The sequence below is a fragment of the Aedes aegypti genome, chromosome 3 (assembly GCF_002204515.2).
Source record: "Aedes aegypti strain LVP_AGWG chromosome 3, AaegL5.0 Primary Assembly, whole genome shotgun sequence".
In the NCBI taxonomy this organism is placed as follows: Eukaryota; Metazoa; Arthropoda; class Insecta; order Diptera; family Culicidae; genus Aedes; species Aedes aegypti.
In genome coordinates this window covers 154216483-154504840 of record NC_035109.1, presented here as the reverse complement: position 1 = coordinate 154504840, position 288358 = coordinate 154216483, and the positions used below count along the sequence as shown (strand labels likewise).

Here is a 288358-nt window from a genome sequence, read left to right as displayed (position 1 = left end):
AGATATGGAAGCATCACAAAAACCATCATAGGTAAATATGTTCATCTCGTCTTAATGTCCACCTAATTTATTTAATGTGTCAATTTTTCAAATTAAAATAAAAACCTTACAATGAACTCGTGATTGGAAAAATCACTTAAAAATATATGTTGAAATTCATGAGATGTCTGAAAAAAAATGTGAAAATTTCATGCACATTTGTCCATAAATATCTCAGATCTAATCCTGCCTTTATGCAAGTATCATCCATTTAATCAGTTTCAGCATGATTGTCATGTCTATAGCTTCAGTCTGTTATCATACTTGTTTTAACAGCGTCGGGAATGATTTTTCTTACTTGTTTCATTTTATCTGAAGGCTGCACATCAAAGGAAATAGTTTCGTTCAAACAACTTTATAAGTCAATATAATTTGTGTTATTTTATTTAGTGTCAGCTCAAACATAAATTCAAGGAAGTTTAATGTCCTAATAATATCAAATAAAGGTGTGGACAATATTTAATTAAGGTATAACACCAAAATATTGTATACATAGCGGCCCAGAGAATCCTAGCGGTAAACGCGCAGCTATTCAGCTAGACTAACCAGAAAATCGTGGGTTCGAATCCCACCAGTCTTTTGGTAAAGTAAATTTTCTCGACTTGCCAGAGCATAAAGTATCATCGTACCTGCCAAACGATATACACTTGCAAAAATGGTCAATCAGCAAAGAAAATCCTCAGTTAATAACTGCGGAAGTGCTCATAAGATCACCTGCCTGCTTAGAAGCAGGCTTTGTCCCAGTTGGGACATAACATCAGAAACAAGAGGAAAAAGAAGAAGAAGAAGAAGAAGAAGATTGAAGCTAGTTTTTCGTTCCTTTTCGAGATGCAATTCATGGCTACTGCGATAGCAATGCAAGTACTAGCGTATCACAGGATTATTATTATTTAATTAGAATTGCACTCCGTACACCTTCAAACGCGTTTAAAGTGGTATATCGCAAGTTTTCGCAAAATAATTTGTACCTTACTTGAAAGCTCTTGTTTTTAGCTTTCGAATGAACTTATTCTCATCGCGGGCATTCGCGTGCTACTAATGTCTTAGGGTACTTTTATTAAAAAAAATATGTTTTTTTTAACAATTTTAACTTTAATTCACTTTGTATGAATATAATGAAAATTTTTATTCAACTCTGGTGTGCTTTATGTATATGCAAACAACTTCTCCGAAGATACCATAAATTCATAAATAGCTTTTGAAAAATTGATCGCAAATATTAATTTTCTCGAAAAATCATGTCCACGCTACACTCAAGGAGCTGTATAAAATTCAAACTCCAATGAATCTGCTTCAAACTTTGGATTTGAATAACAGAAGTGTTGAGGAAGTCGGGAAAAATAATACTGTTCGGATAAAACAACTTTGATTTTTGAGGTTTTGGCCGCCCTCGGACCAATGTGCAGCGGTTCCATAATACCACCGCGTATATTCAACACACATTATATTCCATTGCTGAATAAAACACGTTTTGTGTAGTAAATAGTTTAGTAAACTACTTTTTTATTGACGGTTTTATAAATTATAATTGTAGAGAACCACAACACTATAACATAAACATTTTAAATTTATTGTGAGAAATCGTGGTAACATAATTTACCCTATTTGCTGGGTTCAAACACAGACAAACAGATCTAACACTGATGAAATTTCCATCGACCACTCATTTAACAATCATTTCAAATCCGCTATGTTACAAATCTCACAACCAGAGGTACGCGCATCGTGTTTCTTTGCGTTTGTCGTTTCACACTACCGCCATCTACAGGTCTTGTTGCACGAAACACCTTTTCATGCTACATGTTCACCAGATGATGATGGTGTAAACTGGACGATGGATTTTGAAGAAATTTGTTTTAAGTGTTACGTCTGTTTGTCTGTGGTTCAAAGTTCAAAGTATAAATGAAGATACCAACTTATTACGAGATGAGTCATTCCGATCAATGTTACCCCGCTGATCAATGATACCCCGGATTGCGGTACTATATTCGGTTTTCATTTACTAGAAAACAAATGGCCGAGCATTATTTAAGGTACGGGGGGTAAGTGAATACAGAAAAATCAAAAGTTAAATTAATCTTTATGCGTGGCTAACGTGAATAATTTAATTCTAGTTTTTTTTTCTGTGGATAACTAATTAGGGACTAATATACATCAAATCGATATTCGTTACGATTTTTTAGATTGTTATGTATTGAGTATGAGGGACATGAAAAATTTGCGCCGAATGGTCCATTTGCTACACCAGATTGTATGACATTTCCCAGAAACCCATTCCCCAGAACGCCATTCCTCAGAATGGGACATTCCCCGGCACGGTAAATGGCTGGGCATGGCGTACGAGTAACCTTGGGGAAGATCGGGTAACCAATTCCGGTGGGAACTTTGGTCGTATGCCGACAGGGAAGGAGGGGGGGTTGCTTTTGTTTTTGCTTCTGAAAACCTGGAGCGTCCATACTCCATGTTAGGAGCGCTCACAACAGCGTCTGTTACCCATGTCTGGGGCTGTTGATCATCGTCCGAGTGCCAGAGAAGGACTCTAAGCAAAACACTATGGTCCTCTGAACATTTAGGGGGAATGGTCCTCTGGAAATCTAGGGGGTTAGTGTCATGCAAGCCAGCCGTAAAAAATCAAGCAACGAATAATCAACCACAGTGACGTAAAGGGACTAGCGATTGGAAGCTCGGTACGTGGAACTGTAAATCTCTCAACTTCATCGGGAGCACACGCATACTCGCCGACGTGCTGAAGGACCGCGGATTCGGCATCGTAGCGTTGCAGGAAGTGTGTTGGAAGGGATCCATGATGTGAACGTTTAAAGGTAACCTTACCATCTACCAGAGCTGCGACAACACACACGAGCTAGGAACAGCTTTTATAGTGATGGGTGATATGCAGAGGCACGTGATCGGGTGGTGGCCGATCAATAAGAGAATGTGCAAGTTGAGGCTCATAGGCGGTTCTTCAACTTCAGCATAATAAACGTGCACACTAGTGTGGGACAAAAATTAGATTCTCGCTCCAGTCCACTTTTTGGATTGCATTTAGGTCCCATAACAACTGTGCAAAATTTCAGCTCGATTGGAGGAACTATATTTTAGCGCCAGCCGTTCAAAGTTTGTATGGGATTTACTATGGGAAAACTTACTTTTGCAAAGAAAAATCACCAGAGGTCGCCCATTGACCTCTATAAAAATTCTGAACACAGACCTCGATGAGTATTTTTACCATGAAGAATATTGCCGAAGACCGCGAAACAATCCGACCCTTGTGAAAAAAGTTATTTAATGAAAACCGATTGGCAAAGCGACTTTGATTAACACGTAAAGGAATAACAATAATAACAAAATCGGGCAAAATTTCCGAATAGTCTATGCTTAATAACTTTCTTCACAAGCATCGGATTGCTTTGCGGTCTTCGGCAATGTTGTTCATCGTAGAAATACCTATCGAGGTCTGTGTTCAGAATTTTCATAGAGGGCGACCTCTGGTGATTTTTCTTTGCAAAAGTAAGTTTTCCCATAGTGAATCCCATACAAACTTTGAACGGCTGGCGCTAAAATATAGTTTCTCCGATCGAGCTGAAATTTTGCACAGTTGTTATGGGACCTAATTTGCAATCCAAAAAGTGGACTGGAGCGGAAATCTAATTTTTTATATAACCGTGTCCCAGGCTAGCAAACACTGTGCACAGCCCTCACTCCGGAAGCACTGATGATGATAAATACGCTTTTTATGCGTACCTCGAACGCAGGTACGACAGCTGCCCAAGCAACGACGTCAAAATCGCCATAGGAAATCTAAACGCTCAAGATGGCCAGGAGGAGGAATTCAGACCGACTATTGGAAAATTCAACGCCCATTGGATGACGAATGAAAATGCCTTACGACTAATTGATTTCGCCGCCTCCAAGAATATGGCCATTCGTAGAACCTACTTCCAGCACAGTCTTCCATACCGTTAAACCTGGAGATCACCACAGCAGACAGAATCACAAATCCACGTTCTGATTGATGGACGGCACCTCTCCGACATTATCGACGTCAGAACCTATCGTAGCGCTAACACTATCTGGTGATGTTTAAACTGCGCCCAAAACTCTCCGTCGTTAACAACGTACGGTACCGAGGGCCGCCCCAGTACGACCTAGAGCGGCCCAAGCAACCGGATGCCGCAGCGGCATACGCGCAGCACCTCGAGGCTGCATTATTGGAAGAGGGTGAGCTGGATGAAGCCCCTCTTGAGGACTGCTGGAGAACAGTGAAGGCAGCCATCAACAATGCAACTGAGAGCAACGTCGGGTACGTGGGACGGAGTCGACGGCACGATTGGTTCGACGAGGAATGTAGGCAGATTACGGAGAAGAAGAATGCAGCGCCGCCTGGAGGAGACAGAGAGCGAGGTGATGGAACAGCTGTGCCGGTCTCAAGAAACACGTGAGTTCTATCAGAAGCTCAAAGCATCCCACAACGGCTTCGTGCCGCGAGCCGAGATGTGCAAGGATAAGGATGAGAGCATTTAGACGGACGAGCGTGATGTAATCGAAAGGTGGAAGCAACACTTCGACGAACACCTGAATGGTGCTGGGAACACAGGCAATGAAGAACAGGACAACGGAGGAAATGCCTTTATCAGTACTGCGGGCGATGGAAACCAACTAGCTCCTACTTTGAAGGAGGTTAAGGATGCCATTCACCAGCTCAAGAACAATAAAGCTACTGGTAACGATGATATTGGCGCTGAACTCATAAAGATGGTCCCGGAGAGACTCGCCATTTGTCTGCACTGGCCGATAAGCACAATCTGGGGTAATATGCCCCATTAGAGTGATGCAAATTTTGAAATTTTGGCTCCCCTATGCTTAAACGATTTATATTATGGTAAATAGCTTCCTTCCAAAGTTTTAAATGATTCGTAAGATATTTGACTGTGCACAAACCATTTGAAGTTTATATGGAGGTTACTATGGAATACGCCAACTTTTTGTGTTCTGGCCTCTATCCCTTCTACATTATATTTTATCGAAAAGTAAACAATCTCTGGTCATGTGAAATACTTTCAGCTACAACTTTGCTAAAGACCACATGTTGATAGGACTTAAGGATAAATTGCTATTCTTAATCATAAACTGGGTTTCCATTTTGCATGCTTAACCAATTGCTCGGCAGGCAACAGTGGTGCTCCTGGAGGGTAGAATAGATCAAAGTAATCCAGGCTACTACTGGAAAAAAGCAATGTTGCTCTGAAAGTAATTGAATGATCATCTTAGCATGATTTAGACTTTGTTATCACTAATAACAAATTATCCTTACGTCCCATCAAAAGGTGGTCTTCGGAAAATTGTAGCTGGGTAGATTTCACCTAAGTAAAATAAATTATTATTACGAGCAGTTAGAGGACAGAACACAAAAGGTTTGTCTTTTCCATAGTAATTTACATAGGAACTTCAAATGGCCTGTGCACAACCAAATTTCTTCCAAATCACTTCAAATTTTTGGAGATTGATTTTCATCATAATTGACACCGTTTAAGCATAGGGGAGCTAAAACTTCAAAATTTGCATCAGTCTAATGCCCCATCTACAAGAAAGGCGACAAGTTAGATTGTAAGAACTTCGAGCGATCACCATTTTAAATGCGGTTTGCAAAGTATTATCCCAGATAATCTTCCGTCGTCTGTCGCCTATAGTAAATGAGTTCGTGGGAAGTTATCAGGCCTGCTTCGTGGACGGCCGATCGACAACGGACCAGATTTGTACTGTACGGTAAATCCTCCAAATATGTCGTGAATACCAGGTCCCAACGCATCACCTTCTCATCGATTTCAAGGCGGCATACGATAGTATCGACCGCGTAGAGCTATGGAAAATCATAGACGAGAACAGCTTACCCGCGAAGCTCACGAGAATGATAAGAGCGACGATTGTGTGAAGTTTCAGGCGAACATTCCAGTTCGTTTGGATCTCGCCGGGGACAACGACAAAATGATGGACTTTTGTGCCTGTTGTTTAATATTGCGCTAGAAGGTGTTATGCGGAGAGCCGGGCTCAACAGCCGGGGTACGATTTTTACGAGATCCCGTCAATTTGTTTGCTTCGGGGATGATATGGACATTGAAACGTGAAGCAGCAAAAGTTGGACTGGTGGTGAATGCGACCAAGGCAAAACACATGCTAGCTGGTGAGGCCGAGGACGACAGGGCTCGCCTTGGTAGCAGTGTTACGATAGACCGTATCCCCGTCCATGTGGTCGACGAGTTCGTCTACCTTGGATCCTTGCTGACGGTTGACAATAACGTTAGTCGTGAAATACGGAGGAGCATCATCAGTGGAAGTCGCGCCTACTATGGCCTCCACAAGAAGCTGCGGTCAAAAAAGATTCACGCCCGCACCAATTGTTTCATGTACAAAACGCTCAAAAGGCCGGTAGTCCTCTACGGGTATGAAACGTGGACGATGCTCGAGGAGGACATGCAAGCACTTGCAGTCTTTGAACGTGCTTAGGACGATCTTTGACGGCGTGTGGCTCGCCCAACTCTACGGCGAACCCAGTATCCAGAAGGTGGCCAAAGCTGGAAGGATACGACGGGCAGGGCATGATGCAAGAATGCCGGACAGCAACCCTGCAAAGATGGAGTTTGCTTCGGATCCGCTTGGTACAATAAGGCGTGGAGCTAGGTGGGCGGATCAAGCGCGTATCGATTTGGCGAGCGTGGGACAGAACCGGGGGATGCGGTCACGTATTGAGTTTTGTGGCGTGACATTGTTGATTCAGTGTTATTTGTTTAGATGTTAACTAAATAAATGAAATTGAAATGAAATGAGTTGACTCTCCACATCTCGATATCGAAGGGACCATCAAGATAGGGAGAGATTGAGACATAGAACAAACTTTTAATGAATACTAGATTGAAAATCACTCCGTTGCCAGAAAAACCAAAGGCAAACAGTCGTCATTTTGTCCCCGCAAATTGTTTCTAATCTCTAAATCTAGTCTAGTAGCCTTTGATAATGAGCATATCGACATACGTAGAGAAAATTGGGAATGCAAATCACATCGAGATACGGAGATATCGAGATAGAGAGAGAGTAAAAATGTATGCACTATACATAATTAAGGGACCGAAAAAAAAAACATCGACATAAATTTCTCCTTATGTTGATGTTTTTCGAGATGTAGAACATCGAGATGTAGAAAGTCGACAGTATATAGACATACTCCAATAATTCCTCCGAAGTGAAAGTACATTGAAACAGCTTTACGTAGTTTTTTAATCAAATATATTTTGAGTGTAATTAAAAATGTATATTTCAATGTTTGGGTTCTGGGTTAGTTGGGTTTCTGGAATTTTTATCTTAAAAAATGTCACCTTACATTCATCCGTACTAGATAAAACTAGGAAGTATGTTTTGTTAAATAATTGTGGGTTTATGCATTGTCAAAGTTGGACTTTTAACTTTTTCTGGACCCTTTGTAGTAAGCTTAAGTTTTGTCCCCCTTGATAGTAAAAGAGTTGAACTTTTCCAATCGAAATTATTTTTCACAACAATTACTGTTTCTAAAGTCCAACTAGCATGAATTTTGCCTTATTAAAATAAAGCATTATTTCTAAGGAGTTAAGGTGATTATAAAACGAAGCCAAACTTTGAATTTTCAAGTGCACAAGATTGGAGAATCTCACAACAATTTGCGTTGAAAATCAATCGAATTACTTGCTTGCTGGTGGTGACCAATGGGATATTTTTTTTAACGCGGCGCGCTGTTTGGTTCTCAAGTTGTTTCGTGCTCTTGAAAATTTGAGGTGTGGCTTCGTTCTATAATCACCTTAACTCTCCCTTACTCGATATTGAAGGGACCATCGAGTTAGGGAGATATTACAGAACACAAAAATAGTGCAATTGGTATCCAAGGGACCATCGAGTTAGCCATGAAAACCAACTGTTACTATGGTTCTCTTACTTGATATCGAGATACCGAATATCGTGTAAGGAAGAGTTAACTGTATATGTAACATACTTTAATTACACTTCAAAATCTTTTTTTTTTCTATGTTTCAACTGCTAACAAAGTTTTCAACTATGGGTAGGATTTCTTTCAGTATTCTATACAATACAAATACGTAAAATATTTCCACAACTTCGTTTACTGCCACTTTTTACATTATGTACACAGTTTTTGGTTATCGTTCGATTCACTTATTTTACGGTAAAGACAATAAATTAGTAATAGATTAAATAAATAGATTTCAATAAATAAATAAATAAAATATCATATCAATCATAACTTCAGAACAACACATACGACTGAACCTAGCCTGAACCTAAGAAACAGGAAAAGAAAAAAAGAACCGAATCTGCAGCCTATAATCTCAAAGTCGGAGAGACTTGCGTCAATATGAAAAATTGTACAATTAAAAAAAAAGAGTTGCGTCATACGACAGAAGGCCCATGGTACCCACAGTAACATCTGTTGCATAGCTAACATTTCCAATCCCTCCGTACAGACATCATTGCCCAAAATAATGAAGGTTTACAGGAATCGATCGTCTCATTATAGAACTTACAAAAAGTAACCGCTCGCTACACGTGCACCAACTGAAAATTACAACCTCCGGCGTATGCGGTTTGCTGTTTTGGAATCACCGCTCAAAACTTGCAAACGATGCAATGTTGGTTCGAACCGTTGATTCCCAAACTCCTCTTGATACCTAGTTACTTTTCATTTCTCCTTCTTTTTTTGGGTTTGCCTTCTGTGATCTTCCTCAAAGTATGAATGATGAACAATGAAGGGGGTTTCCTCCTTGCAAACAAAATACCCTATTCACAGAACGCACTTATCTTTTCATGATCATTTCTCCCCGTGTTGATGTGTTTTATGATGTTTTTCGTATTATTTTTAGCGCAAGTTTACTTGAAAGTGGTTCTCTTATGTAGGTTGAGACTTTTCACAGTCGTTCAAGTCGTTTGGGAATTATAAATCGCTAAAATTATTTATAGATTTGATTTTCCAGCATTAGCACTCCCTGTCAATATGTTACTGCTCGACAGATGGCGCTAGTACTTATCTTTCACGATGACGCTTTTGCTTTCTTTTTTTGGTATTCGTGGAGAAATGATTATTTCTTGTTTTGTTATCACTTTGTTAGTGAGCGATATTGGATAATTAATTTGTTGGGATTGATGATTGTTTCGTTTGAGGAATTTCTCATGTCTGTTGGAAAATTGACGCTTTCATCAACTGACTTTTCTGTTAATCAACTGTTTCTTGAGGTTCGACGTATTAAATTATACAGCTTTTAGTATGCTGCATATTGCACAAATTTGCCGCAATTTTCGCTGTTTTGCGTTTGATGTGGATTGCTTTTACTCCGAAGGGGGTGGTGTGACACCACGTTTATCAGTTTAATGCTAATTACTTCTACATCGTTCGTACTCCGTTGCGTGTACTTTCGGTTGTCGTAATCATTGTCGTTGTCATCATTAGTGTCCTACACATTTTCACTCATTCAAACTATAAAACAAACATACGTCGCTCGTTGCAATGTGGTGTAGAGTCTTCACCCCATTGGTGAGTTATCCGCAAAATGCAGTTCGTTTGCACCTTCGACACGTTAAAATCTGCAAGCAGAGAAGAGAAAGAGAGAGTTTATAAGCAAATAAATGCAGAACCACTTGGGCACTTCCATGATTCACTTTGGCAGAGGTTTTTTTCCCGGCCGAAATGCCTGAAACTTTGCATTCAATACTACGCATAATGTGGCCAAATATGAGCTTTGTAGCTTTCAAAAAAAACCCACTGCCGAAGTGAATCAAAAGTGCCAATAGGACCCGGCTCCCTCTGTTGATTAAAATTTGTTTTAGTATCTGGGTCAGTATTGTAACCGTGAAACAATGCACAGATATATTTTATTTTTGGCAAACTGAAATTCCCATCATGCTCTGATTCTCTATCTTGGTCTCCAAAATGTTGTCTAGCATCGATTTCCGACATCGACTCGTCTAATCAGTTTCGAAAATATGTACCGTGCTACATCGAATTGCAGGACGATTCAAAAGCGAAACATTTGCCTTTTTAACGGTATTTTTGGACTAAACTTCGTTTTTTGGCTTGGGATCCACAATTATGACGTCTGTTAAATTCCGCATTAATGAAAATCCACAAAATAATAATATTTGAGTGAATAAAAGCCGGTATCCAGGATTTAAAGTGTTCGGATATGTGAATCAATACGGTACATTGCATAAGTTTTCATTGATTATCCAAACCAGAAAGAAAACTCATCTTTTTCCCTGATCCGCCATCTTGTTTCCTGGACGACCGTCTTACCAACAAGTCCGTCCCTTGAACCCATTTCAAAAATATTATGTGTTAAGCGATTAAATTTCGTTTTCATCTTTTCAACGATATTGAAAAATATTTTGCAGCGCTCGCATCGTTTTTGTTCGTGTTTGACGTTTACACACTACCGCTACTCTTGACCTTTCTTTTCGGTCAAACGACCAAATACTCCGATTTTAGCATTGGGCTCACAGGTCCTCGTGACTATACAAGGGATTCAGAGGGATGACATCCTATTTTTTCACTATGGGATTTGACACATTAAGCTGTGTCCCCTTATTGGGAGCATAATTTATACTCCAGTATCAAATTTTACTCACACATGTTTCATTTTTCGGATGTTACCTTCCCTACGAGTCAAACAAAACGCATGGATCGCAACAAAATCTGCCTGAGCTGATATATATTAATGAAACACAGAAAACTAAATATTAAATAGAGCATTTCTTGGTTTATTCTAACCAACAAAAAAAGTGTGAATTAATTTATTTATTCTATTTATTTAAAAATAAAAAACATTATTGTGGAAATTGACCGTTACATAAGGCATCTCTATTCGAACGAGGCAACTTTACGTTATTAACGGGTTTGAAGTATGGCACAAGAACGAGACTGTGTCAAATGTGAAAGCGAGAGTCTAACATCCGAAACAATCGTTGTGGATTCTGCGATTTCATGCTAGATGCGTTGGACTCTCAGATGATGAAGGTGGCGTTTGTTTGCATCGAAACTTACTGTGGATGTGCGATAGTTGTCATAATTTGACCGGAAATATCAGATTTCGTGACACTGTTAATGCAGTCAGCCAGTTGAATATTTGAAAACCTAGTTGAGACCATTAAAAACTTGTCCGAAAAAGTTATGAATGTGACAAACAACGAGTGTTCTGCAACTTAGATTAACACGTCTTCGCCACAATCTGTTGTTCATTCAACCCCGTTGAGTTTTACAAGGCTTGGTTTTACTTGTTCGGATGATGCTACCTTCGAACTATATTTCTCGTAAACTTTTTCAAACAGACTCAAGTCAAAAAAGTTCACAAACTTACTTTATCGATTCTACGTGTTTCGCAGACGAAGTTCTATACGTTTTGCTCTGAACCAACTCGATTTTACACTTTTAGAACGTTCAATTTCCGGATTTATAAAACGACTAAAGTAAGATTTTCAACTTTCGCAACCTAACCACTACTTTGTCGAACATCGCCAACGATGTAACAACAGATGAAATAGTAAAAATGATTCTATAGGAGTTGATCAAGTTGTGAACATCAATGTTTGCCAAGCCGATGAATGCAGCTATCATGGACTTCATCTCATTCAAATTGGAAATATCCTGCTGCCACCATACAAACCAGGGTTGGGAAAAAAACTGAAATTCACTCTACAGTAGTCAAACAAAGCCAATCACAGTCAGCGAAGTCAGTGAAACTCACGCCCATCGCTGCTGTAGGCAAAAAGCCTTGAAAATTGCAAATTCTTGAATGGCTTTTCAAATGTTTTTCTCTATTTTTGGGTTCCGGGTCTTTTGACCGAATGCCATTTGGGAGAAATTGAGAAAAATAGTGAACTATATTTAGCATGCATTTTGAATGAATTTTAAAGCTGAATTTCCAAAAACTTCTTCTTTTCGGAAAAACAGTGAGCTTCTTTGACGTTAGTGTTCACCGAGTCGTTCGGTTTACTGATTTACGCAAGCAATGGTGTAGAGTTCAGTTCACACGTTGCAATCTTAATCTTGGAGGAAAATGACATCTTGTCTAAGTTATCCCTTGAGCCAAAAAAAATATTTTGAGTAAGACTCTTAATAAGATGCCTTAATTCTAATAAGTTTCAAAAATACTCCTCTCATGAAAGAACAGCTTATAATCAAAAGAAGGAAAACATTCTTATAAAAATTTGAGCAAGTGTAATGCGAATAGTCGTTATATCAGTATAACTACAAAGAACATCCAATGATTTAAAGAAGGAAAAAATCTCAATCAAAATAAAAGCTAAAAGTTTGCCAATTGCAACGAAACCAGTATAACTCGAAAGAATAGCCTATGTATAAAAGAATAAAAAAATCTGATGAAATCAAAAATAACTCTTGAAACCCTAGCATACCGTTGGTAATCCAGATTTTTGCCTGTCGGATTGTGAAGTGGAAGTAAATTCTTGTTCCATGCCATTGCTTCCCGTTGATTCTCACCACCCCCCGCTGGAGATCTCTCTACCATCCCGCATGGTGTATGACGATGCGCAGATGCACACTGGAAATGAACGACCGCTTAACTTCCGTATGATTGATTTCGATGCTCTTTTGGCATATTTGTCAACAATTGATTGGAATGTCATTGTAACCACCGTTGATGTTGATGAAATGGCAGAATCTTTTTGTTCCATTCTGAATGACTGGTTTGCCTCGAATGTCCCTCGAAGTCGGCCAGCAGTTTCACCTCCGTGGAGCACGAGTCGTTTGAGGGAGCTAAAACGTGTACGCAATGCCTGTCAACGGAAAGTGCGTCGTCATCGAACATCATTCAATAAGCGGAATTTCCATCAAGCCAGTAATGCGTACCGACTCTTGAATGTCACTCTTTACAAGTCTTACGTTTTGCGCGTACAATCGAGTTTAAGAAGGAATCCACGTGATTTTTGGCGCTTCGTGAATTCTAAACGTAAAGATTCAGTGATACCAGCCAATGTATATTTGAATGAAGCGACGGCTGCTTCTGCGATAGAATCAAGCAAGTTGTTTGCAAGGCACTTTGAGTCAATTTTCGTGGCAAGTTCAGCAACAAATTTGGAAATAGAAGAAGCCATACGTGATGTTCCTTGTGATTTAGCTGACATAAGAACGTTCATGATAACTCCAGAAATGGTTTCACAGGCTGCGAAAAAGATAAAGAAGTCGTTTGTTCCGGGTCCTGATGGTTTACCTGCAGTCGTTATTTGCCGCTGCATTGCAGCTTTAGCACAACCGTTAAGTGATATCTTCAATCGTTCATTCCAACAAGCAAAATTTCCTCGGATCTGGAAACAATCATATATGACGCCCGTTTTCAAGCGTGGTGACCGTCATAACGTTAGCAACTACCGTGGTATTACGAGCCTATCTGCTGTCTCGAAACTGTTCGAAACCATAGTATGTGGAGTTATGCTTGATGCAACCAAATGCTACATATCCAAGGATCAACACGGATTCATGCCCGGCCGTTCAGTTACAACAAATATGCTGAACTTCACGTCAAAGTGTATTATGAGTATGGAGAATAAAGCGCAAGTCGATGTAATTTACACCGATTTGAAGGCTGCGTTCGATAAAATTGACCACATGATACTCCTGCGCAAACTATCTCGGCTTGGAACTTCTAATCAGCTCGTCTCTTGGCTGGAGTCGTACCTCACGGAACGGGAATTGCGGGTGAAGATTGATAGCTGCGTATCACCACCGTTCACGAACGAATCCGGCGTTCCGCAAGGTAGCAACCTTGGGCCGTTGCTGTTCGTACTGTTTTTTAACGATGCTGCTTCGGCTCTGGGCGATGGATACAAGCTTGTTTACGCAGACGATATGAAATTGTATATGGTAGTACGAACAGAAGACGATTGTTTGTGCCTGCAGCATTCACTGAATATGTTTGCTGACTGGTGCCGTAGAAGTAAACTGGTACTAAGCATCGAGAAATGTCAGGTGATTACTTTTCACCGTATTGTGAATCCAATCTTATTCGACTACCGTATTGAGGGCAATACTCTTAATAGAGTTTCCAGCGTGAACGATCTGGGGATTCAGCTAGACTCAAGATTGACATTCGACTTGCACCGTTCATTGATCATAACGAAGGCAACACGTCAGTTAGGATTCATCTCCAAAGTGGCGAGAGATTTTTCGGATCCTCATTGCTGGAAATCGCTATACTGTGCTCTTGTTCGTCCAATTCTTGAAAATGTGTCCGTTGTATGGAATCCGTATCATGTAACGTGGAGTCTGAGGATTGAAAGAATTCAAAAACGATTCGTCCGCTCTGCCTTGAGGAACCTGCCGTGGAGAGATCCTGCCAACTTACCACCATATCCAGATAGGTGTAGGCTGCTTGGACTTGATACCCTGGAACATCGACGGAAAATCCAGCAATCGCTGCTTGTGGCCAAAGTGTTGACCGGTGAAATTGATAGCCCAGAACTGTTGTCGCTGATCAACTTTCGAGTACCGAACCGATCCCTCCGAAACACGACGTTGCTGCAGCCAATATTTCATAGGACCGCGTTCGGGTATAATGAGCCTATAACTACTTGTATTCGTGAGTTTACGGCTGTTGAAGATCTGTTCAATTTTGACGAACCAACTGAACGATTTGCAAATCGAATTAGGTCTGTAGTTACTTAGTATAGTTTTTTATTCATTAAGACGAAATATTGTCAGATGAATTATTTTAAATACAAATACAAATACAAATACAAATCAACCATCAGCTTAGAGTCTTGATGCGATATGGAGAGCTCACAACTTCGTCCTGAATGAACGGGTCGATTTTATCATTTCTTTCTTTATTAGTTATTGGGCAACACTCATGAATCCTACACATCAGCATTGTACCTAACAAATTAGTTATTTTTTTGTTCGAAATTCGGCCAAATAGCATTTGGCTAAAAGGCGTTCGGCCAAATGACATTCGGCCAAATCGCATTTGGCCAAAATGGCGTTCGGCCAAACGGCATTCGGCCAAACGGAGTTCGGTCAAATGGCCGGACACCCTATTTTTGAAGTGTGCTTGTACAATCGACTCTCTACATCTCGATGTTCTATATCTCGATATCTCTCCCTAAGTCGATGATTTCTTCGGTCCCTTCATTCTGCATACATTTTCAATCTCCGTATCTCGATATCCTATATATCTCGATGGTTGATTTTTGTTCCCGATTGCCTCTCCGTATGTCGATATGCCAATTATCAAAGGTAACTAGACCCGATTTTATTGATTCATAACAGTTCGGGAACACGAAGAGACGTTTGTTTGTTTATTATTTTCCTGGTAACGGAGTGATTTTCAATCTAGTATTCATTAAAAATTCATTCTTCGCCTCAATCTCTCCCTATCTCGATGGTCCCTTCGATATCGAGATGGGGAGAGGCGACTGTAGTTGTGTTCTCAGTTATATTGATTATTTCTGTCAGTGATTTAGAATAATACATTATCAATCAGTCTGTACAGTTTATCTGAGGACGTAGTAAATAAGATAAGTGACGAACTAGTCAAAATACATCAAATAGTGATCGTAGAACAGATTGTTCGTAAGCGTTTCGAAATTGCTAAAATCGCATCCTTTTTAAATATTCGTATAACAAGCCTCAAATGTTCTCGATTCAAATGAAAATAGCTTTGACATGGGGTGCGGTACTAATATTCATTACTTTTGCATTCGTTTTGCTTAACTGATTAACAGATATTTTGTAATTTAGTTAAGTATGTGGTAGGTCTCGCACTGTCAAAGTTACCTGCATTATCAAAGATACCCCGTTTTACGGTACTCGAAAAAGTAACTCATGCTCTTATCAACAATTAGTTTATGGTAAACATCATTCTATTTAAGCAACTTAAATGAACTTTATGTGAACTGAAGTGCGGTTAATTACATAAAAAGTTATCTGCTTAAGCCGAAACATGCCCTTTTATATGAACTTTTCGTTGCTTGGGTATTTTTGTCAGCTCAAAACGTATTCGTCTTAATAAAAAACGATCGATTCAAAACGGTCTTTTTTTATCCTCGTGTTTACATTAAATGAAATGCAAACTAACATCCGGTGAACAATCGTTCACCGAATGATCATTCAGTGAATGAATGTTCTACAAAATCATTCATTTTTTGTATTACTGAAACTTATTTGAAAATTTTATCCAAACTCAAACTTTTTAGAGTTATTAACTGTTTTGTTTATCGTAATGATCGACTGGATGAAGCATGGGGAGGTGGAGTTGCTATCATCATTCATATGCGTATAAAACATCAACTTTTCTCGTAATTTGAAACTAAAGATTTTTGAAACACAGCTACCTGTTTGCTTTTTTAATGCACTTGGCAGCAAGTTAATTTGCTTTAAACTGATTTGCGGAAATTGACTCGCGTTGAGTCATTTTTTTTTTTTTTTGTCTTTGGTGACTTTCATGCAAAGTATCGCTCATGGAATAATTTTCGAAACAATTCCAACGGCAGAATTTTATTTGATGCTTTTCAGGACATTTTTGTTTAGCGATATGATTTATTTATTCTACGTCTTCAATTCTAATTGTACAGACTGAAACTTATTTTAATGCCTTGTCCTATTTTTAAACGTCATCTCGTCATATTAAAATAAAATTTATCATGAACTTCGTTGTTAATACCTTGATAGCCCTACATGTTTTTCCTCTTCTAGAAATTCTTCTACGATTGATTTGGTTTTAACCGACTCTAGTCAGCTTTGTAGCCAACGCTGATGTTGATTCTGATTATGTCCCTGTTACATTTCAAACATCCCATGAAGCGATTCTCAATGCCAACAGCTCCACATTCAATTATTTTTGAGCCGGCTGGAATACATATGAGACGTGTATCATAGTAATCTTGATGTTAACATATCTTTGTAAACAAAACTTGATATTGACAATGTTCTCGAAACATTAACAAATTCCATAGTTGAAGCAAGGGGCTTTGCAATTCCAAAATGTGAAGTAAAATTTGAATCCGTGATTATAGACGATGATCTTAAGCTCTTGATCTGGCTTAAGAACGTGAAGACTGACTTACATGAGTTACCTCAGGGATGTCATAAATCTTTGTTTGCGGATTACACAGGCCTCCCCGCCAAAGGACGAAGCCTGCGTGTCAGGATTGTAAAATGGTTTAGATATTTTTTTTTCATACTTGCAAAAATGGAAGATTTCCCTTTATGTTTCCAAAACTCCACAGTTTTTGATCTTCAAACAAATTTTTAAGGCCAGCCATGTTGTACGTTGTACCAATATGGACTAGCTATTGTAAGAAAGCTCTGCAGAGGATTTAAAATAAAATTTTGAAAAGGATTCTGAAGCTTCCTCCCTGTTATAGAACCAATGAGTGACATACAATATTCAATGTTGAAAGATAGGAACAAATGTCGAATAAAATTACTAATTTTTCGAAGTTATTTGAATTTGGCGCCAATGAGACCCCGAGGCACAGACCACGTTGCTTTCTCTAGCACATGCAGAAGGTTAAATCCGGTCATCTTATCAAACAACACCGAATTCAATGTTAGGGAAATAACGAGCATGAAAACAGTTCAATGATCCACAATGCTAAGACCGAAGCTTCCGGTCGCTACACCAACTTATAACCTCATAATTCGGTATGAAAGAGTTCAACGGATCCATGACACCGAATTGCGCAGGCGACGAACCCGTTTATGCGCTCAAGCACATTTCCATTACACCGAAACGACCCGATCACTGATCAATCACGCTCACGCGCCATATTTTTCCACCCGGTAAATCAATTAGTGCACATCAATTTCACCTCGCCATCGTCGTAAACTACGGTCGTGGTTTTGTCGTCCACCTTTTGTGCCAATCATAAGACAAACGACTCACAAAGAAAGCAAATAATGACACACCGCGTGATCGAGCGATCGATGACTGGTCAAACGCGACGGTGCACAGTGATTCCATATGTACTACAAAGCGATAATACATAATCTCATACAATATCTTATGAAAAATACCAGCAGAAATCGTTTCAACTATCAAAATCACTCTTGAGATTGTTGTCATTGGTTTCACTTCAAAAATTTTGATTTGGTAGTTCAAAACATAATGCAAAGGCAGTATTATTTTAATATTATATACGTTAAAAAGCGTCATTGCAAATATCCCTCTTTCCGTGTTTAACATGGATCAAATCATATCAAATTTCATATAGAATGAGTACAAAATCTATAGGTTTATTAATATCCAATATACTAAAATTCCCAGCAGAAAATCTCTTGAATAAAAATAATAATAATTATTATTATTATTTTAATTTTTATTATTATGTTTATATATGCTTGAGATTATATTTGATCCATGAAAAGGTAGATTCTGTCCTATGGCCGGTACCACTGTGTGGTGCGGTGTCGTAAAACGATCGATTCAATCGACAAGTGGAGCCAGCCAGGCCGATGGGCAGGTGCGAGAAGGTGTGCTCAACTAATTTGCGAATGAGTTTTACTTTCTTCTGTTTACGTCGTGTTTGGGAAAGGCTTTCGGTTTCGTTTTCATACGGTTTCGCTCTGTTTTTTGGTTGCGAACGGGCGGGGCGGATATGCGATATATGCTATACATATGTTGAGTAATATAATCAATGGTGTCTCAGGCATATTGAAATGAGGGATTGAGTAATTTAGTATTTTTATTTGATTCAGTCAGGTTTCTATTGTTTTGAGCCATGCCAATTATGCGTGAATGAGTTATGTCACAATTGAAAATGGGTAGCGGATATTGTTGTTATGCGGGTGAGCCGGAAGATCCATAAATTGAAATCAACTTTATGTTAGTAATTAATTTTGATTGCTAATAATCTGAAAGCTTGTTAAATTTTCATATAGATTAATCAAAATTAATTTAAACTAGATGATGACTTTTTGAATAGAGGACAATTTTTTTTCTAAGAGAAAGTAATTTTGAGCGATGGAAACTAATGCGCCTTAATCTATGTATTGATAACACAGCGTAACAAAAATTACATTTTTGCGTGTCTCAAGGATCAAATAATGTGTCTCTAGTAGATTTGAGGTTGCTGAATCTGATACCATTCTCAGAAATGTTCCAGCACGTCACAATTTTTAGCTACATCCCACCAAGCATGCAAAATAGAACTTGAACTTATATTTCAGATATAATTTGATGGAAATTGCACGATTAAATTTCGTTTAAACCGATTTTTTCAACAAGCTTGCAGTCTTCATACAAAATTCTTCGTTTCTTCTATAAGGCAAAATACAACAATTCTCTAAACCATCAAAAATCATCTTTTCCTCATCGAAACTATTATAAACTTTGATGATAAGTATTGCTATATACATAAAGTTTGAATTCTGTGGCAAATTAAGCAAATAAATTGCCTTACAAACTGGTAAACTTGCATGCAAGTTGGCTGCAATAGTCATTTTTTGCATTTTCAACAGCCAATATCTCAAAAACTAGACGTGCTATGATATTTCTGAAAACGGCAATGGATTCAGCAACCCTTAATTAAGTGAAAAGCGATATTTTGGTGCTGGAGACAAAAACGTGTTCCGCAGTGTAATTCACCTAAAATGAAAAACTTGGCTTCCATACTTCTTCTTCGTATTCTTCTTGACATGCCCCCACTTGGACAGACCTGCTTCTCAGCTTAGTATTCTTATGAGCACCTCCACAGTTATTAACTGATAGCTTTCTTTGCCAAGGAAATTTCTATACGAAAACATCCTGGACCGATCGAGAATCGAACCCAGACACCTTCAGCAAGGCTTTGCTTTGTAACCGCGGACTCTAACCATTCGGCTAAGCGAGGCCCCTTGAACGTATTCCACTTGAAACTCCATAGGAATGTTCGATTTTTTAAGTTTCTTATGCAGACATTTTTTTTATTATTTTTAAATATTTTGTTCGAGAGAGCTTTGAAGGAAGGCTGGGAGTGACATTAGATTTATGTTTAGAGAAATCTGAAGTAACACTTAGAGAAAACAAAATGCAGATCTGCGGAGAACTTTTCTGATAAATCGCTAAAAACATGTTCTCAATAGAACAAGCAGGTTTCGATTCAGTTAATGTTCATAGCGATCTCTCATAAAAGTTCTCCACAGATATATCTCCCAGTCAACACAAACTCGTATACGATAATGCATAAGAGTACAAACATGGAGGCAATATACATACTTGCGCCGTAAGGCTGCATGCTAAACGTACGTATATCGCCTCCACATTTGTAACTTTATAACTTATCATATACGATCGTGTGTTTACTGGGCTGTATCTATTATTTCTTATAAGAATATTGTTTAGAGTAAAGTGAGGCAAAAGATCGAGTGGGCCAAGAGTGTTTATAGTAAAGTGAAGCAAAAGTTCGAGTTGGGCAACTGAACTAAATTATTCATCATCTGTTCAATATACATACAAACTCGATCAACGCGTTGCAACTTATTCTTATGGAGGATGGAAGACACAATAAGGTTTTTCATGGTATTCTCATGCTTAGTAAAGCGTAGTGAAGTATATCTATAGTGAAAATCCTACTAATTAATAATGTAGTAATAATTGCTACAAGAAACTTCTTTAATCGTTAGAAAAACAAATGGAGCAGTCCTCTATAGCGTTTCTGAATTAATCAATGGATGGTTTCTAAAAAACATATATGGCCAAACCCGTATATATTCTGGAACAAATTTGGAAGCATTTCTTGAGTAGTTTCTGTAGCATCCATAGATAATTATCAGAAGATTATTAAAGAATCTTTGGATGAAGCAATGGATTAATCTAATACCAGTCGCATCGTATAATACACAGCACGTGTGATGGTGCTAGCGATTTCTGAACGTGTGATCACTCTTGATATAATCTATCAAAGCATTGCTGAATCTCTTAAAATTATCAGAGCAATTTCTATAGAATATATTTATTTAATTGCAAGTCTCTATTTTTAATGGAAAGTCTCTAAAGTAAATATTTTAACCAAAATGGTCTCTAAAGTCTCTTTTCCCTTATTCTGCTTGTAATGAGTCCTGATGCAAAATTGCACAGGCTCCAAAGAAACCTTCAGAGATTATAACGGGTTCTATAGGCTCTTCAAGAATTTAATCTCAGACTCTCCGAGGAAAAGCTTCAAACATTATCATAGTAATTTTATTTAGAATACTTTCAGGTCTCCTACAGCGATCTCTTAAGGAATATTTCTAGAGATTTCTCTGCCAATTATCCCAGAAATGCTTCCAGCGATTTTTCAAATGATACTTAGAATGATTTCTCTAGAATTTACTCCTGGAAATCCTTGCGAACTCCAAAGCTATTACCTTCAGTAATTTCCTCAGGTATTACTTTGTTTTTTTTTTCAAAATGATCCTAAAATTTCCTCCAGACTTTTTTTTAACTAATCCTTTAACCGAATTCTCCAGTTGTTACATTAGTAGATCTTCCAAAAATTTCTACAAAATTGCAGTTTTACCAAATTTTTCATAAAAAGTTTCTCAAAAAAAAAATGCCATGACATCTTCCAAAGTTTATTTAAGTTTCCACACAAGTACTACAGTAATTTTTCCTATAATTTTTCCGACCATTCCTGCACAAATTTCTATAGAGATTCTAGCCAATGTTTTTCGAGGAATTCCGCAAGCACAATACTAACGAGATCCAGTTGATTGAAAACATACACAAGTTTTATTAGAGTTTACTCTAGGATTTTATAAATAACTAAACAGATTATTTTTTCAGGAAAATTTCCTCCTCCCTGGAGTTATTTCTAGAAAAAATCCTGAAATAACTTTCAAGACTTACTTGAGAAAATCTCAAAGAATTACTGGAAGAAATTTCTGTTGAAATCCTTAAAGGAATCTCTGGAGTAATTGCTAAAGGTATTATTGAAGAACATACTAGTTGAAATCTTATAAAAATCCTAAATGAAAATTATAAAGCAAATCCCTAGAAATTTGAGGAGAACTTATTAAATGAATATAAGAAGACGTTTTGATCGAGAATTTAGGAGGATGTTTCAGGAAAATCGATGGATGAATCACTGGGTAAAATCTTGGAGGAGTTAGGACTATCTTGAAAAATTTCTTAAAAAATTTTTGGAGGAATTTAGATGATACCTTAAATAATCTTTGAAGTGATTTCACTTCTGTGATTCTCTTTGGGAAAATCCAGGTAAAATTCTTGAGGTATCCTATTCTTGAAGAAATTTCCTACGAATTGAGCGAAAAAAACAACTGCAAATATCGTTAGAATGCTATGAAATAGTAGAATTTCCTCAACTCAAGTCAATTTGCTACGCATTATTCAAAAATTCTCCAAGAGATTTTCTGAAAGATTTGTTGAAGGACTCTGAAGTGACACATTAACAAAAACCTCAAAGGTAAAGTTGGTGGATAGTGAACTCTCTGAAGAATTTGTGGAAAGAATCCTTACTTGATGATGCTGAAGACAAATTTGATGAGACTTCTATAATTTCTTGTTCTATTTTTTGGACAAATCCTTGATAATTCAAGAGAATCTTAAATAAATTAATGATAAATAACTGGATGATATATTAAATTAACAATTGGAATTTATATGTAATAAGTACCTAGAGAACCTTCCTGATGAAATGTTTTAAAGAATTTGTTAGAGATTATTGGAAAAATTTCCTGGTAAGATCAGAAAACCTGAAAAAAAAACTTCAGAAAAAAAACTGTTGAATGAAAACTATCAATCCCGGGAATAATTTAGGAATCCCAGGAAAACTCAGGAACTCAATGAAAACTGGTAAAGAAGTTCTAGGAGAAAGCACTGAAAAAGTACGAAAATAATTCAAGAAGAAATTTTAAAGCACTTGGTTAAATACCTAACATTGACTCCGATTACAACCTTTGGTAGTGATAGAAAAAATACGCCAAATATTATTCGTAATTAACGAAGTGCGGTACCGACGCCCGTCATGGTACAATCTAGCGCAACTGATACAACCAGCTATCACCAATGCATTCGCGCAGCATATTGAAACAGCGTTGGTGGATGAAGGCGAGCTGCATAGGACCCAACTCGGGGATTGCTGGAGCACAGTTGAAGCTACGTACCCGGACTGCCTATTTCGCACAAAAAAGCGCTGCATCGAAGAGGTGGAAAACGCTGCTGTACCGTTCCAAAGAAACGCAGAAGTTCTACTAGAAGCTCAAAGCATCCCGAAGCTGCTTCAGTTGAAATGTCTAGGCGCAGGGATAAGGATGGGAACATCTTGACAGACGGACGCGAGGTGATCGGAAGGTGAAAGCAGCACCAAGATGAACACCTGAATGGCGCAGTGGTCGTGCGATTAGCTGCGCACACTAGAGCAGATCGCTGTTTTCGACGGCAAAAACCTCTAGTACTCTAGATATGAATGCTATTTTTTCGACAAAGTATTTTGTAATAATCTGTACTATATTTTGATTCCTTCGTATTTGATTTAGATAAGTGAAAACTGTTCTAGATCAGTTTTATCTTTTGATAGGCGCTCAATTGGTCCCACCTTTCTTTCTTCGTGATAATGAAAGTAATGCTCTGGACTAGTCATAGACAAAACAAAAAATAGCTGCCGTCATCTGCCGCGAGTTATCCAGGGTGTTGTAAAACACTGGGCTGTTTTTACTAAAAGTATAATTATATTAGAAAATTTTCCTAGTAAATAATTTAAGTTAACTTTGTTATTATTAGGCTTTGAAAACTTGACTATAAAATATTTGCAACATTATTTTTCGTAAAAAATTATCAAAATCTATTTTTTTGCTGTTTTTACTAAAGTGTCATTAATCGCCATCCACGTTTGCAGAAGTTAGTTCTTTTGCTAGGACGCTCCTATAAAAAAAATAAAACTGTTCTAGATCAGTTTTCATTTCTCTAGATCAAATCCGAAGGAGTCAAAATGTAGTACAAATGATTCCAAAACACTCTGTCAATGACGCCAAATCTCTAGGATGCATATCCAAAGTACTGGAGGTTATGGTCGTCGAAAACAGCGATTTGCCCCAGTGTGTGGCGTCAGTCGTTTAGGCGTATTATGCCACGGGGGTTCGCTTCAGTCGGTGGAAAATTTTCGAGTCTTGGTATTTTTTGCGATTTTTTGGTTAATATAATTAGCATTTAAAATTCTAGATATGTCTGAGGGGTCGAGTTTCGTTCGAGCATTTCATCGCCACACTCGGATGCTTATTTATAAAACCTGGGACCTTCGCTGATTTTTACAGATCTTCGTGAACCTTTGCAGACTTTCAAAAAAATCACGAGCCTTCGCAGATGTTCGCGGAACTTCGGTTATTTTTGCTTATCTTCATAGGCTAATGAGTACTTTCGCGGAGTTTCGCAGATACAGCAGACTTTCGTTGACGTTAGCGGTTTTTTGTGGACCACTTTCGTCTACTCTCACGGATGATCGCGGTCCTCCGTAGATCTTCGTAAATCTTCACGCATCTTAACAGACCTTCGTCACTTTGCGAATTAGGCCTTCATTCGATGGAGATTTTTATATTTCATGAAGTCTTTGAAGGGCAAAAACATCTGAATCAATCATTGCAATGCTACGGTTACTATTATGAAGGGTTAGAGATCGTTGCAATAATTAAAAACAATCTGTGAACCACTGCTTACGCTTATAGATCTTATGGTCTATATTCTATATATCTTGGAGGTCCTAGAAAATCAATACAAATCAATACAATACTCCATTAACTTATATGACGGGTTCAGTTTTATGCATGGTTGGCCTGTTATAGTTTAAAAAAAATTATGACCCATTGGTTAAGCTTGACTCTATTCCATGGAATCCTTAAAGGGCCAAAAACATGCGTATGTATCAGTTCAATATCACGTTTTCTCAGGGCTAAGATTATATGTCAGAACTAAAAATAATGACTAAATAACTGATAACCAGAGCAGTGGATACGCTTGTAGATGCTAAGGCCTGTATTACATGGAGTCCTCAGAGAACCAAAAATGACCGTACAAATCAATAAAAAACATCGTTTGCTAATATGCTAAGTTTTCAGATCATAGCTAAATACCATCAAAATACACCTGATGAAGAACCAAATAGAGATCGAAACGTTGGAGCGAGAATAATTGTTTCGTGAACCATTTATTCAGCCTGCTAGCCAGAAATATTACCACAATAACTAATCTAGTCGAAAACCACCAAAAACAACTGCTTACCAAATACAACTGCTTCGTAGATTCTAAGACGTATATTCCGTGGAGTCCTTCATAGTCCAAGAACATCAATCCAACTCAGTACAATACTAAGTTTACTAAAATGAATAGTTTAGGCCTTCGCAATATTAAAGAACTATCTATTGATAATTGATTACGCCTGAAGATCCTAAGGCCCATATTCGATAGAGATCTTGGAGGACCAAGAACATTCGCACAAATTAATACAATACACCGTTTATTCACCTGAATGGTTAGAGGCCTTTGGAGTATTTGAAAAACAACCTTATTATGGTCGTAGATCCCAACGCCTATATTCAGTGGGATCCTTGGAGAGCTAAAAACATCCCTTCAAACTAATACAGTATTTCGAAGACTTCAATGAATGGTTAAGAGACTGTGCCATATTTAAAGCTATCAATAGATCATTGATCACGCTTGCAGATCCTAAGGCGTATAATCCATGAAGTTCTTGGAGAACCTTTGACATTAGTTCAAATAATAACAATACTCAGTTTACTGTAATGAATAGATAACAATATTCAAATGATCGCTAAATACGCCAGTACATTACAGGTATAGGTTCCAGGAAGTGTTTGGATGAACTAGAACACCTGTTGTACTAGACTGGCTCTTAAACAAAAAAGTTGTAAAACTCAATAGGGCACCCCATAGATATGTGCCTCAGGGTAAGAAAAAAGCTCTCTCAAAATTTCAACTGATTTGGTTGCTCTCCCAGCTAGCGCATTCAATTCGAAGTTTGTATGGAATATTCGTTTCAAGTATATTGAAAACTGACCATATGTCACTGGTTCGTTCCGTATACTAGTAAATCACGTTCAATAATAGAAATATTAGTAGTAGAACGCTAATGGCGCTGTTGTCACAAAATTGATTTAACTAATTATTACCTTTAATTGTTATTTTTCATTAATTGATCGATCTCACGCAACAGAGAATGTTTTGTTTTGGCCTTTGACACTTTGGTACTCACGCTGTCACACCGCAGCAAACTAAATGTTGGTCACACGAACAGCAGCGACATTAGCATTCTTAGGTTAATGCTTCTACTCGTTCAATTGACCCCAGAACAAATTCACTAGTTGATATCCTAATGAACAAATTTGCAGAAGGTTGTATCTGGATTCAAGCTCATTTTCATTACCTTTTCAGTTGTTGAACTCTAGGCTTAGATCAGCACTCTCGTGCAATCATTTGCATCGGGGCTATTCGGCCTCAATGGAAGTTGATCCTCAATATCAGCTTCTATATTCGAATAGCCTAGATAGCCGTGTAGCGTCGGTAGCCGATTGCAACAAGGCTAGAAATAACACTACGGATTGCCTGTTCCGGTGGTATAAGTCCATCATACAGGTGGCCCCTAATTCATGGTGTCATGCGGCTAAAAGCATACCGTGCCTAGGAATGAATGGTTAGGGGGGTCAAAAGAAACCTAACCGTGAACGGTGCCTGTGGAGTACCGGGGCACCCTCCACAGTATTATGCCCTTACTGTGCTACTCGGAGCAATGGCGCAGTTGACCTTGTACTTCTCCGAAATAATCGGCTACTCATATTTAGCCTCAAATCAGAGGCTTGATACGAGTGGGAGCATGTTAATGTAATATGAATCGAATCAAAATTATCCAGGTGAACCTTCATCATGCAAAGGGCGCATCAGAAGTGCTCAGCAGAAGGTTCACCAAGGAAAATATCAATGTGGGACTAATTCAAGAGCCCTGGGTAAATAATGGAAGGGTACTTGGTTGCCCTTCGAGCAGTTGTAGAGTTTTGTACGACGAAACTCAGTCCAAACCACGGACAGCTATTCTTTTAAATAGGGACACAAAATTTGTCCCAATTACAGAATTTATCCGTAGAGACATTGTTGCGATCAAAGTAGAGGTGCCAACTATCCGTGGGAAAACGGAGGTATGTATTGCTTCTGCTAACTTTCCTGGAGATGTTGAGGATGTGCCTCCATGCTCTGTCGTTCATTTTGTCAACTACTGTAAGAAAATTAATGCCCAATTTATAATAGGGTGCGATGCAAATGCCCATCATACAATTTGGAGCAGCACCGATATTAATAAAAGAGGAGAAGATCTTTTAAACTACATGTCGTCTAACAACATAGACATATGTAATAGAGGTGATTCTCCTACTTTTGTAAACTCTATCCGACAAGAGGTTCTTGATCTCACAATCTGTAGCGACTTGTTATCGGAGAAGATTGTGAACTGGCATGTTTCTGATGAAGAATCATTGTCAGATCATAAACAAATCCGGTTCGATTTTAAAGCTGGATCAGAAATAACAGAAAGCTATAGAAACCCGAAGAAAACCAATTGGGATCTCTATCGTTTTCATTTAACGAATAAGAATTCATATAACGGTGAACAGTTCACGACTGGAACTGGAAAATGCCTCTGATGGGGTTATTGACCAAATAGTCTCATCTTATCATGCTAGCTGTCCTATTCAACAAAGGTCATCTAACAGGGATGTGCCTTGGTGGAATGACAAGCTGGCAGGATTGAGGAAGAAATCCAGGCGGTTGTTCAATAGAGCAAAGATCACTTTAGATTGGGTTGAATACAAAAAAGCCCTAACAGAATACAACAGAGAACTAAGGCACGCCAAACGTAAGGACTGGAGCCGGGTATGTGAAAGCATCAACAACGCTCCTGCAGCTGCAAGGCTGCACAAAGTCCTTTCAAAAGACCATTCAAATGGTCTAGGTAGCCTTAAAAAAGAAGACGGCAGTTATACTGTTGACTCTTCTGAAACACTGGAAGTAATGATGAGAACTCATTTCCCTGAATCGATCCCATATTCGGATGAAGAACAGGTCTCAGATGAGGCAAGACATGTATGGTCGATAAATGCCTATCAGAAAGCTTGTGAAATCTTCACGCCTTCGAGGGTCGAATGGGCATTGAGTTCTTTTCAGCCTTTCAAATCTGCCGGGAAAGATCATATTTTCCCAGGCTTACTGCAACAAGGAAAAGAGACGCTTTGTCCGCTCTTAACCGAAATATTCAAAGCAAGTGTTGCGCTTTCATGTATTCCTAAAGCGTGGCAAAAGGTTCGAGTTGTTTTCATTCCAAAAGCTGGAAGAAAGGATAAAACAACTCCCAAAGCCTTTAGACCTATAAGCCTTTCCTCTGTTCTTTTAAAGACAATGGCAAAAATAATTGATGACTTCATCAAGTCAACAAGTTTAATAGAAATGCCTCTTTGTAAATACCAATTTGCGTATCAATCAGGTAAATCTACCATTACGGCGCTGCAGTCGCTGGTAAATAAAATCGAGAAATCTCTTGAAACCAAAGAAATAGCCGTGGTTGCTTTTCTCGATATTGAAGGAGCATTCGATAATGCATCCTATAGCTCTATGAGTTCAGCCATGGAAGCAAGGGGCTTGGATAAAAGTGTTATCGAATGGGTTATGACTATGCTCAAGGATCGCACAATTTCTGCTGATCTAGGAGGTGCACAAATATCTATAAGATCTACGAAGGGATGTCCTCAAGGAGGAGTGTTATCGCCCTTACTGTGGTCTCTTGTAGTAGACGAACTCCTTAGAAATTCAATAGATCAAGGTTTTGAGGTAATTGGATATGCCGACGATGTGGCCATCTTGGTTCGTGGAAAGTTTGATAACACGATTTCCGATCGGTTGCAAACTGCGTTAAACATTACTCTCAAATGGTAAACCCTTCAAAAACTATTATCGTGCCTTTTACCAGAAGGAAAAAGGTAAAGCTTATACAGCCTTCTTTGAATGGAGTTCAAATTCAATTTTCGGAAGAAGTTAAACACCTTGGGGTTACTTTGGATAAGAAATTGAACTGGAACTCTCATCTGAGCAAGGTCATAAGTAAGGGTACTAATGCCCTATGGGTCTGCAATAAAGCCCTAGGAAAAACTTGGGGACTGCGATCTAATATGGTAAACTGGATTTATTCAGCAATAGTCCGACCAAAAATTAGTTATGCTTCACTGGTATGGTGGCCCAAGACAAATGAGGTAACCGCTCAGAAGAAGCTGGCTAAGTTGCAGAGACTTGCTTGTATATCAATGACAGGGGCAATGAAAAGTACACCATCGGTTGCTTTGGATGCCCTTCTTAATATACTGCCTTTGCATCAATTCATTAAACTGCTAGCTGCAAAAAATGCCTTGCAGTTTATTCGTTATGATAAAATACTAGATGGCGATTTAATTGGTCACATGAAGATCATCAAGGAATTCAATTTGAATTCAGATAACAAAACAATAGAAGATTGGATGATAACGAAGACCAACTATGAAAAGTGGATGTGATTATGCATCTGACAAACATTTGCAGCTTTGAGCTTTGTCGGCCCTGAACCGTTCTGAGGTGTTCCTAAGTGCACTCTCAGGATGAAACTGAAAAATTGGGAAATGTCCATGGTAGAATCCAATTGGAACGCCACGGATACATCCAAGCAAGCGAAAAGATTCATAAAACCCAGTCTAGCTAAAGCCCGGGCTATACTGAATCTTAATAAAGGGAATCTTAGGGTAATAACTGGCCTGATGACCGGTCACTGCCCAAGTAGGTATCATCTTAAAAATATAGGAAAAATACAATCCTCTGAGTGTCATTTTTGTCAAGCTGAAAACGAAACTGCTGAGCATTTACTCTGCAACTGCGGAGCATTGCTTAATCAAAGAATGTTAACATTTGGAAAAGGGTTATTAGAGCCCTTGGAAATTTGGCAAGGTAGTCCTAATAGGGTAATAGACTTTATAAAACGAGTTGTGCCCAGTTGGGACAGTGTGACACATCAACCAATGTCTATCACATCTCAATTGTGAAAGGATATTTGATGAGCACCAAATAAAATATGGGTCATACCACAATATTCCTAAATAATGGAAGCAGTGGTGAAAAGGCTCTACAGATGAGGAAAAAAAATCATTTACATGCATGCGCCTTGTGCCGCAGCGCGCCCAGCATCATAGGTGGCTATGATGCGATTAGTGGCTACCATAAAGCTATGTTGATGAAATCCAAAGCAGTCTTTCATGATTTACTTCAGATAGTTAAAATCAGTGCTGGGAATGGTAATAGTAGTAGGCTTGAATTTCGAGAAAGTCACGTGGCTCTCTGACTACAGTAGTTCAAAAACGTTGAATCTCATCAAGTAGCCTATGTTGGGTACATGAATTTTCTAAATCGTTAGTGTCATTGAAGGCTCTAAATGCGGGAAATGCAGCGGGAAGTAGAACATTTTTCTACAGTAATTAGCAACGGGTGTTTTGCTATTTTCAAGGCTTTTTGCCTACAGCAGCGATGGGCGTGAGTTTCACTGGCTTCGCTGACTGTGATTGGCTTTGTTTGGCTACTGTAGAGTGAATTTCAGATTTTTTCCCAACCCTGGTTAAAATACCAACTTTATCAATTTTAATCATGATAGGGAAAGTGTACCAGTTATGGCTATAGTGGTTCCCTATTTGGCCATATGTGCTTTCTCAAAAACTTTCGCATTTTGAATATTTTTTAATGTTTTAACATCAAGATTCATTTGATATCAAACTACTAAAACACAAAGAATGATTAAAAATTTGAAAACAATCAAATTATCACGTATGGCGAAATAGGGAACCATTATGTCCATAACTGGTACACCTACCCTACAACCTTCTACAATGTTGTTCGCTATGTTATCAAGTAGTGTTTTTTACATTCTGGGTTCAATTGAACACGTTCAACAGTTTTCCTGACCCAATCAGGAGATGATGTGCTGTTTCCCATATGTTTGAGCTCAAAATCCCATATTAACTTCAATTCAATTGCGCCAGCTCATGGAACGACCAAATGAGCTGAAATTTTCAGGAAGTCTTCATCTAACCCTAAGGAATAATCATGGGGGAGTGCTCCGTGGAATTATACAACTTTATTTTTCCCCCATACTGAGTTGGGCCAGTCTACTGTTGTACTCATAAAGTAATCAAAACGGGAACCTGGATAAAACAAAAATCTTCTAAGTTATCAGAAATAAAAGATGTTTTAATACTTAGAAATATTCAGTACTTATATCTTTATTCTCTCAGGTAAAAACTCCAAGGAATTATTGGTAGACTGGCAAACATTTTGGCTAACTAATATATACAAGAATCAATAATATGTCTAGCTTAACTTTTTGTTCTTAGGATGCGAAATGTCTTGAAATAATTACGATGAATTTCTTACGAATAGACATCCAAAACGCAAACATCGCAAATCCCTCTTTTTACTAACTGATTCAATTTACGAATCAATTTTATTTACGAACCCCTGATCTAGTTTGTAAAATAAGGATACAGTGTAAATAGTAAATATCATTTGTATGTTTGTGGGGGTCCCAAACTGAATATCAAGATGTACATCTGATCCTTCTTCTTTTTCCTGGCGTTACGTATCAACTGGGACAGAGCCTGTTTTTCAACTTATAAGCACTTCGACAATTACTAACAGAACTTTTCTTGCAAAATTGACTATTTTTACATGTGTATAACGTATGGTAAGCACGAAGATTCTCTATGACCTAGGAATTTTCCGTCCGATACTCCATCAACGGGATTTGAATCCGATACCCTCAGTATGTTCTTACTGAATAGCTGCGCGTTCATCGCTACGGCTATCTGGACCCCATGAACCCTATGCACGGGTTCACTAATTTGACGTTTGAGCGGTACCGAATTCACTGGTTTCCATGGTCACATAAATAATACGGCACCGCTCATACGTAAAATTATGAACTCGTGCATTGGTCCATTGCGTTTAAAACAGAAGTGACATACAGTAATCTCTCCCTTACTCGATATTGAAGGGACCATCGAGTTAGGGAGGTATTGAGTTACAGAACACAAAAGCAGTGCAACTGCGTTCCAAGGGACCATCGAGTTAGCCATGAAAACCAACTTTTACTATGGTGCTCTTACTCGATATCGAGATACGGAATATCGAGTAAGGGAGAGTTAACTGTATTTCAATAATACCAATAATAACTGATATCTAGTTTTATTAACGACATTGATTGGAATTGATCTATTTTCCAGATGTAAATCAAGATAATAACGTGATAAACAACAATTGTGAGTAAATTGATAGAAATGAGCTCACTTGAAACTATGTGGCGCCATAGAGAAATGGAGATTCCTCGCGCGGCAATGAGATCACCGAATGGGAACTAGCTCTTGAGGTAGGTCAGTGTGCGACCTACACCAAGCACCCGTGTGGTCCGGTCGTTGATCTTAATAGGCTCCACATAGCTATAATAACCGGTTCGCGTGGTTCCGATTCCGATCTGCTCTCGCGGAAAAGAGCAATAGGGGCACGGCTGACGCTCCTCATGGAGCAGTTATCAATCCACGTGATGACTTAATTGCGATGAGTATATGAGAACTGATAATGACGAATGCCGCTCTAATTACTCCTGTTTTCACATATTGGCGGATAAATGGTTTGTGTGATGAGGTGGGAACCTCAGAAGAGAAGTTCAAGGCTTTCAACGTAATGCTCATTGAAATGGGGTCTGTCGAATGTTTTACAATAGTTACCGTTGAGTTCCGTTACTGTGCGATTTAAGAATCGGGGCAAAGAGGTGTGCACTGTTTTGAAATGGCACGCATGGCATCGACAGAGTTTGGAGAACAGAAGCGTTCGATACTAGATTTAAATGTTATATTCTTTATAGAAAAAGGAACACGAGGTCTGATGCAAATGTTTGCTAATGTTAATGGCGTTTCAAAACAATATTAAGGTCACCTACGTATTGCGCACACCTGCTACTGATATTGTTATTTTTTTTCTTTTGTATTTGCAACAAACGTGTTTTTCTCATATGTTTTAAAACAACAGCATCATATTTGAAGGTCTAAAAGACACTGTCTATGCGCAGAATAGAACAAACATTGAGTCAGGCTTCTCACAGATACCCATATTTTCTACTCCATTATCATTCAATAATAACGCGTTTCGTCATGGAATTAGACACAAGAGCAAACACTGCCACGGAAGTTGGAAAACCACACAAGACACCGAACACAAACGAAGTGTGTAAGCAGGAACATTTATTAGTGTAATTATCTCTCATTTTAGCTTGATTGTCTGATATTAGATACTTATCAGAATTTTCGATCTAATTAGAGAAATGTAGTATGCAATTTCAATGGATCGTTAAGCTGAAAATGAATCCAAGCTACAATTCGAAAATTCAAGAGCACAAATCTACAAAACCAGCCAACTGAACTTGCTGAAAATTTAGTGCATTGCTGACTAATCAATCAATTTAGCGTTTTTTGGTTCTCCATATTTGTGCTCTTCAGGACTTTAACTTTCAGTTTGGTTAAAAATGTACGACCCAAGTAACATTTTTAGTTTTTTCACTTACTACATGGTGTTGTTACCACCATATCTTTGAAACTCATTTTATAATTTTTTAGTCTTTACAACTTTTATGAAACTTTGAACTCACAAATGCCCACACAAGGAGGTCAACGACTCGTAGTTGGCTGCACTCTCGCTTAATAAGCGGAAGGTCATGGTTTTGATTCCCAGTCCCCCCACCAAAACCTTTCGTCAAGTCGCTGAAAAGTTCTGCGCGGAAGACGGTACTATGAAGGGGAGCACCCGTCAATCTCGGCGATCAGACAGCGACTGGACTATGTATTTCTCGGATGGCAAATCATCCAACCTTTCACTGGAATAATGGCAACCGACCACCAATGCAAACACAACCGGACTATTCTCGATGGGATCGTTGGATACAACACATTGGCAACAATGTAGAAGCAGCAGGGGATGTCCTTTCTGTCGGTAAAGCAGAAGAGGATTGATCACAAAAATAAAAATATAATAGTTGAAGATACCACATTGCGAAGATAACTGACTATGTGCTAAATGAGGGAAGTAGTACATCTGTCAAATGTAAAATCAGCTCGCGTAGTGCCTATGTGGACAATAGAGCTTAACTAAATAAATAAATAAATAAAAATGCCCACACTACAAGAGGTTGTTAAGACCAGTGTTGATAGATTCACACTCAAATCTCAATCAATATGCTCTCTCGTGAGAGCAAACTCATTAGAGATCTGCTTCGCAAATCTCACGTAAAAAATGATTCAGTCGCAAAACCCGTCAAAAACTCATAACACCCGAATGTTGTTGTTTTCGTTAGAAAGGATTGCTATAATTTTACCAGACTAACTAGAAATTATTACAGTGTGAAAGTAAACTGTAGAAATACGAGAGAATGAGCCTATGCATGCCATAAAACGTTTGACTTTTACTGTGCGCCCTGTTTTCAAGTTGCCCATGAGAGAGAGCGAGACAGCACCAACACACGGCGCACAGTAAAAGTCAAAAGAACAAAAGAATTTATGACACATACAGAGGCTCATGAGTCAAAAGGGTGAGCCAACTCATCCATGATTTTTTTTGCTGCTGAGTTGCGTGATTGACAAATCACGCATGAAAAATCTCAAGCGTGAGTTATGAGAAATTGAGTTTTTAACAACACTGGTTAAGACTATTCATTAAAACAATTTCTAAACTTCTCAGTCATTTCTTTGCATTGAAACCATCATGATGTCTGCCGGCTCATCATAATAATTAAAAGTAATCATTCTTTTGCGTGATAGTAAATTTCCTTACAATCAAGTGAAATTCATTCGAAAGAAAATTTACTGCTGGAATGCCACAAAATTCCTCGATATACAACGACGCATTAATTGCCCATTCAATATTTTATTCCATACCATTTTCAGAATGATTTAACGGATAGGGGGTTGCGGTTCTCGCGAACTGGTTCTTAAGAAACCTTGCGCAAGAGATAGAAGTGCCTGAAAAATGAACTCTTCATGTAGCTCAGCTGTTGTGTGTAGCATAGTTGTCCCACTAGTCCTTTCAACTTTACAATCGCTTTACAATATAAGTGAAAGGTGACAGTCCTCACAAAACGCACTTACCCTATTTTCGATCTCAGCGGTCCTCACAACTCGCTCTTAATCAATCTCCAAGCGGTCCTCACAGCTCGCTATTTTTTTTCGCTATTAAGCAAAAGTGCCCGAGCAGGTGGAAAAAGCTGACCAAGATCATATTTTGTTGTTCTAAAATAATTACTGACGATCATTATAAGCTATTGGTTTGTTGGAGATAAGAGATAAAAGATCAAAAATAATATCTTAAATTAATATGGAGAAGTATTAAACAATATCTTATTAAGATATTATAAGATCAAAACAATATCTGGCAAACTTTTGATTGACCAACAAATCAATGTCAAAAAAACATTCACCCTTGGTTCTCTCAACTCACTCTTTGTTTGTTTGCAAGCTGTTGCGAGTTGCTCAACTCGCTCCAACATGATTAAACATACCTACCAGCCATCTTGGTTTGCTGCGTCTCGGTCGCACTATATTTATTACACTACCCAATGGGCGATTTCCGAGATGAGATGAATTGTTGTTGAAAAAGTTCATTTTTTTGCTATTATATTGAACAAAAATATCCGTAGCAAAACCTGTCATGATCGCCAATGTGCAACATCATACTGTAACTGTTAAATCACATATCACGCAGACAACCGCTCCAGAAGGGAACACACGTCTACCGCTGTAATCCACTCCGCTATGACTGATTGATCGGAGAGCAACGATCGGTTCGAGACGACACAAACACACTGATGTTATCTCATCCAACATAAAATCCAGAGACGCATTGCTGGAAATCGTGCCTACTTTGGACTCCGCAGAACTATTTGATCGAGTAAAGTTCGCCATCGCACGAAGCTAACCATCTACAAGACGCTGATTAAAACGGTACTACTCTATGGGCATCAAAACTCTTCGTCGTTAACAACCTACGGTACCGACGCCCGCCTCGGTTTGACCTTGAGCGACTGAAGCAGCCGGATGTCGCCACAGCATCTTGAACAAACGTTGCCGGAAGAGGATTCGCTCGCCGAAACTCCTCTCGAGGACTGTGGAGTACAATAAAAGCAGCCATCAAGGTCGCAGGCGAGAACATCGTTGGGTACGCTGAACGGAGTCGACGGAACGATTGGTTCGGCGAGGAGTGTAGAATGATTCTGGAGGAGAAGAACGCAGAGCGGGCAGTAATGCTGCAGCAAGGTACTCGTCAGAACGTGGAACGTTATAGACAGAAGCGGAAGCATCAGACCCGTCTGTTCTAGGAGAAAAAGCGCCGCCTGGAGGAGACAGAATGCGAAGAAATGGAGCTGTTGCACCGCACCCAAGAAACGCGAAAGTTCTATCAAAAACTCAACGCATCCCGCAGAGGCTTTGTGCTGTGAGCCGATATGTGCAGGGATAAAGATGGGAACATTTTGTAGGACGGACGCGAGGTGATCGAAAGGTGGAAGCAGCACTACGACGAGCACTTGAATGGCGCTGAGAGCACAGGTACGGAGGTTCAGGGCAGCGGAAGAAATGACTACGTCGGGATGTTGGACAATAGCAACCAATCAGCTCCCACTTTGAGAGAAGTTAAGGATTCCTTTCAATAGCTCAAGAATAACAAGGCAGCTGGGAAGGATGGTATCGGAGCGGAACTCGTTAACATGAGCCCGAAGAAGTTTGTTGCTTGTCTGCATCGGCTGATAGTCAGAAATCTCGGAGACAGAACAGCTACCGGAGGAATGGAAGGAAGGGCCCTATCTACAAAAAGGGTGACAAGCTAGAATGTGAGAACTGTCGAGCGATCACTATTCTCCCAGATCATCTTTCGTCGTCTATCACCAATAGCAAATGAGTTCGTGTGAAATCATTAAGCCGGTTTCGTGAACGGCCGCTCAACGACGGACCAGATCTTTACAGTACGACAAATCCTCTTAACATTCCGGGAATACCAGATCTCTACGCATCACCTGTTTCTTGATTTTAAGGTGGCATACGACAATATCGACCGCATATAGCTTTGGAGGATCATGGACGAGAACAGCTTTCCCGGGAAGCTCACAAGACTGATTAAAGCAACAATGGACGGTGTGCAGAACTGCGTAAAGATTTCGGGCGAACATTCCAGTTCGTTCGAGTCCCGCCGGAGGCAAAGACAAGGTGATGGATTTTCGTGCCTGTTGTCCAACATTGCGCTGGAGGGTGTCATGCGGAGAGTCAGGCTAACAGCCGAGGCACGATTTTCACAAGGACCAGTCAATTTGTTTGCATTGCTGATGACTTGGATATAATCGGAAGAATTTATGAAACGGTGGCAGCAGCGCAAAGCAACAACAATCGGACTGGTAATGAATGCGTCGAAAACAAAGTACATGCTGATGGGCGGAGCCGAACGCGACAAGGCTCGCCTAGGAACCAGCGTTATGATTGATGGGAATTCTTCCGAGGTGGTAGATGAATTCATTTACCTCGGATCCTTGCTGACGGCGGACAACAATGTTAGCCGTGAAATACGGAGACACATAATCTGTGGAAGTCGTGCCTAGTATGGGATCCAGAAAAACTTGCGGTCAGAAAAGATTCGTCCCCGCATCAAAACCAGTGGTCCTCTACGGGCATGAAATGTGGACGATGCTCGAGGAGGACCTGCAAGCACTCGGAGTCTTCGAACGTCGGGTGCTTAGAACGATCTTTGGCGGTTTGCAGGACAACGGTGTGTGGCGGCGAAGGATGAACCGTGGAAGTAGCAAAAGCTGGAAGAATGCGTTGGGCGGGATATTTTGTAAGAACGACAGACAACAACCCTGCAAAAATGGTTATTGCTTCCAATCGGCAGGTACAAGAAGGTGAGGAGCACAGCGGGCACGGTGGGCTGACCAGGTGCTGCAAGATCTGGCGAGTGTGGGCCGCAGTCGAGGATGGAGGAAGGCAGCAGCGAACCGACTTGTACGGCGTGGAACCGACCGAAACGAAACCATAATCCGGCTATCGCAGAAAGTTCGTCAAAAAGTTTAGCGTATTGGGAGTCGTGGGATCGAAGCCCACCAGAACGATTCCAAAATCGTTCATAATTTTACATTTCAATTTGTTCAAATTGACTTTTGTGTCTACGAACTTCATATTTTTTTCAAAACATTTTTTTTTTATTTTTGGAATTTACAATTATTTCATAACAATTTTTGGGTAACGTAAACTTCTTGCAATAGCTTAACAGATTCTAATTTTAGTAAATATTGCTGTTTGCATTTGAAATACAAATGTTGACTAAACGTCCTCCAAATGCGGTAACACGAAACAATCAAAGAACACCTAGCAACGATTATATGAATCACAGCCGCCCTAGCAAGAAAAATCTAACTTTGACATCGCATTTCTTGTGAAAAATCTTACCGCATTTGTTGTTTCCGCATTTGATATTTGCATTTCAAACGCACACAGCAATACATACTTATATTACTTAGCCTATATTTATTAATAATTTACAGAGATCAGGTATTTCCTAGGTTCCAAGGGTTTGCAAATAAGATTTTGTGGGATCATTCATCGTTAATTGTTAGACACACCACACCATGTACAGATTTTTACAACCGTAAACCAGTCCAAAAAACATTTTTTAACGGTTTTATAGATTTTGTCACACTCACACACAAACACACACTTAGGTATATTTTATTTCCCGTGTCGCTTCGGAAATATCAGATATGAACAACCCCAGTGTGGTATTTTTGTCGACAAAGTGAATGTCAAACATGATCAAAAGTGGCAAGGTTCATATTTGGAACGATTTTTAAAATCAAATTAATTTAATTAATTAATTAAATATGACATAGCCGTTATTTGAGTGGGAATAATTACTAAACTAGTCGCAGTAACATGCTCTTTCGTGTTTTGTTAAATAAAAACAAGATTTCATTGAACTTTTTAGGACACAGCCCCCCCCCCCCAACTTCTCTTAACGTTAGTTTACAGGTTGCGAAATAAACTATTTCCGGTATGAAAATATATCGTACCTACTTAAGGCTAACATAACAACAGAATTTATACACAACACCATTTTCCCACATCTCACTCAACTATACTTGCCCAACGAGTAGAAAATAGCACAATAACCTTGAAACGGTCTTACAAAAGCAACATTTCATTGCTTGTTTTCCGCCGTAAAATCCAGCATATCACGGGGCAATTAACAACGCTTTAATTCGATGCACATACATAATATTGCTCTCGCAGGAAACGAAGTGCGGAATGCTTTTGAACACATGCTTCCCATTTTGCTGCCTGCACCGGAACTCGGCCCCACCAAACTGGGTGGGCATGGGCATGTTGCAACCGGAGATGATTATGGTAACAGTTATGGGCGCTGGCTGCCTGGCCATGGTGCATGCCTTCATTGTCAAAACTGTTGTTGGCAGAACCTTAGGGTGGTTCAAAGCACACAAAATGGTTTGAAAATTCAACCTTTCTTGAAATTTACAACAAAAAATGAATGTAATGTTCTAAAATATTTCAATGTAAGAATTGAAAACAATCAAAATAGAGGAAGTACATAGTTGATGAGAGCCTTTTACATCGATGGACGGGGAAAAAGATTGTGTTGCTATCATAAAGCTCCATCTGAGATAGCCAATTTCAAACAAAATTAGTTAAAAATAAACTGTTTCTTCAGCTAAATCATGCCAAATTCTATATGAATATGACAGTTCTAGTGATGTTAGAAGAAGCTATTCTTCATATAAGTTTCCACAAAAACCTTCAACGTCTTTGGACCACCTTTAAATCCTATAAATTTGACAGAGCTTTTTTACCATCATATGAATTATGTATGATTACCATCAATGAGGGTAATATGGGAGATTGAGTTTCAGTATTTTGAACCGCCCTAATGAACATATGAATGGTTTCCCGAGCTGCATAAATTTGACCGCTGAACCGTCAGACACGCGTGCGTGTGCGGTTTGAAAGATTTATAATCGCAGCGTCTAGCCCACCAACCCTCTTATTTATCCGTTACAATGGTAGCGATTATTGTTTTTACACCCTCTTTTGGCGCACTTTTCTAAACAAACTCCGCTGCCTATGCACGCACGTTTCGTTATTCGGACCAGATTCATTAACGTGTGCTATGTTCATTAAGACTAAAAGAAAACAGTTAGCTTAGTTAGTCTTACCTATTTAGATCTGGATGGATAGTGAAATGCGAACGCACAGATTGAACGATAGGAATGTTTGACTTCATTATTGTTTAATTACCCGCATGATCCTATCGAAGCTGATAACGTATTTTTTCTTCTTCGGATGATGGTTCAGTTGACTTGGTAATTGAAGCCTTTGTTGGAAGCCGTTGAATTGGTTTTGCCAATATTCATCGAAACTATCTCATTTCAATGATGACCGAAGAGTTTGCCAGGTACTACTACTCAAGTGAATATACAAAGAGTTTCTCCAATAGTGTGTCAATATTTTTGAATTTGTTGGATTTAGGCACGAAATCTTATGGCTTATATATACCATCACCATTTTCAATGCGGAAATAGTAGTTTACGGAACAAATTGCAGAATGATGATTTTTACAGCACATGTCGTAAATTTATCCTACGAGGCTTGCCGAGTAAGATAATTATGACGAGTGCTGTAAAAATCGAGTTCTGCAACGAGTTAGGGGAGCTGGGGGCAAGAAGGACACCTTAAGATATATAGGTTCAAATCATGGTTGATAAGAACAATTTTTTAAGATTATTCCAGTGTAGGGGCAAGCTCAGCTCTTGTTCTAAATAATGTTATCGATAGATTTCAAAAATATAAGAAACACATGATGATTTGAGATTTTTGAAAATTCCCTTCTTATGAGGTTTTTAAACGAGGCACGGGGCAAGAGTGTCACTTGTATGGGGCAAGAAGACCACCAGAGCAAAATGCCACAAGTTTTGTATATTATTATTTCCCCGCCTAAAGGATACATTGTAGAGTAAGTAAAGATAAAAACTGAGGGATAAAAGTTGACTTATAGTTAGAAAGTGATTTTACGAAATTGATTTAGTTTTCATCTTATTTGACTGTAACAATAATAGTAAAAATTTTCAGAAACCATTTTGAATGTCCAAGATGGTTTATTTTGATTTTATTTAGTAGGAAACATTGATTGAATGCAATATTAAACAAGAAAAATAAAAGTTCATTTGATTTTATATGAGAAAATTGCGGTGTCCCTCTTGCCCCATAAGACATACTGTTATTATATATGTAAAATTTCATGTCAAAAGGACTTTTTCGAAAAAAATTCCTCACAGCTATATTAAACAATTAAAAATCATCAATAGTGTGCGGAAAAATCAATATGTTTTGTATTTATTGGGAGTCAAACCTTGTTTTCCAGTCTTACATTCTTATAATATTTCGCATATTTTACGTTGCTGAGTTAAAGACATTTTTCTAATTTTTTGTACTAAACATTTTTAACTGTAATATTTACACAACCCTCAATTAGTACACAATTTATACTTATCCTGCGTTAAACATAAAAAAATTGATTTGAACTACGTGAAATTAGAGGTGGCACTCTTGCCCCGGGTGTCCTTCTTGCCCCATGTCCCCCTACGTACAACATTTTTTTTGCAATTTCGTTGAAGACCACTTGAGGGCATCAGAAATTATATCGGAATGCATTCACCATTATTTTACAATTTCTGAAAAATTGTTGTGTAATAATTCATTACGCAACTCAAAACAGTTACGTAATGAGAAAGCGTTGCATAATGAATCATTACAGCGCTGATTTCAGTTGCGTAATGACTATTCCCGCACTTCATACTTCAGTGCAGGAAAATAGGCCATTTCATGACAGATTGGCGTGATGAAAAACAGCCTATTACGATGAGAAATTGCAGAAAAAAATTCTGCTCAGTATTGATATTTTTGGAAATTTCTCATCCTAATAGGCTGTTTTTCATCATGCCAATCTGTCATGAGAGGCTTACTTTCTTGCACTGAATAATGTAGAGTGGTAATAGTCATTACCTAACTTAAATCAGTTGCGTTATGACTATTACGGAACGCTTTTTCATTACGCAACTGTTTGTATCATTACCCAACTATTTTCAAAAATTGCAAAATGATGGTGCATGCATCTAGATGTGATTTCTGATAAGCTTCAGTGCACATTGGTCCCAAAGCCATATCTAGGAAGACAAAAATGATTGTGCCTAAACCGTCAATTTTAGATAGGGTAGAAGCACCGGTTTTGGCCATACGCCACTTGTAGCCATAGGGGATTATACACCGTTTTACATAGCCAATCAGCATGAAACCTTTTGTGTTTAATAGATCACATTCACAAGATAGAGCTACATTCGTTTACTTGTTCAAATTAATTCAAAACATAATAAAAACAATTCATTTTCCTTATAATTTCCACTCCCATACACCTAATTTGGCCAGGGCACTCCTAATTTGACCACTCTCATGAGAAATCAATGCGATTGGCCAATTTAGGAACCGAAGTTAAATCTCTGTCTGAAACTGGTTACGTTGGCCTATATTGACCAACGGGATTTTCAAAGCGAAAAAATGGTTATAGCCTAGTTTTGATATTTTACAAACATAAAATGGATTGAAAGCTTGCATTTTACTTATTTTTAGTATAAACTAGTGGTCCTGGCAAACTTCGTCTTGCCATCAAGTAGGCTGTTGAAAAACGCTAAAGATCGTCCCATACAAAATGACAGTTCCGTGCACTCTCGTTTTTTAAACTTTCTATTCACCTGGGATTTTAATACACACGAACACGTCGGAACCCTTGACGAACAAAACGGAGAAATAATCATTCAAATGCGTTGACCCGTTCGTAAGCCATTTCGTGACATACAAACACCACTTCAATTTTATTTATATAGAAGATACGACAAACCATTAATTTTGTATTGACATTTTCTCTTATGCTGGCCAAAACCGGTGCTTTTACCCTGTATGGTGTCTTCGGCAAAGTTTCTCCATATTTTTCAGATATTTTTTTTCAGTAATGTGACATTAGGGTGGCCCTACTGGTTTACGAGATCCTAATATAAACTTTTTTTGCTGACGCTTTTAAGCCTATACAATGTTCTACAATGTTTTAAAGCCAGAGTTGGGAAAAGTTCAGAAATTCACACTACAGTAGGCAAGCGCAGCAAATCACAGTCAGTGGAGCCAGTGAGAATAACAAAACACCCGTTACCAAGGGCAACCCAAAACTACTGTAGAAAAATGTTCTATTTCCCGCTGCATTTCCCGCATTTACAACCTTCAATGACACTACTGATTTAGAAAATTCATGTATCCAACAGAGGCTACTTGATGAGATTCACAATTTTAAACTACTGTATTAGAAGAGCCACGTGATTTTCACAAAAACTCAAACCTACTACTATCACCATTCCCAACTCTGTTTAAAACAACTAATTTGGAGCAACTTTTGCGAAGAACACAAATTTCTATCTCTTAGGGTTCGCGAGTTATATTTTTTTAATCCAACCTATCGTTTTCTGATGGTTGCAATGATAATGTCGCGCTACACGATAAGTGTTCGTCTCCAACAACCAGACAGCTCACCAGTCCATCCCGAAGTGGATCGTTGTTGAGTTGTAAAGTAGAGCGAAAGAAGGCGCACAAAAGTCCGTTTTGACGGCTCTGCAGAAAGCGCACACACGGAAAGAGACTGGCGCTCGATTCGAAATGACCAGTTATTAGCACTTTTATTATTATTGTTATTATTATAATTATTATTATTATTTTTATTTAATAACTTATAAGAATGGAATTTTACATGAACTGTTATTTAATTAGGCTGTGCAAGGATACACATAATTCAAATCATAATATTTTTACACATATTCTAATAAAAAATCCTTAACTATCATTTAAGAACTTGCTCTAGAATTTGTTTGGAATTGTTTGGAAAATTCCCCTGGGATTCTTCCTCAAATTCTTCTTGAATTCTTCCGAAACCCTCTGGGATTGTTCTAGAAATCTTGGCATTATCTTGGATATCTCTCTAAGTTCTTCTGGAAACTTTGGTATTCTTGAAGATATTGCTCTGAGATTTTTCAAAAAAAATTTGGGGTACTTACGGTATTACTTTTGCGATTCTTCTAGACATCCCTCTATGATTTTTCGGGACTTATTTTCGGGATTCATGCAGAAGTCCCTCTGTGATTTTAGCGTGTATCCTCTTAGGATTTCTGGAAATTAAATCCTGGAATTCTTTGAAAATATTTTTTTCGGATTAACAACGGATAGAATCTTCCGAAAATCCTGATGGAAATAATTACAAAAATATGTCCATAAGAGGGGTCTTTCTTAGCCAAGTGGTTAGAGCCCGTGGCTACTAGGCAAAGCCATGCTGAAGGTGTCTGGGTTCGATTCCCAGTCGGTCCAGGATCTTTTCGTAATGGAAATTTCCTTGACTCCCCTGGGCATAGAGTATCATCATACCTGCCACACGATATACGAATGCGAAAATGGCAACTTTGGCAAAGAAAGCTCTCAGTTAATAACTGTGGAAGTGCTCATTGAACACTAAGCTGAGAAGCAGGCTTTGTCCCAGTAAGGATGTTAATGCCAAGAAGAAGAAGAAGTGTCCATAAGAACCACATCTCCAGGATATTTTTAGAGGATTCTTCCTAAAATTTCTTAGGGCTCAAATAGAAATTCTTCTGGAATTCCAAAAATGTGTATAAACTTATTCTAGTAGTACTCCTGGGATTCTTACGAGAATTTCTCTGAATTCTTCAGGGAATCATCTGAGATGCTTTCGGAAATCCTTTTAGAACACTTCCGGATAACTTTCGAAGATATTTCAAAAAATCCTTCTGAAATGCTTTTAAAAATGCTTCTTTAATTTTTTCGCCAATGTCCTTATAATACTTCTAAAACTCTTCCAAAAATCCTATTGAAATTCTTCCAAATATCTTCTGGAAAACCTTCTGGGTTTGTTTCGGAAATCTTTCTGAAGATGCTCTGAATACTTCCTACTAGAATTACTCCTAGGATGCTTCTGGGCATTCCTCCTGGATTTAAAAAAAAATCTCCATGTGATTATCCTTTCGAGTATCTCCCTAAGATTCTATCAGAAATTTTTCTGGAATACTCTTGGATTTCTGTGATTCTACCGTAAAACGGTCTAGTATTATTCTGAAAAAAAAACATTGGGATTCTTTCGAATATCTTTCTGTAATTCTTCTGAAAATCCTTCAATGAATTTCTTTGCTTTGAAGAAGGATTTCCGGAAGAATTGTACTACAATAATTTGTGAAAGAATCACAGTCAGATTTCTGAATAAATTTTGGGGGGATTTCTGTAAGAATTACTTAAGGACTTCCGTGAAAATCTGAAAGAGTCCCATAAGGATTTTCGTAAAAATTACAAATGGATGTTTGGATGTAGTGATATCCAAAAGAATTCCAGAAGTTATTCCGGAAGACTACCTGTAAGACTTTCAGGCAATTTCCAGAGTTTTTGGAAGAACCTCCTATAACATCCGGAAGAATTCCTGGATAATTTTCCGGAATAATTCCAGAGCGATGTCCGGAAGAATTCCAGAAAGATCTACAGAAAGAAATTTTCGGAATTATTCCAGAGTAACTTTCATGAGAGTCCTAGAAACATTTCCGAAAGAATTTCAGAGGTATTTTTTTTAAGTCTCAGAAGGCTGTCCAGAAGTTTTCTAAAGGAAGATCCATTTGAATTTCTGAAAATTTTACTAAGGATCTTAGAAAATTTCCTAGAAAAAAAAACTGATAAATCACAAAGCAAAAACAAAAACGTTTTCTCGATAAATTTTCAGAAGAATCACAGAAAGATTGTTTTTTTTTTAGAAAAAGTTTCTCAAGAATCCAGAGCAATTCCTAGAGGATATTGGAAGTTTTCCCAGAAAGATTTCTGGAAAAAATAAAGCACGATTTCCATTAGAATTGCAAAATGATTCCTAAAAAAAAAAAACCAGGAGGATTTCAAAAACCATTTTTGAGCAGTTTCGTAACAATTTCTCGAAAAATTTCGGATGGATTTGCATAACAAAGATTGCTAAATAAATCCGCGAGAGATATCTGGAAGAATTCCATAGGGATTTCCGGAAAATCCCAAAAATTTGAACGGAATAATCTGACATTGAAAGAATAGTTTTTTTGGTTCAGATGGATTTCCGAGAGAATCCTAGAAGAATCGAAAAAATCCTGAGAGAATATAATAGGGATATCTGACAAAGTGCCAGGGATAATCAGGGTAGAATTACTTATGGATTTAAAAAAAAAAATATATATGTATATATATATATATATATATATATATATATATATATATATATATATATATATATATATATCGGAATTTTGTAAGGAACCTCAACAGATTTATGGAAAAAATCATTAAACGATATTCAGAAGAATCCCAGATTTTTTAAAAAGAATTTCAAGAAATTTTTACGGAAGAATCTCGGAACGATTTCCTTAAAAATCCAAAAGGGATTTATGGGATAATCCAAGAAAAAATCCCAGAAAAATTTCTAATGCACTACAGAGTGATCAAAGAGATAATAATTTCAGATTAATTTCCAAAAAGAAACTTGGTGAAATTTCCGAGAGATTTTTGGAAGAATCCCAGAAAAGTTTTTCGAAGGAATCCCAAAGGGGGAGAATTTTCTGATAAATTTTAGAAGGATTTCTTATAAAGGATTCGTATCCGTAAGCGTTTCCGGAAGAATATCAGAAATTTTTGGGATAATTCCAAAAAAATTTAAGGAAGATTTGTTAAGGGATTCTAGGAAGAATCTCAGTAGGAATTTTCGAAAATGTTTTTACAAGAATCCCAGAGAGCTTTTGAATTTGTTGAAGAATTCTAAAGTGCTTCAATTTATAATCCTAGATGCATTTCCGGAAGAATCCCAGAATAAATGAAAAAAGAACAGAAAATAGCCATTAATAGTCGAGCAATTAATCTGGCGAAGGTGCAACAGGTGGTACTTTCGATGAATCCTATGCAACAAAAATTGTCGGCGCTGTCCATCAAATTCATTCGTCAAAACCATTTTGGTGGAGCTATGGTAAAATCAAACGTGTTTCTGGTCTGCTGAAAATTGTCGGTGCGTTAAGTTAACTCCCTAAAATGGTAGTTTTTACACATAGAAAAAGCATTCGACAGTGTTTGGCGAGAAGGCTTGATTGTAAAATTAAAAAAAAAATAATTTTCCAACAAACTTTGTTAGAATCAGAGCTCTAAGTCTGAAAGACTTCATGTAAGAGCTGGTGTTCCTAAAGGCAGCATTTTGGGGCCAATATTATACAATATTTTTACATCCGACTTACCTCAGGGATGTCGAAAATCTTTGTTTGCGGATGACACAAGCCTCTCCGCCAAAGGACGAAGCTTGCGTGTCATCTGTAGTAGATTGCAAAAGAGTTTGGATATTTTTTCTTCATACTTGCCAAAATGGAAGATTTATCCTAATGCTTCTAAAACTCAACTTATAGTATTCCCACATAAACCAAAAGCTCTTTATTTAAAACCTTCAAGTGATGAGAGGGGTTCCAATAAATTGGTCAGATGAAGTAAAGTATCTAGGGCTCCTGCTAGATAAAAAAATAGCTTAAAAGTCTAATTGTAACCAATATGTAAAATGTCTGTATCCACTTATTAATAAAAAATCGAAACATTGTATTAAGAACAATGTGTATGGAATGATACAATAAAGAATTATAAAAATACAGTTGGTTCGCTTCACCCACATATCTCCCACCACAGTTTCTCACAGTTGTTTTCAGTACTTTTTTTTATTTGAAGTTAAGTCATAGTATATGCTTTTTGCCCACAAGAAATTCCCATTAATCGATTGCAAACAGTACAAGTTGTAAAAACAAGATCTACCGTGTTTTTACATCAAAACATGATTTTATCAAACAAAAGGATTTTACTGCACGTTCATAAATGCTAATGCGCATGAAGATAATCTATTTCAGTTAACAAATAATGCTACACAGAACGTGAAAGACTGAAAAATCAATCTCAATGTTTCAATTAATAACTGATTTTGAAAGAAAGCAACAATCAAAACAAAAACAACCCAACATAACCAACGAACGTAAAGCAAAACAGAAGAGAATTAATTGCGGGTTTAGATAGAAAGTTTTATTGGTTTGATTGCCTTTCAAATATCCCGTCTCTGATAAATTGGAAACCATTTAAATATGAAAAATGCCACTGATTGATAGAAAACTTCAATTGCTCAATTGTTAATAGTTTCCAGAGGAGTATCCAATCATTTTCAAGTGGTCGCGTTGAAAGCAGAAAATTGCGCCTCCGACTTAGCTTACCGGGACACACCGCGCCGTATTGAGGAAGGTTTCCATAAATCCATTGCATTTTACCGCTCATAAAACAATAATTGTTCTTAAGCATATCAAATTGATTATCTGTCTGGACCACATTTAGCTATTGTATCCATACCAAGCCATTAAGACCTCCAATGATGGTTTCTTAACCATCTTTGTGGTAAATCTCATCCCATTAGCATACTCAGCGAAGCTGGAAATTGGGTTGATGAATTAATTGTCGACTTGCAGCCAGCAGCGATAACAAGGAACTCCCATTTTCACCGAGCAGCACTTAGGGTAATGTGGCGTAATTAATTATTCATCATCTCGATTTCCGGGTCAGACCAACTCGGCCAAAGCTTTACACAGAAGAATTTCTTTTCTTCAAGTCGCATGACGCGGTGGTTTACAAATAATTTCACTTATTCACTTATTTTGCGGCCAACAGGTGACTACAACGTTCCACCCACTTCCTCTCGTTGTCGGTTTTTGTTTCTGCTGGTTAGAGCAGACGACAATGTTGGCGTGTGATGTGCAAGCAACCGAATAATGAAAATGAAAACGTCACCCATTTGAGCTTTTTTTTTGTCTTAATGTTATTTTCTCTGCTTGAATTGAAAGATTGATAAAGGTACTTTTACTTTTGGTTACCTGTCTCGTTTTCAGTGCATCCGTGAAAATATATGCACGTGGCTAAAAATTGGTGAAGGTTCTTCTGTTCATTGCAAGGAAGGCCCATCATTTTCTATTTCATCGAAAAGTAATTTCTGTTTAATCAAAATGTAATTTTGGTGAGCACGTGAGTACAAAGTAATGTTTGAAAAGATACTGTTGCTTAAATTCATCATGGCAAAACAATAGTAAACAGCGTAGAAAGTAGAATGAGACAATTGAGATCAAATCATAAAAAGAGACAAATTTAAATCATGCGTCGAGATCCAGTCAATTTGTTTGCTCCGGAAATGACAATTATATAGCGGTAACACCACAAGCACATATAACATTGAAACATAAATATGAATCCCACCAGCTCGGAGTAATTTCGATTTTATTTGGAGTCAATTTTATTTGGTAAACATAAAAGATCAAAAGATCAATCTCAAATTACGTAATGGTTCAAAAGGGCGATTTTTTTTTCTTTTATCATAAGTATACATATTTGTTTTGTGATTTTATGAATACGAATTTATTATTAAGCAAAATCATTTATGAAATTTAAGTTGCATGTTAAGAATGTTTACTTTTCAAATATGTTGCCAGAATGTGACCGTGTTGTTCGATTTGTCAAAAATTGTATTTGTATCCTTGATCAATCGTTTTCAAGAATAGAAAAAAATCACCTCAAGCGACTAACAACATAGTATTTAAATGGTCTAAAAGGGATGTTGCTCTTGCAGAAGCATAATTTGAACACCTCATTACGCGCGCATATTAAGTATATATGGAGCATCAGGTGCCCTGTTTGTCGCGGCACAATTCGTTTGTCGGATGTTTTAACATGTTACAATTAACATGAATCAGAACGCGTTCACGGCATAATTTTTCGCCCAACCCATGCCCGATTAACTTTCGGATCAAAAATGGCATACCGTTTTGATTCATATTACGGACAGCTTCAAATTCCGGACACTCTCGTTTGTATGGGAAACATTTCACACGAAATGTTTCAATTTTCGCCGTCCAAAAGTTCTCATTTTCGAGGCTCGTTTTATTAGGTTTTTTCCATAAATATCATTGCAAATTTATAATGCCCAACTACCTTAGACGTCTCTTAAGTGGTTGAACGATTTCAATTGATGATTTGACTGTTCCATTAATGATTATCATGAGCTGTCCGTAATTCGAATCAAAGCGTCCGGAATAAGAATCATGAAAAGGCCACACGTTTTGATTTATTTAAAATTATTCAAGTTGCGGACGCGTATTCTTTACCCACCATCCGAAAGTTAAGGGCTTCCGACGCTCCATAACGCTAAAAAATCATTCAGAATGATTTATTTTGTATGGTCCATGCTGGGTTATACTTCACTGAGGCCTTAAGTGTCCGTAATGTGAATCAAAACGGTACCAGAAGGCAGATTTTCGGAATAAATGCGTAAAAATCCTTTAAAAGTTATGACTTTGGTTTGCGAACAATTGATCGTTAGCACACATGCAGAGCGATTAATTTTTCGTGGAGCGAAGTTTGTTGTTAGGACTTGACGACTAATGATTTATCGTTGTTGCTAAGCTCGCATGATAAAAAAACGGCAATGCATCATTTATTTTGTCATAATCTCTAGATTTCCATGCTTGATTGATTTTTCAGGTCCCACTTGCCCCATGGTACCTTAATAAAGAATCGAGTTTGTTTATATTTTGCAGTCAGATTATTATCAAATGTTTTCCATACAAAAAGCGTTACAGAGGATTTTAGATTGTTTTTCTCCAAATTTGAGTAGCAGCACGTTATAGTGTCGGAAGCTGAGTTGACACTTGACCAAAACAAAACATCGTTATTGTTTACGTTACCTATAGCTAGCTGGTGAAAGTCGATACTTTTCAAATTCAAAATTGCTAAATTAAGTTTGGTTTGAAATGTCATACAGTGAGCTCTACGGGGCGTGCAAGCGTTGTTATTGTTCAACATTAATGGAAAAGAAAATTCAGGAAAAAACTAATGAGTTTTGGAGGGTGCTGAAAAACGATGCAGTTCATTTTCCGGAAAATGTCTCTGAAAAAAACATTCGCTACTTAAAAAAAAACAAGTTTACTTTCATTTTTCACAAATGTATGTATAATGTTCAATTTGAACTGAGCATTTTTATGTTTTGTTATAATTTTGGTGAATTTTATTCATAACATTATTGCTGTTTTTTCACATTTGTATGTATAAAATCGTTTTTTTTTTATCAAAAACTACAATGAGTTTTTTTGTTTTTTTTTGCCATTTAATTATTAGAAAGATTTAAGAGAGAAATTCGAAAATGTCCACGTGGACACAGGGGGGGGTCTGTCAAATGTCCACGCTTGTCCATGGAGGGGGGTGGGTAACAAAATAAGGTTTTTCTGTCCACGTGTTATATGGACGGTCCCTAACTGAGACAAGAAAAAGTTTATATGGAGCCAACAATATTTATCGTGGGAAAAAAAAGTTATGTGTGCTGGAACGATGTAAGAAAGGGCCTAGGGGCAATGTCGGTATTATTCCTTCTAATATTTGACGAAATTAAATCACCGTTTCAACAAGTATGCCATAAAATTAAGTTGCATTTAAAATAAACAACCAGTTACAAGTAAGCCTAACAAAAATACATGATTAACCCCTCTAACGCCAGCTTCATTTTTTACCACTGAACAAATATTCAAATCGCGATAACTTTTTTGTTTCTCGATATTTTTGCATCATTTTTTTCACAAGGCCTCAAACAACTCTTCTAGTTTAAGGATCCGTGGCGATATTAATCATTGATGATCTAGTTTTTGAAAATATTCTGATGTTTCTTGGGGGACCGACATTCTCCATATAAAATGCCTTTGGCGGTCAATTTATCACAAAAATAAAATATGTGCTATACAACGCCAAGTAATAAGGAGCTACTCTGAAAAAATCATACAAATCAGTTCAGTATTCTCGGAGAAATCTGAAAATTACGATATGAGTTTTCAAAATCTTTGTTTGTCCAGAGTGGTACCAGGAACATAAATTGTCATTACTCAAAGACGGCTGCACCAAATTGCTTCATTTTTTTCACAACATACTGGCATTAATGTATCATTCCAAGGAGCGAATATCCGAATACGAAAAAAATGCTGTAGCCTGAGATATTTATGTAAGCTATGGCTACGCGTCGGTCTTCCAAGGAATTTTGGAATATCTGGATCCAGATGACCAATGATCAATATCGACACATATTCTAAAATTAGAAGAGTTTTTTGAAAGTTAAAAAAATGGTGCAAAAATATCAAGAAACAAAAAGGTTATCGCGGTGATTTTTAGTGGTAAAAAATGAAGCTGCCGGTAGAGGTGTTAATGCATTTCTAAAATAAATCCTTATATTTACAGGTTTTATACAGATTTTATTACTAACTATGAGATACTTATATTCACGGTGCTCCCTGATCGTTATTATCAGAAAAAATCTCCATCAAATCTGTGCTCACCAGTCGATTTCTATAGCTAAGCTGCATGTCTGGGCAAAATTTAAAAAAAAAACGAAGGGCCCGTTTTGAAGTTACGCCTTTTTGAATGTGTAAGTCCACTAATTCAAAGGAAATCTGAGATATTTAAACGAGTTTTCATTGGCCGTGGTTATCAGGATAAACATACTATTAAAATTTGAATCAAAGTTGGTTTATATAGTTATTTGTAACTTCAGGGAGGAATTTTGAATGAGAAGATAGACGAAATTTGGAGTTACGTTTTTTTTACGATTTTTGGAAGCGTAACCATTGAAAACACTAATTTCCAATAGATTAATTAGGCATTGTTATACCTTTGATCATATCCTAGCTTGGAACCCATGTACTCACGATTCAGATTATTTTACATGCAATTGATTGATACCTGTTGTACATCGGAGCGAAGTATACGCCAAGAAATACTTTACGAGTTAAGTTTTCAGTTATGGGCAGCAGTGTATGGAATAGAATAAAATTAACAACGTAGAAAGCAGCGATACAAAATGGAAGAAAACAATGCAAAGTTTAGAACATCCGTTGTTATTTTGTTTAATGTAGTTCAAAATTGTAGCATTTACAGAGCTTAATTTTAAATGTTTGTCTTTGTCAATTTGGAAAACTTTGTGAAGCTCCCAAAGTATTTTTTTTTTCGTTTGGGATGAGTCATAACATTTGGTGAGTCTTTAGTTCACAAGCACTGGCTGCGATCGAAAACAAATTTACATGGAAATCTTCAGTTTGTGTAGGATTGAACCCATATTCTGGTGGGTAGACCAGCTGGTTATCAACAGGGCCACAGAACAATTTAGGATTTTCCGGTAATCAAAACTGGAATTTACGTAAAATCCATGAACAACTCCATATTTTATATATCTTTTCAAAATTATACCCCTTGACTTTGATTTCTATTACCCGAAGACCATCTCCGCAAGTTCGAATGCCAATATCAAGGGACAATGTCATGCAAGGTAATTCTATACTCGGGAAAATAGCATTCATTGTAATAGTGCGTTCAGGATGATGACACTCTGAAAGTGTTATGATTTTAAATTCAATGAAACCAAATAATAACAAATGTTCCTTACTTTTCTTAAGCATATTTCAAGTACTGAGGCTTTCTCTTCACGAGTTAGCATGAGAATGGATTGATTGATTTATGCAATTCTTTCACTATTGTATTTATACAGAGCTCTTACGTGTTTTTGTAATCTAAAAGACCGAGAAACCCAAAGGTAAAACTGTAGATTTTTGAAAAATATATATGTAGTAATGTATGCTACAAATGATCACAAAAGTATTGACAGTGGTCTAGAGTTCTATAGTTTGGCCAATTGTGCATTACTCAGCAATTGAAGTTTATGTTCAATTGTGAAAGACTTTGGCGACATGTAAGTGCAATGTGCCATTGAAAACATTTGAATATGCTTAACGGAATGTCTGCTTAAAAAAATGCCTAATTAATCTATTGGAAATTAGTGTTTTCAATGGATACACTTCCAAAAAGACGTAACTCAAAATTTCGTCTATCTTCTCATTCAAAACTCCTCACAAATAACTGAAAAGTAGTACTTTTCAGCACTGTTTCTTTCGGTAGGAAAAGTAGGCCGTTATGTTGTCCATTCTCTTAATAAAAAGTAGGCTGCATTGCAACGGAATTGCAAAAAAATATTTAACCAATTCTGTCAAAGAAATTTCCGCTTTTCTTGTACGGTACAACATTCGAGCCGACGAAAAAAGCTTAACAATTTCAAATTATAATATGGATAGCTAGAATTGATATCAACTTGATAGACATAAGAGATAAAAGATCTGGAATTTATATCTGAAATAAACTACTAGAACTACATTGACATGGCATACTTTTATTCTGTAATATTTGACCAATAGCTGCGAGGTTTTCACTAGATCTGCGAATATAAAATTTTTCTATGGTTCTGAAGTTCCAGGAACAGTATTTTGATATTGTCTTCAGGTCTTTTATCTCTTACGTCAATCAAGTCAATATTACGTTTTGTCTGTCAGAACTTCGCCTCTACTCTCTACTTATTTTGTTTTTCAAACCCGCCACTGATATGTCCAAATCTATCTAAGATATAGAAGATATACCAAATGATAACCATATAGGTTCACTACACGTTTAAGGCGAAGTAGGCCGTCATTGAAATTTGTACCCGTCGTTGATGATTGTTGCTAATTCATCTCACGATTTCGAATCAAAGAAAATCACTTGTTTTTGTACTGACACAGCTGAAAAAGTATCTGCATACTTTTTGCATGTTAGCGCGTACAGTGATACTTTTTCAAGTCTGTATTGCTGTTTGCATTTGAGGAGCAAATCTTGACTAAACGTTCTCCAAATGCGGTAACACAAAATAATCAAAGGACACCTAGCAACGATTAAATAAATCACCGCCGCCCTAGCAAGATAAATCGATTTTTGACATCGCATTTCTTGTGAAAAATCTTACCGCGTTTGGTGTTCCCGCATTTGATATTTGCATTTCAAATGCACACAGCAATATAAACTATCAAGACTGAGTTTTATCACTTTGAAAAACAAGCTGAAAAGTCATCATTGTTGCCAAAACGAATGACGGGCTACTTAACCTTAAGACACTTCTCCAAAATACATAAATTTACATTGCTTCGAGATAACGTTTGACGCAAAAAGGAAACTTACCTTAACCTACGGTGAAGTAACTTAAGTACATTTTGCATTCGGAGTGCTTTACAGGCCGTAATCTCCGTCACCTTCGTCGCTGAAGACGTCCAGATAATCGTCGCTTTCCTCGATTGCATTCGGCGGAACGAACGCCCCGCCGAAAGCATCATCCAGCCGATCTTCGATGCCCATCTGGGTCGCAATTCCGTACACCAGTCGCATGAGCACCAACCGCACGAAATTGGGAGTATTGGTTTCACGGGCCTCGTACTCCAGCTGCTTCAGAGTTTTCCGTGATGGCACGTGATGTTTCCTCCTGCCATACCTCCTGCGGGCGTCGCAAACGGTGGCCAACACGACCACCAGCAGTAGGATAATGGCCATATTTCTTCGCGCCTTGGCACCGAACATATTGTACCTGTTTTCACTTCACGCGACTTGCTTTCCACCCGAATATATGCACAAATGACCGACTTTCCTGCCGGAGCCTGTGGTCCCGATCGATTCTTCTGTTTGCGGCGGGTAGTGTTAATTGGTCTCTCTAGCACTTAAGTGTATCTTCTTCTGCCTTATGAAGTTGGTATTCGCACGGGGGGCTTTCTGTCCGGACCACAAGCAACTATCCAACTCCGTTGGATTTAATTATCTTAAGAAGATCGCTCAGATCAATCGCAGTGCACACAGATCAATTCCAGGTACGCACAGACTACTTCTGAGCAAATCACAGCCTTCTAGATCAAGATCACCGTGTCGTTGAACCGTTCGCTGCGGACGTTCTGCCCCAAATTTCCGACTTTAATTCGTAGAAAAAAAACACAATATCTTGTAAAGCTCGAGAGTTACTGCGAACCACTATCCGTAACGAGCAGCGATCAAGATTCGTTGCAACAAAACTCGCACTCGAATTCTTCCACCCACTTATCTTTAGAGCACCGCGAAGAGAAGAGCTTTCCCGTAAAGATCGACCGAAGATACCGAGATGTTTAGATGTAGTCGCGTTGAGCGCTGAACGTTGAATGGAAAACGGCGCCGCAGTTTCTGTGGTCGGCTGATTGGGAGTGGAGCCTGAATGGAGCCCCCCCTAGCTGAGTGGTGGTCCGAACGGAAGAAATGGTATGGTGATTTCAATGAGAGAAATGTCCGCGCTGCGCTCTTGGCGCGAGTAGATTACTGTCAGTCTATGCATAATTGTCCCATGGTGCAAAACAGACAATTGTGAAATAAGCGTTTAAAGATTTTTACACATTTGTGCTCTGTATTTGCAAACGTAATGACAAATTTAAATCAATTCTTTACAATAATATGCAAATAAGGGTGTTATTAGAATGCAGGTTACAAAATTCAAACAGTTCCACCATCTTGAAGGTTGGTTTGCTGTTGACAAGAAAAGTAATTGCCTATCTTGATGCGTGAGAAATTTATTCACAGAAAAGGTAAAGAAAATCACATTTCTTTGATCGCAGTCCGCAGTTGAGGAGAAATGTCATTTGAAATGGGGCACTCTGTAGGATGATGGCAACTATTGGTGGGAGGGAGCCAAGTTTTAGCAAAAACTTCATTATTTATATGACTTTTTAATAAGATAAAATGCTAAAATTTGGTAGATCGACTAAACTAGGAACGATCTATTCACCAAAAAATAGCGCATGTTGTTTTCATCGAAAAATATACGTTTTATTTCACAGTCCAATCAACTGGTACATTACAATCCTTGGAAAAAATAAAAGAAATATATTTCTTTGCGTTTAGTTGAGTTTTCTTAGTTTCCACTAAACTTCACCCATAATTTTTTGCACGGTGTGCCAGAAACCGTTATTAACAGAAAAAAATGTCCATAAATTCGGCACCTACCATTCGAAAGATATAGTATTCAAGCATCTTCTCCGTGAATTTGAAAATATTCTAACGAGGGAATCGAAAGTTATAGTGATTTGAAGGTTTTAAGCTATTTTGCATGGGATATTCACATGCTTATAAATATTGCTCAACGGTGCATCATTATTTACTTGTAAAAAAGCCAATTAACCATCAGCTTTGCATTAAGCATCCAAAACATGTGATATCCAAGCATCTTCCATGTAAATTTTATATCATTACGTCGAGAAAATCAGAAGTTTTAGTGATTTGTATATTTACCATTATTTCTATGAAGTTTAAATTAGAGCTTTTTTATGGCTTTTTATATTAGTACACAGAATTTACAAATAAAAATGTCCATATGACTGACACTCGGCATTCAAAAGATGATTATTCAAGCATCTTCGCAGTTAGTTTGAGAATACTTTATCTAGAGACAACACAACTAAAGTACTTTGAAGTTTTGAACCTATAATAGAGTAAATTTTGAGTATTAAATTACCACGTTCAATGTTTTTACCACTACTAATTGCAACAAATTCTTATCAATATGTTGATCAATGTGATTTAATAGCGTGGTTGACCGCCTACTGTTGCTTCTCCGTTATTACAAGAGCAACTATACATGCACAAGGAACCAACGGATGTTACTTAGAGTTAGTCGCAGCACTCTCAGTGTGTAAGTAATGGAATTCTCATTCCTTGTACTAAGCAATACCGCGTCCTGCTGTGTCCTAATACATGAAAATTGGGGTTATGGAATAAATATTTACGTGATACTATCTTTGAGGAAGCCGTTGGAATCCTCTGCACTTCCACGAGAAGTCAATGGGAGTTTGGAAAATTGGAAGTGGTTATATTACAGATTCGTCTTGGTAAACAAAACGCCTAATTACAATAGTCCTAGGGATGATCACATCATTTTCACTGGTTATACCCCGTTATACCTCTCCTGAAACATAATGAAGTCATCAACATAATAAATATAATAAAATAAAAAGTAATCCTTTTATATGAACAAAACATGACTGAATCAATATGACGATACCTTTGATGACGAACTATTCAAAGATTTCGCATGATGCAAATCATGCAGCGTCAATCCAAAAAGTAATCTATCAGTATCTAAAGGAAAAGCCGACGCTCATAGTATCCAATAATTCTAGGAACTAAACAAAATAGAAGGCTTGATGCATTTACATATTTTGCAAAACATGAAACAAGGTTAATTTCTACAATGAACTCCTACTAACTATTATTTGAACAAACACATAAATAAACGTATCCCCTTCGCTGTCATGAATAAAATGTAAACCATCATATTTAACTTATTCAAAACACTGGCATAAAATGATCTTACTAGTTGATAATCCAACCTCGACTGAGCAACATGTTGCCACTTTCAAATTGTCCAGGTTCACCAATATGTTTATTTGGGCCATAGCGAAACACTGCCCCGCAAAACGCGCAGAAATGAAACAAAATTCTTAAAAACGAACCCATTTGCTTGTGATTTAATGAAACACTGCATTTCTTCAATGTAAGATATAAGTTGAATGCAAATCTGTTAAGTTAATTTGTGTTGAAATCATTAAATGCGTGTTGCGAACACTATTTCAAATGATTGAAAAAAAATCTTAATGACTCCAAAACTTCAAAGTACTCTAATTATGTTGTCTTTTGCTAAAATAATCTCAAACTAACAGCGAAAATAATTGACTACTATATCTTTTGAATGCCGAGGGTCAGTCCTATCGACATTTTTATTTGTAGATTACGTACACTTTCATAACAAAGGCGTATAAATCAGCCCTAATTTAAACTTCATAGAAATAATGGTAAATATACAAATCACTATAACTTCTGATTTTCTTGACGTAATGATTTAAAATTTACAGGGAAGATGCTTGGATATCACATGTTTTGAATGCTTAATGCAAAGCTGATGGTTACTTGGCTTTTTTACAAGTTAATAATGATGCACCGTTGAGCAATATTTATAAGCATGTGAATATCCCATGCAAAATAGCTTAAAATCTTCAAATCACTATAACTTTCGATTCCATCGTTAGAATATTTTCAAATTCACGGAGAAGATGCTTGAATACTATATCTTTCGAATGGTGGGTGCCGAATTCATGGACATTTTTTTTCTGTTAATAACGGTTTCTGGCACACCGTGTTTGCGTTATACCAATGCAATATTTGACATTTTACCAAGAATATTTGGTCGGCGTTAAGCCAGAGTAGACCGAGTGGCATTTTTCATATTTTGAGAAAAATGGGCTTGAAGTCTAACGCTTTGTATTTTTTCAATTCGTGAAAATTTTATATTAATATTTCTTCACATCTTTGTGTTACTTTAAAACAATATAATGTGAAGTGATAATCATGAAAAATTATGATCCAAACCTCAGATAGAAGAGATTTTTCGATGGACTATGTGTACTTGGTCCACTCTGAATGAACTAAAAACCACCATTCAATGAGTTGGTTCACTCTGACTGAACAATAACAATCATTTGGTCGGCGTTAAGTCAGAGTGGACCAAGTGACACTTTGCACATTTTCAGTAAAATAGGCTTAAAGCCTAACACTTTGCAAATTTTTAACTCGTCAATATTTTGGTTCAATACTTCTACACATCTTTGTGTTACTTTCAAACAATATAACGTGAAGTGATAATTATGAAAAAAAAACATGATCAAAACCTTTAATAGAACGATTTTTTGATGGACTATGTGTACTTGATCCACTCTGATTGAACTAAAGACCACCCTTTAGTGATTTAGTTCACTCTGGCTGAACAATTTGAAGGAAAATAACAATAAATTAATGCTTGCATGGTTAAATTTGGTACATATCTCTAAGATGAACAGATTATCAACATCCTTTGACATCAGTATCGTAGATTCTTCAATAATCCATATCGCCAATACCGAAATCAGTGGCATAACGATAGCTTCAAAATTAAAGTTTTGCAGTGTCAGGGCATTGAAGACCAGTATTATTTGAATATGCGTTCAGTCAGAGTGGAGCAAGTGAAAATCTTGAGTACCGGCCAAAATATACTGGTCCTAGGGGCGGGTTCTAGGACATTCCATATATACGTACACCATAGAACTACCAAAAACTTCTATCGGACTCTGAAATTGACTCACAAAAAGTGCAATAACCAATCAGTTTATTGATTTTGGACACTTGGTCCACTCTGTCTGCACAGAAATTGTTGCCATTTCTGACCACCCATCCAAATATAGTAAATGGTCAAAAATCAAAATCAAATGCATCGATTTAAGTAATAATTATGAATTTCTATTGATGGATGAGAAGATGAATTATTGGATGTGAAAAAATCTAAACGCCGACCATTTATAAATCAGACGTGTTTCTGTTATTTTGACTTATCTCTTACTTGGAAAAATTACCCAAAACTTTTGGATCAATTTATTGTGTATTTCTTTCACTACTGGACTGCGAAGTGCGGCTTCATAAGTGAGAAAATGCGAATAAAAGTGCGGAATTGCACGGAATCTTGTTGGTGTCTTCAGAGCACTTATTCTTTGTATTGCGAAGAATAAGCCCGCTTAAGTCCACTACTTGATATGATGCAATCGCGCATTTTGTTTAGTGTTTTCGCACTTATAAAAACTTCGATAGTCCAGTGGCGAAAGAAATGCGCAATAATATATGGACAATTAGGTGGACTGATACTTTTCAACTTTTCTCACAAAAATCGACGTTATTGTGCAACCATATCATGTAATACCATTCTATGACATCAAGGCTGTAATGGTAGCAGCAGGTCCGTCACACTCGGGCTCAGATTGGATACCACTTCTAGTACTGCATTTGGTCCCTCGGTAGTACAAAAGGTACCCAAGTTTGACAGATCGCAGTACACTTTGAACGGCATTCTAGATTACCTTATGAGCCATAAAATTTTGGGCAACTGCAAGGAACATGGGGGTCTTTAATTTGTCTTTGGTAGCAGACTAAGTTGGGTCAGAACTTTACGGAACATTTTGTTTATTGAAAGGGAAAATTCTATTCTAAAGACAGTTTTCATTGCAAATTTGTCCATTTTGTTACTCCAGTTATAATTATGTCTTTCTTCCAAAACCGCAGATCAAATCACCAACTTGAAAGGGGGTTTATCTGCAATATCCTATTTGAACTTAGCCAGTGCATCCACTCTACGTTTTTTCGTGGTAATCTTATTGATTCGGAATATGAAAATTCAAGAATTTTTGCCATCATTTCAAAACCTTGAGATATTAATTTTTTATTCTAAAATAAGCTTTAAATTATACCCAACCAAGCGATACTGAGAATTTTCAAACTATATATTTCGAGAACAAATCGATCATGCTGTTATTTTTTATCGATGAGTAACTTGTTGGTTGCGAGGCGACCAAATGATCGAATCGTTATTTAAGAGCATTGTTTTGTTCGCTTTATTTGTGCTCTCGAAATGGTTATGGTGGATGACGAAACACCAAAATGAAGATTTTATCGAATTTTTATATACCTTAAGTATTCTTACGAAAACGTTCAGCATTTGGGCTATGACTTTGTATTTGGAAGGTTGAAATATTCTGCCGTTGAAAATTGTTCATACATATGGCATAGGACAATAGCTGCAAAATTGTTTTTTTTTTCTTGAATTATACTTACTTAAAAAAAAAACAATAATTAAAATTGAAGAAATTTAATTTTCCGCAACAGAATATTTTGAAACTTTCAGGGTGTGAAAATATTGTCGGGATAAAACAGGATAACATTGATCGGAATGACCTTCCTCGCAAAATTTTCGAACAAACATTTTTCTTTGAAATATTTTCAATGAAAATTTTTACTGAACTTATAAAAGTAAAAAGTTGAAAATAAAACAAGTTTTATTCATATTTCAAAATTGGAAAGAAAGATTTCCTTGACACTTGATGACACTGCTGAAAATTCCTACTTCATATGATGTAAAGGAGAAAAATGCTGTTCTACTCATACCGGCATCACTGAAGACGATTCAGTTGTCATTATTTTCAATATCATATTCAATTTATCAACATTAACAAATTACTATAATAATGCTGAACTTGAACTTTGAGGTGGCATTTTAAAGAAGGCATATAATACTCTTTATACCAAACGTCCACTATGCAAAACGTCCACAATTTAAGTTATGCGAAACGTCCCACTCCGTTGAACTTGTGGTTATTCCATTCAAACACATTAACATGAGATTCAAAAAGAAATATTTTGCTGCAGAAAACGCTCAGCTGTTCGAATTAAAACAAAAGTTTGAAAATTTCCTAACAAAGCAGTTCTGTCCGGGTCACGAACTTTGAATTTTTTGACGAAAACCAAAATGTAGTTGCATTTAGAAGCCTAATTGTCACAGTTTAAGTCTTTAATAAAATAGCTTGCTCAATCAAATGAAATGAATATTTTTAGATTAGAACCATTTTACGAGACGTTTCGGAACAGCTGATAGTCGCAATGGAGTCAATTGACAGGAGACCTGGGATTTTGTTTCAAGGATGGTACTGACGACTCTTCATTGCTACCCCAACATGTAGCTGGTTCTTAAATGTAAACAACCAAACAAAATTACAACCAAACAATGGTGAAGGCGTAATTAACTTTCGCGAAACCGTCTCTTTTATGAATTGAGCATGATTAGCTGATTAAATCGCCAGCAGCGCACTGCAGTAACACGTCGTATATAACTGCTTGTAAACAATACCTTTCAAGCGCATTGATTAGCTGAGGTTTTTCGAATAAATATTTTTACTTTTCCGTGTTAGCCTTAAAACTGGTTTTGGACTTGGTGGTCAGCTTTTCAATTTTACTCGCAGTTGACAGCCGCCCTCCACCCTTGTTTTGATAAAATCCAGCGTAATTTTTAACAACGCTTCATCTTACCACATGGAGGACATGGCAAAACAGAGATCCAAGTATCTTCGTTACTGCAAGATTACACCTAGTTATTGTATCAGCTACCACTTTGTTACCCTGTTTTTACTTTAAAAAGGACTTTTGTGATCAGAAATATTTTAAAAATTATTCTCCATTAAAGTTTTTGCCACAGCTACGCTACGCTATTTCTGAGCGACTTTGTTGTACGAAATTTATGCTGAGCCATAAAGTACGTGCCATAAAAATCTGAAAAAATACAATTATCATTGCCGATACGATAAATGATCAGACTTTCACTTATTTTATTGGAAAAAATAAACTTTAGTATATGAATTGTGAATAAAAAATAAAAATCTGATTAAAGCTGTGCTCGATTTTTGAAAGGATCAAAACCAAGTCCATGTATATCCAAAAAAACATGTGAAAATCTAAAATTTGAGTTGTCTATCCAAAAGTATAGATATTTGAAATAAATAAATTGTAAATGAAATAATTTTATTTACATTGAAAATACCTGAAAACTTATGATTTCGTGAAGTTTTCGTATATGGAGAGAAAAACTAGCGATTTTTTTTAATTTTACCATTTTGTCAAATGTTCTCTAGCGAAGCCAAATGAAATTGTAAACAAAAATTCTTGTGGAACGTCTTAGTTGCAATGTACTTGAACTCACCACATCGAAGGATTTTGAAAAAAATCATTCATCACTAGTTAACTGCCGTGGATCGCAAGTCAGTCCCATCTGTAAAAAGTAGGCATTGAGAAAATGGGATGTGAAGTTTCCAAACTCGTTTTTCATACGCTTGAGCTTAATTGGCCGCCCGTGGTTGCTACTCCAGTATTGCCAGATCAGCTGCACTTACATAAGGAACCAACCGAATGACTGTTTGGGATTGACAGACACCCTCAGTGTATAAGTGCTGGTGATCTTCTATTTTTTAGGCAACAATGGCACCTGCCACGTCAGAATGCTGACCAATGAGGGGAAAGGGGGAGGAATTGATGATGCATTGAACTGGCTCCCACGTAGACCGTATATACCACTGCATCTACGCCAGTTCATGCGGGAGTGTATGGATTGGGGGAAAGGCTTGGCAGAGAGGTTTTCTCTTTGGTTAGCAGACTGCCCAAGTATCAGGTGAAAGGAAAGGCATGCTATAATGATGAAATAGAGTGAAGCGTAGGGAAACGGTTTCTTGTCCGTCTCTGGTTCTAGCGTTTTTGCTATGAACGAGTAGGGTGTGAGTGTGATAGATTGAGAGTGGAAGATAGAAGCAAGTGTAAGACACAAGTACAAAGTACGAGGAAAAGGACGGGCCTGGGATTGAACCCATGACCTTCTGCATATGAAGCAGAAGCGGTAGCCATTAGACCATCAACCCCGTCTAAAAAAAAATTCGTTTTCCATACGAATATTCAAAAAATTCCAGAGGATTGGAACATGTTCAAATCTTAATTAAACTTTCACAATTTGCTTCTCATTACGTTATCTTTCCAAGAAAAATATAAGGGTGATCAACGCACGGTTCATTTTTGCGTTATACGGTGTGGAATTCCGTAGTGGGACTGATATGCGATTACTTTTCATTATGAGACAATTTGATTTGCTGTTTTTTCTTATTTTTTCCGAACAAATTTGATTATCTCATTAGTGCAGCTGAAAGAGCATTGGAACTCAACTCAACTCAATTTGGACGAAAATACAGATAGGACTGACTTGCGATTCACGGCAGTTAAGTTCCAACAAAACACAAAAGTAGGGTATGTGCAGGCTAGATAAGAATTGATTTTCTGAAATCAAAATTTTCAATGTAAAACTTTATTTATTCAAACAAAATTTTCGCAGATAGCATTTAAAATGCCCAAAGTAAAAATACAGATATATAAAAATATTTATTTGTTTGAAAAAATATTGTGATTCTCGTTATCAAAGTCGTGCCCATACTTTCTGGGACTATACCAAGGAGGAAGCTTCAGAATCATTTTCAACATTTTATTTTGAATCCTCTAAAGAGCTTTCTATCTGGTTTTACAACAGCTTGTTCATATTGGTACAAGAAGCAACATTGCTGTTCTGAACATTTGTTTGAAGATCAAAAGCTTGTTCTTAAGACAAAGTTTTGATTTTCTTTTAATAAGGGGACAAATATATTTTACATATTTGTTACATTTGGCTTGAATGCCATCATTGTGATTTTTGAAAAAAAATTTAATTTTTTATCTAGCAAGAGCCCTAGATACTTAACTTTATCTGGTCAATTTATTGGAATCCTTGGATTGTCTACTTGAAGTACTTATATCTTGGGATTTGGAAGCATTACGAGAAATCTTCCATTTTTGTAAGTATGAAGAAGTAATATTCATACTTTTTTGCAATCTACTACAGATGACGAGCAGGCTTCGTCCTTTGGTGGAGAGGCCTATGTAATCCACAAACAAAGATTTTTTGAAATCCCTGAGGTAACTCAAGTATGTCAGATATGAAAATATTATAAAATATAGGGAATTTACCAGAGAAACAGAATAACAGTACTCGTAAAAATTGATGAGAGATTGATTGCTGATTTCGGAATCCGAACTGATAATTGGTCAAAATGGAATTTTTGTTGCACGCATGACCAAACACCACTACATTTTACCACCATTCTGTTCAAACCTATCCTTTTCAAAAAGTTTACTGATAGGTAGACGAGAGCTATTTATCGACCAAAGCTAGAAGCCATTACCATTTGTCAGGAAAATAAGCCAACTGAAAACATGAGTTAAATATATCAACCAAACATAATAAGCTACTTTCTGGAAGTTTTCTGATGGGGATGTTAATAAATTCCATAATCGCCTTGGGCTTTCAAATTTAATTTTTTGTTTTAATTATCACTTCTTCCAAATCAGGCAGCGTCCATTTATTACGTGACGCTAAAATTGGAAAATTTTGACCCCCTCCTTAACGCTTTTGTATGAAAAATTTAAAATTTTTGTATGAGCCGTAACGCTTGAGCCAACTCCCCTCCTCCCCCTAGAGCGTTACGTAATTTGTGGATGCCGACTCAGTCCCCCAGGAAGTGTCGAAAATGTTCTCTTGATTGAGATTGCGTTCAACGTTACTGAAGAGTAACTTGATTTTCAATCGGAACTATTAGTAAAATTAAACTATTTTGTGGCAAAATGTAAAAAAACGACAAAAAGTAACATGGGACAATTACGCGTATAACGGCAGCTTATGCGCAAAAAAACCGTTCATATTTTTTCTTCTGTTGTTTACCTACTTACTTGCATACCTGCTTATGATGATGATCATTTCACTCTCTTTTTCACGGCGTGGCGGGGTGTTTTTTTTTGTATTCGGGGGTTGGCGCATAAAAAGCAATCCATTTTTCATAAGCAATTTTGAGCGTGAAAATTTTGAAGTTTGTCGGAAATTTGGCACAAGCCGCCAAGAGTGGCGTTTGGTCATGCGTTCGACGTACAATACAGAGCATCGGCAACAGCATCATAAATTTAATGTTACGGTAGGCCACAAACGGCTAAAGAATTCGTCTGACCGAGGAAATTAGTTGCTTTTTCTTTTTTGCATGTTCTTCAATGCCAATGAAATTGAATTCAAACGCGGAAATTACACATCTACAATCGCGGCTAAGCCAAATGTTCTGTTTGTTTTTTGCTAGCCTATCCGACATTTTAATTGGTTTGCAGTTTGATTTATTCAGAGCGCGGATTTAAAGTGCGGATGACCTATTTTAGACATATCAAACAAGCATCACTTAGTGTCTATGTCTATGGAACAAAATATTAATTCAAAATATTTGTTTTTTTAGGGTTTCGACTAAAACACCCACCAACTTTCAATTCCCGCTTTTGAATGGTAAACTATCCATTTTACGCAAAATGTATATGGGAAAATCATTCTCGATAGATCATTTAACTGGTATTCAATCAAAGTCACATAGTCAATCACATAGTGAAAAAATCAGAGGGGGTTGTGTACAAGACACGACCGCATGACGTTAACTACGCCAAGTGAATTTTTGCATTTGAATTTTAGTCGATTTTCATAGTTGCAGCCTTCCTTTAGTTTAAACTCTAACATAATATCGTGACGGTCCCAACATTTTAGATTTTTAATTAACACCCAGTATATTGCCGTAAGATGTCGTTAACATCAAAAGAAGAATGAGCGAATAAGCTGAAAATGGTCTGCTTTTATAGAGCGCTTCCCAACCCAAAGGAATCGTGGAAGACAATATGAACGAGTTTGGTTGCATAAGAAAGGGGTCGACATTTTCCCAATTTTCGACAGTCTATCGTCAAAAATCAAAAGTTTTCTCCATTTGAATAAAATGTTGTATAAATTTCCGACCGGTTGGTGGGAAAATATTGAAAATCTATCGATAAATGGCTGAGTTATTACTATTTAAAACCTTACATAATTTCGTGACGGTCGCAACATTTTAGATTTTCAATTGACACCCAGTATATTGCCGTAAGACGTAGTTAACGTCAAAGAAGTTTTTAAACGAATTCAGTATTTTTGATTAAAAAAATAATGTTTATTCTTCAAAAAAAAACCTCAACGAATATTGAAGAAAGGGCCCCCCCAGAGTTTTCACTAAGACTCCGTTTCAGGATTTTTCCATAAATTTCTCCAGAGATTTGTTCGAGAGTTTTTCTTGGAACCGCACTAGCTGTTTTTTTTTCAGAATGTGTTCTTGAATTTTCATCTGGAACTTTTGGAGAGAGTTAGTTCCACAAAATATATGGCTCCTCCATGAATTTTATCAGAGAATTCATCAGGAATTCTGTATTTCTTCAATCTATTCATTTTCGTAAGAAACTCATAAAGAATTCCAACAACAAATGAGATTTATTTAACCTTTCGGTCGTCGCGCGAATTTTTGTAACGCGAGTAGTCGCGCGTTGTACTTTGTACAACATCCTTGATTTTGCGAATATCTCAGGAGTCTGACCACTTAGAAAGATGACGTCTTCGGTAAAGTTATTCAGTAGCTCAAGGGCTATCATTATTCAAGCCAAGAAATTCGAAATTTTGCCACTAGGCAGCGCTAGTGAGCATGAAACTTGTGTATCGTAGATCTCAGGATCCTGACCACTTAGAAAGATGGCGTCTTCGGCAAAGTTGCTCGTAACTTATGGACTATCATGGTTAGAGCTAGCTGATTCAAAATTTTGCCACCAGGCAGCGCTAGTGACTTTGAAACATTTGTTTTCTCAAATATTTCAGGTGCCTGAACACTTAGAAAGATGGCGTCTTCGGCAGAGTTGTTCAGTAGTTCAAATTATTTCTTTATTTAATTCTTAAAGTTCGAGATTTTGTAAAATAATGATAGTTCCTGAGTTTCTGAACAACTTTGCTGAAGGTGCCTGTCTAAAAAGTCAAGATCCTGCAGCATCCGAAAAACAAAAATTTTATGCTCACTAGCGCCGCCTGGTGGCAAAATATTTTATTTCTTCCATCAAATAATGATAGTCCTTGAGCTACTGAACTACTTTGCCGAAGACACTATCTTTCTAAGTGGTCAGGCTCCTGAGATATCTGCAAACAAAAGTTTCATGCACACTAGCGCCGCCTAGTGGCAAAATTTTGAACCATCTAGCTCGAACAATGATAGTCCTTAACTTACTAAACAACTTTGCCGAAGACGCCATCCTTCTAAATGATCAGGATCCTCATATATTTTCAAAAAAAGAGTAAAACTTCCATGCTAACTAGTGCCACCTAGCGGTCAAATTCCGAATTAAATGCGGTACTATCAGATAGCGCTTCACATCCAGAACAATTGTTCTAAAGACCTCAAGTTTCTATATTATCTGGATTTTGAGATATACCGATTTCAAACTGTGGTTTACTCAAACCGTATATAGTGCGTTCATTATTATGCGACTTTCATGTACATTTGTTGATTTTACCGCCATACTGTGAATAAAAACCGTCGAGTATTATTCTTAATGAGATTCTTGAGGAATACATTTTGGTTTGGTGTCGATAGATATCTTTGTTGCAAAATGATAGCATATAAATCACAACTGTTGTACAAAGTACAACAGCGCGACAGCCCGAAGGTTAATAACGATATAACGCCAATTTACTCGGTTCTTGGCTGTGTCTCTTTAACCTCGCCTCCTTGTTCCAACAGGATTCAATGCGAACACCATTTTGCAGGGTTGTTGATCGGTAGTCTTGCAACATGCCCTGCCCAGCATACCCTTCCGGTTTTCGTTGGCAACCCGACCAGACGAAAGAAACAAGATTATAACAGAATGTGTTCCCCCGTTATGATTTCTTTATATCAGCAGTTGTTATAAAACATGTACCGTTAGTAATTAAAATAACAAACATTCTAACAAAATTTTCACCAAATCAAACTAAAATATAACAAACCGTGTTTTAATTATATCAAAATTATTACAGAATGTGTTGCAAGGATGTTACAAAATAACAAAATTATTGCAAACTATGTTACTGTTTATGATGATAAAGCTTAAGAACTATCTAAAAATTAGAATGCATTAAACTATTTGTGAAACTTCAGCAAGAGAATTAATTCTCTTGTTTAGGGAATTGGTCTGAATATTATCAAAAACATTTTTTCTAAAGAAAATAATGAAAAACTGTATAAATTAATAGAAATAAAACCCCTTGTTTGGAGGATTAGAAAGTATATCCCTAAGAATACCCCCTCCAGAATCATTCATTGAAGATGGAGGCAGAAATTTAGCCTAATGTGAGAAAGTTCAACAAAATAGATCACAGTTTTTATTTCAGCAATAAATTCTTTGCTTGATTTTGCTTCAATTTTTATATAAATAATTTCACTTGAATAAACGTATTGCTTAGGCTCTAAACTACATTTTTCCAAAAAAAAAAACTTTTTCTTCTTCTTCTTCTATTTGGCATTAACGTCCTCACTGGGACAGAGCCGGCTACTCACCGTAGTGTTCTAATGAGCACTCCCTTAGTTATTAACTGAGAGCTTTCTGAGCGGTTCCACGCCATTTCGCAAACCCGATTATTTTTGTATTTTTTGAAAATTCACAGGCCTGACATCAATGTTGCGGTTTTTAAGAACTATTAGCTTCAAATTTTCATTTGAAAATATCGTTTATATTTTTTACCGTGCACTCTTTTTTCAATACTTAAGCATAAATGTTTTGACGATAAACGATTTAGCTACGATTCGCTCAATCAAAATATTTTTTTCTGGAATGGAGAAATACGAAATATGCTTAAAAAGGGCCTATTTTACTTTTTTTATTTGAAAATTTTATATAAATATGAGTAGGGGAAGGGGTGGTAAAATGAACACCTTAAGGAAATCATCATGTTTTTGATAGAAAAGCAAGGAATTTGTATAGTTCTATCGCACAACATCAAAAATAGTGATGTATTCTATAGCAGCGACATGAATTCAGACTGAAATAGCTAAATTTTCACATATTTTCATCGCTATCAAAAAGCGATGCAAATGTTCATTTTACCTGCACTATGTGGGTAAAATGAACAGCGGTTGGTGGTAAAATGAACACCACGCAAAAAACGTGAGCAAAACAAATATTTCATTGCCCCACCGAAAATACATCCATTAATGTTTGTAACCCATTCAAAAAAAATTCTAAAGTTATCAGATTTGACATCATATCGTAACGATATTCACATCACTGAAAAACCTCAAGTCTTCCGAGCTAAAAGTTACGTCAGTTCTTATTGTCAAACGTGGTTTTCTAACATCTTAGTTTTCGTTGATATTTTCACTTCAATTGACCTACGTATCAACTCGAACACTCAGATTTATGCTCTAAAACATTCGTGCTTGATAAAGATACATCGACATTTGTTTTTTCTCGGTAAAAGGCACGGTGTTCATTTTACCACCCCTGTTCATTTTACCACCACTTCCCCTATATCTCGAAATTAATGCAACCTAGAAAAAATTTGCTTAAGTACTTTTCGATTGCAATTTTTTTGTACTTTCAAATAATCACATAAAAAAATATTATTTTCCTCTTATTGGGATTTTTTTTTAAATCTGTTATTTTTTTAAAAATCATAACTTTTTGTCCATAATTCTTCCATTTTGAAACATTGTGTAATAAATCACATAAGTTGTCCCCTAAAACATATCCAAAAAAAAAATCGAAGCTGCGTTTCTGGAGAAAATCGATTTTAAAATTTTGTTTTTGAAATAAAAAATAATCTGTAACTTTTTTTTACCGTGCATATTTTTCTCCATATAGTCCTAAGCAATACCTACAGCTTTGTAGAAGATCTCAAATCGATCGGACAAACCGTTTTCGAGTTACAGTTTTTTAAAGATTTGCCATGCATTTTCCGATACGCCCTTCTCAAAAATAAGGCGAGGTTCAAAATGGCGGTCTGAAAGTGCATAATGGCATTTTTGGTCATAAAGAATCTGTATGCAAATTTTCAGGCGATTCAAGAAATACAAAAATTAAATTTAAAAAAAAATCGTCATGTTCGGTGGAATTGCTCAATTGTATTCAATTGTGTCTACGAATATCTGTGAAACTGTGAAGAGGCGCTCTTACTAGGGTTAGTTCAAATATTACCTAACGCAAAATTTGTCAATTTCAGATGCCCTCCCTCCCCCACGTAACAGCTTTTGTATGGAAAATTTTAAATTTTTGTATGGATCATAACGCTATGTATGACCTCCTCTCTCCCAATGTTGCGTAACGTAATATTTGAACAATCCCCTATATATGCCTCTTTCAAATGGGTTTATTCTACGAGTGGCGTGAGGTGACAATTGTCGGTGTCGTATAGCGAGGTGACAATTCTCGAATCGAGTAAAGTGACTCTCCATTTGATTTACACGGCAAATCACTTCACTCGAGTCGAGAATTGTCACCTCGCTATACGACACCGACAATTGTCACCTCACGCCACTCGTAGAATTAACCCAAAAGCTTTGCCATGTGAGTCACTTATTTAGGCACCCCTTGAAGGTTGGCACCCTTAGTGGAGACAAACCGCACGCTACGACACTGTGAACATTGCAGCAAATAAATAAAAAAAACTTATACTGTTCAATAGCAATATCACATTTATTATCAACGAAATACTGGGTCACCACAATCAATCGCCATCACAATCGGAAACATCATCCACCTCGAACAGCCCCGTATTACTAGCGTCTTCCACAAGGTCGCTACACCCGTTGGCTTTCCTAATCAGATCTCCCCACAAAAAGTGACTATTGCAAATCGGGCAGCTCCCCTCCACGGGAACGTACTGTCCCGGTTCCAGACAACGCTCGGCTAGGCATTCAATGTGGCAAATCAGCTTACACCGCGGTTGGATACATCGCAGTGCGAAGCCTTCTCCCGGTCCATGGCCACCGGATCGAATCTGCCCGTTGCAAATCACACAATCGTCGCTAACTAGCTCCATTAGTGGCTGCTGTTCGTTCTCATCATTTGAGCTCGAAGAGCTAATTGTTATGTCATCATTATCGTCATTGGCTTCGTCGTCGATTGTGGCGCCTCCAAAGTCCCGATTGGCCACTTCCTTCCCTTTGGCCCCCATCACAAGCAGGTCATACTCGTCCACATCATCCACGCAATCGTCATTAACGGTAGTTTGCATACTTTTACTGTTCTTCATCAATTCGGCGCCCGAGCTTTTGAGGCCTCTCTTGGTCTTGCGTCGCCTCCGTTGAGTGGCTTTTTTCGGCGCTTTTCCTTTTTTCGGCACTTTCTTCACGCGTCCAAAGCAAATTGGCATATGCATGGGGGGCACCTTTCCGATCTGGTCGTCGTCGTGCGAAATCACAGCATATGGAATGGAGTCAAAATTATGGGGTCTCGTTAGCGTTTTTTGAAGGTTAGCTAACCCTTTGTCAGTGTTCTGGGGTCAATATGACTATAAATCTAACGGGTGTTCAATGAAAAATGAGCCCGACCAACCTGCCCCAGTGCCACCCCATTGAGAATTTTCTCGGCTCTCTCAGTGCCCTAGTGTACAAAAATAATTGGCGGGCCAAGAATACGAAGCAATTGACCATGAGAACCAGGAATTGTATCCAGAACATGGACCTCAGTGCCGTCCAGCGCTCTTATGTGAGCATCGCGACTAAGTTGCGTCGTACGGCTGATCAGGGCCCCTTCTCCGAAATTCATTGACGTTTTTATTTGAAGAATAAACATTATGTTTTCAATAGAAAATACTGAATTCTTTGATTTTTTATTTAACTGTGTGACTGAAAAAACTCTCATTTTTGATGAACACCCGTTGATACCATTATTGAAATTTTTGAAATATTCAAAGATCTAATGCCTTTTCGTCGCTGAATATCGAATTTAGACATGTATCGCATAGTCCAGTGGTCACCTAACTGTGGCCCGCGGGCCGCATGCGGCCCTCGGCAAGGTTTTGTGTGGCCCGCGGAGTGATTTTTTCACAAATTGAAAATTTATCTTCTGTTAAATCTCGGAAACTTTATTTCAAGAATGGGCCCTTGAATTAATCTTCAGATTTTTTTTTCTCTCACATCCACACATGTGGAATAGCTATTGAGAAACTAAAGGAAATTGAAATAATTTCTTATTTCTAGAGTTTGTCAGATAACCCACAGTTTCTTCAACTCTTGATATCAGAATATAGATAGAATAAAAGTGTTTTTTATAAGAATTTCTATTTTAGTTCCAAAATTAAGGTGAACTGTGGCTAACAATTTTATATGACATGTAGGTTAATTGTTAATATTATACTAGTGTTTCAGTAATCCTATTAAAAATGTAGAAAATATTAGAAGTCTGTCAAAGCTTGCGCTTTATATCTGAAATCGGTACTGGATTGTTTGTAACCATGTTGTTCAAATTCCGCAAATCTTATAATTTTTGACATGCATCTTTGTACGAAAAATGAACTCTTGAGAATCCAGGAACATCGGTGATATTAGGAAAGATTATTAAACCGTTAGAAATTGTCGAACACAATAAGAAATCATATTTCAGAAGTCACCTATCGACCCCACTAGTTACCGAGTCAAATTGAGTAACAACTGTTGAAAAACTCGAATGACAGAGACCCCAGACAACCAAAATGTATGTATAACGAAATCACCTGGAGGCTTTATATGTGCAAAATTTCACTAATAAGATGTTGCGAAACGGCCTTCTACGAACAAAAGTGGAGGCGATATGCGTGCATATATTATGTGATGAATAATGACATACAATGCGAGTGTATAAATATTCTACCGAACTAACCTGTGATCTTATGTGACTTAACTTATGATAACAAATGATGATTTGACAGCTGCTACGGATTGATTCGACTTACTTTGTACGAGTGTACGGGACGAAAGAAAATGTACAAATGAACTCAAAAAAGAAGTGTTTTATGCGAGGAAACTCATCAATCTGACGAGTTTATCCACGGTGTTTTGCGAGTTTGATTTAATTAGTATGAATAAACGATTTGTAACGTGCACTTTCATGCGATTTCTGGTTGTCTGGGACGTGCCGAGCAAATTTCTTGGACGACAGTATTGTTCGTTTTGTAACGAATAGGTTTCGTGCAAATTAAATGTGGGGAAATAAATAGGTACCGTAATTCAGGGGCAAATTGATCACTAGGGTGATTTTGATCAGGTCGGTACCAAATAGCATTTCCTTCCAAGGATGCTTAAGAGCCAGTTCGCGAGAGCCGCAACCCCTTCTTGTATCGATGTTCTCCGATCAGGCTGAAATTTTCAGGTATTGTTCTACTATATAAAAGAAGATGTTTTGCAAATTTTTAGATTTTTTATTAGGCGGAAGTGGGACAAAATGACCCTCAATGATTTCATGTCACTAAACATGCAAAATCACAAAAACTGACTATAGTAAAACTGCACGGATTATGTTGAAATTTGGCATTATCACTCTACGTTATATGAACTTTAAGATAAGCATGGTATATGAATTTTAAAAGTACTTCAAATCGAGAAAAACAAGTTTTTCAAAAAAGAAAAATAGTGATTTTCACATCGATTTTTTTCTTACCAACCGAACTAGGTCAAAAAACTAAATATGACGTTTTGTAGGACAACTCATGGGCTTTCATTTGAGGTATAATCCAGATATGCCGTTTCAAAAATTTCCGAAAAAAAGCTGGTGTTTGAACTTGAGCCATTTGGCGAGTACCGCAACCACCTTGCCTAGAGAGGTTGTATTGATGATCTACGATCGAGCTGAAATTAACAGGAGTTGTTTTCCTATATGAAAGAAGAAATTTCGCAAAATTTCAGATTTTTGTATTAGGTACAAAATAACCACCAATGATTTAATATATAAAAAATACAAAATCAATTAAACTGCTATAGCTATAGTAAAAATGCACGAATTTGTATGAAATTTGGCATGTTTACTTTATGTTATATGAACTTCAAAATTAACATGGTACCGTGCACCCCCGCTAATTAGAACGGTACCTCATGCAAACCATCGGGGTTCATTTTTAATTTGAACATCTAGTCACCCTAGAAACATGTTTCTGGTTACCTCTTTCACTGTTTTGTTTTGATTCTGCGCTCCGTTCCACACCGTTCCATTTCACTTTACTCTGTTCCAAGAGCTGAATGACGTTTGAAAAAACCTGTTTTTTTAAATAAAATTATTTTTTTTTTCAAATCGACTTATTTTTTGTCAACCGAACAAGGTCAAAAAACTAAATAAAAAGAAGCTTTCAATCGCGGTGTACCGTAGTGAATCAAAATTCGGACGGTACCAATATTCGGACACTCTGATAATATTTACCAATACAATGCTAAATTGAAGGTTAATATGTTTATTTTATTTATTTTTTTGTTATAAACATGATTGATCATTTTACACGCATTTATAATTCAGCTATCATTGATAAATAATTAACAAAAATAAAAACGTTACCGTAAAATCGGGTGTAATTGATCAGAAGGCTGAAATTGATCATCGTATCACACGATTTTATTTATTCGTAATGAAGTACAAATATCAATGTAAGCTGCTGTAAATGGACGTTGCTTGTCGTAACTATTGTAGAATTGTGTGTTGTGAAGTTTTTTGCGTTAAAAAATTTTTATTACTATGAAAATAACGTAAAATTTCAAAATCATGCACGGTGCAGTATTGACAAACAGCTATGAACTTCTTTTTATAAGCAAGGATTTGTAGGGGGAGATCCCCCAGTGCCGGACAGCACCCAATGCCGGACAAAGTCGAAACATTGAGAAATCATGGTCCAATCAAGATGATGTATCAGTAGAAAAGAAAGCTATTATGTAGACTAATGTTTGCGTAGAATAACACATCCTTGAAATATGCATGCCTTTTAAAAAAAGTAGAAAAGTTTGAAAATCTTTAAAAAATTGACGTATGCTCTTAATTTTGAGCCTATTTAGTAATTATTTTGAATATGAAAAAATACTTTGGATCCCGCAAGCATGATCGAACATACTCCTTATTTGATAGTATGAATGAATTTTGTACCATAATTGAACTAAATATTGACAAGTTACAATTTTGGTTAAGCACCTCATGTCCCTCAGTTTCGGACAGCTTGATTTGTTATATGATATCATTGTAATTATTGCACCAGTGTCTCAAAATACTTTCATTTTTCATGGGTTTCGTCGATCATGGTATCAAACATGCAATAAAATTAACAAGAATGAACATTCAGAACAACATCGTAAAATGTGCTACTTTTCATCATATATGAAAGAGGTTTTTGATAGGCATCTTGCAAACAAAAAAAAACTCAAATTATTCTTGTAAATGCTGCAAATGCATTGAATTGGTAATTATAAACTATTCCTATAGTGTACACATTCAATGATGTTCAAATTTACAGAATTTTAGGCATTTCCAGATCGTGTCCGGTATTGGGTACCACCTTTCAAGATCGATCAATTTGGTACTAAAATATATCATCAAAATGCAATGTCAATATTCATATATATATTTTCAAATTTATTTTTGTACACTATAAAAATGATAATATTTATCATAAATGGGTAACACGAGCCTATAAAATCAATATTTTTCGAATTATGAATTTAGTGGCTTAAGTGTCCGGTTCTGGGGGATCTCCCCCTACATGGTATAAACCTGAAATTTTGTGAGGATGCTTGAGATATATCCCCAAACCAGATTTCATCACCAAAACTCGTACCAATTAGCTCATATGGTTGAAATAATTGAATTTATGTTAAATGTCATTAAATTCCTTAGGAAATTGCATACATTTAGGCGTTTTCCGCGTAATTCTTGAAATTTAACTATTCGTTATTTATACAAATATTGCATTGTTAAGAATTTTACAAGCATATTCGGATTCAGGGAGCTCAAATTTTTCATATAGAGTTGTTTTGAAAACTAACAATAGTGGCATTGACAAGTGATCAATTTCACCCCGAAATGAGATTCCTTGATTTTTTATTTTAGAGATATTTGTTAACACTAAAATAACATTTATTAGAAAATTTCGGTACATGAGTCGATGAGGCTCACCTTCGTACTTGTTTTCCTGCATTTAGTTGTTTGGCATTGTTAACATTATAGAAAACAGAGTAGAAAAACCGTGAAAAATGATCAATTTCACCCGAAATTACGGTACTCCATATGCTGTTTTCTGTAGTTGTTACGACGTATTGGCCTTCCGGAGGTCTTTTCAGAAAACATATCAGTGTCTCCGATGAGATCAGCTCAAAGCTATAAATTTATTGGTTAGAGAAAGTCGTATAGCATATTTTTGTTACTTACATTTAGTCTCTTACTAGGCAAACAAATTCAATTTTTTTAATTTAATATAGGGTAATTCAGTAATAATATATAGATTATAATTCACTTAATGAACGATTTTGCATCCACATCGATCTATCAACAATGATAAGGTATTTTTATCAATTCTCATTAGTTTTGACATTTTCCCCACTCATTCGCATGGATGGTATCTATGCGTTCGAGTGGCGCTTCGATGGAGGCCAACAGTAGTGATTGTAACATAATAAAGTACAAAGTTATAGTTTAAAAGTTTAGTGACACCACATTGCAAAAATATGCTGTAAATACAGTTTAAAATAGTAAAAAGAGGCTGTCCGGAAATGGAGCCAAATGTTTTTAAATCCGGACATTGTATTGGAATTGTATGTATCGATGCCGTGAGTACACAATTTTCAAATAAAACTGAAATAATACTTTGAACATCATCAACACATGAGTAATATGTAATAAGAACAGTACTGTGCGTCGTTTAATGCGGATTCATTGAACCAATCAGTGATGATTGCAGTTAAAACCACCAACATGTCTGTCCAAACAACTAAATCACAAACATTGCATACTTTTGTATTTTTGAACGAATACAAAACACATGCATTCTACTACTTTTTAAAGAATTGATATATTTAGTTAATTTTGAAAAGCTTTGCATGGTTCAATTTTACAATTTTATGTTAAAACATAATTGTTCGGATTTTGATTTGAAAAATATCCGGATTTATAGCCATGATTTGCTACATTTTTCGTTGTAGTGTTTGAACTTAGTCAGGTAACCAAGTTACGATAGGCAAAATTCAAAGCTTGTCAACTAACTCATAATAATCTATAGTTTTTCATGGAGTGTTTAATGCTATTCAAAAAGAAACCCATTTGGCAGAACTACACTTTTCATAAGGGAAAAGTGGGTCAAAATGACCCCCAATATTTGTGTGTCGGAAAACACACAAAATCACATGAACTACTATAACGTTTAAACGGATTATATTGAAAAGTATGTTTTTTTTTTGTAAAAATACACCATTTTCGTGGAAAAATGCAATTTTCAACAATCTTTGTCTCTTTTTCTCGAAATAGTAAATTTGCAAAGTAAAAGTAAAAATTCCATTCAAGATATAAACTTATAGCAGCCATATGTGCAATCAGTCTAAACTAAGCTAAACTCAATTATTTACAAATTAATCTCTAGCAAACATACCATCATACAAGGTACACACATAAATGTTGCCCTCCCCCTCCCAATTAAACCCATCAAAACATTACCCAAATTATAAAAAAAATGCGGTAGTTGATTCCCAATCAAACAGTGAGTAGAAACAACGCTTACTACTGAACCGCCGAGGCTGCTAAAACATTGGTACAATTCCTTATTGTTCTCCACATCATCACTTTTGCAAGGAAGTGACATTTCTTTCAGATATGGCAGCAGCAACACGGTTTGATATAATCGGTATTACAACTACCGACAAGAGGCCCCCATACACTGCTCATACCGTCCGGATTTTGATTCACCGCGGTAAACCGCAAATGAAAGCCCTTGAGTTGCCCTACAAAACTTCATATTTAGTTTTTTGACCAAAAATAAGTCAATTTGAAAAAAACTTAATTTACAAAATAACAGGTTTTTCTCCATTTGAACAGGTTAATCCAAATACAATGTTCATTTTGAAGTTCATATAACATAAAGTAAACATGCCAAATTTCATACAAATTCGTGCATTTTTACTATAGCTATAGCAGTTTGATTGATTTTGTATTTTTTATATATTAAATCATTGGTGGTTATTTTGTACCACTTCCCCCTAATACAAAAATCTGAAATTTTGCAAAATATTTTCTTTCATATAGGAAAACAACTCCTGTAAATTTCAGCTCGATCGGAGAACATCAATACAACCTCTCTAGGCAAGGTGGTTGCGGTGCTCGCAAAATGGCTCAAGTTCAAACACCAACCCGAAAACAAATTTTTTTCGGAAATTTTTGAAACGGCATAGGGTGCAGAACCACTTGGGCACTTCCATGATTCACTTTGGCATGGGGGGTTTTTCTCGGCCGAATTGTCTGAAACTCTGCAATAAGAAACACTTCAATACGACGCATATTGTGGCCAAATATGAGCTCTGTAGCTTTCAATAAACCCCACTGCCGAAGTGAATCAAAAGTGCCAAGAATAGGATCCGGCTCCCTATTTGGATTATACCTCAAATGAAAGCCCATGAGTTGCCCTACAAAACGTCATATTTAGTTTTTTTTTTGACCTAGTTCGGTTGGTAAGAAAAAAATCGATTTGAAAATCACTAATTTTTTTTTATGAAAAACTTGTTTTTCTCGATTTGAAGTACTTTTAAAATTTACATACCATGCTTATCTTAAAGTTTATATAACGTAGAGTAATAATGCCAAATTTAAACATAATCCGTGTAGTTTTACTATAGTTATATCAGTTTTTGTGATGTGATGTTGCATGTTTGGTGACATGAAATCATTGGGGGTCATTTTGTCCCACTTCCCCCTAATATAAAAATCTAAAATTTTGCAGAACATCTTCTTTTATATAGTAGAACAATCCCTGAAAATTTCAGCCTGATCGGAGAACATCAATACAACTTCCCTTGGAAAGGGGGTTGCGGTTCTCGCGAACTGGCTCTTAATACTCCGTTGCCATCACAGACATTCTATGTTTTGTAGTATATAGATGTCTTATGATGATTTTAAACTATTTCATTTTAATTAAGGTCAATTTTGCATAGAAATATTCACAGTTTTTAAAGATGTTAGAAATGCTGTTGGAAATGTTGATACTAAACAATTCGCTGGTGCTAAGCCTGCATGTAAACTTTGGGTGTTAAAATGTTGTGCTAGCTTCAGTGTGAACTTCTGAACTCATTCTTAAAATCGTACAGCATTACAAGAATAGTTTTTTGCCCAAAAAACTGTTTATTGTTGAATTCATTCATTTATTTAGTTAACATCTACACAGATAACACTGAATCAACAATTTCACGCCACAATACTCGGTTCGTGGCCGCATCTCTCCATCCTCGGTTCTGCCCCACGCTCGCCAAATCGATACGCACTTGATCCGCCCACCTAGCTCGCTGCGCTCCACGCCTTCTTGTACCAACCGGATCCGAAGCGAACACCATCTTTGCAGGGTTGCTGTCCGGCATTCTTGCAACATGCCCTGCCCATCGTATCCTTCCAGCTTTGGCCACCTTCTGGATACTGGGTTCGCCGTAGAGTTGGGCGAGCTCGTGGTTCATCCTTCGCCGCCACACACCGTTCTCCTGCACACCGCCGAAGATCGTCCTAAGCACCCGACGTTCGAAGACTCCAAGTGCTTGCAGGTCCTCCTCGAGCATCGTCCACGTTTCATGCCCGTAGAGGACTACCGGCCTTATGAGCGTTTTGTACATGGTACATTTGGTGCGGGCGTGAATCTTTTTTGACCGCAGCTTCTTCTGGAGGCCATAGTAGGCCCGACTTCCACTGATGATGCGCCTCCGTATTTCACGGCTAACGTTATTGTCAGCCGTCAGCAAGGATCCAAGGTAGACGAACTCGTCGACCACCTCGAACGTATCCCCGTCTATCGTAACACTGCTACCTAGGCGAGTCCTGTCGCGCTCGGCCCCACCAGCTAGCATGTACTTTGTCTTGGCCGCATTCACCACCAGTCCAACTTTTGCTGCCTCGCGTTTCAGGCGGGTGTACAGGTCTGCCACCTTTTCAAATGTTCGGCCGACGATGTCCATATCATCCGCGAAGCAAACAAATTGACTGGATCTCGTAAAAATCGTACCCCGGCTGTTAAGCCCGGCTCTCCGCATAACACCTTCTAGCGCAATATTGAACAACAGGCACGAAAGTCCATCACCTTGTAGTAGTCCCCGGTGGGATCCAAACGAACTAGAGTGTTCGCCTGAAACCTTCACACAATTTTGCACACCTTCCATCGTCGCTCTTATCAGTCTCGTGAGCTTCCCGGGAAAGCTGTTCTCGTCCATGATTTTCCATAGCTCTACGCGGTCGATACTGTCGTATGCCGCCTTGAAATCGATGAAAAGGTGATGCGTTGGGACCTGGTATTCACGACATTTTTGGAGGATTTGCCGTACAGTAAAGATCTGGTTCGTTGTCGATCGGCCGTCAACGAAGCCGGCTTGATAACTTCCCACGAACTCGTTTACTACGGGTGACAAACGCCGGAAGATGATCTGGGATAATACTTTGTAGGCCGCATTTAGAATGGTGATCGCTCGAAAGTTCTCACAGTCTAACTTGTCGCCTTTCTTGTAGATGGGGCAGATTACCCCTTCCTTCCACTCCTCCGGTAGCTGTTCTGTTTCCCAGATTGTGACTATCAGGCGGTGCAGACAAATGGCCAGCCTTTCCGGACCCATCTTTATGAGTTCAGCTCCGATACCATCCTTACCAGCAGCTTTATTGTTCTTGAGCTGGTGAATGGCATCCTTAACCTCCCTCAAAGTGGGGGCTGGTTGGTTTCCATCTTCCGCAGTACTGACGAAGGCATTTCCTCCGTTGTCCCGTCCTTCATTGCCTGTGCTCTCAGCACCATTCAGGTGATCGTCGAAGTGCTGCTTCCACCTTTCGATCACCTCACGCTCGTCCGTCAGAATGCTCCCATCCTTATCCCTGCACATCTCGGCTCGCGGCACGAAGCCGTTGCGGGATGCGTTGAGCTTCTGATAGAACCTACGCGTTTCCTGAGACCGGCACAGCTGTTCCATCTCCTCGCACTCCGTCTCCTCCAGGCGGCGTTTTTTCTCCCGAAAGAGGCGGGTCTGCTGTTGCCGTTTCTGTTTATAGCGTTCCACGTTCTGCCGGGTCCCTTGCTGCAGCATGACCGCCCGCGCTGCATTCTTCTCCTTCAAAACCTCCTGGCACTCCTCGTCGAACCAATCGTTCCGTCGACTCCGTCCCACGTACCCGACGTTGCTCTCAGCTGCATCGTTGATGGCTGCTTTTACTGTTCTCCAGCAGTCCTCAAGAGGGGCTTCGTCCAGCTCACCCTCTTCCGGTAATGCAGCCTCGAGTTGCTGCGCGTATGCCGCTGCGACATCCGGTTGCTTGAGCCGCTCTAGGTCATACCGGGGCGGCCGTCGGTACCGTACGTTGTTAACGACGGAGAGTTTTGGGCGCAGTTTGATTATTGTTGAATAACTTGCTTATTTCAAGGGTAATTGCATACAGTTAGGCGTATTATGCAGAATCACAAAGTTTAATTTTGCAATAAAATGATGGTATACACAAGTGGTAAGAATTTTGACATCATTTTCAGATTCAGGAGAGCCAAATTTAGTAGATAGGGAAATTTTACTTTCCAAAATATGCCTAATTATCCAATGATCAATTTCGCCCCAATGTGTCATTTTCAATTTTTGATGTTTAAAATAATTTTATGAAATGTTAAATTTAGTTTCATAAGAAATCGATTACATAAACTGATAGAGATCAATGAAGTACTGATTTTACCGAAATAAATTTAACAATTTTTGGACTCCAAAGGAAAACATGACGAAAAGTTGTGAAATAGTGATCAATTTGCCCCCGGATTACGGTACTCACACGCAAATTTGTATGGCAGTTCAGCAAAAGCACACACCTTACATTCAATGCACAATCCAAAAGTGTACGTTATATGTGCGATACATGTAGATTTTGTTAGATCCAATATATGTCAAACATGGTGTGACGATACTTTGATGTGACAAAATTATTTAGGTATGACTCCATTGGAGGGCAAAATACCCAATAAATCGAGTCGTTTTTATCAGACTTATAAAATAGACATTTGTGGCCCGCGACGTATTTTAAGAGCAAAGTGGTGGCCCGCATAACCAGTTAGGCAGAGGATCACTGGAGTCGTTAGCCTATCAAACGACTATATGCAGAAACTACAACCTTCTCACTGCTCTGTATCGGCAGAAATAAAAGTTTAAAATTTTCAATGTTCACTAGCGCTGCCTGGTGACAGAATATAACAATAATCGAGCATATACCACGTAGCGCTTGACCTAAAAAATGCAATAACATTTTTTCCATAACAACAAAACAAGTCAAAAATTCGTTCAACTTTCGCGATGTTATTAAGATTTGAATGTAGGGTCAATATGACCCCAAGGCACAGAAAACGTAACTTTTTTTTTGTGGCGCAGACAGAAGGTTAAGGACAAATTATGACCACTTTTACCTCGAATTCACGATGAAAGTCATCGGCCAGCCAGCGAACCGTCAGCGGAAGTCGATTCCAGGGACCAATTCGGAGCATTTCGGTGAGAATGCGAAAGTTGTACTCGAAGTTGCTCTCTTTGCGTTGCTTTCGCTGCAGTTCGGGGATCTGCTTCAAGCGACGGGACACCTTGGGCTGCTGCCACGCCCATTCAAACTGCGAACAGAAACAGGGGCAATGGGAGTTGAGTTATTGACAAGATGCAGATTTTGAGGAAAAGAGGTGAATACATACCCGGAGGGCGGAGATATTGTTTGGAAAGCCATGGACTATCATCACCATTACCCTGTAACGATTTATAGACATAAAATCCATCAACATTTTCGCAAAGCTTTTCACGTGGTTTTTCTTTTTGGTTAAGATTAGAGAAGATATTCAACAGTTGTTAGACTACAAATACAATCACGGATTCGCTTCATGCTTGTTGTAATGAAAAAGCATAAAAATCTACGATTTAGTATATCATTACACTTAGCCACACTAATCAGTTGCTTAATTGATAGAAAAAATAGAAAAAAAAATCATTCGTGTTTCTTTACTCTGAACCAATACACGCGTGTTCATTCTAGATAAGTTATGGGCCCAGAAACGGTCACAGCTTGAAAAATTTTGAATCAGAAAGTTATTGCTCGAGCAAGTAACATTTCCTGGAACGACACTTTTTCTCAAGATAATACTGGGACATGTGTCTAAGATTTGACTCTTGATTTAACTTACTTATATTTCTTTATTATATTTATAAAAACAGTTTGCTTAAAATGGTTTAAATTTCGTTTTGGACAAAAAAATATAAAAACTATTTGTTGAAATATCTAAACAAAGATCTTGAAATTATATGAACAAATTTTTACTCTGTGTTTATAAATTTACAATATATTTTCACAAAATTGTAAAATTCAATAGCCAACCCGTTATCTTCTAAGAATACCTTCGGAATTATGTGTTAAACGTGGCCCATGGCTGGTTCCTAAAGAAATTCTTCTGGTGAAGCTCATGTTGGATTCAAGGAGAGATCTTTTTAACAGAAACAATATGCCACCAAAAATATTTTACTGATCCCCTATGAAGCTATATACAATTTTCGACATAGATCTCAAAAGCATCTTCCAAACAATATATCAAATATTTGGCCAAGAATTTCGTCAAGAACTCAACAAATCACTGTAAATCAGCAAGAATTCACAGTAAATCTGCAGAAATCCATACAAAATCTTGTTAGGGGCTTTATATTACTAATACAGACAAGGCGGATTTCTCAATAAATTTGCCCAAAATTTCAAGAATTTTAACATTGTTTTGGGCTCAGCTTTTTGCTAACCGCTACGAATCTACTAAGGATTTAAAAATAAAATAGATAAAGGTTCTTTTCTAGAATCCACTAAAAATATTCTAGGCAATGTAACAATTACCTTTTAAGTGATCTGTCAAAGATGCTCAAGAAGCTAGCCAATTATTGTCTCGATTCCTGTTGAGATTTCTGCAAAGATCTCAATAAAATTTACCATGAATCTAAATGGAAATCTATCAAGCATCTCACCAAGAACATAGCCAGAACTCCTTAAATATCCTTTTAAGAATGTTGATGTTCTATAAGATCTCCTTTGAAATTGATCAATATCTTTCCGCAATATATCTACAAAGCATTTCACAAGAAAGCGGTAAGAATTGTGAGAATAATCTACCAAGCAATTCTCTTGGAATCCAACCGATTTTTTCGTAGTGCTTGAATTTGAAACAAACCGGTATTCTTATGTTTGCAATACATATTTTTCCAGTGTGTTATTCGAATTCTCTGGTATTTCTTATGTTTTTCCCGGCCATTTGTAATACCCGGAGCTGAAAATTCCATAGAACACTATTTTTATCGTAAGATATGGGAGATTGAATTTTTAAACTTTTTTGAATTTTGAGCCGCCCTACTGTAACATTTCTTTTGTATTTCATCACCCACTCAATGCAACTACATTTGTGGTCTAATAACAATTATCGCGATCAGAGGCGTCTGGTCAGCCTGTTCAACCTGTTCATTGGACAGGTAGACCATTTGAATCAAAATCGTACAACTAATTAAAAAATTCAACAAATCTTAAAATAGCTTAAATGTTTTCAATATAGTGTGGGTTTATACGCACTACATAGAAAGTAGCACAGCAATTGTCCCAAGGCGCCAAGAACGATCGCGTAGTGTGCTGAGTTCTCGCACCATGGAAAACGCTCGCTTGATACCCACAGCACGAGTGTGGTAGTTCACTAAAGACAGCAGCGCAAAAGTTGGAAAGACATGCTACTGTGCATTCAACCTGTTCAACTGCAACTGTTGAACCAAATGCCATATAACTAAGGTCCCACATACATTCACAGCTCAGTAATCTGTACATGCTCAAAAGCATACATGTGTGGAAACAACCCGTTCAACAGAATGAATTGAACACTTTTACTCTTTCCGAATAATTTGTGCACTCTAAGGAGTTTCCTAACATAATGTTTTTTGTTCGGAATAGATCAAGTGCCCATCCATCCGGATCTATTTACACCAACTTAGGATATCGACATTATAACATGAGAGATTTTAATAATCAAAATCACATTGATAACCATCAAATGCATACCAGAGATGCATTTGAACGCGTTCTGTTCATGTTCTGTTTAAAACTTGTGCTCACGAGAGCCGTGTTCAAGTTCAAACAAATTTGTCGTTTGATCACAGGACTCTGATCATTGCGTGGCAACCGTCACGTATATGGCAGATACAAATTGGATGGAAATGCAGAAGCATTAAAATTCATAGTACTTTTATTCGTGTCAAGTGAAAAGCTGCATTTAATAAGTGAATAGCTATTTATTAATATAATTTCTTTTTTTCAGGTCGCACTACTAACGATCGGAAATCAATGATGTGATAGTGACCGACTGACGATATAAATTCTAAACTCATATTCTGGTGTTTTCATTGGCAAGATTATCCGATTGATCATCAAAGTGCAAAACCGTGGTATGGTCTTCAGATAATTTTGACTTATTCCTAAATAAACATGCATTGTATTTTGAGAAGTTGCCGTTTATCACAAATTAATTGCACAACCATTGATGCACATCCACTATTCGAATATTGATCGACTTTGTAATCGCCAGCAGCTCAACAAGTTTTCGAGAGTTCTGTTTGATCTTTCGACCTTGACACTTGCTTTTGCCGGGGCGAGCGACGAGGGCAGGATCAAACATGTCGCGCGTCGGTCTCGTAAGTGAAAAAGTGCCGCGATCGGTTAGTTCTGTTTGATCTTTCGACCTTGACACTTGCTTTTCCCGGGGCAAGCGACGAGGGCAGGATCAAACATGTCGCGCGTCGGTCTCGTAAGTGAAAAAGTGGCGTGATCGGTGAGTTCGGTTGGAGTAACTGAAAAAGTGCCGCGATCGGTTAGTTCTGTTTGATCCTTCGACCTTGACGCTTGCTCCTGGGCAGTGCGTCAAGAAAGCCAGAACAGTTTTTTTTTTATTCTTTTTGGGTCGCGCGCTTATTTTTTTTCCTGAGTGCTTTTTTATAGCCGAGCAAACGAGTGAAGCCGAAAGTGGATTGTGGCTGCTCAGTCAAGGATAACGGATCAATTGGTGAGCTCGTTTCATGCTACTATTTCTAATCTATAAAATATATGATTTATCAACAAACTATGGATGGTTCGTCACTGTGAGTGTCGACACAAACTCTGATTCATGATTTATTTATGTTTAACATTTTTTTTTTCAGAACACCTTTTATATACCTTTATTTTTGTAATTAAAAAAAACTTTGAATGGTTCGACACTACAAGTGTAGACTTGCGAAAGGTTCACTTTATTCAACAAACTTTGGATGGTTCGCCACTGTAAGTGTCGGCATAATAATAAGAGTGTTCTATGATGTCCCAACCAATCGAGTTTTTTGTTTCTTTTCAAATGAGTAAAATATAATAACACATGCTTTCGTCCTGACAGCTGTAGGAATGTTACATTTAGGTATTTGTTCAACAAACTTTGAATGGTTCGTCACCTCAAGTGTCGGCATTATTTTCCTCTACATAGAAATTGTTCATATCAAATGAAAATATTATATTTACGTATAAGTATGTATATATCTCACAAATCATTGTTTATCATGGTCTAATCGCTTATCAAAGTGAATCCTATGACCCAACGATCCTCCCCATTAACAAACATCCCTCCCAGTAGCCTTTGTGGAGATGCAGAGGCAAACACGGTCTCCAAAAAGCAAAGGTTACACACTAACATTCCTTCCCCCAATCCCACCTGACTGCAAGGACGTGGCCGGCGCCGTTATTGACCCTGTATAAATAGAGGCACTGAATTATGCACACTGAAGAAGATTATGGCCAATCCCAGCCGAACTTCTAGTTGATTCTTTGTGCATTTTCACTGACTTCGGTCAATCACGGAATAGCAACCATTGATATGTGTAGTCAGTCTAAGCTAAGCTAAGCTAAGCTAAGCCAGCAGCTCAACAAGTTTTCGAATATAGGTAGCAACACGCCTGCCATTTATTTACGTCGGAACTAGTCGTATAACTATCTTCTGGTATTAAGCGTTCTGCCAAGAACAAAAATACAGGGTATGTTTCTATATTTGCACGTTCCGAGGAGATTTTCTATCAATATGTGTAATTCTTGATCATTAATCACAAATTTCAGTTGGCGCAATAAGCGTATGCAATTCCTTTGTTGGAGCGCAGTCATGGCCCAATCAACAGATCCACGCTGTACTAAAATCAGGGTAGATTGTGTATAGTAGAATCGTGGGACTGAAAGGGAAAAAGTACGTTAATGCGAGCTTGTCAGAAAAATTGGGGAACACGAATTCGCGATCAGTCTAGTGATCCTTGTGTTTGTTCAAAAACTGAACATGAACACAAGAGCAATCAAACGATCATTTGATCGGCGTTAAGTCAGAGGGGGCCAAGTACAAAATTTGGGAAAATTGGGTTATTGTCTCATTAGATGCGAAATTACCTTACCTCCGTTACACTTTGATCAGATTTGATGAATGCTGTAAACTGCGAGAGGTATATAATAAATTTACTTTGGATGATCAATAAAAATCGATAAAAGTGTGCAGTCAGAGTGGACCAACAGCGAAAATGATCAGCGCACTGAGAAATGCGAGGAAATGAAAATAGTTCAAGAGATTTGCCAGATTTTTCGACATCAAATGATTCTTCTACTTATACTTCAATAGAAACTCATAAATATTACTTTATTCGATGCATTTGATTTTGATTTTTGACCATTTACCATATTCAGATGGGTGGTCGGAAATTGCTACAATTTCTGTGCAGACAGAGCGGACCAAGTGTTAAAAATCAATAAACTGATTGATTGTTGCATTTTTTGAGACAATTTCAGAGTCCGATAGAAGTTTATGGTTGTTCTATGTTGTATGTATGGCATGTCCTAAGACCCGCTTATTGAACCAGCATATTTTGGTCGGTACTCAAGATTTTTACTTGGTCCACTCTGACTGAACACACATTTGAATATTTCTGGTCTTCAATGCCCTGACTTAGCAAAACCTTAATTTTCAAGCTATCGTAATGCCACTGATTTCGGTATTGACTATATGGATCATTGAAGAATTTACAATAATGAGGTCGAAGGGTCTTGATAATCTGTTTATTTTAGATATATGCACCCAATTTGACCATGCAAGCATTAAATGATTGTTATTTTTCAAGAAATTGTTCAGTCAGAGTGAACCAACTCACTGAACGGTGGTCTTTAGTTCAGTCAGAGTGGACCAAGTACACATAGGCCATCAAAAATATCATTCTATTAAAGGTTTGGATTATGATTTTTCATGATTATCACTTCACATTATATTGTTTGAAAGTAACACAAAGGAGTGTAGAAATATTGAATCAAAATTAAAACGATTTCAAAAATTACGGCGCGTTAGACTTTAAACCTATTTTTCTCGAAATATCAAAAATGTCACTTGGTCCACTCTGACTTAACGCCGACCATTTGTAAACGCTGACAGAACATGAGCGTTCAAAATGCATCTCTGATGCATACCAAGCAAATGTAAATTTGATTCATCCATTGTTAAACCAACAAAATTATATTCTGGTCTTTGGTGAGCATTGCGCAGTCAATGGAAATGGAATTTTCTTAGAGTGTAAAGTATGCAAATATGATGCTTACTTTCATGCAATACTTAATCGGTTTCTCTAGACAAGTTCAACCAACCAATTTGAACAGGCTGAGGAAGATGATAGAAGCGATAAAAGGTCAAGAAGAACGTATTATCAATGAAATTTGCGCAGTTATATTTTCTTCGTAGACTGCTCCGATTTCCATTTTTTAAATAATAGATGATTCCTTATTTGTTTTCTCTATAAATTATTGTGAGATTTATGTTGTTTTTAACTCAAGAGCGGTCGCGCATTTAACCATCGAAAGTACCACCTCGCTTGAACTGTGTATGAAAAACGAGCTTTTTCAAAGGTGCGTGTACTCAGTACACGCATGCGACCGATCTTGGGTTAAAAGAACACAGTTAAAAATAATGAAGATTACACGTCATGTAAACTTCATTTGTGCGATGTAAACATGACGTCATGTAAACTTAATTCTGAAATCATGTAAAGTTATGTTATATGTCATGTAATCACTCAAAATCCTGCTGGATTACATGACATATAATTGAAGTTTACATGACATGTCATGTAAATATCCATTATGTACCACGCTCCAATTATGTGCATTATATGTCTCAGAAATTTACACGTTTCGTTCGAACTGTGAAGGATTTACCTTTCTAACGGAATTGTCAGGTCGTCACCGAAGCAGACGGCGTGCAAATCATTCGCGATGAGCTTTTTAACGGTAACACGCAGGTATGCGCGCATTTCAAACGCAATGCCAAAGTTCAAGTAGGTTTTATTATTTTTCGTTCTTCAGGGATGCGAATATTTCAAATTAACTGAATCTGAAACATTTTATGATTGTATTATCACTGCGACCTTCTCAGTTAATCGAATACCGTGGATTTTTCCTGCAGAGCACAATACACAATGCACACATATTCACCTATTAGTTGCCTGGGGACCAACAAAATTATTTTTGAAAATAGTGTTTATTTTTGTTTCTAAATTTCTGCCGGATACACGAGATAAATAGAGTTCTGTTTGATCTTTCGACCTTGACGCTTGCTCCTACGGGGGCGAGCGACGAAGGCAGGATCAAACATGTCGCGCGTCGGTCTAGTAAGTGAAAAAGTGGCGTGATCGGTTAGTTCTTTTTGATCCTTTGACCTTGACGCTTGCTGCTGGGTAGTGCGTCAACAAAAGCCAAGTTTTTTTTTCCTTTTCGGGTCGTGCGCCTTTTTTTTCTGAGTGCTTTTATACAGCCGAGCAAACGAGTGAGGCTGAGAGTGGATTGTGGCTGCATAGTGAAGGATAAAGGATCAATTGGTGAGCTCGTTTCATGCTACTATTTCTAATCTATAAAATATGTATGACTGCACATTTAATCGTTACAATTGTGGGACGTAAATATGAATTTTCAACAAACTATGAATTGTTCGTCACTGTGAGTGTCGACACAAACTCTGATTCATGAATTATTTATGTTTCACATTTTTTTTTATTTTCAGAACACCTCTTTTTACCTTTATTTTTGTAATTAAAAAAAAAAAAACTTTGAATGGTTCGACACTACAAGTGTAGACTTGCGAAAAGTTCACTTTATTCAACAAACTTTGGATGGTTCGCCACTGTAAGTGTCGGCATAAGAATAAGAGTGTTCTATGATGTTCCAACCAATCAAGTTTTTTGTTTCTTTTCAAATAAGTAAAATATAATAACACATGCTTTCGTCCTGACAGCTGTAGGAATGTTACATTTAGGTATTTGTTCAACAAACTTTGAATGGTTCGTCACCTCAAGTGTCGGCATAATTTTCCACTACATAGAAATTGTTCATATCAAATGAAAATATTATATTTACAACCTTTGTGGAGATGCAGAGGCAAACACGGTCTCCAAATAGCAAATGTTACACACTAACATTCCTTCCCCCAATCCCACCTGACTGCAAGGACGTGGCCGGCGCCGTTATTGACCCTGTATAAATAGAGGCACTGAATTATGCACACTGAAGAAGATTATGGCCAATCCCAGCCAAACTTCTAGTTGATTCTTTGTGCATTTTCACTGACTTCGGACAATCACGGAATAGCAACCATTGATATGTGTAGTCAGTCTAAGCTAAGCTAAGCTAAGATAAATTTCTGCCGGATACACGAGATAAATATCCAGCTGAAAATTTTTCCAAGTTACTTGACTTGAACTTACCATGAAATTTGGAAAAAAACAATCACCGCATTTATATTACTAAATGCAAGAATGCATATTTGTACATTGATACATTTTGTTGTTTCTGATAAGTTTTATAGCTGAAACTTGCAAAACCCAGTTAATTACCAATTTACTGTTTAAATAGGCGCTACTAACCAAAATTTATAAATATATTTCTTGTTGTTGCACAGGTGGTTGGTTTGGGCACGCGACGCCTCTGAGCGCGATATGCAAAGTTCCATCATGCCGAATGGTTCTATTATATTATTATTATCCTTATTTAAGATGATTATAAAACGAAGCCAAACTTTGAATTTTCAAGTGCACAAGACTGGAGAATTTCACAACAGTTCGTGTTGAAAATCAATCAAATTGCTTGCTTGCTGGTTATGACCAATGGGATAAATTTTCAAGGCGGAGAGCTTTTTGGTTCTCAAGACTTGTGCTCTAGAAATTTTGGTTGTGGTTTCATTCTGTAATCACCCAAGAAACATTTGCCTATTTTAAAATCATTTATTAAGCAATTTTTCACAACTACGTACTGAATAGTTGCTTTATTATATTGCTTTGCAGCTGCTACGCACACATTGTTCAAGCAAATCTGGCGAAATTATTAGGCTACTTATCATTTAGTGATTGTAGTCATGTATTGTAATGATGTTTATTCAGGTTTCACTTAGCCTAATAAGGACTGTTGATTTAACAACGTTAATTTAAGGTGAAACAGTTTGGAATCAACTTCTAAGATTGCACTAAAACTTTAAAGGCACAAATCTCGCGAAGAAAGCATCCCACTTTTTATTTTGGCTTTGTGCACTAGCAGAAAGCTTAAAATAAGAAGATCAGGACATTTGCCAACTATTCCTCCAGTTTGGTGCCTTAGAAAACGTGAGTAGGTGGAGAAGTTGGCCATTGTGCCGGCCATCTTTGCATTCCGAGATGTTTCACCTTAATAAACAACATTATTGTAGTTTAACTCAGCATCATGTTAAACAACATTTTAATTATTTCCATGTGAAGCCTTTGTTCAGGCGTTGTTCACAAAATTTGGAGAAGTTATAAAGCGTGTCATCGTATATTGACATTGTTCTACAACTTCAAAATCGATTTATAAGCATTTATCTCAGCTTTCATTCAACGCGTCCTTGAATTCATTTATCAGCCTTCCAGTGTTCAATATAAACCTCTTGTAGCTGAATATTGATCATGCTTGAGCTTATATTCAACAATGTCTAATCAACACGTGCTATGCTGATCAACAGCTGAACAAGCGCATTACTTCTGCTGCTGTTCAGTACTGATGCAAGCTGAATTCAGTCGGATATTTATAGCGCACAGTGAGAAAATTTATGACAATGCTGGTCAAAAATAAAGTTTATTCACAAAGTAAAAACAGTCTGAAATGATTAATTGAATTTCATAATAAATTTTAACTTTTTTAAACTTTAATTTAATTGATTAAGGTACCCCGGGGCAAGTGAGAATCCGGGGTAAGTGGGGCGTTTCGTCATAGCTCAACTAGGAAAAGTTTTTCATGGGGGTATTCTTCTAGAAAGTTGAAGATACAATGACAAGGAATGTATTTAGTACTAAACATATTGTTATTTTTATAACCATGTGGTTCATGTAACAGTTGTCAGTTCAGCGCCATTTTCAACTTGCATGACAAATTGTGACACGTTTCACGCCTTGCATTGACTCGCAAAAAATAAATGTGTTTTAAATCGAATTTCCATCAGTAAGCTATAATTTTTAGTATTATTACAAGCTGCTAACGATAAACCAGTATTATGTTTTCATTTCATATGAAATTTTCGATGATCTATCTTACCCCAAAATATGTTTGTACCTGGGGTAAGTGGGACCTATCAAAACAAAAACCAGAATCAAAACTTTTTGTATACGTTTCATACATTTTGCTAGAAAGTAGCACTAAAACATTCAAACAAATGATTTTTATCAAAAAAGATCAACCTCAAATTACGTAATTGCATAAGAGGGAGAAGAAAAGTGTTATTATTCGTTATTTTTTATTATTTTTTTATTTTTGAAATATGACTTCAAAATTGAACAAACACACAGCTGAACTTTGAAATGCATCATGAGAACGATTACTTTTCTATGTTATTTGAATTTTATTTGTTATTTCTCCCAAATTAAGTAGTGATGGAAAACAATTCCACAAACAATTCTGCCATGCATATAAATAATAACAAAACATATTTATAATTTTGTCAATTTTTGAATGTTTATGTGCTACATTTTAATTAACAACTTATAAATGATATATTTTGAACATGTTTAATTCCTCTTTAGGCTTTTATTGAGGAATTTTCAGTTAATATTAAATGTTAGGTGACATACTATTAAATAAAGGGTTTCTTCCTAAAACGTAACGTATTTTATGGTTGATCCCTTATGTACATCAAATATGAACATAAAATTGAAAATCTATGACTTATCAATCCTGTTATTGTAATGGTTGACTTACTGATGTGGATTGACGCATGAAACTGGATGTGTCCCACTTGCCCCGCTTAGCGAGGTAACTGCGTCCATTGGCTCATTCTAAAACTTTCTTCCAAGGTTTTCTTAATTTCGAAATTATTCTATTAGTTTCATGCATACACCAGCAAATATGTTGCCAAAACGTGATTGTGTTGTTGGATTTGAAAAATATTGACATTTGAAAATTTTATTGAACAATTTGTTTGAACTATCGTTTTTTTTCGTTCCCACTTGCCCCGCGGTACCTTATATAAGTATACTAAAATTCATTAATTTCACATATTATATTTTTCATTAGGTTAATATTTTAATCATCTGTCGTATTTATTCTACCTATTAAGCATTATAGAAATATAAAATATATTTCAAATATTTGTATGTTAAACGTGCTCTTTTTAAGTAGATGAAAAACCCGAATTTAGTACTACAGTCGCCTCTCCACATCTCGATATCGAAGGGATCATCGAGATAGGGAGAGATCGACACAAAGAACAAAATTTTGATGAATACTACTCCGTTGCCAAGAAAGTAATAAACAAACAGATGCCATTTTGCGCTCCTAATTTGTTTTGAATCCCAAAACTTTGGTCTAGTAATCTATGATACTGATCATATCGACATACGGAGAGAAAATTGGGAACAAACAATCAACAGATACACATCGAGATATGGAGATATCGAGATAAGGAGGATATCGAGATATGGAGAGAGAAAATGTATGCAGACTGAAGGGACTTATGAAATCATCGACATAGGGAGAGATATCGAGATGTAGAACATCGAGATGTGGAGAGTCGACTGTATACCATTTAATTCCACTAGAGTTTGTATCCTTTGACAGATACGCGAAGATTCACAAACCAGGAAAGGAAATGCGAGAAATCATCTCGGCCGACGGATCCCCCACTCATAAACTGGCGAAATGGTTAGTCAAGGAATTCCAGAGTATGCCGAATTCATTCCCCACTAGGTCAGTTAAAAACACCCAGGAGTTCCCCCAGAAACTATTAGAGTCAGGACACATCGAGGATGACGAGATGGTGGTTTCTTTCGACGTAGCGGCTCTTTTCCCCAGCGTTCCAGTAAAGGATTCCCTAAATCTTCTCGAGGACTGGTTATTACCCCAAAGGACGGATGCAGCATGGAACTTCTTATATGTTGTAGAATAAAAGCTACTATATTTGCATTTTCGAAGGTTTATTCAGCTCTTACTCAAACCACAAACTTAAAGTGGAATAACAGCTTTTTTATAAGCGGAAATTAATTTTATTCAATTGGGTCCTAAAATGTTTAATGAATTCCTGTTTTTATTCATTAATACGAAAGAGCATGTTCTTGCAACTACTTTAGCAATTTTTCTAGCTCATATAACGACTATAACATTTTTAAACTTCAATTTTAAAAATGATTCCAAATATGAACCTTGACACTTGTAATCACATTATGACAATATGACATTCTTTTTTTCGACAAAAATGCCACGGGGCTTATAATTTTAACACTGGGGTTGTTCCTATCTGACATTTCGGAAGGGACACGGAAAACAAAATATACCCAAAATTTGAGTTTAAACCAAGGGGTGTGACAAAATCCCAAAAATCATAAAAAAAATGTTTTTTGGACTTGAACCAATGAAATTCATTTAAAAATTGAGTAACATGTGTTTCTGCCCTAAAATTAAGCGTTTGATACTAAAATTGGGACAGGGCTTTAGGACCCTATTAATGATTCAACTAAAAATTTGTTCAGCAATGGTTGCTGCAATGCGGCTTGTATTAAACACGTAAGTATCTTAAAAGCTACCAATTGTTCCTTGGGCACTGTTTTAGGATTCGCTCGCTCGGATTCACCGACAGGGACGGGCTCACCTGGGAAACGGAGAAGGACCGAATGCGACGGGACCGTCTTCTCGGGAGCTCTTCTTGCTTCTGCACAGAGGCTGGCACGTTTTGCTCACCTGCAAATGGTTGGAAACAATCCGACGGAACACTTCTTCCTTTTTCTTCGGGAAATCTCCGCAATGGAGAATGAAATTCCAACTTGAACTGCTTCTAATTATGAGATTTTCGCTTTATTGGACTAATCTTACACGTGGTTTGACAAGTAATGACATTTTTTTTTCTTTCGTTCTTTTCCATGGCCTACTGCTCTCCAACAATCACCTTAAGAGATTTTCAACGCTTTAAAATAGTTGTTTTTTCTTTATAAAAATCTCTATGTGTATGACTGAAACTTAAAGGTTACTATCACCCAGAAATGATCTGGCCACGTCGCCGAATCTTGTTCTTGTAACCATACCTATGGGACCAGCGAAAGATTCATTATAAATTTGGGAGTTATGGAAGGAATCTATGGATTCCTAGGAAAAGTTATCTACATATTTTTCAGGGATTTTAAATTATTATTCAAAAATATGTTTAAGAATCGTCCAAAAATGTAGAATTTTTCAAAATAATCCACCTAAAATTGGTGCAACTTTTTCTAAGGAATTTCCTTTAGAAATTCTTTATAATTCATCACGATTTTTTTTCTCGGAAACGTCCTAGAAATCAACGAGGAAAATATATACATATTATATATTATAAATACTTACCCAAGGAACTCACATGTTACAATTGATGCAGATTAACTCTTATACGACTATATTTAGTCATATATCAGTTGATATGCTTTAATTATAACAAGTGTGTTACTTGGGTATACTATATGTTATATATTATAAATACTTATAAGTATCGTTAGACTGGTCCCAAAATGGAATACTGGAGGCCATGCTCAGTATGCTTCGTATAAGGTAATCGTGAATAAAAAGCACAAACGGAAAGCGCTTCAAGCTGATACCTGGCCAATTAAAACATAACGTTCTGGGAATTCTTCGACTATGCACAGCGAACGTGGAAGCCTACAAAACTGCAGCCTGATAATTGAAGCAATCGAATAACATTAGTATGTCATTGTTATTATTGGCTCTGACTGTCGTCTATGATTGTTGAATGTAGAACTATCAATAATAATATTGTTCATGCTGAGTTGTGTAATCTGTAATGTAATTGCCTGTTGATGGATACAAATGAATGAATAAATCAGTCCAAAGAACATGTTTACCAAGAATATATTAACCAGGAACTTCTCCATTACCAAATCATCAAAAAGTACTTTTTAAATCACAAAAGCATTACAAACTTCTTTGATACTTATGCTTTAGGACTTCAACACTGACATAAATTTGCATAAAAGCTGTCAAACTTGCATGCAAGTAGACTTAAATCGACAAATAAATGCATTTTCAACCATGAATATCGCAAAAACCAAACATGCTATGACATTCTTGAGAACGGCAACATCGGTGTGATAAAATCGAATTTATTTTCCATTTATTATTTTCATAATAAGTAATTTAAGGATAACCGAACGTTTAAAACGTTTAAAAATTGCTGTAGGTCAGTGCGTACATATCTTTAAAAGCCTATGCTGTTCAATAGAACGACCATGAAGAGTTAATTTATTAATACTTTAGAATGCAATTAAAATTCACGATTTAGCCCTCTAATAACAAATACATATAGTTTCATTAGTAACCTAAAAAAAACTTTGAACACGCTCTTAACTTTACTTTTTTTCTGGGAGTTAACAAAATGGCATGTCAACAAATTTGGCCAAGAATAAATAAATCACTAGAGTGACTTAGTGTCAGAGATTAATACAATTTTATTGGTGGTTTTTAAATTTCAGTAGAATGGGAAAATATACCAACATACAATTTGTTAGGATTTTTGTTACGCGAAAAATAATGTTTAACCTTAAAAAACGATTTTTCTTAGAAATTTTTGGAAAAAATATCTAGTTCTTCAATTAGAAATGTTGAATCCCAACACATGGCCCGAAGGTATTTTGTTCAGGGAATTTGAGGGTTAGTCGAAAAACTAAGTGTGACTACTGTCTGCTATGTAAACTACAACGCGCGATGGAACGCCTTTCAGTATACTCCAGCACCAGTACCAACGAAAACTTTCGACGCTCTGATTTCCGTAACGATTCCCACTACATGAGAGGGAGGCACAGATACTACACACGAAATATGACACAAAGTTATTTCAAACTGCAAGAAAACTCCTGCTTACCAACGACAATCAAGGCAGACTTGATGAAAATCGCTAGTTTTCTTTTGTTGTGTACCTCCGACCGTTCTGGACAAACATGGAAAAAGGGCCAATGTTTTCAATGCATTTCATTTTCGTTTTTATTGGAAAAAATAAAATGATGCGTATTTGAATACTTTATATTCAATCAGAATAAAAGGTGCTATCGTGACATTACTTTTGAATAATAATGAATAGCTTTTCAATCGATTTTTTGTCACATTTGATAAAATTCAAAAATATATTTTGATCAATTATTTACCAAGTTTGTCCATTGTTTAAGATCTGGGCTCACAGTGACAGTTCGTGACAGCAAAATCTCGGCTCACCATGACGTTCATAAATTTCGTATCGGTTTCTCCCTCCCAGCCCACTACCATCTCGGACGAAGCATAATCACCGCTATTGACAACCAACAACATCTACCCAGACGCGCCGTAGAAAGCATGATGGAAGCCCCTAATCTCCCCAACTCAGTCGTCGCTCATCATAGTCGTCTGGGCCCTGAGGTTGGCGTCGGAAATAGGGTCTTCCACCCTGCTTGCACAGGCAAGTACTTTTCAAATAAATTTTCTTCGGCTGAACTTTCGTTGCCTCAAATAAACCATTGCCTTCAAATTTTTTATTGGTGTATAAGCTTTCTTTCAATTTACTGAACAAACTTTCTTAAGTGACCCATAAGAGTTAAATCGGTCCAACGACGGTTTCTTCGATACGCCTTGCGCAAATATCCTTGTGGTTCCGTCTGCCAAGTTACGAGGATCGTTGCCGGTTGATTGGTCTAGAGCCAGAGTTGGTTGTCAAATCAAAGTGATATTGATAGCTCGCAAGTGATATTGATAGTTTTAGACCATCAGCTATCAGCTGATATGATGGATATTAAGCAACTCTGTCTAGAGCTGCTTGGAGTTCGTAGGGATACGTCAAGAGCTCTCCTGGTTGCTGACATCTTGCTAGGCCGAATAGACTGCAGCTATATACCTGGGAGGGAGAACCCGATACGAAATTTATGTATGTCACAGTGAGCCGAGATTCTGCTGTCACGAAATGTCACTGTGAGCCCAGATCTTAAACACTGGACTAACATGATAAAAGCGCGTAATTAATCAAAACATATTTTTTCATTTCATCAAAGGTGACAAAAATCAATTCAAAAGTATTCAAAAGTAATGTCACGATAACACCTTTCATTATGATTGAATACAAAGTATTGAAATACGCATCTTTTTACATTTTCGAATAATAATGAATATTGAATGCATAGAATACTGTGGCCGTTTTTCCATGTTAGTCCGAATAGATCGAAGGTACACAATAAAAGAAAACTAGCGGTTTTCATCAAGTCTGCCTTGATTTTCCTTGGCAAACTAGAGTTATCTTGCGGTTTGAGAAAAACTTTGTTTAATATTTCTTGTGTAGTATCTGTGCCTCCCTCCCAGCTATATACCATCAGTGCACCCGATTCCGCTCATTTAAGGGAAAATGTGTGTTCAAATGGTTCAAATGTTTATTATAAAATAACTATTGTTTCGATCAATACTATTTCTTTGTTACAATGTAGTTCCAAGTATAGGTAATCAACGGCAAAATAAAAAGAATTTGAAAAACTCATAAAAAAATGTTTTATTGCATTTGTTAATGCATCTAAGCACGCTAAGACAGCTTCACGCAGCGCATGTGTTAAAACTACACATAATGAGGCAAATAATGCAGAACTGGCTGGCTGAGTGAAAATTCTGTGTAGTTTTTTTTTTGCAATTTGTCATCGTAATAGGCTGTTTTTCATCACGCCAATCTGTCATAAAACGGCCTACTTTCCTGCACTGAAATATGCAGAGCGGGAATAGTCATTACGCAACTGAAATCAGTGCTGTAATGATTCATTACCCAATGCTTTTTTATTACGCAACTGTTTTGAGTTGCGTGATGAATCATTACACAACAATTTTTCAGAAATTGTAAAATAATGGTGAGTGCATTTCGATATTATTTCTGATGCTCTCATGTGGTCTTCGACGAAATTGCAAAAAATGTTGTACGTAACTCGTTGCAGAACTCGATTTTGACAGCACTCGTCGCAATTATCCTACTCGGCAAACCTCGTAGGATAAATTTACCACTCGTGCTGTAAAAATCATCATTCTGCAACTTGTTCCGTAAACTACTATTTCCCCATTTGCTTCCGCTTCAGCTATTTGAATGAAAAAGGCTCGGTAATTTTCTATTATTGGTCACCTGATCGCACATAGTGCACCATAATATGATAATATATTATAATAATATAATATATTATAGCCGTGGTCACCAAAGTGCGGCCGCGGGCCGCACGTGATGTCTGTATCTCTTAAATCTGATAAGTTCTCTACATTTTTTGATGGGGATGCTGTTCTACCCAAAAAGTTATCAAGAACAGCAAACTAAATTGTTACGAGAACTACCTATCCACTATCAGTAATAAAAATAGTTGAAAAAACTGGGCTGAGGATCACTGTATAGTGGTTTCACGTATACACGTTACATGTCACCAACACTTCTTAAAGAGTGCTGGTGGAAAATATAAACAAAGATCAGATGTGCCCAGCAAAATCAAACGGCAGTATTTTCCACCAGCAAATTTGCGCATGTGTTCGTGACACCGCTCGGCGAGAGCTCATGCAATTACAGTGACTTTTTATCACTGATAAAAATCCACACGCTCGATCTGTGTGTTTAAAATTATGGATCGATTCAAAGACGTCCATATCGATTTGCTATGATTTTCTTGCAAACTTCGTGTGTGTTACACATTAAATTCCTGTGTTTTGCTTCATGGATTGATTCATCAATCGACAACAGGGATTCCATATTTTTTCCACATAAGTTCCCGAAGCTTTCTCTTCAGATTCGTATGTGTCAACCTATGGACGCATAGATCATCACACCAACACGGATTCAGTGTGTTTTGCTTATGGTTATCTTGTGTCATAATCATCATGTTCAAGTTGGTCGATTCATTGATTTGCGCAATGAGATTGTTATGATGAAATCCATGAGCTATGCTATCGATTTCCATGTTCAAAGCTTCTAAATTGTTTGTGATCAACCCATGGGATGCCTAGTGAACTGAATTGCGGTTGGACCTCGTGTCGAACGACAGTCATCATCATGCTTCCAAAGAGAAGAAGCAAATTTTGAAGCTGAAAGTGTTAGATGAAAATTTATGAATTCGATTTTTCTTTTATTAGTGAAGTTGACCGATGTACGAGAATTCTACCTTTCTATAAGAAAACATTGATTATAATGTATAGTTTAGTAGAAAAATCGGATTCCACTAACAGATTTTTCTGGCTTTCAGTTTCGAAAAAAATGGAATATGCTTATCCCTAGCTTCCCAAATTATGGATTTGCGGCGCCCCGCTTGTTGCTGGCTCACGGGTTTGAAAAAAAAATCAAGAGAGTTTGCGACAAGCAGAGGAGCCTCGGATCCATATTTTGGGGAGCAAAAGTTTTTCTACCAAATTTCTTCTTTCAGCCCCATGACATTTATGTTCTATCACACATGACTATCTAAAGCTACTACATTTCTAATTCAATAAGCAAATCAGTTGGGTTTCATGATTTAATATTTGGAAATTCATGTTTGTTTCACATGACAACCTAATGTTGATACACATGTTATTATACCGTGAAATCAATGATGAAATCCATATGGCTACCACACTCAAATCATGTGGTTTTCCTCATTGCGCAAATCTATAAGTAAAACACACGACCTTGACGTGTAGATTTTTCTCAGTGAGTGACCAACCAGGTCAAAAACAGTGATCAAATCACTGAAAAGTAGAGTGGAGCGAGATCTGACTTTCCCCCCGCTACTAGTCGCCCTGTGTATGATTTGATATTTTTTCCAATTTGTTTGTTATCTTGACCACTGTGCGTTTATGAAACATTGATATTTGATTTAATAAATATTTAACATTAAATTTAATGAAAAACTGACAGAAAATCCTTATGAGTTGCAAACTTACCACGGTCCCCGGTTGGATGTCCTTTTGGCCCCGCCAGCATCCTGGCCGCCGTTGTGCTGTTTAATCCGCCGGTTTGGATCAACGGTGTACCCGATGTACGTTCGACCGGCAAACTTCGGATTGATGCTCTTGCTCACCAACAGGTACACTCCGTAGAAATCTTCGATTTCCTGCACTTGCGGTATCTGTGACGCCATTTGGCATTCAAATAGTATAAAACTCACTATCGAATTACAAGAATTATTTAAAATAATTCAAAAATACGCTTATCAGTTCGTTTTGTTATTTACATGCAATATGCTTTCGGTCACAGGGATGGATGGTCGGGTTCAAATCGGTTATGCCGACTGTCGGTCTAACGAGCCGCCCCTTCCAAGCACTTCTGTAAATCCAACACCCCATTTTTCATCACCCTTTTCAATATTTCCGTGTACAAACTGCCACTGATAAAAATCCAACCGTAACAAGCATTAAAATATTTTTGGAGGTCTCATATAGTGGTTATCACGCCAAATGGTATGGGTGCCCTAGTGTAGATGTAGTTGTGAACCTTAGAGGAAAACAATATGCACTCAGTCTCGAAAAACACCCAGAATTCGGGTATAAACTTTTCAAATTGGGTAATATTTCCATATGCATTTTGATGAGTCTGGAAAGCGTGTGCAAGTTTCTTTGAGGAAAACAAAAACAAACTGTGTATGACGAGCGTATGCTAGTCTACGTGTGTTCAAATGTCACTAAGCTCTATAAAAAGCGTGACAAAAGTGGGGTGGGGTGCACTCAGGCAAATTAACTATCGATAAACATAGGAACCCCTTATGAAAATTCGCCACAAGAAATCGGATTGAAATATATAAATTTGCCTTATGAAACCAGAATTTGAAAATAAAATACAATTCCGCGGCAACCTGGAATCGAACCAAGAACCTTGCGATTGATAGGCCGAAGCGTACACTACGCGCCTATCGACGCCTTGATGCGGAGTGATGCTAAAACGATACATAAAGCGTTCGTATTGCAATAATCGTTCCACCTTTCATAAGGCATAATGTATGAAATTCGATAGTCCAGTTCGCTGCGTGTGGGTTGAATTTACAATGATATAATATCATATTATGTATTAATTTGTGTACCGTTTTGATTCATATTACGGACAGCTTCAAATTTCGGACACTCTGCTTTGCATGGGAAACATTTCACACGAAATGTTTCAATTTTTGCTGCTCAAAAGTTCTCATTTTCGAGGCTCGTTTTAATAAGCATTTTCAATAGATACGTATGAAAATTTATAATGCCCAACTGCCTTAGACGTTTCTTCAGTGGTTGGACGATTTCAATTGATGATTTGACTTTTCTGATTATGATTTTCATTGGCTGTCCGGAATTGGAATCAAAATGTCCGGAATATGAGGCAAAAGTAAGGGAGCGTCCGGAATAAGAATCATGAAAAAGCCACACATTCCCATTTATTTAAAATTATTCAAGTTACGGAATCGAAATCTTCAATCATTGTTCGAAAGTTAAGTGTTTTGAAGTTTCGATAACACAAAGGAATCATACAGAATGATTCATTTTATATGCTTTATGATGAGTTATACTGCACTGAGCCCTTAACTGTCCGTAATATGAATCAAAACGGTACCATCCCTTAACGCCACGCAGTTCGCAATTGGCTTGTTTAGGGGTATCGATTTTCTTACATATTCTGAATCTACGTTAAAAATTCAACTAGAATCCAAAGTTTCACAATTTTCCGTCACCTGGAACTATTTTTAAAACACATTTGAAATTAGTATGGAAATCACTTTTGAATCACCCCTCGGCAAATTTTACTTCGGGACGAACTGTCATTGTGTAAATTGAAATGTCATTGATTCGACGGATTGAAATCTTTTCTAATCATTTATAATATCAACATTGAGATATTGAAGTGCAATAAAATCGTGTTATACTTATAAAGATGAGCTCTTTCGATCAAGCTGGAACAAACAGTGGGCCGTATGAATAAAATGTAGTAAAGTTGAGTTTACTACATTCTCGGTAGTAAACGCTATATGTGGAACACGAGTGGAACATGTTTGTGTCATTTTCCTTTCTACACCTTTCGAACATACTACAAACTACGCATTGCTATGAATAAAGGTAGCATTTACTACCCTTTAGCTTCAGAGGTTGCTACACATGCTTTGAGATTGCGGAATTGAATGGAATAATTTACTTTTGAGTGAAAATCATGGGAAAACGATGAGTTTTGATATTTCGGAAGGTATTTTGAGTTTTGCTTAGGAATTCTGAGGTTACAAAAACATTCGCCCCGCCAATGCTGAGTTTCCGGTAAGATTACCGGCAGTAGCAATTTGTAATATCCGTGTGAATTCTGGCTTTACGATAATTATGTTATTTTCTAGGAATTTTAGGATGTCGGTAGGAATTGAGATATTTATAATGTAATTTGGAATTTTACTTGTAAACTCTGACATCTAAGATTTCCTTTTGAATTCCGGAATTCCTGTAGGAACTTTGGAATTCCGATAGGGATGTCGGATTTTTTATGATAATTCTGGAAGTTCAAATACCATTCTAGGAATATTGCGGAAATATTAGGAATCTGGTAAAAACTCTAGAATTGGGGTGGGAATGGGATTCCGAATATTAATCTCTTGGAATTCTGTGGGTATCTTTGAGACGGTATTTCTGTAAGAATCTATGAGATTGCGGTGGGATTCCTGCGAATTATTGTGTGAATATTTGTAATTCTGAAAATCAATCGTAATTATTGTAAAAACCTTTAAGATTCCGTTGATCTCCAGTTCCGTTGGAATTTCAAAGCAAAGCTTTAATATAAACGATTTGAATGTCGGTAAATATTTTATAGATTTCAATGACATTTTTTGTGAAATCGACAAGAATTTTGATAATTTCAAAGGGAACCCTGGTGTTTTAGGGGAGATCCTCATTGAATTCTAACGACTACCAATGGAATCACTACAATTCCCATAAAAATCTCGACATTCTAAGTTCTAGACATTACAAGGATACTATCAGAAACCCCACCAAAAATAACGAGAATATCGCAGAAACACTTAGAACTTCCGGAATTCAACATGCTGTTAAGAAAACACACGGGGAGCATCAAAATTCTACCGCAATTTCACCAGAATCTCAGTACTGGTGCTAGAAAATATGTGGTTCCAAATTTGATAGCTGTAATCTCAAGATCTCTTCAAAGATGTTAAGCTAGTATTTAAAAAATCATCAATCACTGGCGTTGGCGAAGGCTGAAAACCACCCAGAAAATTCTTTGATGTACCATCATCATAAAATCATAGACATAAAGAGAATACCAGACTAATCGCAAAATTACACTACAAATTTTGTCAAATAACAGCACCTTCATGATTTGTGCAAATTGTCGCGTAATCGATTAGATTCCATGCATTTTCTTCATATGTATGATTGTATTAATTTTAGGCGTCACTCTGAATAGATTGTTCTTTACGTGCAGAATCACTCTGCACTCTGAATGGAAATTTCTTAACGTGCATCTTCAGTCACTGCTCATGTTCGAAAGTAGTAAGTACTACATGTTCGAAAAGTTTTTTATTCATACCAAAAGTGTAGTAAACTTTGTGGATTTTGTTTTTGAGTAGATGCTACATGTAGTAAAGTTCAAAGTTTTTTATTCATATCACCCAGTGAATTTTTCTCCACTAAACAACCCAATTGCGCTTTGCACGGTGACGTCATCAGAAAATCGCTCTCTTTCCCTCCTCCGGGAAATCAGAAAACAACGGTGCCAATACCTGTCAAAGTTAACAGGTACTGGCACCATTGTTTTCAAGTTTTGCTGAAGAGCGAAAGAGAGAATTCCGCCGTGAAATGCCTAATTGGCCAAATACGCGGTACAAAGTCACTCCACTTTCGGTACAAAAACTGTGGGTGGTAAATTCAATCAGTTTGCGCACGGAAAATCCAAAAGGGTAATGAAAAATGGGTGTCGAATTCACAGAAGTCTTCCAAGCCATCCAGTTACTGTTGTCATTGTCAAGTAGACATTTCCCGATTTGAGTATATTATTTTTCAGTAATCGTAAACTTTCTCCCATAAATATAGTTTTATCCGAGGAAAAAATCGGCAAAATTTGATAAAATCCGTGATTCGGGCTTTGTTTGTGGTTTGACTCGTTGGCGGATGAAAAGTTGTGCGCATTGAGTCGGGAGCGAGTGACGAAAAATGTTCTGATATCGACGGAAAAGTGCGACGACAAAAAGGCAGCAGCAGCAGAGTTTTGTGTTGTGGAGGAGGCTCCCTCTTTTCGGTGGCTGAGCACCACCGCGAATTCCGAGTTCCGTGTCTTCGAGCTGCTAGCAATTTAGAATAGCGAAATGTCCAAAACGGTGAAACGGCCCGCAGCGGGAATCTATCCGAACTGCTACATTCCCTCCCGACTGGAGGACCGAAGGCAAAGGGCCCGGATGCTGCGGCAAGAACGGAGACGGAAACCGGACAAGCCGGACGATTTTGTGACGTACGAGGACAGCGACAGCGAGGAGGAAACCCCGGCCCAGCAGCACCAGGTCCTGAGCACGTCGTACAACTTTGTGGACTATGTCCGCAGTCGGGAGTCGGATCTGCGGGAAGTGCGCAGTGTTGATTCGGCCTACGCCAGCAGGCACATTCTGACGCACGATATGTTCAAGGAGACACCGATCGCGCTCGGGAACATCAATAAGGTGTTCTGTTCGCAGTGGCTTAGTAATCGGCAGGTGAGCATTGGTTTAATCGAGGAAGAAGATTATGCGTCATACAATTTTATGTCTAAACAACTTTTTATTTGTTAAGCAACGAGGGGCAAATGAGTAACATAGGAGTTCTTGAAATCACAATATCTTTTATTTAAAATGCATAAGGTGTGTGTATAATATTTAGATTGACACCCACCGAATTCTGAATTGAAATTCTGTGCAAAACTCCATTTACTATTTCTTCCTGAGCCTGGGATTATATTTCTTAGGTAACGATTATTTTAGATACTTGATGGCTGTATTTTGTTGATTGAATGATTTTTAAGAAAATGGCAAAATGTTTATTATAATAATCAGATATTTTATCTTCTGGAAAGATCGCAGTAGCCAGCGCGCGAGACCGGTGTGTTGAAAATTTATCTGTCACGTTTCTATCGTCTCTGCGAATTCTTAGATTCGGCTGGTGCAGTTTTTGATAAAATCGGAAATGGAACGGTTTATTCTGCACGCGTTCTGCTGGACAATGTTTGTTAAAGTCCAAAGAGAAAATAAAGATACATCGAATCCGGACCTTAAATTTTCAGGAGTACAGGTCTGGAGAGCCGGAAAGCGGATCGGACTGAGGGCTTGATCGAATGGTACTCGCATGTGGTTTTCAGTTCCAGGATTTCAGTTTGAAACGCTGCCTTGTTCTCTAGATTTGTGCTCTTGAGGGTTTGAGTTTTGGCTTCATTTCATATTCACCAGAAAAATCGTTTTTTCACGTCGTCGCGTCGCCGTAGTTTTGTTTTTTCGCAATCGAGTTAAGGTTTTCGCGTCGATGGAGTGATATTCTGCTTTTGTGAAATGCACATGCTGATTAAGGCGCAAGAATCCATCATTCAATCATCAGCAATCATCAAAAATTAAAAACCAGTTTTTTCGTTCAAATTGCAATTAATCCTTATGAAAATCTATCATCGCATTTCAGATAGCAAGTGCAATGCAATGATAGATTTCTTGAACATTGCTTTGATTTTGAGCAAAAAAACTTTATCCCCGCTCTTCTTATCACACCCTCTAAAGCAATGTTGAACAGTAAACACGAAAGGCCATCACTTTACTTTACTTTACTTTTGCTGGCGCTACGTCCTTCAAGACATGACCTGCGCCACAATGTTACGCCAACTAACTCGGTCCATGGCTGCTAACCTCCAATTCCTCGATCGCCCCACACTTCCAAGATCCTGCTCCACTTGGTCAAACCACCTAGCTCGTTGCGCTCCCCTTCGTCTTGTACCGGCCGGATTTGAGTTGAACACCATTTTTGCGGGATTGTTGTCCGGCATTCTCACAACGTGTCCCGCCCATCGTACCCTTCCAGCTTTGGCGACTTTCGTGATACTGGGTTCACCGTAGAGTTGCGCAAGCTCGTGGTTCATTCTTCTCCTCCATACGCCGTTCTCACATACTCCGCCGAAGATCGTCCTAAGCACACGTCGTTCAAAAACTCCTAGCGCTTGCAGGTCCTCTTCGAGCATTGTCCACGTCTCATGCCCGTAGAGGACTACCGGTCTTATTAGCGTCTTGTACATGGTACACTTAGTACGGAAGTGAAGTTTACCAGACCGCAAGGTCTTGTGGAGTCCATAGTAAGCACGACTTCCGGCGATGATACGTCTTCGAATTTCTCTGCTGCAGTTGTTATCCGACGTTATCAATGATCCGAGATAGACGAATTCGTCCACCACCTCGAACTCATCCCCGTCGATCGTCACGCGTCTGCCTATGCGAGCTCTATCGCGCTCGGTTCCTCCAGCCAGCAGATATTTCGTCTTCGACGTATTTACCTTCAATCCAACCCGATCTGCTTCACGTTTCAGCCTGGTATACTGTTCAGCAACCACCTGGAACGTTCTTCCGACAATGTCCACGTCGTCAGCGAAACAAATGAACTGGCTGGATTTATTGAAGATCGTGCCCCGCATGTTGAAGCCCGCCCGTTTCATAACACCTTCTAGCGCAATATTGAACAGGAGGCAGGAAAGACCATCGCCTTGTCGAAGTCCTTTGCGTGTTTCAAACGGGTCCGATAAAGCACCCGATATCTTCACACAGCACTGTACACTATCCATCGTAGCTTTGATCAGTCTAGTCAGTTTCCCGGGAAAACCGTTCTCGTCCATAATCTTCCATAGCTCTTCGCGGTCGATGGTATCATAGGCCGCTTTGAAATCGATGAATAGGTGATGCGTAGGGACTTGATATTCGCGACACTTTTGAAGGATCTGCCGCAACATGAAGATTTGGTCTGTCGTCGATCGCCCGTCCACAAATCCGGCTTGATAACTTCCAACAAATCTGCTTGCCAGTGGCGATAGACGGCGGAAGATGATCTGGGAAAGCACTTTATAGGCTGCATTAAGAATGGTGATCGCTCGATAGTTCTCACATTCTAACTTGTCACCCTTTTTGTATATTGGGTATATTATTCCCTCCTTCCACTCCTCCGGTAGCTGTTCTGTATCCCAGATCCTGGCTATCAATCGGTGCAGACAAGTGGCCAACCTGTCCGGGCCCATTTTAATAAGTTCCGCTCCAATACCATCCTTTCCAGCTGCTTTGTTGTTCTTGAGCTGTTTGATAGCATCCTTAACTTCACCTATTGTGGGAGTTGGCACGTCTCCCTCATCCGCCGTACTGATGAAGCCATTCCTCCTGCTGTCTTGATCTTCCTCCTCTGCGCCGTTTAGGTGTTCATCGTAGTGCTGCTTCCACCTTTCAATCACCTCACGTTCGTCCGTCAAGATACCACCATCCTTATCCCGGCACATTTCGGCTCGCGGCACAAAGCCTTTGCGGGATGCATTTAGTTTCTTGTAGAACTTACGTGTTTCTTGAGAACGATACAACTGATCCATCTCTTCGCACTCCAACTCTTCCAGGCGGCGCTTTTTATCCCGGAATAGATGGGTTTGCTGTCTTCGCTTCTGTTTGTATCGTTCCACGTTTTGACGGGTGCCTTGCTGCAGCATCATCGCCCGCGCTGCATTCTTCTCGTCCAAAACCGTCTGACACTCCTCGTCGAACCAACCGTTCCGTCGATTTGCTTCCACGAACCCAATGGCACCTTCCGCTGCGTTGTTTATGGCTGCTTTGAGACTACTCCAGCAGTCCTCAAGAGGGGCTTCGGTGAGCTCTCCCTCTTCCGGCAACGCTGCCTCAAGGCTTTGCGCGTATTCAGTTGCGACTTCGGGTTGCTTGAGTCGCTCCAGATTGTACCGGGGCGGGCGTCGGTACCGAATGTTGTTCACAACGGAAAGTCGTTGGCGCACTTTAACCGTCACAAGGTAGTGGTCCGAATCGATGTTTACGCCGCGATAGGTTCTGACGTCGATAATGTCCGAGAAGTGCCTTCCATCAATCAAAACGTGGTCGATTTGCGATTCAGTCTGTTGGGGTGATCTCCAGGTGTACCGATACGGGAGGCTGTGCTGGAAGTAGGTACTACGTATGGCCATGTTTTTGGAGGCGGCGAAATCAATCAGTCTAAGGCCGTTTTCGTTCGTAAGCTGGTGAGCGCTGAACTTCCCTATAATCGGTCTAAATTCCTCCTCCTGGCCAACCTGAGCGTTGAGATCTCCGATAACGATTTTGACATCATGGCTTGGGCAGCCGTCGTATTCACGTTCCAGCTGCGCGTAGAAAGCGTCCTTATCGTCATCGTCACTTGCTAGGTGAGGGCTGTGCACGTTGATTATGCTGATATTGAAGAAACGGCCTTTGATCCTCAACTTGCACATTCTGTTGTCGATTGGCCACCACCCAATCACGCGCCTCTGCATTTCGCCCATCACGATAAAAGCTGTGCCCAGCTCATGTCTATTGCCGCAGCTCTGGTAGATGGTATAACCATCCCTATACGTATGTACCGTCGACCCTTTCCAGCAAACCTCCTGCAGCGCTACGATGTCGAACTTGCGGACCCTCAATAATTCGGAAAGAATGCGGGTACTTCCCAAGAAATTGAGAGACTTACAGTTCCATGATCCGAGTTTCCAATCGTTAGTCCGTTTTCGATGCCTGGGTCTATGCCGATTGTTCCGGTCCGAATTTACATTGTATGCTTCCTGTACTGATGATTTTTACGGCTGGCTTGTAAGGCCTGCACCAACCCCCTGTCTCGCCGGAGGATCATCGTGCACAGCACTGTTTAGAGTCCCACGCTGGCACTAGGACGATGATCAGCCGCTCCTAACATGGAGAACAGACGCTGTTTTGAGCCGCCCCTAACATGGAGAACAGACGCTCTGATAAGCTACACCCTCAGAAGAGAGGAGCCCCCCTTCCCTGTCAGCATACGACCAAGGTTCCACCAGGGTTGGTTACCCGATCTTCCCTACGGTTACTCGTATCCCAGGCGGCACCACGGGGAGGTAGGGATAGGAGTTACTGGACAAGAGGCTAAGGACCACAAATGGGGTCTATTTTATACCTGCAGGTACGCGAAGTACCAATGGTACGCATTGTCCAGTCATTTACCACCGAAAGGCCATCACCTTGCCGTAACCCTCTGCGAGATTCGAAGGGACTCGAGAGTGTCCCTGATACTCGGACTACGCACATCACTCGCTCCATCGTCGCCTTGATCAATCTTATCAGTTTGTCCGGGAAACCGTATTCGTGCATAATCTGCCATAGCTGTTCTCGATCGATTGTATCATAGGCCGCTTTAAAATCGATGAATAAATGATGTGTGGGTACATTGTTGTTGCCAACACTGGTAGCAACTAATTATGTTGCTCGGATATCGTTGGCGCCATAGCAACCGGATAACAAATCTAAGTAAGCTGCGGCTGAAAAAAAAATTAGACTGAACGAAAAATTCTAGCGATCAAGACGTGCGAGAAGAAAACTTATCCTAAATGTAAAATAAAATTAGTTAAAATCAGTGATGGAAAGTGGCGAACGCTTCATCTGAACTGGAACAAAAACAAAACCAAACGCTCCCGAGCGTCAGAGCGCTGGCTTACTCGCATCTGTCGATTCCCGAGTAACTGAAGCAAAATGTGATTCGCGAACGTGTTCGGAGCTGCTCAGAGTCATATTGTGCTTTTGGGAAAAAAGCTGCTTACCCTCCGAGATTTATGGTTTTCAAGGGCTTTTGACTACAAACTAGTAGTTTACTATCGATATGATGGTTATACAATTAATTTGTCTGTTAAAACCATAATAAATCACACCTTGCTCGGTTACTCGCGAGTAAACGCTCGCGAGCTTGTTGCTACTTCTTTTGACATGTTCTCCCGAGCAGACGGGTGCGGGCTTACTCACACCTAGCCAGATCCCGAGTCTGTGATGTTTGTTATGGGTTGGTATACACTCGTGAGCTGCTTCGTGATGCGAACTTTTCCAGCACTGGTTAAAATTACTTTGAAGCATTTCATTCGAGTTTGTCTGGTAAAATCCTACAAATAGTATTTGTAGCAGCTGTAGCAGGTGAGTGCTGACGGTGGCCTTCAATCTGTGGCCATTCCGTCCCGCCGACTGGATTTTACAATTGTATTCGCGGCATTTCTGCAACACCTGGCGGATGGCGAATATCTGGTCCGTTGTTGCTCGTTCGCCCATAAATCCTGCCTGATATTGTCCAACGAATTCTCTAGCAATTGGTGATAGACGGCGGCATAGAATTTGGGAGAGTACCTTGTAGGCGGCGCTCAAAATTGTGATCGCACGATAATTGGCGCAATTCAACTTGTCGTCCTTTTTGTAGATGGGACACACGACACCTTCCATCCACTCCTCCGGCAATACTTCCTCCTCCTAAATCTTGGAAATAACCCAGGGCAGCGCTCTTGCCAGTGCTTCACCACCGTATTTCGTTCGTGAGAAGATTTCCGCTCTATCAAGGATGGATGAGCAATTTGGTGAGCACGTTTTATGCTTATGTAATGCAGCTATGATCTCTCCCCACTAAAAAAACTCCTTCCCATGACAACCATAGAGATGTAGAGGTGATCTCGGTCTCTAGTAACAATGGATATCATTAGAGTGGTTCAAAAAATTGTTTTTGCTCCACACCGCTCATTCGATGATAGATCAAATTCTGAGTGTCCTCCCAAAATTTGAGCTCATTCGGATGAAAACTGAGAGTGCACAAGGCATTTGAAGCTTATATGGGAACTACTATGGGAAAAGCAAGCAATTCATTCATTCGATCATAGTGTTTGCCCATGTGCTCTTGGGGATTAGAACTACGTTGATACTGTGCGATACAATAATCAGCTACAACTTTGCCGAAGACCGGTTTTAAATCGGACGCCTCAGTAATTAGTTATTGATTTTTGAATGAGTTGTAAAATTTTGGCTATAATTATTGGACTGTTCTGCAGGCATCACTGGATATATGCAGTTAAACATAGTAGCCATGATTGGTGCGTGCTATCTTTCGCTCCAGGTGCAGCAATGTTGCCTGTTCAGAAGTTAAATGAGCACTGCTGAAGAATTTGTGACTGGTTATAAATCAATAACTAATTACTGAGGCGTCCGATTCGAAAACGGTCTTCGGCAAAGTTGTAGCTGATGAATGTGTCTGACAGTATCAACGTAGTACAAATCCCCAAGAGCACATGGGCAAATACTATGACCGATTGAATGAATTGCTTGCTTTTCTAATAGTAATTCCCATATAAACTTTAAATGGCTTGTGCAGCCTCAATTTTCATCCGAATGAGCTCAAATTTTGGGAGGACACTCAGAATTTGATCTAGAATCGGATGAGTGGTGTGGAGCAAAAACGATTTTTTGAACCACTCTAGGATATCATACTAACATTCCCTCCTGTTGCGGCCAGGATGTCTTTCCCTACGTTGTGTGATTTTACGATGACGGACGACGGGGATACAAATGAACAAACGAATCACTTCGAACTTCTAATTTATTACCACCGAGGGACAACGTGCACAAGCCCTTTAAAGTTTATATGGGAATTACTATGAGAAAAGCAATCAATTTATTCAATCGGTCATAGTGTTTGCCCATGTGCTCTTGGGGATTAGAGCTACGTTGATAATGTGAGATACATTCATCAGCTACAACTCTGCCGAAGTCCGTTTTCAAATCAGACGCCTCAGAAATTAGTTATTGATTTATATTCAGTCACAAATTCTTCAGCTGTGCGCATTTAACTTGTGAACAGGCTTTTAACTCATTTAACAGTGAAACATAGTAGCCATGATTTATACGGGCTATCTTTCGCGCCAGATGCAACAAATGTTGCCTGTTCAGAAGTTAAATGAGCACTGTTGAAGAATTTGTGACTGGATATAAATCAATAACTAATTACTGAGACATCAGACATCTGATTTGTAAACGGTCTTCGGCAAAGTTGTAGCTGATGAATGTATCTCGCAGTACCAACATAGCTCTAATCTTCAAGAGCACACGGGCAAACACTATGACCGATTGAATGAATTTCTTGCTTTTTCCATAGTAATTCCCATACAAACTTTAAAGGGCTTGTGCAGTAGAGTGATGCAAATTATGAAATTTTTGCTCCCCTATGCTTAAACGATTTTCATTATGGTAAATAGCATCCTTCCAAAGTTTGAAGTGATTCGCAAGAAATTTGACTGTGCACACGCCATTTGAAGTTTATATGGAGATTACTATGGAAAACGCCAATCTTCTGTGTTCAGTCCTCTATCTTTTCGTCATAACATTTTATGGAAAAGTGAACACACTCATCCTATTTGAAAATTTCCCAGCTACAACTTTGCCGAAGACCACTTTTTGATTGGACGTCAGGATAAATTGTTATTCATCATCGTAAACTTGGTTTGCATGTAGCATGCTTCACCAACTGTTCTGCAGGCAACAGTGGTACTCCTGGCGGGAAGAATAGATCAAAGTAATCCAGGCTACTATGTTCTACAGCAAAAAAGCAGTGTTGCTCTGAAAGTAATTGAATGATCATCTCAGCATGATATAGACTTTGTTATCAATAATAACAAATTATCCTTACGTTCCATCAAAATGTGGTCTTCGGCAAAGTTGTAGCTGGGAAGTTTTCACATTAGATGAGTGTGTTCACTTTGACATAAAATGTTATGACGAAGGGATAGAGGGCTGAACACAAAAGATTGGCATTTTTCATAGTAATCTCCATATAAACTTCAAATGGCGTGTGCACAGTCAAATTTCTTCCGAATCACTTCAAATTTTGGGAGAATGATTTTCATCATAATTGACATCGTTTAAGCATAGGGGAGCAAAAACTTTTAAATTTGCATCAGTCTATTGTGCAGTCTCAGTTTTCATCCAAATGAGCTCAAATTTTGGAAGGACACCCAGAATTTGATCTTTTTTGAACCACTCTTGGATATCCAATTCAATCATTTCTCAAAACGCTTACACTGATGCGTTTATGTTGAAATTTCATGATATAGTGATCGCATTATAGCCGTTTCCGGATATTCTCTGTGTCTCGAAATTTGCCTACCTACAGGGGCACAAAATAACACTTACACAAACACACTTTTACACCTGACCTGACCCGACCAACGCCGAGAACCACATCTATCGTACAGCAGTGGAAGACGAAGGCCTTCGACAAGGACCTTTTCGTCGAAGCACTTCGTGCAGACAGCGATATCCCGGATCTCGATGCGGTGGAGCTGACAAGGGCGATGGTCCGGGCGTGTGACATAACAATGTCAAGAAAACGGAGGCTATCAAACAACCAGCGTCCCGTATACTGGTGGCACGAGGCACTCTGCACTCTTGACGCCGCTTGTCTTAAAGCGAGAAAACGATATCAGAGAGCGAAGCACAGGGAAGTCCGAGAAGAGCGAAGAATTGTGTTTCAGCAAGCCAGAACGGCTTTCAAACGAGAGATTAAGCTGAGCAAGTCCAACTGCTTCAAAGGGCTGGCCAGCCCTACCATATGGCAATGAAGAGGTAGGAAATGCCGAAGCTCGTCAGATCTCCGACGAGGAGCTTATAGCAGCTGTGAAAGCCCCGGGTCCGGACGAAATCACCAACGTGGTACTCAAAGCAGCGGTCCTTGCGTATCCAGATATGGTACTGGATACACTCGGTAAACTCTTGGAACGGGTTATCCTCAGCAGGATGATGAAATGCACAGAGAGCAAGAACGGGCTATCAGAAAGGCAGTTTGGATTCCGGAAAGGAAGGTCGACGGTGGTCGCAATTCGGACAGTGCTCGAGAGGGCCGAGAAAGAATTGAAACAAAAGCGTAGACGAAATCGTTTCTGTGCTGTGGTCATGATAGATGTGAAGAACGCGTTCAACAGCGCCAGCTGGGAGGCCATCGCCGCTGCGCTGAACAAAATTCGGGTTCCCGACTTAGAACGCCGGCCCGAAGGAGTTAAGAATAACGGCTGGAGTCCCACAAGGTTCCATACTGGGACCAACGCTATGGAATGCGATGTACGACGGGGTCCTATCGCTGGAGCTACCTAAGGGGGTCGAGATTGTCGATGACGTCGTCCTACCGATAATAGGAGAGACGTTGGAGGAAGTAGAAATGCTGGCAACGGAGGCAATTGGTCTAGTCGAAGATTGGATGGAGGGAGTCAAGCTGAAGATAGCCCACCACAAAACGGAGGTGCTACTAGTTAACAACTGCAAAGCAGTCATGCACGGTGAGATAACTGTGGGGGCCGTGCCATAGCATCACAGCGAAAGTTGAAACACCTGGGCGTAATGCTAGACGATCGACTGAACTTCAATAGTCATGTCGATTATGCATGCGAGAAGGCGGCGAAGGCGAACAATGCGCTCACAAGACTTATGCCCAACATAGGTGGTCCTAGAAGCAGTAAGAGGTGTCTTCTGGCTGTCGTATCAACATCGCTACTAAGATACGGTGCGCCAGCCTGGGGCGCGGCGCTACAGACCAAGCGGAATCGGGATAAGTTAAACAGCACGTTCCGACTCATCACCATGCGAGTGGTGAGCGCGTACATGACTATATCGTCGGAGGCGGCATGCGTAATCGCTGGGATGATCCCGATCTGCCTCATTCTGTCCGAAGACATCGACTGCTATCAGCGAAGAGTAACTAGGCAGGCGAGGAAGTTGGCAAGAATTCGTTCGCTGGCTAAGTGGCAGCAAGAATGGGATGCCTCCGAGAAAGGCAGGTGGACCAACAGGTTCATCCCGAACCTATCGGCCTGGGTGAACAGGGAGCACGGAGAAGTGAACTTCCACCAGACACAGTTCTTGTCAGGTCACGGCTGCTTTAAGCAGTATCTGCATCGATTCGGCCATGCGTCTTCACCATTCTGTCCTGAGTGTATGGAGATTGAAGAAACGCCAGAACATGTTGTCTTCGACTGCCCGAGGTTCAACATAGAACGAAACACGGTGGCGACTGCTTTTGGTGAGTACTTCAGCGTAGAAGGTGTTGTCCACGGAATGATAAGCGATCTCGATCTTTGGAATATGATGACCAACATGGTGGTGTAAATAATGTCTGGCTTACATCGCAACTGGCGAGAGGAGCAGCAAAACGAAACGCAGAGAGCAGCGCTTGACGTCGGGACGTCGGGGCGCTGATGAACCGGGAGCCAAGCTCCCACCGGAATTGTCGGACTATCCTCGGCACTCGATAAGTCAGTCTGTTGATGAGAGGAGACCATCGGGCGCGATCGGAGTAGGCTAGATCCTCCGTCGGAGCCAGACCGAGTAGAACGAGCGTAACGTAGTATCGGTAATAAGTCGTCGCCAGTGAATCGGAAGCCATCCTCCAACCGGAATCTCTGGGCCGACTTCGGCACTCTACCAGTCAACAACGGTGTATAAACAACGCATAACGTTACCGGTTTCGGGAGATATTCCTTCGTCGAGGTACTCTTCATCGGAGTAGGCTAGCTTCACCTCGGGAACTAAGCCGAGTAGTATCGATCACGACGAATCGTCGGCTTTGGGTCGTCGGGACGCTTGCGGGGAAGTTACCTCTCAACCGGAATCGCAAGACCTACCTCGGCATCCAACCGGTCCGCCCGTAGAGCATGACGAGCAGAAAAATAGAGTCCAGCGCACCAACAAAACAGAGCAGCATCCATCGAAAAATTCTCACATGGCCCAGGCGTGTAATCGGCCCCGAAATTTGAGTGACATTTAGCTTAGCTTAGCTTAGACTGACTACACATATCAATGGTTGCTATTCCGTGATTGACCGAAGTCAGTGAAAATGCACACCGAATCAACTAGAAGATCGGCTGGGATCGGCCATAATCTTCTTCAGTGTGCATAATTCAGTGCCTCTATTTATACATGGTCAATAACGGCGCCGGCCACGTCCTTGCAGTCAGATGGGATGGGGGGAAGGAATGTTAGTGTGTAACCTTTGCTATTTGGAGACCGTGTTTGCCTCTGCATTCCATAAAGGTTACTGGGAGGGATGTTTGTTAATGGGGAGGATCGTTGGGTCACAGGATTCACTTTGATAAGCGATTAGACCATGATAAATAATTATTTGTGAGATATAAACATGCTTTTATGTAAATATAATATTTTCATTTGATATGAACAATATCTATGTAGAGAAAAATTATGACGACACTTGAGGTGACGAACCTTTCAAAGTTTGTTGAATAAAGTGAACCTTTCGCAAGTCTACACTTGTAGTGTCGAACCATTCAATTTTTTTAATTCAGCGAGAATTGCTCAAGTACAAGGCTGGTTTTAGTGGGTCGTCGTTGTTGCGGAATCCCCACACTCCCTGAGTTACCTTCTCATGCGTATGTTTGCAGATTTCCCCCGTGTAAAAAGGACACAAAAGCACAGCATATAAAAAAGCCATTCATACTCGACCTGACCTAGTAAGCCACCAGAATAACTCCGGCTTCATGAACATTTCAGAGTACCTCTAGCCACTTTTAGAAACTAGATATGTGTACGAATACCTACACTGGCAAAACATTATTAAAATTTCGTTTAGTATTCGGTGAACAGTGAGTTTTTTTTTGCTTTCACTCAGTCCTGTATTAGTAATAATAAGGGTTAAGGGTTTATTTGACCGAATAACTACGTACATATCTAATATCTTCATGTCTAATCTTCTCATAGGTGGTATTTGGTACAAAATGCAACAAGCTGATGGTGTACGACGTGAACACCCGAAAGGTGGATGCAATCCCCACATTGCCAAATAGTCGAGGCGCCAGTCCAGATACCCAGTCTGGCATTCATGCATGCCAGATTAATCCGAGCCATAGCTTACTGGCGACGGGAGCTCGACACTCGGCGGACATTGCCATCTATAGACTGCCGACGCTGGATCCCCTTTGCATCGGAGAGAATGGCCACCGAGATTGGGTGTTCGATATGTGCTGGTTGGACGATCAGTTTTTGGTGTCCGGGTCTCGCGATACCAAAGTTGCCCTGTGGCGTATCAACGAAGACAACATGGAGTTCCCCGTAGTCAACAAGGAAGGCGAAGAGCAAGAAGCCGTTCCGACGTATGCTCGAATCACCCCGGTGGCAATAAAGGACTGTCGGGGTGCTCAGAAGATTCGGGCACTCTGTTTCCACAAAGAGTACCGGGAAATAGCGCTACTTTCGCTCAACGGGTATATGCACCTGTTCAACGCGGAAACGTTCTCGCAGAAGCTATCCCGGAAGCTGCCGAACTGTCAGGAGAATGTGTGCATCGCATGCCAACCGAACGGTCTGTATGCAGTAGGTTGTCGCTCGTATACCTTACTACTTGACCCGAGGACACTGCAGGTTGCTTTATTGTCTGAAGAACTGTACTTCTAGAGCTGAAATTGGTTCTATTTCATTCGCAGGCAGTGAAAAAGATCGCATCTCGATACAGTGGATGCGGTATTCGCTCGGCCAGTTTCCAGGGTAACATTCTCACAATAGGAACCGGTCTGGGGATGTTGATGTTCTACGACATCCGCGCTGGAAAGTATCTCGAATCGCAAACCAGTGCCTCCCGCACGGTAGTGTTGAAGGCCAGCCGAGGCTATGTAGTGAGTATATACACTGTGTGAACCGTTCAACGGCCGAATTGGAGACCCACCATGGTAGACACTAATGTTTGATTCGCTTCTTCCAGGCACAATTTCCCGAGGAAGAGATGGACAACTTCCAGCAAATCAAATACGTTCCGGCTATCTACACGCACTGTTACGATAGCAGCGGCACCAGACTGTTCACCGCCGGAGGGCCACTTCCGGCAACGCTCATAGGTAACTACGCGGGCATTTGGCAATAGGCACGGTTCGGACGACAAACACCCAACAATATGAAGTGATAAGGGAAAAAACGCTCCTTTGCAAAAGAGGATAAAGCTAATTTTAGTACATAATTTATTTTGTTCATACCTCTCATACTTCACCGAAATCTGTCCTATTGTAATAACATATTCAACAAAGGCAAAAGCTTCACATATCAATGCAAATGTATCTAATACTTAGATTACTTACAATTCAGACTGCTTCAGGCAGAGTTCAGGATTTGGACATTGCTTAAATTTGAAATATTCGTTGCGAACGATCAGATAGGAACTCAAAAGCGGAAGCAGACATGTTTCCTGAAGTAGGTACACTTCGGCGATTTTCCGTTGGTGAAGAGGTGGATTGGAAATTATGTGTACCCGTTACAACATCGTCACCATTTAAATTTACAAAATATAATTGACCTATCCCACCTTTGGGACAAACAAAATATGTTTGTTGTTGGGCATGATTTCGGATGGCATTCTTACACTCACAACACGAAGGGTTTTTCGCAATCTGTGGTCATAACCTGTCCCATTTCATTACAAATGTAAACATTCTCTAAGCCCTCTTTATACGGCTTGATGCTGGATAAAGGCGCTGTACATACGAACGGAAGCTTCTATGTGATCCTTTTACCAACAAATCTGGCGAATCTATTCCATCTACTCAGCTATTTTTAAGCCCCAATTTTTGTGTTCGCAGCTCTTAAAGCGTGTCCACGTTAAATTTCGGACACCCAAATAATGGCAGCAAAAAAAAGTTACTCATAATTCAACAAAAACAATTGTTTATTTCAGAATAAAAGAGTTATATCTACAAAATAAACAGTTGACATTGGTTGGTTGACATGATTTTGACTTCCCAACTTTGCGAGCCACATTTCGCACAGAAAGATTGGGATTTTTCTCAATAATGGTTACCACCTTCTTATCCATTTGTCGGGAGCATACTTTTCGATTTGTTCCACTTCCAACCTTCCGATCCACAGTCAAGCGCTGGTCAAATGATTTGCAAACACTAAATACCGTACTTTTCGGTAGCTTTAGTTTTTTGGCAAGATCGCGTACCGATAAATTCGGATTTTGCTGCCGTTCAAACAAAATGCGTTTGCGCACTTCCACTTGATTGGACGTCATTTCAGTGAATGTTACGATAATGTAAACATGTTGTACCACGAAATAAAGTGGAGAGTTTCAGCTGTCATATAAGTGAAACGTTTCAGCAATCCGTGAAGTAATTCAAAACCTACACTGAAAAAAAGTGTCCGAAATTTATCGTGGACAGGCTTTATTCATACCGATCATTGCTCTATCTCGACAGTTATACGACCAGTAGCTGTGTAACATCTTCGGTAGGCGCTTTCTCAACCATTTAGCAACTGTTGAATAATTTTCATACAGCTTTCCTGTATTATGGATTAAATATTATTTCCGGAAGTTTTCTTGAGCTCATTAGAGTCTAGTTTAATTCTAGATAAGGCGTCTGCTACGACGTTACTTTTCCCTGGTACGAACTCAATATCAAAGTCAAATTCTTCGAGATCAGTTCTCATTCGAACTAACTTTGATGATGGGTTTTTCATACCGAACAGGTAAACCAACGGTCGGTGGTCAGTACGCACAGTAAAATGTCTTCCTAATAAATATGGTCGATAGTGCATTATCGCCCAATGAATAGCTGCTAATACTTTTTCAATGATGTGCTTGTTTGCTTCGCCTTTTGTAAACGCGCGACTGGCGAAAGAAACAGGTAGATCATTGTTTTCGTGTAATTGAGATAATACCGCACCGCATGCGAAATCCGATGCATCTGTGGTAATGATGAAAGTTTTTTGGAAATCCGGGTATTGAAGTATCTTTGGTGAAAGCAACATAGACTTTAAATTTTCAAAAGCAGACTGACATTCGTCTGTCCATTTATATGTAACATATTTTCTAAGTAGTTTATTCAAACAACTACAAGTTTTTGCAAAATTGGGGATAAATCTTCTATAATAATTACACATTGCCACAAAACTTCTAACTTGGTCAGCGTTTTGTGGTTTGGGATAATTTTTAATGACATCAAACTTTGAACTATCGGGCAGGATCCCTCTATCAGTGATCTTGTGCCCTAAAAATGTGACTTCTGCTTTAAAGAAGTTGCATTTAGCAGGGTTAAGCTTTAAATTTCTCTGCCTAAAGCATTTAAATACTCTTCTTGAGTTTTTCAAATGGTGTTCGACTGAACATCCTACGACAATCACGTCGTCAATATACAAAAATGCACACTCGGGACTCAGGCCACTTAGTGCAATAGCCATCATTCTTTGAAAGCTGTTCGGGCTTATGTTAAGACCAAACGACAATCGCTTAAATTGGAAATGTCCTCGCTCTTGAAGGGAAAATGCAGTAAATTCTCTTGAGTTTTTATCGATTTCAATCTGGTGGAAACCAGACATTAAATCTAAAGTTGAAAAATATTTGGCTCTGCCGAGTTGATCGAGAATATCATCGATTCTCGGCAGGGGAAATTTATCAGCTAGCAATTTTTTATTTAGTTGACGGTAGTCCACAACTAATCTCCACTTTGGATCAGAGGTTGTGGACTTTTTTGGCACTAGAAATATTGGGGAATTATAACTTGATACTGACGGCTCAATGATATCGTTTTCAATTAATTTGTCAACTTGTCGGCAAATTTCATCACGTTGGCTACGTGCATTGCGATAATTTTTAATGTATACAGGAGCTTCATCCTGCAGTCTAATTTTTTGCCCATAAAAATTATTACAGGTGAGGAGATCATTTTGGAGACTGAAAATGTCGTTATATTCGCTACAGAGTTTAAAAAGTGGTGTACGAATAGAATTTGGTAAATTTTCGAAATTTAATTCTTTTTCTAATGACTTATTTCTATCAATGTTATCATTATTTGTAATTTTGTATACGTGAAAATTTTCTAATGAATGAATACGTGGTGTAAAATGCGTTAATATTATATTTTCTTCGTTAGTGTTAATTATTCTAACATATGGAGCATCCTTAGAAACTATAGTATTACTGCAGAATACTCCGGGTAAAATCTCTGAAGATTCTATCAAAGCATCTCGATCTAGGTTTAAATTGCTTATATGTCTTATTGTTTCTGCACGAGCGGGTAAGATAATTGTACCATTCAGATTATTTTGAATCGGTACTACTAAAGAATAGTTATTTACATTTATCGTTAATAACCAAGAATTATAGTCAATATTACATGTAAAATTTGCAAGAAAGTCACGTCCCAATATACCATCAGTAGGTATTGGAAACGTACTATTCACTAATTGAAATGTGTGCGGTAAACTGAAATTATCTAAAATTAAGATTATATTTACACTGCCAAGACTTGAAATTTCTTGGGCTGATATACCTCTCAAGGTACTCTGATTTTGTTGATTATACGTAATATTTGTGGTAATATAATTAGTTTTTAAGATTGATACATCTGCTCCAGTATCAACGATAAAGGTGCAGGGTTGATTTGCTACATTTGTTTGAATTGTAACGAAGTTACTGGCAGATACATTCACTGTGTAAACTGCCCTTGAATTCCGCCTAAAGGGTGCGGCTGCAAATGTTGTATTGCTCCAGACTGTGGGATGGTTTGTAGGGTACTTGGTTGCTGATATGCAATATTGGGCACGAGCTGCGGTTGCTGATTCGTCGGATGTTGGTTAGACTGCGTGTAGTAAACGCGTGGATTTCTTTGATTATTTTGTGTCGAATTATGAGTAAATCCGCGATTATTGTGAAAATTTCCGCGTCCTCGTGGAGAATAATGATTTCTCTGATTGTAACCCTCATTTTAATTCGTTCGGCTTTGGCGATTATTGTAACTGTTGCGGTTGTAACCGCGATTACCGTAGTTGTTACAGTAGTTGCCACGATTATTGTTGTAGAAGTTGTTTTTCCGCGGCAATCCTCTCCTAGCATTTACTGTCAATACTTGAGCGGATCGGCCAATATTTTCGTTCACCTTTTGTATGGCTGATTGAATTGTTGAAAATTCATTAGCCTTTAATATGATTTTAGTTTCATTGTCCGTTATTCCGTTGATTAAGGCGTCGACTCCAGCTTTCGTTGCCATTTTGGTGGCAACATCTGTTGGAATCTTGCTTTGGATGTACATGGTGGTCAATTGGGTTGAAAGCGCTTCAACTTGTTCCAAAAAGTTTTCTGCGCGTGTATATCTTAACCTGTTTAATTTTGCCAACACTGTATCTGGTGACTCAGTATATTTACAGTTATTCGATACCGCGTCGATTATTCCCTGGAGTGTGGCTACGTTAGTGGGTAAAGCTAGACGAGCTCTCCCACTTAACCTTGTTTTAACAAATTTTGTTGCACTGTAAGACCAAAGTACCCTTTAAAGGGTAAAAAAGTACCCTCTTTGAGAGAAACTAGTTTAACTCATAAAAAGAGTAAAGGGCCTTTACTCATTAAAGAGTAAACCGCTTGTACGTCAAGTCAACGAGTGATTTTTACCCTCTATTCCAAATGAATTTTGTTTGGAATGAGAGTAAATTTTACTCTTTTTTTGACTTGAATATTATATGATATTAATTAATAGTAATGAATAATGTGCAGACAAATAATTGGGCGTTTTGTTTAGCAGATTATAGAAATTTTATTAAATTAATGTTCTATATCTTGTGAGCATGCTATCTTTCATATAATTAGCTCCCGGTCGCTGTTTCTGTGTGGCGTCTCGCTTCAGGCCGCAATGACTAATCATGATGCCATATCACACCGAACATTTTGTTTAGCCGACTCATTCTGTAAGAATATCAATATTTCTTTAATTAAGAACGAGATGGGTGATAAATCTCGATTTATCACTAACCTGCAAGATACTGCTCAATAACCTGCGATCAGGATACAACTTCGGTCGCACAGAAAGATAAAGACATAAGATTTTCTTCACCCATTAAAGAGTAAACCATTGGAACTTACGAATGGGCAAAATTTACCCATTATGCAAAATTTTGAAATGCCCCTATTTTTGACAGCTTCATATATCGGAAAAAAGTGGGTATTTTTTACACCTTATAGGGTAATGTCAAGTTTACAGTGTGCAGTAAGCATTTGGTCGGGTTTGATTGATTCCGACAGTAAACTTACTGCTTCAACGAAGGCTTCCAATTGTTGTGGCAAACCATCATATGGTTGTACCAGCGCAATAGCATTTTTCAGATCAAAATTTTCTTCCGGCGGCGGCATTTTTGGCGTTTCGTCTGAGCTGGCTAACTTTCGTTTAGTTATTGTGCAAATTTCCCAATAGATGTCTCTAGTTTGCTTACAGATTTCGTTGAATTCGTTGGACGGTAATTCCTGGTACTTTTCGTCTAGACAATTTTCGATCACTTCTTTTAATTCTTTGGCTAAATTAAGATTCGACTCTAAAGTGTCTTTAGAAATTTGCTTGTAGATTGACTTTTTAAGGTTGTCTTTGATTCTTTTTAGGTCGCTTATTGCTGGCCTGATAGTTGGGAATAATAAAATGTTTGCTATTGGTGGGATTTGTTTTCTCGGGTAATTCATAACAAAATCGAATACATATCAAGTTATCTAATACATACATCACAGACAAACATACATGTTTGTACAATGCTGTTCCTGTTCATACTCGGCCAATACCTTGTTGTTGTTGTACTGCTGGTGCTGCTTGGCTCATCACGGCTATGCGGCTAAGTTTTGCACTGTCGTACTGCTTGGCTCATCACGGCTACGTTTTGCACTGCGGGACGGTTGAGCAGCTACCTGCTTGCTGCTTTCCGTGTGATTTTTTTTTTGTAAACTGTCACTTGTCTATCGGTGGTTTGACGTACTTTACTATTATCACTTCGATACTGTTGCTGAATTTTGTGAACTGTCAAAGTCTGTTTTTCAAAGCCTTTTCAAGTGCACTCCGTGTTTTCGTCTAGTGAAATAGTGACACTTCATTGAGTTGTTGTTCGATTATCGCGCACAAGATGTAGAATGTCGCTAGCATAAGAGCTACCGCTACACAGAAAAGCGCAATTGGCTGATACATTTTGAGTGAGTGTTCCCTTATTAACTTTTGTCCACGCGCATTAAACTACACTTGTTTTCAGATTGTTCAGGCTAACTGCATTGTTCACGCGTGTCTGGGTACGCATACGTTCGTAGTTAGTGATTAACTTATACGCCAGGTAAATAAGTACGAAAATCACTATGGCCACTAAGGTGTACGCAATAACTTCCGTCGAAACTGTGGTTCTCTCGGCGTGTTCCTTGTTTTTCGCGTTGCTAGCATTGATTATGCTCACAATTTGTTCGTGTGTAACCGGTGGCACTGCTGGTTTTGTTTCGGTTGAACCCATTTTTGCTTCAGTTACACCAGATTTTCACTTTAAACCGAACTTAATTCTTTCGTCACGGTCGCCATGTAATAGGTTACCGGACTTCGGATATTAAACTTGACTTAACTAACTGAGTGATGGTTAACGAATGAATCTTTATTTCGGAGAAGGCTTAAGTGGTAACCTAATGTGGTAAAGAATGGTTGAACGAGGAGTGAGCACAACGCTTGGTATATTTGATAAACAGATGTCGTAAATGCGGACAGTGCTTGTTGTGCACATATGGTAACAATTTGGAGGTATCATAATAAGGAAGGCAAAATACAGTTTGTGTAAACTTGGCCTGCTGAGACTTTCCCAGTAGGTCAAATATGGGTGGTCAGATTTTAGGTTGTTGCTGTGTCAAATAGAGGAAGTGTTTAATTTATGAGTATGTGCTTCGTAGAAATATGAAGCGGGTGAGATTGTGGTGTTGTATTACTACACGGTCGGAACAAGAAGGCGTGGGGCGCAGCGAGCTAGGTGGATTGACCAGGTGCACCAGGACCTGGAAAGCGTTGGTCACAGTCGAGGATGGAGAGAAGCGGCCATGAATCGAGTGAATTGGCGAATTATTGTTGGCGAGGCTTTATCAAGACAGTTGATGTAAAGCCAAATAAGTACAGTTCGCGAACCATAACAGTTCGTGGCATATCGCATTCGGAGAGCCATATGAATGTAAACATTCACTCTCTCGTTTGGTACGTGGCACGAGAGCGTTCGCGAGCAGCAACTCTCACAGACTGCAACAGTATCCAGTCGTTCAGATGATTTCTGTTTTGTATAAAATTGGTACTAGCTTTCATATTTACTGATCATGCAGCCTTTAACAACCTAATTATAATCTAATGGACCATTGAACACCCCTTTGGTTGCAAACATGCTATTCTTCTCTACCCGGGATCCTATACTTATTATTATCTCTATTGACGAGATTTGCAGCCCGAGGGTGGCTCAACTCAGAGCAATTCTATACTATCCTAATACTGTTTCAAAGCGGTATTTTTAAGTGATTTTTCCGTCCTTTAGAAAAAAAAACATAATTCGTAGAACTTGGCTTGTGTTTTTGGCTCCCATACATTTTGTATAGAATGAAAAAAAATCTGAAAAAAATTTTTACAAATAATATCTGTCGAGTAGTTAAGCAAAACGAATGCAAAATTAAAGAACATTCAGTTCCGTCCTACTCGAGCTCTGATTGGGTACCACTTCTAGTACTGCATTTGGTCCCTCGGTAGTGCAAAAGGTACCCAAGTTTGACAAATTGCAGTACACTTTTCACGGCATTCTAGATTACCTTATGAGCCAAAAAATTTTGGGCAACTGCAAGGGACATTATTTCATTTCATTTATTTAGTTAACATCTACACAGATAACACTGAATCAACAATATCACGCCACAATACTCGGTTCGTGGCAGCATCTCTCCATCCTCGGTTCTGCCCCACGCTCGCCAAATCGATACGCACTTGATCCGCCCACCTAGCTCGCTGCGCTCCACGCCTTCTTGTACCAACCGGATCCGAAGCGAATACCATCTTTGCAGGGTTGCTGTCCGGCATTCTTGCAATATGCCCTGCCCATCGTATCCTTCCAGCTTTGGCCACCTTCTGGATACTGGGTTCGCCGTAGAGTTGGGCGAGCTCGTGGTTCATCCTACGCCGCCACACACCGTTCTCCTGCACACCGCCGAAGATCGTCCTAAGCACCCGACGTTCGAAGACTCCAAGTGCTTGCAAGTCCTCCTCGAGCATCGTCCACGTTTCATGCCCGTAGAGGACTGCCGGCCTTATGAGCGTTTTGTACATGGTACATTTGGTGCGGGCGTGAATCTTTTTTGACCGCAGCTTCTTCTGGAGGCCATAGTAGGCCCGACTTCCACTGATGATGCGCCTCCGTATTTCACGGCTAACGTTATTGTCAGCCGTCAGCAAGGATCCAAGGTAGACGAACTCGTCGACCACCTCGAACGTATCCCCGTCTATCGTAACACTGCTACCTAGGCGAGCCCTGTCGCGCTCGGCCCCACCAGCTAGCATGTACTTTGTCTTGGCCGCATTCACCACCAGTCCAACTTTTGCTGCCTCGCGTTTCAGGCGAGTGCAAGGGACATGGAGGTCTTTAATTTGTCTGTGGAACATTAGTAGGGCACTTCGTGTCAAAGCTATTTTCATTAGAATCGAGAACATTTGAAATTTTATTTACGAATATTAAAAATTGATGCAATTTTAGCAATTTTGAAACCTTTACAAACATTCTATTCTACGATCACTATTTGATATAGTTTTGAATAGTTCGTCACTTATTTTTGAATGCCTAGTTATAATAGAACTTGAATATGTTTTCAAATCTCAAAGCGAAAACCTTTTTCACAAACTGGAACCGTTTTTGTAATCTAAGTTAGGAATTTCTATATTTTTTCAAGCTAGATTTTTTTACTCTTGCAAAGAGCAAAATTGAGGGATAAAAACTCTTCTATCAGCAAGTCTCGTATGTCATGGCAGACAGCATGCTTAAAGTTTCTGGTTTGACATTTGTAAATAGATCAACAATAAACTCGACGCATGTGTCTTCATTCCATCAGCGGACATTGCCGTGGCTCCTCTTCCCGGCGGCAAACAACACGCTTTAATCTTCTTTTCCGACATTTGCACATACCAAAACAACTGGATTGACGAATTTTAGCTTTTCGTCAGCGGACATTGCCGAGGTTCACTTCCCCAAGACAAACAACACGCTGGAAGCTTCTGATCCGACATTTGCACAAAGCAAAACAGCAAGATCAACGAACTCTATCTTCTGGGCAGCGGACATTGCCAGGGGCTCCTCTTACCTCACGACAAATAACATGCTGGAATCATCTGATCTGACATTTGCTCATAGCAAAACAACAAGATCGACTCAACCTGCTGCTTCTCTGTTCACTTTTATTATCACGCCACCGAAACTCTCGGTTTTTCTCCAACGCAGGATACTTTTAGGATAAGACTTTTTTCGCACTAGCCGAAAACAAAATAAAACCACTTTTTCACCTTCACTATTTCACTTTAGCAACGCTGCAGGGTGATTCCTCCCATTAAATATAAAAATAAATGCCAGGTATCTTTCCGCGAAGGCAGAAAACTGGCAGGATTGCCAATGTGGAGTTTAGATAATCAACGAAAAAGGAATCACCCTCCACGTGATGCTCACACAACTTACCCAGCCAATATCGAATCGCAAGTGAGGCACAGTGTGAATGCATCAAGTGTTCAACATTGACAATATGACAGTCCGCATCACAGAAGAACGTCTAAAACCGATTGCTGTGATCAACGCTCATGCCACTTACCAACGCAGTGGATTCTGTATCCCACAACCCCAAACCAAAAAACCGACTTTCTATTATATGAAAAAATATAGATCCATTCAAAATAAGTCTTTTGACAATCTATCAACTGCAATCGATAGCTAGGATGCCAGTACTTATTTAAAAAATATAAATTATTATTCTTTGAAAAAGCATGTATAAATATTCTAGTTTTCTTCGAAAAAACTATCACTCCGTTACTCCGTTTACGGTACCTGAAGAAACTTCCAGATCAATATCTAGAGGACTTCTTAAAGAGATACAGAAGAAAGTTTCGCTGGCGATTTCCGAGTAATCAGTAAGCACAATAACGCGACATATTAAGGCTTAAGAATCCATCATTCAATCATCAGCAATCATTGCCAACCAAAAACCAGTTTTTTTGCTCAAATTTGAAGCAATCCTCATGAAAATCTATCATTGCATTACAGGTTGCAAGTGTAATGCAATGATAGATTTTCATGAACATTCCTTTGATTTTGAGCAAAAAAACTGGTTTTGAAAATTTGTAAAACGATGATGGTTATTTTCCTCTTAACTTCATTAGGTCAGAAAAGGCGAAGTGGCATGTCTCTATATTGTTGTTATAATGCCTAATAATTTGTGATTTGGGTTATTTGAGTTACCCTGTGAAAGTCGTTGAGTAATCATTATTCTTAGAGTTGCGTCAGAACCACCGCGCTGCTGTTGTGAACGAAAAGCGAGGTTTTTTCAGCGGTGTTGTACAAAATACAACAGCGCGAAGATTGATATATATGATAAGTCTACTAAACACTTCAGGTACCTACTTTATTCGCCGACAAAATGGGCGTCCTAGATTGTAATACCCGAAAAAGTGATAACTAAAAGTCTTTAGATACATAATAGTCTTGACATGTGAGCCTTTGCCATTTTGAGTGAAACGAATAGACAGATAGATCAACGATACCTACCTATATTCGAACAAAACAGGACCAGTGCTCGAAAGAGTCATTTTCAATACAAGGCAATTTTTAGAGATTGTTCTCTCGGTATCATCATATTAGACAAAATAAAAGAGATTTTCTTGAATATTTCCTCTATGAGAACCAGTGGCGATTCCCTAACCTCAAATCTACCTGTTCCACGATTAGAAATTCTTGAATTTCAGCAACAAATTTGCATGTAATGAGTAGAGATTTGTTAGAAAGGACGATTTCAATAATTAACTTTTTGATTTATAATCTAAATTTGCCGAAATAGTCATTTTTAGAGTCGTAGAACAGGTAGAAAGTGAGGTTACGAGTCGCCACTGATGAGAACCAACCTCTAAATAACATAAGCATTTTTATCTCGGGACAGTGAAATAACTTGTTTTCTTTTTGTTGCATTGATTTTGGGCGTTCATGATACTTACCAGCCCTGGCCAGGGCAAGTATGTTCGTTATCTTTGTATCGTTGACTTATCTTCTATTTTTTCCTACTGTCCCAGAAACCCCCTTCATGCAACAACTTGTCCATGTTTTAATAGTAGTATACCTCCCTCCGTTCTATCTCCTAAACTGAATCATCCCCTGAGGGGCTGTCCATAAACCACGTGGTCTATTTTTTTCTGGTGTTTTCTCCATACAAAAACTTCAAATTTTGTATGGATCGTGATCTTTATCCAGAACCCCCCCTCCCCCTTTAGGACCACGTGGTTTGCGGACGGCCACCTGCTAGCCTCGTACTATAAATGCAATTTCTTAACCCACGTATGCACATTTACAAAACGCAGAAGCGATGCAAATGGAGTTATAGACAAGCAAAACCTAAAAAAACAACCGACAAGGAGAGACAGCGAAGCAAACAAGAACAGATTAGTGAAATACGTTTATTTTCGAAATAAAAATATACTTTTATACGGTAGATTACGATACGTTCAAACGAAAGTTATAGGTTTTAATACGATTTATTTCTAGGAATCAAGATTATCCCATACTAGATCTACTTTGTTTCGCTCTCGGGCGCTTTCAGTTGCTAGACTGTGCAAAAAGTGTTGTGAATGGTTTTTATGATTCTCTCGTTTTATCAAATTTTGAGTTTTATTATTTCTAGTGATGCGATGTGTGAGAGCGTAGGTTAGTATTTAGAGTCGACACAACTGGAAGAAAATGAGGAGATAGATTGTGGGGCCTATTTTGTAAATCGAACAGATTCATGTGACTCGTCTGTATTCATTGTCGATCAAAGCAAGCATGCATATTTCAGATGTCACCCGTCGACTCCCATAGTAATCCAGTCACATAGAGTGACAACTGTCGATAAGCTCGAGTGACAGAGGCAAGTCGAGCAAAATTTTTGGTCGACAACGACTCCAGTCGAGTAGTTTTTGGTCGACTCGACTTATAAAATAGGGCCCTGTACCGTGGATAAAAAAGAACACTGATATGGCTGAAAAATATAGAAATAATAATGAATCAAGAGTTTTTGTGCTTGCAAAATGTAGTGGAGCTGTCCTGATTTACGGACGTGGTGTGATATCACATCCTTATAAGGTACCGCGGGGTAAGTGGGTAAATGGGGTAAGTGAAAACAATTGATATATTTTACTGAATATGTGAATTAACGTTTTAAACTCATGCGTAAACCTTTGAGGCCATTCAGAACATTACGATAGGTAAGAGATTTCTGAGATTTTTCAGCCATTTTTGCACAATAGAGCGGAAAATTGTTAACATGTCAACTGTTACTCCATAACAAGTTGGCGGCGTACAATCTTATTTTAATATTTTCAGTGGAAAAAATTTGCTGAAAATAATTTCCTGTACCACTTCTTAGTTATCTGTGACAGTTTCAAACTGCAATAAAAAAAAGTTTTAGAATTAATTCGACGTAGACCTAAAAATAACTAAATTTAAAGACCGTCAATTTTCTTATCAGATGGGGCAAGTGAAAAGTTTATCATTAGAGATTGAATTTGAGTTTTCGTACTTAAGTAGCCATAAGTAAACATGCTTCGCAATTATCAAAGAAAAACATAACGTGCTAATAATTCAAGAAACACTATACTCAAGCGTTAAAAGCTATTAGAAATCATGGAACTTCTCTAAAAGATGTTGCCAAACATTACAATATTAATATGTCTACTTCGGGCATCCAATTAAAAGGAAGACGTTGACTGAAAAGTTGCAATATTAGAGAACACACGGAAATCTTGTGGAATGTCTATGTAAGCTAGTTCAAAACATAAAAATGGGGTATAGGTCTATCCACATAGAAAAGATTCTAAATACGTTATTGAACGATTCCGTTTGATTTCTCCCGAAGAGTTATCCGACGTCATATTCGACTTTTTCAAAAACAAATAACGTGAGATGGAAATTCTACAGAGCAGAAATGCAATTGCTGTCCTATAATGTAAGAACTAACATTGGAAATGTTGCAGTTATAATGTTGTCGAATCATTTCAACTAACATAACTGAACAGAAGAAAATTCAAGTGAAAAGAATAACATTTCCTTTGTTTACATGTTACTTATGTTATTGTATATTGGGAAGCCTTAACAAATGTTAAAGCTAATAGAAATCGTGAATATAACTGTTTGTTTTTGAAATTATTGTTCAACACGGTAAACTTTTCACTTGCCCCACTTTTAAGGCAAGTGAAAAGTAAGGAGACATTTTTCAAAAACTTTTTCTGTATTTTTTTCTTTAATTTTTCATAAAAATTAATTTCATCATGCTGCTTATATTTGGTGGGAGTCAAGCTAAAGAATAAACACGACCTCATTTGTTTCAATTTAAAGTCTCTAGAATTTAAAGAATCTCAACTATGCGAATTCCATTACCCACTTGCCCCACGGTACCTTAAACGAAATAATACTTTTCTCCTTCGAAGCTAGTAGCCACATAAATCTTAAAGTGTCATGCAAACAGACAGGAAATTTCCCGGGCACGAGTAATCATTGTTCCAATAATTTTTTTTTTGCAAATTTACTGGATAAGATGAGAAAGTTTGAAAAAGTGATATCGTAATGGATAATCTTTAGGTGATTGAAAGGTGGGAACAGCTACCGGTTGCAGAGTCCAACAAAGCGAAGAACATGGGCATTAGCCTGGGACACGATTGTATGAAAAATTTAGATTCTCGCTCCAGTCCACTTTTTGGATTGCATTCAGATCCCATAACAACTGTGCAAAATTTCAGCTCGATTTGTGAAACTATATTTTAGCGCCAGCCGTTCAAAGTTTGTATGGGATTTACTATGGGAAAACTTACTTTTGCAAAGAAAAATCGCCAGAGGTCGCCCATTGTCCTCTATAACAATTCTGAACACAGATCTCGATAGGTATTTCTACGATGAACAACATTGCCGACTAGGCAGGCGCCATTGTTGCCTAAAAATAGAAGATCAACAGCACTTATTCACGGAGAGTGTCTGTTAGTCCCAAGCAGTCATCTGGTTGGTTCCTTGTGTAAGTGCAGCTGATCTGGCGATACTGGAGTAGCATCCATGGGCGGCTAGTCAAGCTCAAGCTCTTAAGTTGGATTTCAACAGGGCACTTTGTTGCTCGCCCGGCCGTGTTGCTAGTTCATAAAGTAGAGTTTTCACCAAAAGTTGGTAAATTTTCCATGAAGTCTTTTTGTTTTAAATAATTTTGTATTCGATGTTAAGTTTACCGCTTGTGCTCCTACAATGCTAAAATCAATCGAAAATGCCTAATTGTGAGCAATTTAATGGAAATTGGGTCAATTTTCTCTAAAAATATCGCTGATTTTTAACCTGATTTTTAGAAAACTAGCATCCTTTATTGCACTGAATAAATGAAGGGTGCAAGAAACAATCAAATTATGTGCCTTGATATTTGGATTTGTTCACAAGATTTGCTTAAAAGGATACTGGCAGTACTGACTTTTGTATCGTCAAGGTTATCGACTGAAAAACAACGGGGCAGTCTTGATTGAATTGTCACGTCCTGTCCTAGGGCAGGGTGGCCACCGAACCGGGAAAAACGGGAAAAGCGGGAAAAAGACGGGAATTTGAATCCACCGGGAAAAAGACGGGAAAAACCGGGAATTTGAGAAGATCACCGGGAAAATGGTTTTGAACGAACATCTCAAGCTCCAATCTTCAAACAACCAACCTCTAAAATAAGTTATAGAAAGTAGTTATGTTTAATGATATTGCCATGAGGCATGGGGCAGGACACTAGATCCAGTATTAATATTGATATTGAGAAGATTATCAAGTATGCATGGAGTTTTGCTGTTTGCCTGTGGCCGGAGTTGCCAAGGCAAATTGATTATTTATATGAAAAAACAAGTTTTGTTTATTGTCAGTCTGCTCAGATCCATATGCTCATATCATGATGAGAGAATGGATCAGAATTACCTTTTAGTCAAAATATGTTCAATATGTTATGGGAGTTTCATGTACCTACTTGCTAAATCTAGATACCGCCATGAGAAGCCCGCATAGATTTTCTCCACTCAAACAAATTCCGTATTCAATGAAATCATGCATAACCAAATAGCTTTGTGTTTTTGGCAGTGGCGATGCCCTAACCTCAAATCTACCTGTTCCACGAATAGAAATTCTTGAATTTCAGCAACAAATTTGCATGTAATGAGTAGAGATTTGTTAGAAAAGACGATTTCAATAATTAACTTTTCGATTTATAATCTAAAATTGTCGAAATAGCCATTTTTAGAGTCGTAGAACAGGTAGAAAGTGAGGTTACGAGTCGCCACTGGTTTTTGGTAAAAATAGCCTAAACGGATTGACCCAAATGCACTAATTATAGCGATGGGAAGAGCTTAATTCATAAGAATAAGTGTTCAACGGAAGTGGTCGGCAATAAGAGGTAGATTAAGAAAAGAATAAATGTTCCTGAAGCATAATGTTGGAGTAAAATCAGAATCTATAACTTACAGGTCTCTGCAGACCAGGATATACCCCATACTACCTCTAAAAAATTCAATGATTAGAACTTCCTCACCTCCATTCTCTATATTAAGCAAAATATATGAGAAATGCAACATAGACCACTATTTTTCTGGCTAGAAAGAGACGATGCATCACATTCGGTGAAGCTTCATTGTCATCAATGCCCCACATCTTTCTACGATTTCCGGGCCATTCCGCAACTCGATTCCGATACAATATGTGTCCTGCGGTATGTCAATTCCGCAAGACGTACAATCCATGATCCCTAGCCGCTTGTTTATAAGCCCCCTACATTGACTTAAATTCAAGATACTTCTGTCTCCTATGTCTTTAGGAAAATCGTGGCTATCTCGATGATATCATAAAAATAATATATATTAATCCGTATTAACGGATATTAATACCAATATTAATGAGTGTCTTACCCCATGCCATGAGGCATCCGCAATTTTAACAAATATCTTTCAAACATTAATGATTTAATGTTATTATCATATTTCTTAAAAATGTTTCATTCAGTTCATAGCAATGTTTCGATTTTTTTTTTGAATTTTTGTTCTTCCACTGTCAGGGCTAATATGTTTTGCACTTTTCTCTAATTTGCTCGACGTTTTGAATCAAAATATAATTACTTATTGCAGATTGGTTTAGCACTCTTCTGTAATTGCTGAATACCACAACTAATCTTGAAAACAAACCTTTATTTATAAAAACTTTTTATATGTCTATAGTTATCTAAGCGACAAAGTTTTGAATAAGGGCTCATTTAAGATTTTAATAATGGTCAAGCTGTTAGAGCTCATATAAAATGTGTAGAATATCTATACAGAAAGCATTACGAGAGGGTGAGTGGATGTCAAAAATGATATTTTTTGTTGTTATTAAAATTGTGAGTGAGCCCTTAGTAAGTGCTTCTAAATGTGTGGCCTTATTTCATCCATATCTTAAACTCATTTGCTTTCGAAAACTTTTTATTTTTACGAAAAAAAATCAAAAGATAAAGAATTGAAATAAATTTAATTACGGTAAAGAACTACTTGGGCATCTTAATGATTTCCTTAGGCACCTGGGGCTTTTGTCGGCCAAATTATCTGAAATTCAGCATTAAGATTCACTTAAGATAATTATAAATAAAAGCCAAATCTCTACATTTCAAGAGCAGAGAATCAAACAGAGCTCCGAGCTGAAATTTCGATCGTTATATCATCACCAGTATGCAACCAATCCATTAAATTTTCAACGTGAACGGTTGTCAGGTTCTCTAGATCTTAAAATCTGAACTTGAAGATTTGAAGTTTTTGAAGCCTAACTTGGTTGGTAAATTGTTGGTAAATATGGTTCAAATAGCATTCAAATTAAACCCCTGCCATGTCAAGAGTAGGATCTGTTTTATTAGCACAAGTAATCATCTCTTTCCCATAATAGATAGCTCCAGCTCCATTGATTTTCGACGAACGCGAGATAAGTCGATTCAGATGAATACTATACTATGCCATAGTTTTCAGAATAAGATTCTAAATAGATTAGAACAATCTAATAGTCAACTCATTGCTCCAATAGTGAAGATAAACAATCAAATTACTATGGAAAAACAACTAAAAAATTGAACCGATTTAAAAAAAATGTTACAGTGCTTTTCAAAGAAACGATTTTTGATATAGAAAAAATCTATTAAAGTCGTTGGAAAGAATGGATTAAAAACCGGGAAAATTATGTAAAATATACCGGGAAAACCGGGAAAAAAGCGGGAATTTCAATATTGAAATTTGGTGGCCACCCTGCTAGGGCTTACCAGAAGGATATTTAAAAAAAGGAAGACATCTTGCTTTACTGATTTTGATAAACGAGAACATTTTGAAAACAAAAAGAACAAAGATAGATTTTTTGAGAAAAGGAAAAGTTTTTTTTTTAAGAATACTGACGCTTGTGAAATAATTGTTATCACACTATTCAAACCTTAAGGATGAAGTCGCGAAGAGTAAAAGACCACTTTTAAGAAGATAATAATAATTACTACACAAAACTTAATTTTCTACTGCCTTAATTCCAAAACTTGGGGGGCAACGTAGCGTAGTTGGCTACACGTTTGCTTCATAAGCGGATCGTCATGGGTTTGATTCCCAGCCCCCCCCCAAAAAACTCTTCGTCAGCCCGCTTGAAAACTACACGAGCTCCACCCGTCCAGCAAGGAATAGTGGACTTCTCTCTGGACTGATAAAAAAGCAACATCACAGGTAACGTCGTATCGGGATCTGAATAGATAGGGTAGAAGCACTAGATTTCGCCCCCCTAAACCATGTAATCGCAGGAATAATAAATTTCTGACTCTATTAATCAATATCAAATAATGTTATTGGGTTTATTCAACTATTCATCTATTATTTTAGGATGATCAAGCTGCAAAGTTATCCAAAACAAAGTTTTACTATTGAAAAAAGTATAATTTTTGGATTGATGGTGTGCTTTAATTTTCGTCCCCCCAAATTCAATCTTCGCTCCACCCATGCTCTAATCTTCGCCCCCATTAATTGAAGTACAGGTTTTCGATAGTTTAATCAAGTACTTATTATCTTCTCACTTATCATCTTCACTGGTACTTATCCTGCCTATTTCCACTATGTCTTTTTCTTTTTGGCATTACGTCCACACTAGGACAGAGCCTGATTCTCAGCTTAATTTTCAAAGAGTACTTAGTTCATAACTAAATGGTTTCTTTACATAAGTTGCCATTTCTACAGTCGTACCGTGTGGCAGGCACGATGACACTTCATGGACAAGGAACTCAAATAAAAATTCCATTACAAAAATATCCTGAACCGATAGGTAATCGAACTCAGACACCTTCAGCATGGATTTGCTTTGTAGCCGCCTACTAACGAAGGCTATGGAAGGTCCTGATTTCCACTATGTATTGTTTTTATTTATTGCAAAGTAATTATTTATGCTCTTGTAGCATTTTTGTGATATATGCAGGGTTCTGAATTTTCGTATCAATGATGCGAAATCTACGATTTTTCTCACGTAAGGAGAATGCTTTTTTCGCTTCCTCACGTGAACATCTTTTATCGCTCACACTAATTTTCCCTGGAGCTACGATGGTGGATAACCGAAAACCACTCCACTCCGGGGATAATTTATTTTTCACTCCATCATATTTTCGCTCACCAACTGCTCCCGAGAATTATCACTATGTGGATAAACAAAAACTAGTGCCGGCGACAGGATTCGAACCTAGTACATTGCTAAAAACAACCGCGATGCGTGCACGCTAACCATGCTACCACCCCAACTTGACGAAAGGAGTGGTTAATTTGGTGCATAAAAGCAACTGCTGCTTGTGGCGATGGATAGAGTAAGGTGGGGCAAAAGTTCGACCTTAGTGGTATAATCAAAGTTTCCAGGAAAACAATAGCAGTTTAAACAAAACAAATACCATACAGTGAACCTCCAACATATTGGCTATAATTTTGCTGAACAAACTTGTGTCAAAATATTCACCCATTTTTAGTTATAACAGTTTCAAAATTTATTGTCTTATTCGAACTTTTGCCCCACCGGTGGGGCAAGAGTTCGAATCTAGTGTGGGGCAAAAGTTCGCTGGCTAAAACACTAAATATCGATGACAGGCATCAGGTATCAGGTATCAGAAGGCCGGCTCCAGAGGCACGTTCCCCGCCATTTGGGAGATTTGTGCCATCGCCATATTTGAGCCTATTTCATCATCTACCCGAAGGGAGAGGAAAGGGAAGGGAAAGATGGGAGGAAATAGGAGTGGGGTCCCTTGAAGAGGGAAAATCGCATAAGCGAATTGAGAGCATGTAGCTCCATACCACAATGGGTTCGAACAGCGCCCTAAAAAGGACACTGCAAATACGCATGAGCGAAAATAGAGCCTATAGCTCATTACCACAGCGGGTTAAGAATAACAGAATGTCCTAAAGATTCAGGTTTCTGAAATCAGTTTCACTTAATAAGTGTTAACCAAGTAATTGGAATCGCAATTACGCGAAGATTGGATAGTTACATATCAGATGATAAGAAGTTCCATAATCGGAATCACAACTATCACACAAAAAATGTATCAGCACACTGAATATTTGCCATGTGATAGTTGAGTCGGCAGTAGCCAGTCAAGGTTGTTACCAAGAGACTGCAATTCTGCTTTGACAGATTTGTTAAATACTTAGCCACCTTTGGGATGGCTCAGTAATGTACAATTTTGTTTGACGACATGACTCAAAATTATTCCAATATTGCTTGTGCTGAGTTGCCGCCCAAAAATTTCTGAAGCTTCACCCAGCACATCGAAATTGGAATAGCTGCCTGAGAGCGAATGAAGTCATGCGATGCTCCATTGCGAGCTAATTCATAAGCCAATTCATTCCCAGCAATGGAAGAATAGCAAGGACCCACATAAGTTTAACAGAGTTCACTGAATTCAGTTCCTCAAATTGAGTTCGACGTGCGATAACAAGCTTAGACCTTGAGTTGGCCGAAGCAAGAGCTTTAAAAGCAGCCTGACTATCTGACATATTCCTTTACAAATAGCCAGACGTCAACTAGTCCCGCAAAGGGAGTTGTGAGTAACAAAGTGACAAGCAATTGTGGGTTTCACTCGAATCAAGGACAATTGTGTCCCAATTCACCGGAAATGGAAACATTCAAATCACTAGGATTTCCAATGGACGGAGAGAATTCATAGAATTTGGTCACAATCAATTTCCAGTTTGTGGAGAGTAACAAATGCAAAGTCTGCAAATTTACATTCATATGTTCATATAGAAATGTAGCGATGATCAGATAATGATTCATCATCTGATACATGACAATTCGTCAACTCGTGACTAATTCTGTTCAAGCAGAGCATTATGTCTAACACTTCTTCTCTAGCAGATACCATGAAGGTTGGGCGATTCCCTAAAATAAGTAATCCAAGATTTGAACAACTTGAGCATTCCATCAGACTGGAGCTTCTCAAATTAATATCTGAGCTGCTCCAGATGATGTGATGAGTATCAGCATCACTACCCACAAATCAGCAGAAGGCCTTTTCATAGGCAGTGAACGACAACTCGTTTGAAATCATCCATTGGGGATGGTTCATCATGTGGTAAATACACCACAAAACGAAAGACGTATTTTCTATTGAGGTCACCAACAGAAATATCAATTGTGACAGCACATACATCTCTGGTTGTTAACTCAGAAATGAGTGTAGCAACGTCAGCGCTATTTACGAGCACGCATGCACGAGGTATGGCACGCGAGTTTGCCATTTCATGTTTATGAAAGTAACAAAAACTGGATCCACAAGGTTACCTAGCAAAAAAGTTCACAAAAGTAAGGTTTTTGCGCCATTTGAACTGTACCATTTGCATTAGTCTACAAAGATTAATCGTTGCTGATATTTTATGCTGAAGATTGGTCTGACTAAGCTATCCTAACCGTAGCCACTACCCACTACTAGGCAGGATTAAGCTTTTCGCAATCTCAGAACGAAAAAGACCAGCAGCGAGAAAACCAGATCGGTATCTCTTAAAAGTCGCCAAAGGCGAAAAGCACAGACTGCACTGTGTAATACGCATAATGCGGAACCATAGAGGTGGAAATTTTAAACTAACTTACAACGTATTAATAATCCCACCCTTATTTAGCCTCAGGCTTGAGACTGAAGAAGGGCAGCCGATTATCTCGGAGAAACACAAGGTCACCTGCACCTTTGCTCCGGGTAGCACAGGAAGGGCATAATACTGTAGAGGGCGCCCTGGTACTCCACAGGCTCCGTTTGCGGTTAGGTTTTATTTAGACCCCCCTAACCATTCATTCTTAGGCACGGTAAGCTTAAAGCCGCATGAATTAGAGGTCACCTGTGAGGTGGACTTTTACCACCGGAACAGGCAGTCCGTAGTGTTAATTCTTAGCCAGTTGAAACAACCGCTACCGACACTACACGGCTATCTAGGCTGATCGGGAAAAGGAAGTTAACATTGATGATTAACTCCTGACGTGCCCAAACAGCCGCCATTCCTCACGTGAACATCTTTTATCGCTCACACTAATTTTCCCTGGAGCTACGATGGTGGATAACCGAAAACCACTCCACTCCGGGGATAATTTATTTTTCACTCCATCATATTTTCGCTCACCAACTGCTCCCGAGAATTATCACTATGTGGATAAACAAAAACTAGTGCCGGCGACAGGATTCGAACCTAGTACATTGCTAAAAACAACCGCGATGCGTGCACGCTAACCATGCTACCACCCCAACTTGACGAAAGGAGTGGTTAATTTGGTGCATAAAAGCAACTGCTGCTTGTGGCGATGGATAGAGTAAGGTGGGGCAAAAGTTCGACCTTAGTGGTATAATCAAAGTTTCCAGGAAAACAATAGCAGTTTAAACAAAACAAATACCATACAGTGAACCTCCAACATATTGGCTATAATTTTGCTGAACAAACTTGTGTCAAAATATTCACCCATTTTTAGTTATAACAGTTTCAAAATTTATTGTCTTATTCGAACTTTTGCCCCACCGGTGGGGCAAGAGTTCGAATCTAGTGTGGGGCAAAAGTTCGCTGGCTAAAACACTAAATATCGATGACAGGCATACTTTACACCAGCTGTAAACTTAAGTTTGCCGAAAAATACACACTAAATTATCATCAAAAAATTGCCCAAAACCGGGTTAATTGTAATATACTAAAAAATAGCAGTTTTTCGCAAAACTAAGTGGAAATGTAAAATTTTTGTGACAGTTTTCAAACGATCAGACAAATTTGACTAAATTTGAAGATAATATGTGGATTTTAGGTAATTTGACAATTTTTCCGTGATTTCATACATGGGTCGAACTTTTGCCCCGCTGATTCGAACTTTTGCCCCACTATGGGCCAAAAATTGTTTTCAAGCATCTATGCAAAATCTAATACACGTCAAAGTAACCTTATGATAGGCCTAGAAACGCCCTCACATAAAATATTGAAAAAGATTTTATCTTCAATTGGTTCCATGCAACGAAAGTTTGACCAAAAATAACAATATTCACGTCGAAAAACAACAAATAGCCATAACTTTTCCAAATCTCAATCGATTTTTATGATATTTGGAGTAAAAGTCTTCTACTTGAATAGCATTGTGCAATTATCTATTTTCGCTTTGTTCTGTGGACGGATAAAATCGCAAGGCAGCTAATCGCTGAAAATTGCTGTGAGGGATAAATCCATTATCGTGAGAGTGAGTGAGAATTCGGAAGCCAGGATATATGTTATTATTCCCAGGAAGTCGAGAAATTTCCCAACATGAAATAATCCAATGTCAGAATATCGGAATCAACCCCGATATGTCATACATTAAAGTTCTCCAATATTTTTTAAATAATTATATCAAGTACCGTTATTTCGGGAGAAATTTATCATATTCAGCGTTTTCAATAATGTTAGCAGTGCCAAAAACTGAATGCGGAAAAAAAGTACTGCGGTAAACCCATTAACTCATGTAGTGGTAAAAATAATATTTAATATTAAAAATCGGTTGATCATATTCCGTTTCTATTTCATTCTTGCTGAATATGGTGGGTTATTTGATTGACAATAATAAGTTCAATTTGTTCTCCGTCACAGACTATCAGTATAATGATGAGCAACAAATATCATACACTGAAATGAATTTTATTGTAGAAACTACTGAATGCATGGTAAAACTAAGAACTACACCAACAATTTTCAAGACTACATAAATCTGTTAACTTTTTTGAAGTGTAGTCAACATCAATACACAAGAAAATTTATTTATTTAACCAGAGTTGCAATATTTATGACTAGAAAAAAACTTGATTTGAACCACACTGTGCTGTACGGTAGGTGTCACGGATTTAAATGCTTTGTAGTTAATGCTACTATGGAAATGGTCACATTTACTGCACAGGATTTTTACCAGATTATGGTAAACTAAACAGATTTTAGTAGTCGGTTGAAAAACGTTGATGAAGTTCTTAATCCCACCTAATTCTAGTGGTAACGTCCGCGTCTACAAAGTAAAGCCATGCTGAAGGTGTCTGAGTTCAATTCCTGGTCGGTCGAAGATCTATTCTTAACGGGAATAATATTGACTTCGTTAGGCATAAAGTGTTTTGTGCTTACCACAGAATAAAAGAATACGAAAATGGCAGCTTATGCAAAGAAACCTCTCAGCTAATAACAGTGCAAGTGCTCATATGAATACTGCTGAGAATATATAGCTAAGAACAGGCTCTGTCCCAGTGAAACGTAATACCAAGAAGAAGGAACTATTCGGTACATTTAGAAAATCCTTTAAACTTCCTGTAACCTCCTGTAAACAGTTAATAAATCAATGAATTTGTTTTGTTTTTCGAACAATTTCGAGGAGGGGCGAAAATTAATGCACGCACCACTGAAAGAACGTTACAGGTAGTTTCGCCAGGGGCGAAGATTAGAATCGTACGAAAACGTGCTTTAGTTTTCGCCACCCTGAAAAAATAGTTTAAAACTGGTTATAATTGCTAGAATAGTTGAAAAAAACTATTCGTGTCTCTTGCTGATGCATGTCTTATCAGAACTATTCATTTTTTAAAGATGAAATAGTTATCTTAATATGTTTTCCTTGCCTTTTAAAATAGATACTTTTCTCAATGAACGCAAAAAATAGCGTATCATTTTTTCCACATTTTTATATGTGATTATTTGGCGGTTTAGAAGATTACTTTAATTAGTAACATTTGGAAACTAAGTATATTTTATTCCAATCTTTTATATAAGTTAAAAAGTAAAACATTTTTATTTTATTACAATCTAGAACAAGCTAATGTTCTACCAGGGGGGCGAAAACTAGGGAGGGGGCGAAGATTAATACATCTACCCTAATAGTTGTAAGATCTAAGATAGTGTCTAAGATAAAATGAACATTTTTGTTAAGTTCACACATTTTTCTAAATTTTGGAGAACTTTTTTTTTAAACTTGAATGCATTTCAACCCACCAATGGTACCCAGTTATCATGCAGTATCGCTGTTAACTGCAACGTGACGAAACCGAGGCTACAAAGGTTTCTTATTCAGGGTTTATGAAATATTGTCTAGAAAGGAAACCAATAATTGTTTCAATATTTGGTTCGGAAGCCTTTGACAATGCACATAGCAAACATGTAGAAAAATATTTAAAAATTTAAAATTCAAAAACGAGTGCAAAAAATAAAAGTGGTGGAAACTTGATCAATTTAACACTGGGTTTTAAGTGAAAACGGTTTCATCCTTATCCGAGAGATTCTAACGAAAAAGTGTATATGCAACTCAATGTTCGATTACTTTGGAAAAGGAGGACATTTTACACTCAAAGGAGGACGGGAGGACATATGATCAAAAAGGAGGACATGTCCTCCCAAAGGATACCATCTGGTAAGCCTATACTCCAGCGGGACAATTTTAGAACCTTCTGTACCAATATCTTGTGACGGCTAGAAATTCATGATTTTTCATGACGAATCGGAATAACATAATGCCATCAATCAAAAGTATGCTTTGTCCAAATGTGGATATTCCGAAAGCGACCCGAGCGAGTTCAGGTGGAAAAATGAGCCAAATCCTAGTGACAAATAAAATAAATGTTTGTTCATAAACATAATTCTTAATTCTATACGCGAATCCAATGGACCGATGCACGAGTTCACTAATTTGACGCTTGAGCGGTGCCAAATTCACTCGTTGCCATGGTCACGTAAATAACACGGAACCGCTCAAACGTCAGATAATGAACTCGTGCATCGGTCCATTGGATTCGCGTATGGACCAATGCACGAGTTCATTAATATGACGTTTGAGCGGTGCCAAATTCACTGGTTTCCTTGGTCACATAAATAACACGGCACCGCTAAAACGCAGTAGCGTAGCTAGGGGGGTGCGGTGGGTGCAGTCCGCACCGGGCCCCGGAGTTCGTAGGGGCCCCCAAATCGTGTTAAGAGTTTCATTTAAAACTATGAAACTGATTTCTTGAAAACTAACACGTTTACAAGCAGATGAAATCTCAGTTTGAAGATGACCTTGATCAATGTGTAGGGACCCCATGATCAATTGAATTAGTGATTAGAGAAGCCTACACTCAGAAATAAAAATAGTCACAGAATTACTAAAGTTTGTGCATTGATGATAATTTTCAATCTGCCTCTCTTTCATTCTGCTTTGAATTTTCACACAAACTGTTATTTCGATTGGGTTGAAGCTTAGCGATGCATCAACCCAGGTGAATTGACAAATAGCATAAAAAATCCCTGCAGAATGAAAGAGAAACAGTTAAAAAATAGTTTTTAATTACTTAAATATAGTAATTTTGTGACTACCCGTGTTTCTGAGTGTAGATAGCTATTTGAAATTCATTCTCAATAACTCGGTTTATTTTGTAATTCATACGGATCTACCAAAATGTGCGTTGCTCATAATCGTAATAGAAATTGATTTGGAGGTATGTTACAGACCATACCCAAGTAATCATGGAACATTATATCATTGCGTATATAAAGCAGCTGCCTTGCCATTAAAGTAGTTTAAAAGTGGAAAAAGGCCCTGATATAGTCTGACTAATGCAATAATGTTTATAAAGCAACCAAGCAATTCATAATATTAGTGCATTGATACATTTGTTTCATTGAAATAATTGAAAAACCAAATCAGTTACCATTAGACTGGCCCTTAAACAAAAAAGTTGTAAAACTCAACGGGGCACCCCCTATATATGAGCCTTAGGGTAAGAGAAACGCTCTCTCAAAATTTCAACTCATTTGGTTGCTCCACCAGCTGGCGCATTCGATTTGATGTTTGTATGGGATATTCGTCTCAAATATATTGAAAATTGATCCTATGTCACTGTTTCGTTCCGTATACTAATTGTTCGCGTTCAAATAAGCCCAGAATGGCAAATACACTAGTTGATACCCTAATGAACATAATTACAGAAGGTTGTATCTGGATTGAATCTCATGTTCATTACTCTTTCAGTTGTTGAAAGTTCGACTTAGATCAGCACTCCCGTACAGTCACTTATATGCATGCGACATGTGCCTCAGCTTGCCCAGCGTCATATGTGGCTATGATGCGCTTAGTGGCTACCTCCAAGCTATGTTGAAGAAATACAAGCAGTATTGCATGATATACTTCAGATGGTTAAAACACCGACTTTATTCATTTTGATCATGATACAATCTTCTACAATATTCTTCGCTATTACATCAAGTAGTGTTTTTTTTTGACATTCTGGGTCCAATTGAACGCGATCATCAATTTTCCTGAACCAAACAGTAGATGATGTGCTGTTGCTCATATGTTTGAGCTGAAAATCCCATATTAACTTCAATTCAAATGCGCCAGCTCATGGCACGACCAAATGAGCTGAATTTTTCAGAAAGGCTTCCTCTAATCCCAAGAAATAATCCTGGGGGGTGCCCCGTGGACTTTATTTTTTTCCCATACTGAGCTGGGCCAGTCTAGTTACCATCTTCGGGATAAGGTTGTATACAATCAAGGATGGTAACAGATCTCTTATTAAAAGGTCAGTCTCTATTTTAATAAACAATCTTTTTATTTATTCTGCATTGAATCCTGCTTCAAAAGGGTTCAGAAAGACCTTCAGAGACTACCCAAGTAACGCCCAGCCCGCTAATTAGCATTTTCAGTCTTATAGGGCTATTATACGGCTGAAATGGAGTATGTCAGCTGTATAATGGGGCTCTGCACAAAAATGTATCCCTCCCTTTCACTTTTTCATGAAATTTGTAAGTAAAAGTCAAAATCCCATACAAAATCAAAACAGTGCAGAGGCCTATACCACTATATTAGCACGCATGAGCGAATTATAATGCTGTTTAGTTACTTGGGAATTACACGATTGTTTCACAGATTCTTTAGGAATTTCGTTTCAGATTCCTCGAAGGAAAACTTCAGAAATTCTTTGACTTTCAGAAATTCATCTAGTGCTTTCTACAAAGATCTCTCCAGGTATACTTCTGGTATCTCCTTCCTTCCTTTATTGATTCCAACACCAAGTCTCCCAAAAAATCTTCCAGCGTTGTTCCAAGTGATGGTAGGAGGAATTTCTTCGTAATTTGCTCCAGGAAATTCATGAGCACTACAATGCTTTTCTCAACTATTTTGATTTCCACAGTTGTTTCTATAACAGATTTGATCTTCCAAAGATTCTTACTGGAGTTCTTTTAAGAAAAGAATTCTACCGTTCTTATAAAAAATCATTTGAGGATTTTTCCAAGAAGATCTACGAGAATTCATATGCCAGCTTGTCCAGTTTGCCATTCAAGAATTTTTATATGGATTTTTTTAAGGATTCATCCACATTTACCCTAGGAATTGCTTCAAAAATTACTCCAGGTATTATCTGAGGGAATATATTTAACACTCTGCCTAACGATCTCTCCAACATTTTATGCGAAATGACTCCTGTAGTTCTTCCAAACAAATTGTCGTGTATTTTTTAAGTAAAATGTTCATGGCTTCTTAATGAGTTCATCTGAGGTTCCACACCAGCTAATACAGCAGTAAATATTCAAGTAATTGCAATCATCTACGCAATTAAAAAAATCTACGGAATACTTTAAGGGTTCTTGAGGAAGGCGCAGGGATTCGTTCAGAGAACTTTGTGGGAGTTCATCATGAGTAACTATCAAACAAAATCATGTTTCATCATATCCTACTAATCCTTAAGAAACGGATTTGTTCAGGAGTATATCCGATATTTTTGACAAATTCCACCAATATTTACTAATAACAAATGCTTGATCTTTTTCTGGAAAAATGAGTGGGGAAATTATTTGAATACATCTTCGGAAAATTTGTCTGAGAACTTCTAAAATAATTTTCGAAGGTATCTTAGGAACAATCTCTGTAGTAATTCCTGAAGGAATTCACTGGTTGAAATCTGAACGATAATTTTGAAGGAGATTCTAGAAAATCCTATGGGAAAATACTTTTAGACACCTTAGGGCCGATTTCTTCAGCATGGCTTAAGCCGTAAACCAGGCTTACCTATATAGTTAAACTAGGTTTGAGGCCTGAGCCCTCAAAGATGTTGTATGTGGGAATCTTGGTGGAAGTTTCGAGAAAACGATGATAAAATCATTGGATACATTCCTGGAGTACATATGATTTTCATGAAAAATTTCTGAAAGTTCTTTGAAGAAATTCCTATTGAAATCTCTGAGGCAACTTTTATGGTTATAGTTAGAAAAATCTACGTTGAACTCCTAAGATATCTCCTTTAGAAGTTCTTAAAAATTACATAATGAATTCATAAAGAGTTCATTCTGTAATTTATTTGAAGCAAACTTTGGGAAAATTTATTGATTTTTCCATCAAGAATTTCAAAATCAATCGAAACCACAAAATTAGAAAAATGAAAATATTTCGCTAGAATTCCCAATTTAAGTTGTATGTGAATCATTACTTTCCAGAACTACTTCACCAGGTAATATTTCCACTTCCATGACAATTTTCGGTAAACTGATGTATTTTTGAGGGCCCCTAAATGGAACTCCGCACCGGGCCTCAAAAACCCCAGCTACGTCACTGCTAAAACGTCAAATAGTGAACCTGTGCATAGATCCATAGTTCACTTCTTGACGTTTTAGAGGTGCCGTGTGATTTAGGTGTCCATGGAAACCAGTGAATTCGGCACCGCTCAAACGTCAAAATCCTGAACTCGTGCATGGATCAATGGACCAATGCACGAGTTAGCTAATTTGACGTTTGAGCGGTGCCAAATTCACTGGTTGCCATGGTCCCATAAATAACACTGCACCGGTCAAACGTCAAATAGTGAACTCGTGCATCGGTCCATAGTGCAAAAGTAAATGCGTGTCATATAGCTGTCACTGTCAAATGTCGTTTTCGTTTTTAAACCTGGGTTAGTGTTAACCTGACTCCAGAATAAAAAAACGTTTTCAGGTTAATCTGTCAAACCGTGTGTTGGTGTGCGTTCCATCACGCAGAGCTGTATTGTCAATACTCTCGGCAAGCATCGTAGGATAAATTTACGGCGCGTGCTGTAAAAATCATCATTCTGCAACTTGTTCCATACACACTAAGCTCTTACGGTGAATTTCACCGTAATCTCAACAGCTGAACAGTTCGGTGAAATAAAACACCGTAATTCCGTCGAAATTTTACGGATTCCGGTGATGTTTCACGGAATACTGTAAAAATTTACCGTACTCCGTTAATTTATTTCACCGTACTGTTCAGCTGTTGAGATTTCACAGGAATCCGTAAAATAATTTAAGTGTGTAAACTACTATTTCGTATCCGTTTCCAAAACTGCGCAAATCTCATGACAATAATTTCAGCTGTTGCTTTTTACAGGCGGAAATTTCGTCGAAATTAGAATAAAATAATTCTGTACTCAAATCAAATGCATATACCGTAATCCGGGGGCATATTGATCACATCGCAAGGCACGTTTCACAACTTTTTGTTATGCCATCCTTTGGAATCTCCATAACTCGATATCCAAGAGACCATCGACTTATAGAATTATCGAGTTATAGACTATACGGACACAATCCCAAAATCAAAGGAACAAATTTCTGTATTTTCAATACATTGATGATCACATCTTTAAGAAGAAAATATTATTTTGGTAATAGTATTTTAAAAACTATTATTTGAAAACTTTTTTTTTTTGTAAAATCACGTTACTTTACTGACAATCAATAATTTTATTTGTTAATGTTTTGAACTTTTATTACAACTTACAATTGTAACAAAAACGAATTCGACATAAGTCACTTTATCTCTCCATACAGCGGAGCGGCGAATCCTTAAGGATTCATTCCTCCAAACCTTCAACCTCCAAACAAGAACTAGTATTTTAAAATAAATATCGAGTTATGGAGACATTTACCTCTAACGTGACAGCGACTAGTGGAGATATCGAGTTACGGAAATATCGACCTAAGGAGAGCACGATGTAAAGAAATTCGAAGTTACCGATAAATCCATCTATTTATGACATATATCGAGTTGTGGAGAGTCGACTGTAGTTCAAAATCATCATTAGATGTTTATAAAGTAGAAAATATGACATGTCTTTGATGTCAACGAAACATTAAACAACTAATCTGTAGACGAATTCCGGCGCGTATTTTCTTCGAAGAAATTGTTCGCCGGAATTTACCTACTAATCATTCCAGAGATCAATTTGACCCCGGATTACGGTACATACTATCTTTTTATCCATACCATGTAGTTCTCCACACTGAGCCAACTCTCTTGTTAAAGGGTATATGGTAGTCATATAATTCTGCACTATTAGAATTTCTTATGAAAGTCACCATAGTATGGAAAGGTATGTTCGAAGGTATATGCGTGACATCCATGTCCATGTTATATGCAAAAAATATACCAAGTACGGACCAAGAAAGTATGTAAACATCATTTGCATTCCAAATACATGCTATTGCAGCCAAACAGAAGATCCATTCGTAACAATTGTATCTTCTAAGTGCAACTAACGTACTTTTCATTAATATAATTAATAATTGATACGGTGAGTGATACTATCAAACTAACAAATTACGAAAATTGTTTTCATTTTATTGTTTTTACTGTTTCATCTACATGGTATCTGCTATTAATAACTTACAATGCTAATTTCCTTTCCTGTCCACATATGATAGATTCCAGTATGTTGCCCAATACTTAGCCATTCTTGTGGGGTGTATTCAATTTTATTTTATGTTCAGTAAGAAATTGTTAGAACATATTAAAAATTTATACTTACTTTACATTGCCAATAAGATCTTTACCGTTCAGGTTTGATCCTAACAATTTTCAGGATACAGCTTCTGAACGAGCGCTAGGGTCGAACATGCTGCAAAGAGAGGAAAGAGAAGAACTTTCTGTAACATTGTAACTACGGTGTCAATTTAATATGAACAGCAAAACTTACCATTTATTATTTTCAAAAGGCAAAGAGAGAACTTCCTGATTCTTCAGTAACCTTGCCTGTTCGTAAGCTATTCTCCATCTGTTGCGACGACTGAATAAAATCATACTGGTGATATGAAGAATACGCATATGCCAATCGCAATGCCATTGAATCCGTCGAAACTATGTACGAAACATGTACCGGTTATATGTTCAATGCATATAACAACAATGTTAGCCAGTGACGATAATATTCACTAAGCCACTGTTGAATCAGAAATGTTTGACAGATGACACGGATATGAATCCATATGAATTTTATGCAACATAGATACAGTTGAATGGATATGGAATTTCTAATAAAATATTCGGTTCGATTTATTTCAGTGAACGACGTGGTGTTCATAAAATTACCCACACGCTTTCGCTTAATTATCTTTTTTTTCGAAATAACTGATAAAACCAAATTTGCACCTCACAGGCACTGGCAGGAGTTTCGAGTTAAAATTTGATTCAGATTCTGATTCAAATAATTTGACTTCGGAAGCAGCGAGCGTAACCGCAAGCACACAATTTTGCATTTTGGATGTTTTTTTGTTGGTTTGTACTGAAGAACAGTTTTTGTTGTTACAATTTTGACAATTCGTATGAAGTTGTATTGGTGAACCCAGTCATGAAACCGTGATTTATCACAGTGCGAACCTATCGGTTTTGGGGTTGGAACTAGTGCGAAACTAGGTTGGAACTGAACAAAAACGAATTCGACAAAAGTTAGCGCATTGCAGGGAAGTCAAGATAATTTCCATTACGAAAAGATCCGGGACCGATCGGGAATCGAACCCAAGCACCTTCAGCATGACGGTGCTTTGCAGTCCAAACTCTAACCCCTAGGCTAAGGAAGGCCACACATACTAAAATATAGAGGACCTATCTGGTCAAAGGCGCTTAGAAGGAGCAGAAACCTAAAAGCGGGTGGAAAGCACGTTTAGGATAATGTGCAAGTAGCAAGTGGATACCGGACAGTATCTAAAGAGGCTGTATGCATCATAGCTCGGATGACGCCCATCGGGCTCACCATCAAGGAAGATGTTCAATGCTTCAACCAAAGAGGTACCAGAGGAGTCCGCAAATCATGTAAAGAAACAACGCTCAGAAGATGACAGCAGGAATGGGATAACTCCACTAAAGGTAGATGGACCCATCGGCTAATTAGGCATTTCACGGCGAAATTCTCTCTCTTTCGCTCTGAAACAAAACTTGAAATCAATGGTGCCAGTACCTGTACTGCCTTTGACATGTACTGGCACCGTTGTTTTCAGATTTCCCGAAGGAGGGAAAGAGAGCGATTTTCTGATGACGTCACCGTGCAATGGGCAATAGGCCTATTCACATGACGTTCCAAATCAGCTGATCGGGAAGCAGTTTGACAGTTCTTCTATGGAATTGACAGCCTCGTGTTTGCACTGTAAGCTCAAAGTACCCTTTAAAGGGTAAAAAACTACCCTCTTTGAGAGAAACTAGTTTAACTCATAAAAAGAGTAAAGGGCCTTTACTCTTTAAAGAGTACAAGGCTTGTACGTCAAATCAACGAGTGAATTTTACCCACTATCCAAAACATATTTTTTTCAGAAACAGAGTAAAATTTACCCTTTTTTCGATATGAAAATTTGTTTTAATTTTTATAAATATTAATTTTCGTGAAATAATAATCAAAACAATATTATTACTATAAAAACATTTTATTCAAAAATATCGCAAAAATCGATTATTGTTCTGATACGGGAGGATCAGCCATCAATCACATTTTGAGTTTTTGACCGGGTAAATGGGGCTGCTGCTTCTGCATAAGCATACGGAATGAACTCGACAGAAAAGCTCCCTGTAAAATATAATTGTTTGTATAGTTGGAACATGCAAAAAGCAATTAAGTGTACCTACCTTATTTCTCCAAACATATTTAATTATTACGGGAAAAATCCTTCAGATGTCCCAAACACTAGTGACTAGTGCGATCGATAATTAACTTAAAGTCCATTTGCAAGATGTTTTTCACCCATTAAAGAGTAAATAAATGGAATAAGTAAGTGGGCACAAAATACCCATTATTGAAAATTTTGAAGTACCCTTTATTTTGACAGTTGCATACATCGATACAAAATGGGTATTTTTTATTCTTTAAAGAGTAATGCCGAGTTTACAGTGTGCACCGGTCCTCCACCGATGTAAACAAATGCATAGACGGACCTGTCACATGAAAAGGCCTATACGAAATGTGTCAGATTGGTATTGTGTATTTCATTCACTACTGGACTGCGAAGTGCGACCTCATAAGTGCGAAAGTGTGAATAAAAGTGCGGGATTGCATTGAATCCTATTGGTGTCTTCAGAGCACTTATTCTACGATATTACGAAGGTTTTAGTGGGTCGTCGTTGGTGCGGCATCCCCACACTCCCTGAGTTACCTTCTCAGGCGTCTATCTGAAGATTTCCCCCTTGTAAAAAAGAGGGGTTAAACACTAAACTGGGAATCTATAACTTTTTCAATGGAATAGAAGTTTTGGGAAGATGATCTATTACAAAGGAAAATATCAACTAAGGGCGTTCGGATGCTCTGTTTAGAAAGATAGATACGCTAAAACGAAACGAACCATGATTAAAAATATCAAAGAAAGCAACATCAATTCGTTATATTTATTGTTGTTATTTCCCGTCCAATAAGGGCATCTGTATTTCGTCGCCGCAGAAATGACCAGAGCACTAACATATTTTTCAGTTGTTACATACTTGGTTGTCCTAGAACGACCATTCTGCTGTCAGGTTGCCGATAATGAGTAGTAGTTCATAGCGTAGTAAAATGATTCATTTTCCTTTCTGGTAATTTGTTCATTAGATGAATAAAGCTAATTTAGTTTAGCGTGTAGCGAATTTGTTACTCCTTCAGCGTCCTATAGGATTTACTCAATTTCGGATGGTTTTTAAAGTAACTTTTACGGCAATTAACAGCTAGCGTTTGTTGAACCATTTTATCAAAGGTGATAGAGTAAAACAACAATATATACCAACTCTTGTACCTATTGATTTTTCAAACTCAAAGCAATTCACAGAATAATTAAACGCAAGGTATGAGTATCTTTTGTTCCTCGATCGTACTCAATTACAGTTTAGAACTGTTCCAAAAGCTTTGCTAAGCGACGGCTAAATTTTGTTACAACACTTCATCAGTATCAATATATGTTTTTTTTTCGAGTGAGATTATTTTGTAAATTGCTGCAATCAAGTGTCGCTACAGTAATGAACAACGGTGGAGCTTTCCTTCCCGAGAAGATTCCCATTTATGGCGTAGATTCGATCTCCTAGTTACTTTGAAGTACCGTAAAATGGGGTATCTCTCGCATCAAAGATGCGTAGATATGCGTAACCTGTTTTTAGTGGTAGCTTCGAAATTCAACATGTTGAATTCTCGCAATGTGAAAAACACGTTCCACTACTTGAATAAAAACAGTTTGGAATTAATTTCTAAATTAGCACTAAAACTTCAAAGGCACAAATCTCGAAAGTATCCAACAAAAGTGCACTTTTTATTTTGGCTTTGTACACTAGTAGAAAGTTTAAAAATAAGAAGATCAGAAACGTTTACCAGTTATTCCTCAAGTTTAGTTTAGTTTATAGGGTACACTCAAAATGAATTATTATGCAATATTCTAACCGCAGTCGATAACTAAGATACCGGTACATGTTTTAAACATATAGAATAAAAATCTGTAAGATAGAATGCGGAAAATATCAAAATTAGTCCAAAAAACTATCAAAGTTACCCCGTTTTACGGTACCCCGCCACAGTAGCTAGCAAGGAAATGTGAATAGTTTTGACTAGAGATTTCTTCTTGTAGGATTTTTCACCCTCACAGACCCTCTTACAAAAAACGCGTTATAAACCCAGTCACGTCTGAGGTCATTGGTAGTGTAGTATTCTATGGTTCAATTCCGGATTTCGTAATGGCTGTTGCGTACCTTTAAACGTAGCTGTACTGATTATCGACAGCCCTCTGGCCGTCCTCGCCACTGGCTGCTGTCGATCCATTTGGTTGTCCTACGCCGCCACCAGCTGGGCCGATTTGACCAGCACCGGGGCCACCGGTTGCTCCCTGACTGCCGGACACTTCGTGTGCCGGAATGGTCTGCTGCGAGAGTTCCAAATCGCACGTTTTGATGCGCACACTTCCGTTCATGGTGATCACCTGCATGGGCTGCTTTCGGTTTTCGGGAGTTGCGTGCGAAGAGAACATTTGAACAGCGTGATTCGATCAGGAGGGTGGGTCAGGATGGTTGGTGGTGATGATGGAGTGATTTGAGGCATGGGTGGACATGACATTTTAAACGGCTAAGAAGCGTTACTAAAGCGCCTATGGAATACAGGAAGAATAGAGTAGAAAGGTAAATTACTTACCTCCAAACTTAAAACAACAGAATCTGGTGAACATGTGAACCATATTAGAAAAGGCCGAAACGAAAGCCTTGCTTGCATTGAGCAAACATCGTGTGCACATTTTGTGTGATATAATGAGAGACAACTCTTTGGGCTAAACGGATTTTCAATCATGAAAATATACATTATTGCTTAGAATAAAACAAGGACGCTTTAAAAATTCTCAATATAGGGAGCCGGATCATATTCTTAGCACTTTTGATTCACTTCGGCAGTTTGATTTTTCGAAAGCTACAAATATCATATTTGGCCTCAATGTGCGTTTCTTATTGCAAAGTTTCGGACAATTCGGCCGAGAAAAACCCCTCATGCCAAAGTGAATCATGGAAGTGTCCAAGTGGTTCTGCACCATAACACTCGATTATGTATGAATCATTCCCCACAATAGCAGGGGATGATCTATTAAATAATTCCTGAAAAAAAGATTATTCCCAGAACTTCTACAGAGTGTGCTTCTACGGAGTTCTGTATGGATTTCTAGAAAAGTCATCAATAGGTACTTCCAGGAATTCCTTGATTTATTAACGCTCGGCTATCGCCACCACGCTTGTGCTGTATATAACAAGCGAGGTTTTTTTAAGATGCGCATACTCAGTATTTGATGCGACCGGTCTTGGGTTGATCCATGAATTGTTTCAACGATGCTTAAGGAATTCGATGAGAGTTCTCTATGGAAACTACAAAAAAATTTCAATAAATAATTCTAGGAATGCTTATTGAAATTTGTCCAAGAACATTTACAGAGTAACCTGTAAATATTGTGTAGGAGAAATGTCACGTCTTGTTGAATTATAGCTGTTGTGCGTTCATTTTCACCAATGGGAAAATTCGTCATCATTTTTTTTCGGTATTTTCCAAAACAAACAATTTGTTTTTGCTACGTATTCTAAAAATACATATGAAATAATGACGTTAAGTAACGAAATCGCATTTTAAATAAAAATACACTTGCGACATTTATGCGTTTACCGGCAGTGCAGACATATTGAAAGAATCGATTTAATCGAACTTAAATCGTGAACCTATGTAAACTCTGTCCTACATGAAAGTGTAAGTCCTATTCTGCATGCTTGATGGATAAGCTTGATATATTAATTTCATGTAAACATGTTATTTTTGTTACGCTGTGTTATCGGGTGCTAAGCGTATATTTCTATCGTTAAATTTCAAATGGCCCTAAGTCATGCAACAAAGTTTCTCATTTGAAATAAAACAACGCTGAAATATTGTGGAGCGCTCTACATTGTTCAGCTAGGTTCAACATGAATTACATATTTGTTTGGATATTAGTGCTTTTGCTGAATACTTTGGACCATGGCATCGAGGTAAGGACTGTTCATTTTTTTAAGTGGATACCTTGTGGTATCTTTTTTTTTTTAAATTTATTGATGAAATCGAAATCGTTTTTCTGTACATCCTTCAACTTCTATTAAACAATGTTATACAAATTTAAGATACAAAAACTGCTTTGGGTCAAAAACTAAAACGTTTTTCCATAAATCCCTAAAGAAAAGCTCTTATACAAGGTTATACAACGTTATTTATCGCATAACAAACATCCTCATATCTATGAACAATATATTCCACCAATCACAGTGCTCTCCTGATCGTTATTATCAGAAAAAAAATCTCCATCAAATCTGTGCTCACCGGTCGTTTTCTATAGCTAAGCAGGGCAAAACAAAAAAAAATCATAGGACCCATTTTTAAGTTACGGCGTTTTGATTGTATAAGTCCACAAATTCAAAGGAAATCTGAGATATTCAAAAGGATTTTTATTGGCCGTGATTATCAGAAGAAATAAACCATCAACATTTGGTTCAAAGTAGGTGTTTTTAGTTATTAGTATCCTCTGGGCGGAGTTTTGAATGCGAAGATCGTCGACATTTTGAGTTACGCCATTTTTGAAGTGTAACTATTAAAAATAGATTAATTAGGCATTTTAATACCGGTAAGCATAATAGAAATATTAGTAGTAGAACGCTAGTGACGCTGTTACTACAAAACTGATTTCTATTATTTTTACCTTCAGTTTAGGGTTTTCACTGTTTGTTATAAGCAGGGCTGGTAGCAAAAAGTGATGCCGAAAAAAGTTATTTTAGTGACCAGATTTGAGAAATAAGTGACTAAATAGTGACTTCCGATTCTCGTAAAAGTGACTAAAAGTGACTTGAAAATCAAAACGCAATTATTTTTTTTCAGTTCTACATCACTGTTTTACGATGAAGAAGGGAATACCCAATATGATCTACTGTAGGTAGTAGGTCTAGTAGAGTAGATACCAAATTTGGTTATTTCCAAAATTTCAAGATATTGCCACCAATTTGTTTAAAAAGAAAAATTAGCATTAACACAAATAATCCTTTTTTATCAGATTTCCAAACTTTTCAAAATTTTAAAAACATGTTTTGAAGAAGATCACCGTTTGTGTCTTTTATATCACAAAAATATTTTATTTAATAATATAAAAATTTTAAAAACAACTTGGTATACCTATTTGTGAAATCAATTTTTTTGTCATTTTACATTTACATTCAAACTCCCAAAAGATGACTTCTTTAAAAACCGCTAAAATTGAATTCATTGTAAACTGTATAGATCTAAATTTTTTCCATTACCCATATCCCATTCCATTCCATTTTCCATTAATAACTTAAGATTTGGTTTAGAAAAAATATAAGCGCATATATGAAGTTTGATCAAATATAAAATGCGCGTGAGGATACTTTCTATTAGCTTTATTTTGTGAATCTGTGTAACTAGATCAAGATTACGGAAAATATAATATTTGGCCATCAATCAATATTTCGATAGAAACGATGATAGAAGATCGAATATGATTCTTAAGACCAATGTATCATAGATGCGTCCTACGAACGCCGAGCGAAATTGAAATTTTCCATCAGCAATTTTGATGGGAGGTACGTTTGGCCGAAATGACATTTAACATAAAGACGATAGGTTTGTGAGGGCGTTCATCTGGGTTATGCTTTTAAAAAAGTTATTAGCACAAAGCACGGTGTGCTGGAACACACATATTATCGAACTTGCATGAACCTCCGATCTTTTTTCACTAAAAGTTAGCCTTGATAGTCAAAAGAAGCTTGCAGAATATTAAAAAATCTTTCATCGGCAAATAATTGGAAAAAGACGATTTTTGTATTTTTACCCTTCTCCCATATATGAGTTCATAGGAGAATATTAGAGATACACTAATATGATGACTGTTAACGGCTTAATGATCAATTTGACATATCTTTAACATGAATGAATTCTTAGATGTTTTAAATTAAGCATCATTTCCTACATACACTCACACAATATGACCAGCCCATGGTGGAATGCCGTATTTTATAAAATGGAAATTTAACTTTTCACTTCAGAAAAGCTCATACGAACGCTTTGTATGAATAATAAATGTGGCGACGATGACAAATCGATCCAACGTAGTTCAGCACTTTTATTCAAGACTTCGCACTTATGGAGGGGGCAAATTTTGCGAAATAGACACAACAATTTCAATATCCAACATGGACACATACATCGTAAAACGAGGTATCTTTGAAAATGCGGCTAACTTTGATAGTGCGGGATCCGCAACGTACTAAACAAAATAACAAAAATTATGTTATTCAGTTAAGCAAAACGAATACGAAACTAAGGGGTATCAGTGTGACACTTCACCTCTGAGCTGTTTTCGTGCCAATGGAGAGTATTTGAGGCTTTATATTCGAATATTTAAAAATGATGAGATTTTGGTACTTTCAAAACGCTCACAAACAATCTGTTTTACTATCACTATTTCATGAAACTATAATGAGTCCGGTACGTATGCTTGATGGCCTAGCTATAGTAGAACATGAATCCGGTATCAAACCTCATAGGGAAAAACAGTTTTACAATTTGGAATCATTTTCGTAATCAAAGTCACAAATTCCCATATAACATTAAAAGCCTAGAGGTATGCAACGCCTCATGTACTTTACGGGATTCATTCGATTTATACTCATTCATGTTCCAAAAACGATTGATTTATGGTGAATTCAATGTCGAAACTTGATTATCGATAGATATCTATTCAGAGATATACTTTTATACCCATTATTATCAATTTATGATGGTGTTTATCATGTTTGTTTTGACTGAAAACCGTTTTAAAGATGTTTCTTGTTCAATAAATTCTGTACTTTAATTGATAAAATCTAATCCAGTTTCTCTTTTAACACTTCAGTCGTCGCGCTGTTGTATTCTGTACAACACTGGTGGAAAAACCTCGCTCTTCGTTCCCAACAGCAGCGTGGTGGTTCTGACGGTGGCAAACCGCGCGACGACTGGAAGGTTAACATTCTCCAATCCAATTCAAACTGTGATGATGTCAAACAATAGTTTGTTTTGGATTTTCATGTGCTTATCTACTCATTATCAATGTTACCCCATTACCAAAAACTGACTTTAGATTATATGAAAAACTATAGATTCATTAAGATCGAACCGTTATGCAATCTTTCATGTGCAATCGATAACTAACAAACCAGTGCTTGTTTACAAATAAAAAATAAAATATTTAGATTTTCTCTAAAAAAAAACTATCAAAGTTACCCCGTTTGATGGTATGTATTTAGTTTTAAGTATATGAATGTAACTACACGCAGCGAACTGAACTATCGAATTACATACTTTTTGCCTTATGAAAGGTGGAACGATTATTGCAATACGAATGCTTTATGTATCGTTTTAGCATCACTCCTCATCAAGGCGTCGATAGGCGCGTGGTGTACGCTCGGGTCTATCGATCGCAAGATTCTTGGTTCGATTCCAGGTTGCCGAGTAAACGTTTTTTGTTTTCAAATTCTGGTTTCATAAGGCAAATTTGTGAATTTCAACCCGATTTCTTGTGGCGAATTTTCGTAAGGGGTTCCTATGTTTATCGATAGTTCATTTGCCTGAGTGTAGGGATACGTTAATGATGTGAGGTTTTAGCAAACGCACCCAACCAGCGGCTGCAAGATTTCCATTTAAATCTGCATGACAACTTTACAAGTATTATATAATATTGTTACTCATACAAGAAATATAAGACTATCATAGTTTTTTTTTATTTTCACATCTTACATTTTCTGTATAAACCCTGTATATGTAACGATATTTTACAATATTTGTATGCGTTCTTGTTTTGGATGTAGACATACCGTATACAGGTTTACGTAGAATCTTCCTCCATCTTTCAATCAAAACAAATGTGAATAACAAGACCAGCTAGATGTGAACACACCATACAAAATTTAAACAGTACATTGCCCTATATAATTGTATGGCGGTTTATTTTAATGGTTGCATGTAATTATACAATTGTCTGTTATCTTAAAAAAGCTTCATGTTCAATAACGAACTCCAATGATTTCAATTATTTTGTAGAATAGGAAACATTGATTGAAACTTGATAAGTTGTAGTATGTTTACCTTAATAAATTTATGTAAAAATGCGATGTCGTTAATAAACGGCATACCACCATGGGCTGGTCACCTTGTGTGAATGTAGGTAGAAATTATGCTAAATTTGAAACGTCTTGTAATCGATTCGTGATCAAGGTATATCAAATAAGTCTTTGAGCTATTGCAATGCATCAAAATTAGTGTAACTCTAATATTCTCCTATGAACTCATATATGGGAGAAGGGTAAAAATACGACTTTTTTTAATTTTTTGCCGATGAAAGATTTTTTAATATTCCGCAAGCTTTTCTTGACTATAAAGGCTAACTTTTAGTGAAAAAAGATCGGCGGTTCATGCAAGTTCCAGCACACCGTGCAAAGTTTCTGATATTTTAATCAAAATTACTAAGACACGTTCAAGATTCACTTGGTATTGGTGGTTATAGTTGGTCGAATTGTCATAAACTATATAATTAAAAATACTTTAATACCGCGCATATTATTGTCAAACATAAACTGCGTGGTTTTCTAAAAACCTCCCGCCGAAGTGAATCAAAAGTACCAAGAAGAAGATCCGACTCCCCACATTTCTTTGAAGAAAACATGCATGATTTCATGAGCGATTCAATGAAAACGATAAATTCTCAGAAGCATTTTTGTATTATGTATTAATCCATTCTCAAACAGCTTCGAAAGAGGTTCTTTCAAAATTTATTCCTAGAAAGAATAGATAATATCGTATCGTATAATCGTATAATCGTATAATAATGTGCATCCAAAATCACATAATCGTACGTCAAAAATCAGAATCGCACAAGCTGCCAAATTAAACGCTATCAATGTCAACACAAGTTGTATATAAATCCCCAATACGATTCATAAACGACAATCTGTGTTGACAACAAAACATGTAGTAAATAGTGCAACAAAGAATCGCGTAAAGTTGTATAAATTGATAAATCATATATCAATCCAGAAAGCATCGTATAGAATCGCTATAGCTAAGCAAAAATTGCCACCCAAACTTGGTATCTGCTGACGATGAGCCTCAAAGAACAACACAGTATGTGTCGCTGTACATGAAACATGTATTAATATTGGTAAATAATGACCAGTCCATTATGAAACCCTTAGTGAAACAGTGTTAAGGTGAAACATCTCTGAATCCGAAGATGGCCGTCACAATGGCCGACTTTTGACCCTACTCGCGTTTTCGAAGGCACAAAACTGGAGAAATAGTAGGCAAACTTACTTGATCTTCTTATTTTAAACTTTATGCTAGTGCACAAAGCCAAAATAAGAAGGGCACTGTTGTTGGATGCTTCCTTCGCGGGATTTGTGCCTTTGAAGTTTTAGTGCAATCTGGGAACATGATTCCAAACTGTTTCACCTTAAGGTATTAGATTTCTAATTCAAAGGTCCTGCGTTCGAGGCTTGTTGGGAACTTTTGTTTTTATTTGCATCTATATTTTGTGGCATCGTATATCTGATCGCAGAAAGTCTGAAAAAGTCGTGCCAAGTACGCATATCGCATATAGCCTCCACTTTGGTAGGTATATAGGCTTTTCATGCATTTTATACGATTGAAATTGATTCATATAGAATGATGTATAACAAAAGTTATACCAACCAAAATGTTGAGTGGGTAAATACATGCATAAGAAAAACAGAGGAAGAAAAATGCTTATACTCTACCCAAGGTCTATCCGGCCATTTTTAAAGGTTTGGTTTGTGAATAAAGACTATCCTAAGAAGTATGGATAAGTTTCTAATCCCAAATAGAACATTAAATAATTATTCTTTGTTTTGTGTTTTAGTGTTAAATATTTATATAATAGATTTTGTAAAATTTCAAAAAGATAATATGGTTTGGTTAAAAAAGACGAATTTCAAAGAAAAAGAGAATAATATGTATGCATATTTTAAAGCGTAGTGTTCGATAATAGAAGACAAATATCTAATAATACACCACAAGAGTTTTTCAGAGATTTTCAAAAATAATACTTAACATTTCAACCTTTAGTTTTACAACAATGAACTTACACAATTCTATGAAAAATAAACCTTTTTCACAAGAAAACCATGAACTAAAGTTTTGAACTGACAGGAAGTTAAATTAAAACTTAGCCTAAATAGAAAGAAAGCCGATTCGTAATTTTCTCTCGAAAATTTAGCTCAAAATAGTTGAGAAAAGTGACTTTTTGACGAAAAAAGTGACTTTAGTTCAAATGGCTTCAAAAAAGAGACTTTAAAGTGACTGGCTTAAAAAAGTGACCAAGTCACTAAAAAGTGACTCGCTACCAGCCTTGAAGTTATAAACCAATGAATTGTTTTATTTTTTAAAATTGATTTGACACTTTGAGGCCCGGTACTCAGGCTGTCAGCGCGTGGCAAACTAGATGTTGATAACACGAACAGTAGGGATTTTTTTTTAATTTCCGTACGGGTTTGGGCCGAAAACTCTCAGATTTTCATGAAACTTTTTCCACAGGCAGGGCTCATTAATATATGAATAAAAAAAAATTGAGAAAAATTCAGGGTCGCCTATTTTCCCGGAAAACTCAGTTGGAATTTTTTTGTTTTCCCCTGACACTACTTTGAAAAATCATAACCCAAGAACGAAGCATCATAGAAACAAAGTTTTTTTTTTATGAAAATGAAAAAAAAAAATTCTCAGGAATAAAAAAAAAATTAACTGGAAAAAGTTTTCCACAAAACTTTCCACCGTTGACAAAATTCGTAAAGAAAAGCCGGAAAACTATGCTCCAACTCGTGGAAAATTTTCAAAAAAATATTTTTAAGAAGGTTATTTTATAAGCTTTAATCGCTGAAATTTTTGAAATGGTATTTTTTCGTTTTTGAGTTATGGCCAATTTTGTAAAAAATGTGCAAATGTGCCATTTTGAGCCTTTTCTTTGAAAAATCATAGCTCAAGAAAGAAGCATCGTAGAAACAAAGTTTTTTTTTATGAAAATGAAAGCAAATTTTCTAAGGAATAGAAAAAAATATTAACTGAAAAAAGTTTTCCACAAAATTTTCCACCGTTGAGAAAATTCGTAAAGAAAAGCCGGGAAAACTATGTTCCAACTCGTGTAAGATTTTCAAAGAAATATTTTTGAGAACAGAATTTTATAAATTTCAATCACTGAAATTTTTAAGATGTACTAGTTTTTAATTCCTGCGTTTTGCCATAGTTTTGTGAAAAATGCCCAGATTTCTCGTACAAGTCTTATCGTTCGAAAATCATAACTGAAGATAAAAGCGTCACAGAAATATTTTTTTTTTTGTCAAATCGGAATCAAATTTTCTCAAAACTTTGAGATATTTTGAAATGGAATAAGTTTCCCATGACATTTTTCACCGTTAAGGAAAATAAATAATGATAACCCGATTAGATATTCCAACTTACAAACAAGTCATCACCCTGAACGCACCATTATGCTGAATGCTATTGTCCCCAATTTATAATTACCTTGAACGACATTGCCCCGTGATAATGTAATTCGAAGTAATTCCATTCTAGGAACTGGAACTCGAGGTTATGGTTTTCAGGTTCATGGTATCCAGGGTATTCAGAGCGGTATAATTTAAAAAAGTCCTAACTTCCAGTTTTTGTTACCGGAAAATCTTGAATTGTTCTGTGATCTGCCAATCTATAAATCATAACAAAGTTTGAATCCTACACAAATTGATGATTTATCTGTAAACTTTTATTTTTTTTTCAATCGCGAACTGTGCCTGTAAAGTTAAGACTCACCCGCTGCTATAATCAGTGAAGACAAACGAAAATAAATCATACTTTGCTATACATACTTTGCATAGGTGACAAAAATAAGCATTTAAAATTAAGCTCTGTAAGTGCTACAATTTTAAATTCCATTAAACAAATAATTAACGGATGTTCTATACTTTGCATTACTTTTTCTATTTTGAATCGCTGCTTCGTTAATTTCATTTTACTCCATACCCTGCTACTCATAACCGAAAACTCAAGTCCGAAAGTATTTTTAAGTTTTAATATACAACATGAATTGCATGTAAAATAATCTGAATCGTGCTTCATTAAACTATATTGTTGTATGAAAAACTAATATGGTTACATGATGAAATTGGCTCCGTAATGCCTTATATTTGCTTGAGCCCTGTAAAAAATCAGTCAATTGTGAAATACTTAGACGGTATGCAAGTGCAATGTGTCATTAAAAACATTTGAACGTGCTTACCGGTATTAGCATGCCTAATTAATTTATTTAAAATTAGTGATTTTAATGTTACACTTCAAAAAGGGCGTAACTCAAAATTTCGACGATCTTCTCATTCAAAACTCCGCCCAGAGGTTACAAATAACTAACAACATCTATTTTGAACCAAAATTTGGATGGTTTATTCTTTTGATAATCACGGCCAATAAAAATCCGTTTAAATATTGCGCATTTCATTCACCACTGGACTATCGCAGAAGTTTTTACAAGTGCGGGAACGCTAATAAAAGTGCGTGATTGCACCAAATCGAGTCGGTGTCTTCAGCGGGGTTATTCATCGCAGTCCAAAGAATAAGTGCTCTGAAGACACCAACATGATTCGATGCAATATCGCACTTTTATTCACATTTTCGCAATTATGAAGCCGCACTTCGCATTCCAGTAGTGACAGAAATACACAATATTTCAGATTTCCTTCGAATTTGTAGACTTACACAATCAAAAGGGCGTAACTTCGTAACTGAAATTCCATCGCACATTATTGGTCCCAAAGCCATATCTAGGAAGACAAAAATGAATGCGTCTAAACCGTCAATTTTCGATATATGGTGTCTTCGGCAAAGTTTCTCCATAGTTTTCAGACATTTTTTTCAGTAAACTTAGGGTGGCCCGCATGGTTTACGAGATCAGAATATAAACTTTTTTGCTGACGCATTTAGGCCTACGAAGTGTTCACGCTACAGTACACATATGCATCCTCCAGAGCGGAAAAGTGGGAAAAGTTGGCACGAGCCAGAGTTGCTTGCTGTCACTATCAACGCTTGATATTCGCTGATTTGTACAGGCCGACTGCCATACAATTAGAATCATTCCGTATCACATCAACATCATGCTGTCTACTCCATCACCAGTGACCAGATGGAAGACTATGGATATCACTGATGGGTCATGTTTTGCCTTAAGTTAAGCAATTAAAATGGCAAATTATCGGTACGATATTCTTGATAGTGCAGCAAACGGATTGAAACTCTGTGTTGGTCACTGAAAAACATTATTAGCGTGGGTAATTACCACGTGATCACTCATTCTGCAGTGATTGTGATCTAGAGTGCGATGTCGCATCACCGCTGTTGGTTGTCAGATCAAAGTGATATTGATAGTTCGCAGCTGATATTGATAGTTTTAATCCATCAGCCATCAGCTGATATGACTGATATTGTGCAACTCTGGCACGAGCCAAGCTCCTCGTTCAAGAGGACATGGTAACAGTGGAGATGCCAACACCAAGCCTAAGGTCGAGAAAGCCAAGAAAAAAGAACCACAGGCACAAGGCAACAGTAACCCGTGGATATAAGTCGGAAAAATAAAGAAAGGAGAAAACCGGAAACGGAGCCCAAAGAGAATGTTAAATCGAAAACAGCGAGACGTAGGAATTTAGGCGAGGACCTCGTTATCAAAACGGAGGAAGCGAAATACGCCGAGGTTCTGAAGGCGATGCGAAGCACGGAGAAGTTATCGTCATTGGGAGCAAATGTGCGGAGCATAAGGTGGACTAGGATTGGTGAAATGATGCTAGTGTGGACGCCAAGCAAAAGGGTGCAATCTATAAGCAACTGGCACAAGAAGTACTTGGTGACGAAGTTGATGTAAGATCCCTTACTGCTGAAGCGACTCTCCATTGTAAAAATCTGGATGAGGTCACCGATGCAGTGGGGGTCTCGGCTGCCCTCAAAGAGCAGTGTGACATCGACGTAGCCAGTAAGGCTACCTTAGAAAGGGCCCGCAGGGCACCCAGCTGGCGACGATCAAGCTGCCGGTCGCAGAGGCAAACAAAGCGCAGAACTTGGGCATACTCAAGGTAGGCTGGTCGGTTTGCTTCAACTGTTTCGGGAAGGGCAAGCGATTGTAAGCAAATCGCTAAGTGTCTAATATGTGTCAACAGAACAAACAACGGACACTTAATCGACGATAGGACAATACCGAATCCAAGAAGTAGTCTCTATCTCAAATGACAGTTTTGCGATAGCAAAAATCAGGCGTGTTTTATTGCAGTTGTTACGCGCCTCCAAGGTGGTCGATTGAGCAATTTTTCCACATGGCCGACAGGATGATAGCCGAACTAGCTAATCGGCACCCAGTAGTGATAGCTGGTGACTTTGATGCATGGGCAGTGGAGTGAGGTAGCCACTGCACCAACCAAAGAGGCCAAGTATTGTTGAAATCCCTGACCGCTAGGCTGACCATACGTACCGTATTTAACGGGACAGTACCGTTTTCATCCCCTCGACGGACTGTCCCGTCGTTTTATGGAAAATACTCGAATTGTCCCGTATTTTAGGAAATGGAGAATTGGCACATAATTTTCAACAAAAGTAAAAAAATAAAAATAACAACATAACAAACAGTTTTTAGAAATATTTCAGAGTTTATTGTCTTACTCTTCTATTTTACAAGTAATAATTAGTTTCTCAAACAGAGTTAAACTTGATCCGTACATGCTTCTGCTTAACTTTTTGCGTATATGAGTAAATATTTATGCCAAATTTTGGTTGCTTTCCAAAATACGGAACTTCATAAGATCATTATTCATATGATACTAAAAGGATAAAGTTTATTTCTGATACGCAATTGATTGGATTAACTGTTTAAAAAGTGGATATTTCAATAAAGTAATGAAATATTAGAAAAAATTACGTTTGAATTTGAAAAATTGAAAAGTGTAACGATTTTTTTATGGAAATTCTTAAAAAACGCTGCTTTTTGGAAATCATAGAATGAGCTTCAAGGTTCTTAAATGATTTTTATTGAATCATACAGACATGTAGCTTGGGATTGCATAATCGGGCTCTGCTACTTTCGCTCGAATGGCGGTTTCCCGAATGTCGTTCTCCTGTCGCTGATATTAATGAGATCTTATAAAAGCTAAATATGATATGCTAATGATATTCCAGAAGTAAATTTGAGATATTATTTTCGGATCTTTTATCTCTTATATCTTTCAAGTTAATATCACTTTTGTATGTCCATATCAAAATTTGCTATTACTTAGCTTTTTTCGCCTGCTCGGCTAAAGACTATTATTGTACTTTTTTGAGCTGGATTGGTTTACAAGGGAACGGGTCATTCGGGGAAATGGCTTCGGAGAAACGGGCCTTTCGGGGAACTGGAATTCGGCAAAAAGTAGCTCAATCTCATAATCTATGTCTTTTAAAATTGTCCCATTTTTGTTTTTTATTTGTCCCGTTTTTATCTGGTTGGCTTATGGTCAGCCTACTGACCGCATTAAATGTAGAGCTGGCAAATGTGGGTACAGTGAGTACCTTCTGCAGAAATGGTGCAGAATCGATTGTCGACGTGACGTTTTGTAGTCCTAACCATGAACTGGCGCGTTGATGACGGTTATACTCATAGTGATCATAAATCGATTCGCTATAGTATAATACCAGGCGGGTGGACGGCAGTGAGATGTAACTCGACCCAAGCCCGAGGCTGGAAAACAACGCGCTTCTACGGCGAAGTTTTCACTGAAGCTCTGAGGCACGAACGGAACACTCTGGACCTAAACGATGAAGAACTAGATGCTGTGATATTACGAGCGTGTGATGCTTCCATGCCTAGAACAGCCCCTCCTAGAGAGAACAGGCCGCCGGTGTACTGGTGGTGCGAATCAATTGCAAATCTTCGAGCTATCTGCCTTCAGGCTAGACGAAGAATGCGACGCGCACGCACAGAAGCACAAAGTGAAGAACGCGGTGCAGCATTCAGAGAGGTAAAGTTAGCTCTCAAAAAGGAAATTAGGAGTCAAAAACGCGCATGCTGTGATAGTCTATGCCAAAGTGCCATTTCGAGTTCGTGGGGTGCAACTCGCATCAACCTACAAGCCCATGACCCCCAGCGCCGTGTGCGGCAGATGAAGGAGAAGAAGTGGCGAGAGTGACGAACGAAGAGCTGGCAGAAGTCGTGAGATCATTCGCGTCAAACAAGGCACCGGGACCCGATGGTATCCCGAATGTTGCCTTAAAAGCGGCAGTGAATGCGGATCCGGACATGTTCACAACCACAATGCAACGCTGCAGTGATCTAGGAATCTTCCCAGATGTACGGAAGCGACAGAAATAGGTGCGGAAACTACCAGGTGACCCGTCGGCGTGTAGGTCTAGTTGACAACTAGATACGACGGGCAAGTTGTTGGAAAGGTTGATCCTCAACAGGCTAGTACCATATACGGAAGGTGCGGACGGCCTGTCTAACAACCAGTTTGATTTCAGGAAAGGTAAATCTACTCTGGACGCTACCAAGTCAGTCGTTCACTCGGTTTTCGGTTGTCACTCTGGATGTGAAAAATGCATTCAACAGCGCAAGCTGGGAAACGATAGTCCATGCACTTCACCGCCTCAAGGTACCGGTGCAGTTGTGTAAACTTCTAGAAAGTTATTTTGATCCTACCATCATTATACTGTATGACACAGAGGAGGGGCAGAATAGCGTTCGAATTAACGCTGGAGTAGGGTAACCAATATATTTTGGACCCCTATATATTTTGGACCCCCTGGCCCATTTTCCTGCAAATTTACCAGTTTAAATCGAAGCACCAACTCAATTCGCATGCCATTTGGAAAGATAGGACTATTCCGCACTTGCATCAACCGTTTGTAGATAGAAAATGTGTTTATTTTATCTGGAATTCATTTAATTTAATCGGTTCATCCATGCAACCGTTACAACACGTTACGCACAGAAATTGAAGCCGTCAGAAATTTTCCAAATGTAAACAAAAACTTTTTTCAAATTTCTGAACTAAAGGCGTATAATTTCTTCGGTTTTCCATTGTCAATCGATTGATTAGACTATGGGCAAGCATATTATACAACCAGTGTGGTGGACATTGCAGCCCAACGATAAAAAATGCAGAAGGTCCAAAATATATACTTTGAGGGTCCAAAATGTATTGGTGTGTCCAAAATAATGAAAAGCAGTGCTTCACAATTCAATTATTTTCGACGTTTTTTGAATCCTACATGACCGTATGGGCATTTGTATCTCGTAGAGGAAGTATTTCTCTACATTTTGGCATGTTCTTTGACTCGGTTACGCTGTGCAATTAATTAATTGGGACAAAAAACTAAAATCACTTCCTTAGGGGGTCCAAAATACAGTCATCCCTCCATGAGTCGATGTTCCATTACTCGATATCGACTCATGGAATCATACTAAAAACATAAAATTATGGTTACTATGATGGTCCCTTCAAACAGCTTTCCAACGAATAGCTGTTCCATGACTCGATATTTCCATGAGTCGATGGTCCCTTCAATATCGACTCATGGAGGTTTGACTGTACGACCGTTACCCTACCTCAAGGTTCAGTAGGAAGTAGAGTTGATAGCAGCGCGCTCTATTTCCATAGTTGAGGAATGGATGAAGTCTAGGAAACTAGGACTGGCCCGTCACAAGACTGAGGTGGTGGTGGTCAACAACCGCAAGTCCGAGCTTCTTCTTCATTCTGGCGTTACGTCCCCACTGCGACAGAGCCTGCTTCTGAGCTAGTGTTCTAATGAGCACTTCCACAGTTGTTAACTGAGAGCTTACTATGCCAATACCGTTTTTTTGCATGTGTATATCGTGTGACAGGTACGAAGATACTCTATGCCCTGGGAAGTCGAGAAAATTTCCATCCCGAAAAGATCCTCGACCGGTGGGATTCGAACCCACGACCCTCAGCTTGATCTTGCTGAATAGCTGCGCGTTTACCGCTACGGCTATCTGGGCCCCAACGTCCGAGCAACGGGCGCTTATCACGGTAGGTGATTGCACCATAGAGTCCAAGCGATCTCTTAGGCATCTTGGGGTACTGATCGATGACAAGTTCAGCTTCGCTAGCCACGTTGAATATGCCTGTAAAAGGGCATCTACGGCTATAGCGGCGCTATCGAAGATGATGTCTAACAGCTCTGCTATAATTGCCAGGAAATGAAAGCTCCTGGCAGGCGTGGCGCTTTTCATACTGAGATATGGAGGACCAATCTAGTCACAAGCGCTTAGAACGAGCAAAAACTTAAAGCGATTGGAAAGCCCGTATTAAGAATACCAAATGCATATCGAACGGAAGATGTTCAATGCTTCAATCAAAGAGGTACCAGAGGAGTCCGCACCGCATGTAAAGAGACAGCGCTAAGAGGTTGACAGCGGGAATGAGATAACACCACGAAAAGAAGATGGACCCATCGGCTAATACCAAATGTGTCAGATTGGTATAGAAGAAACCATGGGGAATTGAACTTTCACCTGATGCATCAGTTTTTGTCAGGACATGGTTGCTATAGGTAGTAACTGCATAGGTTCGGCAACTTCGAATCTCCTGCGTGCCCTAATTGTGGTGGTGTGAAGGAAACAGCGGAGCATGCCGTGTTCGATTGCCCGCAGTTTCATTGTTTTGAAGTCAGTTTTAAGTCCCAATTTGGTCACTATTTTTAACCATTTTAGCCCCTTACCAGCCCTGTTAGTCAAATGATGTACAGAAAACTGATGTTCGTTAATAAATTTAGTGTAGAATTTGTCCACTTTATAAATTGAACAGTCCTTACGGGCAATGTGTCGTCGCATGCCTTTTAAAAACGAACAAAAAACCTGGACTTGCATTCGCAGGCAAAGTACATTGTAGACGTTTCGCCAATCATAGAATGTGACAACGGAGCACCGTTCATCAGCGTTGATTTGGACAATTTCAATGCAATAAATCAAGAAGACGATGGCGACTTGTTTTACAATGGAAGTATCACCTTTCTGAAAGTTTTTCGCTCGCCATGGAAGGTTGTATATCATATTTATTGGCACCCAGATTTATGATTAACTTTCTTATGTGAATGCACCTACACTCCCGTGCAAAAGTTTGGGTTCACCCCCTAAAAACATACAAAAGTGTTCCGTCCATATCTCTGTGATTACACGTCCAATTGAAACTCTTTAAGCCGCATTCAAAAGGCAAAGAGTTATTCTTACTTCGTATGTATTTTTCCAAAACCATTTTTTGAATTTTGTGTACTAAATTTTTACTTAAAGTTGTGACATTTTTCAAAAAACACACTGAAAAATCATATCTAATTTCCTCAGCATTGGATCGACCAAAATTTTAAATCAAAGTGTCATTAGAATCGTAATCTTATATTCTTTGAAGAGACCCCACGAAATTTTGGCGGAAAAATCTGGAAAGTATTCAAAATCAATGAAACAGTCAGTCAAGTCATCGTGCAAAAGTTTGGGTACACCTAAGCCGCACGCACATCATTTTTGTCAATATCTCTGCCATTTTTCAACCGTTTTTAATATTTTAAAGCTTTTTTAAGCGCAAATAATGGCGCGTACATGATTGATTTGAGATTTCACAGATTTAAGTAAGTTCAGGTGAACCCAAACTTTTGCACGATACACCATACTGAGGGGTGAACCCAAACTTTTGCACGATGACTTGACTTACTGTTTCATTGATTTTGAATACTTTCCAGATTTTTCCGCAAAAATTTCGTGGGGTCTCTTCAAAGAATATAAGATTACGATTCTAATGACACTTTGATTTAAAATTTTGGTCGATCCAATGCTGAGGAAATTAGATAGGATTTTTCAGTGTGTTTTTTGAAAAATGTCACAACTTTAAGTAAAAATTTAGTAAACAAAATTCAAAAAATGCTTTTGGAAAAAAAAAACATACGAAGTAAGAATAACTCTTTGCCTTTCAAATGCGACTTAAAGAGTTTCAAGAGGACGTGTAATCACAGAGATATGGACAGAACACTTATGCACGGAACCCAAACTTATGCACGGGAGTGTAGTTCAGGCTTACGTCGAAACGCCTGGAGCGTGGAACTTGGCAACCGGGAATGGTCAGCAAAGAGTATCCCGATTTGTGTACTGCTATGAAGAATCCGTTTGAAACTGGGCTGTACAAAGTCACACAAAAGATAACGAAGAACTGTCCGTTTGAAGCAGGGGTACGGATGATACAGCATTAATTGAATCGTAATTCATAGTTTTTTTTTGCAGTATGTACAAATATTTGATATGGTGGATATTGGAACTTTTGGTATGGACATTCCGCCTTCGTTCGCCGGGGAGTGGAAATTCTACGTGGATATGTGGATTCCTCGAGGTTTCCGAGTGGATCATGAGTGTTACGCATTCCCAGCTACAATATTAGAGGCCTGATCCTAGCAGAAGAAATGCCAACAACTATCTTGTCATAGAGAAAACATAGGTAAATGAAATCTTCATGAACACCCATTGTCACGTTTGACAAGATTCAAGATAATGATTTTAGAGTTATGATCATTGTATTACATCCACCTGGGAACACGGATATTTTATCGAATGGTGTTAGGACAGGGTGGGAGGTTAAGCAGAACTGGAAGCGACTAAATGTCTTGAAAATATACTAATATTTAGATAAATACCTTAAAGAATTCAACCTGAAACTCCTCCAACTGTTATTTCAAGAACTTTTTAAGAAAAGCCTTAGTCCTCCAGGAATTTGTCCAATTATTCTACCATCGTTTTCTCGAGAATTTCACCAAGATTCCGGTTTAGAACAACTTTAAGAATTCAACCATTTTCATTAGGGATTTTCGAAAATGCACTACAAAATTGCAGGGCTGTTAGCAGGTCTCTTAAAAGTCTCTATTTGTAATGGGTCTCTAAAATCTCTTTTTCACCTAAATTGGTCTTTAAAGTCACTATTTTCCTCTTTCTTTTTGTAGTGTATCCCGACAGAGAATCTTATTCGTTTATTCTCAAGATTCTTCGAGGAAAAGTTACGAAAATTCTTTTAATGAGAGATCTTCTGGAATACTTTCAGGAACTCCTCCAGGCATCCCTACATAAATGTCTCACAAAGTTTCCTATAAATTTGTCAATAAATTCCTCCAGAGATTTTTTTAAGAATGATTAAAGGAATTTATAAAGTAATTCTAGATTAAAGAAATTTCCCAAAATAAACGAATAGTTAATTAATTATGACTAAAAACTTTTTTCTTTCAAATTAAAGGTATCTTCAAAAATGAATATATCTAGAAGAAATATCTAGAAAAAAATTGGTGATTTTTGTTTTGTGCCACGAAAATTAAGAATGTTATCAAATGATCTGAAATGGCTTTTAGTCATCAGTCAGATATGTAACATATAGTCGATCCGATCTTAAGAAAAAAAGATCGTTTCCCTTAAAATGGGATTCAGATGTATGGGTACTAGTGTGGGACGAAATTTAGCTTCTCGCTCCAGTCCACTTTTTGGATTGCATTTAAGTCCCATAACAACTGTGCAAAATTTCAGTTTGATCGGTGAAACTATATTTTAGCGCCAAAACACGGACCTCGATAGGTACTTTTACGATGAAGAATATTGTCGAAGATCCGAAACTTGTGAAAAAAAGTTATTCAATGAAAACCTTTTGGTAGGCTATGTTGGTTAACACGTAAAGGAATAACAATAATAAGAAAATTGGGCAAAATTTCCGAATAGTCTATGCTTAAAATTTTTTTTTCACGAGCATCGGATTGCTTTTCGGTCTTCGACAATGTTTTCCATCGTAAAAATACCTATCGAGATCTGTGTTCAGAATTTTTATAGAGAACAATGGGCGACCTCTGGCAATTTTTGTTTGCAAAAGTAGGATTTCCCATAGTAAATCCCATACGAAACGTTTTGAAGAAAATAATTGTGGAAAATCGGACCGAATCCCTGAACTTTGACTAAAGTTATAAAGAATCCATAGAGATTGGGCTTAGAAATTTTTTTTAAAGAAATGTTTGAACCGCAGCAACAATATTTTGATGATATGCTGGAGACATTCCAAGAAAAAATTCTGGAGGAACTTAATGAGGAATCCTTGAATCAAATTTATCGAGGAATTCTTTGAAAAGTTTATAATCGATATCATCGAATAATGCCTGAAGGATTTTTGGAATAATTCTTGAAAGTAATCGAGGACGAATATTTAAAAAAAATCCTTATGAAAATGCTTGGAATAAATGAAGAAATCACCTTAGGAATTATTGTAGGATTTCGTGGAAAAATGTCGAAACGATTTTTTCTGAAAACTCTGGAATCAACTTTTGCGGAAGCGTTAGAGTGCTCTAGGATTTTTGGACCAAATCCTGAAGAAATTCCTCTACGCATCCATTGAAAAATCGCAGGGAGCATCCCTGAAGAAATTTCTGAAAGTATTCAAGAAGAAATCATTGTAGAAATTAGTAGAATTCCTGAAGCATTCCTCGAGATCTGAGAAAAATATACTTAAGAACTTGTGGAATAGTCGCCTAATAGGTTTGATAAGTTTCTCTGGAGCCAAAAGAATTTTGCACCAGGATTCTCTGCAAGCAGAATAAAAAAGTGATTTTGAAAATATGTTTTTTATTAAAAAAGAGGTTTTAGAGACCATAACCAAAAAAAGAGGCTTGCATTGAAATAGTTGTGCTTATTCTGCGCGGCGTGTGAGTCGAGACGAGTCGCTCTCACCGCGAGTGACGTGAGACGACCAATGTAAATCAAATGGGAGCGAGTCGACAATTGTCACCTCATTCGATTCGTGTCACCTCACACGCCGCGCAGAATAGGCACGAGTGACCAAGACTCTTTAAAAAATGCTTACCTGAGAAATGTACTATTTTTCTTGCCTGTTGTAATTTTTGCCTTTTTCCTACGAAAAAACAATTTGTATTTTTTATGTTTTGAACTTATCAACTGCTCATGAACGACACATAACTGTAACTGTACTTGCCAATTTAGCAATCTTATGTTCTGATTCCTTGTCTAAACATGTTTTATGCTGATTAGATTAGATTATTAGAACTAGATGTCGTTAAAAGGCCTGAGCATGTCAACAAGCGTCTTGAAAAAAAATATGGTTGAGGAGATTTATGTCACAAAAAAAACACATATCCTATCATATATTACTGTTTCACAATAATTTCCCTGAGTGTAGCCGAAATTTCCTGAGAATTCAAGGTTTTTCAAAGTTGAATGAAATTGTAATTGTAATTGTAATTGTAATTGCTCAATCCACACCCTGGCAGACAATTATCCGCCCATCTAGACACGGGCTGGGTGAGGACCTACCAAGCCTCCCCCGTTAACATGTCCTATACCGTTTAGCACACCGGGATCTTCCACAAGCAGGCGCCGGAATTAAAGCGGTCCCACAAGCTTCAGATACATTAAATAGATATAGTCCCTCTGGCACTAAACCGCATAGCGGCCTCCATATCATCACTAGCACTGCCTATCCCGCACGCCAAACAAAATGCCGGAAGTAGCGTGCCGTGTAGAACATCCGATGTTCTACACAGCACACCACCTCCGACACCATGCTCAACGTACAGCAAAGACATCGCTAATAAAAAGCGGAATGCGTCATTCGATTCAGTGCTAGACGGACTATAAATGTAACGAAGAGGAAATGAAAAGATAGTAGAGATGGTTTGGTTGTTGGATTGCTGAAACGAGAAGAAATAAAGTCATTACGTTAAAACGTGGTTTTTATAGTTGAATAAATGTATCGATAGTTTCTCATCTGTTTCTTTTCCGTGTCGTAGTTGCGTCGATTCTATCCACCTCGAGTTTCGTCGTCTCCGCTCGAGCAATGAGGACCGCGATGAAATGAAAATATAAAAATATGAGCATTAGTGTTTATCTATTATTTAATGTGGTTCTCATTTGCTTTTAAATACCTAAGTAACATGTGAACTCTGCCTCTATCAGAAAATTCTAATGAATTATATTTTATTCTCCTGCACTTTCCCTAACACAAAGTATTCCTATTTAGTAAGACATTTACAAGTGCAAAAGCGCAAATAAAAGTGTGGGACCTCATCGAATCATGTTGATGCCCTCAGAGCACTCAGTCTTCGATTTGCGAAAAATGAGTCCGCTGAAAACACCGACCCGACTCGACGCAATCGCGCACCTCTACCAACGCCTCCGCACATGTAAAAACTTCTGCGATAAACCTGTGGTGTGAAAGAAATGCGCAATATTATTTTAATTTCAATCCTAACTGCATGACCCGTAGGCTCTATGCGTATGATTGTTCATTATTTTAGCTAAATATACCATTTATTCCTGTACATCAGAAGAAAAGAAAAACGACTAAGAATATCTTGCAGCGTAAAGTTTAAGTGATCAATTATTAATCCTTTCTTTGAATCTAATTTCATTATACATTGGGTTATGCTATGCTTCGCGTGTGATACGAACAATTAGATTTAACAATATAATGCATTAGCATCCAAACAAATACCCTAGAAAATTTTCTTATTGTCCGACAAACATTTCAAAACAATTACGAACTGCACAAATTCAACGGCAACTTTACTTACAAGCTTTCATTCGATCACCCTTAAAATACACAGTCATCAGTAGACCCTGCACTATAATATCCTCCTAATATAACGCAGAGCTAAAAATCCTCTCTTGCGTTACCCAATCTGAACAAGAAAACATTTTCAAATACTTCCCATAATTTGTGCACGGCAAAACAGATTCCACTTTCTACGTAATGTAACCTAGCATGAACAGCTGCCCAACTCTCCAAGATCCAAGGTGCTGCTGCCTTACGTTCAAAACTTCTTTCCTCAAAGTCTGTCTATCAATTCCGAACTCTATTGCATACTACCATACCAATCAGACCCTATTCCTGATAAGACACAGAGTCATAACCCCAATGTGATGGATTTACCCAGTAAATCCACAACCTTGTCCTAACCCCTCTTACGTTTCGCTATCCTCGAAAGTCACCCATATTGATGCTTGGCAAAAAATATCAGTATTCAATCTACAAATCCCAAATTACACCACATTACGTTGGTCCGTTTGGCGTCGCCGGTGGATACCTGTTCTGACATTCGTTTATTTCAAACCCCATTTCAACCATGTCCCCCCACTTTATCAATACGAATGTTGACGAATCACGATAATCTGAAGATCGTGACCAGAACGGAGGTAGGATAAATCACTAGGGACCAACTACCACCAAGGTTTTTCAAAGTTGAATGAAATTCCCTGATAATTCCAAGTTTTTCTAGGTAGTAGACACCCTGTTCAACGCAACTTCTTCTTGGAATTAACGTACCCACTGGGATAGAGCCTGCGTCTCAGCTCAGTGTTAGCTGATCAAACAAAAATACAGTGTTTTGTAACTGAATCACAAACCAATAATATATTCAAACTCTTTCAACTTTTTTGGAACTATTCTGGCCAGTTCCGGATTCCCTAGAACCGGTTCCTGGGGCAGCAATTGGAGTCCATACGATCATATCATACGATACATCAATCTTCAAGATTTTACAACAGAAGTATAATATATTGAGTAATTGTATGTAACATAGGTCCATCTACAAGTACTTCCGGAATATCCTAGAGCCGATACCGGAACCCTGGAAAAGGACATCATTCCGATGATTGCAAACCATGCCATTCGGCACATCAATTTCTTGCAACATATGGTCATTTACATGTACTCCGGGATGTTCTGAAGCCAGGACCCTTGAAAAAAACATCAATCAGATGATTGCCAACCCTATTATGCGACATATTTGGGCTTATTCTACGAATGGCGTGAGGTGGTAATTATCGGTCTCGTATATCGAGGTAATTCTCCTCTCGACTCGAGGGAAGTGACTCGGCGTGTAAATGAAATGGATTTGGTTCAGGGACGCAAAAGTTTACTAAGAGCTTTCTTTGTAAAATATCTAGGACCGTCCTGGAATTGAACTCAGATACCTCCAGCAAGGCTTTGCTTTGCAGCAGGTCATTTGTCCCCCGGTTATTTCCACCATAATAGTTTTTAAAATTTTCACAGATACCATACCCGAGATTTTTCCATTAATTCTTTCACCCATACCCGCGGTAGTTACTTTAGCAGATCCTCCAAAGATTTCTACAGTTCTTACAAAAAAAAATCCTCAAAGGTTCATTATAGAGGTTTTGAAGGATTTTCTTTAACCTTAGTAAGGACCTTGGGTCTTTTTCGATCCATTTCGAAATTCAAATCAATGTTACTTTTAATTGTTGTTTTGTGGGAAATTTTGTTTTTGTGGAAAGAAAAGTTTTGAATGACCCCTAGGGGAGCTTCCATAAAAAAAAAGTTACAAATTGTCACTTAGGGTCGTTTTCGACCCGAAAATTTAAACAGCTCGCAAAAATCAGTGTGTTGACCGAACTTAGTTATTTGGCTTAAATGAAGGGCACACATGTCTAGTTTCAGAAACCCTCACGGAGATCCGGATTTGGCCACTGTGGCCACCGGGAACCTACTCCATTTGAAAAAAAAGTCGCTTTAGAGACCCTTACCCTTACTTTGACAACCTGTACTTTCGTAACTAAACAAGTAATCTGAACCGTCCTCATATTGTTGAATAGGTATTCACGTGTACTGATAATAGAGATTTAGTTATTCATACCCGGTTCCGGAGACCCGGAACATCCAAAAAGTAAGTTTCCATCGCAGTTTTGTATATTTGATTCACATCGGTACTATTCGGTTGATGGATATTTTGATATAAAATTTCTCTGTGATAAGGAACCGATTACTGGCGCATATCCCCTGAAAAATTCGGTCCATGCGGAACTGGTTCAGGGGAGCCCCGGAAGGTGGCCAACCTGGACAATTCGATGAAATTACTCGGATTTGTGCCCCAAAACCAAATAATTTGTTTCCAATTCCTTACGATATTTTATGTTTGGAAGTATTTTGCCAACAGGATAAATGGATGATTATTCTGGTCCTTTTGGGGCACCGGAATGGCCACCGGCAAATCCATATTGTGGGACTACTAAGTTTTAGCACCAAAAGTAGGCATGTGACGGCTCAATCTTCAAGATTTTGAATACTGTGACTAGTCAATTTGGACAAATTGACGTGTAAAATTGTGCAAAATAATGAAATCGTTCTGGTGGGCTTCGATTCCACGACCTCCAATACGTTAGACTGGGCGCCGTAATCAACTACGCCACAGAACGGGTAACGATTCTGCAACGCCGTCGGCCAATCTGAAATCTGAGGACCTGAGTGATCGTTTACTTATTATTGTGTGAGAAAAGTCAGATGCCCGAAATACCAGGGAGATTGAGCCGTCGAATGTCTTGTTATGGTACAAAAACTAATGTACCCCACGATACGGGTTTCTTCGGTGGTCATTCCTGGTTTTTTCAGTGACAGCAAAGGACCAGACTGGCCATCCATTAATTATTGTATGAGATGGGTCACGTGCCCAGAAAACCAGGAAAATTGAGCCGTCGCATGTCTAGTGTTGGTACAAAAACTGAAATGTCCCACAATACGGGTATCTCCGGTGGCCATTCCTGGGTTATTTCGGTAGTCTCGAAGAGCGAAAGTGCTCATTCGTCTATAATTGAACTAGAAGAGTCACATGTATTCAAAATCATGAATAATAAGCCGTCGCATGCCTAGTCTTGGTACAAAAATTGAAATGTCCCACAATACGGGTATCTCCGGTGGTCATTTCTGGGTTATGTCGGTGGTCCAGAAGTACCAAAGTGGTTATGTATCTGTAATTGAACTAGCAGAATCACAGGGATTCAAAATCATGAAGATTGAGCCGTCGCATGCCTACTTTTGGTGCCAAAACTTAGTGGTCCCATATTATGGGTTTCCCGGTGCTTCAAAAAGACTAGAATAAGAATCCATTTATTCTGTTAGCAAAATACAACCAAACATAAAATATCGTAAGGAATTGGACACAATTCATTTGATTTTGGGGCATAAATCTGAGTAATTTCATCGAATTGTCCAGATTGGTCACCTCCTAGGACTCCGTGAACCGGTTCCGCATGGACGATATTGGACCAAATTTTTCAGGGGATATGCGCCGGTTTCTTATTACAGACAATTTTTTATGTTAAAATAGCCATCAACCGAATAGTACCGATGTGAATTACATAGGTATACAAAACTGCGATGGAAACATACTTCTCAAATGTTCCGGGTCTCCGGAACCGGGTATGAATAACTAAATGATCCACGTGAATACCTATTCAGAATATGAGGACAGTTCAGATTACTTGTTTAGTTACGAAACTACAGGTTGTCAAAGTAAGGGTCTCTAAAGGAACTTTGTTCAGATGTAGGAGGTTCCCGGTGGGGTCAGTGATCAAATCCGGATCTCTGGGAGATTTCTGAAATAAGACATGTGTTCCTTTCATTTAAGCTCAACAAGATTTTTGCGAGATGTTTGAACTTTCAGATCGAAAACGACCCCAAGTCACAATTTGAAACTTTTTGTTAAGTTAGGGATCAATGAAGGTTAACAAATTTAGATCTAAAACAATATTACGGTTTCAATGATAAAAATGATATTATGGTTTCAATGATAAAAAATACCACTTGATCAGAATATGACAAACCTTGTCATCAAGAAATTACAACACGAGATCCACTTCACATTGATATTCAAAATTCGTTCGCGGGCCGCACTTTTATGACCACTGATCTAATGAAACTCGATAAAGTTTTAAAGTAATTGTTGTGGGGGTCTATCAAATCTAGTAAAGCAAACCTCAGGTTTTATTGTGGTAAGCTTTTAGCATGTTGGTGACCTTCGAATGCTAGGATCTTATCACACTCAACGTGTTGCTTGTTGGATTACTGGTTTGATTGGCATTTAGCAGTTACTGGTACCGCTTAGTCTTTATTATGCGTTTAGATTAGGATGGGGTTTAAACCTCTCCGTTCTATTAGCTAAGAGTAATTACAGGGTGTCTACTCATTTACAGAAAATAAATTTCCTGATATTTCCAGGTTTTCCCAGATAAAAAAAATAATTCCATTTACAGAAAATAAATTTTCTGATATTTCCAGGTTTTCCCAGATAAAAAAAATAATTCCAGGTTTAAGAAATGCTCTTAAAAATATACATATATGACGAATGATTAATTTAGGTGACTAAAGGCCCTAACGCAATGATAGCGGAACGGCAACGGAAAGCGGAACCGGTTCGCCAGCACGAACTATGACATGTATGTCGACTCAGTGTTGATTCACTTTAGTTCGTTGACAGCTCAGTCGAGATGGTGTAATTCATGCTGGCGAACCGGTTCCGCTTTCCGTTGCCGTTCCGCTATCATTGCGTTTGGGCCTTAAAAATTTATTTTAAAACATAGGAAGTTTGGCTTCGAAACACTTAAAGTATTTTAAAAATATTTGTGAATGTATATACAACATACGAAAACAAATAGAGAAATTTGGTGATTTTTGATTAATTTTCACAAACAATAAGAATGTTTATAAAATGATCTGAAATCATCAAAATCATTTAAAAAATATTCTATTTGATCTAAACTATAAAATAACTTTTCCCTTAAAATGGGATTCAGATTTATGGACATCCAGCGACGTACCCAGAATACTGCCGTAAATTGCAAGCCAGTCCCACATGTAAAAAGTAATCATAGAGAAAATGGGATGTGAAGTTTTCAAACTCGTTTTCTATATAAATTTTCGAAAAATAATGGGACAATTTGACTTGGTATTTTTTTAATTTCATCGAACAAAAAGTATTTTCTCGCTAGCGCATATGAAAGATCATTGGATAATATGTTGAAACTGATATCAACTCAATTTTGACGAAAATATAGATGGGACTGACTTGCGATTCACAGCAGAATATGTCTCTGGAGGGCTGTTTTTTTATTTTTTCCTAGTTGATATCTTACGGAAATCAGGGCTTGTAGGAACTGATAGTCTTGACCATTGCCTGAAAAAATAACATGAACCACGAGTTTGATTCCTCATTTGAACATACATTTCACTAAGACATTTTTTTAATTTCTCGTGACATTACGACAAGTATTACTGCTCGTTTTACTGTAAATTTCTTCCACATATTACTCCAAAGACCTCTTCAGGAGTTTGTTTATGATTTTTATGAACTTTTTATGTAATTATTACAAGAAATGTTTGGATACTTTCAAGAATTCAATCTGGATTTAAAAAATAACGCACTTTTTCATTAAAACTTCACTCCGGTATCTACCACGGCTGGTTTTCTTAATACACCATGGTTTTAGCCCAAAAGATCATCATAATTGCTTCGAAGATTCCATCAGGAATCCCTCCACAGATCGAATCAGACATTTTTCAAGAAAGTCCCAAGTTCTTCAGAAAATTATCCATTGATTTTCCTAGGATTTATTCATTTTTTTATAACCCCCAGGAAGTCTTCGAAGATTTTTTTTTCAGTTATTTATCCAGGAATGTCTCCAGGAAAATGCCAAGAAAATTTTTCAGACTTGTTTGCAGAAAATTTTGAAAAATCCGCGAGAATATTTTAAAAGAAAATCCCAGTGTATGCCTTAATGAAATAATGTCCTACAAGGCATTTTGAAGAAATTCGGACAGGATCCCTGTAGAAATTTATCGAAAAATGATCGGAGCAATAACTGCAATAATTGCTGGAGTTTTGAAGAATCCATAGACTTTTAGAAATTGCATTCGAAACATTATTAGTGGAGTGCTTGAACCGCAGCAATAATGCTTTGATAAAATGCTGGAGACATTTTTAGAAGAAAATAATAAGGAATCACAGGTTGAATTTATCAAAGAATGGAAAAGTTTATAATTATTTTCATCAAATAATTGGGTTTATTCTGCGCGACGTGTGAGATGAGACGAGTCGAATGAGGTGATAATTGTCGACTCGCTCCCATGTGACTAAAATTAGCCGTCTCACGTCACTCGCGGTGAAAGCGACTCACCTCGACTCACTCGCCGTGCAGAATAAGCACAAATGTCTTAAATAATTTTTAAGCAACTCCGGAGAGTTATTATAGAAATGTCTGGATTAAATTAAAAAAGTCGTGTGAAATATTGTAGTTTCTTGGAAAAATGTCGTTAAGATATTTTTCGAAAACTATGGAATGATCCTGTGTGGAAGAACTTCTGTAGGACCTGGACTAGAAGTAAAACGTGAATAAATTGGTGAAAGAATCAGTAGAAAAACATCTGGAGGAAACAATGATTTTTTTTTTCAGAATAATCTCTGTGAAAATTACTGAAAGTAGGCGTTGGAATGCTCCAGGATTTTCTGGAGCAAATTCTATAGAAATGCCTCTAAGCATTCATTGAAATATTACTGGTGGCATCCCTGATGGAGTTCCTGAAAGTATTCCAGAAGGAATCTCTGCAGAAATAGTCGAATAATCATATCAGAAGGTTTCTCTGCAGCCTCTAGAATGTTATCTAAGATTCACTGCAAGCAGATTAACCCTCTTTTTCCCACGACTTTGATCGACTATTTCTTCAGAAAAAAGGTTAGAAAAATACTTGAACAAACAATGTTTGTTCAGTAAAATAAGTTAAATCGGTATCTTTTTTTTTGTTTTCATATGTAAATTGTTTGTTTATCACTTGTTTTACTATTAAGTTAGTTAAATTTTGGATTAATCTGCTGAGTATAGAACCATATTCTAGTAACTAATACATAGTTGAATCGGTTTGCCTCAAGTTGGTCGAAAATTAATGGAACTCTGGAGCTACAACAGGAGTTAAGAAAAGAAGTGACTTTAGAGACCATTTTGATCATAATGTCTTTAGAGCAGTGCTGGGAATGGTAATAGTAGTAGGCTTGAATTTTCGCGAAAATCACGTTGCTCTCCCAGTACAGTAGTTCAAAAACGTGAATCTCATCAAGTAGCCTCTGTCATTGAAGGCTCTAAATGCGGGAAATGCAGTGGGAAATAGAACATTTTTCTACAGTAAATTTAGGTTGCCCTTAGCAACGGGTGTTTTGCAATTTTCAAGGCATTTTGCCTACAGCAGCGATGGGCGTGAGTTTCACTGGCTTCGCTGACTGTGATTGGCTTTGTTTGGCTACTGTAGAGTGAATTTCAGATTTTATCTCAACCCTGCTTTAGAGACCTCCTAACAAAACGCAGAGATTTTTTAGAGACTTGCATTAAAATAGTGACTAAGACTAAGCTTACCTGAAAATGTACTATTTAACGTACTTGTTGTAATTTTTACACTTTTCCAAAAAAATTGTTATTTCATATGCTCATAAAAGATACCCAACTGGAACTGGGAAATGTACTTGCCTTTACCAACTTGGCAATCTTAGGTCCTACTTCCTTGTTTATACAAGTTTTACTCGGAATAAATATAAATCACTAAAATTAAAAAAACTGAACATCTGAAGTAGCATTTTAAAAGCGGCGTAAGCGAAAATTTTTTCATTCAAAAAATATTGTATTATGAAAAGGACATATTATGTTATTTATTACTGTTTCGCAATAATTTCCCTGAATGTAGCCGAAATTCCCTGAGAATTCCAGGTTTTTCCAGGTTGAAGAAAATTCCCTGATAATTCCAGGTTTTCCAGGTAGTAGACACCCTGTAATTCAGTGTTATCCGCCTCAATCCTACAATACCATTCAACAAAACTTAACGCATGAACTCGTGAAAGTATTTAGAGGTAAATTCAAATTTTAGCTTTAATTCAGATCCTATTTTTTCGGAACTTTATTAGTTTCATGTTCACTTTTAAGACAAGTTAGACGTATTTGCTTGGTCATTGTTTTCTATATCATTCAAGTTGGATTTTGACTCCTTCTCCCTTTGTGCAGATGACCGTTCAGTTTACCGCAGTTGTGATCCTCGCATTTACCAGCCACGGTTCAGCTGCAACAAGGAGTCTCATCGAGACAGTAATCCTTAACAAACTTCTAAAAGATTGTCTGAAAGAACTCCTGGAATCTTGAAGAAATTTTGAACATTTTGTAGATAAATTACTTAGATAATTGAAAACAAAAAGCAATCAAATTTATGCATGATATTCTGTGGAAAACCTTGAAAATTATCGGACGAAATCCATGAAGAAATTTGCGTAGGAATTACAGTAATAATTACCATACGATAAGCTTGTGTAAAACCTTAAATGGAGTTTTGAAAAAGCCATGAATATTGTACTTGAGAAAATACTCGACGTATTATTTGTAAGAACTGCAGGAGTAATTTTTGAATGGAATATTGGAGAGATCCCTAGAGAAATTCCTGGATAAAGTTCACGAGGAATCCCTGATTGAATTTATTGAGGAATTCTTGGAAAAGTATTAAAAATATTTCCTCTGGTGATCCCTGGAGGATTTTTTAAATAATTCCTGAAGTAAATGACCCGCCTCGTAAAAAATCGAATCATCGTTTATCGATGTAATATTTTCAATGTATGAATAGTAGTGCGACTCTTTCTTCTATTAATGAGGTAATAAAAATTCAGGTTTTTGCGAGAATTCATGGGTAAATTTTTCAACTTTTCGAAACAATTATTAGGTACCATGATTATGGATAAGGGCCTTCCATAGCTAAGTAGTTAGAAACCGCGGCTACAAAGCAAAGCCATGCTGAAGGTGTCTGGGTTCGATTCCCGGTCGGTACAGGATCTTTGCTTAATGGAAATTTCCTTGGCTTCCCTGATAATAGAGTATCATCGTATCTGCCACACAATATACAAATGCGAGAATGGAAACTTTGGCAAAGAAAGCTCTCAGTAAACAAATATGTGGAAGTGTTCATAAGAACACTAAGCTGTAAGCTGAGAAGTAGGCTCTGTCCCAGTGAGGACGTAATGCCAAGAAGAAAAAGATGATTATGGATAACACTAGCAATGAAACATGTCTCACATGACTTCTACGAACGATATGAGCAAGAAAAAGGCGATTGTTACTGAAAATGGCATTGTCGAAAACGATTCCATTGTGAAAACTTTCAAAAATATTCAGTTCAGTTAAGCAAAATTAACAAATTACTATAAAGAATGACGAATTTCCTTGGCGATTGCCTACCTTCAGGCGTATTAGATAAATCAAGGTGTTTTTTAATTTCAAAATAACTCAAAAAAAAAAAAGACTAGTAAGAATTTGGCTTTCATATTAGGGACCATGATTTTAGTAATATCATTACTTTCTAAAATAACAGAACGTCGTTGGATTTAAATATAAATTTAACCTACCCCCACATGGTTTCTCAGGAAATACCAATAAAATGTATACAACTCGTTGCAGAACGATGATTCTACAGCACTCGTAGTAATTCCTCAACACGATATACCTTGTTGAATAAATATACGACTCGTGCTGTAAAAATCATCATCCTACAACATGTTGCGTTATAACTACTATTTCAATTGGTTTCAGCACACAATCTCAATTACCACCGGTTCAGCAACATCTTACATACCTATTTCCTTAGAAAGTTTTAGACTCTTACGCAATATCACGGATGTTCTCTCAAGCGAAATAATAACGAAATCGGTGTTAAATTATAAATAATAATGCTCATGCTTTCCATTGTTTTACTTGTTTACTGTTCACATTACTATTAGTGTGTAGGTATATTGTATTTGCATCGTTCGCGCGGAACTCTTGGATCGATGACCATACCCGGGCTGACGACGGTTAGAACTTTTTTTCACATTCGAACGCGATCGAAAATATATCCCATAGGTATTCATTTTGCCGCACCACAGACTTTTCAGGGGGGGTTTTCTATGGTCTAGAGATGTGTTCCACAGTACAAACACAGCAATATAATGATAAAAGCATGCAGGTTAGTATAATCTCAATCGGTTTTTGATTTCTGTGTTCTCCCCCATTTATTCGATGTGAGGGATTACGGGTTTGGAGGATAGTATACGTCAGTTTTGTATGTATCGAATGTTTCAAGAACGTCTAACCACAGATAAACAGATGTAACAGCACGCCCTTCTTGTTCACTATCACTATAGTTGCATATGCTAACGTTAACGTCTACTGCGTTCGGATTAAGGATATCACGTAATATGTAAAGAACCAACTAGATGTTAAGCGTCATATCAGTAATTTCCAGGAAAAACTAAATGATTGGTTCCCGATATCATGAAATCTACATATATTACGTAAGATAAGCTTTAGTACGAACGTAATATAGCACCATCAATAGTTGATATCATATGAGTCATTCCCTACGAAGTGATTACATAAAAGTTTAAACTTATATCTAATCGGTCATCACGGATTTCAACCAAATTTTGGTCAAATGTTCAATCACTTGATATATGCAAAAAGTCCAATTTGTAAGTTGATTGCTCCACCCCTCTTGATCCATGGAATCTTGGCTGAGAAGTTGGTAAAACTTCATGATTTTATTAGCACATTTGCCTAACACTACACGTCTCCTGAGAAAAGGAACGGGTTTGCTTCCTTTTTAATGTATGCATATTGAAGACATCATTGCGGAACAATGAACGTACAATACAAGCGTGTGAAAGAATTAGGGCAAACATGATCGATTTCTCTTCATCGATCCTCTTTCCTGCGTATAAAGGTGACAAAATGCAAGTTTCTTAGTGTCATGTCTACCTATCTCAAGTGATATTAATTATTCTGCCTTTTGGCTTGGTACCTTTTATCTGTTCGTACCTACGGTATTTCTGAGCTATAAGTACTGGCTGCAGTTGGCGCAGAAGGGAGACTTCCCGAACTGTGGACTGATTAACATATTATTTTATTCTTTATTTGCAGGATATAAAAGTGGCGACGAGGATCATGGAAACGTGTGTTGAAGATGATCGATTTTCTTTGGGGTGGCGAATTGCCAATTGTATCTGTTTTTGAAAGTGTGGTGAAATTGCCAATTTGTGTTGAACCAAATTGTTCTTCAGAGCTGACGAAATTGTCGTTTATTGTGAACATAGTTGTTCTTTTGTGAAGCGATTGCTGTATGGAGATGAACAAAATTGTTCTTTAGTGTTGACGAATTTGTCAAATGTAATGTTGAGCAGTAAAATACAATGATTTTAATGTTTTGTTGTAGTCTTGGAATTAGCAAATTTGCGTATTTGAAATAAGATCGTGGAATTCTTTGGATATATTTTCGATTGTTCGTTGTATGAGTTGTTGCAACTTGTAACTGGCTTTTAAAGAGTTATTAGAAAGTTTCTAAAGGGGAAAGGACTGTCATGTCTACCTATCTCAAGTGATATTAATTATTCTGCCTTTTGGCTTGGTACCTTTTATCTGTTCGTACCTACGGTATTTCTGAGCTATAAGTACTGGCTGCAGTTGGCGCAGAAGGGAGACTTCCCGAACTGTGGACTGATTAACATATTATTTTATTCTTTATTTGCAGGATATAAAACTTAGCACAGGAAAAAAATACATGTTTACAGTGTTGCCAAATACTCTTATACTCTTTTATAACTTGAAATTTTACAAGAAAAATTTGAAAAGACAAAACATTTGTTTTAACCCGTATAGGCCTGAGTGAAAGTAAAAATACTAAAATTCTCACCGCTCAGCGATTTTTTAATGGATTCAAATAATTTTTTGTCGGTATACTGGCATACATATCTAATTTCTAGAAGTGGCCAGAGGAACGCGAAAATGTTCCTGTGGCTGGAGTTATTCCGGTGGGTCACTGGGTTAGGTCGGGAGAAAAGGGTACTGTACGTTTGTGCCCCTGAAGTCACAGATAATTTCCGGAATCGGCTATAATGTGGCCACTATATGACAGAATTTTAGGAAAACTGCATAGGGGAAGGGGTGGTAAAATGAACACCTTAAGGATATCATCTTCTTTCTGATATAAAAACGAGGAATATGCATAGTTCTTCCGCACACGATCAAAAATAGGGGTGTTATCTAAAGTACCAACACGAATTCAGATTAAAATAGCTTAATTTTCACATACTTTAATCGCTAGCAAAAAACTATGGAAATGTTCATTTTAGCTGCATTATGTGGGGAAAATGAACAGGTGTTGGTGGTAAAATGAACATCATGCAAAAAACGTGAGCAAAACTAATATTTTTAAAAAATTTCATTGCATTCCCGAAAATATATCTATAAATGCTTGTAACCCATTCAAAAAGAAATATTAAAGTTTCAGATATGATATCATACCACAACGATATTTACATCACTGCAAAACGTCAAGACCTCCGAGCTAAAAGTTACGTCAGCTCTAACTTTCAAACGTGGTTTTCTAAAATCTAAGTTTTAGTGGATATTTTCACTTCAATTGACTTCCGTACCAACCCAAACACTCTGATGTATGATCTAAATCGTCCGTGCGTGATAAAAATTGATTGAAATTTGTTTTTTCTCGGTAAAAGGCACGGTGTTCGTTTTACCACCCCTGTTCATTTTACCACCACTTCCCCTAAGGGTAAACGCTATGAAAAACGATTGAATTGGGTAACTATGAGTCCTGCAATTGATTGATACTAAAAACGACCATTTTCGGGTCCCCGGGAAGGCTCAAATTTACGAAAAAGTGGTCAATTTGTATCTTAACATCTGTGCCAAGCTTATGGGAACGCATTTTAGTGCACAATTACAGTATTGGACAGAACATTTGCAACTTTTTCGATTTTCCATACAACATGACCAACTTTGGTAAGCTAGATCTCAGTTATTTATGGACCGATTCGAATGAAATTTTCACAGAACCTCAGATATAACTTGAATTTCAACATATATTTTTGAATAATTTTTCCAATCACGAGTTTATGACTAATAACGGTTTAACAAAAGTGTAATTTTTGAAGAAAAATTCAAAACGATTTATCTCAAAATCTGATAGCCTTACACAAAAACTGTGTCCAGCAAACTTGTTCATTTTGTTAAAATCTATAACTTTGCTGAAGATACCATGATGCTATTCCTTCAATATGTTTAGTTATGTCATTTATAAAAAATCGTCAAAAAATTCACTTTAGTTAAACCGTTACTGCTTTTAAACTTGTGATTGGAAAAATCATTCAAAAATATATGTTAAACTTCAATTAATGTCTGATGTTTTGCCAAAATTTCATTCAAATCGGTCCATAAACAACTGAGATATAGCTTACCAAAGTTGGTCATTTTGTATGGAAAATCAAAAAGTTGCAAATGTTTTGTCCAATACTGTATGTTTGATTTCTACTTTTCGAGAATTGAAACAGTTTAATATACAACAAATCTATAGCCGGTTCTTACGGGCATTAAGTCCGAGTGGCCACATCCGGTATATTTTAAACGGTGCAAAACTCTTAATTTATAATGTCCCAAAAAATAGCCCTTTTTACCCGACTTGACCCAGTAACATATCGGAATAACTCCGGCCACAGGAATAGTTCCGAGTTTCTCTGGTCACTTCTAGAAACTAGTTACGTGTGCCAGTATACTGACAAAAAATCATCTGAATCCGTTAAGAATTCGCTGAGCGGTGAGGGTTTTAGGATTTTTGCTTTCACTCAGGCTTATACGGGTTAAAATAACTGTACTTGACAGTGTTGCCAGCTATGCTGCTTTTGTTGTATAATATACATTCAAGGCTATATAGCCCATCTTGGTTTAGGCAACCATATTAACTGCAGCTCACAATTTATAAGTAATGAAACTCAGTTATGTCAGTGCAAAATCAACTGTTTTACATTACTTCGAAATTGTGAGATGAATAAGCAACAATCATCATCTCCTTAAGGCTCAACAATCCATCATTCAATTTTTTTTCAAAAAAGACACAGTTTAGTCATTTAGCTGCACAGACTGTAATAACACGACAACGGACAAGCATGCTCCAGTGGCACAGCCGAGAAACATTCCTAACGAAAAGTTTCTATGGCTGAAGCTGGAATCGAACCCACGCCCCATGACACGATGCGCTTGAATGCCTGACGACATTAACCGCATGGCCACGAGGCCCACAATTATCAGCAATCAGTAAAATTAAAAACCAGTTTTTCCATTCTAATTTGGAGAAATCCGTATTTACAAATAGCAAGTGCATTCATGAACATTGCTTCAATTTTAAGCAAAAAAAACTGGTTTTGAAAATTTGTAAATGATGGTTATTTTCCTCTTAATCCATTTGGTGAATGATTTAATTGGGGGAACGTCATTTGTCATAATAAACGTTTAGCATAACCCTCGAAAACTGAGCTGAGGAAATGTTTTTTGAGAATAGTACCACTTTCCAATACCACACTTTAGTAGTCTGTGCGCACCATTGACAATCTTACAATGCTGCTATGTTTTTGCTATCATTTTAATATGTGATTTTCCCTTCTGTTGATTCTTTCTAATTACGTTGTTTAACAAGTGATTTGCATTGCAACTACTAACATTTTCATTGACAATTTTCCCTTCTGTCCTACGTAGGTTGTGAGCATTATAACTGCTAACATTGCCATCGATGATTTTCCCTTTTTTTAACACAAGTTCTTCTTTTAGCTAGCACTATTTATTTTTATAATGTCTTGTGTTTTATGCCAAACGTCGATTATGCGAAATGACCTTTATCCTTTATGCCAAACGACTTTATGCCAAACGGGGTAGTCCCGATTGAATTACAGTGCTAGTAGTGTATGAGTGCCTTTAAAATAGGAACTTTGAACATCTTTTGTTCAAAAATAGAGACCAAAATGAGGCCGAATAGAAACCAAAGAGTCCAAAAAGAGATCGCAATCAGGATATAAATTTCCATAACAAGTTTCGGTAAATCCGACCAGTAATTTTTCCAGGAAGGTATTTGCCCAAAGAATTTGTTTATTGATTCTTTGATGGCCTTTTCAAGAAACTCCTCCATGAAGTTAATTTACGATATCTTTAATAACACAGCGAAACAAAAATGACATTTTTGCGTGTCTCAAGGATCAAATTATGTGTCTCTAGTAGATTTGGGGTTGCTGAATCTAATGCCATTCTCAGAAATGTTCCAGCACGTCACAATTTTTAGCTACAGGTCGCCAAAGTTGTGTAAAACTCTGGTTTTATTGATGTTTACATTAAATTTAAAGTATAATTTATCAAACTTTCTTGTAAGCTTATCCACCAATCATGCAAAATAGGACTTGAACTTTCATTTTAGATATTATTTGGTTGAAATTACACGATTAAATTTCGATTAAACCGATTTTTTCAACATGCTTTCTGTCTCCATATAACATTCTTTGTTTATCTTATATGGAAAAATACAATACTTTTTTAATCATCAAAAAATAACTTTTGCGCTTCGAAAGTATTATGAACGTTGTTAATAAGTATTGTTATACACATAAAGTTTGAATTCTGTGGCAAATTAAGCAAAGAAATTGCCTTACAAGCTGGCAAACTTGCATGCAAGTTGGCTGAAATAGTCCATTTTTGCATTTTCAACAGCCAATATCTGAAAAACTAGACGTGCTATGATATTTTTGAAAACGGTTATGGATTCAGCAGCCCTAAATTGAGTGAATAGCGCAGGGCTGGTAGCAGTTAGACAGTAAAATAATAGTGACTTTAGTGACCAAAATGATCAAAATAGTGACCAAAAAGTGACCAAATAGTGGCCAAATAGTGACCAAAAAGTGACTTCATAACTACAAGTATTGGTCATAAAAATGGCTAGAAATAAAATACGTTCTATGTGTATATAAACCAATCTACTGCCCATAACTGCATAATTATCACATTCGTATTTTTTTGACAATTAAGAGACGAACCAGCCAAGGGCTGAAAGTCTCTCTAATAAAGAAAATTCATTCATTCATTTTTGACAATTGGGTGGACAAAAATCACAGTTTTTTGTAGCTTGATCGAAAGAGCACATTTTTCTAAGCATGACACAATTTTATTGCACTTCTAAAAGGTATATGATAAATGATTCAAAAAGATTTCAATCCGTCGACGTTCCAGGCCACGGGAAATTGTGAAACTTTCAACGTAGATTCAGAATATGTTAGATACTGGCAACCCCTTTCGTGTTAATACCGTGGAGAGTAGAGTGTTCATACCGGGACAAAAAATTCAGGGATTTAACAAATTTTGGGATTTTCCGTTTCCCGGGATAGTAGTTCTGACACCCCGAGAATCTCGGGTTTCCCGAAATGCATGTAGAATTTGATGAAAACAACTAAACTTCAATAAAAACAATGACATTTTTCTTATTAGATAAAATAGAAAACCATCATTGAAAAGAGTAATTATTTTCAAGATAAGACCAATGTACCAAGTAAGAAACACATATTTTTATTTGTCTAGTTGCAAAGTTTTAAGGCAAAGTAGACCATAATTGAAATTTGTACTGGGCATCGATGATTGTGGCTAATTCATCTCACGATTGCGAAACAAAGAAAACCGCTTGGTTTTGCACTGAGATAACTGAATCAGCATACATTCTGCATGTAAGCGCAAGTAGTGATACTTTTTCGAATCAATATTACTTATGTTGACTGAGTTTTATCACTTTGAAATTGCGAGCTGCAAAATCAACATGGCATGCAAAATCAACGAATGACGGGCTACTTAGCTTTAATGCTTTTCTCTTCATCATTAGCCATTTTTGTAAGCAAATACTGAGAAAGCTAATTTGAAAGTGCATCTAAACTTCGATCAATAATTTTCAGTTATTAACTTTTAGCATGATATTACACAAAACTTTCAATTATCTTTAATTGTTTCTTTTGTTCTAAAGTTTTGATGAGTTTTGAAATGTCTGAAGCAAATTGCTTAAATATTATGATTTAATTTTTTACCATACTTCTATTGTCCCATGTGAAAAGGAATCCAAGCAAACATGATACAGACATGTGTTTATGGGCAGTATAGAGAATTTGAAAAAAATACTAGCAAACCCATAATTAGTCAAGCTAAGTTTTGATTTTTATTAAGTTACATCAACAGAATACGAAAACCATATATGAAATATGATTTGTTATAGTTATTGGAAAGCTATATTATCTTCTTATTTCATTTAAAAACTTTGTATTGTTGGATTTGTAATTCCATTTCTATCAAAATACTCGTTTTATTGAACATTTTATAAATCCCGGGATCCCGGCACTTCCCGAGACAAGCCAAGATTTTTGTCCCGAATCCCGGAACGAACAAAATGGCCGGGAAATGAACACTCTAGTGGAAAGTCATCATAACAGTCATAACCGTCACATTGATAATATTCATGAGCCTCGTAATGTAGTAGAAAATAAACTCCTATCAATATTATTTTCTGACTATTCACCAAATATTGGGTATGTGCTGTATACAATTTCATCCAATATGCACTTTTGAGTCTCTGGTAATTTTTAGAAATTTTAGTTTCTTCTCATACTGCCATAAAATGTATGGTTTTCCATTTACTCAATGCCTACTTTGGTCGAATGTTACAAATATGGAGTAAACAAACTCCGGATACAATTTTTAGCAAAATTTCTGTTCATTAGCAACCTTACTGGCAACAAATCATTGATGATTTTGAAGTAGAGATGCAAAACTAATTACTTGAAGCATTTCTTATCAAATCTGTGGAATAATTCGAGGAAAAATTTTTAGTTGTAGACAAAATTTTGGTGACAATCGTGAATGAATTTCAAACAAGTCTGAAAAAAAACCTGAAAGAATTCAAAGTTCAAAAGCTACATTCGTGGCAGAAATTATGTAAAATTAAACCATTTCTTCCATATAAACAACAGTAAAGGCCCAAATGCAATGATAGCGGAACGGCAACGGAAAGCAGAACCGGTTCGCCAGCATGGATCCACCATCTCCACTGAGTTGTCAACGAATGAAAGTGAACTGACACTGAGTCGACAAGCATCGACAACCGAATTGATGCTGGGCGTGATTTGAACAGAAACGACGACTGATTTTTCCTCCATGTCTTCCTCAGGCACACCCGCTGGGTTTGAGATCGGCCATTCTTGTTGGGGATTCGCTAGCCAAGCTGGTCCATGCTTCCAATCATCGTTGCCAATGAATTCATCAACCGACATTCCACGTGACACCAAATCCGCAGGGTTTTCCGATCCAGAGATGTGGTTCCAACGGCCGCCGTGAGTGTAATGCTGGACTTCAGAGACCCTATTGGTCACAAATGTCTTCCACGTGCTCGGTGGCGCGCGAATCCAGTAAAGACAGACTGCTGAGTCGGACCAGAAATACGACGCTGTCACGTGTACCCCAATGGATTCCTTCACACGATGGTGTAGATGAGCTGCTAGTACGCATGCACATAACTCCAGGCGTGCAATCGATAGTCGTTTCAAGGGAGCGACCTTACTTTTCGAAGCGAGTAATCGTATTTTTACAGTTCCTCGAGAATCTTCACACCGAACGTAAGTACAGGCTCCGTAAGCAAACGTAGAGGCATCGGCGAAGGTGTGAAGCTGCACGCTGGACTTCGGAAGCAGGGCGTAACGGTCGATACGGTAAACGGCGATTTTTGGTAGCTCATGCCGAAATTGTTCCCACTTTACTCGTATGGTGTTAGGCACCGGATCGTCCCAATCGCAAGCCAACGTCCACAGTTCCTGCATGATGATTTTTGCTTTCACGACGATTGGTGCAATTAATCCAAGGGGATCGAACAATTTGGCAATATCGGATAAGATGGATCTTTTTGTAGGTGGATCATTTCGTGATTGGATTTGCGAATCAAAGCGGAGCTGGTCCGTTTCTGGCTCCCAGCGAATTCCCAGAGTCTTTATAGTTTCGTTAGGGCTGAATTGCAAACTTGATTGCGTTCCAATTTGGTCGTTTTTGAGCCCTTGAAGAACTTCAAGTCGATTTGAGGTCCATTTCCTCAATTCGAAACCTCCTTTAGTGAGTAGCTCAGAAAGCTCCCCCCGAAGCTGGATAGCTTCTTCGATCGAATTAGCTCCTCCAATGTAGTCATCCACATAGAAGCTCTTACATATCGTTGGGCCAGCAAGCGGATACTTGTCACCTTCGTCTACTGCAAGCTGTTGGAGCGTACGAGTGGCCAGGAAAGATGACGGAGCAAGACCATAGGTGACGGTGCGTAGTTCATACGTCTGAATAGGAGTATTTCTATCAAAACGGAATAGGATACGCTGGAGAGAGCAATCATCGGGATGCAAAAGGACTTGTCTATACATTTTGGCGATGTCCCCGACAAGGGCTACTGGATAGGTAAGGAAACGTAGAACGATTGAAAGAAGATCTTCTTGTACCACCGGGCCCACACATAATGCTTCATTCAATGAGAAGCCGGTAGAAGTACGAGCGGAGCCGTCGAATACGACTCTGACCTTAGTAGTCGTGCTTTCTTCCTTTATCACAGGATGGTGAGGCAGATAATAGTTATGGGAGCTCTGTCCGTCGTCCGTCTCGACCAGCCGCATGTGGCCGAGGGAGAGGTACTCCTTCATGAAGTTATGGTAGTCTTGCTGGTTCATGCTGGTGAACCGGTTACGCTTTCCGTTGTCATTCCGCTATCAATGCGTTTAGGCCTTAACTTCAAAACGCAACTGATTATTGATGAATTTGAGATAAACCGTATTAGAAAATTATTCCATCCATATTAAAATACAGTGATACCTCTATGAGTCGATGTTCCATGACTCGATATCGACTCATGGAGGTTTCACTGTATCTATATTTTAACTGATCGTTTGAATAAATTAATTAGGTTTTGAAATCTATCATATCACTCAGTGGCGGCTCGTAATTACACGTTTTATCTGATCTATGACCCTGAAAATGACTAATTTTGCATATTTAGATTATAAAACAAACAGTAAACGCTAATTTGTTATTGTGTGAACATGTGGATTTCCGGAGGAGTTTTGATGATGTTTGGAAAGGTAATCTGCCTTTAATTTCATACTCATCAGATCACGAAAAAAGTGACTTTAGTGACCATTTTCGTGAAAAAAGTGACTTTAGTGACTTTTTGTTGAAAATAGTGACTTTTTAGTGACCAGGTCGAAAAAAGTGACCAAGTCACTAAAAAGTGACTTGCTACCAGCCCTGATAGCGGTATTTTGGTGCTTGAGACAAAAACGTGTTCCGCAGTGTAATTCAACCTGGAATTGTTTAAGGATAACCCCAGAAATTACTCCAGCGACTTCACCCTGAATTTCTAGAGAAAATTTCTCTAAAGATTCTTTCAAAAATATACCAAGGAAATCCTAGAGCTCATCCAGTAAATCTTCAATCGATTTCGCTTGGAGTTCTGTCCAAGATATCCGTTTAGGACATTTTTAAGAACATCTGCAATAGTTTATTCAGAGATCCATTGTGTTATGATGATTTCCTCTAGAACGTTGGGCCAGTTTTTTTTAAATTTCAACCACGTATTCCTCTAAGGATACCTATAGATATTACTTCAGAGATTCCTCCTATAATTGCTTCAGAAAGCCCAACAGAAATGCTTTGAGAAATTGCCCAGAGCAGTTCTTAAAGAAATTACCCTCCAGAGAATTGTCAAGGACATTATAAGTTAATAATAATAAGAAATCCCAGACAAAATCCTGAACGCTATAACAAATCACTGATGATTCTTCTGTAGAAATTCCTCGTGAACTATTGCCAGGATCTCTGAAAAATTAACCTTTGAGTAAGTCTTGATGGTTTCTCTAGATGAATTGATAGGATAAAATACTGCAGACATTTCTGGAGACATTCATGGTAAAACATTGAACAGAGTCCCTGAAGATACTTGTGTAGAAATATTCAGAATAATACTACATCAATTGAATCAATAGTGTAAAACATTTAATTTTAAGGAATGTCTCCAAGAAATTGTCAAGGATTTTTTTTTCACCAGCTATTGGAGATTTTTTTAGTACGAGAAGTCTTTCAGAAGGAACTCATAAAGTAACATCTGATGAAACTTAATCAGTTCCAAAGTAACCATTGATAAACTCGTCCAAGATGCTCTGAAACAACTTATGGTCTCCAAGAGAAAAAAAAAGATCGAATCTATGGAAAACATCCTGCATGAATGCATTAAAAATAATCGGACAAAATTCCTGAAGCAATTTACGTAACAGAGATCACTGGAATAATTACAATATTAGCTAGATGACCACCGAGCTGCATGCTGCCTTTTTCACGATGTTGTTGGACCACATTCCGATTTCTTTTCACCTGAAATGCTTATTTATGACGCCTTCTACATTCTCCAAGCATAAAAATTGTCTAAAACATAATTGTTGGATGATTTTATGCCGGTGTCCGGGATTCGAAGCATCCAGACACTTTGAAGCAACACGGTATAAGCTGGTGTGACACCTTAAATGAACTTATGAAGAGCCCATGGATTTTTTTCTTGGGAAAATACTTAAGAAACTGTTTTGAAGAACCGCAGGAATAGTTATTGGATGAAGTCTCGGAAAAGTTCCTTGAGAAATGTGTGAAATGTACTTCATGAATAATCCCACGACGACTTTATTAAGGAATTTCAGGAAGAATACTGGACATATTTCCTTGTGTAGAGGAAATTTTGGAGCAAATCCTGGGTGCAAATGTAAATGAATTTTTGAAGGAATCTATATGAAAATGCCTTGAAGCATAACTCTAGAAATAACCGAAGGAATTCTATAGATCTTCCTGGAAAACTTCCTAAACAAATTCTTAACAAAATGGTATGATTCGTTGTAATTTTTTTCCTGTAGGATTCTTTGGAAGAATTCCTATAGTAACAACTGGGAATTAATGGGAATCACCAGAAGAATTTCGGCACGGATCTCTGGAGGAGTCTTTGATAGATCTGAGAAGAAATGCTTGAGGAACATATAAAATAGTCGCGTGATAGTCTCTGAAGATTTCTCTGCAACAAATAGAAATTGCAGCAAGATTGATTGCCAGCATGAAAAAGAGACTTTAGATACAATTTAAAATAATATAGAGACTTTGAAGACCTTCTGTTAATAATAGATATTTTAGAGACTTACGTTGAAAGAGAGACCAAGTCTCTAAAAAGAGAATTGCTACCAGTCCTGTGTTAAGTAAGAAGTATCAATGGTACCTCCTTAACCCTCCCATAACATCCGACGAGAACTTACCGAATTTCGCATAACAATCATACTACGCGAGATACTCTTTCGTGATTCCAGAGCGCCATTGATTGTTCAATAACTACTGTTTACTAACTGTTTCAATCAGGGCAGGCAATCGCCACCGATATTTGTCAAATTCTCAATCACGAGGCGGTCGGCATAAAAATTAGACTTTTTGCAAATTTAAAGTGAGTGCAAATTTAAAGTGAGTGAACATTTGACCATAGTTTGGTCAACCATTACCGATGGTCGATTACATGTGATATGGATATTGCGATCGATAATCGATGTACTTTTCCCGCACCATCCCATAAGCCCATGGCCCCCAGCGCCGTACGCGGCAGATGAAGAAGAAGAAGTGGCGAGAGTGACGAACGAAGAGCTGGCAGAAGTCGTGAAATCATTCGCGTCAAACAAGGCACCGGGACCCGATGGTATCCCGAATGTTGCCTTAAAAGCGGCAGTGAACACGGATCCGGACATGTTCAGAACCACGATGCAACGCTGCATTGATCAAGGAATCTTCCCGGATGTATGGAAGCGACAGAAATTGGTGCTACTACCAAAGGCGGGGAAACCACCAGGTGACCCGTCGGCGTATAGACCTATCTGTCTACTAGATACGACGGGCAAGTTATTGGAGAGGTTGATTCTCAACAGACTAGTACCGTATACGGAGAGTGCGGACGGCCTGTCCAACAACCAGTTTGGATTCAGAAAAGGTAAATCTACTCTGGACGCCATCCAGTCGGTCGTTCAAACAGCTGAGGTGGCAATCGAGCATAAAAGGAGCGGCATCCGTTACTGCGCGGTTGTCACTCTGGATGTGAAGAATGCGTTCAACAGCGCAAGCTGGGAAGCAATAGCACACGCGCTTCACCGCCTCAAGGTACCGGTGCAGTTGTGTAAGCTTCTAGAAAGCTATTTTGATGGTAGGATTCTACTGTATGACACAGAGGAGGGGCAGAAAAGCGTTCGAATTACCGCGGGAGTACCTCAAGGTTCAATCCTGGGCCCGCTGTTATGGAATGCGATGTACGATGACGTACTGAGGCTGCCCCTTCCGACGGGTGTTAAGATTGTTGGCTTCGGCGACGATATCACCCTAGTGGTCTATGGTGAATCGATGGAGGAAGTAGAGTTGACAGCAGCGCACTCTATTTCCCTGGTTGAGGAATAGATGAAGTCTAGGAAACTAGGACTGGCCCGTCACAAGACTGAGGTGGTGGTGGTCAACAACCGCAAGTCCGAGCAACGGGCGCTTATCTCGGTAGGTGATTGCACCATAGAGTCCAAACGATCCCTTAGGCATCTTGGGGTAATGATTGATGACAAGCTGAGCTTCGCTAGCCACGTTGAATATGCCTGTAAAAGGGCATCTACGGCTATAGCGGCGCTTTCGAGGATGATGTCTAACAGCTCTGCTGTAATTGCCAGCAAACGCAAGCTGCTGGCAAGCGTGGCGCTATCCATACTAAGGTATGGAGGACCAATCTGGTCAAAAGCGCTTATAACGAGAAGAAACCTAAAGCGGTTGGAAAGCACGTACAGGATAATGTGCTTAAGAGTAGCGAGTGCATACCGGACGGTATCTAAAGAGGCCGTGTGCATCATAGCCGGGATGACGCCCATCGGGCTCATCATCAAGGAAGATGCTCAATGCTTCAACCAAAGGGGTACCACACGGTGTCTCTGGTAGAACAAAATTAATATAAAAAAATCAGTATCTCTAAAACATCCACCAAATGAAAGCTTAGGCTTTCCTCTTTCATTTGAGACCTGTTTGGAAATGTTCCATCGGGGGGTCCTGAACATTTTTTTCAAAACAGTGCAATGCCGTTTTTTCAGTACTGATTTCTTAATTATGGTTCATACAGTCATTTTCTTACATGCTTATCTAGGTAACCATGAGAAATTGTACTACGAATAGTTAACCAGTTAATAAAAAGTATTTAGATTTAGCTTTATACCATTGTATTTAAACCAATTATATACACGACATATCAATAAAGTAAATATGGATAATACGGCTTACAAATGCTCACTATTGTACATTACTACAGCTCAATGAAGCTGTCGATCATATGCTTCGGAGTTCTCCGGAACCTTAACATGATTCCAAGCAACTTGAAAATCGAAATCCACGGTTTCACTGGCTTGTTTCCCATATTTGCTCAAACCACTTCCTGTGATTTCACAAAACTCCGGGATATGATAGCGGAAATATGGAACTTCGAGCTATTGGGTAAGCAATCCACGTTTTTGAAAAGTTCTCAACTTTTCTGCAAAATCATCATCCAGACTCGTTTAAAAAAAAATTTGATGTACCTGATCAGAATGATCAAGCGCCTGAAATACATTTTTTCATTTAAAAGAGATAATTTACAGAACAGTACGATAAATTACAATTGCTAGCAAACTTAGATCCCATTACACTTCCAAAACATGCCGATTTTTCAAAAGCTTCTGACAGTTTCATCTGGTGAATCCAATTTGTTTTGGCGTTGGCAACTGATGATCCTCACCTGTGATAAAAGAATTATTTTAAGGTCATCTTTATGAATCACACAATCAAACTGCTGATGCTTACCCATTCCTCGACATTATTTGGATCAATTTGGAGCAGTGGATAGTAAATACAATTGAAGAACTGCTTCGCCAGTTTATGGTCCGAGCCGAGACTTTTCCATTTCGCGGACGCGTATGTGACAAAGTATTCGTGGATGACCAGCTTAATTGGATAAATCTTTTTCGTGTGGTACAGTATGGGCAAGGAAATGTTGAACTACCTCCCATTATTACGAAAAACAGATTGACGACTTTCAAATCTCCAGCAATGGAGCACCTAAAATTATTCAAAAGCAACAGTGTCTTCCACATTTTCTCAATATTGCCATATTTTTCTGGAACGCCAGAAGCAATAGCAAACAGCAACAGTATTTTTATGCCAGTATCCTTACTACGGCCTTGAGTCCCGATGACGTCGGAATTATGCTCGATAATCGACAGGGTAAATGATTAAAGGACCCTTCTCCATCGCTTGCAGATCGAACTGCCCAGGCCAACCCAGATCCTGGACCGACCGGGAATCGAACCCAGACACCTTCAGCATGGCTTTGCTTTGGAGCCGCGGACTCTAACCACTCGGCTAAGGAAGGCCCCTGAACGCATTTATATGCATTTACATTTACGTTATTACAGTTTCTGCATTATCATTCAAATCAAAGTGCATACCCGGTAAGTAGGCCTTGACCAGGTTAGATGGTTTTTTTCCTCGCTTGTCATTTTTTTTCCATTTCAGATCCGAATTTTCCGAAGCTTTGAATTTCAATTTTGACGATTTGCTTGGAGGATTTTCCCAGTGTGAATAATTCAAGAGCTGCCTATCAAGTATTTGGAATTCAAGTTTTCGGTCACTTTTATCGTCATTGGAGTTTCGTTCGTTGCAAAACCTTGAGTATAATTTTACCTTTATTATTTATTTCTTTTCCTGTTATTGTAGTTCTCATTTGACATTGTTATTTATATTTGTGTGAAGTTTCCATTATGGAAACTGACGGGGATGAGGGGGGACCTAAAGAAAATTCCGATTGTGCTGAATCCTCTTCTTTGACCAAACCATTTCGTGTAAAAGTTTACCCTTCTAGTTTTTCTGGGCCTTTTGTCGTATATTTTCGAAAAAAGGAGAAACCCATTAATGTTTTGCTGATTTCCTCTGAGATTTATAAAAAGTATAAATCTGTAAAGGAAATTAAAAAAATTTCATTGGACAAGTTGAGAATTGTTTTTGGATCGCGAGATGAAGCAAATGCTCTCTTGGAATCCAAGTTATTTTTTAATTCCTATCGCGTGTATGCACCTTGTGATTCATGCGAAATTAATGGAATAATATATGATGAATCATTGAACTGTGATGACATTAGAAATCATGGTTCAGGTTTTTTTAGAAACAAATCCATTTCTCCTGTCGAGATACTGGATTGTGTCCGTTTATCAAAATTATTTATTGATGGGAATGATACCAAGTATGTACATTCTAATTGTATCAAGATTACGTTTTCTGGATCTGTACTGCCAGACTACGTTAATGTTGATAATGTTATTTTTCGCGTGAGACTTTATTATCCAAAGCTCATGCATTGTGATCGATGCCTTCTTTTTGGTCACACTTCGAATTTTTGCTCTAACAAACAAAAATGTTCTAAATGTGGTGAATTTCATTCGTCATCCACTTGCAAGAATCAATCTAATTTATGTATTTATTGTAAACAGGAACACAATTCTTTAAAAGAATGTGCTGTTTATATCGAAAATCAATCAAAATTCAACCAAAAAATAAAAAATAAAAATCTCTTGTCGTATGCTGAAGTAACGAAATCCACTGATAACATTGCTTCTGCAAATACTTTTGAAATTTTGTCAGATGATGATGGTAATGTAGACCATGAAAATTTTGGTAATTATGTGTACAAACCTCCTAGCAAAAGGAAAAGAATAAACAATAAAACTTCTAACAACCACAATCAAATATTTGAACCTCAACCATCTACTTCTTTCGATTTGCACTTTCCATCCTTGAATGATACTACTTCTCCTAAAAATATTCCAGGATTTCGTAAAATAGAGACTGATCCTACATCTAACAATAAAAATCAAAATTCAAACAATTTATCGGAAAACAAAGCTAAAGTAGATACTGATAACTCAATTTTGAACATTTTAGAAGAAATAGTAGAATTTTTAGGATTGAGTGATTTCTGGAAAAAAATAATTAAAATATTTTTACCTATTTTGGCTTCCTTTTTAAATAAATTGAATTCTTTTGGCCCTCTTTTGTCTTCATTTTTCTCTTCGTAATGGCTCAAATAAAAAATAATGATATGAATATTTTACAATGGAATTGTCGTAGTATTATTCCAAAAATTGATAGTTTAAAAGTTTTGATAAGCAGTTATAATATTGATTTGTTTTGTTTAAATGAAACTTGGTTAGTGTCATCAAAATTCTTCCATGTTTCTAAATTCAATGTTATTCGAAAAGATAGAGATTCTTCGTATGGAGGAGTTCTTATTGGAATTCGTGAAAATATAGAATTTAAATATTTAGATTTGTCAATACATTCACAAGTTGAATATATTGCTATTTCTGTTAAAAAAGAAAAGTGTGAGTTTTCAGTTATTTGCTTTTATATTCCTCCTAATACCACTTTTTCTTTATCGCAAATTAGAAGTATATTGAACGAAGTTCCTCCCCCATTTTATATATTAGGTGATTTCAATGCACATAATTTTGCTTGGGGTAGTGAGAAAACGGATGGTAGAGGTTCATTGATTATGGAACTAATTGATGACTTAAATTTACATATCCTCAATGATGGATCTTTTACTAGGATTGTTGTACCACCAAATCATCATTCGTGTATTGACTTATCTTTATGCTCTAATAGCTTGTCTATGAAATCTTCTTGGAAAACTATTGACGATCCTAATGGTAGTGATCATTTACCAATTTTAATTGAAATTCAAAATCCTGTCCAAGATAATTTTGTCCATGAATTTAATGCTCCTGACCTTTGTACAAATGTAAATTGGACAAAATTTTCTGATCTGGTATCTCTTTCGTTAATTAATATTGTTGAATTGTTATCTCCAATTGAAAATTACAATAATTTTTCAAAATTATTGATTGATTGTTTGCATAAATCTCAAAATAAAAAAAATAAGTCATGTTCTATTAGAAAAAATCGCCCTTCTTTTTGGTGGGATAATGAATGTTCCATTGCTTTGAAAACTAAATCTGATGCTTTTAAATTATTTCGTCGATCAGGCTTCAGAAACCATTTCTTTCTATATCGTAAAGCTGAGGCACAATTCATAAGGCTAACTAAATCCAAAAAGAGAAATTATTGGAAAAATTTTGTTCAAAATTTAGATAGAGAAACTTCTTTATCTACCTTGTGGTCTGTTGCCAGAAATCTAAGAAATTATGATCCCACCATTCCTAATGTTTTAGAATATTCGGAAAAATGGATACATGAGTTTGCTTCAAAAATTTGTCCTGATTTTGTCCCACGTTCCATTAAATTTAAAAATAGTTCACTAAATTATTTTCCTGAACTTTGTGGTTCATTTTCATTAGCTGAGTTTAACTTAGCATTATCAATTACTAAAAATACTGCTCCAGGTATTGATAATATTAAATTTATTGTGTTAAAAAACTTACCGGATGATGGAAAACTCCATTTACTTTCAATATATAATGCTTTCCTAACTCAAAATATTATTCCTTATGAATGGCGTTTAATCAAAGTTATCAGTATTCTAAAGCCTGGTAGAGATCCGTCATCAGCTGATAGTAGGAGACCTATTAGTTTATTATCTTGTTTGCGTAAACTTTTGGAAAGAATGATTTTGAATCGTCTTGAATTGTGGGCCGAGAATAATAAAATTTTTTCATCTTCTCAATTTGGATTTAGGAGAGGTCGAGGTACTCGCGATTGTGTTTCACTATTAGCTTCACAAATTCAACTTTCATTCAATAAAAAACAGGACTTAGTTTCCACTTTTCTTGATGTTTCTGGAGCCTATGATTCTGTTCTAATCGATTTATTGTTCGAAAAGATGCATAATTTAAAAATTCCCAATATGATTTCTAATTTCTTATGTAATTTATTTTCTTTCAAAATTATGAACTTTTTTCACAATGGAGATTCAAAGTTATTAAGATATAGTTATTTTGGACTTCCACAAGGTTCATGTTTAAGTCCATTTTTATACAATTTATTTACCAGTGATATGGCATCAATAATTCCAAATGGTTGCTATTTGCTTCAATTTGCTGATGATAATGTTATTTCTATCAGTGGCAAAAATAGAGAAGTCATTAGTCATTTTATGCAATGTGCCTTAAATAACATTGATTCATGGGCTCATGAAAACGGATTTTCATTTTCAGTTCAGAAAACTAAATATATCATATTTTCGAGAAAACATTCGAACATATCCATTAATTTGTATCTTGATGGAATCGAAATCGAACAAGTTGACGAATTCAAATATCTTGGTATATGGTTTGACTCTAAATTAAATTGGAACATTCATATTAAACAAATTCAAAAAACATGTTCGAAACGAATCAATTTTCTTCGTACTATTACAGGTACTTGGTGGGGTGCCAATCCATCTGACTTAATTACGCTTTACAAAACAACTATCCGTTCAGTCATGGAATATGGTTGTTTCACTTTTGGAAGTGCTGCACATACACATTTTGTCAAACTTGAAAAAATACAATTTCGTTGTTTGAGAATTTGTTTGAAACTTATGAATTCAACTCATACTCAATCAACTGAAGTACTTGCCGGTGTTGTACCACTTAAAATTCGTTTTCAAGAACTGAATTGTAAATTTTTGATCAATTGTCTCTCGAATAATCATCCAATTATTGATATTTTGAAGTCACTATTCGAAATTAACCCAACGAGCAGAATATTGGAATCTTACATTATTTGTTCAACTGAAAATGTTGCACCAATTTCATATAATAGTTTTTATAATTTTGAAATTAATATTCACACTTATCTACCTTTGATTGATTTCTCTCTATTCCATGAATTGCAACAAATTCCAAATCATCTATACTCTCATTTTGCCAATATTCTATTTATGCGTAAATTTGATGGAATCACTTCTGCACAATTTTATTTCACAGATGGATCCTTAGTTCAAGGCATCGCTGGATTTGGAATATACAATGAGTATGTGGCTCATTTTTTCAAATTAAAATCTCCATGTTCCATATTCATTGCAGAATTAATTGCTTTATATTTTGCTTGTAACTTGATAAAGGACTGCCCACCAAATATTTACATTGTATGTTCTGATAGCTTAAGTTGCCTTCGTGCTTTGGGTACCATATCTTTCAATTTTAAAACTCATCATGTTTTATTCATGTTGAAAAAGTTATTATTTGATTTACATTGTCAAGGATTTATAATTAAATTTTTGTGGATCCCTGCTCATTGTAGAATATATGGTAATGAACAGGCTGATTCATTGGCTAAATTTGGTGTTGTTCGGGGTATAATTTACGATCGTGATATTTTTCCTTCTGAATATTATCCTAAATTGAAAACACATTCCCTTGATAATTGGCAAACTTGTTGGAATTCCAGTAATAAAGGGAGATGGTGTTATTCAATTTGTCCAAAAGTCAGTAATTTTCCTTGGTTTAGGAATATACCAGCAACTAGAAATTTTATTTGTTCATTTTCACGACTCATTTCAAATCATTATATTTGTAATAGTCATTTATATCGTATCAATATTGTGGATTCTAATTTATGTGAATGTGGTGAATCTTATGAAGACATTGATCATATTGTCCTTCAATGTTCAAGGTTTATTTTACCAAGGACTACATTATTTAACACTTTAATGAATTACGGACATTCAATACCAGTATCTATTCGGGATATATTGGGTACGAAATGTTATCAAATACTTAAACTTTTATATAGTTTTTTGAATGAGATTTCATATACTATTTGATATTTCTGCTGGTGTGTGTGTTTTTTTTTCTTGTTTTTATTTGCAGATATGAAGATGGACTCTTTTTTGGTAGACCCCCTCCCTCATCCCGTTTTGGAAGCCACCCCATACCCCATTACTTCACTTGGATCCATGTTGCAGTTTATGGCTCTGCTATGGTTAATTTTTACCGTATGAGCCTTTAGTTTTAATTTTTCTGTTATAACGTTATATGAAAAGATAAAGAGGTTTTGTGCCTCTTTGAGAAAGATTTCGAACAGATATCACTCAAAGGGGTTTTTCCCTCTTTCAAAATTTTGGTTAAATAAATAAATAAATAAATAAATAAATAAATCAAATCAAAGTGCAAATGTGTTACCTCTAAAAACCCCTGAACTAATTGGTTAGGTCTGCTGATTTTGAAAGCGATGTTTGGAGCGATTGCAACATCCAAACCCCTTAGACAGCTGCTCAACTGCAACGCTCATCTGGTGCTCAAATCAATTTCTTTTTAATCAAAAACAAGGTTGCACAGATGTTGAATAAGATTCTCAGTTGGGTGGTAAACCGTGTAGATTCGACAACTAACCAATTCAATTGGCACTTACTTTTTGCATTACTGTGTCTACCACGTTTTCTCTTTAGTTTTGGTGAGATTGTTGTTCTCACATCATTACATGCTTCGAGTGATAGGTTTTAAATTGTATTTATATTTATACAGTGCTATATTCAAAAGTTTGAACTGGTTACTGAACGAATAAACGTGCAAGCTCGACATATTTTTGTAGGACAATACCAGACTGTAATCCTGATGTCGTGAAGAATGTGCTGTTCAATAATATCAACCACTATTGCTGAAAACGGTTGCAGACACAAATTCTTTAAACACAATACGCAAATCTTCGAACGATTGTCTTCATGGCTTTTCGGTTTCATGTTTCAGGTCTCCTGACAGAGTGTAGTGTAAATATATGTATATATATTTATTATTAGGTGTGAAATTGGGATATATTTATTGTTATTATTAACAGGCATACCTCTAATCAGCAAACCAAAATGTTGACCCAAAACAATGAATTTATAAACTTATCACGCGACACAAGCACCAACTTTTCGCTATACCACCTTAGAACGCGACAACTTAAGCATTGAAGCGTTATAACGCAGCGCCGATTTCCCTACCATTGATGCCAATTTAGTTGTTTTTTTTTGCAATCTGTGAAACCATTGGTAATGTAATGATCCATGAGTAAATGTTTTCAAACGCTTTGGTTATCACTAATCGTAAAAAGCAATATCTTATGAAAATATATTTGAATTTCAAGACGGTAGCATACAACTGAATCTAAATAATGGTTATTTATTTAAATTTTTCAAATCTCTAACCATTTTTTTATTCAAAAGTTTAAATACTATTTACAATCATTTTAGTTTTGTATAAATGAATAAATTTTGATTAAAGATATACAATTTTACTATTTACTGAATTTATAATCAACTAAACAGCAACACTGCCAAAACAAAAACAAGCTTGTTTTATGGAAATCTGAACAAACATTTAAAAAGGGCTCATCGACATAGGTAAACAACTCGATCACGCTTACCAATACTACTATCAGGAAGAGCTAACACTAATCTTTCTGATAGTGGTGTTAGTTTGCATGAGCGAGCTAAAAAGGGCTCAACAGCAACGTTTCTGAAAAAAGGCTCAAGACCTTTCCAGCCCTTTTCAAATGTTTGTCCAGAAATATTTGTCATGGCCTTCTACGGTTCTATTGAGTTGTCATCATATGGTACAAGCGATTCATTGTATCATACTATTGGTGGAAGAAGATCACCTATGGTACGTATCTCTTACTAAAATAAAAAAAAAATGTTCAGGACCCCCCGATAGAACATTTTCAAACCGGTCTCAAATGAAAGGGGAAAGCCTAAGCTTTCATTTGGTGGGTGTTTCATCGATACTGATTTTTTTATTTTAATGTTTTCTACCAGAGACACCGTGACCAGAGGAGTCCGCGACACGTGTAAAGAGGAAACGCTCAGAAGCTGGCAGCAGGAATGGGATAACTCCACTAAGGGTAGATGGACCCATCGGCTAATACCAAATGTGTCAGATTGGTATGGTAGAAGCCATGGGGAAGTGAACTTCCACCTGACGCAGTTTCTGTCAGGACATGGTTGCTATAGACAGTACCTGCATAGGTTCGGGCACTCAGAATCTCCTGCGTGCCCCAATTGTGCTGGTGTAGAGGAAACAGCGGAGCATGTCGTGTTCGATTGCCCCCGTTTCATTGTTGTGAGAGGTCGCATGCTCACTACATGCGGAGGGGACACGTCCCCCGACAATATTATAGAGAGAATGTGTGCGGATGCCGAGTGCTGGAATGCAGTAACTACGGCTGTCACTCACATTATGTTAGAATTGCAGCGTCTATGGCGCGCCGACCAAGAGTTGGCTGCAGAGGATTAGCCCTGCCGAGGCTGGTCCCTTGTAACATTGTTTAAGTCGGCTAGGAGAAGCAGTTTGCCTAGGCTACTTCTGCTACACGTGTTGTGCTATATGCACTGGTCCCTTCCCGAAGAAATACCGTAAGGTGGTTCCGGGGAGATGAGGGTCTGAGTCCAAGGGTCATGTCGATGCACTGTTCACCACTTGAGCAATTCTAAATGAATTGCTCAAGCACAGTGCATAGGCTGGTTTTAGCGGGTCGTCGTTGGTGCGTCATCCCCGCATTCCCTGAGTTATCTTCTCAGGGGATCTGTTTGCAGATTTCCCCCTTGTAAAAAACAAAAAAAAATGTGATATGGATATTTGATGTGGAATGAGCCTTTGTTTCAAAGTCTGAAACTTTCAGACGCGTAATTCAACAGATGGCAGTGACGTGAGTGTGTTATAGGCGTTTAGGCTGTTACATCTGTTTATCTATGTGATAATTAGCTCTACTGTCCCTCCTGTATGTGTGGTGTTTGTGTGTTTGCCCTGTGTTGAAACTTATGAGCTAAAACAAATGCAACCGGAGAAGCAAACTGGTTTTCGTCCCTCGTGTGAATCGGAGTTAGTATAATAACTTTTTATTGCATGGTTGTGTTGAAAGTTTGCCCAACAGAGGACTTTGTGTATAGGAACTACGGTAAAAAACCGTCAAATTACACTCCAGCAATGCACAGTAGTTGATGATGCAGACTTGATAAAAATAAACGTTCGAGCAACGAAAAAGTTTGCATATAAATAAAATCCAAACCAGGACGACAACCATGCATCGATTCGGATTTGAGCAACGCAGAAGTAGTTCAGCCGTTGATCGAAATCCAAAGCAAAAAATAAAAATCTAATGACAACAAGCGTGTTGTAACAGATAAAATAAACCTTTATCTCTGAGTGTCAACATAAAGCGTGAGTAAACCTCATGTCTAACATGGTACTCTCTCTCTCTCTCTATCTCTCATACTATTTGAACGAGTTGTCTGTAAAGTCACAAGTCGAAGTCCGGTTTTGCGCGTTTTATATCTTTTTTAGTGTTAAATGACGATTTTGATCGGCTTTGACAAAACTGAATAAGAGGCGCAAATTAAAACGAATATAATATATAAAACACAGAACTAGAGAAGAAGACAAGAATGACACAAAAAGATGTCTACTATCTCACATGTCTCGGGCTGGTATTTGGGTTGGCACTGGATCCTGCTCCCGAGGCCGCACCAGCGGCACCGGCCCCGATGTTCGTCGTCGAGTAGGTATTACTGTTCGACTGGTTAGTTGCCATTGCATGCGAAGGAAGCACTACAAAGTTGGTAAGGGTCACATCCGCCGTACCGCCAGACTCCAGGGGTATCGGATGCTGTCGGAAGTGCTCCAACATCTCGGTAATCGAGGGGAACCACAAATGCTGCACCCGGCACTGGCCAAGATCGTTCAGGGTCATCCGTAGATGTTTGGCCTTACCCTGGAAGTTGAAGGTCAGCACAAACTCGCCCTTGCGGGTTTCGCTCTGCCGGACCAAGAACACACCATGACTAGACAAACCATTGTGTAACACCAGCTGGGCAGCTTCTGACCGTGCCAGGGTGCCGTGGAACCAAGGATATTCGCGCATCATGGCTGTTAGGTCGGTGTCAACCTCGTGCGCTTGTTCCAAGTCACCTTCGGTGAGTTCAAAATTGGAGGACGACGATATTCTGCCTTCCTCTCGGCGTGGAGGTAGTTCCGGAGCTGGTTTCGTTGGCACCGCGTTTAACGCTGACTGGTTCAAACTCAAGTTGTTCACATCGTTCACCAAACTGTTGGCCAAGCCTGCACCTCCACTGATGGAACCGGCCGTTGTTCCTCCTCCAGGTGGTCCACCGCCGTGCGATATCGAGGTATTGTGACTGGCATTCAAATCCGTAATCGGGGGCAACTGGGACGTAGGACTGCTACGCATGCAGTAGCGTATCGTCGCTAGCCAGCTGCGCATATCGTCAGTATCGCGCGCCTCAATAACGTACTCCATGTTGTTGTCCGCCTTCAGAACGAACGTGTTCTCGTGGTCCGGCATTTCCAGGGCAGTTGTTTCGCGCGCTTCCGTTATTAGGAAGCAAAATACTCCACTGCGAGGCTGTAATGGAAGAACATTATATTCAATTGTTAGCCGAGCACACATCAAGCTTTCCAAACAGAAGAGGATTTATTTCAAATTTGAATAGGTAATGTAATTGTGCATTTGGGATTATGGAATACGATTTTTTTGTACTTAAAGACTATGCTCTCAATGATTTAGAAAGAGTTGACAAGTAGTTGGGGAGAAGAAAAACGCTAGAAAAACTAATAATGAACCTTACCTTCTGTGACTTAGGCGGGGAATAAAACTCGAGCATGTAACCGCCGACCGTCTTCACCAGCACCAGCTTGCACTTTTCCCATTTGTGTGTCCCGGTGGGCTGTTCCAGGCTTTCCGGTGTCAAATAGTTTACCGTGCCCTCCTTGCGACACTCGACCACTATTTTTGCCAGTTTTGTTTTGCTTACACGACTTCCGGACAACTCTACCTCGTCCGAGTGCTGTTTGTGAAACAGTGCCTAAAATAATGAAAGTAGATAGTAAGTTTTAGCTGTTTAGCTGTGCTCGCGACTAAATTGGAATACTTACATGAATGACCTTTCCCTTACGCAAGCCCTTGAATGAAAGTCGTCGAAAGAAGGGTTTGTGGTTGGTTTTAGGTGAATCGGTATCTTCTGAGTAATCACTTTCTTCCAGCACCACTGTACCGTTTCCAGTCTAAAAAGATAAAATGAGTTTATTAAGTTTATTATAAAAAAAACATATTAATTATTTTTTCTATATTTTCAGTAGATATATTTCTGTAATGATTTTGAGTTTATACTTTTTTAATTAATATTTAGTAATACGATTAACACATTTACAGGAAATAACATAAGTAGATAGAATTCTCAAGAACGTATGCTCATAAATATCTTGAATAAATGTTCGACAAAAAGACCATTACTTGAAAATAGTGTTTTAACAAAACCTTACAGGAACTTCTATCTATGTAACCTTGTGGATCCAGTTTTTGCGGCTTTCAGAAAACATAAAATGGCGAACTCACGTGCCACGCCTCATGCATGAGTGGTCGTGATTAAACCAATCGTTTCTACACTAATTTCTGAGTTAACAACCAGATATGTATGTGCTGTTACAATCGATGTTTCTGTTGGTGACTTTAATTGGAAATATGTCTATTGCTCGGTTTATTTGCACATGATGAACCATCCCCAACGGATGACTTCGAACGAGTTGTCGTACACTGTGTTGCAAAAAACCTTCCGCTGATTGTGAGCAGTGATGCAAATGCTCAGCTCAGATATTAATTTGAGAGGCTCCAGTCAGATGGAATACTTAAATAGTACAGACCTTGGATTACTTAATATAGGCAATCGCCCGACCTTCATAGTATCTACTAGAGACGAATTGGCAATTATCAGATGACTTTCTTGAACATTCAAAAATAACTGCTCAGACTTTGCGTTTTAGGAATCTCCGGTCAACTAACTAGGAACACGTTGCACCAGTACATATACCTCTTAAACAAGAAGCATTTCCTTGCTCTTACCGTATATGAGTATTTATTCTACTGGAGAAAAATCCAGTGAATCGTCGATCTACACAATGGTGGTGAATTGGGACAAAATAGTTCTTGCTCAAAGTGATCTCACAATTGCTAGTCACTTTTCTTACACGAATAGACGTCTGACTTTTTGGAAAAAAGTATATCAAAGAATATGTTACACTCATGGCTCCCTTCTTGAAAGTAGAGCTGATGCTGGTGTATAGTTTCGTGAGCTGGGGCTGAATCGGTTTTACTCACACAGTGCACCGTATCTCAGGCGGAAATATTTGTTCTTATGTGTGATGGGCAATCAGCACTTCAACAGCATGTAATGAATAAAGTCATATACTTCTGTTCAGGTAGTCAGGCTGCTATAAGAGCTCTCGCTTCGGCCAACTCAAGGTCGAGGCTAGTTATCGCATGTACAACTCAAGCTTAGGAACCGAATTTAGTCAACTCTGTAAACCTTGTACCTGGCCATTCTATCATCGCTGGAAAGGAATTGACTGATGAACTAAATCGTAATGGAGCATCGCATGACTTCATTGACTTGAGCTAGCATTTCCAATTTCGAATTGCTGGGTGAAACTATTGAAGTAGAAAACGGAGCAACAAATGACTTGTAAAATATATTAAGATTTTATAAAATAAACTTCACTTTTTCTCATCTGTAGAGCCTTTTAACCACTGCTTCCATTATTTAGGAATATTGTGGTATAAACTTCACTTTAGTACCATCCACACAAGAGACAAGGCGTATTTCCTTATCCTCTGCCCAATAGGTTATAGGGTCAGTAGAGGTACGAGGTTAAACATTCGAAGCTTACAGAACTTAATATTTTTTCAACTGAAGATGAACGGATGTGGTAATGGACTTGCTTTTTCCGGGCTGCAGGTAATCGAACCGCTCGTAGGGTGCGTAAACTGGCATACCTGCAAGTTTGCGCTGTGGACTTTTCTAGAAGTTGAAGAGCTGTGGGAAGCCGTGAAACCTATTCCGGATGAGCAAGGAAACATACAGCCAAGTATGTGGCACTCTCGATAGCCGTCTAAAAAGCGCTTTGGTGAAAGCGCCTGAGAGCAACTTTCGACATCGATAATGCCGTGAAGATCAATCAAAGCACTATTGCAAGTGCTAAAAACGGTGGATACTATCCAACGACCAAACATATTGACATCCGTTATTGTTTCATTCGGCATGCTGTGCAGCGTGGTGATGTAGACATCATTTATGTTACTACCGATAAACAACTGGCGGACTGCTCGACGAAGCTGCTCCCGAAACTGAAGATCGAACTTCCGCGAGCTGCTATGGGAATCCAGAGTCAGTAGGTTGAGGAGTAGTAGTGAAGTAGAAAACGGACCAACTTATGACTTGTAAAACATAGGTAATAAGATTTTCTAACATAAACTTTACTTTAGTACCGTCCACACACGAGACAAGACGTGTTTCCTTATCCTCTGCCCAATAGAAGCTTCAGATCAATTCTTGGGCGGCAACTCAGCGCAAGCAATATTGGAATAGTATAGAGTCGTGTTGTCAAACAAAATAGTACATTAATGAGCTATCTCCAAGGGTTGCGAAATATTTAACAAGTCTGTTAAAGCAGAATTGCAGTCTCCTGGTCAGAGCGTTGGCAGGCCAATGCCGACTCAACTATCACATGGCAAATATTCAGCGTGCTGACTCAATTGTGTGTAATAGTTGTGATTCCGATTATGGAATTTCGTATTATCTGATATGAAATTGTCCAGTTTTTGCGCAGCTGCGATTCCGATTACTTGGTAAATACTTACACAGCGTAACAAAAATGACATTTTTGCGTGTCTCAAAGGATCAAATTATGTGCCTCGAGTAGATTTGAGGATGCTGAATCTGATGCCATTTTCAGAAATGTTCCAGCACGTCACAAATTTTAGCTACAGGTCGCCAAAGTTGTATAAAACACTGGTTTTATTGATGTTTGCATTAAATTTAAAGTATAATTTATAAAAAAAAAAAAAATTGTGATCTAATCCACTAAGCATGCTATTTTGCACTTAAAATTTCATTTTGGATTAAATTTTATTGAAATTGCGCGATTAAATTTGGATTAAACCGATTTTTTTGACATGCTTGCTATCTCCATACAAAATTTGTCGTTTCTCTTAAATGGGAAAATACAATACTTTTTTAAACCATCAAAAAATAACTTTTCCGCATCGAAAGTATTATAAACTTTGGCGATAAGTATTGTTATACACATAAGGTTTGAATTCTGTGTCAAATTAAGCAAATAAATTGCCTTACAAGCTGGCAAACTTGCATGCAAGTTGGCTAAAGTCAATTTTTGCATATTCAACAGCCAATATCTCTAAAACTAGACGTTCTATGATATTTTTCAAAACGGCAATGGATTCAGCAACCCTTAATTGTGTCAAAAGCGGTATTTTGGTGCTTGAGACAAAAACGTGTTCCGCAGTGTTATTAAGTGAAACCACGTGGAACTGATTTCAGAAGGCTGAATCACCAGGCTATTGTTATTCCTAACCAGCTGAGGTAATAAGCTATAGGATCTTTTTACACTCATGCGTTTTGCAGTACCCTTTTTAGGGCGCTGTTTGGACCCATTGTATGCGATTTTCCCTATTCAAGGAATCCCACCCCTATTTCCTCTCATCCTTCCGTTCCCTTTTCTTTAGATGATGAAATAGACTCAAATATGGCACAAATTGGCGGGACACGTGCCTCTGAAGCCGGCCTTCTGATACCTGATCCCTAAAAAAAACTATAAATTGAAATTGAATTTACCGAAAAATATACAAGTGATGTATTTTGTTTTCCGCTAAAATGTTCTAATAGGGGAACTTACGTAATTTTGGCAGTTTTGTTTTCTCCGTTATTGGGTTTTTGTCGGCCAAATCTTATAAAATCTGGAAGAAGATACGCTCATATGCTAAAATTACACTGCGGAACACGTTTTTGTCTCCAGCATCGAAATACCTCTATTTACTTAATTAAGGGTTGCTAAATCCATTGCCGTTTACAGAAATATCATAGCACGTCTAGTTTTTCAGATATTGGATGTTGAAAATGCAAAAATTGACTATTTCAGCCAACTTGCATGCAAGTTCGCCAGCTTGTAAGGAAATTTATTCGCTTAATTTGCCACAGAATTCAAACTTTATGTGTATAACAATACTTATCATCAAAGTTTATAATACTTTTTATGCGGAAAAGTTATTTTTTGATGGTTTAGAAAAGTATTGTATTTTGCCATATAAGAGAAACGAAGAATTTTGTATGGAAACTACAAGCATGTTGAAAAAATCGGTTTAATCTCAATTTAATCATGAAATTTCAACCTAAATGTATCTAAAACGAAAGTTTAAGTCCGCTTTTGCATGTTTGGTGGATAAGATCACAAAAAAGTTTGATAAAATATACTTTTGAGGTAAACATCAATCACATAATTTGGTCCTTGAGACACGCAAAAATGTCATTTTTGTTGCGCTGTGTTATTGATGCAACAAGCAACCCTAATCTCCTTTACTGGATCATGATTTCATCATTTTTCCATGATATCCGGTTTTGCATGCTGTTCGCTACTGGGGTTTCCCCACTTAATATTTCCGCATATTCTTTCTAAGGACTGTTCATTTTATAAAGTGGACACGTTGTTTTTGCTATATATTTTTTTTTTTATTTTTTTGATAAAATCGTAATTTGTTTTCTTTGCATCCTTCAACTATTATTCTACAATGATATGAACAAATAAAATCTTACAAAATGCTTTTGGTTGAAGACCTAAACATTATCCTTGATAATTCTTCTAAAGATAGCGCTTTAAAAAAAATCAATAATATTCCACCGTTCTCTGACACTAGGTCATTTTAGAGATAAATTCTTCATTGTCAAATTTGCTTAAACGCCATCCTCCTACTCTAAGCAAAACAGTAAAGTAAAATTCTTGTTGAAAATTGGTTTAGATTACTAAAGAAACTATATTTGTATAAAAGAGAGCTAAATCGCGAGTCTTAACTACATTCTTAGGAATAAATTTTACTTTTTATGGCCGTTTTATTAAAAAATTCCATACTTTTAAAATCTTGTTTGCATATTTATCGATCAACTGCAAATTGTAAGCGTATTTCTCAAAATATGTTGAATGGGTAATCTCAGAATAACACATTATGAAAGCAGTAGATTCGATTTCATTACAGCAGTGTTCCCAACTTTGATGGTTGTCATTGTGCTTTGGAAGGCCTTCTAGAAATAAAGCATTTGTTTTTCTATTGTGCTTTTAATGTGACGTGGAAACCAAATTAGCAACTCTATGAAGGCGTGTGGTAGAAATTTATCGTGATGGGCGAAATGCAGAGGCGCGTGATTGGGTGGTGGCCAATCGACAACAGAATGTGCAAGTTGAGGATCAAAGGCCGTTTCTTCAATATCAGCATAATCAACGTGCACAGCCCTCACCTAGCAAGTGACGATGACGATAAGGACGCTTTCTACGCGCAGCTGGAACGTGAATACGACGGCTGCCCAAGCCATGATGTCAAAATCGTTATCGGAGATCTCAACGCTCAGGTTGGCCAGGAGGAGGAATTTAGACCGATTATAGGGAAGTTCAGCTTACGAACGAAAACGGCCTTAGACTGATTGATTTCGCCGCCTCCAAAAACATGGCCATACGTAGTACCTACTTCCAGCACAGCCTTCCGTATCGGTACACCTGGAGATCACCCCAACAAACTGAATCGCAAATCGACCACGTTTTGATTGATGGAAGACACTTCTCGGACATTATCGACGTCAGAACTTATCGCGGCGCAAACATCGATTCGGACCACAACCTAGTGACGGTTAAAGTGCGCCAACGACTCTCCGTTGTGAACAACATTCGGTACCGACGCCCGCCACGGTACAATCTGGAACGACTCAAGCTACCCGAAGTCGCAACTGATTACGCGCAAAGCCTTGAAGCAGCGTTGCCGGAAGAGGGAGAGCTCACCGAAGCCCCTCTTGAGGACTGCTGGAGTAGTCTAAAAGCAGCCATAAACAACGCAGCGGAAGGTGCCATTGGGTTCGTGGAAGCAAATCGACGGAACGGTTGGTTCGACGAGGAGTGTCAGACGGTTTTGGACGAGAAGAATGCAGCGCGGGCGATGATGCTGCAGCAAGGCACCCGTCAAAACGTGGAACGATACAAACAGAAGCGAAGACAGCAGACCCATCTATTCCGGGATAAAAAGCGCCGCCTGGAAGAGTTGGAGTGCGAAGAGATGGAGCAGCTGTATCGTTCTCAAGAAATACGTAAGTTCTACAAGAAACTGAATGCATCCCGCACAGGCTTTGTGCCGCGAGCCGAAATGTGCCGGGATAAGGATGGAGGTATCTTGACGGACGAACGTGAGGTGATTGAAAGGTGGAAGCAGCACTACGATGAACACCTAAACGGCGCAGAGCAGGAAGATCAAGACAGCAGGAGGAATGGCTTCATCAGTACGGCGGATGAGGGAGACGTGCCAACTCCCACAATAGGCGAAGTTAAGGATGCTATCCAACAGCTCAAGAACAACAAAGCAGCTGGAAAGGATGGTATTGGAGCGGAACTTATTAAAATGGGCCCGGACAGGTTGGCCACTTGTCTGCACCGATTGATAGCCAGGATCTGGGATACAGAACAGCTACCGGAGGAGTGGAAGGAGGGAATAATATACCCAATATACAAAAAGGATGACAAGTTAGAATGTGAGAACTATCGAGCGATCACCATTCTTAATGCAGCCTATAAAGTGCTTTCCCAGATCATCTTCCGCCGTCTATCGCCACTGGCAAGCAGATTTGTGGGAAGTTATCAAGCCGGATTTGTGGACGGGCGATCAACGACAGACCAAATCTTTATGTTGCGGCAGATCCTCCAAAAGTGTCGCGAATATCAAGTACCTACGCACCACCTATTCATCGATTTCAAAGCGGCCTATGATACCATCGACCGCGAAGAGCTATGGAAGATTATGGACGAGAATGGTTTTCCCGGGAAACTGACTAGCCTGATCAAAGCAACGATGGATAGTGTACAGTGCTGTGTGAAGATATCGGGTGCATTATCGGACCCGTTTGAAACACGCAAAGGACTTCGACAAGGCGATGGTCTTTCCTGCCTCCTGTTCAATATTGCGCTAGAAGGTGTTATGAAACGGGCGGGCTTCAACATGCGGGGCACGATCTTCAATAAATCCAGCCAGTTCATCTGTTTCGCTGACGACGTGGACATTGTCGGAAGAACGTTCCAGGTGGTTGCTGAACAGTATACCAGGCTGAAACGTGAAGCAGATCGGGTTGGATTGAAGGTAAATACGTCGAAGACGAAATATCTGCTGGCTGGAGGAACCGAGCGCGATAGAGCTCGCATAGGCAGACGCGTGACGATCGACGGGGATGAGTTCGAGGTGGTAGACGAATTCGTCTACCTCGGATCATTGATAACGTCGGATAACAACTGCAGCAGAGAAATTCGAAGACATATCATCGCCGGAAGTCGTGCTTACTATGGACTCCACAAGACCTTGCGGTCTGGTAAACTTCACTTCCGTACTAAGTGTACCATGTACAAGACGCTTATAAGACCGGTAGTCCTCTACGGGCATGAGACGTGGACAATGCTCGAAGAGGACCTGCAAGCGCTAGGAGTTTTTGAACGACGTGTGCTTAGGACGATCTTCGGCGGAGTATGTGAGAACGACGTATGGAGGAGAAGAATGAAGAAGCTTGCGCAACTCTACGGTGAACCCAGTATCACGAAAGTCGCCAAAGCTGGAAGGGTACGATGGGCGGGACACGTTGTGAGAATGCCGGACAACAATCCCGCAAAAATGGTGTTCAACTCAAATCCGGCCGGTACAAGACGAAGGGGAGCGCAACGAGCTAGGTGGTTTGACCAAGTGGAGCAGGATCTTGGAAGTGTGGGGCGATCGAGGAATTGGAGGTTAGCAGCCATGGACCGAGTTAGTTGGCGTAACATTGTGACGCAGGTCATGTCTTGAAGGACGTAGAGCCAGCAAAAGTAAGTAAGTAAGTAAAGTAGTATGAAGGCGTAGGTTATTTTCCACATTAATACTACATTTGTACTTCCGCCAGGACGTACTTTAAATCAAAAAAAATCTACTCATATCAGTTCCATTAATTTTTATTTTTTTAATAACATCAGTGAAATATGGATTATTGATATCTGGAAAATTGTTGCTCCAAAAATAACTTGATATTTTTCATCAGGCTTCTGATTGATGATGCTTTTCATTGTAGCTTTTTTATTATCAGAATATTGTACAACATTAGTCGATCGATGTACAGAAAACCGATTACGATTTCATTGATAAATTAAAAATATATTGCATGCACAAGGTGTCCACTTTATATGAACAGTCCTTACTATTGTTGTGTTCTAAATTCAACACAAAATCACAATGACAATATGCTAATAATATAGCAACTTAGCGATCAAGAAACAAAATTGAGTACCTACCTATTTAGTACCCTAATTGAGTACCGTAATTTCGGGTGAAATTGATCATTTTTCACGGTTTTTCTAGTCTGTTTTCTATAATGTTAACAATGCTAAACAACTAAATGTAGGAAAACAAGTACGATGGTGAGCGTCATCGAGTTATGTACCGAAATTTTCTATCAAATGCCATTTTAGTGTTAACAAATACCTCTAAAATAAAAAATCAGAGGATCTCGTTTCGGGGTGAAATTGATCACTTGTCAATGCCATTATTGTTAGTTTCCAAAACAACTCTATATGATAAATTTGAGCTCCCTGAATCCGAATATGCTTGTAAAATTCTTAACAATGCAATATTTATATAAATAACGAATAGTTAAATTTCAAGAATTACGTGGAAAACGCCTGAATGTATGCAATTTCCTAAGTAATTCAATGATATCTAACAGAAATTCAATTATTTCAACCATATGAGCTAATTGGTACGAGTTTTGGTGATGAAATCTGGTTTGGGGATATATCTCAAGCATCCTCACAAACTTTTAGGCTTATACCATGTTCAAATCCTTGCTTATAAATAGAAGTTCATAGCTGTTTGTCAATACTGCATCGTGCATGATTTTGAAATTTTACGTTATTTTCATAGTAATAAACATTCTTTAACGCAAAAAAACTTCACAACACACAATTCTACAATAGTTACGATAAGCAACGTTCATTTACTGCAGCTTACATTGATATTTGTGCTCCATTACGAATAAATAAAATCGTGTGATACGATGATCAATTTCACCCTTCTGATCAATTACACCCGATTTTACGGTACCAATGTTCTATCTGTTACTATAAATTGGAAATGTGTTTCACCACCATTCGCAAGCTAGCTGAAATGATCAGCTCAATGAACTTGACCACGAGATGAGAGAAATGCGGCGGCATGGACAAGCGTGAAAACGCAAACAGCATACCGCTGATAAGACGATTTAATTAATAACAATAACAAAATAATCAGCTCCAATCAATTCGAACGATTATGCCTCGAGGCATTCAGCAGTCGGTGTTCGACGCTTCTCGAGTGCTGTTGCGCCATAGCGAATTGTGAATGCAATTCACAGACCGCACACTCAATTAGCCACCATATCGACAGGCGGTCTCTCGACAGATAACCCAGTCCACCCAACTTTTTCCCAAGTAAAGCACCCCATTGGGATGCGGAATCAATCCCGGAAGCAACTCACCTTGCACTGCATCCGCCTTCGGTCGAAATCGTGCCCAAAGTGTTCCTGGAAGCAGTCCACAAAACGCCTCATAAAATCTCGATGCGAGACGGTTTGGCGTGCTGACTCCGGCAGGTTGGTGGTAATGTAATGCACACAGGACCGGGCGAAATCGGCGGAAGCGGCACGTGCATGTCGTTCGCAGAACTCGGCCCAAACGCCTCCGCTGCCGCTGGTTGGTGTGGAAGTTACGGCACCGCCTCCGCCAATCGAGGATGGGGTTCCTGCTACCAGGGGACTAGTTGCCGGCACAGTGGCAGTGCTGGTCGTTCCGGTGACACTGGACTGGGTTGTGCTGCAAAAACTTTGATCGCCTTCGGTCAGGTTTGCCATGTTTGCGGTACTGAACCTGGACCTGGGTCAGTTTCGAACTTTTATATACGAAAGTTTATTCTATAACGGCGGATAGCACACTTTTTCCCTAACGTATTTTTACATAAATACGGCTAAAGTATTTATTCTTATTCTGAAAATGAAAAAAATTTAAAAGGATTAGAATTTAAAGAAGTGATTACTAAAAATGCGGGGTGTAAGTATGCGAAACGATAAAAGTTAGGCAAATAGACAGATGTACCATCAGTATCCGCTCATGTCCCTATTTCCGCTCACTAGTGGAAAAATGATTTTCAAGGCTAAAAACCAACATTTTTCGCATGGATATATTCTAGCAATATAAACAACTTTCAAATGTTTTTTTGATTTCATGTTTATTTATTTTGTTTATTTCATTTTATGTTCTTTTGATAAAATAATTCTTTATATTGAAAACACAAGACCTCGTGAGCGATTATTGGGTCACTAGGTATTTTTGTGCTTTCCAGTAATCGCTCATGCAAAAAATAAAACAAAATTTTAAAGAAATTTCGATTTTAGTATATAGCCTTGTTTATTGCAGTAGTAGCTATGGTTTGACCATAAAAATAATCAAGATAAATAACGAAATTCGAAATAATGCATTTTTTAGAAAGTTCGTCACGAAATCTGTTTAGCGTGAGCGGAAATAGGAACACTTAGATGCAGTAACAAATGCAATCAAATATTTTTTTATGAAAGTTTTTCAAATTCTCTTTATTTTGCCGATCTACATTATGACATAAAAATAGTAATGATCGACACAATAGTTATTTTATAATAAACATTTGAACACATAACTTCCCTTAAATGAGGAGAATCTTGTGCACTGATGGTATTGCCGCGAGCAGATTTTTATAATCACAAGTTCAACCAACGTGGTTAGCTGAGTTTGGGTATCGTGAAACCATGTTTGATATAGCAATCAAGCAAATTTGATAGAGTCAAACAAGAATGAAAAAGAGATTGAACAGGAACCAGGAAACAAGAATTTTTGAAAAATGATTTTTACATAAGGATTACACACATACAGTTGTGTTCAGAATAATAGTAGTGAAAGCCGATTTTCATACAAAATGCTCAACTTTGGGATGCTGTAACTTTGTTTCCATATGAGCAATCGGCATGAAATTTTGGCAGTGAACTACAAATATGCTCAATTTCATTATCACAAAATTTGAAAATTTTCACACTACCGGCTAAAAAGTTAAGCACCAGGTGAAATCGCTCAAAATAATAGTAGTTTTAATAATTTAAATATCTGCTGTATTTTGAGTTTTAGAATTTTTCTTTACACATCGTTTCAACCATTTCCACCCAAGCTCTAAATGTATAGACAATACAATTTTTTACAAAATTGTTGCTGAACGAAAATTTACAAAAGAAAAACTACTATTATTTTGAGCGATTTCACCTGGTGCTTAACTTTTTAGCCGGTAGTGTGAAAATTTTCAAATTTTGTGATAATGAATTTGAGCATATTTATAGTTCACTGCCAAAATTTCATGCCGATTGCTCATATGAAAACAAAGTTACAGCATGCCAAAGTTGAGCATTTTGTATGAAAATCGGCTTTCACTACTATTATTCTGAACACAGCTGTACATACAAAGGTGGAAAAAATTGATAACTTTTACAGTAGGAAGATAAAAAAAATCTGTTTTTATAGATTGTTCGAAAGGAAATTTTCTTAGGAATCCATTAGTGATGGTTTCATGAACGTGGAACAGCCGAGGGATAAACTATCGAGCCCGTTTTGCCCCGATTCCCTGGAAAAACTAGATTTATATGTTGTTGTAGGGGAAGGTGGTCCAATTCGGACCCTGTTCTAATTCGGACCATCAAATGTTTCTCAATACTGGCGCTATTGTAAAGATCGTGTGTACCGTTTTTCTACCCACCGTTTGCCTAGGATCTAACACAAAACATTTGACGCCTTCCACTTAATTCGTTTGATTTTTACGTTAGTTTGTTGTTTTGAAGTGCTCTAGTGTGCTATCGGTTAGCATTATTTCCAAGACTCTGGAATTGAGAATAATTCTCCAATCTTTCTGTGTTATTTCATAATCGAATCCCCCAAGCCTAAGCTTTCATCTGACCATATGGTTTTCAAATGTCTATGCACTGTTTGTGTTCAACAAGTTTAAGGACTGTTCATTTTATAAAGTGGACACCTTGTGCATGCTGTATCTTTCTTATTAATCAATGAAATTTCAATCGGTTTTTTGCACATCGTTCGACTAGTATTGTACAATGTTGTGATAATAAAAATTCTCCATAATAATTAAATTTCACACGAATATGGAACAACGATTAGATCGGTCGATTTTTTGAGGTTATCAAAATCAATGATTGTAAGAAATTGGCTGGAAAATTCGATAATTTATATTTTCTATTTTCAAAAAAGGCTTGTTCTTCGAAAGCATCATCAATCAGAAGTCTGATAGAAAAAAATCAAGTTATTTTTGAAGCAACAATTTTACAGATATAATAAAATCAATTTTCCCGTATATTTTTAAAGACATTTTTTTTAAATTTGATGGGAATTGATATGAGTAGAATTTTTTGTGTAAAAGTACGTCCTGACGGAAGTCCTAATATAGTATTAATATGAAAAATAACTTACGCCTTCATAGAGTTACTTAGTAAGTCCCCACGTCACATTCAAAGCACAACAGAAACACAATTGTTTTATTCTTAGAAGACCTATCAAAGTACATTGACAATCATCAAAATTGGCAACACTGCTGTAAAAAAATCGATTTTATTTTCCACATATTATTTTCATAATATGTTATTCTGAGATTACCAATTGAAAAATTCGTAGAAAACTTTTTACAATTTGCTGTAGATCGATAAATATGCGTACATGATTTTAAAAGTATGAGACTTTTTAGTAAAACTACCATAAACAGTAAAATTTATACTTAAGGCTGTAGTTTAATCTCACGATTTAGCTTTCGTTTATACTAATATAGTTTCTTTAGTAATCCAAACTAGTTTTGAACACGCTTTTTACTTTTCTTTTTTGCTGGGAGTGAAAGGATGGTGTATCAGCAAATTTGGCCATAAATGGGTAAATCACTAAAGTTACCTAATGTCATAGAATGGTGGAATATAATTGATATTTTTAAAGCTTTACCTTTAGTAGAATAGTAAAGGATACAAACATACAATTTGTTCATAAAAATAAGGATTTTTGTTTTGCGAAAAATAATGTTAAACTTTGACGGACAGCTTTTTTTAAGAGTTTTTGGAAAAACTATTTAGCTCTTCAACCAAAAGCATTTTCAAAGATTTTATATTTTCATAGCATTTTAGAATAATAGGTCAACGATTCACAGAAAACCGATTACGATTTTATCAATAAATAAAAAAGATATAGCATAAACAAAGTGTCCACTTTATAAAATGAACAGTCCATAAATATCTCAAAATGTGTATTGGTCCAATCCGGACCTTTTGATGTGGTTCAATACGGACCTCTTGCTTTTACAACGAACGAAGTCTATTTCAAAAGCTCCAATCCGTGAAAGTCTTCTCAACTTGCCAGAAAATCACAGAAGTTGTAATATTTATGGATGGTGCCTTTGTTCCTATTGCAGTATAGTAAAAGCCTTCGAAAAATCTATGAAATATGGTAGCCAACAAAAAAAAAGTAATCAATAAATCAGCTACTTGAAAAGAATCTCTATTAATACCACTGCCAATTTTGGATACAGCGTTCCAAATTTGTATGGCAATACGAAACAAAAAACAAAACGTTCACGAGTGCTCAGAACAATACAATCAACTTTCTCTTACCCGATATAATGTTTTTTTTTTTTAACATGAAAATAATAGGGGTATTCCCTTAAAGCTTTACGCAGCTTCCTAAATCCTGCGTAACATTGCTGAAGAAATATTTCAAATGAAATGTTCCACTTCAGATTCTAATGTAATGTCAAATAAGGGAATTTTAATCTAGTTGTCCGCCGTAAATGTCAACAATACACTTCAAAATTTTGCTGCTGGAGCTTTGGAGCTGAAAACGTGTTGTTCTTGGAGATTTGTCCTGTTTCAGTTTTGGATTGGTAATTCATATTAAAGCTAGAACGACCATTTATAAAGTTTCAGGCACAGCAATTCGCGATGAACAAATAGATTTGGATTGATGATTGAAACGATCGCTTCCACCAGGATACGTGCTGGTTCCGTAGCAATACTGTTGGAAACCCAGGCGCTCCTGATTATTATAATATATTCTGTGATAACATAGCAAAATATGTACCTCTCACTCTCGGTCGTAGCTCATGAGAATTGAAATAAAAACAAGTCCGTCTTACTGTGAAAAAAGATGTGATTTAAGAGGAAAATAACCATCATCGTTTTACAAATTTTCAAAACCAGTTTTTTCGCTCAAAATTTAGGCAATGTTCAAGAAAATCTATCATTGAATTACACTTGCCATCTGGATTGCGATGATAGATTTTTTTATGAGGATTTCTTAAAATTTGTATTAAAAATTTGGTTTTTCATTTTCGATGATTGCTGATGATTGAATGATGGATTCTTGAGCCTTAAAATAGCTTGTGTTTATTCTAAAAATTTGAAAATTTGTTCCATTCTGTAAAGCTGTGAAGATCAAAACAATAGTTCCACATAATCCTAATACAAGATGCTTCCTTTTTAATGGAAAGCATGTTAGTTGAGATCATGATATGACAGCGAACAGCACAGCATTAATCTTTTACTCAATCTGCGCATTTCCACGCAGTTTCAATCTCTTCATAAAAGGAACCAGGGTAGATTGAGAACGTCTCCAATTATCAGTTAGATAGGTACTTGTATATGTTGTCTTAGGCCTATGTTCTATTTGATATTCGTAATCCACATTTTATTTTACTTTTCTTTCTTTTCTCACCACATTCTAATCCATTTGTTTATTTTGTACCTTGACAGTTGTCAAGACCTGGAAGGGAGGCACCGATACTACACACGAAATTGGATACAATTGTTGTCCAAATTGCAAGATAACTTCAGTTTGCCAACGACAATCAAGGCAGGCTTAGTGAAACTCGCTAGTTTTCATTTTTTGTGTACCTTCGATCTTTCTGGACAAACAGTGAAAAAGGGCCACAGTTTTCTATGAGTTTAATTATCAGTTTTAATAAAAACAGTAAAAAGAGCCTCATTCCAATACGTTACATTCAATTAGACAAAAACGGTGCTCTCGTGACGTTACTTTTGAATGTTCGTGAATTGATTCTAATTCGATTTTTGCTAGTTTTGATGAAATGCAAAAATATGCTTAGGCTAATTACGCGCTTTTTCCATGTTTGTCCATTGTTTAAGATCCGGGCTCACAGTGACAGTTCGTGACAGCAAAATCTCGGCTCACTGTGACATAGAGAAATTTTGTATTGGTTTCTCCCTCCCAGGTCAAGACCACCAGATCTTGACCGGCCATCTTTTAACGACCTGAAATGTGTCATGGCCACTTTAAGCAATTACATGAAATATTTAAGATACTCAACTTACGCAGCAATTTACGCTGTTAAGTGAATCCCCTTAATCACTTTAATATAGCGTATTTTGACCCTAAAATGTAAGTATGTCGATACTTCTCCAACTCGATGTCCCAAGATTCGATGCTGTCTCCTTCAGTTTCCCGAACAAGCTAACCTTTTCAACCCGATATTTTCATGCCATAATTCTCACTCTTTCTCTATCTTTATCAACGAGATTTTAAGCCCTGAGATAGTTCATCTCGGTACCAACGGCTTTACTTCTCTTCCGAAGGAAGTCGTCAAAATAACTTTTTACATTATCCGTGACTACCCTTGAGGATGGGATTCAATCCCAGGTCCTCGGCGTGAGAGTCGTGTTTTCCAAACACTACATCAAGTCCGTCACTGATATGATTCTTTATTTGTTGAAATTTTACATTTCAAGCAAAAATGGCTTTTAATAATGTTTTTTGTCAAAATAACAAAAAGATCCATAAATTAAAAAATATTTCCTTTATCTCGATATGTCCAATACGTCCAACGTTCAGTTTAAAATCGAGTTAGGGAAAGTTCACTGTACTGAATTTTGAATTAGTTTCAGATTTCACCCCTGTTTTTTTTAATGAAATTCACATTTAACTTGAGCTGGTTCTGACTCGAACTAAATTGGAATTTTGCGCGCATTGAATTACTTTGTTATGCTTGCGCTTATTGAAGAAGTTCAACAAGCTTTGATACCAAACAAATCGGTGTTTTATTTTATAACTACCATAGCAAAAAAAATGATAAAATATAGGGTGGTCCGAATTAGAACATGCGGGGTCCGAATTGGAACAGGGTTGGTCCAATTCGGACCTTTTGCAGATCTTCGTTCAAACATGTCTAGCCATGTCCTGGTAGGAGGCATCACAAAACTCTCTGAGACAAAAGTCCGCGCGCTAAATCAGGCTTTCAAGAAAACATGAAACTTTTCATACCGTACATCATGCTGAAAAGATAAGGCCAAAAAAACTGTTACTAGGTCCGAATTGGACCATGTTCCCCTATGTTGTGTAAAACTGTTTTTTATTTGTGGGCAATATTTCCCATGAACTGCATCATTGCTAATCTATTGAACAATGTTATGGCATATTTTTGAAGAAGAATTTTTGTTTTTAATTTCTCAAACTTAAAATTAATTCGAAGATGTCTGTTCAATAATTCATTAAACAAATCGTTTTTAGGGGAATTAGGACGAATATAGCCATAAAACTATATGCGCCCACTACTTTATATTGCTGTGTGCGTTTGAAATGTAAAAATCAAATGCGGGAACACCAAATGCGGTAAGATATTTCACAAGAAATGCGATGCCAAAGAAAGGTTTTTCTTGCTAGGGCGGCGGTGATTTCTGTAATCGTTGCTAGGTGGCCTTTGATTGTTTTGTGTTACCGCATTTGGAGGACGTTTAAACAAGATTTGCATCTCAAAAGCAAACAGCAATATCAATGAGGCTAACGGCAGTCGATGATTTAGATTACTATCGTGTATCCAAACTATCGCAAATCGTTTGGAAACCTTCACCAATCGATTCCTAAGAAAATTTCCTTTCGAACAAGCCATAAAACTTATTAATCTTTATATTGTGAAAGTTATCAAATTGTCCACGTTTGGGTTCGGAATTCCTCAATGTGCAGTGACGCCAAGGTGGAGAAAAATTAAAAAAATAATTTGCATTATTAAACTCAAAAGTGTTTTTGTATTTCTGCTATATTCAAAAAGACTTTCTTTAGATTTTTAGGAGATTGGATAATTATTCAACTATTTACAATACTTAAAAAAGTGGGAGTTTGTTTTTTCGTTTCGGGCGTTTTGCTGGGCAGTGTTTTGGAAAGCCCAAGCAAGACGGTTCGTTTCCAGGAAGTTTCGAGGATGGATTACCAACTGGTGAGCTCGTTTCATGCTTATGATAACACATTTTTTCATGAAAGCTATACTTTTACGTAATATTCAAACAAACTTCGTATGATTCGTCACTACAAGTGTCGGTATTATGCCAGTTTTATTCAATTTCAATATACATAATTTTTTCTCTATTTGACATTACTAGTTGTTGACATTTATTTAAAACTTCTATCAAAAACTTTTCATCTCTAGACAAAAATGCAAGTAAGAGTATAGTTATGTAATTTTCGAACAAACTATGTATGGCTCGTCACTACAAGTGTCAGCATTATTCCTGTTTCATATAATTTAAAATATATACATATATTTTCCTCTTTTCGCCATCAGAAGTTTTTATTCTTTTGAATGGTTTGACATTATAGATATTGACGTATTTTTTAAATCTTCTACCAAAACCTTCTCGAGACAAAAAAAAAATACAAAACTAGCTTCAAGGCGAAGTAGGCCGTCATTGAAATTCGCACTGGTCATCGATGATTGTGGCCTTCCATAGCCGAGTGGTTAGAGTCCGCGGCTACAAAGCAAAGCCATGCTGAAGGTGTCTGGGTTCAATTCCCGGTCGGTCCAGGATCTTTTCGTGATGGAAATTTCCTTGACTTCCCTGGGCATAGAGTATAGTACCTGCCACACGATATACGAATGCGGAAATGGCAACTTTGGCAAACAAATCTTTCAGTTAATAACTATGGAAGTGCTCATAAGAACATTGAGCTGAGTAGTAGGCCATCCCTTATTTTTCGAAAATGCGAAATGTTATAAGTTGGTCATTGTAAAGTGCTCGTTTTGGTAAGAAAAAATCACGTAAAAATTTGAAGTCCGTACGTAGACGCTAAGTGGTCCCCCAACGGCCCTGAAGGTATTGGGCGAAGATGACCCCGTGCGCAAACAAATTGTCATGCGCGCGTTGATAATCAGCATAGAAGTTTGTTTTCTTCTGGATGATTCAAATATTACGTAACGCAAAATTTTCTAATTTTAGACCCCCTCGCTCCCCCACATAACAGCTCTGTATGAAAAAATTTAATTTTTTGTATGGACCGTGACACTACCGAGGACATCCTCCCTTCCCCTGTTGCGCTACGTAATATTAGAACGATCCCAATTTGTAATTATGAATTTTATGTCAGCGTGCAATGTTATGAAGATATCCACAGTATAAAATATTATTTTGCTTAAAATTCTATGCTGATTATCAATTTGTTACTAGTGGTTTTTCGTACTCATGTTGGGTACACTAGAACAGCGAGGTCAACCTGGCGCACCGGGGTCATCTACACCTAATACCTTTAGGGTCGTTGGAGGACCACTTAGCGTCCACGTACGGACTTCAAATTTTTACCTGATTTTTTTCTTACCAAAACGAGCACTTTGCAATGACGAACTTATAACATTTCGCATTTTCAAAAAATAAGGGACGGCCTACTGAGTAGCCGGCTCTGTCCCAGTGTAGTGGGGACGTTAATGCCAAGAAGAAGAAGATCGATGATTGTGACTAATTCGTCTCAGAATTGCGATTTAATGAAAAACAGTTGGTTTTGCTCTGACATAGATGAAAAAGTATCAGTATACTTTCTGCATGTAGGCGCAATTATTAATATTAACTTTGATGACTGAGCTTTATCACTTTGAAATTTCTAGCAGAAAAGCCAACATGGCTGCTAAAACGAATGACGGACTACTTAGCTTTGAGCAGTGCTGGGAATGGTAATAGTAGTAGGCTTGAATTCCGAGAAACTCACGTGGCTCTTCCAGTACAGTTGTACCTGAGAGAGACTCGCGAAGAGGAAAAATATCAACGTCATATGCAGCCCAGATTCCCCTCTCACGAAACGTCAAATGCAGCCAACCGTTTTTTATGGCTGAAAAAGTGAAAAGTATTGTGTTCAAAGTAAACTGTTATTAAGAACCTCGGTCGGCGGAGCAATTTTTTCCAAAGTTGCTGATAAATCTAAGCAGAAGATTGATTATTGCTAATGACTGCTACGTTTGCTGGCATGAAATTTCATTCAAACGGCTATTTATGATTCGATGTGATGCAAACTTAATCATTTTTTGCTGCGAGGTTCATGTGAGGGTTTGAACGGTTTGCGCATAATTGGTATAAACACAAAGGGGAATAAAAAAAACTCAGCAAACACAGAAAAAGAAGACCGTCTTCGCGAGTCTCGTCTCAGAGTTGTACAAAACGCGAATCTCATCAAGAAGCCTATGTTGGATGCACGAATTTCCTAAATCGTTAGTGTCATTGAAGGCTCTAAATGCGGGAAATGCAGTGGGAAATAGAACATTTTTCTGCAGTAGTTTTGAGTTGCCCTTAGCAACGGGTGTTTTACTATTTTCAAGTTTTTTTGCCTACAGCAGCGATATGCGTAAGTTTCACTGGCTTCGCTGACTGTGATTTTCTTCGCTTGACTACTGTGAAGTGAATTTCAAGATTTTTCCCAACCCTGGCCTTAAGTCGTGTTTTCCTCGTTATCCATGGATAGCATCACCGACCAAAGGTGACTCCCAAATCTTTTCCTCCCTCACTAATAAACACCCCTCCCGTGGTGATTGTGGAGATTCAAAGGTATTCTCAGTCTCTAGAAGCAACAATCATTACCCCCCAACATTACTTCCCCATCCCTACTGACTATAAGGACTTGGCCGGTGACGTTATTGATCAATAAGATTAGATCTGCTACAATTGCACTTCGAGAGTAAGCGGAAATTCCAATCACCCTCGGAAGTTTTCCCGAATAATGTCGTCAAGAGCTGAACAAAAATATGCCCAATAATACCTAAGAAACCTCGCTATTTATTAATCCATGAATGATAATGCTATGAATTTATTATTGATCTCCCAAGCAATTCGTGTTTAAAAACAGGTGAATCTACAGATAATCTACAGATAACAATACAAAATCTCGTCACGGACTGTGAACTAGTTAAGCCAGTTATCCAAACAAAGCTTCATCAAAAACAGTATTAGCGTCTCAATCAGGAATCCTTAATGAAACTGACAAGATTTCAGTAAAAAAAACTCAGTTAAAAAAAAAAAAATTTCAAAACAGATTTTTTTTATAACTGCTAGAAATCTTTTAAGAATATCATATAAAAATAAGATCTTTTATACAATTTACTAAAAGTATTTTAGGTAACCCACTAATTATTTTTTTCAGTCATTTTCCAAAGAACTTCCAAGCATCTGGTTATTTATCACCTCGATTCCCTTTAGGATTCTAGCAAAGATATTATCAAAAATTTTCCATGAACTTTAATGGAAATCTATCAACCGTCATACTAACAACTTTACCAGGAATTCCTTAGTACCTTGCTAGAAATTTTTCAAGGATCAAATCATATTTCATAAGAATTCCTTTGAAACTGCTCAATTTTTTAGGCCAGAAATTCAGCAAAGATCTAACAAGAAACCGGTTAGAATTGTAAGAAAAATCTGTCCAGATATCTCCTGAAAACCAATGATTTTTTACAGGATTTTGCTAAAAAAAAACTAATTCTATCAACTCACAAAAAGCCATGATGAAAAGTGTAAATTGTAAAGCAGTCGTGCCCTCCTAACAAAATTTCCTAGTTTCGCCCATAGTGCTTTTCCCGGTTTGTTCTAATATCTCCCGGGTATTTCCGGTGTTTTCCCGGTCATTTGGATTTCCCGGGTTTTTCCCGCTTTTCCCGGATTTCCCGGATGGATGGACACCCTGAATCCCTAATTCATTTGAATCGTAGAGCAATTCTTACCAGTTCCGATCGATCACGGAGTAGCAACCAGGGCTGTGCATTTACGAAAGCATTTTGTGAAACACGAAAGCTTAGTTGTGTCGAATCTCGATGGTGACGAACAACTACGTCGCTTTGTTCTTCGTTCCAAACTCGTTCGTTTTTTGCCCGATTGAAAGTAACGAACAAGAAAGGTGAAATAAAAGAGTAACAATTTCGGTTCATTTGATTTCACTGAAATCCATCAAAATGTTTGAAATTGAATTTTACCTGTTTTTTGTAATACCGTAATTTCGGGTGAAATTGATCACTTTTCACTGTTTTCCATGTCTGTTTTCTATGATGTTGCCAATTCCAAACAACTTAATGCAGGAAAAAAAGTACGACGGTGAGCTTCATTGGTTTATATACTCAAATTTTCAAATAGTTGTGATTTTAGTGCTGAAAATCCTCTCCAAAATAAAAAATCGAGGAATTCCATTTCGGGGTGAAATTGATCACCTGTTAAAACATTATTGTTCGTTTTGAAAACAACTTTACTTATTTGAATTGAGCCTCCTGAATCCAAATATGCTTGCCAAATTCTTAACAATGCAAAATTTATGTGAATATTAAACAATTAATTTTCAGCAATACCGCAGAAAACGCCTAAATGTAGGCAATTCCCGAAGAAATTTGATGATATCCATACGAAAATTCAATTATTACAACAAAATGAACAAATTGGTACGAATTGTGATGATAAAATTCGTTTTGGGGATATATTTCAAGCATCCTTACAAATTTTCAGGTTGACACCATGCCCAAATCCTTGTTTAAAACTATAAGTTTATTGATGTCTGCCAATACCACACAGAACACGATGATGGAATTTCCTATTATTTTAATAGAAATAAACATTCCTTAACACAAAAAGCTTCACAACATGCAATTTGACAATAGTTAAGACAAAACAACGTTCATTTACATAGGTTGCAATGGTTTCTGTGCTCTATTAGAGGCAAATAAAATCGTGTGACACAGTGATCAATTTCACCCTACTGATCAATTTCACCCGAATTTACGGTACCAATGTATGTAACTTGTTAGGTAATAAATTGAGATGGAGAAACTATTCGGGCTACCACGTCGTTCATTTGAATCAATCAGCTCCTAAAGTTAGAGAATACCTATTGAAAGACCAGCTCGCTGCGGTGAGGCTCCGATTTATGACGCGCGATGCACAAGCAGCACGAAAGAAATGAGAGACTACGCTTGCTGTGATGAAAGGAAAGGTTTGTCGGATTGAAAGGCAAGCTTGAGTCAGTCAGTAGGCGACTGAAGAAGACTGCAAGTGGTAGTCGAAATACGCGTATCTGTCAAAGATAAGCATTTAGAAGCGGAATTAAAAGGTACACGGTACTACATCTACTTTTAAGTTTCTCTATTGAGATTTTGCTCAGAGGATTGGAACATTAATAATAGACGTCAGTAGTGTTTTGTCCGTTGAATCTGTTGCATGGTTTTGTGGAGCGAGTTCTCCCGAGTACAAACTTTACAGACATGAACAGAACGCGTTCAAATGCATCTCTGAAATGGGTATAATTTTTTGGTTTCAGTTTTTACTTGTTTTCAATATTAAATTAAATGTTTATTAAAAGTTTTATTGTTGAATCTGTATTGGATAATCTTATGTATATGGAATCATATTCTAATAACTACTGCATAGTTTTCATCTTATTTGGTTTGTCTCAAGTTTGTTGAAAATCAATGGCGCTCTGGAGCTACCATGGGAACGAGAGGTTTAAGAAATAATGTAAATTATGGTTACTGATTAAGCCATAATAAAGATATTTAAGTAGGCTTAAATCCATTCAATTTTTATGATACTCCACTTGCCTCGTCTACCCCTACCACTCTCAGAGAATCGCAAAGATTCCCGCAGGATTTCAAAATGTAAAATTCTACAGATTCTCGCTAGCTATAAAACAACGGGGGGTAATATGACTTTGACATTATTTGTCTACAGATATTATGGTTTGGTCTTAGTAGGCAAACATTTTAAATTGTTGATTGAAATGTCAATAATTTTCACTGGATTTGTTTTGCAGCTGCGTGTTTTTTGTATTACAATATCAGCCCCATTTTTCATAAAATTGTAATCTTTTTATTTTAGGCATCGGTGGATTACAATTAGAATAATGGAAAGCGTTGCTGGACCAAACTTATGGAGATAAACAATATCTATAATTCAATCGTTCAATTTTTCATCAATTTTGCCTTCAATATACTGAGAACCATAGACAGCAAACATGACGAAACCTTCCGTAAAACTTTGCGGAGACATGAAAAAATTGAAACATGCATTGAATGCACATCATAAGCCTACGTTAAGTGATATGATTTGTTAAAATATTGATCTTCTTCAAAGACTATGTCATTAAGGAAAATTAAATACATGGTATTGAATTACTTCTATCATTACCGACTATGGGGCTGACCGGAGAATAAGCTTTTTTCAATCCTAGTTCAGCATTTGTGAAGGAAGTCCATGTGTTAGAACCGTTTCAGTTGCAGTTTGAGATGGTTTATCAAGTGAAATTATGGCTTGAACTCTACAAAGGTTCAAATTTGTTCAAATCAAATCATTTGTTTTTCATGACTTGGAAAATCGTCGTTTGTTACACTTTTTCATGTGGTTCAGTTAGTAATATATTATTCACATAGTTGAAAATGTTCTCCAAGCCCATGCGTCGGAACTACGTCGGGCAAGGTACGTTGTGTAGCACATCAGATCCGCTGTCCAGCGCACTATGTCCAACGTTAGGTTCGACGTATACATTTGAAAAAAAAAACAGTTTTCGCGTGTCGATGGTTCCGGCTTACAACAGGAGACGCGATAACTTATTTATAAAATTAACAAGCGCCAATCTCTCTGATGAAGGAAGTCCTCTGATTACTGCTTATGATAAACCTAAAATGACAAATCATTAGTATTTCATTTTCATTTTCATTTTCATTTTGCAGCGTTTGGTGGGGCAATGAGAGCGCAAGTCAGTCCAAAGCCGGGGGCAGGGATAGGTAATGGCCGTAATAGTCTATGCGGACCACTTGAACACCATCGGAAATGATAGGAAGGGTTGGGGTAGGGTATAGGAAATTGGAGAAGACTTGACACAGTAATGCGATTAATGCTGCAAAATGTAAATGTGCTGAGAGCAATTTAATTTAAGTTTTGAAGTTTGGTTTGATTTATTAAAATTTCAAACAATTGTACAAGTAAGAAAGAATGAGCTGATCGCTTTATATAAATTTAATAAACAACAAAGTAATAACAATATGAGAGTGATGCTAAGAACTGCTTATGGCTCGATGCGACGCTTTAGGAGCTTTTGATAATGATTGAACATTACTATAAAGAACGCAATTCAATCGACTGTACAAACTTTATCTGTTTTTATCATGTACAGATATCAAATTACAATTCAGTCCACTGATTGGCGGTGCTGATTTATATAAAAATATTTGATATTATTAAAATGAAATGTGTTACTTACTCATGATGGTCATACAGTCGACTCTCCATAACTCGATATCCAAGGGACCATCGACTTATAGAATTATCGAGTTATAGAATATTAGAGTGAAATGGGTAAAATTCTTTACTTAAAACGTTTTACATTTAATAATACTTGCATCACAAAATAAATAAGCGAAAACATATATTTTTGAATTAAGTCAAAATTTGTATGGAAAAATTCAGAAAAATGTATGAAAATAGAAAAAAATCAATATTATCCATTTTGAACTCGTAAAAACAAATGTGTAATTTCAGTTCATTTATTTATATTTATAAGGACTTATTTCTATACAAAAACATATTTATAGTAAATATTGTAGTTTTAAAATCAAAAAGTGGACGCTGTGGGATATTTGTCTCCCAGAAGTTTCTCAATTTTGAAGAAACAATCAAAATGCTCTGGATTAACGCCTTCTGTCGCATCAAGAACATGTTTTAGTATTTTCAGGTTTGCAGCAACAGCTTCGGGTGTAATTTCTTCAGATTCACATCCTTCTTCAACAACATCGTTCATTCCAACATCCTCATCTTGTTTGGTATGCATACAGTTCACATACTCAATAATGTCAGAATCTGATAAAGTTTCACAGCAAATCACATTCGTGTCTACATTGCAATATTCTAGGAATGAGACTTCAGGGTCTACCGGGAAAACTTCATCTTCCGCTTGAAGTACTTCTTGTTGCTGTCGAATCTTTTCTTGACGCAAGAGTTCTGCCAGAGGAATGTCGTCATCTCCTTCTAGTACAAATCCCGCTTTTCGAAAGCAATTTTTAATTGTCTTTGCGGAAACGTTAATGGACCACACTTTAGATAAAAGATTTATGGCATCCAGAACAGTTATTTCTTCCATTATCTGTTGAAATAGTACATACATTTTTTTTGTTTAATAAAACGTGGAATAAAATTAAAAGTATCTACCTCTCCTTTATCCATTCTTTCAATCCGTTGTTTGACAAGCGCGTGTCTGTAATAATGCTTGAACGTCCTAATGATTCCGACGTCCAACGGCTGCACTACGGATGTTGCATTTGGAGGGAAGAAACACAGCTCGATTGCTTTCAATTTCTTTTGAACGGATTTCGGGTGAGCCGGACAGTTATCCACCAACAGAAGAATTTTTCTATTTTCAGCCAGATATTTTCTATCGAGATCCATAATCCATTCCTCAAATAACAAAGATGTCATCCAGGCTTTTTTGTTACCTCTGTATATCACCGGTAGTGATCGCACGTTTTTAAGGTGAAGGTCCATTGAGCACGTAAACATAATGTTGCCACCCACTCGAACCACCCGCTGAACCACCCTCTCGAGCCACCCAACACGGCGGAGCACAATGTTATGTGCGTCGGCCAAAAATAAATCATCATGTTCCATGTACACCTCCACCTACAGAATTATGTAGGCAGTATAATAATAATAATAATAATAGTAATAATTACTTGCTTACGTTTCATACAAATGTATTATTGTCGATATGAATTCTTCAACCACTTCCTTAAAGCTCAAAATTACAATTTATTTCATTTGGTAGTGGAAACATGTTTTTTGACCAAAATTATAAGCATTTTTCACACCATGCGTGTGTTGTTTACTTTTTTTTGGCAGTTTTCTCCTCTCTTCTCTCGCTTTTCAAGGACGTAGAATGTTGCCATCAGTATGCATTTGCATTCTAAAAGAAAAAAAGAAAAGACAATTTACACCGTCTTCAGCACAAGGGCTGTACAGACTGAACAATCACTAACATTAGGCAACGGACAACACGAAACACCCAGTAGCCCAGCGATGAATTTTTCGTTTGACGAAAAGTTTCCACCGACTGGAGCGGGAATCGAACCCACACTTCGTGGCACACTACGCCTAGACCACTGACGCCGCTAACCGCAAGGCCACGAAGCCCATTCTACAGTCAATTGTACTGTATTATATCTAATATTCATTTTTGCTGCTAAATTGCGTCGTACATTGTTTTTTCTCACGCATAAAAATGTTTTGCAACACTTGTGACATTGTACACCTTTTGAGTGTTATGAAATTGTAAAATACGTAGTTGTAGCAAGTGTATGAATATCCAAAAAATTTCAATTCCAAACATAAAAACTGACATCACTTCCAATCAGTTAGAATTGCGCTCTCGTTTCATAAACAATGTTGGCTCAGTGAATTTGCGTTCCGGTGCTGCTTTTCGAGCACAAATTGATAAATTTAAGTGTTTGATTGCTCCCAGGAGTACGTTGCGTGAAAAGTTAAAGTGTTTCAAGTATCGCATCAAATTTTTGAATGGCTACGGTGAGTAGAAATACCATTTAAAGTGAGTTTAAGAACGGGCACCGAAAAGCCAGCAAACAATATCTCGGTGCGTGAAGAAGAAGTGATTCGGTAGTGCGTGGTATTTTACAACACAAATCACAGCAATAACTACGTGTTTGCATTCAAAAAGTGGTAATTTGAGAAAAACACATTATGGAATGCCTTCAGTTAAGAAACCACCCCTCTACAATAAGGTTAGTACCTTCAAATAATCATTTTTTTTGTGATCGCTCTCCAAAACACTGTGAGAAGCGTGGGAGGAGGGAGCGGGAAGTGAAGGGGGAAGTAAGGTGCCATATTAGAGGCCATTTTGGTACTCATGGGGATATGTCCTTAAAGCAGCGTGGTTTCTGGCTTTTTCCTATTACGAACAGGGGTAATTTTTCGCTGCCATCCATATTCGTAGCGCACATGACCGTTAATCGTTGCTTCGAGTACTTTCCTCCATGGCACGATTCGGTCTGTAGAGCGAAAGTTTTGTCCGGAAGACACTTGAAAAACAGGCCAGTTTCATCGGCATTGAAAATGTTCTGCGCTTCGTATTCTTCTATGATCTTCGGTAATGTATGTTCCTTCCAGCCATCTGTCATAACGGTATCAACGCTGGCGCTTTCTCCGCACAATTTTTTGAAAGAAATTTTTTGTCGCTTCAAAAACTTTACCAGCCAACCGTTACTGCCCTTGAAATTTTGAACTCCTAGCTGCGTTGCGAACTGGCGCGCTTTTTCACAAATGATTGCGCCAGATAATGGAATGCGGCTCTCCCTAGCTTGACGGACAAAGATTACCAGTGATTGTTCAAGTTTGTCATCCAACAGTGGCTTGTCACGTTTTGCTTGAGGAGTTCCTCGGGATTCATGCTGCTTCAGCCATTTGTCCTTCTTGCGGATGATGGTCGAAACAGTGCTTTGTGGAATTTTGTAAGTCTTGCTGATTTCAGTGACCTTCATTCCCAGCTCGAATCTATTGATTATTTCAACTCTCTGGGCTAGAGTCAACGTGTTCAACTTCCTTTTCTCAAAAACTTCCATCGCTTCCGATCTGCTTCGAACAACTTCAGGACAAGAAATGACTTGTTTCATGGCGCTGAAAAAATCCATCCCATCAACAAGACACGCACATCGAGTCATGGAAACAAAATAACACCGCGAACGACATCGACCAAAGGAGGCATCGAGTTATAGAAATATCGACTTATGGAGAGCACGATGCATGAGAAAATGAAAGGACCGCAAAAACCATCGAGTTATCGAGTATATCGAGTTATAGAATATCGAGTTATGGAGAGTCGACTGTACTTCCCTGACCAGAATTATTCTGTTTTGAGCATTTTTTTTCGAAGCTATTCTATCCAGTTATCCATTGACTGCTTAATTCTGAAATTATTCTTATTGGGCATGCTCATGCATTATATTAGTAATGATCATAATCATGCAACAGATAAGAAGGTGAGAAAGAGAGAATTAGGAACAGTGATTAGTAATGAATAATTATGTAGTTTTGTGAGAATAATAAACAATTAAACAGCACTAATGAATAGCTTAAAAAATGACATTACAGCATAGCTGAGCCTTTCGGATCATAAGACCGATGTATAAAAATAATTTGTTTCGAAATTGTCCGCGTGGTCTTCTAGTGCCCCTATTAGATCAGAATCAGTCATAGACATACATACCGAATGCTCGCCATGACCCTATGACCAACATTTGTATATGTATAGCCTTAGCTGATGTGACTTTTCTAATAGGTAGTTTTTTCACTCATTGATTGTCTTCAAAACCTTGTCAAGTATAGAAAATTGATTTTGTTTCATTTATTACTACATTGAAACTAGATTGTACTTATTGAGTATTAGGTATTATTTTATGTTTAGCACTATTGATATTATCAAGGCCAGAATTCTCAGTGAGTGAAGAATTTTATAGTACTAGAACACCATAGAAGATCGCTAAACATTACCTAATCATGGAACGGCTTTTTGCTCTATTATTTTAAGTAGATGCTATTGATCTCCCTTTGCTCCTATCCGCAACCCGGTGCACGCGCCCTGTTGGTTTTCGAAAACCTCGTAGAAGATTACAAACCGTCAATGGCATTCCCAATTATTACCCCACATTGCACATTCAAGGGTCTGACTGTGCTCCTAACCCACCCTCAGTTTGTAATCTTCTCGCCAGTTTGAAATTATATTTTCCCGAAGTGAAAGTAATTTTGATGAGTGATAGCCGTACTATGCAGTAGTTTAATTAGAATCTTTAGGTCAGAAGACAAAATCCAAATTTTGTAATAAAAAAGTTGCCATTGCTTTGAAATTCACCCAACATCTAATCAAAGCTACTAACAACAGCGATCAATTATCAAAACTCATCGCTCCCTGGAAAATATAATCCAAAGCCCAGGGAAAATGATAAATCATTAGTATTAAACATAAAATTAGAAAACAGTGAAAACATTTCCATATCCTGCAACAGATATTTTTGACAATTCTCTTATATAAACATGAAAAAAAATCAACATCGCAAAGATTGCTTTGATCATTCCATAAAAATTTTATAGTGTAGACAAGACAAGTCAAAAGGGGTGATTCAAAGTTTATAGCGAGCTAGCGTAAAAAGCTGGATTCAAACGGAAAGGCCATACCCAATTTCCAGAATGTCTTTATTAAAATCCTGCTATGCTTGCAGCGATTCCGGCATTCCAATATAAATTCAAACATTTTCTTGGAAATATTCGGCCCACATCTTTTAAAACATAACTTAAATTCAACCAATGCAGTGGTTTCCTAGCTACATCGCAACAATGTCTCCGACGACAAAAAGCTCCCATCATTGTACATATCGTTATCACTTCGCATACTTGCATTTGCATTATTTATTTATTTATAAAATTTACACATTCAAATTTACCTTAATCTGTAGACACCGAGCAACTGCGTCGACAAATGCTTACACTCCAATCACGTCGACGGCACCGGGCTTCGCTTTTCTTGATTCTATTGTTGCACCGGTATCACTGCTGGTTCGCTTAATTTCTGTTTGAGTGGCATTTGTGTTGAACAACCAATCCGATAAGTCTCCAGCACGCTGCTGCTAAACACATTCTATTGAATGACAAATCAACATAAATTTGGACATATCTTCCGACTGTGGCTTGTGATCTTCAGCGATTTTCGTTACTAGCTGAGCGTGGACACTGCCTCATCGCAAAAACACGCGGACGTACACTTTTGCAGGTCCTACACTGTATTGTGGTGGCACATCCTCACTGGGTGTATCAACTGGTTATCACACTTTATGCGACTTGATTTTTCTCTCTTCACATTCACATTTGATTGGGTTGTTTACGTTTTTTCTACACCACAATGAATATTGTCATGCTTTATTTTCTACATTCTCATCACAATATATCACTATAGCTGTAGCTGGGACTCCGTATTTCTGCTACGACGCACACCTGATGATATACTCTTCGGCTGCAATTCGGCAAACACTGATGATGGGCACCTAGCTATCGGTATATTGTTGCGTTTCGCTTATCTGGCCTCGCTCGCTCAGATGTGATGTGCTCCTGAGCTGGGTCCCGCATAGACAGAAGAAGCACCCAGAGGACGATTTAATCAGTGCACAAACGACGCGGCGCTATTCCCTGTGGGTGTATTGAAACGAATAGGTAGAGTTAGTCGGTTGACCGTCAAGCATACACTCTAGAGTGGTTTGAATTTATTTGCACTGATCTAGCTATAGGTGTCAGAACAGTGGTTCGCAATGTTTTCCAATCAGCGACTCCTATCAAGTTTCTATAAACATCCCAAAAGTTACTGTAGAAATTCCTTGCAGGAATTTCCCGTGCATCAAGATAAGCCAAGAAATTACTTTTCAGCAGAGAATCAGGCTTAATTTGATAATGCTACTAGATTTATGTAAGTTAACATGCAAGATACCTACTTAAATTATTGATAACATTTGTAATTTTACTTTTTTACCTATCTCGTTTATTTGGCAGGCTCGGGCGCCGTAGGGCGTAACAGAGCTGAAATCTTTTTTTTTCACATTGTTTACATTTTTAAATTTGTATTTAAAAAAAACTGTTAGTTTGAGGAAGTTTTAAGGTTAGTGAATACATTTATACAACAGGAAAAAAAAAGGATTTTTCGGAATTTCTTAAGCTACTTATAAGCGGTTTCTTCACCATCGCTTAGGCCTTAAACCTGGTTTAATCGTATGGGTAAACGTGGTTTACGGCGTAAGCGGAGGTGAAGAAATCGGCCCTTAGACTGCTAAGCTGATGGAGCTTGATGGGACAGGATGTCCAGATCTGTAACGAAACTTAACAAAAACAGTTTGTGGGAGGCACGACGAGAAGAGAACAATTTGAAGTGGAAAAAGAAAGACAGGGAACGAACGACAATGAAACTCGGATATTGATACGCTTCAAAACCAGGTAGATAAAATTCATATAGGGCAAACGTACCATTAGTGGAGCACCGAAGGGAAAACTGCTAAAACATTGTGATAAAAGTATGAAATATGTGATTTAAAAAAAACGGTCGATAGATTTGAAACTCTTCTATCACGTTCAATCACGTTTTATTTGAAATTTCCCCGTAAAAAGTCTTACACCATTAACAGGAACACTCTTCCTTTAGTGGAGGTATGTTTTAAGAATGGTTCCTTTAGTGGCGGAAACCATTGATTTCTTATGGGACCATCATCTATGGGTACTGATGCACCACTATAGGTGCAAGGGAGCACAATTTTTAGGCAAAGTAATTGTTTTAAATAGCTTTATGATTAAATTTAATGGATATTACTCGATTGCTTGTATCATTTTCGCATCGTGCATCCTATAAAAATATTATACAGGGTGTTAGGTTCATGAGTGCAGACATTTTAAGGGGTGATAGAGGACCATGCTAGATGAAAAAAATCGTTCTACGGATATGGTCAATTCTTAACTGTTACCGAGTTATTGAACATTTAATGTTTTAGGATATGTTTGTCTTTAAGTGGTTATAACTTTGGAATAGTTCAACGAATCTCAATTCTCTTACTTCCATTTGAAAGCTAATTGAATTTCCAATCTACTAACAACTTTACATCTAATGGGTTTTGCAAATAAATTCATTTTTAAGAGCAAATAAGTTCAAAGGTAGTGATTTTTCTCTTTTTTTTGTCAGTTTACTTTAAAAAATGCGTAATAAATTTCATGCTTGTCTTAAGCAAAGTTGTGTGCTTCAAGCTGCTCTACAATTCGTACTTTGACACCAAACTGCTATCTCTACGCGTTCTCTTGCAATTTTGATTTGAACACGCCACTTTGGATCATAAATTTTGGTCCGTAAACGCAATAGGTAACAGTTCATTTCACCCCACTGTGTTGCAAAAGTTGACGCATTGTTTGCATCCGCGCATAGCACACTTGATCTCAGGTTTAGACAACAACAGCTTGGCGCGTATGATTAAGCACACGCTGCTGTGCGTTCTTTTGCATGCTGTTTGAAACTTAAAATTAATCGTTTTTGTCCGATTGAAATCAACTTTTCAAAATGTTGAAAGAGTGTAGTAAAACATTGATCGGTTTGTTATTTTTCTGTTGATGATTGATCTGAATTGTAAGCAAAAATTGTCATTGCCAATTGCTCGTAGAGTTAATGTTTCAAAGTATTGCATAACAGTATTGATGAAACAACATTGAACATACAGAAAATGTTTATCTGGTTGATTCACATCATTTTATTTGAAGGTTATGTGCAATGTTCCAAAGACTGCAAGGATGCTGCTAAACCTTTGAAAGCAGTAACACGCTTACGATACTTAAAAGCTTTGAGTGTATCCCAGTCCCAGTTTTACTCATTCAACTGTTAACGCCAGGAATTAAATTGTTTAATGATTCATTCAAAAATAACCTAGAAACTTTGCTGGATGTTTCCTCAGCCCTATTAACTATTCAAGAAAATCTCGAGAAATTAATTCAGAGATGCATCCAGACATTAAAAAAAAAGTGTCTACACCGAGGAAGAAGAAACTGTTCATGGTAACCCTCACCATTTTGTAGTGGAATTCGTTTAAAAGTGCTTACAAAATTCATCCCGATATTGGTTGGTTGGTTTGACTTTATTAACGAGATTTTTAGCCGTGGGCTAGTTCATCTCGGGACCAACGGCTTTACTTCCCTTCCGAAGGAAGTCGTCACTATAACTTTTTACGTCATAAGTGACTATGTCGGGGATGGGATTCGATCCCAGGTCCTCGGCGTGAGAGGCGAGTGTTTTAACCACTACACCAGGTCCGTTACTAAGGTATTCGTGTTGAAATTTATCTAGGGATTACACCAGGAATCTCTCAGGTTCTCTTATAAAACCAGGATAATCGTCAACAAATTCAAACTGGATTTTCTCCAGATATTTTATGAGGAATACATGTAGTTTTTAATTCAATTCTTCTCAAATTTTCTAACAAATTCTTCAGAGAGGTGCTGACGCAGGGAATGTCTGAAAACTCAGTGCAGTGCCAAAAACACGCGTGCCACTCAGAAATTGATTGTGCGTCTCCCATTCTTTGCGAGTAAATTCAAAGCAAGACGCAGGAGACAATTTGTTTTTGTGCGAGACAAAGCAAAGCACAATCTCTACTCTTTCAGTCTCTTTCGTGAAAGCACAAAATCCACTCTAGAATTTTTTCAACAAAGTATGCTTTGAAAGCGGATAAGCTTAATAAATGCTTTGCAAAAACTTATTGTTGTGGGTCTTGACATATTTGGTAAAGTCAGAAACATAAGGTGGTGACGAATTATGTTCAACGTGTTTAAGAGTTTTGACAGTCACATATTAATGAAATAAATTTATGTGAATTTGTTTACGCGTGTACGAAACGCAAAGAGTGAAAAACAGACAACTCGATACCATGCATCCTAAAGCACAATGCGTGTCAGCACAGCCAGGGTGCAGTCCAGAGAAAAATACTCCTGCACGTCTCTTTCGAATTTTGGGTGCTATCTCGCAGCAGCGCGTGTAGCACCGAAAGAGATTTGAGTCGCACCCCATCCCTGGTGCTGAGAAATGTTTGAAACAAGAAATCTCATGAGGATATCGAAGAATGAGTTGATGGAAAAATTGAATTCCAGGAATCCTTGAAAAAAACTTCAATAGACTCGATGGAAAAATGTCTGATAATATTCCTTGAAGAACCACTCGAAGTTTGGTTAGTTGTGTTTATTTTAAAGATCCATTCCTCCAGAATTGATCTGGAAATTCCTCCAGAGTTTCCCCAGGAACTTTTCTATACATTCTTTCGGAGTTCTTCCAGTTATTCTTCCGAAGTTCCTCTGGAGCTCCAGCGGTGGTTTCTCAACAGTTCTTCCGAAAAAGTCTCCACAGCTCCACCGAGAATTTGTTCTTCGGCAATTCCTTGGGACTTCATCCGGGTACTCTTCCGGAGTTTCTTCTGAAATTCCTTCGAAGCTCCACTGATTTTTTTTTCAAACTTCGCTTCCTAAATTCCTCTGGAATCCCTCCCACAATTGGAGGAGCTCTCCAGGAACTGTACTGTAGTTCCTTCAGGAATTTACATGCGAGTTGCTTCAAGAATCTGGCAGCTTCACCAGAAATTCTACTGCAGTTTCTCCAGGAATCCTGCCGGTTGTTCCTCCGAGAATTTTCCATGAATCCACCCGAGAGTTTTCTTGGAAGTCCTCCGGAGTTCGTAAGAAGTCGCTATGAAGAAAATCCAATGGAATTCCCTGTAGAGCTCTGGAGGAACTCCGGAGGATATGCTGGATGGAATTCAGAAGAATTACTGCAACAATTTTGGAAGAATTTCTTGAGCAACTCCGGAGGAATTACCTTTGAAGCTACGAAGGAATTCTCGGAGGAACTCTGAAGAAACCCTGGACAAATTTGTACAGAACACTTAAGGAACTCCTTAGCCGAGTGGTTAGAGTCCGCGGCTACAAAGCAAAGCCATGCTGAAGGTGTCTGGGTTCGAATCCCGGTCGGTCCAGGATCTTTTCGTAATGGAAATTTCCTTGACTTTCCTGGGCATAGAGTATCATCGTACTTGCCAAACGAGATACGAATGCGAAAATGGCAACTTTGGCAAAGAAAGCTCTCAGTTAATAACTGTGAAAGTGCTCATAAGAACACTAAGCTGAGATACAGGCTCTGTCCTAGTGAGGACGTTAATTCCAAAAAGAAGAAGAAGACTTAAGGAACTCCGGAGGAATACCATAAGAAAGTCTTGAGAAATTCGCAGAGGAACTCTGGGATATTTTTCGGAGAAAATCTAGGGGAATTTCCGGAGTAACTCTTGAGAGATTCCTAGCGGAACTCGGGAGGATTTCCGATGAATTACTGCACGGAAAAATTCCTGGAAAAACTCCGAACTTTGGCGGTAATCCGAAGAAATATCTGCTGAAAATCCAAAGAAATTTCCGGAGCAAAACTGAAGGAATTGCTTGAGGAACTCCGACAAAAATTCCATGAGGAACTCTGAAGAAATTCGTAGCGGACCTCTAAAATAATTCCTGGAGGAACACTGAAAGATTTGCCGGAGGAACTGCGGAATATTTTCTAGAGAAACTTCGAAAAAAAAAATCTTGAAGGAACTATGGAGGAAATTCTGGAGGAATCTGGCGGGGTTTGACTGTAACTCTTAATCGTTCTGATTTAACGGCTACGCAGTCTTCCAGAAAATGAAACGAGGTTTATAACTTGCCCTACGTTTCGACCCGGGGTTGGAACTTTGGAGAAATTTCTGGAGGATTTCCAACGGAACACCTTGAAGAACTCCGAGGATTTTCTGGAGGAACTCCGAAAGAATTCCTAGATCCATAAAGCGATTCCCGGCAAAAATTTTGAAGAAATTCTTGGAGAAATTTCTAGAGAAACTACGATGGAACTCCTTGACAAACTATGAAAGAATTCCTGGAGAAAATCCGAAAGAATTCCTGGAGAAACTTGGAAGACCGGAGTATTTTGAAAAATTTCCGGTGGAGCTATGGGGGATTTCCAATAGGAAGTCTGCAGGAATTCCTTAAGGAATGCCTAAAACAGCTCTGAAGGAATTGCTGGAGGAACTCTTAAAAAAATCCTGGAGGAATTCCGGATGAATTGCTGGAGGAACTCCGGACAAATTGCTGAAAGAACTCCAGAAGAACAGCTGGAGATCTGCTGAGGAATTTACGAGGGCAATCTGGAAAAAATCCTGGAAGAATTTCTGAAAATACTACGGAATAACTCCAAAAGGAGCAATGAAGGAAATCCAATGGAATTCCCTGTGGAGCTCTGGAGGATAAGCTGGATACAATCCAGAGGAAGTACTGGAAAAACTCCGGAGGAATTTCTGGAGCAACTCAGAAGGAATTATCGTTAAAACTACGAAGGAATTCTCGGAGGAACTCTGAAGAGACCATGGACAAGTTCCTAGAGAATCTTCAAAGTAAATCCCGGAGGGACTACGGAGCAATTCCTGTAGGAATTCAGAGGCGTTCTTGTAGAAACTCCGGATGTGTTTCTGGGGGAACTCCGGAGGCGTTTCTAGAGGAATTCCTGGAGAAACTAAGGAGGAAATTCGGAGGAGTTAGCGTTGGAGCTCCAGAGGAACTTTTCAGGAATAACTGGATGAGGAATAGCTAGAGTACCTCCAAATGATTTTCTGAAATAACTTTGGAAAAATTCCCAGTGGAAATCCGGGAAAATTTCCGAGGAATTGCTGATTGAGATCCAGAGGAATTGCCTGAGGAAATGCGGAATAATTTCTGGAATGATTTGAAAAAAATCCTGGAGGAACTCCGGAAGAACTTCACGAGGATCTCTTGAGGAATTCCGGGAAGGAAGTCTAGAGGAATTCCCGAAGCAACTCTTGAGACGTTCCCTGAGAAATTCTGCAGAAATTCTCGAAGGGAATGTAGAGAATTTTTCGAAGTAGCTTCAGAAGAATTCCTAGTGGAACTCTGGAGTATTTCCAAGGAATTATTTGAGGAACTCTGGATGATTCCGAAAAAAGGAGGAATCACGGAAGAAATGCGAAGGAATTCCTTGTAGAGCTCCAAAAGAATTTCTCCAGAGGAAGGAAATCCTCGGCGAGGAATATCTAGAGAAAATTCCCACAGAAATTCCTAGGAGAAATCCCTGGATGAATTTCCTGGAGCAAATCCTGGGAGGAAATTCTGGATGAATTTCTGTAGCTAATCTCCAGAGCTATTCCTGGAGAGATTTCGGAGTAATTGATGTAAGAAATCCCCGAAGAAAATTATGGACAAAATCTCTGGATGAAATCCCCGGATCAATTCCTGGAGGAAATACTTAGACGAGTTCTTGGAGGTGATCTGTATGGACGGAGGAATGAAAGACGAGACCGCTCTATACACTTACCAATGTGGTTTATTATACAGTCGAAATACAAAAGAGGCTTATTCTAAATTGTGCAGGCCTTATATAGGAGTAGGACCGGATATCATTTGAATAAAGCAAGATAATTATTTACAATCAAGATAGGATTGAAGATACACTGACATCTATAGCTAATTTCTATTTGCTATAATTATGGAATCTAAATGGATTGATCTAATATATTTCAGGAGGAAATCTCCAAAGGAATTCCTAGGGGAAAACCCCGGCGGAATTTCTGAAGATATCCCTGAAAAGTTTTCTGAAACAAATTCTGGAGGAAATACCCGGAGAAATCGCTATTGGGAATTCCCTGATGAATTCGTTGAGAAAATCCCGGAGTAATTCTTGGAGGATATCTGATGCAAATCCCAAAAATTTCCTGGAGCAAATCTCCGGAAAAATTCTCTGAAAAATCCCCGATATAATTTCTGGAGAGAGAGAATTCATCCACAGAGGAATTCCTAAAGAAAATCTCCGGAGGAATACCTGGAACACATTTCCGGAGGAATTTCTGTAGGAAATCCCAGGAGGAATTTCGGGAGGCAATCCCAGGAGGTGCTACTTGAGGAATTCCCAAAACAAATCGCTGGAGAAAATCCTCGGGTGAATTCTTGGAAAATTCTCGGAGGAACAATCGGCAGGATTCCTGGAGAGACTGCAGTAGAATTTCTGGTGAAGCTGCCAGATTCTTGAAGCAACTCGCGTGTAAATTCCTAAAGGAACTACAGTACAGTTCCTGGAGGAGCTCCGGAGAAATTGTGGGAGGGATTCCAGAGGAATTTAGGAAGCGAAGTTTGAAAAAAAAAAATCAGTGGAGCTTCGAAGGAATTTCAGAAGAAACTCCGGAAGAGTACCCGGATGAAGTCCCAAGGAATTGCCGAAGAACAAATTCTCGGTGGAGCTGTGGAGACTTTTTCGGAAGAACTGTTAAGAAACCACCGGTGGAGCTCTTCCGAAGTTCCGGAAGAATAACTGGAAGAACTCCGAAAGAATGTATAGAAAAATTCCTGGGGAAACTCTGGAGGAATTTCCAGATCAATTCTGGAGGAATGGATCTTTAAAATAAACACAATTAACCAAACTTCGAGTGGTTCTTCAAGGAATATTATCAGACATTTCTCCATCGAGTCTATTGAAGATTTTTTTCAAGGATTCCTGGAATTCAATTTTTCCATCAACTCATTCTTCGATATCCTCATGAGATTTCTTGTTTCAAACATTTCTCAGCACCTCTCTGAAGAATTTGTTAGATAATTTGAGAAGAATTGAATTAAAAACTACATGTATTCCTCAAAAAATATCTGGAGAAAATCCAGTTTGAATTTGTTGACGATTATCCTGGTTTTATAAGAGAACCTGAGAGATTCCTGGTGTAATCTCTAGATAAATTTCAACACGAATACCTTAGTAAATATCGGGATGAATTTTGTAAGCACTTTTAAACGAATTCCACTACAAAATGGTGAGGGTTACCATGAACAGTTTCTTCTTCCTCGGTGTAGACACTTTTTTTTTTAATGTCTGGATGCATCTCTGAATTAATTTCTCGAGATTTTCTTGAATAGTTAATAGGGCTGAGGAAACTTCCAGCAAAGTTTCTAGGTTATTTTTGAATGAATCATTAAACAATTTAATTCCTGGCGTTAACAGTTGAATGAGTAAAACTGGGACTGGGATACACTCAAAGCTTTTAAGTATCGTAAGCGTGTTACTGCTTTCAAAGGTTTAGCAGCATCCTTGCAGTCTTTGGAACATTGCACATAACCTTCAAATAAAATGATGTGAATCAACCAGATAAACATTTTCTGTATGTTCAATGTTATTTCATCAATACTGTTATGCAATACTTTGAAACATTAACTCTACGAGCAATTGACAATGACAATTTTTGCTTACAATTCAGATCAATCATCAACAGAAAAATAACAAACCGATCAATGTTTTACTACACTCTTTCAACATTTTGAAAAGTTGATTTCAATCGGACAAAAACGATTAATTTTAAGTTTCAAACAGCATGCAAAAGAACGCACAGCAGCGTGTGCTTAATCATACGCGCCAAGCTGTTGTTGTCTAAACCTGAGATCAAGTGTGCTATGGACTGGTGCACGAGTTCACTATCTGACGTTTTAGCGGTGCCGTGTTATTTACGTGTCCATGGCAACGAGTGAATTCGGCACCGCTCAAACATCAAATTAGTGAACTCGTGCATCGGTCCATGGACCCATGCACGAGTTCACGAATTTGACGTTTGAGCGGTGCCGAATTCACTCGTTGCCATGGTCACATAAATAACACGGCACCGCTCAAACGTCAGATAGTGAACTCGTGCACTGGTCCATGCGCGGATGCAAACAATGCGTCAACTTTTGCAACACAGTGGGGTGAAATGAACTGTTACCTATTGCGTTTACGGACCAAAATTTATGATCCAAAGTGGCGTGTTCAAATCAAAATTGCAAGAGAACGCGTAGAGATAGCAGTTTGGTGTCAAGTACGAATTGTAGAGCAGCTTGAAGCACACAACTTTGCTTAAGACAAGCATGAAATTTATTACACATTTTTTAAAGTAAACTGACAAAAACAAGAGAAAAATCACTACCTTTGAACTTATTTGCTCTTAAAAATGAATTTATTTGCAAAACCCATTAGATGTAAAGTTGTTAGTAGATTGGAAATTTAATTAGCTTCCAAATGGAAGTAAGAGAATTGAGATTCGTTGAACTATTCCAAAGCTATAACCACTTAAAGACAAACATATCCTAAAACATTAAATGTTCAATAACTTCGTACCGTCAAACGGGGCTTCTTTTGACATTATTTCCACATTCTTTAACTTTGAGGATTTGTAACTCTGAGAATTATGGATAGATATTGATAATTCTTGCCTATATTTAAGTTGTATATGTACGTAACAAATGTGCAAAATATGAGGCAAATCGATCAAGAAATATAAAAAATGCTTGAATAGCGAAAAAAGTGTGTCCTTCAAGACAAAAAAGGGGCTACTTTGGACATTTTCACAATTTGATAATGAAATGATTTTTCCTTATAACTTTAAAACTGATCATAAAGATGATCATGCGTTGTGATGTTATTGAACGTTTTTCATTGATAAACATAATTTGGCAAAGCTAGAAACAATTACACATACATAACAAATTTCAACGAAACATACTATTCACTATTCTCAGTATGCATTATGAAACTTAAACTTTCAACTTCCTCTTAAATGAAACTATCAGTTACGAATGCTTAATTTTTAAATTGACATAAACGAACGATGTAACTACTAGGTACTGCGATAATTAATGAGTTATGTGCAAAAACTGTTTTTTTTCTATACTTACTGTTATATAAACGATATGTAGAAGGATCACATTATTACCAGTAACAAATTTAATACCGGTAAGTAATTTTTATTAAAAACGCAATCTATGAAGTAAAGCTTTGCAAGATCGTAAAGAAGTAAGTTTGCTTTTGTAAAATGATTTTAGCTTCTTAGCAGTTTAGAGCTGGCTTAAAAGTAGTTTATTGTAAGTTTTTTTAGGATGCAATTGTTTTCTACTGCAAATTCATGTAAAATATGACGGAATTTTTTTAGGGATTATGTTGTGAACTTGTTTTTGGTACGTATTGAAATATGTGTGTTTGATGTCTATTCACTTTTACAAACATTTATTTAATTTTTTTATGTTGTAATATTTTACAAACCAAACATTATAATACAATGAAAGTCGTAAAAATAAGACCTTTGATCAATTATTTTAATAAAATAACAATTTTAAGCAAAACAAACACAAGATTTTTATGAAACATGACGATTTGATAGTTTTGTGATGCTGCCAATAAGTTTCAACGACATGGGTAAAATTCAAACAATGTTTGCATAGCCAATGTTTTATACCTTGTGAATATTTATTTGGACTTTTTTTAAATGTTTTCTTGTTTATCCTGTTGGTGTTGATGTTGTTCCAACAAAAAATCTTGCCTAGTGGTAGAGCATACATTGGTTAATAAAAGTGCTGAAGACACAAAATTGCTCAGATTAGCATTTACGCTGCTAATAAATACAAAAAGTGAGTGTCCAAAGTAGCCCCTGGAATCAAAAGTAGCCCCGTCCGACGGTAACAGTTAAGAATTGACCATATCCGTAGAACGATTTTTTCTTCTAACATGGTCCTCTACCACCCCTTAAAATATCTGCACTCATGATTTTAACACCCTGTATAGTCATTTTTTGTGCCAAACATGTCAAACACACTACCTCCACTATTGGACTATTGGAGCTACCTCCACTAAGGGAACGTTTGCCCAATTCCAAATCAAGGCCCACCAACACTTCCCTAACAGGTTTCTGGAGAGTTTCAGTCAGTTCAGATCTGATGCCACGATGCTCACCGCATCCCCATACGACATGTTCGATATCTTGGTAAGCCACGCCGCAAATACAGAGATGGTAAATAATCGCTTTTAAAATTTTCTAAGGGTAACAATATTAACTATTTCACTAACATGGAGACTTCTGCAAATAACGAGTATAAACAAAAAAAAACGAAACAATTAAAAAGGGATTCAATCTAAGTCCACGAATTGAGAGAATTTTTTCAGTAAGTAAATGAAACAGTCGAGTCTAGTACACGACACTGAAGACGGCCTTACAGTTGAGGTGGAAATACGCGTATCTGTCAAAGGATACAAACTCTAGTGGAATTAAATGGTATAGCACTAATTTCGGGTTTTCATTTACCTATAGGTATTCCACTAAACTGCTCGAAGAATTATTATCAGACTTTTTCGTTTAATAATGACGAAACAGCGCTAATAGTACCTGTATAATAACAATTTGAAATTGTAAAATGATGATAAACGCATCTCGACATGATTTCGAATACCCTTAAGTGGTCATCAACGAAATTGCAAAAAAAATGCTGTACGCAACGTTCTTTGTTGCAGAAATCTATTTTAACAGCACTCGTCGTAATTATCCAACTCGGCAAGTCTTATTGGATAAACGTACGACTCGTGCTTTGATTTGCTAACTTAACTGCGTAAACTATTATTTCTTACTAGTTTGCTAAGTTTCCAGCAATTCATTAATAATTTTCCTAGAATGCTTCCTCTCGAATAGATCCAAAGCCATTTTCGCATGATTCGAAAGAAAGCCTCAGATATCTTGTAATGATTACAACACAAAACTCATGCACATCACGCCAAAAATATTTCGAAGTTATTGCTAGGCATGTACCATGCATCACTTCTTGAATCCACTAAAGGAGCTTAAGTGGTTCTGAGCCCTGATATAAATCCGTAAAAAATCTGACCAAGAGCTCTCCAAAAACTTTGTTTAAATTCCATCAAAAATCTTCCCAGAAATTACTACTACTTCCAAATTTTTTTTTCCGGAAATTCTCATTGTGTGAAGAAATAATCTGCTGGTTGTAAGACATCTGCTAATAACTTCACGAGGCATTTAGCAATGGGTTTGTGAATCAAGAATTTCAAAAGAAGTTTGCCCTAAGTCCCACAAACAGAAGAAACACCCCAAAAAATATATTTTCAGGAAGCCTGTAAACATCAATTTTCGACATTTGTCAACGCATTAAATTTTATTTATGAATAAAAAACACACATTTGGCTTTGCGTCCTCTGAGAAATCCTGTTCTAAAGTTATATCTGGGTGAAATACCTAATGAACACGTACAGAAGAGAAATCATGCGATTATTGTGTGCTTTCGAGGCTGATTCATCCCAATCCTGTAATAAACTCTGAAGAAACTTGTTGGGTTATCTAAATAAATTACAGGAATATTAATGGGAACAATGCGGACCTTCCTTAGCCGAGTGGTTAGAGTCTGCGGCTACAAAACACAGCCATGCTGAAGATGTCTAGGTTCGATTCCCGGTTGGTCTAGGATTTATTCGTAATGGAGATTTCCTTGACTTCCCTGGGCATAGAGTATAATCGTACCTGCCACACGATACCGTTTTGATTCATATTACAGACACTCAAGGCCTCAGTGAAAAAAAACTCATCTGAAAGCATATTAAATAAATCCTTCTGTATGATTCCTCTACGTTATCGACCCTTCAAAACAAATAATTTTCAAGTGGTGGGTGAAGATTTTGATTCCGCTACACGAATGTTTTTAAATAAATATAAATGTGTCTACTTTTCATGACTCTTATTTCGGACACTTTGATTGAAATTCCGGTCAGCTCATGAAAATCATAAATAGGAAAGTCAAATCATTAATTGAAATCGACAAACCACTAAAGAAGCGTCTAAGACAGTCGAATGTTACAAATTTTCATTGATTGGATAATTTTGACTGAAACGAGCATCGAAAGTGAGAACTTTTAAATGGTAAAAATAGAAACATTTCGTGTGAAATATTTCCCATACAAAGTAGTGTCCGGAATTACAAGCTGTCCGTAATATGAATCAAAGCGGTATACGAATGCGAAAATGGCAAGTTTGGCCAAGAAAGCTCACAGCTATTTTTTGGGCTTCACATTGCAATTTTCGATAACTTTCTCCATGTAGGTAAACATTGAGACATTATCGAACAGCATCCATACAACATATTTAGTTTTGTGTTTAAAATAACTGGTTAATTGCGATTTGAAAAGGTTGCAACAACTTTGTGCCCTGAGATTGTCATGTCAGTTTTGCTTTTGATTGTATCGCAATCCGCAAAACACCAACGGTTGTGAGCGAGCATGCTTTGTTGTTTGGGTTTTGTATGTATTGATGACAATTTGATTCACTGCTCTAGAAGTGTAAAAGTTGAGCATTATGTACGAGAGTCCAAATGGCCCTTGCAGTCATCTGGACTGGGAATCCCTGCAATATGGTGTCATTGTCGAAGTTGCCCGTAACCTACTGACTGGTGCATGCAACCATCAGATTTGATTTAGTTCATCTTGATCGTTATCAACTGCAGTGCTGTGAAATGTAACTTCATCATCACGAAGGTGCTATGTAAATAAAATACATAAGTCTTCGATATAGTTGTAGAGATTATATTTTCGAATAAGAATACATTTTCTCTGATGATTTTTATATTTTATAGTGCCATCTAGTGAAAAAAACATAAAAATCTTGTGTGTCTCATAATTTCAGGAGCATACTAAGAATTTAACCAGCACTTGCTCTAAGAATACGATAGGAATAGCTCCAGATGAGGGAATCCTTCGAAATATTTCTTAACCAATTTCATCAAAGTTGTTACAGAAATTCCTGATGAAATTTTCAAGGACTTATGTGAAAAATTCATGTAAAATTATTTATTTAATGAGATTTTATTTATTTATTTCTTATTTTCCTAATTCATAGAGTTATTCATGGTTGAATTTCGGAAGTAATATCAGGAGAAACGTCTGAAGAAATATGATGAGGATATCTCAAGACATTATTTATTTTATTTTATCTGTATTAAAGAGATTTTCAATCAAAGCCTGGATCATACCAAGAAGAAAGCTATTATAGGGGGAGATCCCCCAGTGCCGGACAGCACCCAATACCGGACAAAGCCGAAACATTGAGAAATCATGGTCCAATCAAGATGGTGTATTAGTAAAAAAGAAAGCTATTATGTAGACCAATGATTGCGTAGAATAACACATCCTTGAAATATACAAGCCTTTTTAAAAAAGTAGAAAAGTTTGAAAATCTTTAAAAAATTGACGTATCTACTTAATTTTGAGCCTTTTTATTAAATATTTTGAATATGAAAAAATATTTTGGATCCCGCAAGCATGATCGAACATAATCCTAATTTGATAGTATGAATGTATTGTGTACCTTAATTGAACTAAATATGGACAAATTACAATTTTGGTTTAGCACCTCCTGTCCCTCAGTTTCGGACAGCTTGATTTGTTATATAATATATTTGTAATTATTGCATCAGTGTCTCAGAATACTTTCATTTTTCATGGGTTCCGTCGATCATGGTATCAAATATGCAATAAAATTAAGAATAATGAACATTCAGAAGAATATCGTAAAATGTTCTATTTTTCATCATATATGAAAGAGGTTTTTGATAGGCATCTTGCAAACTAAGAAAAACTCAAATTATTCTTGTAAATGTAGCAAATGCATTGAATTGGTAATTATAAACTATTCCTATAGTGTACACATTCGATGATGTTCAAATTTACAGAATTCGAGGCATTTCCAGATCTTGTCCGGTATTGAGTGCCACCTTTCGAGATCGATCAATTTGGTACTAAAACTCATCATCAAGATGCAATATCAAAATTCATATTTATATTTTCAAATTTATTTTTGTACACTATAAAAATGATAATATTTATCATAAATGGGTAACACGAGCCCATAAAATCAATATTTTTCGAATTATGAATTTAGTGGCTTAAGTGTCCGGTACTGGGGGATCTCCCCCTAATTAATTTTTTTATGGTGTGCTCAGCTGGAGCTGCATGACAGCTTCTTTGTCTATGCTGGACCCCGTAGTTCAAATTTTTACCTCTACTTTTGCCAATATTTAGACGGAATAGACTATGTTGCCCGCTTTAACACTATTTTGTTTGAATATTGTGCAGAAGTAGTTTTATTAAATTGTTTTTGCTTCAATTTCAGCCGATTGCCCATAAGTAGAGAAATGTATCCTATTGGCGATACTTAAGATTCACTTCGAAACATTGTTCACTGCCGTTTTAAGTATGATTTCCGTATTCCTAAATCGTATCCACGTCCGTAAGCTTCAGGACCCGATCACTCTCTCCGAAAGCTTCTTTCAGATGCACATCAGCTGTTCTTTACGAAGAACGATGACATTTGGAAAGAATAATTGAGACATAACAATAAATTCAAGAAATCATTAAGTTCACATTGTTTAGTAAATAAATTATTATTATTATTATTATCCTCAACAAATCTGATGATTATGTTCATCGTGTTTTGCGGGTTTGATGTAATTTGTATGAATTAACGAGTTTTTACGTGAATCTGGGATGTCTTATTGATCAAATGATCTTTCAATAAACCATTCCATAATAAGCTCTCAAACCAAATTTTCGTTCTACCAAATGGCATTAAAACAAAATGTTCTAAAGATTTAAAAATAAAATAACTGAACCCTGAAGGAATTATTTATAATGCCAAAAAATATCTTTAGGGGATCTTTATGTGAACAAAACAAACTTGAATTGATTCCTGCTGAAAATTTGTCAGCATGCTTAAAACAATCACTAAATAAATTGAGAGTTTAATTCCCGAAAAGAAGTTCAAAATGAAATATTTTAAGCAATTAATGGAGATATTCATCGACTTGTCTTTAGTAGGACTATTAAATGAACATTCCATAGAATTTTTAAATTGCTTGGGAAATACTTGAAGTAGTTTATGGAGAAATCTACGAGACGAACTGAAAGTTTTGTTCATAAAGATAATCATAATAATATGGAGAAATGTTTGCCGTAATTAAACTTATACATCGCTTAGTTGGAATGCTTTGGGTATTTCTCGGAACAATTTCTAGAAAAGTGCCAAACACCTGGAAAAATTAAAAAAAAAAGATCTGAAGAAATCTCCACTGGAATCCTAAAATAAATCTATGGGGAAATTTATTTTGGATTCCTTTGAGAAATGGAAACCCTCATTGGTAAATGAATTAAGATAAATAGTGGGTAATTTTTCAGGTGGAAAGCTGGTGAAATTTATCTTAGACACCTTATCCTTCTTCTTCTTCTTGGCATTAACGTCCTCACTGGGACAGAGCCTGCTTCTAGCTTAGTGTTCTTATGAGCACTTCCACAGTTATTAACTGAGAGCTTTCTTTGCCAAAGTTACCATTTTCGCATTCGTATATCGTGTGGCAGGTACGATTATACTCTATGCCCAGGGAAGTCAAGGAAATTTCCATTACGAAAAGATCCTGGACCGACCGGGATTCGAACCCAGACACCTTCAGCATGACTTTGCTTTGTAGCCGCGGACTCTAATCACACGGTTAAGGAAGGCCCCACCTTATCCTTCTATTAGTACAATATTTAAGTTTACATAACGCATGTTCAGAATTAGTTGAACATCATAAATTAAACATAAAATTTGAATGGACATAAAATTAAGGTACATGAGGGATTCCACGGAGGCATGCAAGTCGATTCTGATCGACCATTTCAAAAATATCTGAAACTTTGCACAGTTTTTCAGTTCCATCTAAATCGTCATTTTCCGATATCAAATCTTCAAGTTGAGTCACGACTAACTTTTCAAAAGGGTGTATGTGAAAATGGTTCAAAAATATTCAAAAAGCTGCACAGCAAAAACGGTTCGTTCGATTGTTAGACAACTAAAGAAACAAAGTTAGACAACTAAATAAAGATTCCAAAAAAAATACACACAGTAAAAAAAATTTTTTTTTGCATTAAAAAACATCATTTTTGTCACAAAAACTCAAATATCTCAAAACCCTATCGGAATACCAACGTTGAGGGAAAACGGTCCATTATATTAGCTATCTACCATAAAAATTTGGTGATGGTAAGCCAATAAACAAAAAAGTTATGACATTTCAAATATTTCACAAATTTGACACTTATTGAAATTTTTTTTTCATTGTTAATTTTTTTAGGACCGCAGTTTGTTGTTGAATTTTTTGTTAAGGGTACACCATGAGGTTAACAAGTTGTTTTCATGATATTTTATTTAATTATTCATAACTATTATAGCATCTATTAGAAAGTTAGACGCGATCCAGTGTTGTGATCTAAAGTCTTGATAGTGTCATATTTTTTATTGTACGTAACTGAAGAAAAATTCTCTCAATAGTGTTGAAACCTTTTGATAAAAGAAACCTATAAGAAATATAATATTGAAGACAAAAGCTACAAAAAAAGTTTTCTATACAGGTATACGACTAGTTTACCTGCAAAAAGTTTACCTCGTAGAGAACAAGACGGGTCTATACCCAGGTGATCTAGTATACGTAAAGCAGGTCGGTTTTCTCGGCGCTGGTTTTCTCCACAAAGTTAAAATCTGATTACATCTGGGTATAGACCCGCCTTGGTAGAGAATAGACTTTGTTAATCGTATTTGGGAGAAAGCGAGTAACTTCAACAACATCAAAAACATGATAGGTACATACTAGAGTGCCTGTAAACAAGAGTGACGTCACGTTCCAGTTTTGACAGGTCTCCTGCTCGATTGGAACGTGGATTTGTATGGAAATGACAGTTCGCCGCTGTTCCAATTTTGACATTGACGCCACTCTTATCTAGATCCACTCTGGTACATACCATGAACATACTCACGAAAAAGCTAAAAATATACTACCACTATGGTTATAAAAGATTTAATTGTAAAATTTTTCTTCAGTCAAGCAAACGACACCAAACTAGTCAGTAAAAACTTAAAAGTGATTTTGTTTATTAAAATCTAACGAGCAACATGAGTAGTCGGTTTCTCAACTGTTGCAGGCCGTTTGCAGAAAAAAAGTGTTCGAAAGAGCTACGAAATCTCACCGAAAGCACCATAGATAAACTGAAAGCGGCTGGTTATGCTCCAATGTCTACATTGAATACAAATTTACGCATTTGTACGTCGTGCCGTTTAAACGTTGACAAACGGGCAATCTGTACATCATCGGTGGATCAGGTTGCAGGAAGTTCGAAAACAACAACAACTGAGGAATTACTAGATGCACCGACAACAACTGAGGAGTTACCAGAAGTACCAAGTGCAGATAGTCTTGCCACGGTACCATCAGTGATATCTGTTTCAACAAATCAATCAGAAGATGAGTGCATCCAGAAGGTCAACATCGAACGCTTCAACGAAGGGATAGCTGGAATAAAAGTGACTCCGATTAAATGGACGAAGATGGGTTACGTCAATTATCCCGAGAAAAAATACCGTGACATCAACGAAGCTGTACGAAGAAACCTCTTCAAATTAGGACCTGAGGATGTGGAAAATACAGACTACGATGAGGTAATTATGAATATGAAGGAAAGGTTCTCGAATCTAGCCACGACAAGGAAAGAAAAATTATTGATTTTGTCGATGCTGCCAAGCTCGTGGTCTATTCAAGACGCCATTGATGAGTTCAAAACCAATAGAAATACAGCAAAAGAGGCAAAACAATTCAAAAATAACTTTCTTGCAACCAAAAATGCTAGGTCGAGTACTTCATTAACAGATGAGACAAAAGAAAAAATAATTCAATATTTTGAAGACGATGAAGTAAGTAGAGCTATGCCTGGCCAAAAAGATTATGTATCTGTAAAAAAAGATGGAAAGCGTCAAGCAATCCAAAAACGATTAATGATGACTACTTTGAAAGAAGCGTATACACGCTTCAAGGAAATTAACGAAAATATTAAGGTAGGTTTTTCCTCATTTGCAAGCCTTCGTCCAAGGCGAGTGCTTCGTGAAGCCCAAGCAGGACAGTTCGGTTTTGCGTCGTCCGATAAATTTGACTCACGGTTTCGCGCGTGTTTTCGGCTCCTAAGATTTTTTTTTCTGTTTTAGAGCGTCTTGCTGGGTAGGTATTTGGAAGGCACAAGCAAGACGGTTTGTTTTCGGGACGCCAAGAAGTTTTGCTGTCAGTATCAGTTTTGTGTTCAGTCGAGGATGGATTACCAACTGGTGAGTTCGTTTCATTCTTGTGATAACACATATTTTCTTGAAAGCGTAACTTTTGAGTAATTTTAAAACAAACTTTGTATGGTTCGTCACTATAAGTGTCGGCATTATTTTTTTTTTTCTTATACAATTTCAATATACATAAATATATTTGCCTCTTTTATACATCATTAAAAATTATCTTTTGAATTGTTCGACATTGTGAATGTTGACGTTATTTTTAAAACTTGTACCATATCGAGACAAAATGCACAGTAATACTCATATGTAATTTTCAAACAAACTATGTATAGTTCGTCACTACAAGTGTCGGCATTATTCCTGTTTCATATAATTTAAAATATATACATGTAATTTTCAGTTTTCGTCATTAATAAAAACATCTTTTGAATAGAGTAGTGTTTGATCCTTCCACCTTGACGCTTACTCCTGCGGGAGCGGGTGATGAGGGCAGGATCAAACATGTCGCGCGTCGGTAGTGAAGCGGTGAAAAAGTGATCGGTTCGTTAGTAGTGTTTGATCCTTCGACCTTGACGCTTGCTCCTGCGGGGGCGGGCGATGGGGGCAGGATCAAACTTGTCGCGCGTCGTTCGCTCAGAGAAATGAAAAAGCGCCGCGGATCGCTAGTAGTGTTTGATCTATTGATCGCGTCGCTTGCTCTTGCGTGGGCGAGTGACGAACACTTGTTCGGCGTTTAATGCGATTATCGAATTATTTCGCGAATCCGGTTAGGCGTGATTATATCATGGCTCGCATCACCAAACATTGGTGACTCCCAGATCTTTACCTTATCCCACTAACCCAATATCCTCTCCATGACAACCGTGGAGATGCAGAGGTGATCTCGGTCTCTAGTAACAACGGTAGTCACACTAACATTCCTTCCCTTCCCCGATGACCGTAAGGACGTGGCCGGCGCCGTTATTGACTTTTAAATTTGAGCTCTCGATTTGTGCACATTGAAGAATGGTAAGCTAATCCCAAGCCCCATTCATTAATTCCCTGTGCAACTTCGATTGTTCTGGTCAATCACGGAGTAGCAACTACGAATTGTACGGTCATCTATGCTTATGCTTATTTGCAAGCCTTCGTCCAAGGCAATGCAAGCTTCTATCCAATTCAGAAACACATAATGTTTGTGTGTGCACAACACACGAAAATATTAACCTAATCTTACATAGTTTGAAAAGAATCAATTTATCAAAGGATATTAAAATGTTAACTGGTAGTCTTTTGTGTGAAAATACAACATCAAATTGCTATCTACGATCTTGTTCGGATTGTCCAGATTCTTCATCATTGGAAAATACTTTATTCGCTGAGTTTGAAGAAAATTATATTGATCAGTTATCATTTGAGCAATGGGTGGCCACGGATAGGTGTGACCTAGAAACTATTGTAAAACCTGTAGATGAGTTTGTGTCATTTTTTTGTTTGAAATTAGAAAGTTTAATTCCTCACGACTTTATTAAAACAGAGCAATCCCGCTTTTTAAAAAATACGAAAAATACATTACAAGATGGTGAATTTTTAGTCATTTGTGATTTTTCTGAAAACTATAGCTTTGTATTGCAAGATGAAGTGCAGTCCCATCACTGGAACGTACAACAAGCTACAATTCATCCATTCGTTATTTATTTCAATGGAAGTACGCAAATTGAACATTTTAGTTTTATTGTAATTTCCGAAGATTTAAGACACGACTCAGTATCTGTAAATTTGTTCATTGCCAAAATGATTAACTTTTTACGCGTTGATAAGGATAAAGAAATCAGAAAGATATATTTCGCAGTACAAAAACCGTAAGAATTTCGAGCCTATGTCAATTTAAATCAAAGTACGGAATTGATGCAGAATGGCATTTCTTTGCTACGTCACATGGCAAAGGTCCTTGTGATGCTATTGGAAGAACCATAAAGCGCATGGCCACAAGAGCAAGTTTAGCCAAAGAACGTGAGCATCCAATTAAAACTGCAAAAGAACTATTTGATTGGGCGAATCGCAGAAAAGAAGAAGATTTAACAAAATTATAATTTTGTTTTACTACTACTGAAGAGTACGAATTAACGGCATCAGAGCTCAGCGAGCAATATAATAACGCAAAAACGATCCAAGGAACCCAAAAATTTCACTGTTTCATTCCATTGTCAGAAAATAAAATTAAAGCAAAACTATACTCGAACTGTACTGTATTAATAAAATGTTTTCATGATCTCATAACGCATACCCAAATCCAAAACTTTTAAAGTTTATATATAACATTTAGAAACTCATCGATCATACTCTAAAAAAAATATCCTGGTAAAAAAAAAATTTATTTTCGTGTTAATTCATTTTAATCTATACATATATACATATACATATAATATTTATACATATAATATACATAATACTAATGAATACATGAAAACGACTTGTTTAATTCACAATAAAATCAGCAACAAACTGCGGTTCCCGTAATAATTTACACCGAAAAAAAAATTTTTTTTTCTACTAAATGTGAAAATTGTGACATGTTTGAAATGTCATAACTTTTTTGTTTATTGGTTTACCATCACCAAATTTTTATGGTAGATAGCTAATATAATAGGGTTGGTAAATGGCTGGGCATGGCGTACCATTGGTACCTCGCGTACCTGAAGGAATAAATTAGACCCCTTTGTGCGGTCCTTAGCCTCTTGCCCAGCAACTCCTATCCCTACCTCCTCGCGGTACTGGCCGGGGTACGAGTAACCTTAGGGAAGATCGGGTAACCAACCCCCGGTGGGAACTTTGGTCGTATGCTGACAGGGAAGGGGGGGGGGGTTTGCTTTTGCTTTTGCTTCTGCAAACCTTGAGCGTCTGTACTCCATGTTAGGAGCGGCTCACAACAGCGTCTGTTCCCCATGTCAAGGGCGGCTGATCATCGTCCGAGTGCCAGAGAAGGACTCTAAGCTAAACTGCGCACTATGGTCCTCCGAACATTTAGGGGGAATGGTCCTCCGGAAATCTAGGGGGTTGGTGTCAGGCCCTGCAAGCCAGCCGTAAAAAATCAAGCAACGAATAATCAACGAGAGAATACGAACCGGGACAATCGGCGAAGACCACAGCGACGTAAAGGGACTAGCGATTGGAAGCTCGGTACGTGGAACTGTAAGTCTCTCAACTTCATCGGGAGCACACGCATACTCGCCGACGTGCTGAAGGACCGTGGATTCGGCATCGTAGCGTTGCAGGAAGTGTGTTGGAAGGGATCAATGGTGCGAACGTTTAGAGGTAACCATACCATCTACCAGAGCTGCGGCAATACACATGAGCTGGGAACAGCTTTTATAGTGATGGGTGATATGCAGAGGCGCGTGATCGGGTGGTGGCCGATCAATGAGAGAATGTGCAAGTTGAGGATCAAAGGCCGGTTCTTCAACTTCAGCATAATAAACGTGCACAGCCCTCACTCCGGAAGCACTGATGATGATAAAGACGCTTTTTACGCGCAGCTCGAACGTGAGTACGACAGCTGCCCAAGCCACGACGTCAAAATCATCATAGGAGATCTAAACGCTCAGGTTGGCCAGGAGGAGGAATTCAGACCGACGATTGGAAAGTTCAGCGCCCACCGGCTGACGAACGAAAACGGCCTACGACTAATTGATTTTGCTGGCTCCAAAAATATGGCCATTCGTAGCACCTACTTCCAGCACAGCCTTCCGTACCGATACACCTGGAGATCACCACAGCAGACAGAATCGCAAATCGACCACGTTCTGATTGATGGTCGGCACTTCTCCGATATTATCGACGTCAGGACCTATCGTGGCGCTAACATCGACTCTGACCACTATCTGGTGATGGTCAAACTGCGCCCAAAACTCTCCGTCGTTAACAACGTACGGTACCGACGGCCGCCCCGGTATGACCTAGAGCGGCTCAAGCAACCGGATGTCGCAGCGGCATACGCGCAGCAACTCGAGGCTGCATTACCGGAAGAGGGTGAGCTGGACGAAGCCCCTCTTGAGGACTGCTGGAGAACAGTAAAAGCAGCCATCAACGATGCAGCTGAGAGCAACGTCGGGTACGTAGGACGGATTCGACGGAACGATTGGTTCGACGAGGAGTGCCAGGAGGTTTTGAAGGAGAAGAATGCAGCGCGGGCGGTCATGCTGCAGCAAGGGACCCGGCAGAACGTGGACCGCTATAAACGGAAACGGCAACAGCAGACCCGCCTCTTTCGGGAGAAAAAACGCCGCCTGGAGGAGACGGAGTGCGAGGAGATGGAACAGCTGTGCCGGTCTCAGGAAACGCGTAGGTTCTATTAGAAGCTCAACGCATCCCGCAACGGCTTCGTGCCGCGAGCCGAGATGTGCAGGGATAAGGATGGGAGCATTCTGACGGACGAGCGTGAGGTGATCGAAAGGTGGAAGCAGCACTTCGACGAGCACCTGAATGGTGCTGAGAGCACAGGCAATGAAGGACGGGACAACGGAGGAAATGCCTTCGTCAGTACTGCGGAAGATGGAAACCAACCAGCCCCCACTTTGAGGGAGGTTAAGGATGCCATTCACCAGCTCAAGAACAATAAAGCTGCTGGTAAGGATGGTATCGGAGCTGAACTCATAAAGATGGGTCCGGAAAGGCTGGCCATTTGTCTGCACCGGCTGATAGGCACAATCTGGGAAACAGAACAGCTACCGGAGGAGTGGAAGGAAGGGGTAATCTGCCCTATCTACAAGAAAGGCGACAAGTTAGATTGTGAGAACTTTCGAGCGATCACCATTCTAAATGCGGCCTACAAAGTATTATCCCAGATCATCTTCCGTCGTCTGTCACCTGTAGTAAACGAGTTCGTGGGAAGTTATCAAGCCGGCTTCGTTGACGGCCGATCGACAACGGACCAGATCTTTACTGTACGGCAAATCCTCCAAAAATGTCGTGAATACCAGGTCCCAACGCATCACCTTTTCATCGATTTCAAGGCGGCATACGACAGTATCGACCGCGTAGAGCTATGGAAAATCATGGACGAGAACAGCTTTCCCGGGAAGCTCACGAGACTGATAAGAGCGACGATGGAAGGTGTGCAAAATTGTGTGAAGGTTTCAGGCGAACACTCCAGTTCGTTTGGATCCCACCGGGGACTACGACAAGGTGATGGACTTTCGTGCCTGTTGTTCAATATTGCGCTAGAAGGTGTTATGCGGAGAGCCGGGCTTAACAGCCGGGGTACGATTTTTACGAGATCCAGTCAATTTGTTTGCTTCGCGGATGATATGGACATCGTCGGCCGAACATTTGAAAAGGTGGCAGACCTGTACACCCGCCTGAAACGCGAGGCAGCAAAAGTTGGACTGGTAGTGAATGCGGCCAAGACAAAGTACATGCTAGCTGGTGGGGCCGAGCGCGACAGGGCTCGCCTAGGTAGCAGTGTTACGATAGACGGGGATACTTTCGAGGTGGTCGACGAGTTCGTCTACCTTGGATCCTTGCTGACGGCTGACAATAACGTTAGCCGTGAAATACGGAGGCGCATCATCAGTGGAAGTCGGGCCTACTATGGCCTCCAGAAGAAGCTGCGGTCAAAAAAGATTCACGCCCGCACCAAATGTACCATGTACAAAACGCTCATAAGGCCGGTAGTCCTCTACGGGCATGAAACGTGGACGATGCTCGAGGAGGACTTGCAAGCACTTGGAGTCTTCGAACGTCGGGTGCTTAGGACGATCTTTGGCGGTGTGCAGGAGAACGGTGTGTGGCGGCGAAGGATGAACCACGAACACGCCCAACTCTACGGCGAACCCAGTATCCAGAAGGTGGCCAAAGCTGGAAGGATACGATGGGCAGGGCATGTTGCAAGAATGCCGGACAGCAACCCTGCAAAGATGGTATTCGCTTCGGATCCGGTTGGTACAAGAAGGCGTGGAGCGCAGCGAGCTAGGTGGGCGGATCAAGTGCGTATCGATTTGGCGAGCGTGGGGCAGAACCGAGGATGGAGAGATGCGGCCACGAACCGAGTATTGTGGCGTGAAATTGTTGATTCAGTGTTATCTGTATAGATGTTAACTAAATAAATGAATGAGCTAATATAATGGACCGTTTTCCCTCAAAAAATTACGTTGGTATTTCGATAGGGTTTTGAGATATTTGAGTTTTTGTGTCAAAAATTATGTTTTTTAATGCAAAAAAAAAAAAAAAAAATTTACTGTGTATTTTTTTTTTGGAATCTTTATTTAGTTGTCTAACTTTGTTTCTTTAGTTGTCTAACAATCGAACGAACCGTTTTTGCTGTGCAGCTTTTTGAATATTTTTGAACCATTTTCACATACACCCTTTTGAAAAGTTAGTCGTGACTCAACTCGGAAAATGACGATTTAGATGGAACTGGAAAACTGTGCAAAGTTTCAGCTCAATAGAAAAAAATGAATTAAAAAATTTACCAAATTTTGGTGCTGTTGCTTGGAATCACTCACATAAAATCGAGGGTCCACTAAATCAAGGTATACCTATATAGTAGACCTGTTCATATTTAAAAAATGTCTGGAAATCTTTCGGTCAAGCAGTATTCTGAATTATCATGCAAAGAACAATGTCTGGTCAAATTTTCAGCTCATTTGATAGGGATTCAACTATGCTTCAAGTTAGTAATGTGTTTTAAGGCTTATTATAAGGTTTGAAAAATCATAACTCAATACTCATAATTCAAAATCACTTGCTATTACCACCTATTGAAACTAATTCCATTCTGTTAAAGTTTGTCGAAGACGCCAATAAGAATAAATTAAGTTTGAACATTGTTTGATCGAGATTTGGTCACAGAACCCAGAAATCACGGTTTTCTGTATAAGTCAACGGGAAACATACACAATAAATCTATGAAATCATTAACCAGCTTTGAGAAATAAATCACAAAAAATTCTCAAAAATCGAACAACCCATCCAAATCTGATGATAGTTAAATCGTGCATGACATATAGTATTGGACAAAACATTTGCAACTTTTTCGATTTTCCATACAACATGACCAACTTTGGTAAGCTAGATCTCAGCCATTTATGGACCGATTTGAATGAAACTTTCACAGAACATCAGATATAACTTGAATTTAAAAATATATTTTTGAATAATTTTTCCAATCACGAGTTTATAAGTAATAACGGTTTGACTAAAGTGTAATTTTCGACGAAAAATTCAAAACTTTTTATCTCAAAATCTGATAGCCCTACACAAAAACTGTCTTCAGCAAACTTATTCATCCCGTCAAAATCTACAACTTTGCTGAAGATACCATGAAACTATTCCTTCAATATGTTTAGTTATGTTCATTATTAAAAATCGTCAAAAAATTCACTTCAGTCAAACCGTCACTGCTTTTCAACTTGTGATTGGAAAAATCTCTCAAAAATATATGTTGAAATTCAAGTTATGTCTGATATTCTGTGAAAATTTCATTCAAATCGGTCCATAAATGACTGAGATATAGTTTATCAAAGTTGGTCATTTTCATTTTCATTTTCATTTTTCATTTTGCAGCGTTTGGTGGGGCAATGAGAGCGCAAGTCAGTCCAAAGCCGGGGGAAGGGATAGGTAATGGCCGTAATAGTCTATGCGGACCACTTGAACACCATCGGAAATGATAGGAAGGGTTGGGGTAGGGTATAGGAAATTGGAGAAGACTTGACACAGTAATGCGATTAATGCTGCAAAATGTAAATGTGCTGAGAGCAATTTAATTTGAGTTTTGGAGTTTGCTTTGATTTATTAAAATTACAAACCATTGTACAAGTAAGAAAGAATTAGCTGATCGCTCTATAGAAATTTATAACAATATGAGAGTGATGCTAAGAACTGCTGATGGCACGATGCGACGCTTTAGAAGCTTTTGCTAATGATTGAACATTACTAAAAAGAACGCAATTCAATCGATGGTGACAACTTTACAAACTTTATCTGTTTTTATCATGTACAGATATAAAATTATAATTCAATTCACTGATTGGCGGTGCTGATTTATATAAAAATATTTGATATTATTAAAATGAAATGTGTTACTTACTCATGATGTTTATACTTCCCTGACCAGAATTATTCTGTTTTGAGCACCCTTTTCGAAGCTATTCTATCCAGTTATCCATTGACTGCTTACAATTCTGAAATTATTCTTATTGTGCATGCTCATGCATTATATTAGTAATGATCATAATCATGCAACAGATAAGAAGGTGAGAAAGAGAGAATATAGGAACAGTGATTAGTAATGAGTAATTATGTAGTTTTGTTAGAATAATAAACAATTAAACAGCAGTAATGAATAGCTTAAAAAATGACATTACAGCATAGCTGAGCCTTTCGGATCATAAGACCGATGTATAAAAATAATTTGTTTCGAAATTGTCCGCGTGGTCTTCTAGTGCCCCTATTAGATAAGAATCAATCATAGACATACATACCGAATGCTCGTCATGACCCTATGACCAACATTTGTATATGTATAGCCTTAGCTGATGTGGCTTTTCTAATAGGTAGTTCTTTCACTCATTGATTGTCTTCAAAACCTTGTCAAGTATAGAAGATTGATTTTATTTTGTTAATTACTACAGTATTAGGTATTATTTTATGTTTTTATCACTATGGATATTATCAAGGCCAGAATTCCCAGTGAGTGAAGAATTTTATAGTACTAGAACACCATAGAAGATCGCTAAACATTACCTAATCATGGAACGGCTTTTTGCTCTATTATTTTAGGTAGATGCTATTGATCTCCCTTTGCTCCTATCCGCAACCCGGTGCACGCGCCCTGTTGGTTTTCGAAAACCTCGTAGAAGATTACAAACCGTCAATGGCATTCCCAATTACTACCCCACATTGCACATTCAAGGGTCTGATTGTGCTCCTAACCCACCCTCAGCCTGTAATCTTCTCGCCAGTTTGAAGTTATATTTTCCCGAAGTGAAAGTAATTTTGATGAGTGATAGCGTAGTGCAGCCCAACTTCATAGTACAGTAGTTTAACCAGAATCTTTAGGTCAGAAGATAAAATCTAAATTTAGTAATAAAGAGGTTGCCATTGCTTTGAAATTCACCCAACATCTAATCAAAACTACTAACAACAGCGATCAATTATCAAAATGCATCGCTCCCTGGAAAATATAATTCCAAGCCCAGGGAGTTTATCAAAGTTGGTCATTTTGTATGGAAAATCGAAAAAGTTGCAAATGTTTTGTCCAATACTGTATGTACCGTTGATTGAATGAATTGAACAAGTTAGCATTGCTTTTTCTTTCCGAGCGATGATTGTTTTGATCGTATTTCACTGACTATGGACCTATGCACGGGTTCACTATTTGACGTTTAAGCGGTGCCGTGTTATTTAGGTGACCATGGAAACTAGTGAATTCGGCACCGCTCAAACGTCAAATTAATGAACACGTGCATCGATCCATTAATCATAATCATCGACTGAGAAAAAGCAGTGCTAACGTGTTCATTTTTTACATTCCTTGAAGCTTGTAGTGGTGTTCTTGGCTAACCCACAGCGGATTTACGAATGTGCTTCCTAATTACCTGTTTTTACAATTTATATTCGTAAGATTGATTATCTATGAATTTAGAAGATAAAAATACTTTAAATTTCCGTCTACTTAACATAAATTCTTCAAAGATATGGTGTGCTACGCTGTTTAATAGATTTTTGATGATTTTAGTCATAAAAACCTTAAATTCCACGAGTGAAAAATCACATCATATAAGAAAACGAAGAGATGTACTTGGTTTTTGTTTACTTTTCCATCTATTGACAGTTCTAGATCGCTCTAGAGTTGTCGAAATAGTTTCTTAGTCTGAGGATTAAGGATGGTGCTATATTTTGCATAGATTTATAGCATAATTACCGTAAAAACATACCTGTTCATTTTACAACACCAACCAAAATACCCCCCCCCCCCCCTCCCCCTGTTCATTTTACCCACAGTTCCACTATGTTTTTCAGGGAGAACACTCCCTAAAAATAGTGATTTTCAGGAACCTTGAAGCACAAACCTCAACCAAACTATTTTTTTAAACTTGTTCCAATCGTAAAATCGTGTTTGAAAAAAGATCGTAGGATTGAATAAAATACTATGTAGAGGTATTTCCGTTAAGTTTTAATGTTCCGTTCAGTAGTTATGAATATTCAAAGCTTAAAAATAGTTCAAAAACACATAATTGATTCGAAGCACATCTAAATTATTTTTTTTAGTTAAGTGGTGAACTCGCCAAGGGCGAAAAGCCACTCTAATAAAGATAAATAAATAATAATACATCTAAATTTTCTACAAATTGACTGAAATTTTGACCAGAAGTTCATTTCGACATGAAAAATCAAAATATTGGTTGACTAAGGAACTTCCAGATATATAGCCATTTCTGACTTCAATTACAGAAATAGTCCCAATTTGTAAAAATGCTTTCCGAAAGGATTTTGATAACAAATTCAAGTTTTACTACTATAACTAGGCTGTCAAGGATAAGTGACGAACTCCTTCCAACTTCATCAAATAATAATCGTAGAGCGAATTGTTTGAAAAGCGTTTCAAAAATGCTAAAATCTCATCAATTTTCAATATTTAAATTCAAACCCTCAAATGTTTTCGATTCCAATAGAAATAACTCTGAAGTTTTTACTTATTTTGCGTTCGTTTTGCTCAACTGATTAACAGACACTTAGTTATTTCGTTTAGTATGTTGTGAGTCCCTTACTTTAAAAATCCCCCGCAATATCAAAGACACCCCATTTTACGGCACCAATTTCTAAAAGTCACCATAATTTCAAACACAACATTCCCAAAGCCACATTCTGTTTTCACTCGACTTTTACCTTATTTCCTCACTTCCTTCACGAGGGCAATTCCAACAGCAGCCGCAAGACGAAGACGGTATGGTTTTTTTTATTTTTGGGGCTGTGCTCTATTTTGCTGCATCCAGCCTCTTTTCGTGGCTCTCTACCGTATCAATGAATTGAATACCAATCGTCAGTGATGATGACGGTGGCGGCGGTCGCTTGATGATTACGATGATGCTGATGCTGCTGCTGCCTGCCAGCACGATTTTTTCTCTGCTTCGCCTTTTCCGTGCTTCAAGCTTGCGACGAGATGATCTTTGGCCCGGATAAGGAAAAATCACCCCCGGCCACTAGATAACACATTCCGCACGGAACCGAAACCGTACCGACGCGCCGAAATCCGTAAGCTACCGATTGGCACTGGTCTGACCGCGTTTTGAACGGGATTTATGCGTTTAAAAGTGAATTCAGTCGACGGAGAAAACGCGAAAACATTTCACTGCCGCTTTGCCAAAGAGAGCGCAATCAAAACACGTACGAAGGGGAGTGGTGTCGCTCGGATATTCAGCAATTCAGCGCAGCAAACCGCGGCGAGTCGACGTCGAGTTTTTCAGCGCACTTAAAACGTCAAATCGAGCTCAGCGACCGGGAACGCTCGGTTATTTTTTGCAGTGGGGCGCACTGATACAGAAAAAGGTGCACACGGAAACAAAACATCTATGTCAATAGGGGTTTATTCATAAATTTCATAACGCCAAAAATGGTCATTTTTGACACCCACTCACCCCCTCGTAACGTATTTTGTGTGAATATTTTTCGTATTTTGTATGAGCTGTAACATTTTAAGGACACCCACCCTCCCCCTTCAGCGTTATGAAATTTGTGAATGGGCCCTACACGCTAAGATGAGAATACCCATAAATGGGTATTGCAATCATTCAAATTTGAGTTCTTGCCATGTTACCCATAATATGAGTAAAAAATACTTATAAAAAGCAGTAAACTTTACTCATATTATGGGTAAACAGCCTTTACCCATATTTGAGTGAAAATTTGAGGACTTCGCCATTTTTTATTGTCTTCGTGGAAAATACATCAACTTATAGTGTATATTATTTTGTTCATCAACTGATTTTGTAACCGTTGGTTCCAATTGCTACTTGCAGCTTCCCCGCAAGACATTTTTCCTTCCCATTAACCCCACTGTGCTTGTCACTCACTTTATGCAGTCAAGTGGTACCCACCTGTCGGCATAAAGGGTGAGTACCGGTTAGATCCCAACACCAATACGCTTCAGAGAAGTAACCCATTTGCAGCGGTTTGAGCGCGAGGAAAAAATAAAAGCTCGCCGTACGTTCATCATTTGCCCACAGATGGAGTAGGATGGAAGGGTTGCCAAATTGGAAGAGCATTATAGGTACTTCGGCAATTTTCGTGCTCGGTCGTACCAATTAGATAATTAAATACCTCAGCTTTCATCTCGGAGAGATTATTCTGTCCGAAACATTAGTCGGAATTGCAGTGCGCGCCGGAAAATAATTATTAAATTCGATAAATAGCATGCGTAGTTAAGCTCAAAACCGCATGCAGAGTTAGTATAATAGATTTCAGTGCAAATAATCATTATAAAAGTTATCCGTTGTGACTATTGTAACGTCGCGTCCAAAAAGAAGGTCAAGTGTTAGATTGACAAGAAAAAGGGCCGTTCTTCTACTCAATAGGATCGGGCATCGGCGATTTCCACGGACAAGCGCACCAGAAAACTCCTCGACACGCCAGTGTGGGACAGAATTGGGAAATTCGTCGAAGCGTGGCCCTGTCGGCCTATTGTTCCATTGTTCGGCCGGTATTCCTGGTCAAACCATCACCATCGACCATATTGCCACGCCACGCCCGGTCCAACCACCTCGTCATTGCTCCTCGCCAAATCCGCCACGTTGACTGCTGGCCCTATCAGTCGGCCGACCTTATCATCACCATTGTCCAGTTGCCACATCACGGGAGGATAATCCGCCGAAGGGATTTAGGTGGGCCCTGGGCCCCTCCTTTACCTACGACCGACAAGGACCCGTCTCGTCGGTGACTGACCAGCCAAGCCATCAACCATCAGCGCAAGCCTCGCCTCTCCCCTCAGCAACAGAATTCGCCCGTCATCATCATCAACCCCCAGCTGCTACCACCATGGATCGAAAATGAGCATGAACCGCAAGTACCCCATTAATACGTTGTGACGTCACTCTAAAATGCCATAATTGGCGAATAAACAGGCATGTAAATTGAATTGCTTTGTAGGTAGCACACTTTATTTAAGATTCGGCTATCCATTTGTCTTCTCCACCACTCTTAACTTTGCTTCGTTTGTTCGGACTCATAAAGGAGTCGCCAGGCCTCGCCTACTGTGTATCGAATGTGAATTCTTCTCTTCGAGTAGCTTTTGAGCCCCTCCTAGGTACGGCACTGTTTGTCAGTTTTTCCACTTTGCAACATCGGTGGGCACGTGTCGCGCAACACACGTGCATGTGTGTAGCTCCCGCCGTAGGTGAGTACCTTCTGTGGGTGTATAGTGTTGAGATCTAAGGTAAACGACCCTGTAATTGTCACCCTTCCCTAGTCTCAGGGAGCTAGCAGGTAACAATTTGGCGCCCAACTAAAATTTAAAATTCTAACATTACCACCCCCCTTTGGTAAGGGCAGTAAAACAGTGTCCTGTTTTAGTTTTCTCTTTCGTTCTCCAAACGAAGAATCATTAGTGGTTGAGAACTGTTAAATTGATCGAAATTTCACGATGGATGTTGAATTCGACCTACTCTACAAGAATTTATTACTACATCATCTCGAACGGGAAGAGATAGAGTATGAACTTACTATTCGTGGTCTTCCTTATACGGATACAGAAACGCGCGCGGCTTTAATGAGACGGTTGAAGGATAAACTCAAGGCCGATCCGAACGCGAATATAGATATTACTCAGTGCGATTTTGAAATCGGTTCGGAATTCAAACAGATTGACTCGAAGATTAAAGAAATTCGGGACTGTCTAGCACATAGGAACAAATTCGAAGGAATCCGAGAGAGCCTTAAAACACGATTGGCTCATTATTTCAAACGTACCAAACGGTTAACAGAATTAACTGATAAAGATGAAGATCTTTCGGACATCGACGGTTTGATTGCGTGCATTCGCGGAACATTTAACGATAATTTTTCAATCTTTGCGCCACTCGGGCAACGAGATGTTATAGAGACACTGAACCAGTCTATTTCGAATCTCCTAATTACGAATGAAAACTCGTCGGCTACGGTACAACAAAATAAGACGTCTACCCCATACGAGGAAGATGTTGAAGTGCTTGAGGGAGCATCAAGCTCGCGTACGCGTAGGCTCAAATCCGGTATTGATCATTCGGGAGAAAAGCTATTACCTGAGTCAGAGTCGAACATCATGCCATTGCTTTTGCAGCAATGGATGATGCGAGACACACAAATTCAAAATTGGGTCCAGCAGATGGTGAGAGAACAAGCTTCGGAGTATTTCGAAAACGCGATCCGGACAAACTCTCGCTCCGTCCCCAAAGAGAAGCCGTCGGTGAATACAGTTCGTAAAACAACCTCACGCCGGTCAAATAATCGTTCACGCCGGTCAAGCTCGGAATCTAGAAAGTCCTCCAGTACCGAAGCTGGTTGGTCTTCCGATGAACCACGGAATTCGTCGCGCGGAAGCAAACGTGTCCAAAAATCGGGAAAACGTCGGCCAGTCTCAGACTGGAAACTTAAATACGACGGGTCTGATAACGGACTCGCCCTAATGAAATTCCTTCGCGAAGTAGAATTTTACGCTAAGTCCGAAAAGATGTCGAGCAAAGAATTATTTCAATCCGCGATTCACCTGTTTAACGGCGCCGCGAAAACATGGTTTATGACTGGCTTTGACAACGAGGATTTCACCTCGTGGGAAGAGCTGAAAGAGGAGCTCAAGAAGGAATTCTTGAGCCCTGATCACGATCATTCCACCGAAATTCGTGCGATCGCGAGAAAGCAGGCACCACGCGAGTCGTTCCACGATTATTTTCTAGAGTTACAGAAAATATTTAACTCGTTAACTAAACCTATGACCGAACGTCGGAAATTTGAAATAGTGTTCCGTAACATGCGCGCGGATTATAAAGGACATGCGGTGTCCTCGGAAATCGATAACTTAGCCGATCTCAAGAAGTTTGGTAGGCGTTTGGATGCGACATATTGGTTCAAATACCAAAATCCGTCCAACGAGTCGTCCATTCCACGCGGTAAGCCATCTCAAGTGAATGAGCTCAATGCGGACGCGAGAAACAAATCGAAATCCAAAGCAGGGTTTACAAAGCAAAAATCGCGAACTTTCCATAATTCGTCAACTCAACCTCGCGGCTCAGATAATGATGAAAAACCGTCGCAAAAACCACCCGAAAGCGGTGCGAAACCGAAGGAGCAAAATCCACCAATCCCCTCTCAGTACAATCAACCAGCCCCTAAATACTGTTTGAATTGTCGCACAAAGGGTCATCACACTCGTGACTGTGATCAGCCCAAACAAAAAAGTTGTCAAAAGTGTGGTTTCTATAACGTAGACACAGCTTCTTGTCCAAACTGTGCAAAAAACGAATTGAAGACTGTCGCGGAGGGCCGACAGTTCAATCGGAACTGAAGTCCCTTGCTAATTACGACAATGTAACTTACGCTCTTCAGAACCAAGGGTTCGACAGAGTTTCCCCCACCGATTATGTCCACACTCACAATTATCAGATTAATGAGACGATCATTAAAGTAGAAAATGACGATAGACCATTTGTTAAACTGTCCGTCTTCCAAATTCCCCTGGTAGGCTTGTTGGACAGTGGTGCCCATCTAAGCATTCTGGGGATGGGAGCTATGAAATTAATACGCAAATGTGGCCTTAAAATCTTTCCATCCGAGGTGAGTCTTCGGACTGCCAGCGGGGAAAAATTGGGAGTCACTGGTATAGTCTATCTTCCTATTACCTTTAATGGAAAAACAAAGATAGTAGACACACTGATAGCACCTTCGCTCAAAAGGAAAATCCTTTTAGGAATGAACTTTTGGCGTGCGTTTGAAATTCGCCCTACCGTAGACGAGGTACAGGTTGAAGAAACGGTTGCCGACGAAGACTCGGAGGCAAGTTTTCCGGACTCCAAGGAACCCGAAATAGAATTAACCGAAGAACAAACTGCTCGGTTGAACGTTGTAAAAAATCAATTTAAAATTGCATCGGAGGGTATACTGGATACCACCGATTGGATAAGCCACAGAATAGAACTCACAGAGGAAGCCAAAAAGCTTTCCCCTGCTAGAGTAAATCCGTTTCCAGTTTCTCCGAAGAAACAGGAACAGATCAACAACGAATTGGACAAAATGCTCGAATGCAAAATAATTGAGAAATCTTACAGCGACTGGGCTTTACGTCTGGTTCCTGTAGACAAATCAGATGGAACAGTGCGCCTTTGCCTGGATGCACGCAAGCTGAATGAACGTACGGTCAGGGACTCTTATCCCCTCCCACACGCCGACCGTATCTTGAGCAGACTAGGACATGCTAACTACATATCTACTATAGACCTTTCAAAGGCTTTTTTACAAGTCCCTCTGCATCCTAGGTCTCGCAAGTATACGGCATTTTCCGTGTTGGGAAGGGGACTGTTCCAGTTCACGCGTATGCCTTTCGGTTTGGTCAACAGTCCTGCGACACTCGTGCCTATTCTGCGCGGCGTGTGAGGTGACACGAGTCGAATGAGGTGACAATTGTCGACTCGCTCCCATTTGATTAACATTAGTCGTCTCACGTCACTCGCGGTGAGAGCGACTCGTTTCGACTCACACGCCGCGCAGAATAAGCACAACTATCACGACTGATGGATCGAGTGTTGGGCGGTGGTGAGCTGGAACCAAACGTTTTCGTCTACCTGGATGACATCATCGTCATTAGCGAAACGTTTGAAGAGCACCTGACCCTACTTCAGGAAGTGGCATCCAGACTTAGAGCTGCCAATCTATCTATAAATCTAGAAAAGTCCCATTTTTGCGTCACTGAAGTTACTTACCTAGGCTACATTCTGGATCGTGATGGTCTGAGGCCGAATCCAGATCGCGTGGCCGCGATTGTAAACTATGAGCGTCCTAATTCTTTGCGGGCTCTAAGAAGGTTTCTAGGGATGTGTAACTATTATAGACGGTTCTTAGCCAACTATAGCAAATACACACAGCCCCTAACGGACTTACTTAGAAATAAGCCAAAGACAGTTTGTTGGAACGATGAGGCCGAAGAGTCATTCCGAAAGATAAAAGAACTTCTTATAAGTTCCCCAATCCTAACCAATCCCAACTTCAATCTACCCTTTGCGATACATTGCGACGCGAGTGATGCGGCCATCGCCGGTGTGCTTACGCAGACGCACGACGGGATCGAGAAGCCTATTGCGTTCTTCTCGCAAAAGCTGACCACTACCCAACAAAGGTATTGCGCGACCGAAAAGGAGGGCCTTGCGGTCCTCAATTCGATCGAGAAGTTCCGATGCTATGTGGAAGGTAGCAAATTTACCGTGTACACAGATGCATCCGCTCTGACGTACATAATGCGCAGTAGCTGGCGAACGTCCTCGCGTCTATGCCGCTGGAGCATAGAGCTACAGAAATATGAAATGACTGTCCTGCACCGCCGAGGTGTCGACAACATCATAGCCGATGCCTTGTCCAGGTCCGTCGAGGAACTGGAGGCCTGCGAAGAGGATAACGGCTGGTATGCGAATCTTAAAAAGAAAGTACAATCCGATCCAGAGAAATACAAAGATTTTAGAATAGATCATGGGGTCCTCAAGAAGTTTGTTTCAACACAAGACGACCTTTTGGATTACCGATTCTCTTGGAAAACCTGTGTTCCTAAATCCCTCCGAGAAACAAAACTCGTTGAAGAACATGATGACAAAATGCATCTAGGAGTCGAAAAAACTCTGGCGTTAATAAAGAAAAAATACTTCTGGCCGAAGATGCTTGAAGACGTGCGAGAGTACGTCAGAAAGTGTACTATTTGCCGGCAAAATAAACCAGCAAATCGGTCTCAAATGCCTGAACCTGGTCAACAACGGTTGACTAATAGGCCTTTTCAAATTGTGGCCTTGGACTTTATTCAGTCCCTCCCCCGCAGTAAAAACGGTAATACTCACCTACTGGTAATAATGGACATTTTCTCGAAATGGTGCTTACTTACCCCGGTGAAGAAAATCTCCGCTCCACTGGTAACCAAGATTCTCGAAGAATCTTGGTTCAGAAGGTATTCAGTTCCAGAGTTCATTATAACCGATAACGCTTCGACTTTCCTAAGCTCAGAGTTCAAAGCTCTGCTAGCCAAATACCAGGTCCAGCATTGGAGAAATGCCCGATACCATAGCCAGGCAAATCCCGTTGAGCGTCTAAATCGCACGATCAATGCTTGCATCAGATCGTACGTTAAAGACAACCAGAAAGTTTGGGACACGAAAGTGTCCGAAATAGAACATTGCCTTAACAATACTCCCCACTCCTCTACCGGGTTTTCACCCTACCGAGTACTTTTCGGACACGAAATAGTTGGGACAGGTGAGGAACACAGGATGGATAGGGAAAAGGAAGAGGTATCCGAGGACGGGAGGTTGGAAAGGAAGGGAAAAATCGATGAGCAAGTTTATTCCACTGTCAAGAAAAACCTACAAAAATGCCATGAAAAGAACATAAAGACTTATAATCTACGCTCCAAACAATCTGCTCCGGTCTACGTGGTGGGCCAGAGAGTCTTTCGGCGGAACTTCCGACAGTCATCCGCAGCGGACTCGTATAACGCCAAACTGGATGCCCTATACGTTCCGTGTACCATCCTGGCTCGAGTGGGAACGAGCTCGTACGAGCTAGCAGACGATAAGGGAAAGCCTATTGGCGTATTCTCAGTCTGTGATCTGAAGCCCGAAGCCTAAAAGTAATCACCATTCATTAAAATCTTCAAGTGGGTCGTTTTATTTGAGAAACACTCACCTTCCATTCATACGTCCGGACGTAAAAACAAAGAAATTTTCCTCGGTTTGCTCCCCGAGACCTAAAAATATTGAAAACAAAATGGTTTAGCACTCTGTCGTGATTGTGGTCGATTGAAAACTACTCGTATCATCTCTTACCTGGCCAAGATCCAAATTTCCTCCTCCAACAGCATATTCTCACCTCCAGCTGATCTTTCAAAAGTCCAATGGGAATTCGACCGGTAAAAGCTTTTCCGATCGCTGGACACGCGCGCAGTCAGAATTTGCTGCTGGAAGACCCGAATTTAGTCGAACACGCCGGAAAACTCGCGGAAACCGTGAAAACGCGTCGGAAAAGACAACTCGCATGCACCGTCGTTCGATCGCGCAGTAGTTACAAGTTGACGATTTGACAGTTCTCAACACAGTAGTGTTGGTAAAATTGAGTTACCTTTTCTTCATCGTGAGTGCGATGAAGGTGAATGGAAATTCAGAGTGGGCCCTAGGGGTTCATATATTTAACATAAATCGGTAATCGATTAATGTTGTAATTAATATGTAAAAACCCTTGTTTTGATTTGAAATGTAATAAACAGCATTTCAGGAGAGGGACGATGGGGCAATGTAACCGTTGGTTCCAATTGCTACTTGCAGCTTCCCCGCAAGACATTTTTCCTTCCCATTAACCCCACTGTGCTTGTCACTCACTTTATGCAGTCAAGTGGTACCCACCTGTCGGCATAAAGGGTGAGTACCGGTTAGATCCCAACACCAATACGCTTCAGAGAAGTAACCCATTTGCAGCGGTTTGAGCGCGAGGAAAAAATAAAAGCTCGCCGTACGTTCATCATTTGCCCACAGATGGAGTAGGATGGAAGGGTTGCCAAATTGGAAGAGCATTATAGGTACTTCGGCAATTTTCGTGCTCGGTCGTACCAATTAGATAATTAAATACCTCAGCTTTCATCTCGGAGAGATTATTCTGTCCGAAACATTAGTCGGAATTGCAGTGCGCGCCGGAAAATAATTATTAAATTCGATAAATAGCATGCGTAGTTAAGCTCAAAACCGCATGCAGAGTTAGTATAATAGATTTCAGTGCAAATAATCATTATAAAAGTTATCCGTTGTGACTATTGTAACGTCGCGTCCAAAAAGAAGGTCAAGTGTTAGATTGACAAGAAAAAGGGCCGTTCTTCTACTCAATAGGATCGGGCATCGGCGATTTCCACGGACAAGCGCACCAGAAAACTCCTCGACACGCCAGTGTGGGACAGAATTGGGAAATTCGTCGAAGCGTGGCCCTGTCGGCCTATTGTTCCATTGTTCGGCCGGTATTCCTGGTCAAACCATCACCATCGACCATATTGCCACGCCACGCCCGGTCCAACCACCTCGTCATTGCTCCTCGCCAAATCCGCCACGTTGACTGCTGGCCCTATCAGTCGGCCGACCTTATCATCACCATTGTCCAGTTGCCACATCACGGGAGGATAATCCGCCGAAGGGATTTAGGTGGGCCCTGGGCCCCTCCTTTACCTACGACCGACAAGGACCCGTCTCGTCGGTGACTGACCAGCCAAGCCATCAACCATCAGCGCAAGCCTCGCCTCTCCCCTCAGCAACAGAATTCGCCCGTCATCATCATCAACCCCCAGCTGCTACCACCATGGATCGAAAATGAGCATGAACCGCAAGTACCCCATTAATACGTTGTGACGTCACTCTAAAATGCCATAATTGGCGAATAAACAGGCATGTAAATTGAATTGCTTTGTAGGTAGCACACTTTATTTAAGATTCGGCTATCCATTTGTCTTCTCCACCACTCTTAACTTTGCTTCGTTTGTTCGGACTCATAAAGGAGTCGCCAGGCCTCGCCTACTGTGTATCGAATGTGAATTCTTCTCTTCGAGTAGCTTTTGAGCCCCTCCTAGGTACGGCACTGTTTGTCAGTTTTTCCACTTTGCAACATCGGTGGGCACGTGTCGCGCAACACACGTGCATGTGTGTAGCTCCCGCCGTAGGTGAGTACCTTCTGTGGGTGTATAGTGTTGAGATCTAAGGTAAACGACCCTGTAATTGTCACCCTTCCCTAGTCTCAGGGAGCTAGCAGGTAACAATTTATAGTCATGATTAATTTAAATCGAATAAAAAACATATTAGAAAAGGTAAGCTACATTCGAATAGATAGCAATATGCCCAGAAGTCAATATACTGAGTACTTGTTTCCAGGCACAACAAGAAATCTCCTCCAAGAAACTCTACTCTCGCCCTATTTTAATAACCGGGGAGCACATAATTCGGCCAAATACAAATCAAACACTGGTAAGTAATAATATATTTAGTTACTCGATGTAATCATAGTAAAAGTGGTGTATTTGCTTTTTTTTTATAGAATAGGATGTTGCAGAAGGAAGAACAAAGGCCGTTGAAGATCAATTCTATGGATATTCCACTACCGATCCAAGCTACCAGGACGACATTCTTAGAATAGTGTTGCTTCTTCATTATTATGGTTGTTAAAAATAAATACTTTGAGTTCTAATCATCGCAAATTTTCAATTTATTTGATTTTCTTCAGAAGGAAATAATTTCTAAATTACCCATAAATGAGTAAAGAAATCCTGTTTTTTCAATTCTGAACATGTACCCATATTTGGGTATACCTATATGATGCTTTACCCATAACTAGGTAAGTGCACTTTACTCATAAAATGAGTGTGTGCACTTTTAGGCTATTATGGGTAAAGTTTACTCATATTTGGGTAGACTGATCTTAGCGTGTAGGGTCCTTAAGTCCCATTTATTGTTTTGTACCAAACACAATGATTTCTGTTAAGGGCACATTCACAAATTTCATAACGCTGACGGGGGTGGGTGGGTGTCCTTAAAATGTTACAGCTCATACAAAATACGAAAAATATTCACACAAAATACGTTACGAGGGGGTGAGAGGGTGTCAAAAATGATCATATTTCGCGTTATGAAATTTGTGAACAAACCAAGGAACAAACCCTAACTGTTTTTGGAATTGGGTGAAAACTTCAAGATTTCGATAAGAATACTAGGAATCTGATGCAATTATTGGAAATTCGGTAGAAGTTGTTGTAACATTCGATTCCTCGTTAGAATAGGGTAATAAAGCACTGTCCCAATTTTAGTACCAAACGCTTAAGTTTAGGTCAAAAATCACATGTTTACTCAATTTTCTAATGTTTTCCGTTGGTTTAAGCCCAAAAAAACATTTTTTTAGATTTTGTCACATCCTTTGGCTTAAACTCAAATTTTGGGTGTATTTTGTTTTCCGTGTCCCTTACGAAATGTCATATTGGAGCAACCCCAGTGGTTGAACTAAAACCCTTGTGCACTGTAAACTTGGCATTACCCTTTAAGGTGTAAAAAGTACCCACTATTTTCTGATATATGAAGCTGTCAAAATAAAGGGTAGTTCAAAATTTTCCATAGTGGGTAAATTTTGCCCATTTGTAAGTTCCGATGGTTTACCCTTTAATGAGTGAAAAAAATCTTAAGATATTTTGGCGGATGCTGTTTTTCAGTCCGTTATGTTTCATTGTAACTGGAGTCGCATCTGGGTCGCTGATAATGCAGGAGTGTCTAGATTTTCAGGTGAGTCCAATATCGAAAAACATTATACATCTCATTTGAAGAAACGCTGTTGTTTTTGCAGAATGGATTTTAGAACCAAAAACTTCATTGCTGTTCGTCTCTACAATCAGGAGCATGATCCAGATTGGAAACTGCGGCCAAACGCCCGAGAGCTGTAATTTTATATAGAACTTGATGTTAATATCAAGATAAAGCAACATTTATTGATCAATAAAGTGCAAAACTGGTGTATGATTGTTTGTCCTTTATTCTTTATTATTATTATTCATAAATTAATTTCAAATTGTTATTATAAGTCGTAAAACTACAAACAGAGTAAAATTTACTCTCTTTCCTAGCTGAATTCATTTCGAATAGTGGGTAAAATTCACTCGTTAGATTGACGTACAAGCCGTTTACTCTTTAATGGGTACAGGCCCTTTACTCTTTTTATGAGTTAAACTAGTTTCTCTCAAAGAGCGTACTTTTTTACCCTTTAAAGGGTACTTTAGTCTTACAGTGTGGTGTTTT

The 288358-nt window shown here is 38.1% G+C and overlaps 6 protein-coding genes and 4 long non-coding RNA genes across 16 annotated transcripts; 5 read left to right on the top strand and 5 right to left on the bottom strand.

Annotated features, from left to right (window-relative positions):
• Positions 1–8165: 8165 nt before the first annotated feature.
• On the bottom strand, positions 8166–56398 carry LOC110678614. The gene is made up of 2 exons (XM_021851726.1): positions 55382–56398; positions 8166–9657 (listed from the first exon to the last, which is right to left on the bottom strand). Exon 1 carries the CDS (start codon positions 55772–55774, stop codon positions 55430–55432), a length of 345 nt encoding a protein of 114 aa, XP_021707418.1. The 5' UTR covers positions 55775–56398; the 3' UTR covers positions 8166–9657; positions 55382–55429.
• Positions 56399–72196: 15798 nt separating this feature from the next.
• Positions 72197–103538, bottom strand: LOC5564168 (structure-specific endonuclease subunit SLX1 homolog). Of its 2 annotated transcripts, XM_021851725.1 has the most exons (5): positions 103459–103538; positions 103169–103391; positions 84405–84456; positions 84132–84326; positions 72197–72923 (listed from the first exon to the last, which is right to left on the bottom strand). In XM_021851725.1, exons 2-5 carry the CDS (start codon positions 103363–103365, stop codon positions 72252–72254), a joined length of 1116 nt encoding a protein of 371 aa, XP_021707417.1. In that variant the 5' UTR covers positions 103366–103391; positions 103459–103538; the 3' UTR covers positions 72197–72251. The 2 variants fall into 2 exon arrangements, with proteins under 2 accessions (XP_021707417.1, XP_021707416.1); XM_021851724.1 differs by having other exon boundaries at positions 103169–103507.
• On the top strand, positions 86694–87221 carry LOC110678615. The gene is made up of 2 exons (XR_002501779.1): positions 86694–86976; positions 87036–87221. It is a non-coding gene; the product is annotated as an uncharacterized LOC110678615 (long non-coding RNA).
• Positions 103539–107199: 3661 nt separating the features above from the next.
• On the top strand, positions 107200–121599 carry LOC5564171 (DDB1- and CUL4-associated factor 12). The gene is made up of 4 exons (XM_001648463.2): positions 107200–107934; positions 119992–120651; positions 120714–120902; positions 120989–121599. Exons 1-4 carry the CDS (start codon positions 107554–107556, stop codon positions 121145–121147), a joined length of 1389 nt encoding a protein of 462 aa, XP_001648513.1. The 5' UTR covers positions 107200–107553; the 3' UTR covers positions 121148–121599.
• Positions 121600–126173: 4574 nt separating this feature from the next.
• On the top strand, positions 126174–127799 carry LOC110678943. The gene is made up of 2 exons (XR_002502068.1): positions 126174–127216; positions 127273–127799. It is a non-coding gene; the product is annotated as an uncharacterized LOC110678943 (long non-coding RNA).
• Positions 127800–152386: 24587 nt separating this feature from the next.
• Positions 152387–153511, bottom strand: LOC110678679. Its single transcript, XR_002501832.1, has 3 exons — positions 152738–153511; positions 152570–152659; positions 152387–152496 (listed from the first exon to the last, which is right to left on the bottom strand). It is a non-coding gene; the product is annotated as an uncharacterized LOC110678679 (long non-coding RNA).
• Positions 153512–156314: 2803 nt separating this feature from the next.
• On the bottom strand, positions 156315–276745 carry LOC5564176 (SH2B adapter protein 2). Of its 5 annotated transcripts, none has more exons than XM_021852304.1 (8): positions 276222–276745; positions 245295–246033; positions 224980–225484; positions 215288–215416; positions 214981–215217; positions 213810–214757; positions 157163–157295; positions 156315–156962 (listed from the first exon to the last, which is right to left on the bottom strand). In XM_021852304.1, the coding sequence occupies exons 3-8, from the start codon at positions 225349–225351 to the stop codon at positions 156748–156750; spliced, it is 2034 nt and encodes a 677-aa protein (XP_021707996.1). In that variant the 5' UTR covers positions 225352–225484; positions 245295–246033; positions 276222–276745; the 3' UTR covers positions 156315–156747. The 5 variants fall into 5 exon arrangements, with proteins under 5 accessions (XP_021707996.1, XP_021707997.1, XP_021707999.1 ...); XM_021852305.1 differs by having other exon boundaries at positions 245295–245860; XM_021852307.1 differs by lacking the exon at positions 157163–157295.
• LOC110678833 lies at positions 158261–175300 on the top strand. 2 transcript variants are annotated; one of them, XM_021852310.1, is made up of 5 exons: positions 158261–158526; positions 173481–173645; positions 174662–174820; positions 174873–175083; positions 175147–175300. In XM_021852310.1, the coding sequence occupies exons 1-4, from the start codon at positions 158464–158466 to the stop codon at positions 175032–175034; spliced, it is 549 nt and encodes a 182-aa protein (XP_021708002.1). In that variant the 5' UTR covers positions 158261–158463; the 3' UTR covers positions 175035–175083; positions 175147–175300. The 2 variants fall into 2 exon arrangements, with proteins under 2 accessions (XP_021708002.1, XP_021708001.1); XM_021852309.1 differs by having other exon boundaries at positions 174873–175300.
• On the bottom strand, positions 242706–243524 carry LOC110678123 (tigger transposable element-derived protein 4-like). Its single transcript, XM_021850725.1, has one exon. It carries the CDS (start codon positions 243516–243518, stop codon positions 242706–242708), a length of 813 nt encoding a protein of 270 aa, XP_021706417.1. The 5' UTR covers positions 243519–243524.
• A 9610-nt stretch (positions 276746–286355) lies between the features above and the next one.
• On the top strand, positions 286356–286783 carry LOC110677929. The gene is made up of 2 exons (XR_002501293.1): positions 286356–286546; positions 286617–286783. It is a non-coding gene; the product is annotated as an uncharacterized LOC110677929 (long non-coding RNA).
• The last annotated feature ends 1575 nt before the right edge of the window (positions 286784–288358 follow it).

What these genes read in the sequence shown, in the direction of transcription:
- LOC110678614 (XM_021851726.1), bottom strand. Translation starts at nt 55,774, where the DNA reads ATGTTCGGTGCCAAGGCGCGAAGAAATATGGCCATTATCCTACTGCTG.
- LOC5564168 (XM_021851725.1), bottom strand. Translation starts at nt 103,365, where the DNA reads ATGGCGTCACAGATACCGCAAGTGCAGGAAATCGAAGATTTCTACGGA. An exon ending in ACATCCAACCGGGGACCGTG is followed by an intron (nt 84,457 to 103,168) that starts GTAAGTTTGCAA and finishes AAATCGTTACAG; the next exon opens with GGTAATGGTGATGATAGTCC. An exon ending in ACTTTCATCGTGAATTCGAG is followed by an intron (nt 72,924 to 84,131) that starts GTAAAAGTGGTC and finishes GACGACGACCAG; the next exon opens with ATCGGAAAGGTGCCCCCCAT.
- LOC5564171 (XM_001648463.2), top strand. Translation starts at nt 107,554, where the DNA reads ATGTCCAAAACGGTGAAACGGCCCGCAGCGGGAATCTATCCGAACTGC. An exon ending in TTGACCCGAGGACACTGCAG is followed by an intron (nt 120,652 to 120,713) that starts GTTGCTTTATTG and finishes TTTCATTCGCAG; the next exon opens with GCAGTGAAAAAGATCGCATC. An exon ending in AGGCCAGCCGAGGCTATGTA is followed by an intron (nt 120,903 to 120,988) that starts GTGAGTATATAC and finishes CGCTTCTTCCAG; the next exon opens with GCACAATTTCCCGAGGAAGA.
- LOC110678833 (XM_021852310.1), top strand. Translation starts at nt 158,464, where the DNA reads ATGAATTACATATTTGTTTGGATATTAGTGCTTTTGCTGAATACTTTG. An exon ending in CTTTGGACCATGGCATCGAG is followed by an intron (nt 158,527 to 173,480) that starts GTAAGGACTGTT and finishes TTGCATTCGCAG; the next exon opens with GCAAAGTACATTGTAGACGT. An exon ending in TTTTTCGCTCGCCATGGAAG is followed by an intron (nt 173,646 to 174,661) that starts GTTGTATATCAT and finishes ACGGGAGTGTAG; the next exon opens with TTCAGGCTTACGTCGAAACG.
- LOC5564176 (XM_021852304.1), bottom strand. Translation starts at nt 225,351, where the DNA reads ATGGCAAACCTGACCGAAGGCGATCAAAGTTTTTGCAGCACAACCCAG. An exon ending in GAAGGCGGATGCAGTGCAAG is followed by an intron (nt 215,417 to 224,979) that starts GTGAGTTGCTTC and finishes TTATCTTTTTAG; the next exon opens with ACTGGAAACGGTACAGTGGT. An exon ending in CAAATACCAGCCCGAGACAT is followed by an intron (nt 157,296 to 213,809) that starts GTGAGATAGTAG and finishes AAATCCGTTTAG; the next exon opens with CCCAAAGAGTTGTCTCTCAT.
- LOC110678123 (XM_021850725.1), bottom strand. Translation starts at nt 243,518, where the DNA reads ATGACTCGATGTGCGTGTCTTGTTGATGGGATGGATTTTTTCAGCGCC.